Consider the following 288,358-nt stretch of genomic DNA (forward strand, 5'->3'; position numbering starts at 1 on the left):
TTTAGCACCGGACTATGCACTGTGTATTTCGATTAATGAATTTGGTTTACATTATTCTACCAACTAACTTTTTTATGCAATTTACTTGACGCTTCATACCCATTTTGCTGAATCCAGTTATACATAGTGTTGCCAATTTCAAACCAATTCTTCGAAGGTGGATACTCTGAAATATATATAGAAATGCATTACTACTCCAGCTAGTGAGTTATACACACTTTAAAATAATTATTACATTTTATGTAAACCTATTATTATTATTATTATTATTAAAATGATTCAAACTACTACTGAAATTACTGAAAACTAAATGTTAACATTTTCAGCAACAAACAATAAATTTAACTGAAACAAGCAATTTTATCTTAGCATTCACCAGAAACTTTTTTGGGGGGCCTTTTTTATCTTATGGCTTCATTTTCGATAGGGACAGTGAAGACTGACAGAAAAGCGGAGGAAGAAGAGGGAAAGGCATGCGTCACAGGTCACGTCACGCAAACTAAACAGCGCGTTAAACCGACGCCCACCTAAAGGTTTTTGAAACTTTCAGCCTCAAATTAAAAGCCTTGGAATTGAAAGGTTAACTTGAACAGAAGGATATGTTGATTCCCTCTTGTGTTCACAGTAGGTAACTACAACGAACACCATCAACCTCAAAACACGACAGAGCCCTGACTGCCCACGTTTAGCTCCGCCTCCAGCGGCATTATGCTGTCAGGGGTATTTGGGGGGAAAACACTAGCATTGTTACCAGGTTTAAATAAATGCTCTTATTTAAGTAACCAAATTTCCCCTTGTGGGACAATTATAGGATTGTTCTATTCTATTCTATTCTATTCTTATGCTGATATGTTGCTGAACCTGTGTACTGCACACATCTGTTTTCTATATTTTATTGTATTTATAAATGTCTATATATGAAATTTTATGCAAAGATTTATAATTTTATTTTTAATATTTTATTGTATTTTTTTCACCAAATTAATAGTTTAGCTACTGAAACTCTGGAAAGATAACTCTGAAAATAGCAAGACAATGGCAAAAAAACAACAACAACAAAAATCAAAAACAAAGAATAGACTGGACCCAAAACATTAAAATATAAAGAACACAAACAATTCCTCCTAGGGAATTTGAATTAACTTTTCATTGTTGATGGTCACACGTCTTTCAAAGCAATCGGTAAAGTATACTTGGCTTACCTGACCGAGAGGCTGTGCCAGATACTGAACAGGACAGTTACATGCCAGTGCATTATCGTATCATAATACATCCAATTTGGGTCTTACATCAGGCCAAAGAGTTTAGATTAATGCATGAACCTTACACTACCTCCAATGCAAAACATCTGTGTAAACTCAAAAAACCCCCAAAATCATATGACCCCCTTGGGGGCAGTGAGAAGGAAAAACTCTCTTTTAACAGGAAGAAACTTCCGGCAGCACCAGGCTCAGAAAGGGGTGGTCATCTGCCGCAACCGGTTGGGGTGAGACTTACTTTCTGTAAGTTGTTCATTTTGAAACATTTTTTAATCATTATAATTGTTTGTGCCTTTACTTCAGACAAGACATACTGTAAACATATTTCCAGGCTTCTCGTTTTATTTTTTAATCATGAGCGTTATTAGCTAAAATACATAACCAATATAATATCTGCTTTGTAGGGTTCAATGACATTTTGTGCAAATCATCATTACATAACAATATTACAGTCCCTCAGCAACACTCATCCGCAGGTGTAATTATCTAGAATAATGGTTGTTTCAGTTCAGGCAGTGCTGAACATTTTGTTTTAAAAGCTGATGTTTGGGGGAAAAAAATCATACAGCAATCATCACTCGCTTTCTTTTCAGTATCGCACACTTTCGCCTCACTTCTCTCAGTGTGGTACTGAGACACCTTAATAAAAAATAGTCCAGAGTAGAAGGACTATGTGTATGTATGCAGTATTTTTTCTTTCACTCTTAGATAGGATGTTCCTAATTTTGACAATTCTTAAGATGAAAGAAGGCTGTCCTCGTTTGATTTATATATGACTTCCAGAATATCTTGTCTGTTTTGGGGACAAAATGAATATGCATAATACCATTTTTGTCAGCCTGAAGAAAACAGTTTAGGTTTTGTTTGTGTGTTTGATTTTGTTTCTTTGGTATTCATTCACTCTGCTGACTTGTTTCCATCCAACTTTCACTTTTGCTTTTACTTGCTGGTTAGCTTTAGGTACCAAAAGCTGCATGGACAGATTTGGGGTAGTTACAAACAAAGAAAAAGCTTCATTAGTGCCTTAAATATTTTAAGGCACTAAAAAGTATTTTGTTAAGTTTAAGCACTGTACACTACTTGTTTATTTTTATGAAAAGGTTGCCATTTGGGTTAAAGTGTGTCATTTCAACACACTAACCCTGTAAAGTGGGACATAACATCAAAGCATCCTTTAATTAAGAGTATCTACATGCGCTGATTTGGAAGTATGAGATGTAGTAAACCAAACTATTCATTATTAAATAAAGTCAACAAAAGCACAACTTGAGTCAAATAAATTTTATTAATTACATGTAATATAATGTCTACTTACTATTCCAATAATTATTAAATATAACATGAAAAAAAATAATGGTTACATAATTTAAACTGTAACTACCACAGATGAAACAGTTTGAACAAGAAGGAAGTAAAGGGGAAAAAATGCTTTTGCAAGCTTGCTTGTGTCTGGCAGCAAAACACTGGAAAGCTCATACCACGTGATGCTAGACTTTGAAACACAAACCAGGATGAAAAGGAAAATAATGGCAATATTTTCTTTTCACAGTGTGAATTTTGTACTTTACTCTATAAGACAGCACAGAGCACAGACCACAAAAACAGTGACTGCATAGAAAAGCAATTTCTTGGCCAATACACCAGGAAGAAATACGCAGAGTACATAGAACACAATTGATTTTCACAGTAAATACAATACAAAGCAATTCAGTATATCTGGGTAATAATAAGTCTATAAAAGTCCATTTTAATATTACTTACAAATGTAATCCTTTACACCTCTACAAGCTCTGAGCTGTGGGTCCATTTTTAGTCATTTGTGACCCAAATTCACGAGTGGCTACCAAGAATCTCATCCAAATTGATATCTTTCATCCAGTCATCATTTCCAGAGCCCGATTTGAGCAGGGAATCTATGAAGTCTGAGTCTGCATTGATTCCCGGAACTGTGTTGTCCCCCTCTGGGAGGAAGTCAAAGGTCAGACGGTTAGTTCTGTTATTATGGTAGCTGCTAGAGCTGGGACTGGGCTCTGTAAAGTTCCCTGCTGGTATCCTCGGTTCAGGTGAGGCCTGGTTAAGGTTTCCCACGGCTGAGGGAGAACCCATCATTGCCTGACTTACTCTCTGGCCTATGTCTCTTAGTGGAGGGTTTAGAGTGTGCATGCTGATGTCTGGTGCTACCTGGTTGGGAGGGGCAATGTGTCTCTGTTGGAATGGATGGTTTGGCAAGTCCTGCACACCCTGGGACTGTAGTGGGTTGGGTAGCTGCCTAATACAGAGTCCAGGTGTCACTTGCTTGTTGGCTGAACCCCAGCCCATGTTGACATTTGTCACCAACCCTCCTACACCCTGTCCTGGCACAGAGGAACGCAAGTGAGATGTCAATCTCTGGTGCTGTACACCTGCCACACTGTTTATCCCAAAAGACTTTCCTTGTGTGTTTGGGCCCTGGAACCTGGGTTTACTCGGATTCAGTCGAATTTGACTGTGACTGTTTTGCTGCTGGCATTGGCTGACACAAGAACTGGGGTGACAATCTGTCCCAATAGAAAATCTACGGTCTGATGGTGAAGCACTCATCTTTGAAGCAGAACCAACTGCAAGGTGACAAGACTGTAGGGTCTTCTCAGGGCCACTGTTAGGACACTGGGAGGAGTTTCGACCTGCAGAAACATCAAACAAAGAAAAAAAAGTTTTTTTATTAAGATTGTTTGTTAGCATGTAAAGCATTCCTTAATCACTAGAAATTTAAAGTACCTGGGAAGATGTTTCCCTGCTGAACTCCAGCTATACTTCTTGACTGCTTGTAATCTGGCGGTGGTCTTGTCAGGTGACGACTAAACTGATCATGTGTGTTGTCTTTGTCCTTGAAAGTAAAAACAGTATATTCATATGATTGATCAAAACAGTCTTAATTAATCAGTGAAAACGGTATGATGTAAATGCAGCTTACTGAATTGCCGATGGTGTGCTGGGGTTGGTTGAGCTGTCTTTGCATGGCCTGTGTTTTTGGAGGCCCTTTCTGCTGGTTGTTTGGGACCGGGGGTCGTGGCTGTGGCTGGGCTGACATGACTCCTAAGCTTCCATTAGTGGGAAGCCTTGGACCAGCAGGAAGACCCTTTGAAAAAGAGACAATAGGATGGTCTTACATTACTCTCAGTGAAAGCACAAAATCAAAACATTGCAACAACACAGGCGTGCCAGTAGGGGGCGAAACTCTACAAGACATCATACATCTGTTTCAAAGATGCTATTCAACCTCCAGAATGTGGTCAAGGCTACTCCCTCTGCAGATGAAAAAGGGAAAAATGGAGGGGGCTTTTTTTTTCTGTTCTTTTTTTTTTGTTGGGGGAGGTGCGGGGGGTTCAAGTCATCCTCAAGGCCTGCCTCTCCCCTGATAATTGTGTCTAAAGAGAGTGGAAAGAATCCCTGAGACAGCAGGAAATGTGTGCCGATGGGAAGTTAAGCGCCAGCACCATGACTACCTCCATTTAATAAGCTCTCCCTTACTGATCACTGTGTTGTTTTTGGCAAGGAGGCATTCCATCCTCTAGAAACCCATTTGGCTCCTGACACTATCACTGATTAAAATGTTGTAGTCTGCGGCGCAGGAATTGAGAGATCCAAACTAGCTTTTTGTTTAAAGTTTTGTGCTCAGTGTATGCTTTTTTTGTTGTTGTTGCAGATAATCTTTCACCATGTGAATACCATGGTGCTTAAGATGTTACAGTCCTTCCATTTCATATTTTCTTTAGCTTTTTTAGACAGCTGTGACGACCATCCAAGCGCTCCAAATAAAACTAGCCTTTCATGTGGACACCCTCACAACACACAAGCTTGCATCAAGTGCGAACATTTGTCATGAAGGAGGTTAATGTGCACCAAATCCAAGTCAACACATACTGTGTATACAGTGTCAGTCATTGTGTTGACTTAAAATGTTTCCCAGGGTAAAATGGATTAGAAATCCAACAGTGCATTTACCAGAAGCTACTACTTAAGGACAGAGTCTTTGCAGAGAATGAATATCTACAGGGTAGTCGCTTTCTGATTTTCTGAAGAAAAAAAGGAAGAATATGTGTGTGCGTGTGTGTCTACTAGTCTTAGTGAATGATAATGAATGGACTGAAATTTGGAGAAGTAACGAGACAGGATTAGAGACTAAGGGAAGCCGAAACTCATCAGGAGTCACAAGCCACTTCACGTAAGCTAATATTCGCCTTCTCTGCCCGAGTTCAACCCACACAGCAAACCAAGCATGGCAATGAGGTTACACAGGGACTGAAACATCAAAACAGTGGTTTCTCCTCTTACAGTAGAAAGCAGAGTCACTGGTTTTGATTTACTTTATCCATTTACTGAGTCTATAAGAAAACGTGACCTTCAAAGACTTGTTCCCCACAGAGGTAAACTGAAGAGAGCTTGATCCATCTTTGTTGTAAGAAAAGACCCAATGAGGGGTGTTTTAGCGTGTACAACTGAGTAATCCTCTGTCATCCTGATGTGTCATAAAGCTGTTTTCCATGTTTTCCCCTCTTCCATTCTTCACAAGTTTTTTGTAAATGAATACCACATGTGGCTCGGGCTTGAGAGAAGGAGCGGAGTGATTTAGTCTCCCATCCTGCGGCAGCGCAGGCAGCTGACAGTGATCCAGGCCCAGCCTCGCCGGCTCTCACACTGCACTTCCTCCAGTCTGGTCTCAGGATGCTGTCCCTGGGGAGCGCCTCGGCATCTGGACTTGGCCGCAGCTCCCTTTCCCAGGAAACAAGTACTCCCTTCACAGCACTGCTGGAGTGACCTGGTAGGCTCAACCCCTACGGCCCCGCTCTTATCCTAACTGAAGGATCTGGTGCCACAAGATCGACAACAAAAGTTGAGGAGTCCTTATTTACTTTGAGTAAACCTTTATTTTTAGATGTTGCCTTAGTTTTGAGTTCTACTCAATGTTTGCCGTTACTAGACAGTTGTGTAGTAGTAGTGATAAAACAGAAAGGAAATGTGTTAGACGGGTTATGACATCCAGCTCAGGTCTGCAGCCAGATTATGTGGCATGCACTGTGAGCATTCGGCTACTTTGGCGACTGGGTTCATGCATTTCAATAAGGACAGTATTCTCCAGAAAGTTTGTGTGTCGTATTAAAATAGGAATTGGTATGGGATGATGAAATCGCTGTCAAATGTCTTCATTTGATCTGATGCAGAGAAAATACGGATGTCGCTTTGGATAAGACTGTCTGACAAATATTTGTAATGCATGTGTACACAACTGAATTTGAAATAAAAAAAAATGTAAACATAGGTCATTATATTGCTATAAAGATATTTAATATGGAAAAATATTCAGTAACTATTTGACTTGAGTCATTAAGGAACTAAAAAGCTTAACTTTCACTAACATAGTTTGTGCTAGAAAACCATTTTTCTTTGTTTCCCTGAAAGGTCTTTCTGGAAGCGAAAACTCCATACAGAGCTTTTTTCTTTTTATTGAAGCAGTACTTTTTCCACTGCTGCAATATTTCAGAAATTAAAAATAATAAACACCGGGATTGCCTCATTCTTTATTAGCACTCATATTACACCCCAAAGTATTTTTTCTTTAGCCAAAACACACAAGACAGCTACACAACTGGTGAAACTAGCAACACAAAATTTTGTCCTTGAGACAGCATTGCCACCAACCACAGTAACTCAGGTTTCATAATGCATTAGTGTCCTCTAGTGCATGCTGCTCCAGAATGTACTCGTATGAGTACTTTAAGTGGGTGAAGCGAATATTGTGCAACCTCAGAGGTTTACACAGTGGTGGATTTGAATTTCGTCAGGTTTGATTCAGAAACTGATTATTAGTAAGAAGCTTCAAACATGTTTGGACGTGCATGCTTTAATAACGGTCTCCAGCTTCAGGCAGTGGAAGGAAGCCCACTGCTAGTTACTTGTGTTACACAGGGGATCAGGGCACTCTTTCAGGACCTTTATTTCTCTGGCATTACTAATTCAGTTCACTGTGGGAAGAGACTCCACTCTTTTTCTCCTCTCTATAAGCTGTCCCTCTCTCATTAGCTGGACTTTTAACCCTGTACATGCTGGCTAAAATTTACAAACACCATTATCAGCACTTTTTAGCTCAGCTTGAAATTATAAATAGTGTCCATAAATTATAAAGGTCTTTTTTGTAATCCTCAATTCTAACCCTATCATATTCATAGCTACGTGCTGGTTATTTGGTCACATTAAAAAAAAGAATCTCTTTGGGAAAGCTGTCTCACCAAGCCCTTAACCCCTCACAAACTTTTAAAAAGAGGTTTTACTTTAAGGAGCTCTGAAATAATGTTTAATAATTCAACAAATTCACAAGTCTTTTTCATTATTTGATATCCAGCTCTGTTAAGTGTCTTCCCCTTTTCTCTCACTGCAATCCTTTTTAAATTAGATACCACATCTTACATATTTTATAAAAAATGCTTATTATCGCTAATGCAACACTAATACTACTGTCACTATTACGGCAGCCAGTACATTTGCTTGAAATGATCCATTGTGTTTATGAAAAAAGATTTGAAATATTGTGAAATGGGGTCAATCTGAGCCCAGAAAATGCTTTTTTTCTTTGTCTATTTAAATCATCTACCAATCTTTAAGCCCGTGTATTTCTGCCTCAAACATTTATGTAAGGCTTCTGATATCAGGAATATTTGTCAAGTAGTTTCAAGGTAACCATGAACAGCCACTGTTTAAAGTGTAAATAGCTCTAGCAGTGGTAAAACTGGTCCCGTTTTGATGTGTTGATGTAACTGTCATGATCCTACCTGGTTTACTTCCATGTCTGCATAACTCCCTCCCTCTCTCCTTCTTCCCACCCTCTCCCAGTCACCCAAGCACTTCCCTTGATCTGTAGAGGTTACGAGAGCTCTGTTGCGGGGCTCGCATTATCCTTTCACACAAAGGCAGCTACAGATATTGTTGGTGCAAAAAATGAAAGAGGGGAGGGTCTAAATCTCTCCAATCATAACAAATCAGTGATTCAACCTCCGGCACTAGGCTAAGCAGATTACTGTCATTTTCCACCACTTGTCCCTTGTAGCTAACAACCTCCAATTAGCAAATCCCGCTGTGCATATCTGTGCCCTGACAGGGAGCCACCATGACAAGCAGAGAAATTAGAAGTCCTGCATGATAATCTACCATGCTCTGGCAATCTGTGTCATCGTCAAACGCACACACACAGACATTAGCAAGAACAATAAAGTCGCAGAATAAACAGAGCTGCATTGTAGCTGTTTTAGACAGCAGGTTGGCTGCTGCAAGCAAACTGAAGATGCCAGCAGGACAACTAAATCAGTACGTTTGATTGTGCTTTGGATTATGTTACTAGACTTTCTACAGAAAAAAAGGCAGTCGGTGCTGTTATTGACTTTGTTCATAAAGTGCAGTAAAATAGAAAAATGAAACATTCTGTGGATCAAACAGAATGTTAAGTAGCCATACTGGTCTCAGTATTTTATGGCACTAGCTATGCTTGATATGCCGCTATGGGCACATGTTATATCAAATCTCTTAATTGTGGAAGCCGTCCTTGCTGTAGAGCTGAAAAGTTAAAATAGTGTTTTCACATAAGGGCAATCGTGTGTAAAGGAATTTTGGACAGAGACCTTACCTGCCGCTGCTGTGACGGTCTGAAAGGCAGCCCTCCGTGAGCAGTCTTGGTTTGCAGACAAAGGGCTCCTGATGTGGGGATTTGTTGGTTCTGGAAATGAAGACCTGAATGTGGCTGATGTGGGCCCGGTGAAGGTGACTGTTGCTGCTGTTCTGTCTTGTTCACTGGGTTTGTCATGATAGACATGGGCTGGCTGGCAGAATGGGGTACTTTGGGGCTGAAATGCAATGTAGGCTTGGTGCTGAGAACCTTCATGTCCAAATGATTGGAGCCATTGTGGCTGGTTGATTTGAAGAGACAGTTGTTGATCCCTTTATTGTGAGAGCCAATCCTCTGCTGGTTGAGTGGGAGTGGGCTAGAGACATTGTCTTGAGGGAAGGTGCTGGTGGAGGAGTGGGTGCTCATGGAAGGAGCCCAGCTGGTCAGGGCCACAGGTGCGGTTTGGTGGTGGTGATGGAGAAGAGAATTCGGTTGCTGCTGGTTTGCTGCCATCTGCTTTAGCTGCTCTGCGTGAGATATTTCAGGCCAACAGGGCATCCTTGGGTGTCCTGCCTGAGTGTTTGCTTTTTGCGATGTGGTGGTTGAAGACGTGCTGGTCAATGTGAAAGTGGGCCCTGCAGAAGCGGGTCGAAGCTGTGGTGAGCCACAATGAGCCTGCCCAAAATCAGGTGAGTGCTCTGTCTTTATCGGCTTCTCCAGTGGAGAGCACAGACTGGCAGCTGCTCCCGCCGAGCTTGGCCGTCCTAGATCCAAGCCAAATGTATCATCCTGCTTTAGCATCTTTTCAAACTCCAGGTCATTCAGTGTAGGCACCGTCTTTGTCAGTTCATCAAAGAGATCCTGGAGTTCTGGATCAATCTGACCTTCATCTTTGAAGTCAAACATCATCTCTGCATTTGACTGGTCACAAGACTGGATCTCAGAGGGCTCTTTCTTCATTTCTTTCAGGGTCATGTTGAATATGTCTGACCCCAGTGCATGAGGCATCATGTAATTCTTCCTCTGCATGCTCATGGCTGAGGTGCCTTGCAGAGAATGGGACTGGGCTAAGTTGTGGTCCACACGGACCCGCTTAAAGTCTGATCCAGGGAAACCACAGGAGAGGCCATTTTGCTTTGATATTTGTCCTGGGGCATGCCCCTCAATCTTCCTTCGCAAAGATCCATGAATCTGCAAAAAACAACATATAGAAGTTAAACCCAGAAAAAAAATATCAAAGGCTTTTAACATTTACCTTTTTATCACCAGGTAAGCAACCCCCTCCCCTCAAAAATAACCCCAGCAGGTATGCAGTTCAGATAAACCCAGAGTTCAATTATTGTACTTAATGGAAAATATGTCATGTGAGAGAATGTAAAGCAGTTCTGAAAATGAATACACTACACAGACGTGAAGTGACACCATGTATTCAAGACTAATTTCACACATATTAATTAACAAATGCTAATCTTAAAGTTAAAAAAAGCAGTGATTTCTCAAACGGTTCATTCTGGCATCAATCACAAATTAGGGTAAGACTATGCACGTTCAGATTGGGCAAAATTTGAATACACAGTTTTATTTAAACTCTTCCAATACAGCAAGAAGGAACTGGAAAAATGTTTTGATATAATGTAGCCTGAGCGCATTGAATGGGATGAGAAGATAGTTAGGAATCTGATATAGTCGACAGACTGCAGAGAGAAGAATAAGCTCTTTGTCTGTTTCCCTCATTTGCATACATTATATTTTCATCCATTGTGCTTCGTTAGATATACAGAGTTTCTCCTTTGTGGCTGAGATTCTGCTTAACATGCTGGTGCAGATATCTGATTTCCTTTTGTCCTCTACCCATGTCTTCATTTAAGGTAATAAGAACAGAGGTGGAACTAACTAAGCACACAGCAACACTCTTAACATCCTAACTGTGAATTTTACTATTCCAAAAATGAGTCATATTTTTAGGAGAAGATATCATCATGTCAACAAAACAATACAATCTCCAATATGAGTCTTTAACAACAGTGAGGAAGGCTGTCTATTAAGAAGCGATCTGTTGTGTAAATGCATTCATACAAATGGCTGATTATCTGACCATATTTTAATGCGACTCCTGCATGGAAACAAAATGGTTTTAATTGTACACCAGCCTGATCATAGGAGGAGTATCAGTGTGTTGCATATTTCACTGTGGAACAAATTTGACTCATTTCCACTAGCTGGCATTAAGATGATTCATAGCTTGAGGCTTTGGAGCGAATCCTGCAGTTCACTACATTTCTACTCTGTTCATGTCATATTATTTCTACTAATGCTCTTAACAACAGTTCATGTTAATCAAGGTACAAATATCTCTGACTCACCAAGCCTGTAAATGCTAATACATGTCCATGCGTGCTTCGACACAGTAACTGGATGATGACAATAATGCTGATGCACTTAAAAGCAGAGGGACATTGTTTTGTTTAATCACACTGACTTTGCATTTAACTTTATCTCGCTAATACAAACCATATTTTTTAAACCACAACTGCAAAACAAAGATATCCAGGAGAAAATTCAACATGCAAGCAGCAGACCCTTACTTTTGCTCCATTTTATGATGAGTATGAATCCACTCAAAAAAAAAAAAAACTACGGTCAGTTTTCATTCTCTTGGATGTTTGCCTCCTATTGTGCAAAATAATGTATGTTGAGAATTTGCACTTTCAAGGTGCTTATAAAAATCTGTTTTTTTCTTAATCTAAGCTCATCCAACAGCCCCAACAGGGCTTGCATGTGCAACATTTGCCACATTATCTTGAAATCTGCATTAAGGATTGTTTCAATAGTAGAAAAAGAGAGTAGTATTTAAAAAATGTTCTCGACAGGGACAAATAAGTAAACAAAGTAGGCTGGTAAGTGAAACGTAATGTACGTTTTATTGGTTTGCATCTAAAACCAAAACAAATAATAATAAATAATAATAATAATAATAATAATAATAATAATAATAATAATAATAGTAATTAAGATAATAATTTAAAAAGTAATGAAACAAAATAAAATGCAACCCAATACCAAACAAAAAGAGAGGCAATAATTTAAACATGCTTTGCTAGATAAAGTAACCTCAGCAGACAGTTTCTTAGAGTCTAGAGAAGAAAAAAACCTCTTATCTTAATGGCAGTCTGGCTGCTTGATTCCTGCTTAATACAGGGAACTCTGGAGTTGCATATAATTTTACACTGGAAATGCTCCATGAGTTAATCAGCCATATGAACTTTTTCCATCTTCAATGAGAGCCGCATAATCTACGACATGTGATTTTCTCCAAAACCAGATGAGAACAGGCTTTTTTTTAGTGTGTGCACCTCAGGTACATGTTCTCTCATTCCACAGGGCTCTTTCTGGAAAAGACAGACAGGAGTACTCCTCATGGTTCAAGGCACTGTCAGTGAAAACACATCATGAATAATGGAAAGGACAGTGCATGTGTTGCAAAAAGCCACTGTGAGAGAGGGTTGCCTCATTTCTGTTTCTGTGCCATTTAAAAAAAAAAAAAAAAAATAGCCAGGAGTAGTGTTCAGTTCAAACTTCAAGGATGAAGTGTCTCAAGACTTTGCAGTTGAGATTTTCTCATGCTTCAGTCACTCATATGTGTCACGATACTGGCTTCAATTGGGACAAACCCCAACGTCAAGCGCAAACACTTCACAGCAAAAAAAGGACCATCCTGCTCACTCAACTCTCAGTACTCGGATGCAGTGGCCTCACAGCTGACCTGAAATCCTCATGACTGATCTCCTAGTGATCTCAAAATAGATTTTTTGATTAACATTTAATGAGCTCAGATGCTCTGAATCACTTTGAAAGAGATTCCTTCTGCATGAGCGGCTTAAACCTATATATTATATACTGATCATCTAAGAGAGGCACGCGCAACTGCGCCGTTGATTTTCTGTGTTGAGAAAACGTTCAGCCACTGTCAGGCCCAAGGTTTAGCACAGTGTGTACACCAGGATTTTATTTTTTTTCAAAAATGGATTAGTACAAGCTGGAAAATCAAATTAAAAGTTCTCACAGATATAGTAAACCGAAAAAGAACCCAATACGGCACAGTGCAGAGCCGCTGATCCAAGCTTGGAGACAATTTTCCAAAAAATGATTTTCCTGAGGAAATTAAGAACGATAAGTTCAGTTTTGAACATATTCCGGTTCACGTTTGTTGATGATCTTTGACTGTGTCAGTGAGGAACCTGACCTTGGCCATGTCAACAGAGCCTATCTGTTCATGTGAGCTGGAAGGCTGTTGGCTTGTGTGTCAAGCTGAGCACTGCAGTGATGCTGAGCAGTGTGGATGGGGCTCCGGGTGAGCCATCACAACGGCGCAACACCAAGCCTCATGGTACCATCTGTCAGTCCAGTGGCACAGCCCTCTGAGCCATACATGCTTTAAGGGTATAGGTTTTAGAGTGTTTGCAGGTTTTGTGTCTGCGCATGTGTGAGTAAGAGAGTGTGGCTCAATGAGAGATTGAGCTTGCCAGCCTTTAATCTATTCACCAGAGCCTTGAAACATGTTGCAATCTGCTCCTGAGAGAGCTATAGACCTCCCTCTCGGCATTTGACATGGAAAAAAACAGTCCCAAAATAAAGGAATAAATACGACTATTGTGTTCCTAGGGAGACATAATATTTATGCAGTTCAGCAGGTTGCATACTGTTGCAAGAGGGGATTTCAGCTCATTTATTGCCAGATAAGAAATAAGAACCTTCAGACCAGTGCCAATGATCAGCTGTCACACAAAATTCATCTGCAGGCCCAACTGTGGAAGGTTCCGTCGAATTATAAAATTTGAACTAGCTGAAGGAAGCTGCAAGCTATGATAGTGTAGCCAAAAAACATCCATGATAACTTGAACATTTTCATTATTTTAAGGCTCAGACTTGGTATTTATATTCACAAGGCAGTATATAGGCAAATCATACTGTGTGTGTGTGTGTGTGTGTGTGTGTGTGTGTGGGGTCATCGAAGCGGTGGGGGGGATCCTTGTTTGTTTTACTCAGCACATTTCAGTGAGTAGCGAGGTAAGCAGAGTGTATTTGATACTATTCAACAAAACAGAAAGAAAAAAAATCTCCAGGATAACAGTGATGTCATAGCAACCACTAGAAAACATACTCAATCACTACCGACAATTTTGCACTTCAATTTAAATTTAAAGAGCCATCTTTGGCTTTCACACAATACAAACATTTCATTGAACAATAGGATTTGCATAGAAGTAAGAATAAGAGGAATTTAACTTTAGTAGATGCAATAATAAGTCTTTTTATTATAATTCAGGTATTCTGCTTTTGTTAGATAGTTACATTGAATTGAATTCATATACCGTAAGGTTACACAGGAATGTGAGCACAGGTTCATGGTGTGCCTCCCTAATCAGGCTGGTGTGTGTTGGGACGAAGCAGCACACTGCAGAGGTGGGCTACTTTTGGCTCCTCAGCACTTTGCATCCCCATACTTCCTGACACAGTTGTATTAGATTGAGGATGCCCTCCAGAGAGCAGGCAGGAGAGAAGGATGAGCAGCGGCAGCAGCAGGAGGAATAAAAGAGGCAGCTTTGTGGCAGCCTCTGGGAAATGGGAAGAGATGATAAGAGCTCCTTTGAAGAGAAATCATCCATTATGTTTACTGAGGGCAAACTTTTTTTTTTAAACAGTTACTGTATCTCAGTTCCAGCATTCCGTAGAGAAACTTGCTATTTTAATCAAAAGCAGCTTGAAAACTAAAAATCCTGTTAGACATTTACCTTCCAAAGAAGAGCTCCCCACTGTCCAAATCTGAAGATTACAGGGAAAGATTATAGCTAGTCCTTGCTTTGGCATGTTCACAATCCAGAAATATTTAATGCGATATCACCAAAGTTAAAGGACAGGAGAACATTCTCCAAAAACATGCAAGGACATCATAAGAACTCATATAAGCCAAGCAATGCAGCTCTCTTTTCTATTACCAGGCACTCTATGTAATGAAATGCAAAACTCTGGATGACAATATATAAAAGGTCTTTTAGTAAATCTACCATTTGTATTGATCTAAAAATACTAATTATTCTTCCCCAGGGCAGTAGTTTCAATGGCCTATATTCAATATATATATTCTGTCAGATACAATGACAGAGTCTAAGTGCTGCGACTAAGGCATTACCGCAACACCAGCTAGGCCGTGCCACTGCAGACGTACCACAGGTCACCGACATCGCAGTGACAAGCCGTCACATCACATCACCCATGGCCATGTGGCTCTCAGAGCTCCTGACACTGCTGTCGCCTCTCATCTATATGTCATTCTTAACCACAGAGACATTTACTGAGGAGGACTGAGGGCTCCCCAGATTCAGGAACAATCCTATGCATCGCATCCGACTCTATTTTCCAGTAAAAGGTATCTGTGCGATAAATTTGTGCAAAGCAAGAAATTCTAGATTCAACTGTTCTGATCTTAAAGTTTGTTCACAGTAAATTTTAAAACACCATTAAACCTCCTTCTGTGCAGCACAGCATCCATCCATTTAACAAACGCAGAGCTGGTCACCAGACACTGAGCTTTCCTATCAACTTGGCTAATTGCTAAGGTCCTTCTTCAGCTTAAAGTCTCATTGGTACAATACCAAGTGCTGTAAGTGTGTAATTTACCTTACCTTTATCTTCTTTCAATAGACGTACTGCACTGTTTCTGCTTAAGGGCAGAAAGTGAGAAACAACTTTCACTCTGAGAAACAGCTTGAGGGTGTGGGTGGGTCGACATACTTTAAATCAGAACATAAAAGAAATTGTAACAGCCAAGGTTTAAACCTGCAATAAGTTTTATACAATTCACCCCACCTGGGCTCAGCAGAAACAAAACGTAACCTTGTTACTTTTCTGCAAATTGGCAGATTAGTCGACTACCAAAATAATCTCTAGTTGCTGCCCTACCATTCATATTCCTCTACTTGTGTTTTTGATCTAAACTGGACTCTTTAGCTTGTTATGTAGTTGCCATCTGTGACTCTCCATCATTGGTGCTGTGAGAGTAGTGTACAATGGGTTTTGAGAGGTTTTCTTTTTTTTGTTTAGAACACCTATGACATCCATGACATTATGTGAATAGTTAACATCAGTAAATTTGTCATCTTTAAATTATCATACTATCACATTGTTTTAATAGGGTCATGTCACACATTGTTGATGTAAACACTCAATTTAAGGGTAGCAATATTTGCAGTAGCTCATTTTGATGTACAGCTTGTTACCACAGAAGAAGTAAACCAGGACTGTGAAGCACAAAAACATAGATCTTTAAGCAGGACTGTAGTATGTATGTATGTATGTATGTATGTATGTATGTATGTATATATATATATATATATATATATATATATATATATATATATATATATATATATATATATATACTGGATAATAAGATGTTTTTAGTTTTTCTGGAAAAAAAAAAATCTGTCTCTGAACAAGTTAAAGGCTCTTCTAGTTTGTGCTGTAACACTTGTACCCGTTAAAGGCCATTACCAAACAATTTCAAGTACCTTTTCCCCAGCAAACGCCAAACACAAGGCCTGCCTCCGGTCATGCCACAGGAAAAGGCACATAAGCAGGGAACAAGTTCCCTTCCTGTTTTCAAAGATGATTCCTATGGCATGCAGAACCGCTTCCTGCACACTAGGCTCATTTCACCATCTAAAACATCTGGCTGCTCTTTAGCATGCAGCTGCAGCACAGTGAGAGCCAACACTGCCAGTACTGAGTTGAGCAACACACTCCTGTGCCATTCCAGTCATATCTCTGGCCACTACAAAGAAAACCCATTATGTAGCTTCACTGGCTATTGTGCTAACTGTGTATATTATTCAGGACCTGCACTAAGTTTTGACGAGATAATCTTTAATTGCACCATATTTTTTGCCCTGCTTATGCCATATCACTCATCTATTATGATTATGAATTCCTCAATGCTCCCTTTCAAGTGCATTGATTGCAATTCCCAATCAGGAAATAACATTTGTCAATATCTGGTGTGGCTACAGCAAAGTGCTCTTCGGCAGCATTGGTATGGCGATTTCCTAGTGAAACAAGGATCCATTTTATATCCCGTGGGAAACCTGGGCTGAGTGGTTAATGCTGTACTAATGCTGCTTCACTCAGCCAGGCCTTGATAAGCCTCATGCTTTTAGAGAGGAGAAAACACATTTAGTGTTTTAAACCGCTTCAATGGAGAAAGCTTTGAAAAATCCACTAGTTGAAAAGGGTATACTTGTTGAGTTTTGCCATCTCTCTCAGCTTTCGCTTAAATTACACACACATGCATTTGGATAGGCGAGCAGTCACACTAATCTGCACTCATGCTACGAAACAATCCTCTGCTGATTCGGTTTGAAAAGGGACTTAAAAGTAAGAGGAAAAAATAAATGAGTGGGAAGCTTTGTTTCACTCCCACTCCTATCAGTTCTGTTCTGACATTCCAAATAAGGTCTGTGTAGCCCTGCGCTGGTGGAGACGGACACAGAAAACACTGCAGAGCTCACTGACTCCAACCAAGGAAAATGTGTGTGTTTTTGGGAAGACTGGAGGTGGGCGGGGAGGCATTAGGGGATTATGGTGCAGAAAATATGTGACCGTTGCATAAATCTATCATCAGACATCTGACATTTCCCAGAACAACAAAAACAAACCATTACTTAATACCAATATGAGACATATTAGGCTTATACCTTAAAAAAATAAAAAATCTGTCCAATTCCAAACTGTTTTACTTGATTCATGATAACTGTGGCCATAAAAAGAGGGGGAGGGTTTTTTTTTTATATGTAAAAAAACAAATAAAAGCATAAAAACTGATTATTTGGAAGGACTTTCCCACAATAAATAAATACATAACTTATCTGAAATCAGCTGTAAACAACTCAAATGCAAAGCTGCAAATGTTGTTGTGAGCTCTATGATCAACTCAACCACACAGACAAAAAAAAAAAAGACAGAATTTGATAAATGTCAACACTAGTTAGAAAAACTATTTTAGTCTGCGAGATAACTACTGCAATGCACTGCAAACACAGGAAACAGTGAACGGCAATGAAGGAATGAAGTCGAGGCTGAAAATGAGCTAAAATGCACTTTTCTTTTGTTTGCTGAAACTTTCAGATCTTAATCCAGATATTCACTCTTAAACCTGCAGAGATTCAGTGTTCCTGCGTTTCCCATAGACAGTGGTTTTCAAGAAACAAGCTCTGATATACCTTTCTAACACCAAAATATCAGACAAATTAAGGAACAAAAGTGAATGAGGTAGAAGTGAATGTTTAAAAGACAGACAGCCTCAGATCTCCGTTTGAGCATTTCAGGACTTTTTTTTCCTAAGGTAAACAGGAAATTGTCCTCTGTTGCTGTCCCAACTTGTAATTTAGACTAACAGTGTGCAAAATAAAACATTTCGTTGAAAGGCTGCCCAAACTGCCTTCCTACAGAGCCCTGCAGGTACTACCACTGTCTTGTGTGGTGGCTGTCACTGTGGAAGGGAGAGTTCAAGATTGCAGCAAAGCCTAGATCTCTGCGCAAGTTTCTGCATGCATGCTGCTCTTGTGTGTGTGTGCAGTCACAGGACTGGTCTAGTAGGCCTTCTATACCAGCGCTTTAGGTCTTGTTACATGTCAGCGCTGGTGAGAGACAGTCTAAGGTAATCTGTCCAAGTGGGAAAAAAAGTACTTTCCCATGATGTGATGGCAGAGGTTCATTCAAAAGGCAACCGTTTTGATTTTAGGCTGATTAGGCAGATTTATGCTGATTGTGACAATTGTGGGAAGCTAAAAACACCCCTGGGCATCCTATCAATCTATTGTCAAAACAGTTCTTAGAAGTAAAATGTCTAAATCCGACTACAACTGTATACAGTACATGTTTACACAAACACAGGAGCCTGGAGACTTTCTCTTAGCCCAACTATAAATACCACTTGTCAAGCCTAATTCTAACCTTGCAACGCTCTGTCCTCATCATACAACTCAATTATTTACATTATTAGGGGTTGCTTTATGTCCCAATAAGTAATAGCTGCAACACTTCCAGATCCTAAAAACATGAGTAATACCTGCACCACACACACAAGCTGCACCCTACAATTTTTATCTCAACGACACAGTCCAATTTCACTGTCTTAAATTGCAGGTAACTGCAGCAGTACTTGTTCTGCTTGCTGGGAGATATGTTACATATAGAGTATATACAAGATGGACAAGGACACTGTGCTACCATTTGTTAGTTAAACCTCAACATGAGGATTTTGGTTATTGCTATCTTTTTGTTTTGAAACTGGATGCGACTGACAAAGTAAGGAACATTGTGTTCTCACAGTATAGACTGATCAGTCACAAGGTAGTCTCACCTCACAACAAACCATTCCTTATCACTCATAGAACTGGGACAATAATTTACAAAATGAGCACTGTGCTGTATTCATTAAAACCAATAAACTTGTGACGTGTGGCGTTCTTCCCTTCTGGCCATTAGAAAGAATGCAGGTGTAAAGCATTTGCCCACTGCCTTCACTCGTTTTCATTTTCCACACGCTGAAGCTACATCTGTCACTGTCTGTGACTGGGAGTTGGAGAATCAATCCAACCAGTTCCTGCAGCAAGTGTAGAACTGGTCCGTGTGCTGCCACACCAAGCTTATAAGGGCGTCAAGATCTCTATCATGTGATAACAGACATGAGCCCATGCTAGTGACACCTGAGTCTTTCTGCCAGACATGAGATTAAATAATGAAAAGCACTGAGGACTGCTGTAGCAGCGATCTGCCAAATTATTTTGTAAGCAGGAGACGGCTTGGTGGAGCAGACAAAATTTCCAAAAGCAGCAGAAATTTGAATACTGAGCCTCTAGCCTCAAGTTAAAGTTGGCTTTGGTAACAAGGCAACCACATGCACAGGTAATCATGTGATCACATGTGTTTGACTAAATCAGTGGGGAGAACTGATGAGTGTTGCAAATTAGATTTAGGAAAGAACATCTCGTAAAACCTACAGTTTAACTGCTACTGAAGTGGAGTTCATCAAGAGCAAACTGCTTTAAATGTTCAAGTAATATCAACTAAATCGACTGAACAATAAAAAAGAAAACACCTCCAGCAAGGGAGCCATGTGGCATTTGATAAAAAGAGCTGAACAGAATCTGCTCCCTATGCCAACTCATAGGCAATATCATAGCAGAAGCTATCACGTGGCAGATAAACTAGTAAATCATAATAATGCCCTGCTACCATAAAGTTGACAGTAGAAACATGTTTTGCATTGTTTCTCCTCACACAGTTATGTAAATATGTGACAATGCTGCCTATATACCTTTATATACTGCAGGTGGAAAGTGACATTCAAACAAAAGGCAATACCTACCAAGCACCAGTGTGATGAGATTTAGGATATCTCACCGTACCTTATGCTGCTGTCACATGAAATTACACCTTGATAGGTCAAGGTTGTGTGCATTGAATGATTCAAATTGCCATCACAGGATATAATATTTGGTCTGGGTGAAAGAGATTATCCTGCTTACTTGTGGATTTCACAGCTCAACTGGCAAGGCGTCTCTTCACTGACTAGACAGCTGTTTTTTTCCTCTTCACTTTGACTACTTCAGGCAAAACAGATGAGCCTGTTGGTACAAACTAAGCCAAGGCAGCACAATTGTTTGGGAAATTCCTTCTTGGCAGGGGAATTAATTCAATGGGAATGACAATGGGATAAACGCAAACAGACATGTGTGTCAGTATTTTAATCAGATCTTTGAAAGATTGTTCCGAGATAATGTACTACTAACAAGAGCATTAGGAAATGCAGTAATAGATCAGTCTATATAATAACATATCAGTGTATCGGTGTATATTCTGCAAGTCAGCAGTCCACCATGAGGGTTGCTTTTTTACATTAAAAATCTGTGGTAAACACAGACTGTATTGCGAGCAACATTTACTGTAATACGGACAAAGTATTGCATTGGTGTCATTTTATCATCCTTCAGATGTAGCTCTGCAGCTTGAGTAGAGATACATCTGAAGTTACATCTATCAGGAGGAGGGAAAAGTAGCTCAACAGCACGGCCATTATGTACGAGAACATCGGGCACACAACGAACAAGAAGTCCAGCAGAAGACCCCATGGACCCCAAATCCCAAAATCACATCAGAGGTCTGGGATTATGTGAAAAGATTGAAGATCCTGAGACAAACTAAATCTAGAGATGAATTGTGGCAAGGACTCCAAGACACTTAAATGACCTACCAGTGAAATAATCTAAAAAACTATGTGTAATTGTTCATTTACTTTCTATTTGCTGCCTTGTTTTTTTATTTTGTGGTTGATGCCAAAACCGATTTTAAGGCAAAACAAATTCAGGTCAATATATCAGTCGATATACATATATCTTAGGATTCTATTGAGAAAGGAAAATTATGGGGTTGTTTTCTATACTGAACAGCATACACCCAGATTCCACTATCTATATCGGCCCACAATCTGACCAATACAGTAATTCATTTATTTCATAAACCCCCTTTTAATACCATAAATTTGTACTGTAGCACTGTACAAGTCACATGATAGTGATTACAGAATACATTCTGCAGTAGTCGACAAACTCTTCTCTAAGAGTCAAAGTCAACCTTGCAAGGCTACCTAAGCAGTCTGGAGTTAAAGTTAGGAAACAGTGGTTTATTTAAAGTCAATTAATTTATTACATTTGACCATGCCCGTGTATAACTGAACCGCAGAACACCATGCTGTTAGATTATCGCATAAAAAAGGTCGGCTTTGTTGCCGGATGTGGGAAAAACATCCAATAGACTCTAAAAAAAGCACAGGAAGGAAACTGGGGGTGGGGTGGCAGCGAGTAGCGATGGGGGTGTGGTGGTAGAGAGTGGGAGTGAGAAAGGAATGTTCTCTTCACTCTCTCTTTCTCCTCCTTGTTATCGTGCATGCACACACATAATAACCCCACTTTCTCACTATCAGCTATGAAAAGAATGCAGCATCACGGTTTTTCTCTGCAAGCAGGAGGGCAGGAGAAAGAGCCTTTACTTGCTAAATGATCACTTGCCATGTTCATTTACAAGAACAATCAACCTGCCCACCGCACAAAAGATAGAAAATGAGAGAGAACTCATTCTAGTAATATTCTACTAAGTGAAGTATTTCATGTTTTGATTTTTTAACTGTATTTTGATCATATTCTTTCATCTTATTAGAATTTCGTTTGGTATGCTCTTAATACGTTGTACTAATAGCATGTAAAACTGATCCAAAAGTTTAATAATTGATTGATTAATTATCATTCTTAGGCAGCACCTGACCTAACTTTCTGGTACCAAATGCAGTCAGAAATATTTAAGAACTTTTTAAATTGCCACGTGTGCCACATAGAGATGTTTTGCTTTATTTGGATCTACTCAAAGTTAATCATATGGACTTACAGGATACACTTTTTCCTAATTGCAATCTCATCTTCTGGAAGCAACATTCACCATATGGCTTTACCAGATTAAATACACTTTGTATTTTTTAGAGTGAGAACGATAGGATTCAAAATCAAATTTTATTTGTCACACACATAATCGTACACAATACGACATGTAGTGAAATGCTTATTGCTGTACAATGCCTGACCATTAAACTACACAACAGAAATTAAATAGTTATACAAACTTCACAAATTTAAAAATTTAGAAATTTGCAGTACAATTTTTTTTTAATCCGCAGTTAAATAAAAATTTTTGAAATTTACAGTTAAATTAAAAAAAAAGGCTAACAGATGTAAACAATAAATTAAGAATTTAACCTAAGAAATAGAGACTAAACTAAGAGTTAAAGGTCAATTATAAAGATAAAAATAGAATGTGCATATAAACAATTTAAGAAAGAAATTATGAGAAGTGTGCAGATAAACAGAGTGTGTGAGAGTCCAGTCATGTCCTACACCTGCTTCAGGCCCCGAATACCCTGGGGCAAGAAGCTCCTCCTCATTCTCTCTGTTTTGGCCTTAAGGGAGCGGACGCGCTTCACAGACCTCAACAGTGAGAAGAGTCCATTTTTGGGATGGGAGAGGTCCATCATAATCTTCCTAGCTTCGGTCTCGCACCGTTTGGTATAGATGGACAGCAGGTCAGGAAGCTCTGATCGAATGATGCGTTCGGCCGAGCGCACCACCAGCAGATCTCGTCTGTCCTGCGTGGTGCTGTTCCCAAACCAGGTGCAGATGTTTCCCGTCAGGACGCTCTCGATGGTGCAGGAGTAGAAGTTCTTAAGCACCCTCAGTGGCAGATGGAAGTCTCTGAGTCTTCTGAGGAAGAAAAGACGCTGGCGGACTTTCTTGACCAGAGTGTTGATATTACATGACCATGATAGTTCCTGAGTGATGAGGACACCCAGGTATCGGAAGCTGTCCACTCTCCACTGGTGCACCACTGATGATCAGGGGCTTGTAATTCCTTGCCTGCTTTGTACTGAAGTTCACGATTAGCTCTTTAGTCTTGATGACATTTAGCAGGAGGTTGTTCTCCTAGCACCTGGATAAAAGTTTTATAGGCAAATGCAGCAATACTGGACCGTAGCAAGTATCCTTATGGAGAAGAAAATGAAAATACTTGCTTAGACAGCAGGAATCCCCTTCCCGAACTTCCCCTTTTTTATTCCTTTTCATATTTCTTTAAGCAGTAAATACACCAAACTGCTGTCATATTATATATTTTGTGGAAATCAAGGCAATGGCCACAGTTATCCTACATGACTTGAGCAATTTGGCTGACATTAAGCAAAGTCCTACACAAAAATTGAAGTTTAAAGCAGATGTCCTCCAATTCATCATCAAAGTAAGGCTCTTTTATGGCCTGAGTGTCCATTTTAGCGCGAGATTCCATGTCTCTGTTCATAATCCTTCCTGTAGTCCTTTAGTGGAAAGAAAACAGAATTCACTCACTAGTTCTGCAAACAGCAGATATAAGAGTCTCTTTGGAAAACATATTATACATTTAATCCATTTTTAGAATCATCTGCCTCTAGACTAATTTTTTGCAATAGACCTAAAGATAAAGCAAAGTGTTAAGAAGTGTTTAAGGTATGTTAAAACAATACCGTGGAGGATTCAACAGGGCAGGGCAGAGGGAAATCAGAGATCGTCCCCTGGTTTCACATCTCGTCTGTGCGCCTCTAGGCAAGGTGGAGAGCATGCAGGCGCCAAAGCATAGCTCAGCACCGTGACACCTCACCACAGCAGAGCAATAAGGCAAACATTCCAGCTGCCACTTCTCAGCTTTATTGGTGGAGCAGAGGCAAGAAACAAGGCCATCTATGTTCCTCCTCTAAACCTCTATCTGACGCGCTAGTCAAGCTGGTCTAGCAGTCTGAGACGTGGGAAAGTCAAACATGTGATGGGTGTTAACAACAGAAATTTTGGTCTTATACGTTTGTCTTTGAAATAACTGGGTAAATTTATAGGGACTAGTTTGAACTGCAGTTAGACTTTCTTTTAGCAGTTTATGTTCCCAAACCACATCCAAACAAAGTGTTCTAAACAATGAATAATATCCAGGGAACTTTAACGTTAATGGTCATGTTTTAAAGTTCCCACAGTAATTATACCGTTTTATCTAGCTGGTAGCTCCATAACACAGGGCGAAGTAATATTGCTAAACATAAAAATCCTCAAATAAAATCCTGCAATACCACACTGGAATGACTTAACAAGCCAACTATCCTTTATTTCAATGCTAAAATTTAAACCATATGTATGTTTTGCTACATAACTATGATCTAAAAGAGTGTGATACTAGAGAAAAGTAAGTAACTGGTGTAACTAAAAAATAAAATGTAGCTTTCCCTTGTTAAATTTGTTAAATATTTTTATTAAAACTACTGAGAAAAGAAAATTCACATTTTTGATTAAAATAAGGAGATAAAAATGCAATGTGCTGTTTTTTGCATGTGCCAAATTTGCTTTTAATTCTTGATATTAATATCTAAACACAATGCTAACAACATCATCTAAGTTGTTGACTTTCACTTCTCTTGTATTTCACATGTATAATATTCCCCAAAGGACAGCCATAGCAAAGAACAGAACATTAGCACAATGCAAATTGAGTTGAACTATGACTTAGACCCCAGAGCACAGGAGAGTGAGGGATTGAAGAATAAGTGAACGCTTGTGCCTCTTTTCAGCACTCTGCAACTCTGGAGCCTGGGAACTTCAGCAGCTTGGCCGGGCTCTGAGAAATATCCTGAGCTGTAATGTAAACATGCCTGAACTCTGATCTAGCATGGCCCTTCCCCCTCCCAGTTTAACCCAGCATTCTGTGTAAGGGCTTTGCCAGTGACATCAGGAGCCCACTTACTCAGTTCCATAAGAGGGTAATGACCCTGGTGAGAATAGACTCTTGCTGAAAATATAGCTGTTTTGCTATATAAGCAACTGTTGCTTAGCAAACGAGTGAGTTTCGTTCTTTTAGTTCAGCTTCAAATGATTCCATCCAATAAACAGACTTCGTTTTAAACCTATCAAGTATTTTAAGGTTAGACTAAAGAGTTTCAGCAAGGTGAAGAAGAACATATTGTGTTAAGCTGATAACATAAATGGACTTCCACACCCAGTTCACTCATAGCAGCTGAGATAATCAGATCTGTTTACAACAGAAGCTAGAACAAGTCCAGGAAACTCTGACATATCAGGTGGCTGATTGTCAGATAAGTGTGAGAACAGTTGTAGATAAGCTCCTGTTTATCCAAACACAGAAGTGTCGACAACAAAAGCATCACACTTGTTAAAGTTTGCTCATAATGTAACTTCCAAAAACAAATGCTAATATTGCTAGGTTAAAGAATACTCTTTTATTTTTAAGCCTTGTTCTTCTGTAAACAAGGTAACAAACTACTGCTTGTGTTTCGCTTTGAATGCAATTCCTCCCCTCAATTCACTTTCAGTGCACTGCACATGAAATACACCTGAACAAGCTTGTTCCCACAGGGTTCCAGTTTCAGCACTGGGTAGCAAAGTATTGGTGGAAAGACACTCAGAGGCATTACCCCCAACCCCCTCTCCCCCCCACTCACACAATCCTACCCTCCCTTCAATTAAGTCAAGCAGGAAAAACTTGACAAACCTCAAAGAGCTCTCTCAGCAGAAGAAATCACATCAGGCATGAACAGATACCTCTACAAGGCCCCTCTGAAGATACAAAAGCACATAAACATGGTCCTTGCCTGCTAAGTGATTGCCCTAAGCTGGATACTTACTCTTATGTCTAGATTCTAGATGATGAAAAGCTATGAAATATTTGTTTTCATGTGGATTTAATAGCTACAACGGAGCACTAATATATTAGTCCTTCTAAAATTCCCCAATGACTTCAACAGCATAGATGAGATTTTTTGTATCCCGAGGTCGGCATAATGCTTGAAATTTAAACAATGTGTTGGTAACAACTGGGAGCATGCTGAAAGCAGAACTCAACAACAAAGGGATACAGTGGGGACTCTCTAATCCAAACCCTTTGGGAATGGAGGTATTTCGACGCAGTGAAATGTTCACTTGCATGAACACAGTCAGTACCGCGGTAATTTATATTCAGAACATGGAACGAGTATCTACACAAATTCACAAGGGTCTATTGCAGAGTCTAATTTGCTGTTGACATATCAACAAGAAAAATTAAAACAACTATCAAAATGAGATCCGAAAATAGGGCAAAGTGCAGTTTATGTGAATGCATTATATTGCAAGTTATATTTTTGAATAAATATAAACATAAAAGCTGCACCAGGGCTGGGGTTAAAAGGGTGGCTCATGGTGGCTCCGTTATATGCAGGGAAAGATATTGGTTTGATTACAGAAGGAAAACAGCAAGTTTGGAGGTTTTGAAAGATGAACAGTGTTTTGCACCACTGCCACTGTTCAACTTCTTTGCTTTACAAACCCCCAAACCCCCAAACCCCCAAAAAAAAAAAAAAAAAAAATTCCTAGAAACCCCCCTTTGGTGCACCAAACTGTGAATGCTGCAAAAAATATCCATTTAATAGTAAGATGAGACTGTGGGGGAAATGTGTCTGTTCTGAAACTTATGGGAAAACGCTGACAATTTCTGCTTAATAGATTATTTAAGCACATATGAAAAAATTACCATGGATTAGTTTTCTCTTAAATAAAATGTTCTAATTGAGTGAGATCCACACGTGACGTCACAGCCATTTCTGTAATGTGAAATTAAGCAATAGTAAACACTTATACTGACTTATTATTCATTACTACTCTAAAGATAAATTAGTAGATTCAACACAACAAAATATATGCCACCAAGGAGCTGATTTTGCAAGGGTGATGCTTATTATATATATATAAAATTTCTACACTGTTTGGATGGTGACTGAAGGTAAAGATGTTACCTTGCAAGCTCTTCTTGACACCAGGGGCCACTTCCAAGGACAGGAAGCACATGTCTATGGAGGAAAGGCTTTTAACCAGCAATGGTTCCATTACAAATAAAGGAAACATTTAAGGTCAGACATTTATGAACCTCGAACAGCAACCTGGCCTACCTGGACTTTGAATGGAGCATGTTCTTCTGAGCATGTACACACTTACATTGAATCAACCATTGAAAAGGATGAGATGGATTTAGTACATGATTTCTGCAGCACTCTTCAAAGACAGGCACTGCCTTCCATAGGCTGCTGAATAAAACATAAGGACGCGTGCGGCAGAGTGGGTTTTGTTTGTGTGTGTATTTGTGTGTCAGTGAGTGTGAGTGGAAGTATGTAGGAGAAGGGGAGTGGGATGAGATAGCGAGAGTGAAGTTCGCTTAAGACACTGCTCCTAGAGATGCCGCATAACCCATGAGCCATAAATTTCTTTGATCTGACACACATCCTGGCTGCCCCGCTAGGTATTTGGAAACTTCTGTCTTTCTTTATCGATAATGTTTTTTTGTTTTTCTTATTATTATTTTTATCTTCTGTGTGCCCTCTGGTAGCATGGAACTGGATAACAAAGTATAAATTAGTCCAGAAAAGAATAAAAGTGTGCTCGTTTAAAGAGTAGAAGGCGCTGCAAATGTTGCCAGGTACAGAGATGTCCCAGATTTACATGCAACTATTTCCAGCACGTTGCTGCTGCATGATACCAAGGTTTGGTGAGCCCTCTCTTGTTTTTAAATCTAATTCTACTTGATTTTTTCCCCTGTTTTAACACATCATCTATTCAATGGGAAGCATAAAGAAATTTGCAGTTACTCATTTATGGTAATAGCCAGGTCATGGTAACAAAAACAAGTTGAATTCTGACCACACTCTGAAAACCTCTTAAAAATTACAAGTTTTTACCTTTCTCTCACACTAAAGGAAGTAGGAAAGGGATCTGATACATATGCCAAACACGAAAGTCTCTTTTTGTTTGTTCCTCATAACTTCCCATCTTTACCATTACAAATATCACCCTTTTCTCTATATCTGCACTGAACAACTTAAAGTGATTTGGTTGAAATGTTCACTGCTCTTCACAATTATCTGATACACTAGCAACTTACACTCAGCTCACTCAGCTTTTACTGCATCTGTTGTCATAAAAACCTGAGTGTCTCATAGGGCCTTTCTGGGAAAAATCCACTGCTGCACAGGAAGTGATGCATGTTTTCTGGCATTAACAAGATTGTTTGAAGCTGGGTAGTCAGCAGCAGCTACCATGGCTCAACACACCAGATAGAGCAAGCAAAAAACCAAAAACAAAATACTACTAGATCTCCTGGAGGCAGTGACAAATCCACTACAAAAACTGCTTAGCACTTAACACAAAATTGGATGTCTTGGACATCCACTTAAAATTTAATTTGACATATCCAGACATCATCATGCTAGAACTAGGGATGTGCTGAATATCTTGACATCATGACACTGTAAGATATTAAAATCTGCATTTTCAATAAATACACTCACAAAATCAAAGGGATTAATAAGTAAAGCTCCTCTGAGAAATGACACTCATCTGTGAACTTTCTTTGTGCCACTTAGAAATCCGGTGTCTACATAGTCTGTTAGAAAAGGAACTTGTTGACGCTTGTATCCCGCTCTCCCTTGAGGACACAGCAATCACGATCACAAAATGTATAAGTTGTTTAGAATGTTTATAAGCTGATGTTATCCTAAAATATTACCGCAGACTTTAATCTCATGCACAATTTAACCAAAAGATGATACAGTAGCTAATAACTACAAATATAACTACAAATGTCCTAGATTAATACCACCACCACCCCAAATGAGAAGCCACAACATTAGCCTTGTTTGACATTAACATACCACATCCCACTTCCTTGAGGACAAGATGTGCCTAAGTACCTCTACTTAGTGCTGAAAATTTATGAACGGTGCTCTGGAGTGTCCAGAACATAGTGTTACATGTCTCAACTTTTATTGCATAAGACAGTAAATCTGACTGTTTGACTGTAAAAAGGCTGTTTTAATGTTTTTCTATGCAAAAATGTGGGGATCTCTTCTGTACAAGAAGAAACAGGACATAAACCTATATATGAATAGGTCATACATTTGAAAAGACATTACTGCCTTGATTAATCGGGAAACATTTGAGCATATCAAACTCAGTAATACAAGTATATATCACTTTCAACTCATTCTTTCTTTGTTAGATTAAGCTTTTACATCAACCCAAAATCTTTGAATTCCAAAACCTTTCCATCCTCCAAGTTTTTTAGCATTTGAACAATAAAAAGGTACGTTACTAATTTGTTAAATAAATAATATAACTACTCAGTAAGCACCCCACTGACTAAACAGCTTTGTCTATCTTTTAAGAGCATGATGACAATTCTAAAGATATGTCTTTCTTGTAGCAACAAAAAAAAAGTAATAATAGAACATTTTTAATATATTTATTATTATTACCCATAAGTAGAATTGAACCACAAGTTGGACGGATGACTAATCCCAAATAGAAAGAGGAGATTAACAGATGGCTTTACTACAGTATATGGAGGCCTATCTTAATGTCTTTTAATCAGAGCACTATGAGATGCTCAACTCATCTAGCAGCTAACGGTCTGCACAATGAGACAAGCGTAATCACATCAGGCTTAAAGTGTAGCCATGCTGTCAATAAACAGCACCCACAGAATTTCCATTCTGCTCTGCAGGGGACTTAAAGTAATTCACCATTCAGACCAACTGGCAGCAAGCTATTTCTAAAAGAAGACTGTAACCTATCCATGACAACATGGAAGTGATCTGTGGGATGAACACGGATCCCTTTCTGCATCCACAGAGTTGGGTAGAGCTATGGGCTTCACAGTGGGTGGCCCCCATGGACCTGGGCTAATTGTTTCACATCACTGCCGAGCCAGGCTGAGATCAGACCACCGGCATCTGATTCAGGCTGTTCAACAGCCAAACAGGGTATGCCAGGAAACACAGCACACACCCCACCCCACATTCACACACATGCACACACTATCCACTCCATCATACATGACCACGAATAAGTGCAAGGTATTCCTTTTCTGTGGGATTTTTTTTTAGCAAGCTGTCAATCTGCTTACTGTCAATCTGCTTACCCAGAAGTTGTAGTCTTGTGACAATATTTAAGCTTTCGAAACTCAATAAATTATAAATTCATAAATTTTAATTCTGACCCATGTAGTAGTGCACTAGTAAATAGGCGAGAAACAATTTCGCTGCAAAACCTTCAATTGGCATTAGTGATATCCTAGATGATGCACTAAGTCAAAAGCGCAGTGTTACACAAGCATTTGCGCAAAAGCTACATTAGTTCAAAGCCTAAGAGACCAAACAAAATTTTGATTAGTATTTTTTCTCCTTTCCTGTCCTATTAATCACTCTGCAATCCTTCAGCCTCTTTCAGGGGGTGATGATCTTCAAGTTAAGAACATCATGAAAAGTGCAAACAACCAGTCTTTCCAACCTCTACCCAGCATTCCAATAATCCCTCATGTTTGCCATTTTCATAGTAAAAAGGGTTTCCCTGAGAGCGGAAATTAGCTTCCTTTCCAAGCTTTAAAAATGTCCAAATGACATGGTTTCTCATACCCTCTTTATCTTGTAAAATAAATGTCATACATTTAAAAGTCCAAACAACTACAACTGCCAATTTTTATTCAGTTTGCCAAGGCAATTGTGCCAAATTAGCACACAAAGCCAAAATAATATTTTGGGAATTTGCCTTTATTACAGGACTCACAGTACACAGTCACGGAAAATTGATAGATAACCAGAAGTCATTGGCTAGAGCTGGCTGTGGTTACATGATTTATGTTTCAAACCACTAACTGACCAGTATGACTAAGGCTACAGTTTTTACAAAAAACCTGTATGGCAGACAAACAAGGTCACAAGTGCTTAAAATAATAGGAAAACAGCTCAGCATATGAGCACTTTGTGTGCATGCTGCTCTATGAGTATACTTCCCAGATCTGTCACTACAAGACTGAGTAATAACAAAATCCTCCCTGTGCACATAGCACTGTTAATCACCAGGCATCCTTCGCCTACTGCATTTTCAAGGCCTGTTTGACTTAAAGTAAACACATGCAGGAAATGTATTCAGTGGCTCTAAACATTTATATGGGGACCTTGTGGTTCAAACAGTTTCATGGCCGGCAAATCTATCAAGAAGGTGCTTAGTGAGCCATTTGTTAAACACATGATAATATAACATGGCATTACATGGCATGCTAGTATGCTTCGAGGCTGTATGGTTGTTTGTTAAGCCTTTCATTTTTGTGCTCACTATCTGTATCGTTGACAGACAATGTAAGATGATTGTTGGATCCTGATCTGATGAAACTGAATGTCTGTTCATTGTAATATGGGGCTAATGTTTTGTAAGCTCTACTGTGTGACCTATTTCTGTGCTGAATACATTTTCTGATACAGGTATGAAGGGAACAATTGGAAAACTGGCCATGAAAAGAAACAATCTAAAATATGAATATCCAAAAGCTTTCAATGAGTTCATCCACGCATTAAGGAAAACGATTTTCCGAGTCGATAAGTATGCTCTCGTCTCTTCCTTCAAATTTCTCCAATTTCATCTAAAAGAATATCCTTTGTTAATCTGGTCTCAATGAGCACTGTTGTTAAGTGCTGCTGCTCACTCTGCACTCCCAAGCAGTCATAATCCATTGTGTTGTTTGCCCCTAACTCAGTATACATTTCCACTGCAAATTCCAATGTGAACACTCAATAACACGCACAGATGTGGTCATTTGAGATGTCTTACTTTTTAATTCTGAAGAATGAATTATGGTGAACTCTGCAGAACCCCCATACATATTTGAAGCAGCTTTCAGTTATTATAGCCAAAGATGATAATAAATTTAAAAAAATAAATAAATTGGTGGCAAGAGTTATAAGGATATATATAGACTGTATACATGCAACATACTGGCATTAAACAGGATTTCTGCAAGAGCGGCTGTTGTGCTTCACCCGATCATTATACGTTGCGAAAACATTAACCTCAGGGTTGATATAAACATGTACGCCAGGACTTCATTTCCTCCTCACTATCTTGCTGCACTCATCAGTTTTAAATAGAACATGTTACTCCAGAGTCAAGATCAGTAAAAATGAAACGGTACATGATAATGATGTACCCTGACCTCTTTTAGACAGCCAGTATAATCCATGAAGTTGTGTCTTGTCTCTCATCGTGTTCCACTGCCATGGCTCTACCGATCAGCATGAAAATGTAAAAGCTGAGAGGTAAACTGCATTTTAAACTAACTCTATAAACCACAGAGAATCTGCTTTTCTTGTACGTGAAACATTAATGCATTTTATATTTTTGTTGGTAAAAAATAAAATATATGTATGAAATATTGTTTATTTCACCACATCTAGAAAAAGAATGTCTGCAAGCTTTCAACCTTTGACATTATTGCTTGGGAAGTAATAGGCTAGACGCTAAACTCCCCCATGCCCAGTGAAAGAAAACAACTAAATAAATCTCACATCTCAGTGACTGCTCCCTTAACAGATGCCATACAGGAAGTCAGTCCTATCAGCACTACCAGGCACACAGAAAGCACAGTTAAGTTTTCCTATCCTGCCTACCTATGTCCTATGTGAAGCTTTGCTGTTAGGGGAGAAAACACTGTCCTGTACTCTCAGTGGCACACAAGGTCATGCAACTACTCAGTTCTCAATCTCAACAGAATAACTCAGAAACAAAAACAATTTTAAAAAATGACATAACAGTGCATATTAAATGGGTTAAACAAACCACAAAATGCATCCGCATCCCTCTGTTTGGATCAGCTGCATGGTTGTTATGTTGTCAAGGTTTGCAGTAAATGCAAAACATCCCCATGGCCCAATGACCCCAAAACCATTTCCTCAAAATGGATTGCTTTGCAAACAAGCGTAACGCTTCTGTATCATGCCATCTACCTTAAGGGCCCCCTTAATCAGGAACTTAGAGTTTTAGAACATTTCCTGACTGTTTTTGACATGCATTTGGCTGCCATCTAAGTTTGGAAAAAGCTTGGACTTTTTGTTCATGGATAGTGACAGCAGCGTTATCAATGTAGAAACATTTATTGATCCATTATCGCCAAGGAAAGCTCCCAGCTGATTTTTCACATAGCATAAAAAAAAATAAATCTCAGTCTCAATGTTGTGGTCCTTGAGAATGGCCATAACTTTAGGCGTTTCACCCCCATTACAACATACTGGTACCCTCATCATTGTTATCAATTTTGTCATCGCTGCCACAAGCTTGATTGTAATAGTCCTAATTATTTATGTTAAAAAACAAACAACACAACAATATCGGCAGTCTAAGGAGCCTGGAAAGAAAAGCGTCTGGACTTCTTTAGGTTTTCTTAAAGAGGTGTTTCTGGATGCTGAGGATGCCAATGTTCACATTTTGGACAGAGAAGACAGACGGTTTGAAAGAGGAGTGAAAGAAGCCACTGTGAACGGCCATCTTTGAATGCAGGCGCTGGCTTACCACACCAACCGTCTGCCATCTATAATCCAGTTTTGAGATCCCTTCCCAGACGCCTTAATGCCCACTCACATCCTGGGCCATTTGACCTCAGTAAATCACATGATAGGGTGGGGCTAGGTTTCACATTGGGTTCACCGGAAACATTGGCTGATTGTGGCCCACACCCGTTTTCACACCTTGGCTTGTGTGATTAGGTAGAAGATCAATAGGCGCTCCATGACCCTCTTGGGGACACTCCCGTAGGGCTTAAAATCTGGGACAATCCACCAGTTGCTCTTAGAACTGATGAAGCTTCTCGGATGAGAGGTGAATCATCTTCAAAGAAACTTAAAGAAGTCCAGATGCTATTCTTTCCAAGCTCCATAGACTACGATGACCTGGATAACTGAGAACCTTGACAGACAACATTAACAGCAACTCACCGCTATGCGTGTGGGGATCTTCTGCTCGCCATCTGACCCCTTTTGCTCTCCGTTAGCCCTGCTGTAGTCTGGGGGTTGCTGGTTCGATCCCCGGCTACCTTTTGCTTTACGGTTCCCAGGACCTTGGTGGACTATGCTAAGCAGCTGAAGCGTACTCTCGTGCTCCCGGTCTGTGCTCTCGGCCTGACCTCGCTGATAGCGGTCCGCGCAGGTAGAATGGTGCCTCCTGCACGTCTCTAACCGGGCGCGTAAACGCTCAACTATGGCGTTGTGCAGCTGTGGCACTGTGGAGCCCCTTGAGCTGGCCACCACCGGCCCGTTGCTGACCCCACCGGGCATAGCTCCTAAACCAACACCCAACATGGGTACGTATGTCCCTGCAGCAGACTGAGCGGGGGTCGCTTCTCCCATGCCCGCAGGTCCCTGATAAGTTTATAGACTGAGGTCCACTGTGCTTACAGTGGACCACAGAACGGGCATGGAAGAAAACAAGAAAACGTACTGAAGACTTCCAATGATCCCATGTGAAAAAGAAAAATACTTGGCTGTAGTCTCTGGAGAGGAGTCACTATGGCCTATGATATGTGTTGAAATGTGAGCCAATTATCTTGTCAAACTGGGACTATGATATTATATGATATAAAAGATTAAAGATTAAGATACGCTCCATGTAAAATCATGCTATGCTCCACGTGGATTAAAAACATGCATTAAAAGTCTCAAAGTTACAGAATTGTAGTAGTTTTTCCTCGGGGGATAGGCTCTGTCAGCTTATAATTAAACGTGAAATGATTTACAAACATGAAAGGCTCCGCAGCTGGAATGAATCCGCTCTTGCTTAACGACTGGAGCTCTGCTCACAGATAAATAGGTTATATTCAATATGAATCCCTTAGATAATTCAAACCCACGGCACGCACAACTTCGGTTTCACTGGTGGTACATTCCGAGTAGCTACATTTTCAGCCTACTTTATCTAAATATTGTACCACTCTCGTTAACGCCAAGTCCAAGAGTACACTATCGACTATAAATTGAGTGAGAGCGACCGGCTGCAAAAATAGAAGAACCAACAAACACACGAAATCCACTAAACTTCAAGACTCACGGCATTTTTTTGTTTGTTTCGAAATGAGTCCTTTTCTTTGTTGCTTTCCTTTCAATCCGGATAGGAATCTGGTTGCAAACAAGTAAAAAAAAAACCAAAAAACCCAGACCCCTTAAACGCAGGCAGTCGTCGCAGAAGCCGACTGAAATCCGTCTCAAATAGTCCATTGACAATCGTTTGTCCGTGTGGTACACGAAGGCAATAGCGGAGCTACTTACACAGACCCTTATTGTACGAACATTCTGCTTTTGACATGAACTCGTATGGTTAAAAAAAGGGGGGTCCAGTGGCACACTCTAGTGGAGAAAAGCCTGAACTTGTCTTGCAAGGCGTGAACGGTGACACGGAGGGAATCTTATAATGTATTTTAAAAATTTGAACACTGTTGTCTAACCGAAGGAGCAGTGAAGGGTCAACCTGGCACCGCTGTTCTGTCTGCCACCTGGTCAAGCTAATCAACTAACACATGTTATCGAACATTTACTCATCCTGTATTTAAAGACACAAATGAAAAACATATTTAGATAATTAACTAAAGCATGAAAAGAATAGTTAAATCCAGAAGTATTCTTTGATCTTTTTTTGAGTTAACACGCAGAGTAACTAACCAAGCGAGCCTACAGAACCGCTCAAATGAGCTGATTGGCTGCTGACATGTTCCTATACTGTTGTCTTATGTGTCTAGCCCGCTATGCCTCAAATCTTTGGTAACTTTCAGCTTTCTGTAAATCTTAAAAGTTGGGTAAATGTACTCAGTAGCTTTCAAATATAACAATCACAAAAGTGCATTCGACTATATTTGTTTTGATTTTACACCTTCTCAAAGCAATTTATTGCCCTTTCATTCATTAACCGGCTGTTGTTTGAAGTTAATCGTATCTGGTTCAGGGGAACGAGATATAGGAGATTAAGATACAGCCACAGAATCACGCAGAAACTCGCTCACACAGGATGCATGTTTCTGTAAAGCAGAAGGAAGCTGCTTGAGCACCCAGAGGAAAACCACACAAATATGGGGAGATCGTGCGAAGTCCACACAGAGTTCAAGAAGAAATCAATTCCGTTTAACACTGAAGCCTTTTCCAAGTGTAATTAGTATAATAAATTAACTATTTGTCTTTGGGGCTGCTTTGATAGCGGCAGACTGTAAGACTAGCGGCCACCAACTTGTTAACCCATACGCATATGATTAAAACCTAAAACGCTCTCACGAATCTGCCAACCCACACTCTCCCCTCCCTTATAGGCCCTTCTTTATGATGGATATTTCATTACCTATATGTATAGATGCCTCCCTCAGTCATTCAGTTAACTAATCTTCATCAGGGTCTTGGCTGACTAAGAAATGTTTTGCTTATTAATCATTTTTATTCTCTTTATGGGAAATGGCATGGCCACCCAGTGGTCATTACTGGAAAATGATCCTGAAGCATAATAACAGTCATTATTTAAGAAGTAGCAGGCTTATTAAAGACGAGGAATCCTGTAGAAACCCTTTAAAAAAATATCTGTATTTCAGTACGATAATCTGCATTTTCCAATTTGGTTCTAAATGCATCTTTGGGCATAACCCAAAGGAGCTTGTCATCTAATGTTTTATTAGTACTTGACTGCAGCTGCTTTCTTTAACAACAGAGGGCAGCATACATTTAACGTCTGTATATTCTGTTTTGGAAGATGTTCTAAGGTATTTTATTTTGGTATTACTAGCAATTCAAGATGCTAGTGAGTTCTGCTGTGATCTATGGTTTGGAGATAGTGGCACACACAAAAGGAGGTAAAGCTGGAGGTGTGAGAGTTGAAGATGCTAATTTCATTGGGAGTGACCAAGCTGGACTGGACTTTTACAGTGAAAGGATAGTGGACATATTGGACAAAGGACATTGAAGATGGAGCTGCCAGGGGGGAGGAAACAAGGAAGAGGACAGAGGTGGTTCAGGGAAGCAGTGAAAGTGGAAATGCAGGCGGTTGGTGTGATAGCAGAGATAAGCTGAGATGGAGACAGATGATCTGCTGTGGTGACCTCCTAAAGGGAGCAGCCACAGTTTACTGTGTGTGGACAGTAAGATCTCCACCACTGTGTTCAGTTTACAACTAAAGGAGAAAGTGTGGTTGAAAGATGAGGTTTACATTTAAAGAACTTTAACACCAAACTTTCACTTCTTGCTTTATTCTACGTCCACATTGTAAGCCTACCATTATACAGGAATAACAAAGTATTGTATTTTTGTGTATTCCAATTTAACTGTACCACAATACCACTGTCATTGTTTTTCTCATATTGCTTCAAAATCAAGACAGTTTGTATACATCAGTGTTAGTAGAGAGAAGATTCCTTGTTTGATGGTTGTTGTTGTTTTCTTTCTTTCCTTCTTTCTTTTTTTACTATTATCAACTAAAAAAAAACCACACACACACATACAATAAATTAATAAATTAACACAAGCAATCTGCCTTACAGTAGTAGTAATAATAGTGGTTAAAAAAATCTTTACAAGTACAGTACGTCAACTCAGTGACAGCCTGTCAGTAGATCTGAACAGTGTTTTCAACCCAGTCAGGCTGTCATTTAACATACTACAGCTTACAATCTACCACAACACATACACAACTCTTCTGCTTACACATGATCTCTCTAGATAATAAATTACACATCCATTTCATTAAAAAAAAAACCAAACAAACAGACAGGGAGACAGGCTTTTCTTCACTCTTTCCTTTCCTCTCTTGCTCTTTGTGAATCACAATTCACCTGGGATTTGCCAGTCCAACTTACACTGGCAGCCTTTGCCTTTTTATGATTAGATCATACAAAAATGAAATTTGGTAATTTAAAAAAAGAATAATACACTAAACAAACGTAGTTTACTTTAGCCTGTTCCTGTCATAATGCATAACACTTGCTTACATGTATCAGTAAAAAATAATGATTAAAAAGAATATAAAAAAGCTGTAAAAATGGTAGAAAAACATTAAGAAGTAAATCTTAATGAAATAATCCATACCATCTAGCACTCCATGGCCACGCTATTCTTATTAAGGTCAAAAATGGATTCTGTGGTTCCAGCCCACAATGAAATACTGAACTTGAGTTGAACTAGAAACTGATCATTCAGTTGTCCTTACTATAATATGATTCTTCCTGTTTATTCTAAGAATATTGTGAAAATTTCTTCAAGGCAAAATGTACGGTCTAAACCGAAATGAAAATATAAGGCAAATTGATCAACAAAAGAAATTTAGTAAACAATATTTCACGACTGTTTTATAGTGACTACGATCACTGGCAAATATCCACTGTGGTAGATTTCCTTTGCATTTAAAGCACTATGTTACATTATTGTAGTGCTCTTTATGCCTTGTACAAGTGTATCAAATTTCTAACAGTCAAAAAGATGCACTGCAATATGTATATCTATTAATAATTTACATACAGGAACAAAAGTACTCCTCAGGGACAAAGCTGTAGTGTGTGGCATTTCAAAGCCCAAAGAGAGAAATCAGTGAATGGAGAGTTCTGGAAAACAGAAATATGCTACTCTTTATCTACTAGACTTTTGTTAATGGTCTCTAGAGAGACAGAGTACGTGCAAACTACACCTCTTGTCTTATTTCTATTTTTTAATCAGCACAACACAATAATTTTGGGTTGTTTTTTTTTTTTTCAGTGCACGTTTACATTGCAAATCCATTTGAATCTTAACTCAAGTGAAATGACCACTGAAATCAAACGTAACGAGGTTTTGTCATCTTGCCTTTCCCATCTTCTTCATGTCGTAGATTTGGATGTAACCAACTTTGTTCCTGCATTGAAATAATTGGCCTGCCATCATGCCTGACAGCTTTTAAATATAGTTTGGGCTCATATTTAATAGAAACCCAGGCAACAGTCATGTATGGTTATCATTAGGGGTTCTGACACAAGCCTTTGCATATTTGTATGGCTATATTTTTTTCCTCTCCTCTTACCAGACATGCACTGCTAAGCTGAAATGATTGCCCGCAGTGAAAATAATCTCTTCACTGCTTCTGCAAGACTCAGCACAAATGATAGATTAAAGTGAAAAGAGAAAGTCAGCCTGCATGCCAAAATTGAAGTGCATCTTGGCATTCCTGAGACCAGCAAGCATACTCTTACAGTATATTAATATGGTTATTGACCAGTTAGCCTCTGTTGCTCTTAAATGGCAAAGACAAAATAAACTGCCAACTAGATGCAAACAAAATTAACTTCTGCAGAGGGTTGAATGGAACAGTGATCAAACAGTGCATTTATAAATAACAGTTTGACAGTAAGGATGATATTATTAATTATCTATTCACTGTTCTAACAGTCTGTGTGAGGAGCTTTGGCAGGGAACTTCACCTGTATGGCCTGATATTCTGCATGCTTGCAGTACACTCTAGTAATAATCATCACAAAGAACAGGCATAAATTAGTTATGGCTTTAGGCCCAAATATTTTAGTTTTAAGCAAGCTCATCCAGTATCCATGGTAATGGTGGCAGAAACTTGACACTGGAGATGGCTGACCTAAAGTGCCCCTATTATGCTTTAAGTTTTTCCTCAACTCTCTAATCTGTTACGCAGCCTTTTGTTCATGTAAGAGGTCTGGAAACTTTCAAAGGCCAAACTTTCACGTGTGGCCAAATGAAAGCAAAATCTCTGCTGCTGTAATGTCTCAAATACATTCTTTACACTCCAGGCTTTTTTCTGTATTGCTACTTAGTTATGTCACTGTGACACAATGTCATGAAGTTTATGCAGTCGGTTGGTTTGACATGCTCACTAACAAAGAATGAGGAGCAGCCTTAATTCAATTTAGATGTAGTCAGTTGCTTTATTTTCAATTAAAGTCACTTCTACGAACTCTATAATTCCTTTGCTGTGAGGAACACACACCTAATGCTCTGCTGTCGAGTCTTCGGGCACTCCCTGGATCTGAGGAAGTGACCAAGTAAAGTACTTTTAGTTTTCCATAGCAATGTCCCCACAACAATAGGAATATCCTTAAATCTTTAGTGTTAGCATTATGCTAATGTGGCTAACTTCACCATCTGTTAGCTTCCCTCCTATAAAAGGAGCAGCTGCAGCAGAATTATGTGAATGTGTGGTGTCTTTCTAACATGTCTAATGCTTTATGCTTGCAATCTGCAGCCCTTTGAATAAAATGCTACAACTGGGTTAAAGGCTAGCCAAAAACACCAAACACCCAAAACCAAAAAAACCCAGCCCAATATCCAGACATGGTATTCAGAGGTGGACAGTGGGTGCTGGAGAGCGTTACAGTATGTTTTGGGTGTGTATATATATATATATGAGTGGCAGTTTCCTAGGATTTCTGCATAAATAAATGATTTAATATAAAATAACATTTTTTAAATTTATTGTTAATTCAATTATTTCATGCAAAGATATGTAGCAAACCAGTGGGCAAAATAATTAAACTCTTTAAGGTTCTCAATTCAGCAGGAAAACCTGGTAACACTATCTTGGAGGACTACGATTATACATCTGTGATCAAGGATGTCTCCCTTTTGCAACGCTATTGTCAACTTTTTGGGGAAATGCTGTAATGGAACCTGTTAGAGGGTGAAAAGAAGTGTCACCGCAATGAGAATAAGAAAACCGCTCGTTGTACTAGAGTTTAATCTATTTTAATTGACTCCCTGAATAAAATGATAAACCTGCATAATAGGGACACTTTAAGGCTTGTTTTTGATGTATAGGTCAGTGTCAGGACTTGACCCCCTTGGCAGGTTCAGTAGACTGTCGCACATCAGTCCATTCCTGCATTGTGTTTTGCAGAGCTTGAGTCTTTTCCTTGTCGACTTGGACATAATCCACCTTCTCGTCCGATGTCACAGAGGACGTAGAGGGCTGTGGAACAATAAATAAAGTTTAATTGCATATGAAATGAGAAAAGTTAATTTAGTCTATAAAATCCTCTGCTTACTTTTCTGTGTGGGTTGGGTGTCCCAGGCTGGAATTCCAGTGCTAGGTAGTCCACGTTGCCACACTTCCTAGGGGCTGGGCTGCTGGTGCCACTCACGGCTGGGGAGGTAGACGCTGGGTTCTGCTAATGTAATAGGAGGGAGGTTTCACTCACACAGTATGCAGTGAGTTAGCAGTGCATACAAATAAGTGGATCGTTAAAACAAAGAACACAATGTACTCTCCCCAGTCTCCCCGTCCAGCTCCCTGGACCTACCATAGCCACATAATTCTCTTCACTGTCTGCAGAGTCGGTGCTGGTGATGCTTTGTGTAGAGATGGGTCTACAGTGCTGGGAGGATGTGCAGTTCATAGCAGGCCTAAAGAAACATAAGGGGGGGAAAAAATCTGTAACATCTGTACTGCCTGCTATGTAATGATTCTTGACTGTGTGTGTGTGTGGAATGCACTGATATAAGACTCACATGGGTCGTGTCCAGGACATAGTGACTGGACTCTTAAATGGCAGCTCATCAATGATCCCGTTGTTCTTCAAATCAAGAGGTGTTGGCTTTGCTGCAGAAAAACAAGAACAGATGTTATTAACAAATATCATGGTCTTCAACAATTTACACCAGAGTTTAGAGCTGATTTGAAGCATGCTCTTAGTGAGAAGTGAGAAGCTAAGTGTCAAAATCTCACATTTTCTGTCAGGTTTGAGGTCGCGATAGATAGGCGGTGGTGTAACATCACTGAGACGACTGGGCCTGTGGCACAAGGAGGCACTGCTCGCCTTACGGGCAGGTAAAGTTGCAGAGAATCCTGGGAAATCAAAGTGATGTGGCCCTGGGCTCATAGGAATGTAGATATTCTTAGGACTGTCAGCCTGGCAAGCGCTGAGTGGTGAGGAGCCAGGATTCATGGGCACGTAGTTGTCATCTGAATTGCCGCTGTCTGAGCGAGTAAGTGGTGTCTGTCTCTGCCATCAAAAGAGACATGGGGCAAATGACTCTCACAATCTCCCTGGACTTGCAGGAAAACTGTAGCACTCAGTTGGAATAAATATAGAAGTATTTCCTTTTCTATCTCTGCAGTTTATGATTGACTGCTGACAGGATCTATCTGAGGAGACAGTGCAGTTCAAGGGAGAGTTACTCACCAGGTAAGAGCTGAATCCATCATTGACTGACTCCATAGACTGGCCTGAGTGGTTGAAATGGATGAAACGATGTTGATTGTTAGTTTCAAAGGAGGATCCTGTGGAGAAGGGTGAAGGAAATGATCAATATTTACCACTGTCAGAAATTTTGAAAGGGAAAATGCTGCCCAAGTGTAAAAGTAACATTCCATGCCTACATGACTTAAATACTGTATGACAATCCCTGCTATAGAGATCAATTTATATGTAGGAAGGACCTTTTTAACATTTAAAAAAAGTGGTCCCACATTAGCTCTTGTTTCTACCTATATGATGGCTAAGGATGGACTTTGCAAAGTAATAACCACAGCAAGCTAAGAAACCATGCATTGTGTTTACAGAAGCTTTTTTCACATGGCAGAAAAAAGCCTGGAATGAAAAATTCTGGAGCAGGCTGTATGGCTTGAATTTCATTAGCATCTCAACAGGACAGAGTTTGCCAGACTGGGACGCTTGTTTCTGCTTAGTTGCTAACTTTAAATCACCAAAGTGAAAAGCAGAAGAATATAGAAAGAGTCAGTGAAAGAGAAGCAGGTGAGTGATGCAAAAAGTGTTTGCTATTTGTCAAAAACAGAGAAGAAGTGAAAACGTATTAGCAAAGCAGTCATAGCAATAATTATTTCCTGCGTACCTCTGTGCAGTCTGATGTTCTCGACAGCAGGGAGAGTATTTCTGCGTGGGATGACTGACACTGCAGACATTACCTCTTCATTCTGGCTCCCTACTGACTGAGGACTCCCCCACTGACCCTCAGACCCTTGACTGGGTTTAGGGGGTCTGGGAGGAGGATTATATGAGGATTCAGAGCTAGAGGGTGTCAAGGCGTTGTGATTTTTATCAAATGTCCTGGGGATCTGATAGAAGGAGCCAGGTGGTGTAGGCAGATCATAGTTATCAGGCAAGCGTTCATTGCTGTGCATTGTGGCAAGGGCATTGCAAGGCGTTTTGAAAGTGTAGACCTCCTCATTCTCAAGCTCAGGATCACCTAGACCACTGTGAGCTGGCGCCTCCGAGCTGTAACCCCTTGGAAGAACGTAGCAGGCCTCCTGGGTCGAGTCATCGTGCACTGGCAACTGGTGTTTTCCTGGCTTGGGGAGGCTGTAAAAGCCATGCAGCTGCGCACTCTTGCTTCGTGTGGACTGGGAGAAACTGGCACTTCTGCAGCACAGAGAGGATACACACAAACACACAAACTTTTATTCTGGAAACCTTCTTGCTGCTTTTCTTTTATCTACCTTTATTTTTCTCATGCTGTGAATTAAGTACTGCGCCAGCCTATCTAAACAAAAATGAACCATCATCTCTTCTATTACAGTGTTTACTGTCACTTTAGCGTAATCACCAAAATAGCCACTAGATGGTACCATGGCACTACAGAGGGAACTTTACCTTGATAAGCATTAAGCACACAATTAAAGAACAATATACTTGATATCCAGTTAATGATACCTATGGAGCTAAAATACCTTATTTAGTGATTTAGTTATTTTTTAGATGGCTCAATGAACAATACAAGTATTGTATCCAATGCCACAGGCAACGTTTTTGCCTCTAATGCCTGGGGGACTGGCTTTTTTGAATTCGGTATTTTTAATCATTCTTTGAAAAGCTTCTTTATTTTTATGTTTTCAGCATTGACAAAAGAGGGTTTCCCTGTCAAGGGAGGGGGAGGGGGAACTCTATGACTTTCCCAGAGTTTCTCAGTCTCGGTCAGGCACCCTAGGGACATGCCTCATTTAGTCTGGCTCCTTTGAAGGGCTTGACCTTGAGAGAAAACCAAAGCAACGCTGCTCCTTAGAAATTTTGGTCTAGTTAGTGGAGCAATGCAACTGAAAGTTATCCTCAGTTAGTTGTTTCTCTATGTAAGCTGAGGAGGCTGTGTGCAAATATGCAATTTAAATTGCAGGCTTCTAATGGTTACATGAACTCTTTATTGTAATAAGAGATAATGCATTAATGCCACACCATTAATATTGACATAACATTTTGCTCTCTCTAATCTAATTTCTTTTTCATGTCAAATAACACACTTTGTTCCATCAATTCTTCTTCTTCTGTCTCCTGTGGATTTTCATCATCAATCAATAATTTTGCTCATTGCTCTGTATTCCATCATTGTGGCTGATTTGTGGGCTTTTTACGCAGATTAATTCTAGTCAGACCCACGGAGTTTCATTCTGACATGAATCATACCCTGCCACCAGATGCCTGTCTTAATTAGCACAATTGTGAAACAGAAGCTAGCAACATAAATATCTGCATAAAGCTGATGAGATGGATTGTGAGGTTTGATTTCCTGGGTTTTGCAGAGGTCCAATGCAGCAGATTTATGTGCAAATCGTGTGGCTGAGAGGGCAGTTCTTCCCTGGGTGAGTTTAAACCTATAGGAGTGATGAATTGCTGCCTCAACCTCATTGATCATCTACTGTGCCGGCTATCTGCCGAATGGCATCATTATTAAAGCTGACTTTTGATTCTTAAAAAACAGGCACGAAGGCGGTAGAAAGCAAGGTGCATGCTGATGCAAAACACAGGAGCGCATTTAATATAAATGCCTGGTCCCTTTTATTCTCCTGCTCAGCATATAGCTGACACAAGCATTTATGTACCTACTTCTAGTTACCCCACATGTATTCACACCTCTGCATTTGTTCACATTTTGCTTTACAACTACAAAGCTAGGGCATTATCACATGTTACAAAGTCATATAAAGTCTAGCACGCTGTGGTATTTTTTAGATACACATGTACTGAATTTAATTTAAGGCAAGCAACATGTTTCAAAAAAGGTTGAAATAGAGCAACAAGAGACTGTAAATGCATAACGTGGAAAAAAATACTCCTAGTGGAACAACTACTTTGTTTAATTAATAACAGGACATCCTAGAGTGGCTGAGACTTACGCAAGTGCAGATGGTGAGGGTCTGCTCCTATAAGAAAGGCCTTATGGGCAAATCGCTCAGCATTTTAAAAATAATGGTTCTTAATTTAATGTTGTCAAAAATGTGGAGATCAGGATCTATGATGCATATTATTAAAAAGGATTCAGAGAATTATGACAAATGTCTATTAGACACACATTAATCTGTAATGGAAATCCCTGAATAGCACTTTGCAAGAGGATTTTAAGTGAATGCATTTTATCACTACATTTGCAAGTATATGTTAAACCATGAAAAGAAAAAATAAATCGATACGACAATACAACCAACAGCAGGCTCTGGTTGCAAAAAATGGCCTGCCTGCAGTCCAGACCTGCAAACCCACTGAAACATTTGGCACATCATGAAATGAAAAAAATGCAACAAAGAAAGCTGAAATCTGTTGAGCAGCTGAATCCTCTATCAGCCTAGAGTCTGAACATTTTCTGCTTTCAAAAACTGCAGCAATTGTTCTCTTCAGTGTTTACAGACAGTTAAAAGAAAAGATGATGCAGTACTCTGGCAAATATATCCATGTACCAATTTTTTTTAGATGTGGTGCATGCAATGAAATTAAAATTCGGCAAAGATCAAAAAGAAATTCAAATGTATCACTTTCAACATTTGGCAATTTGTCTTTGTAGTACTTTCAATGAAACACTTGATTAAAGAAATTTGCAACTCATTGCATTCAATGTTTGTCATTTTTCAAATGACTGATTAAGATAATTAAACACAAGTTGGGTCATGGCTGGATCTTGTTTAGAGCCTTTTTGCATTAATCTGACAAAATACTTTCATTTTTATAGTATTTGCTACACCGAATAAACAAAAAGATCCAACATCTGATTGTTTATTCTAATAATTATCAGCACAGCAAACCAAATGTTCATACCATGTTACAAAATGCAATCCATTATACCTTACCTTACATTTTCAAATTGGATCTAATTTCAGTGAATAATGAAAACCTTCTTTGTTTATACTTTCCACAATGCTTCATCATATGCGCTTCCACAGCACATGCGGCACTCACACTGACACACACACACACACACACACACACACACACACACACACACACACACACACACACACACACGGTGACATCACAATTCTCAACCCTAAAACGTTACTTCTAACCCTCAGAGGCTTCTAAGCTGAGGAAACGCTGTAAACCTGTACGTTGACCTGCATTAACGGAAAACAGGAAACTGACACAGGACGCCTGAAGGTCATGACCTTTACCGTGCACTTTCTGTCTTCCTGCTAATGCACTGGTGGAGGAGGAGGTAGTCCTGGGGCGCACTGTTGGACATGGAGTTATGGTGTGTGTGGCGCACAGGCACATCAAATGTGAAGAGCACTGGCTGGCTGGAATGGACGGGGGCAGAGGACTTGCGTTCTCCGGTCAAAGGAGCCATTGAGCCAGTGACATCTGCTCCAACAGAACGGGGCATATGGTGTAACCTGCCATCTGCAGAGAGGAGACATTGGGATAATTGATTATTTCACTTAGGTTAGTTTTCTGTAGAAGTGATATGTTACATAGTATTATGCTTTAGAAATTATGAGCTTAGTAATCATCCCTTACACATTTCACTTCTGCTGTCAAAGTCTTTGTACTAAAAGGTGAAAGGGTTCTAGGTCTTCAGATGACCTAGTCTTGTAGTTAGGTGCAATCAGTCTACACTCAAATCAATAGAGAACAGGGATTTATCTCCAGGGAAGACAGAAAATCGTATCCTCTTGCTTTTTGGGATGCAGTTGAACAGCACATGATCCAAGTTATCCTTTTTGACCAAGGTCAATGTGCCTGTTTTTTATTTTTATGGAGCCACCTACTGTTTTGCACAGTGGGACTATGTGAACAACATGATCTCACAATCTTATTGGTTCTGTGTGACATTCCTGATATTTTCCACTGAAAGACTATAAAGAAAAGACAAATCTGAGATGGGGATGCTGGAAATAGACTGGGCAGAAAGCCAAAATGAGGAGGTGCACACTGAGCAGAAGGAGTAGTGAGTAGGCAGCCCACTGAAACATCGACCTATGGTGCATTGTGCAACACTAGCTGATAGGCGAAAGAGAAAAAAAAATCTCAGCTACTGCTGACAGTAATCTCTTTCTTTCACTGTACAGTAAATGAAAGATTTTGCATAAGCAAGAATCTTTGAAGCTTAAAAAAAGAAAATACTATCTGACAACAGTCTTGAACCAAAACATATAAACGAGGACAAAAAGAAAACCTTTCCCTTTTTAGAAGCAGGAGGGAGTGTAAAATCAACTTTTCCGTCAGACAAATGACTAGTATTGCTTTTCACTTTTTCGTTGAATTTGTCTGTCCACTGTGACTCTCCTCAATCTTTATCAGGCCTTTACAAAGCAAGCTATGGGTCAAACTGCCCTTTAAGAAGAAGGCAATGTTCTGTGAGTCATAATATGTGCTGAGAAACAGATACAAATGTGGTGTGTGAGCATGTGTGTATGCATGTTGGACAGTTGGAGGGTGGGGGTTTTCTGGAGTCCAATTTGCTGAATGAGGTCACATCCATGCCTGAGGGGAAAAAAGGGCTATGCTATGAGGACTCCAAGCTAGTGGACACAAGCGAGATGCCCAGGCCCACAGCAACACAGGCGGGGACTCTCCCCAGTGATCCTCAATTACACCATTGTTCTGAGCAATTCCATTCTCCCTAGGCTGGTTAGGCATCATCTCCTTTCTCCACAAAAAGCTTTGTAAAAGCTTTCATCCAGTGCGGTGAGTACTAGGCCCATGAATATGGGTAGATATATTGATCTGTTGTCGAAAAATAGCCCCCGCCCCGCGCACCAGAGTGGACAGATGCAATGAAAAAAACAGAAGAAGGCTTGATGACTTTGATCCTGCGGAGAGAACAAAACTTCAACTAAAGAGTAACATGAGACAGCTGCACAAGATAATGTTTTTCTCTATGTTCTAAAAGATTTTTGATTAACTGCACATATCACTGTCAGAATCAGAACAACATGAAGGATGACTGCTTCAGTGTGCTGATGGAACAGCCTATATGGCTCATCACTGACACTAATGGACCTAATGATGTATGTTGCCACTGGAAAGCAATTCCAGCAACACAGAACAAAGCCGCAAAACAGAAACAGAGAGAAGAGCAGAAAATAAAAACACTCATATGTCCCCACAGATGCTACAAATTTTCGCTACACTAGTTAATGTACTGGGACGCTCAAAGTAAGGTGGAAAAATGCTTATTATTTACCGTTATTATCGTATAAATAACAATACCACAGCTTAAAAAGTAAGCCAATAAAACTAAGAGGAAGGAGTCAAATAAAATAAGAGGTTAGTAGTGATTTTTGTTTCTTTTTTTCTTCGGTTTTTAGTTTTGAGGCTGATTTCATTACCCAAAACGGTTTCTTTTCACTAAATTCAAACTGAAGCACCAACATCAAAGGCAGTTTAAAAAGACAAAGAGTTCTTTCCATGCTTGAAACAAATATCAGACCATCAACAGCAATGCATTGAAGGACCCTTTTGGTCGGTGAATGACACATTGCTTTGCTGGGTCAAAGAGCTCCTAAGTTCATGAGCAATTTTCCAATTATGTTCTATAATACATCACCTACTGTCTCATTGAGTCTGTGGCCATAATCTAATATAAGCTGGCTGCTGCTCAGAGGGCCAAAATTAGAACCATGCTGGATCACTCATGACAAGAAGGTCTTTGTAGAGTGCTCATTTCCTCCCAGTCCAACCAGAATAAGACATAGACATATGATAATTTAATATGAAATTAGAAATAAAAATAGAAAGTACCACTGACCTATTGAATTGAAATATACAGGAAGCAGCTGAATTTTTCATCAGCATTGCAAGTGAAACCCTTAAATACTGCATAAAAGATAATGATTTAAGGTACACTCTAAACACATGCCTTGAATGTAAGTACTTCAAAACCATTATTTCCTTAATGGTTTTTGTCAGAGATTGCACTTAACAATACTATCTTGTGGCTCAAACAGCTGCAGTAAGTACTGCACATTAACCTCAGATACATCAAGAGTGTACACAAAGGCCTGGCAGTGGTCTTGGTTTTGGTGGTGGTGCTGATGATTTTGGGGGTTGTTGTGTGTGTCTGAGTGCGAGACACAATAAGGTGACACAATATGTCTGACGTCTGCGTGCCCTTGAAAAGGAGACCACTACTTTTGGACGTTCATCTGAAAATATATTCATTACATGAGCACTAAACTGTTTCTACAGTGCTGAACATAGCTACATTATTTGTTGTCCAAATCTGCTTGGCAGTCTATAAAAAAAGCACTGTGTCCCAGTGGGCTACATACTGGGTCCATTTGGATGTGTGGTTGCTGAGGGTATGGGACGTTTCCATGACAGTGATATAAATGGATGAAGAAGAAACTAGGCTGCTGCTGACATGGGTAACATCAGCAGTGAAGAGAGATGTTTGCATGGCATTCTTACTCTGCTAGAGCAAGGTTTCCCTTGAAAAGAGTTCACAAGAGTATTATGCAGACTAAACACGCAGGAGCTGATCACGTTACCCCCCGTGCCCACTCAATACCATGTGAGCGTCACCATCTGACCCCACAGTAACATCAGTTTCCCCTCAAAACACTGCACTCATCAATCAATTAAATGGCTTGTGCTATTCTGGGCCTCTGTATCATAGCGTCTGGCTAAATTATAAAACTTAAAATAATTTTAAATTTCATGATCCACTTCTATAAGGTGATGGATTGATATAAAAAGAAATAAATAGATATAAATAGACTGTAAATAAAAGATAGACATGACCACTGGGATTTTGGATTCCTCTTTCAAAACCTTGAGTTTGGCATTTTAATTGTTAACATTTCTTTTTAAACCAAACACCAAAGGAGGGCTATGGATCTAGGTGAGCCATGGAGGGCACTGCATACAGCAGTATCTTATAAATCACAAGGTAGCAAAGCTCTAATTTATATCCTACCATATTCAATTTTACCTTAAAAATATAAAATATTAACATCATGCCGCATCAATTAAGACATAAGACAGGCAAACTGAGATGAGCAGGCGGGTTACTTTTTCATAGACTTCTATGGAACTGAATTTCTTTTTACAACCATAAGTAAGGAGTCGCCCCAAAGCTTTTAACATAAATGCACATTTAGGGGTCCAACTTATAAAGAGTGCGTACATTACCCCTGTCCCTAGTCATCTTAAAAACTTAGTACATATATACTTGTTAAAAATGGATGTAACATGTACTGTTAGATCTAATAATTCTTGCTTTACAGCATAGAAAATGGATACACTTGGAAATATCATTTTTTCCATGAGGTCTCCATTTGTACTGTCCACAAGTTTCTCTAAAATTAAACTTGTAAATCAACAGTCACATGGTGCTAATGAAGAATTGCAAGGTAGAAGGGGCAAAAGGAAATGGTCAGACACTAATACAGGATGAACATAACTTGTTCTGATTTTCTGCTTAAAAAAAACATATACCTAATAAATGCGTGTGTCACTTTTTCCTAATTGCTGTTTAGAAAAAGTGTAGGCATGAGAGTTATGCAGCTTCTAAGCAAGGTTTGAGCAGAATATCAGTGCAGCAAAGATTGCACTGTGGCTCATGTGATTACTCTGATTCATCTATGCATTTGAATTCATTTGTAAAATGATACTCCTTTAGTAGTAGCTTGCCGCCACTGTTTCTATAAACGCGCACATCATCCCTTCTGTTTTATTTGAACGTATTTTGATTTTATAAGGACAAGAAAATGCAAAGATTATCTTGGTTTCATAACTTTCACTACGGCTTTCAGTTTGCTGCAATAAGTTAAATTCCTGTCTTGAAAGGGAGCTTGACGTCTTGCCATTTCCTCCCACAGCATAACTGACTTTTCACGTTTTTTTTTTTCTTGCACGGTCAATGTGCAAGAAAAAAAAAAAAAACAATGACCAATTTTTTTTTTTAAATCTTTATATCTTTAAGCAGGTTCCTAGTACAAAATCTGTTCCTTTATTTATGAATGATCAAATGGGGAAGTTTCGAGTAGATCACAATATTCCCTCGACAGTAACAGTTCCATGATTTTTTTCAAAACTGGCCACATCCCTCCATTCATCCATTTTAATGCCTCTACAATTCAGGCTGCTGCATTTACAGTTATAAATAGATTTTTTTCATTTCATGGCTGCTAACATGATCCATCAAAAAACAAAACAATGGGTCCTATCATGTAAAAGATGGACCAAAGAAAGAAAAAGAAAAAAAAAAAAATCACCCCTAACTGGAGATTATCCTTGTCTCTGAGTTCAAACAGCCAGCCCAGAGCAGAACAAAGCCCATGATTGACGAGACGATGTTCCATTCATTAGATTGTGCTCGGGGGTGGGTCTCCCCGGGTGCAGGCACACGCCACACACCCAGCCATCAGCATCTGATAACAACAACACTCATCAACAGATTCTAAGAACAAGAAAAACATACAATTTGGGATGTGTCTATGTAAGGAAATCGGTTTCAAAATTACTTTTTAGTAATCCTCACTTTTGTCTAGTTAACAACAAATTGGTGTTGGACATCAATACTTGTTCAAAATGAAAATATTAACTGTAACATGCTTGCAAATGAAAACAACCACTAAAAGTGAACATGATTCTTTCTTTATGCATCTTTGAACATCCTAAAGCTGCTGAAATTCTTTATTTTACAAACAGAAAAGTCAACCCCTCTTCTATAACAATTTTGATGACGAGTGTGTACAATACATTCTCAAGTCTCTGGTTTTCAGAAATGCTGCCACTGATATTGTGGTTTGCATGGCATTGGCAGCAACAGAAACCTGTCCTCAGACTGCTCTTTGGCAGCAGAAACCTGACCTTCCAGAGCCATGGAGTCTCATTGTTTCAACAAAAATCAATGCAGATGAAGGGCACTTTGGGAGGGGAGAAGGCAGAAATGCATTTAGAGATTGTAAGACATGAAACAGGGACTGTGAAATATGGTTTGCATAGTATTTAAGCATACACATATACATATACATATATATATATATATATATATATATATATATATATATATATATATATATATATATATATATATATATATATATATATATGATACCTCAGGCAGCAGAAACCCAAGAATGAGGAGGGAGACGAGGAACCATCATGGAAGGACAGGCCCCTGCACGGTATGTACCACCGGCAGATAGAGGAGGTGGCTGATATCCAGAAATCCTACCAGTGGCTGGACAAAGCTGGACTGAAAGACAGCACAGAGGCACTAATCATGGCAGCACAAGAACAAGCTCTGAGCACAAGATCCATAGAGGCTGGGGTCTATCACACCAGGCAAGACCCCAGGTGCAGGCTGTGTAAAGATGCCCCAGAGACTATCCAGCACATAACAGCAGGGTGCAAGATGCTAGCAGGCAAGGCATACATGGAACGCCATAACCAAGTGGCCGGCATAGTGTACAGGAACATCTGTGCCGAGTATAACCTGGAAGTCCCGAGGTCAAAATGGGAGATGCCCCAAGGGTGGTGGAGAATGACCGAGCTAAGATCCTGTGGGACTTCCAGATACAGACGGACAAAATGGTGGTGGGTAACCAACCGGACATAGTGGTGGTAGACAAACAGAAGAAGACGGCCGTAGTGATCGATGTAGCGGTTCCCAATGACAGCAATATCAGGAAGAAGGAACACGAGAAGCTGGAGAAATACCAAGGGCTCAGAGAAGAGCTCGAGAGGATGTGGAGGGTGAAGGTAACGGTGGTCCCCGTGGTAATCGGAGCACTAGGTGCGGTGACTCCCAAGCTAGGCGAGTGGCTCCAGCAGATCCCGGGAACAACATCGGAGATCTCTGTCCAGAAGAGCGCAGTCCTGGGAACAGCTAAGATACTGCGCAGGACCCTCAAGCTCCCAGGCCTCTGGTAGAGGACCCGAGCTTGAAGGATAAACCGCCCGCAGGGGCGTGCTGGGTGTTTTTATATATATATATATATATATATATATATATATATATATATATATATATATATATATATATATATATATATATATATATATATATATATATATATATATATATATATATAGAGAGAGAGAGAGAGAGAGAGAGAGAGAGAGAGAGAGAGAGAGAGAGAGAGAGAGAGAGAGAGAGAGATTTACAGAGCAACAGCGAGAGCAGTAGAGCAGTCTGCTCTTAGAGTAACAAAACTTTAAGGATATTACATAACTGACAAATATATTTGCACACTAGGTCCTCTAAAGAAGAACAATACTAAGAGTATTAGCACAAGTAATGTGCCAAATGCCATACTGGAACTGACTGGAAAATGTATGAATGCAAGTGTGAGAAAGTGTGCATATGAAAAGGGAAACAGAAAAGCAATGAGTCACATTACAAGATAGCGAGACAACAAGAGGGTTGTGTAACAATGAACTGTTAAGTGCTACAATTGGCCATCCTTCCTAATAGTTTTGACTTGAGCTGCAGCTTACCTCTTACTTCTAAGTTGATAAAGCCAACTTTGACTGACAAAAGGTAACTTCAGATCAAGGTGCTGATATAAGAGATCCTGCCAAAAATTCACACTGACAGTGTAGCAAGAACAAGAAGTGTGACACTTTGCACAATCTGTAATATTGAGTTCTTGCTGTTACTGGACTGCAACAGTTGTTGAAAAACTAAAATATGGAAGCTGATTTAATCAAGTCTCTGTATGACACGAAACACGATATCTGCATAATTTAGTATTTGTGTTTGTATGTCTCTGTCACATTATGCAATTTCCATAAGAGGAAGCAACTTCTTATTTGTTTTCCAGCCTAGCTTGTTTTCTTTCAAAGAGGGAATTCCCAGTCTGTTAGATGACACACTCACGTCATTGCTGCAGCTGCCTGCTAAGAGAAGAACCCATAAAATATCTTTACAGGTAAAGGATGTTTATCATATTTGATTTTCTATTAGCTTCAGTGAGCATCCACATATGCTAGCACCTTCATGAAAATATAATCACAAAACACAGAAATGAAAGATTGAGCAACCGATCAGATTTCAGCAATTAACAACAGTTGATTTGTTGCATGGTTAAATGGCTCACCCCCCACGAGTGCTATGTGTTCATGGCACGATTGAGATCAGAGAGGTTGGAGGAAGAATACTGATGCAGGCACAAGGTCACAAGGTTGCATCGTTACTGCACGCCTCCTCGTCCCCTCCACTTCTCTTACTAACAAACATTTGCTCAGTGACCTCAAGGCAGTTTCTTCCAGCTGGAATGTGATAAAAAAAATAATAAAAGATCTACCACAAGGCAGGAACGTGTTGTCAGAACGGTACTGAAAGATTTCAACAGCAGTTTTGGTTATTAGCTAAAATATAATCCAGAGTACTTACATCCTTTTTTGACCATAATTACTGGCACTTCTGTTGGCAGTCAATTATCTGTGGTTGACAAAAGCCCAGCTGGGGTCACTAATGGCAAAGATACTTCCGGCTGCTCCTTTATTCACATAAAGAAGCCATAGGGCCAAGCTCCTAAAGTTTTTAAGAGGTATTATATAAAAAAATATTCTGCTTTACACTACTTACTACATTACTTTTGTATTAAAGCAAAAATGTTCAGTTTCATGTATTATTAACTTGAATTAAGGTTTGCAACTGTTTTAGAAAAAGGTTCATATTTTCCCCACTTAAAGAGAATTTCACAAAAAATGTTGTGGTGACGGTGGTTATGCTGTTGAAATACAAGCCATTTCCTCTTCAGATGCTACGAGACACAATGTGGTGACAGCACTGGTGAGTTTTTCTGATATTCTGGACTGGGTGCAGTTTGTACTTTGCTGTTAAATTTTTATCAGAGCAAAAAATTCAAAATAATGTGCCTATCTGAACTCTTCTAAAGCACTAGGCCATACTACTATTCTTGACTCTTCATCTACTACGCGACCTGAAGTCAGGCAATTGTTCAAGGATTTATGAGTCAGCACATTTGATGATTTTTGCATTAAAAAAACCCACATGATTACTGACTTTACAAATAGTAATAAAATAGTAATTAAAAAAAGCACATTACTATAATGTGATGTCAATAATGCAATACTGTTTTGTAATGCACACAAAAAATTCAAACGTAATCTTTAAACAAATAAAAACTCTGGATATAGGGTTTGTAGAGCTTTTAAAGCCCTTTAAGGTAAACTTTAGATTTTGCTCTGTATAAATGAAGGACTTTACAGGGTACATTACTGGATCTTGGAGTAACAGTTTTTTTTCCACATTGAGTCCGAATTCTTTACTAATTGTATCAACATGCCCTTGCTTTTTCAACAGGACAGCAGTACTGAAAGGCAAAATGTGCAACACTAGCTAACTGCACAGTGGGCGAGTGTTGATAGATGCAGTTGAAGATGTGATCATTTATTTTCACTGAGACACTGAGAACAAGCTGATAGCAAACAAGGCACCAGGCAGGCGGTACTACCAGGAAAGGAAGGATGGATCTGCATGAAAGTCAACAACTTACTCCCTGGAAAATTCTGACCTGTGCACAAAACTCTTGTGTAAAGCTAGTTTTACAAGGAAGTTAAATGTGGACTGATCTTGAGATGTGTTTGGTGATAAATATTTGCATCTAGTAACAGATGGGAAAGAGACCAGGATGAAGAGGCAATGCTTTTTAATTTAAAAAAAAAAAAAAAAAAAAAAAAAACACACACACACACGCACACACACACAAAAAACAATAGCTTTAGCTTGTCTGGGTGGGGGAGGAGTGATACACAAAATATTTTAATCTTCAAAAAAAGACTCCTTTTATATCACACATAGCTACAACACCTATTCTATTGTTATGCTCAATTTTAGCCCCTGTTTGCCCCTCCCAGCACATCAGCACGCATGATAATTAGCCAATATCAGTTATTTATGTAACCACGGTAACTCTTTGAGGTACTGTTGACTGCGAGCCATCAGTGTAGCTGCTAAGAATACCCTGTAGCCACAGGTGGCTACTAATATTTAGAGTGGTTATTTTGCATTTAAATATTGCAAAAATAAAGTATTGTGCTAAGCTTTAACTCATGTAAATGGTTATTTTTGTTGTCATAAAATCTTCACTTCAGTGGTTTACATTAGTGTAAATGGGCAGCTTTTATTTCACTACTTTAGGCCCCTATAGTAATTTTGTCATCTCCACCAGTACTGCTGTGAAAACAAGCCAGAAGCATGACTGTATTAAGTCCCGTGACCATTTTTTTCATGGTAATCAAATTTTGCTCGCTGTTGTCAATTATCACCCCATCCAATCATACACTGAACATGACTTCCACATAGCTAGCCAAACCAAATATGGTCACTTTCAGTTCAGAAACAATACCAAACGCCAGGACAGCAATGGCCGAAATGCCAAATGCAAAGCTTAAAAATAGTAGCCGACAAACGGTACTGTCATGAAGGGGAACCATGGGAGCACAAGAATTTTTAAGAAAGATGAATCGGATAAAATCCCCCGAAAAAACATTTTCATGCCCATCTCCAGCATTAAAACACTTGAAGTACTTATTAGTTCTAGTTTGCCGTGCTAATTAAAATCAGAGTTTATCTGAAGACGAAAACCCTCAAGCACAAACAATACCAGGAATCGAGATTCCTTCAAGTGGCTTTTCAGAGAATTCACTTAGACAAAAAAGGATGTTAAATTACAATTTATCATCTAATAGTATAAAAATAGAACCTGACTGTCACTGACTAAATAGTTCTGTGAATACAACGAAATAGTTACTTCCCTGTGAAAAGGCTGATGTGGTGCGCACACTAAAGAGGCTGTACTCACTACAGCAGTTGTCATGACATACACACTTTCCAAACCCACTCACTTAGCCTTACTCTGCTGGCCATAGTTGATACAATTTCAAATTCATCACAGGACTTTCATAATTATTGAACGTGAACCAAAGAGCTCTCCTCATCATGTGAGGATTATTACACTCTTCCTAGTTGTTTTTAATTCCACACCTGGTCATATTGCATGTTACACATGATCAACCATGTGCACAAAGACTAACGTCCACCAGCTGCCAGATGGCGGGAAAACAACAGCAAGAATATAATCTGGATAAGTTGGAATAAAAATAATAAAAATGCAGAGCATCATGAGCTATAGTAACTGTAGCTATATATATTTATATTTACTGTAACTATGGAGATATTTTTACACACACCAAAAATCTTGATCTATGGATTGTCATCTATAAAAGCAATCCATTCACATGTACAATGGATCGTAACTTAAGCGGTACCAAAATCTATAACAAAAACAAACTTCTAAAATATCTCATAACCAGAAAAAAAACATTCTGGATATAAAAAAAGTAGAGGGATGACCATTTCTTTAAAAATAAAAAAAATATTGGAAAAATCTATATCAGTCTCAGACAATGTGTCTATTTATTTGACAGAAATGTTGCCATTGACATTATGTGGTTAAATCTCTGTTCAAAGTTCAAATAACATGCAAAAGTACAACAGAGGATTCATAAAAGACAGATGACTATATTCTGCTTTATAAAACTGTATAAAACTGTATACATTGTTATATGATTATTTTTGGAGTGTTTATTTATTAAAAGCATTAGGTGATGTTTTTAAGCTTTCCTGAAAAGCAGAAAAGAAGCAATGCATCCCTTTAACATCTTAAGTGAGTTGTTTTTTGGTTATTTTGGTCTGTAAAAGATTTTTTGAAAATTTGAATTCAAGGCAGACTAAATCACAGATCAACAGCAAATTAATTGTCTCGGCTAGCCCAAGAGATAATACATGGCAATACAAAGTAAAATTCTCAGAGATTTATTTTAGTGAATTAAAGATTTTAAAAAAGAGGATAGAAGGAAAGACAAACAGAAACCGAGGCTGATAGATGAGCAACTGTGTTTCTGTTCCCTACCGTGGCTGTCGTCCGACTGGTTGAAACCACACAGGTGGCAGATGGAGCGGACCCACTTGTTCATCTCTTCCTCAGTCTCAGCTACAAGATAGAAAGTGCGGTCTACAGTCTTGATGTCAAATACATAGCTGTCCTGGAACTCCTTCCTCTTAAAGGTCAGGCCTGCATCGACCTGCTCACAGCACTGCAGGTCGATCACCCGAATGGGCTTCTTAGAGTGATCATTCTTGTAGTACTCCAGAACGTCAGGGTCACCACTCATGCGGCCACTGCGAAGTATAAACCAGCGTTTCTTCCATGCCTGGAAATGAGATTGAAAATGTAAGAACGTGAATGCAGAACAAAACAAAGCAAAACGAAACACAAATACCAAATTATACAAAAGTTTTATTTAAAAAAATATATATATACAGACATATATACAAAAATATATACATTGTCATATATACATATATATATGTTTATATAAACACACACAATATATAGTTGGACTGTAAGCGTTGCACAAAAAGACAAAAGCTATTTCTGCACATACAAACCACACATAAGCGTATGTGTGTTAGACACTGTGGGGTGAGGGGGCAGCAGGTGTTTGCTCTCTCCCAACGTATTTCCTGTGCCGATATCCCTCCTTAGGCTGAGACTAGCAGCGCTCCTCTAACACAGCTTCAGACTGCAGCCTCCTGCCACCTTAAAAACTGGTAATTCACACTTCTTCGGTCCAATCAAAATCATGCCACATCTGCAAATCATCATGTCAATTTTTGTCTGAGAGTAAATAAGCATTGTGCATCGTAACCACACGAAAAGCAGCAAAAGGTTCATATTTGATAATGTAAACAGCTATAATAACAAGAGAACTACAATGTCACACATTTCACACCATTAACATTGTTGTATGTATCAAATGGAAACGAGTAAAGGAAGAACGATGGCTTTCAATACAACAGTTGAATGTAGTTTTCCAGTGGCTGTCTAAAGGGACTCTGTGTTCTCTATGTTCAGAAACAAAAGAGGAAGATAGACCAGGAAGGCAAAGGAGGAGTAAAGGAGGGTTGGGGAGAGTAGGGGGAGACTTTTGGACATTTGCCATGATGCACTGCACTTCTGCAAGGCAATGTCTCACGTTCAGGCTGCTGACACACAGGATTCTGCAAGCACTCTCTCTCTCTCCATCAACACAGACACTGCTGCAAGGCTAACACCTCCCCCCAAACAGACACACACACACGGCAGAAAAATGGATTGTACTGATGTCTCTAGTGCCTTTCAGAAAGATTCCTAACCTCCTTGGAAAATAAGTATGCTAAATGTTTTATTTAGTTAGACCATTACTTCTGTGATGCAGAGGTCAGATTAATGGATAAAATAGCTTTGATATCTTTACCCTGCCCATGAAAACAAGCCTCAAATGAAATGAAGTAGTTAAGCATTTTGGTGATGTGAGAAATAAAGAGAGAAAAAAAGAATACATGTATGGATAGCAACAGGGACCCATAAAGAGATTAGACCTGTTAGTTTTATGAAAAGGTGGTTGCCGCTGAAAAGTAAAACTTAGGAGAGAGCTGCTGCAATGCCGGCCTACATGCCTGGTCCAACAAAACGACCTAGACTGAATACTACTAAGACGAACAATCAATCACAGGCCCTTTGAGAGACCTGGAAAAAATCCAACATGATATTCCTTCTCGACTTCTCTAAGAGGCGTTAAAGCAGGCTGCATGTTCTTGATGCCATTTAGCACCTTTAGCCAAAAAGCTTAGATGCTGAAAAACCAGAAGCACGCCCACAAAGTAGGAAAAAAAAAAAACCTTCAAAAGGCACAACCAAAACTACATGTAGAAAATAGCAACTAGTGCAGCTGTTCCAATACCTCCACCCCAACTCACTGAAAGTAAGACACAGTCAGGTATTGAAGTACTTTGTGCTTGAGGAAAATGGCCATGGGGTGATGCCTGACTTGCAGAAGGTAACCAATGTTATCAAGCTTTTGAGACCAAGAGAGAAAGTACTACTAATTTAGCAAAGCACCAAAAACACCAGGACCCAGATCTGCTCGAACAGTTCAAGGTGGATGAGTTTCAGTAACAACAACTAAAGTATTATCCTACTTTGACATTACCACCGTGAAATGAAGTATGTCCCATAGGCTAAAATGTTTGCAAAAGCAAAATGCTTAACCTTATGCAATGTAACTAATATCACACCTTGTAGTAACATTAGTAGGCCAATATTTCATTCTGTGCCCTGTCAACAAAGTATAATGTTAACACTTTAAATAAATACATTTTTAAGCACATGGGATAATAATAATTTTGTTGTGGTATCAAAATGAGTATTGAGAACTGTATAATTCTACGCGTATTGGTTCCACCTACTATGTTTGTGTCATGATCTTCCTAGAGCATAATACTACCTTTCTTTGATCAGATGCACAACTGACACCTTCAAATTTATTTCAAAGATATATCTTTCTAAAGAGGTTTAACCAAATGCATCCCTTAGATTTGCTATTTTATGAATTTGCTGCGAGCTGTTCCCATTTTTTTTACTTTCTAAAATGTTTCACAAAATAATGTGTTAAACAGTGGTGTTTAATTACGATAAAGTACATTTCTGAGACAAATGTCATCATACCAATGGTTATTTTGACATTCTTTCTTGAACACATACTCTTTTCTGTTTTTTTCCAGGAAGTGCAGATTGTTATCTTATATTCGGCGTCTAACTGAAGTTCTCTTGAGGTACTAGTTTGCAATACTGTCTGTTTATTTTCTTTCAGACTGATAAACTGATAAAAGCTGTAGGCAGTATCATCTTAATAGTCTTGATAGTACAGCTGTGCTGCTGTACCACTAACCCCATATTCAGGAAGTAGAAAGAAGTGTGAACAAGATAATCAGCAGCATCTTCATGAAATGTAATACTGTGAAACATGTATTAGGTCATTTCTTGCTATGAGATGTTTTTTTTTAATGTTTACTGATACTGATAATAACAACAAAGGTTGTGTGGAAACTGTCAGCAGTGATACTCCTCAAATTTGCACCTAAATGCTTCTGCTGGCGTATGAACTTATTTCACAGAAATAGAAACACAGGGGAGTTATCACACTCCTCCAAAAGAACCAAGCAGAGCACCATTTAAAGAAAAAAGAAAAACCACAAACAAAAACAAAGTTCCACAAAGCTCTTTGATTCAATGCTATTACAATGCATTTAAAAAAATCTCCATAACTCTGGCGAACCCCATTTAAATATTTTTGCCTTTTCTGGAAAGACAGAGCATCACTTAATTGAGACCTGGAGAACTGCCCAGTTTCAAAAGGTCAGTGCAACCCAGTTGGGTTATTCCTGGTATCCCTCGGTTGCAACCAGCACATTAAAACAGGACAGCTCTCAACAACAGAGTGAAGAAAATTTATCTAGAAATCTTTATGCTAATCAGAACATTACTCAGTTGTTGGAAAATGAAGCTGTTGCTTACAAACAAATCACAACTCGCATAAAATAAAGGGGAAGACTAAAAACAACAGTTACACGTCATGTTAAGCTTCCCACGAAATGCAATATTATCTTAATAATGCAACTGGCACTGTAGCCTCTTTCCCAGTGAACTGAATCATAAGGGAGTAAGACACAAGGAAACGAGCATACTCACCCCACTGCCTGTACTACAGAGCATGTCTAAGCACATCAATCACACTGTAAGTAGTGGGAAACAAGGGCTGAAGCTGTAAAATAGTCTGTATTCTCCCATATCTCTAAGCTGGATGAGGGATGTGTTTAAGCTGCATCAGTGTTTAGCAAAAAAAAAAAAAAAAAAAAAAAAAAAAGGGCGGGTGGTGTCTCAGCACAGAAATAATGCCATAAATAACGCCCTTGTTAACAACTAGACCGGGTAGTTCATGGGACCAGTGAGAGAGCTCTAGGCCAGGCCACTGATCACACTCAAAACTAATATGGTGACAGAGAGCTGCACCATTGTCTGAGCAATGTACTGCAAACTATACAGGACATGTGGCATCTCCCATGTACTAGTATTATTTCATCAAGTCAAAGTCTAATAAAGAAGAAGCAGAAAACAGGACAACAGTCCTGTGTAAAGCACAACACAAAAATGTTAATGCTAGTGAAAGCACAACAGCCAAAGTTTACCCCCCCTGCATGAGCACTTTAAGGCTTCCAAGAATTCAATTCGATCATCCAATAAAAGCTTGATATTACCTTGTTTCAGCAGTGTCGTTTGTCCTGTGCTGATGGCAGCTGGCTACAGATACAGAAACAGCAGCGGCATACAAAAGACAATGTGTGCATGTACTGTAGATGGATAGGAAGGAAAACACTCAATACCAAAACCATACAAAACAATTCTATGACTGTGGTTGCATCTAAAAATAGGACTAAAACTAGCTAATATTGCTGGCTCCTTTTGTTATTTAGGATGTTTTTTTTGGCAGACTTTGAAACCAATTGTGTAGGAAAACAAACCAACTCAGAAATAAGCTCCCGCTTCACAGAAATAGGAGGACGCAGTTATCTGGTATGTGTTTTATATCAAACTTAGCATCATAAATACAGTGTCATCCAAAAATGTATTGTACTGGCTCGTCTACTGTAAAACACAGTAAAAACAGGCTCTGTCTGATGTACGCGAACAAATAGAGCCTCGCAGTGCCAATCACACCGTCTAATGAACTTGGAGATGGCCGTGGCCTAAACAATTATCTAAGGTGTGCCTTTTACAACACTACGGATATACATAGTGTGTGGTTAGTAGTAGGCTGTGTCAACAGGCTGGATGGCGTACATCAGTCAACATGTTTTTAAATGTGCATGAGCAAACAGTCATGACTATGCTATCCAAGCTAGGGGTTAGAATAGTCTTGTTTACATCTGGTACTATTAAAGGAGTGAAAGAAGAGACAACAGGTTGTGTTTCTTTGACTGTACCTCCTCTGGTTTACCGGATGCTGTAGTATACACACACACACACACACACACACACACACACACACACACACTACACAGCTGCACAAACACTGGCACTGTAGAGCTGCAGCAGACCCTCTGTAATCACCCTGCGTGTCTTTGTGTACATTTTCTAATCTACTACCAGCTTTTATTATGGTCATATTGTGGAAAAGGGAATTACATCATGTCATCTTTACTTGGTTTAAGCTGAATTGGACACCTCGGCCGGCGTGCCCTTGTTTAATAGCGCTCACACACTAAAAACACCTGAGAGACGGCACGAAAACAAACAGGTGCTTGCTCATTGCCAGTGAAGTAAAGTAAAAAGTGATAAACAGGATTCGCTGGTCACTTTTACCTCCCATGAAATCTTATTTGTGAAATTCATTAATAATAGTAGACAACAAGGAGTGCTCATACAGTGTTAGCATGATGTAGCTTTTCATTCCACTCATCCTAAGCAACTGTCAATTATAGTAGCCCTCCTACAAAAAAAACCCCCCATATTTATCCTATAACAGTGAAATGAAGGAGGAATCTTTAATACACAATACTTTAATTTTTGTGCCTGTCACATGCTGCTTGATTATGGTTTAAAAGAAAAATCTTTCAACAAAAGAACAACAGTGAGGATGACTTTGCAACATGTGAATTAGGAAGGACAATGGTTAAAATGACCGTGACTCTGTGAGTAAATGCCTAAACACTTGTGATTCCAGTTTATGCGAGAGGAGACAAAGCTGGATACACAATGACAACAGAGCCCTGATTATCCAGTCCCAATCAATAGCAGGTCACACATAACAACACATTGTAGGAGCAGGCTGGAGTTTGAGCAAGTGAGGGAATGTGATCGAGATTAAGCTGAAGAATAGCACACGGCCATCTACACAGCACAAAAACACAGCGTAATCTGAATTATTCTCGAAAACTCCTAGAAAACAAAACAATGAGGTACTCAATCTGCAAGAGAGGAGAATGATAATCCACTAAAAGTAAGTTTGTCTTGTCTGTGCTTAAAAGGTACCATTCATCTGTATTTATCTATACGACATCCATTTATATAATCTTACATAAGCCACAAATGGTTCTTTGGAAGCTGTAGAGTTCACATGGGTTCTGAGTAAGATGCTAAGCAGACAAAGTTTATAAAAGACATTCTGGAGCACTTGCAATAAATTTAGGTTACAAACAAAATGTGCCAACAGTATGCATCGTTAGCCGCTACATTTACTGAGTGGAGAAGAGTGGGACGCAGCTTTGTCCCAGCCTTGTGCCCAGTAAGGTAAACATGAAAAAACGTTAAACAGAAGAGTTTCTGTGAGTATAAACTACTGGGGAATATAGCAAATGCATTAGAGCACTCCTGCAATTTAAATCAAACCACTCATGTTTCCCAATAGTCAAAACACTAGCCTTGGAAGGACAGCAGCTGGAATACATAACACATAAAGATAAGGCCTAAACATGCCCATAAATTCTCGTAAGTTAATAAAAGGTCAGAGGTGAGCTAGAGACTGCAAATACAGACTAGGTCCTCTGAACACAACTTCATATGCAGAGTAGAGCCTCGTACCTTTGAGCTTTCATAACATTTTAGCAAATAGGATTCCAAATACCACGCCATCACATCACTATGACAGACAGCCTCATCGCACAGGTGTGACGATGATCAAGAGGGATGCAACATTTGGTACCTACTGCTCTCATTCACTCGCTTTACGGGGGCGATGATCTGCAAAATCTGCAACACAGCCTTTGAAAAACAACCTCTAAAAAGCTCTCTGTAGATATAATCAGCCTCAATTGATGGTTGAACAGTTGCATCATTATGAAAATGAGTAATCGCTCGCCATGTCTCCGTATCAGAAAAAGGCTGGGCTTATTTAGATGAGCCCACCCTGACAGTTTAACTAACGAGAAGCATTATCTTTAATCAGAACTCTTTGTGTTGCTTCCTCTGCCATCTGCGTCAGCTTGTACACGTCTACGCGAATGTGCTGTGAACATCTCCTGATCTTTCTAATTCCTTGCAAGGTGGTTTTATATATCTTATATATAGTGAATTAGACGTCTCTGGAATGGAAGTGGTCCTGTGAGCAGAAACATTTCCATACAAGGAGAAAATCTGACCACAGTGAGGTTTTTGTTGGAGAATCACTCAAATGGATTCGCAAGCTACATGTCTATGAGGTCATGTGCATCACTGAAGTCAGCCACCGACATTTTTGTCAAGGTCTTACTGAAAGTTTTGTGCAACACAATATAGATGTATTTTTTTGTTTGTTTTGTTTGAGAATAAGATGATCAAAAAAATTAGCATTTTAATTTCATGATGCTGCTTTTTAATGACCAACAATTTTTCTTTTTTTTTTTTTACAAGTTTTACAAGTTCTTCTATTATTTTTATGTGCTCAGTTTTCATGGTCCTTGTGCCTTAATGGTAAGAATTTCTTTTTTGTATGAATCAAAAATATACAGCCACTTTGCCGTGTTACTATAATTTGTGGTGTGAAATAGCGTTTGTATTTTTAAATTTGGGAGAAATAACCTTTAAGACTGGACAAAACCTGAATATGAACTTTACTTAAGGCAGCAGACAGATGATTTGCAAAATACTATTAATTAAGCTATAATTTAAAAAGACACCAATGTAGTACATTTAATAAGTGGCGCATTTAATGACCATTTTACAACTTAAAATGAATAAATGTAGTTGTTAAATTAGATTTACAAGGCACTAATTCCCAACATCCCGGTTAACTTTACATTAAAACTTTACATCCCCAATATTACACAGAGAAAATCAACGAGTCCCTCTGAGCAAGCACAACATGACTGTGGGGAGAAAAGTTTCCTCTCACATGAAGAGACCTCCAGCAGAGCCAGACCCAGAGAGGTGGCCCTCTGCCTGGACCAGTTGGGAAAGTGAAGAAAGAAAAGAAAAGCACAGAGAGATGAAAACAGACAAAAATAAAATAAACACTTGGCAGGTTTCTGGGTCCAGCAACAGCAAATCAGGGACAGACCTGATCCAGAGCTATCAATGACTGTATTAAAAGACATATATTATTTAAAGATAGGTGCTAAATACTTAACATTTGCTTTATCATCTTGACTTTTTTTGTGCCAGAAATAATCATGGTGAAGATCCCTAAAGAAATCATGTGGTTACAGTTGCTCCAGTAACAGACTGAACAGAATTACATAATACAACATATTAAAAAGTCACAAAAATAATAATAATAAATAACAATAATATTCAAGAAATTAAATATATATATAGAAAACTGTAAAACTGTTATTTTCACTGTAGATGATGTGCAAAAGGGTGTAACTATTGCACTGTGCACTGTGCATTAGATGGAGACGTTGTACAGGGAGATAGCTACTGGCAGGAATGATTTCCTGTGTCGTTTAGTGGTGCATTTAGGTAATCTCAGCCTCTCACTGAACATGCTCCTGTGACTGGACAGCACGTCATAGAGTCGTAATGGACGTCATATCATTATCCACGTTGTCTTTTGCCTAAGCATGAACAAGAAACGGAACCCGTGGGAACCAAAAACGTGTTTTCAGCAACACTGACATAACAAATACATACAATTTCTGAATTTTTCAACAAAATGCCCAAGTAAAGATACTAAGAGGAGATATTCAGAATTAACTGCCCCATCAAAAACAAAACAGAACAAGCTCAGGGAGGGGGTATCGACCAAGCCTCCAGATTCCAAGATCTCAATCCAGTCGAGCGTCAGCTAATGCACCTGAACAGGCCCAAACTGTGGAAGCCCCAAAACATAACCAGCAGTCAATGTCCCTGCGCCAGACACCACAGGGTATTCCCAGGAGACACATGTCCATGTCTCAACTGATTAAAGCTCTTTTGGCAGCATGAAGGAGAGCTAGAAAATATTAGGCATCAGGTTTTAATGTTAGCTCTGTGGTGTAGTGTCCTAGAAGTCTATGTTTATACACTGGTTACAAACATTACTCATTAGTTTATTCTTATCTAAACTCAGTTGTTGGAAATTTCAGTTCCTATACCTAGCATGCAATGACTCATCCATGTCTAGATGTTCGTATGACAGAAATGCCTAAGTGAGGTGCGAATGTAGCGATGATGAAGTAAAAGCTTGGATTAGAAAAAGCTTAAGCTTAATTGATTTATTCAAATATTAATATTTTGTCTTTCTGTCTTTAACTCTTTTAGCATGTGACTTAGAATGATGTGAAAATCATCTATTATTAAAAAAGCATTGTTATCAATAAAACGTGTTAAACTCCCCCATACAAGTAGCCAGAATTAGAACACGTGATCTTATCATAAATATTAGACAAAACACTTGTTTTTTTCCAGTGTATTACAATGTCCTCAAGAAAAATATTTACCAATGCCATATACAGAAACATATGCGTGCTTGTCACTGTTTTCATTATGACTGCCACAACCACCTGCACCACAACCTCAACCAAAAGTCACTTTGTTTTTCAAACTCCTACAAAGTACTGCCCAAAGGCAATGAGATTCAAATAAAACAGAGACACAACAGCCTGTGTTTTGGCATATTTAAAGCATTTACTACACTTATATTTCATAGTATAAACACATTAACAACCCCTACAAAACTTTCTTAACTGGTAAAAGTTTGGCCAGTGCCCTCCCACCTGTTTTTTCCACACATGGGTGCATTCCTCGAAGCTCATTCGAACTATCAACCACACTAATTTCTCGAAGATATTTAATATTGAAATTTCAGTGAACGACACCTTTAAGATCCCACAGTTTGATGAACATCCAAAGAAGTGTGACAATATGAAAAACAAGCTGCTGTTATTAAAAAAAAAAAACAAAAAAACAACCACCTACTTATTTGCTTGCTGACTCAAATGTATGCTAGAAATACACATTTTCCCATCCTACCTTAATCTCAGTGTGTGGTATTGATAATCAGATCATTTCACTGAATGTTAAAAATATGCTAACTTGTGGGCGTAACTTGAATTATACTTAGATGTATGCCTCCGTTTGCAGGTGACAACAGCATGACAGCTCACTTGCTTCAGGAGGACGATCTAATGATAGTCATATGACATCTAAGTTTGAACTAAACGTGTGATTTGTGTCAATTATTCTACATTTGGATTTAATCAGTACAGAAACTAGATTCCTCTAAATGGAGAAAAAACTCCACACGTGGGTGAACATGAAACTAACCAGCATAAAGTTTATGCATGCACAACTTGCAGATGACGTCAGTGCATTTTTTTCCTAGACTGCTTTTACCACTTGGGTCAAAAATGAAAACAGAATAACCACGAGAGTTGTTTCGGTCAACTGTTTATAATCAAAGTTGTTGTAGTCTGACTCATTTTTATTTGAACCATTATATTAAACCATGTGCGCTTTCTTAAATGTCATCAAAAAAGCATAAACGATCTCACTGTTAGTCCAAATCACAAAAGAAAAAAGAAAAAAATCAATAGGTTCCAATTTCCTTCAGAAGGACACTATTTTGAGCTCGGCTCTTAAGGCTTTCATAAATGGAAACGCATTTATGTACGACTCACCAATTTAATTACTATTCCTGTCATGGGACTTTTTGCAATACTTCCTGTAGGTACCATCCAAAGGAAGTCTGGCATCTGCTATTGGTAGAATTACATTCTACGAGTTCATGGCAAAGCAGAGTATGGCATAAGAAAGTTTCAAATCAGACCATGAAAATATAAATATATATTTATAATCTGCATTCACTTCATTTAATGGACTGCCAATGAAAGAACACCAGACAAAATATATAATAGAACAATCAGTATAACCCACCAAGCAAAACTAAAAATAATGAACAGATTATAAAGCAACAACAAAACAAAACAAAAATCACAGGTCAAACACAAGAATTCTTTTAAGTGAACATATCTAATGATTTTAGCAAAACAAATAATAAAAAATCATTAGATATCAATAGTGTCACTTAAAGCCACCCCAGTGTTGTGGGGGAAAAGGCCCACAGATGAGATGGAACAAGGAAAATGTCTGGAGTGCTGGTTGTCTGTCAAAGCAGGAACTGGGAGGTGTTTGGAGTTGACCTCTAAGGGCAAGGACTTCCCAAAGCCCCTCTGCAAAACAACAGCAGACCCGGCAGCTGACAGTGGGACACAGGCTGCTGCTCTGCTATGCCTGCCTTTAAACCTCACCGACTCCCCTCATCTCTCTTCCTCTCTTCTGCAGCGTGCCATCCACAAGGGAAAAAGCGCACAGCCTTTTAAAAGGGCAAGCGGGAGAAAGAAGACGCAAAAGATATCACCTTGCCGATATGATCTGTCTGGAATGTAGCAGCGCTTTACTGTATTTGAACAAACACGTCTGTGATGTCAGATACAACAACGGACAGATGGGGAGAGTTTAGCAAACAGCAGCTTGATCAGCCAGAGAGCAAGAAAGACAGTTTTTAATGTATGCAGTGTGAGTCACACTGTGCGTGATTAATATAGACAACTTATCACGACACATGTCAATACTGAAAGTATCTATTTAGGAAGAAATAGATTTTCTCTTCTTAAATCTTTTTATGACTTGTAATCTTATGTGCAGCACTTTGTGATTCTGTCTTGAAAGGTGCTATATAAATAAAAATGTATTTATTTAAGAAACTAATGAGGAAGAAGCCAAAGAAGATTTTTTTTCCTTCTTTACAACAAGCCAAGAAAAACTAGTGCAAACTTTAGTGTTATTATTTGCAATGTATTGATTTTGTAATGGGAAGATTGTTTAGTACACAGCAGCGGCACGTAGAAGATTGTTTGCAGCTTCATACAGCAGACATGATTAAGCTCGCTGTCTGACCACGAGTGATGAGTAAAAATTACCTCAGCCGAACTATGCAAGAGGAACTGGGAACACACTGGATTCGTCAGTTGTTTTCATGTTCTTTCTGCTTATTCTGGACGTTGTTCAAAAAAAGCAGCTGGGCCACTCCCACCCCCAGCATTAAAACACTGCCCACCTCTGGAACCTCAATCAGCGCCAAAGAGGAGATAAACTCCAACCAAGTGATTTACATTTAGACCATGACTTTTTTTGGTGGGAAAGAAGTGAAAATTAACCACACGTCTGCAAAGCCACTGTCACATGTTTGAGAGGGGCTGCATTTGTGAAGTGAGGAGCTGTTGTACAGTAAGTAAGTCTTACTGTAGTGATTCACATATACAATTAGAAAACCTTAAACTATGACTAGTCATTACATTGCATAAACATGCTGTCTCCTGTCTTCTCCACTAGTTGCATCCATGCTTTAACTGGCAGTGTTTTGCTTTGCACATGATTTGCATGTTGGGCCTGCAGTGGTAGTACCAGTTTTTACTCTCGCCCTACACTCGAGCAGATTCTACCCTGCACTAAATGAGCTATGTGGCATATTTTCAGAAATCATCTGTGGAAGGTCGCGGGAGACGATAAATACAATGACCAACTATTTCATCAGCTAACTACTGATTAACAAACACGGGCCTCAGCTGGTTTGGGAAGGGCACGGTGGTACAAATGGTTGAATATTGACAGGGAAGTTGTTATTAAGGATTAAGATATATTTTCATAAATAATCCCCTCTGATTGGCACGACTGAACTGAACATTTTAACATAAAACATGGCAGTTACAGCTCCAAAACAACACATTCCTTTCACCTCTTCTACTGACCGATCAAAGTTGCTACCACGTTCTCAAGCACAGCACACCTCCAGGAATGTCTGGAGTATTGTATCTGAAAATATCCCGCTACATTCACGTAATTGCATCAGATGACAGCAATACTGGTAAATAAATGGCCCTGATTGTCCATATAGCCTGACTTTAAGTGGAAGGAATGTCAGATGGACAGATGATCGCATTCACAAGTCTGCCTGTTCTGGACACTCCATCTCATGACTCTGTTTTCTGGCTGAAACAGTGTTTGTGTAGTTGTTTATAGGTTATTTTTCAGGGTGAGAAGCAGTGTGAGAAGGGCTCCGAGGCTGCTCCCTGCGTTCTTGCTTGCAGTCCATTATGTGGGCTCTATCTTGCCTTGAGAGGTTTTTTTTCTCTCTCTCTCTGGTTGTTTATATAGTACTGTAACCAAGCAAATTTTTTCCTCTGTAGTATTGCAGCTGCCTTTCCATACTGTCCATGGTGGTCTCTGTGTAAACATTAGCCAGCTTTAAGTGGAAGACAATGACTAAATGACCGGACAGCATCTGAAGACATTCAAGGATGGATTTCCAGATGAAACAGAGAGATGACATCATGGCAAAATCAGCTAGCAGGAACACGGAGAGGCCTGGTAACGCTACACCATACAAAAACAGTGGACAGCTGTATTTATAGGAGATTGTCTCATGGCTCTATCTGCCTTCATAAATCCTATTATCTGATTTGTAGCCATTCCCCTGCCTAGCATCCAGCAAGAGACCAGCAGCTTTGGCTTATATAGACTTATCAAAGCACTCAAGTGTTGTGACATTAGTTGACTTGGCTAGGATGAAAACTGGTCACATCAGTTGTTGATTAGACATTACCTCATCATATTTGGATAAAACCAAACGACAGTTTGCGTGCATCTCAGCTCTTTAGCCAAAATTATAGACAGCTGTCATCTATTGCACAGGCTTACCTCCATGTTATTATCATACATCCCAGCGGGTGGCCTTTCATGTAAAATCTGCTGTCATTTCATGTTTTTAGTGGACTCCACATCAAAATTAGGACTATAAGACTAAAGCACAATTTCTAACACCATTTTTTACTAAATGATGTTAGTTTTCTAAAATATTGCAAATTGTCTGCTGTTTACAATACAGAAGCAGTTAAGTGAGGGTTTAATATCAAGTGGACCTTGATGGGATGGTTCAATAAATCCTGCATATAATCAATAATGTAGTGCTCAGTATCCTCTTGTTTTAGTTTGTCTATAGATGCGCGCGCGCACACGCACGCACACACACACACACACACACACACACACACACACACACACACAACTGTACAGTCAGAAAGAGTGAAAAGATCACAGGAAACACAGAATACTGTCTCATCTGTGGGACATGAAGGTTTTAAAACTTTGCCCCTTTACACGCTCTGTATTCACTGTTCTGCCTTCAAGATCAGTAATCATTACAAACATTAGTTTGTTCACTGTGCAATCGGATTAAACCCAGGGACCTTTGAAAACCTTTTTGTATTTATTATCATGTTTTGTTGTTTTATATTAGTCGTTTCTTTTATTATGAGGGCGTGATGCTGTAAACTGTCTTCATGAGATCTTTACGAGTTAGAAAAAGGATGCACCGGCTACAAGTAAACTATACGAGTTTGACAGCAGTTAATATCAAATGACATGAACACAAAGAGTCACTTTGGCAGAGTGAGAAAGCAGACAAATCGGGTAACTTCTGTACCGATCAAACTTCTAAACGTAGACAAACTAAACGGAAGTGCATTCACTTACATATCTTCTGAGTTTTTTCTCCGGTGGTGATTTTCTCAGCCAGCCTTGGAAGATGATTTCTCCGCCGCTCATGTTTGTCAGTGTCTGCTGCTTCTTCTCGCTCTGAAACTGCGGTTTGCCACTAGTACATGATGGCTCCTTAGGGCTTGCCTGTTCAAAGTGCTGTCGGGGTTTGGCTCTCCCTGCTGCTGTCTGCTCCCCCCATTTGATAAAAATCAAAGTAGTGATGGTCGCAGATTTAGACAGTCGCTCCCAATGGTACCGTGTAAAACAAGAGGCGTGCAAAACGGTGCGATTCTGCTTTTAGGCAATTACGCACGACCGGCTGACGAAGAGCCGCCGCCAAACTCAACTGATGCAGGGTGAGGAAGTATCATAGGGTGTCTGCAGTTTGTTTTCCTTAGATACCACGCCCACCGTGAATAGAGGGATGGGCTGCACTGGGATGAACAGGATGGGGGAAGATCTGCTACTAAACAGCTCCCCAAGCGACTCCGGATAAAACAATATCAATTTGTCTCTAACACAACGAGCAGATCTAGAAGCGATTTTCTGTTATTTCAAACCCCGTACATTATTTTTCTCTAAATAATTAAAAATAAAAAAAAGTTGTATGAGCCCATAATGTGATCCAAGTATAGTTCGATATTATGAAAGACAGAAGGCAGTTTCTTAACTTTCTGCGTTTTGGAAAAACAGATAATATGGATTCAGGTAACAAATTTAACTTGGCAAAAAAAATTGGCATTTTCACACTAGTTGAAATGGGAAAAGGCACCATCTGGTGGGAAGTTAACATCTTGCTCTTAAAACCAACCTTGTTGGAAAAGTGAACCAGAAAATTAAAAGTAACCAGGTAATGCTTCCCTAGGAAGTATTGCTCATGTCATCAAGTATTCCTTGAAAACTAAAATGTATCAATTCAAATTCTGGCAATGAGCAATTCCCATTATAGAGGCAAACACAGAAATAAAAAAAAAAATTAAAACAATCCTGAATATTACATTTATTTAATGTTTTCAAGACATACATAACTTTAACACATCCAAAATGCTTGAATTGTTTTTTCACAGAAGACAAGAATGAGAAAATCTTGGGAAAGGAACGACATCTTTTATGTTGTCGACACCAAGAATGCATTGCAAATATCGCTCAAATCCCAGTCCAAAGCCGCCATGAGGGACAGAGCCAAAACGCCTCAAGTCCAGATACCTGCAAAATTCACAAGTGTTTTTAGACTTCTTTTAATGTCCATTAAAATATCATAAATATACAGACGTTTTTACTATTATTACTTTACCAGCTATAGACGTCTTCTAATCCAGCCCTGGAAAAAAGTGCAATAATTGACATGAGATCAAGTTCTACAATAAATGCATGATTTCAATGGTTTTGTCCACTGCTGCATGAAAGTGCCACACAAATGCTCCGTATTTTGCACAGTACAATATATTCTTTTTTGTTTACAAACATCTAAATTCCTTTATATAAATTACAAGAGATGTGATTAAAAAGTTACAAGACTCCACCCATAAAAATAGAAAAACAATCATTTATGTAAAGCTGTCTGAACTCACCCATCAAGGTCACCTTCTTGTTAAACTCTGGACCACTTGCAGCACTGCTTCTAATTTCATATTGCTCCCTAGATGGCCTGTTCTGACCACCTGCGCACCCGAATTTCCAACATGAACCTTAAACTTGTGCAAACATCAACTTCCGTGACACAACATTTATGTCAAGGATCCTCATTTGTAATGGTAGCTAGATCTCTGGGTAAGACCCAGCGACCCACAGGAGATTTTAGTGGATGTGCATGCAGTGTCGATGTCTGAAGATGATCTATTAGGTCAGGAGTGCGAGAGCAGGCAAGGTGTTTTTTGATTTATTCCTTTATTTTAATTCATGTGCGAGCTGAATTCCTCCCCCAGGGTCAGAATAGCAATGCAGAGTTCTACAGTAACATCCTGAGATATCTGAGAGAGGAAATCCAGCTAAAATTACTTCAACTTCAATGCCATAATGTACCTTCACACAGTGCAATGAAACATTTTGTTTGGCCACAGAAACGCAGGTGCAGCGATATTCTTGCCAGATTTGCCCCTCTGCAACTTTGTTCTCTTCCCAAAAATGAAATTCAAGTTAAAAGGTCACCATTTTACCATATCAGAGGAGATCCAGCATGCATAAGTATAAAGGGACTGAACACAGACACAACCTTGGACAGGAGATCAATCAAATTTAGATCAGGTATGGTATCTTGATTTTTATGGGCAGAGTCATATAACTTTATGATCAAACTTCAGAAATAGCATCCCTTAAAAGTTTCCTTTCAGTGTAATATCTTTAATGGGCAGTGAGGTAAAACACTAAGCCATGCAAAATAGATGCTAACCCATCTAGTCTGATACAACAAGATGTGTCAGAGACAAGGGAGGGGGGGGGGGGGGGGGGGGGGGGGGTACAGAGCATTTTCTTTATTTTAATCAGCCTCCGCAAGACTTAAACTGCACCAGCTGGCCCGGAGTCTCACAGGCAGGATTATGACTGCTCTGAATGCATTCAGGAAAAATTCTAAAGCAATTGAGGATAAATTGAAAAATGTAGTCGAAATCTTTTGGCATAAGCCTTCCTATACTCGTGGAGTATGAATTCTTACTCTTCCAGCCGAGCACTCAGCAGATTCAGCCTCTCCTCTCTTAGGGAGCCCCCACAGAGCTCTCCAACTCCTGGCACAAGAAGGTCCACTGCAGCTGCCTGCACAACAGTCAAAATCAGCTCAGATATGCAAATTACTGAAATACCCTAACTGACAAAGAAGGAAATGAGAGGTTAGATCATTCATTCACCCTGTTATACAGTATAACTGACTCTTACTGTACGCTCAGGATGATCCTGGTTGTCTCTTGCATAAAAAGGCTTCAGATCATAAGGATAATCAGTGACAAAGACTGGAATGTTGCCACAGTGTTTCACCAGGTACTTCTCGTGTTCTGTCTTAAGGTCACAGCCCCACTGTAGAAAAGAAGAGCCGTGTGGAATAAACTTGTTGTTAGCAAGCAGAGTGTAGAGGAAGAGATCTAGTTTGCAATATCAACATAAAAATGTAATCATTGCCACTCACATCTGTTGGGAAGGCAAATCTCTCTGAACTGCGGCGCAGGATGTCTATAGCTTCTCTGTAGGTAATCCTTAGAAAAGACACCAAATATTCCTTCAACTTTTGTCTCCATATTATTTATGTCATCCACTTTTTAAATGTGATATACAGAAAAGGAATAGACTTACACAGGAAAGCTATTCTTTATCATAGCATCTACAGTGTCCTTGAGATATATGAATGCAAGAGGAAACACATAAGTTGAGCTAATAATGAAGTCAGACAGAGTAATGGCTGGAGCCAGGTTATGTCCCCAAGTGTCCTTCAGGACTTACCCTGTGCCCAGGAGTCACATGCTTGTGAAACAAATCCACATCCTCCACACAGTGAGCCAATACATGCTCTGTGGCAAATCTGAACACGTCCTCCATAACCTAAGGAGCAGGCCAAGTTTAATAATTAAAGCTTTCCCAGGCAACTGTGCACAAGGGCAACTTTAAAAGTCACATGGGGAATTTGCAAAATTTGAAGTTCAGTACACAGAAATTATATGATGACATCAGTTCAGTTTATTTTAGATGCTTTTCTAATCTTACTGATCACACAGAACACTTAATACTACAAGCCACAATTAACCACACATGCATACAGCGGTTTATTTTGTACCATTTCAACACTTTATTTACCTCAAATTACAACCACTAACCTAGCAAGCATGGCTTTAGACTTTGGCCTAATATAGGACGCAAACTTTCAAACAAAAACTGACAAACAGAACAGCAGACATCTGTGAATTTGAAAGAAGGGAAGCCGAATTAATCTATAACCAGTACAGAAATATGTAGTATAGAATAAAAAGTTAACAGGCTTAAACATGTTATTCAATGTCCTGTTTGACTGACAAATAGCATTTTGTATCTGAGGTCGAATACAGATCAAATATGACATAGCTAACCTTAGTGAGATCCTCTAAGGACTGTGTGAAGGAGATCTCTGCCTCTACCATGTAAAACTCAGCCAGGTGGCGTCTGCTTTGGGAGTTCTCTGCACGGAAAGTTGGCCCAAATGTATAGACTTTAGAAAAAGCCCTAGAAGAGTATGAGTTATAAGTAGAAACATACTTTAGTGTACATAGCTGAATACAACTGATATGAATATGTAAGCTTTAGAATGTGCAGAAATTGATAAAGTAAAATGAAAGTAAAAAAACAATACGATTAAGCACTTAACATCCAATAGTTATCTGACAACAACGTAAAGTAAGTTGATTTCTCCTGTAATTTGTCAACTTTCTGTAGTTTACCTCACCCTGACACCACTTCCAAATGAAGTTGTCCAGACACGGTCAAGTAGGCTGGTACAGAGAAAAAGTTCTCTCCATCTGCATAATCTGGGCCTGATGGCTGTGTTAAAAGCGGGGATTTCAAGTTTTCAAACAGTGTCATAAATCTGCTCAGACTAAAGCACGGGGCTTTAACTTAAAAAAAAACAGAGCTGTTAGTGTGTTTAGATGCTCACCTCCACCTGAAAGAGCTCCCCTGCCCCTTCGCAGTCATTTGAGGTGATGATTGGAGTGTTAATCTCTACAAAGCCATTGTCCTGGAGGAAAAAAAGGTAAACAATAAAAAAAATTAAAAAAAACTCTTGCTCCTCATTTTTTATGAAACTCCTCCACTGATGTTCTCACCTTGAAATATGAGTGAATTGCTGCAGTGGCCTCACTTCGTATCCTCAACAGGGAGCTAAAAGCATTTGTTCTGCACCTGAGATGAGGAAATTGGCGAATATACTCAAGGCCATGTCGCTCTTTGATTTTAAAGGGAAAGTCCTTAAAAAGAAGAATATAAAACAAAATACAATAAAACTGTGATTCCTATAGCAACCATGTAAACAGTTACAAAATGTTCTTACCACAGGGTTGCATTCTCCAACTACATTGATTTGCTTAGCATCAAGTTCAACTGGTTGTTTTTGGTGTGGACTTTTCTTAAGAATGCCCGTGACTTCAACAGCACTACCAAATGTGAGCAACCTAAATTTGTGAGAAAAACAAAGAATATTCTAAGCATGCACTTTTCATGTCAGAAACTCTGTGGCAAAGGATTGTCTATAGGGAGTAATGCCAAAATGCTTACGGATCACTCAGCTCTGAACTTGCGACAACTTGCAATGACTGCAAGGAGCTCCCATCATTCACATGGAGAAAGACATTGGCTTTCTGAGCTCTAACCGAGCGAACCCATCCCTAAAACAAAGACACAGAACAAACTACACTCAGCTATTCCATCTGGTAAAACAAAATGTGCACATTTTGCATACATAATCAGGATGTTGGTCATTTGAGAACTCACTGCTTGTTCTTTCTCAACATGGCACATAAATGCATAGAATGTGGTACGATATTATTTGAAAGTAAGTGAGAAAGTGCAGCATTAGGCATTAGGGTATGGGTGTTGTGATGTACTGGTACTAACAATAACCATGATCATTTCAAATGGAATTCTGAGATTATCAAATTGAATAATGAATTAATAATATTGCACTTAAGCAGATTATTTGTGGATTTTGTTTACATCCGATATTTGGAAGTGACCTTGGGCAACATATTGTAAAAAGAAAACCCTCTATGAATGTGTGAGTGGTCAATAAAACTAGAAAGATGCTACAAAAACGCAGCTCGTTTATGTTTATACAGTTATTTTTATGGACTCTTTCTCTCCACCTAATAATACACTTGTTTTGAGTGTAACTTAGAGGCAAAACAAGATGTTTTACTACAGTCGCATAGCGGCATAGTGAAAATATGATAATGTGGTGATGTAACAGATTTTCAGCTAGTGATGGCTGGGAGTCAGCAAAAAAATATTTAGGGTTAGCAGTGGTTAACTTTCACAAATACCAGTTTTGTTTGTCGCTACTTAACTTCCACGCATGCACCCAGGCAAATTAGCATAAAGTGGTTTTTACAAAAATTGTTATTTATTTACTACCTACAAGTTTCAGCAGAATTTGCATAAGGGTGAAGTTTGTTTAGCAGATTCTTAGCAATCACATATAACAAGCCACCATTGTTGTGAGTTAAATGAGCTTGAGTTCCTGCGGCAGGGTTGATCGCACAAATAAGCGCAGTTACCAGAAAATACTAACCAATAAACATAACTTACCTGAACTTTGATGTTAGATCCCAATTCTGCCCCAGACAGCGCTTGGGACACTCTTAGTTTAGTTGGTGTATTCTTACAATAATGTCTAATACCTGCCGCTATTCCCCGAGATACTGAGGTGGCTGATGCAAAAGAAAGGACTTTAGCTGCCGACTGCAACATTGTGACAAATGCTGTTGTTTCAGATGCAGAACCTGCTAAAAGCACAACATGCTACTATCACAATCTGAAGACTCAGAAGACAATATATTTAACAGGTGTATTAGATGCACCGCATTTTGTCTGGAGTTGACTTTCAGATTTCACGCTGTCTGAGACTGAATGCAACGCTTCCTGTTTAGGTCATTCGCCATTCGTCCAATCCAGTCACGTGGTTTATTAAACTCCAATCACGTTTCTGTTTCTTGCTGCAGGGAGTTGTAGTGTTATTTAAAGACGAACGTATAAAAAAATTACTCAGGAGGGTTGGAATTATTATTTTTCCACAGACATTGTATTAACATTGGATTATTTTAAATTAACAGTATAATCTACATTGTTTAGTCGTATTTATTTATTTATTTATTTTCTAACAGGGGGAACCATAAAACATGAAAATACTATACACTGTTCAAAGCTTTGTAAGAAGCTTTGCTGCAATGCCCCTCTTACTCCCCATATGAGTAATGACAGTGCGTAGATGGATTTTGTGATCTTGGATGTATTAACGTGTCAAATCTCCCATTACCAGTAAAAATAAAAAGAAGGGAAAAAAATCTCTCTTCAGGTAGATTGGTAGAAGATTTCACGCAAAGGTCAGTCAACCCCGCTAACTTCCAAAATTTCCAAAACATTTTCGGCTGTGAAGCGAACACATGTGGAGTGAGTCAGGAGTGTAATGAAGCAAGCCGAACAGCTATCACAGCCACGTGGAAATGTTCTTTAATCTTTCGTGATGTATCTGCCGTCAGTGTGGGGTTCATTTGCGCGTAAACCTCGTTAATTCAATACCCACAACGACACTGGGTCTCTTCCCACCATTTGCTGCTGGAGTAAATCAGATCACGCCAGCAATATAATAAGATGCCATGGACTATTATTCACCTGGTCTCGCCTGTCAGCTTTGGAGCCCCTGACCAGAGCCGGGTGTCTCCACCTCCGGCTGCTTATGACACATCATCATTAAAGTCAACATGATGCATTTGAAACGTTAGCAAGGTCATTGATATTAATTATCTCCAGCCTGGATGGAGCAGTTATGTCCATGGCCTTATTTTAACAGGAAGCAGAACAATTCTATTTTTTGATTAATTGACAAAAAACATAAAATGCTTCCTTTTTCTGTCATTTTTGGCATCTGGGTTTGAAAACCCGCCACTTTCAATACACCAAAATGAACTGTATGTATCCTCCTGTCAGAATAATGAACTGGTCTCCGTTTAGTTTAATGTCGCGCAATATCTTACTCTACCACAAGGTAGTGCTGTAGCTCTATGATATTTCTTCTCCCTTTAAAAATCCCCACCTAGTGTAGATTTATTCATTTACCCCCGAGTTGCTTCCAATATATTATTCATTTGAAGCTCCGAGGTCTACTGAAATGAAAGCAAGCTGGCATTGTTATATTCTCTCTGCAGTTCTACCAACCACAATGCAAAGGACCTGCTGGCTTTGGTTGGCAGCGGATAGTCCAGCGCACAGTCAGTTCACGTTGCATCCAAAACTGTTTTCTCCGCATCAACAGGAACAGCGAGGTTGCAGTGCCCACAGTGCATAGCTCTGATTGATTTGAATTTTTTTCCGTGACAACTTGCACGTGGGAGAGATACTTGATGGGGTGTCGCATTTTTTATTTCCACAGATTCTCATCCTCCCACAAGAACCACAAAACAATATATGCACGAAACTAGGTAAACACAGTAGGGGTATGACTTTAAAACTGTTGCATAACTACGGGAAAAAAAATAAGAAGAAAAGGGGAGAAAAAAAGCAAAGTAAAACGCTATTCCTTCTATAACAAGAAAAGAATTAAATAGTTCTCCCTGTTAGAACTGTAGCTCCCTCTTCTTTTAGCCTCTACAGGTAGGAGAGTTGTTTGGCAGCGGTCTGACAACTGCAATAGAGCTTAACAACTTGTTAAAATCAATACAAGATTAGTCAGCAAAACAAAGGATTTTGCTGTAAAAGCTTTGATCTCAGGAGGCTCACTGAACTTGGAGGGCAAGTGCATCCCTATTGACAGCCTCCCCATGCCCCCTTTCACCAGCCTTCAGCTGCCCCTCCAAATATTCTGCATTCTCAAAAGGAAGGATGCATTGATTTTATGTAACATGGGTCGTTAAGTGCTGATTAGACCATTATAGTGATGTGATTTCAGGGAATGGGTTTTGGTGACAGGCAGCCAAACACAAATCAAAAGGAACTAACAACCCTTACTAAAAGAGATTTGGGCTGCTGCACTGCTTTACCTATGACTTACTACTACAATACTCTGTTTGTGTGGGTTTATATGTAATGTGCCAGTTTGAGCAATCTCCAACTGAGCGAAAATGCCGAAGTAAACTGCTCAAGATATTCACTCTGAAAATGATACTAACCATCACAGATAGATCATTTTTTCTTTGTAAAATAAAAATGGTGTATTTGTCCTTGTGCTTAGATAGTCCATCGATTATTCCTTTAAAACAAAAAATTCGGACAAACTCTTTATACTATTTTATAAAGCAAAAATGCAATGGCTGCTGGTTCTCAATGCTCAATATTTTTGCAAATATTGTATATATTTTGATAGAAATATACACTATTAACAATATTATTTACACTGTTTAAGATTTTCCATCTAATTTGCTTGTAAAGTAACATTTATGAGCATCTTTTGAAACCTGTGTCTAGAAAATTCTGCAAAGAAAAGGAAACATAAAGACTATCTGACATCATGTTAGGCTTTCCCTCTCAAAGTGGAATAAATTAATCATTGTAGGAAAAATAACTGCAATTGTTACTGTGGGGTTGTCCCCTGTCAGACCAACCACGATGATTACATTCATCCTTTTCTGTTTTTACTCAGTGTGTACTTTGTGTTAAATGTGTTCCATACAGGGTCTGTTTTTTTTCTCGCGAGCTACATCAAAGACAACTTTAATGGCAATCACCTTGTGAACACTGTGTTTTATAAAGTTCTTGCTAACTTATTTAAAAAAAAAAAACGCTCTTCTGGGTCAAATTTGACAGGTTCCTGTGGAGCTACGCATCTTGCCCTGCTCAGAAGTCTCCTTATAATTCACTCCCTGGCTCAAGGTTGGCAAGGAAGAGCAATAAAGTTGCTTCTCTGATTGCACTATTTTTCTCATACTGTGCCTCACAATGTGTCACAGGATTTCTGCATTGCTTTTTATGATATATTGTAGCAGAGAACCATCAAGTCAGTTCATGGTCAATAAGTTTACTTTTTGGAAGCAACAATCCTATGGATAAGAGGGTGGTGACTACTGTGTGCCAAGTTTCTAAATGTGGCTTCAAAATTTACATATATTCTAATATAGAATGTTTTAATTTTGAAGTGAGAGGAAATCCCCCCTCGTGTACAGAGGAGACAGTATCACAGACAAAAAAGTTGGACCATTTACAATACAGCTTTAAACTTAAACAGTGTCTTTAACAATTTGTCATTTCAACCCTTTCTTTTCTTTCACTGGAAGCAGTCAAAGACCAGGCACTCTTGAGATAGTTAAGAATAGATGATGAAAAATAGAAAAGCAGAGGGGTAATATCACAGTATTGTTACATATTACACATAGGCCACAGTCAAATGAAACAATTCATTCTCATCCGCTTCACAGCAGCATCACATGTCGGTTTTGGCTTTATGAGGACATAGTGTGGGCTCTGCTTCATTTCCCCAGGTTCCTTAATTTAACTTTGCAAGAGCTGGACGCAGCTCCCTTATCCTCATTTACAGGATAATTTGCAGAAATCATCCTAAATGGTAACTCTTAATTGTGATGCAGGAATTCTAGTTTTATCTATGTAACACCACAGGATTTATTTTCTTAACTTGTTGGGGGTGTAGCTTGAGAATGCCTGTCTAGGGATACTCACATAGCACATCAGTGGGATGTTTTTATAATCCGCTGCTAAACCCAATGTCTTTCAGGATATTCAGCTCTTCAGGATATTTTACTGTTATAAAATGCAGCTACGTTGCTGCTGTGGCCAGTTATTCACTTCTCCATAGCACAAGGAAAGAAAAAGAAAAAAGAAGATTTTTGCCAAATTCTGTTCTCCACTACTTTTTCAGCACACATATGTCCTATTTTAAGAATACAAGCTAAATAGTTAACACAGTTAACAGCAAACCACATATGAGCAGTGAAAATAGCTCTTTTCAGCTTGTGTGGGAACATTACTCAGCAGTAGCATAAACATGTCCTTCCCCTACTGATATATTTCATTTACCTTACAGGGGATGAAATCTGGTTTCATTTCTGTGAGCAAAACATTATTCCTTTATATAATAAAAATAACTTATTAGCTTTGTAAAAAAAATCATGTAATTTGAGTTGTGAGGCTTCAGCTGGTCCGGGGCAACACCGTCTATTCTGTAGGCAAGAATTTTCGAGACGTGCATTTAATCACAAAGGTCAGAGTGCTGAAGTAAATGGTGTGATACCCCTGGGGCAGTTGTGTGTCTTTGCCAAGGGCAGTTTTGAAAAGTCAGTTCTGCAGTGTTATAATGTTCTCCTACGTTATAACACTTCCGCTCACGCCGGCACACATCCATCTGTCCTTGTTGTGCCCTACTGTCCTGCTCAGGTGATCTGAAATTAAATATATTTTATTATAACACATAAGCCAGCAGCCTTATTTTCTTTGAATTTCATACATATGCAACCATGTGAGCAAATGCTCTGTCAGCATATAGCAGCATAAATCTAAGCCTAATTATGTTATTTTATCCAGACACAGCAACTAACCTCTAATTAGCCAAACAATAAATGGTAATGTCTTGCTCTTCCATGTGGCCATTTGAGTTAAACTCAGTGCAGTAAAATGGATATGCAGCATTTCTATTTTTCAGTCACTTATATACACAATGGCCTAAGACCACGTGCTATTAATTATAAAACAGTTAACATTTACCAAAATTTGGCATCTTTTCACATCTACATTAAAGAGAAAGTTTAAATTTTGTAAAATAGAACGACAAAGAAGCGTACTTAAATACACAGAGAGGAAAAAGCAAACAAATATATTTTTTAATAGCATCTCTGCTGCACCACAACACTGTCCTCCAGATGCCTCTGATTTGTGCATCTGATTTATTCATGCAGTCAATTCCAATTCAAGCACCTTTGTTGTAGAGCAACAGAAACAGTGGAAAATCATCACTTTTTATTTGATAAGACAAAACAATGCAATGTAAGCTGGGAGTTGGGACTGTAGCTGCACACCTCCTGAAACATTATGTCATGATGAAAGGAGCTGGTATTGTGTATATTCAGCAAACACTGTTTTCTGGAAAGTCTCTTTCTGTGGCAAATTCTACTTTTTGAAGTAAACCTTTTTGTGAATCTGTTCCTCTATTTCCCAATATATTTCTCATTTCCTCTCAGTGACAGGCATTAAATACAGGAAGTGATTTTTTTTCATTAAAATTAAGTTTTGATAGTTTTTGACAGCATCACTTATCCCACGAAAAGTAAAGAGATATTTTTATTGAACTATTATTGTTTTTCTTCACAGCTGATTAACTGGAGACAAAATCTATGTCTATGTATTTATATCTGGTTGATATTTTTCAGCGACATTTTATTAAAGTAAATATGTTATTTATGTTTACACATGTTGTTTAGTAGCTACAGTGATGATAGTGATGGAAACTGAAGGAATACAAAGCTGCTCCGATAAGCGGTCTCTAAAAACTCCACATAGAAACATAAAAACTGTGCTTCCGTGCGTGTGTGTTTGTGTATTTGTCCGAGTGTGTGTGTGGCCTTTCTGTTTCAAATCTAAACAGTGTTGAGTATGCCACACACAGGCATCCTTCAAAATATTTCAAAAAGATCTTTCAAAAAGAAAGCGATTGAAAATCCTGAGGTTAAAAACATTTTTCCCCTGACAGAAATAGTAATATTGTTTTCATTCTTTTTCCCTGCAAAATGGTTGCGTGTATGGTCTGTGTGCGGCTGTGGAAGGGGCTCAGCAATTTTACACGATCTACATTTTAAGAAAAGTCGATAGAAAAAAAATATGAAAGAGAACAAGACTGTCTAATTTCCACAACCTTAAAGTTGGACTGGCAGGCTTTTTTGTGTGGTAAATGAAATGAGAGGCCTGGTGTCACACAATTCAAATGCACAACGTGGAAATAAATCTCCCAAGGCTGATCTACATAATAGTATTCGTAATGGGCCCAACAAATCTGTAACCAAAACAATTCTGTCAGGCTGACTTCAGGCTTTATATTTCAGACAGCAATGCACACAATCCTACTTTCAAAAACAAACATAGGAAACAAAACATCTGATTTCTGCGTGTTGCTATTTTTGTTCTTTTTAATAAGAGAGGCATCATTTGCTGAGAACCTCTATTGTCCTGTGGAAAGTGCAAAACAATTTCTACGAATCACTATCTCTAATATTTAACGATTTCTTGATCCAGTAGTATGCAGATGTTTCTTGCATTTGTTGACTTACATTTCATTTAATACAAACTGTTCATGTGTGGGTGCCATACAGACCATGCACTTAAAAAAGTGTCAATAAGGTTAGCAAAGCGTTTGTTAAAAAGCTGTCTGAAGCTAGAGATTGCTACTAACTAGAACCTAACTAACTCTTCACTGAGTGGCAGGTATAAAATTCCCACCTCTGACTAAAGCAACTAAAGCTTGCACAAGCTAAATTCAAACAGCTCCAGTCCTCAGCTTTTTGTCAATAAACAGGTCTGTTGTTTCTTTGATAAATTGTAACTCTAAAGCCTTCATGTGTTTTTCAGCCATCTCAAAAAAGCACATGAAGCTCATTTAAACTAACAAAACTGCTTCCAAAGTATATTGAAAGAAGCATCAGAGGTTTTAGAAAAAGGATTTCAACACTGATATACTAACATAACCTACTGACCAAAAGAGAGCTGACTCATTTAAAGAATATGCAACCTTTTCTACAGCTTTATATATTTTTTAATACGTCTGTGCCACTAAATGTTTTGCAGCAGCTCAATCCTATTAAATATACATAAGCCTTGTTTCAGCCCTGACGGCAGATTATCTCCACCGAGAATGAAAATTACATTGCCTTTCTGGTTTCTCGTTGCATCTGCCTATGATTAACATGTTCTCAGTTTCAACGCACATTTATATGATGAGAGAGAGCTGGTTCTCTGGACGCTCTAAAATATCTCGCAGAGAAATGTTCGCATCCTACGTTCATGAAACTTTTTAAAAACACTTTTCATACCGTTGCCTTTACTTTTTATCCCCGCGGTCCTACTAAACGAAAAGGAGAGGAGAGCCTCTGACTGATCATTGCTGGTGCTCACGTCATAGACAAAAATCAATAACAACTATTTTTTCATGGATATAAAGTACTACATGATAAGCTGTCTTAAAACATTAAGCATTTGCTAACCTTTCAGTCAACCAAACTGCTTCCAGACACTGGGTTTGAGTGTGTCCTGATCCTGTGCTACGGACAGATTTGACCTCAGGCATAATTAGCCTAATAAAAGCATTAGTTATGCTGTCAATATGATTTGCATAATGTGCCAAGGCAGTTTCATTCCTGAATGCAAGCGGTGTCCGAGTGACTTAAAATGCTGCAGTGACATTTCTTTGGGTCCTTTGTTCACACCTGTCAGGGGAAATGTGATGGGAGATGGCGGACGCAGCTGTGGCTTCCGCCTCCAGTGAGTCCACAAAGATCCTGAAGTCCAGTATACATCAACCAAACAGCAGCAAACATTTCTAAAGCAGAAATACAAGAGTTTCATCTTATGCTGACAGGATTCATTTCTTACAGCATTGACTCATAATCCATGAAGGTCAGGATGAAATGGAGAAGTGACATAATCTTAGTATTTTCCCAATGAGAAAATACATAAAATAGCACAACTGACTTACATTATATAATTTTTCAGAAAAAGTAAAGCATTTTCTAAGATATGCAAATACATTTCTCTCTTTAATACATGCAGCGGTAACAGCATCTAATTTTAACACTCTGCAGTCACTGTGCTCCCACTAAGAAACCCCACATAGAGCATTGACTTTGAGAGGACCAGCTTTGATATTGCTCCACCTCACAGGTTATCAATTGTCTTGGCTATGTGTGCCTCCGTCAAAATGACTTCAATACCAAAAGCTGTGTTATGAGTCATTTACACTTGTTCAAAAGTCAGAATGTTAGGTTATGTTGCCCTAGAGTAGGGCAGTAAAAGCTATCTTACAGGGCTCTTTAGCCTCATTTTAAGAGAATAATGCTTCTCATATTACAAGCATGCAGCACTGTACTGTTTAGGGTGCTAGTACTGCACATTTTCCATTTCCCTTTGCAGCATGAGAGGCAACAATGGCCTTTGGTTGACCCGTGGAAATATGACACGTTGAAAACCATCATGTCTTTCTTATTTCCAGAGTTCAACTTCGCTGTCTACTTCTGCTGCTGCTGTGTTTTGTCATCAAGGTGGGCATTCACATGAGACCTAAACCTTGAGGACAATTCAGTCTCACCTCTCTATGGCCAGTTGGTTTACCATTTCTTGCCCCATTAATTTTTATGATTGGTCCACCATTTGCATAACTGGTAGAGAAGGGAATGTGGACCTGAATGATTAAAGACAGAATAAGAGGCAGTCCTGTTCAGTCAGGCATATGGTGTTATGGGGCTACACAGCAGATGTGGACCATCATACCAACATTATTTTATGGATGTCGGGAAAACTTGAACAAGTGTAGCCAGTCATGGAAAGGTGGTGCTCTTTGCCAACTACATTGCCGATCTGAACAAAATAGATGCAGCTGTCTGTCATGTAATAACAGCACCTGAGACTGACAGGCAAAAGAAAACAACAGACAGCAGGTGTTTCATTTTTGTAGTTGTTTTCAGACTAAGAAACTGATTCATTGAGGGAATGGATGGCTGGTCCTCAGTATGAATCAACCTTTTACTGATTTTAACAGGAAATACCTTTGGCAGTGTTTATCCAACTCAGGTCCAGAGTGGTAAAATTATCAGTGAGAGGAAAACAGATGAAGTGTGAAAGCAATGTGAAGATAGAACTCAGCATAGGTAATGAGAAATACAGCAGTTCATGGATGAGTTTTAGAGAAATGCTTTTCCTCCACTGGTTACAGTGATATTAACGTCATGCAAAAATCACAGCTGTGTTCTTGGTTGGTCAAAGAAGCAGTGGTAGATGTAAAGTGGGATCAAATCCACATTTTGGCTACATCCCCAAGCAATGGTGGAGACCCATCTTACAAATATAGTTCCTGCCCATCCAGCTGTTGACAACAAAGGCACAAAGGAAGAGCACAAAGGAAACATGTCAACAAAAGGAGCTGAAATGATGTTTCTTTGTTTGATTAACGCAAGCTTTTGTGTGCACATTTTAAAACAGACACTGATATCGTGTTGGATCTGAGTTGTACTAATATCAAAAGATCATTTTTCATATTTGCTGCCATCAGATATATAGCTTTAATTGATTTAAAGTGCAGATTCTGTACACCCTGCCACACAAATGGCAACAGCAAATTTGTAAGGTTTTAACGAGGCTATTCATCAGTATCAGCAGTAATTCAGTCCTTACTGCTGGCACATAGTCTGCTGTTTTCTTCAGCCTTTTTTTTACTTTAATTTTTTAGCCACATAGTAAGGTAGCCACAGTTGCTCTTGGCATCAGTATTAACTTTACAGATAAATTTTTAGTTTAGAAAAAATCGACTCATCCATCATTGAGGTGTGTTGTAGCAATTATTGTGGAGGTCAAAGTGCTGTTATTATGATTCTACCAAAGAATAAGGTTCTATGAATTAAAGGACACTCTGACTGCACGTGCTCTCTGCTAGCAGGACTCTCTGTTCCCTGTAAAGAAATCCTCTTTGCCAAAGGCATGTGAGGCTCAAGGCTCAGACTGTCTCAAGAAAAATGAGAGTCACAGATTTGAAATTTCCTTTTGGTCAGACTAGGTGAAGCAATCATCAGAGTGTGATCATTTCTTGTGATGCTAGGCCTCCATACAGAGAGATCAGCACTTTCCTTGACTCACATCAATGCTAAGTGAATAAGAACAAATGTGAAAATTCGGCCTGCTTACGTCAAACGGGCCATGTTGCTTTCTTCTGGGCAGCGAGCTCAGCTCTGCCTGCAGAGAGTGTAAATGTTCTAGGTTCCCTCGCTGCCACCACATACTAGCAGCTAACTCCCGCACCACCCTGCCTGCTAACAGGATTATCCCCTGAGCTGCACTTACTTCAACAAAGTTATCAAGTTTAAAAACAGTCTCCTGGTGGCTTTTGTGATATCAAAGGATTGGTCCTCAACTTTGACAGGTTAATTAATAGTCAAGTTTTGCACTGCATCCCTCGAGGCTTGCTCGTCTTATGCCAGTTAAACACATTCACTGCAGAAAAGTTGATATTAATAGACTGCACTTGATATACTGGTGATTCAGCCACATGTTCAGTCCATGTGAGAATTTAATAAGTTCAATGTCTAAACAGGTGGCAGAGCGTGTTTCACTAAATAACGGCACACGGCGAACTATATTTCATTATCATAATGCATCAAATTAGCCTCATTAAAGGCTTGTGAAATGTGTAGCAGGGTGAGAATTAACATTTGTGTAATGTACCAAGGTGTAATGTAGATATGAAAATCTTCACAGTCCGAGGTGGTAGGAACATGAATATAAGGGAAGGTAACATAAGTGTGCTGTGGTTTGAGATGCAGCGATAGATAATATCATCCACAATAGACTGTGTATAAAACAAACGCAAAAAATAAACACAAAATATTCCCTTTATTTTTTTTTCTACCTTAAGACTACACAGGGTCACTGATGTAGCTCTAAGAGGTATCTACATTTGCATTTTATTTACAGCTCACTTTGATGTCCTCATATTTACACAGTCAAATAGAAGCGCTAAAAACACAGTGTTGAGAACAAACCAAAACTCGAAATGAGTCAACTTTAGAAAAAGATACAGTCTTCTGACGCAACAATTCTCAGTGCAATATTCCACAATGCAAATATCCATCATTCATATTATGTAGAACATACATATATAGTTTTTATTTTTGTTTTTTGAAAAATGTAAATGAATCGACCAGGAGCAGGAAAAAAACCCCCACCCATGTCCTTTTCACTTTTTCACTTGTACAGATTGAGACACTCAATCATGCTCTCGTCACACGAACATGTTCAAATGTTTTGTGGGAAAATTAGCAAGTCAAGAGTGTGTAGTGGCTTGGCATAGTTCAACAACTAACTGAATTTAAATCAATATCACGATTTCCAAAATAGTCTTGACTCTGCGTCCATTTTCAGATAAAGAAACATTAAGTTGTCCCTTGCATTGCCCACCGAGGGAGATGCATGGGAGTTAAAATGTGATCACGAGAGTTATTTTCAAGGTTGCCATGTATAGACGACCTTTAGTCTGTAAACGGGAAGTAGTACACCTGCAGGTCTAATGCATTTCAGCCAGCCATGGGACCAAGCGGAGCCCTATCCTGGAGAATGAAAGCACTTTCAAAGCTGACCTGCAGGCAGCCCTTTGGGCAAAGGCAATTTGTATCTTTCATCTCACCCACAACACAACGCAAAGCCCATCTATCTCAACAGCCAATATGTTAATGTACCGTGTATCACTGATGAGATTAGTCACTGACCCTCTTTTGTAGCCTCACTTTTATAAAGTATTTTTATCCCGAGCTTTATGTGACTGGACATTGTGATGAGGAATACTGACTTAAGATCACTGATAAACAAAAAGAGCCTTTCATATGCAACCGAGATCAGTAAAATGCATGTGGTCTGATGAAAAACACAGTAATTGATTTAACTAAACCACCTTTCATAGTTTATTCCATGTGTTCAAACACCCTTAAGCGTTGTTCAAGTACAACAATTAACAATAAAAGGGACAACAGTTCACATTTTTTTAAAATTCACATTTGTTATACTGTTAATTCATATAGCTATTTATAAAACAAAACTAAAAGATAACCCCAAACCATTCCTGTAAAATACCTTTTGTAGTTTAATACAGACATTAATTCCACAGTATTTTCTCACAGGGTTGGCTTTTCTCTGTTTTTATAATCGAGTTGTTTGACCACAGTCAAAAGAAGCAGAGAAGAATTTATTCGCTTTTCATTTTGTTCATAGAGAAAAAAAAAAAGTCTGGTTATAAAATAAAATACACACCAAATAAAAAAAAGTGACCGCACATCCCTTTGTTGGCTCCACCACATACAATTTAAGCTTAATTAAGCAGTTTTGCTAATTTTAAAGTTCATAAAAAAGGCCAACATGCACAGTCACGGTGCACCGAAGCCTTCCAAGCTAAGACCACAAATGAGTATCGAGCTTCCTCTTTAAAAAATTACAAGACATCACACAAATGAAGGTGCTTTGACAAGTTCAGCTGGGTTCTGATGAAGGGCTTTACCGCCAACAGAAATCTCTCTCATTATTTATGGATGACTGGGGCTATGACGGTTTCAAGTATAAAAAAGAAGTGATTAAAAGAGAAGGAATCTCCTTGGCTGAGGCGCAGAAAAAGGCAGAATAGAGCAAGCTTGTGAATAACAATCTGCAAGTCTGTCAGCAGAGTGATCCAGTGAACATAATGCATTACCAATACTCCTCTTGGATTCCTTTGAACAGAATCACCAACAGGGATGAGGAAATGGAGTCACAAGACATCACAAATTTTCATCCTCTAGCAGCCGCACTTGGAGAGCAAAGACTGTTAAAGAATCTTCAAAAGGAGAAGGGCACTCTTCTATTAATACAGTGCAACTGATTGCAACCAAGTTGAGCACAGTCAAAGAAAAAAAACATGTGGTCATGTACACAACTGTCTTTGGCAAGAAGTCCCATGTCCTACATCTGAGTCAGTCACTCGAGAGCCTCGTGTTCATGTCACCTTCGGCCCATTTCACTCTGTCTCATGAAATGAATGTTGTTGACACTGTCTGCCAGCTCAGGGTATTGGTCAACTGAAACCATGTAATATCCATCATAGCCTTGCACCTTCCCTGAACCTAGGAGCTGCTGCTTCTCTCCTTCAGTCCAGGTTCGTGAGCCCTCTTCTCCATCCCTCAGTCTCTGGCGCTCTCGGGCCCAAGCTTGGGCGACAGCTCTCTGCCGAGCCAGCTCCAACACACGGGCTTTCTCCTCATCCACGCTACTGCCATAACGAGTATTCAGACACAGAGCGCCATACTGTAGCTGAATGTCAGTAATGCGCCTAGTCCTGCCATTGACAACAGTGTTGACCTGAGACACTGTGACATTGACGCCATTCTCTAGTGTACGTCGGCCCACTGTCATACCAATAAGGGCCAGATCTCCCTCCACTGAGCCCAGTTTGACAAAATAGTGGGTATCCATTCCCATGATAGTGAAGTGGAGGTTTTCAAGGTAGAATGCATCGTTCAGAACTGCAGCCATGCGACGGCCATCTTCATTGGCCAAGCTGATGATGTCAGTGCTGATGCGACCATCTCTGATAGCAAATTTGACCCCCTTGCCAAAGATTGAGCCACCAGAAGCAAAGATCTTTTTATCTTCCGTCTGAGGGCATCCAGCACTTTTGGCTCTGTAGATCTGGCCAAAACGTTCCAGTTTTACAAAGGCCTTCAGCTGCCTCTGAACTTCACACTGAACACCCAGCAAAGACTGCAAAAAAACCACAAAGACAATACTGTTAAGTTACGCAGCCCCCGCAACAGCTTCATACACTCAAATATATATTTTTGCTCATTCTCTGAGGAAGAGCTTGTTTGAAATCGTTCTTGCGGATATTTCCCAAATATTCACTTGTGATTGCTTCACATTTTGATTTGTAATCTTTATCCTTATCCTACTTTGCATGTGGAATAAGGAGCACAGTCTGATTTCAGATACATCCTTTTCAAATCTGAGATTCATACTGCTTCATTAACACTTCAAACATTTCAAACTCAGTGCTGTGACTACACAGCATGAGCGATTCTTTTTATATTAACGTGAGGAACATTTGACACTAAATAAAGTGTAAAGTATACACTACAATGTACACTATATATATATATATACCTTGTGAGCGGGTGCGTGTGCATTCCTTCTTTTTTAATTAGACATCTTTATAATGTTACATGTTGAAAATAACAATGAAAATGCCTTTATTATTGGCACATAAATCCATAATGCTTTGATGCTGTGAATAATGCAGCTTCAAAGCATCGCAGCTGCCCCTACCTTGACACATAGTTAAGGTAGGGGCAGAGGTGTTTGTCAGCAAATGCAAATCTCCCTGATCATTTATGACAGGCATGATATTTTGAAAAAGGGTGAAACAGTCATGCTGTGCCAAATATGAAACGGGAATCTGCTGGTAACTAGTGTATATTGTTCCTTAAGGGTTTACAAATGTGTACATACCATACTGCTTTCAGCCAAAATTAATACTTTGTCCTAATGCTACTTGACAAGAGATATTTGTCAGGAAGAAAGAAGCATGTTAAAAAGAGGAGAATGAAATTAAATGGAAGCCAGCCAACACCACAGTATCTAAGCAGCAGAAAAAAAAGCTCTCAAGCATCGCGCCTTCTTGCCATCGCCTAAGATAAGAGGTTGTGAACATCCTGAGGAATTTTTGTCAACCAGTCACATCTAAAGTTTCCCTGACAGTTTCTAATTCCGTCTCTCTGTGCTTTTGTTAAAGGATGGCTAAGGGTTGGAAGACTGGGTGGGGCTGAGAAATGAAGAGCAGGCTGCAGTGACCGGCATATCTGCCTGTTCTTTCATGTGACACCACAACCTGCTTCAAGAGGAAACAAAAACGGGGGTGGGGGCAGCTGTACTGTAGGGCCCCCAGGGAATCATTGCCTGGGGGTACGCTTCACACCATGCCACTCCATGTTTGTTTACCGTGCCAGTATGTGACACGGTCAGCTGTCCCAGGGCAGAAGAGGAACAGGGGGCAATGTCCTCCACTTTACTAAAGCAGCCTCCCAGGACACTCCCAGAGAGGCATCATTCACATAGCATGCTGTGCAATCAGCCTCCAGCACGAGCCGAAATGAAAGATCAAGCCTTGTGCAGCACACAGCTCATCTCTCTGGCCCCCTCACAGCATTTTTCAATCTGTGGTGGATTCAGCAGCATGGTGAAATAGGGGCTTAAATGGAACAAGATAGAAAGGCAGGCATGAATAAAATAAAGTTTTAAAAAAGCCATTTGTACAACACATAGCATGTACTGTTTTAAAGTTGCACTGCACCTAATTGGGCCGGTGTGTCCATCTGCAGTGGGGATCAAATGCATTAAACGCCTAAGAATACCATTTTGGAAGCAGGAATTCTAGATAAGAATAACACGCTTCAACATACACAGGAAAACAACTAATTATCTCAAACCTTCCTTACATATTATTTATAGTACATATTCAGAGGTGTGCTGAAGGCAAAACTCCTTCACACAATCTTGCAATCGAGGCATACTTTCTATTTAAAGATATACTAAAGTCTGTTATGGGTATTTTTGAATATGTAATTGAAAGGCTGAGTCTGTAGATAAAACATGTCCTTTCAGTTATATTATTAATAAAATGGACCTACTTATGTTTAATACTTCAGAGGGAAGTAAACATAGATGAGCTGAATATAGTCTCATATATGACTAATTTAATTTTAGCATATTGAAAGTCCTTCTATCCTTCTAAGAGTGTTTTTGAGAAACCGATGGTAAAAAATTTAAGCCATGTGGAGCAGGCTTAAATTTGCTCCACAGCCACCAGATGTCTGATTTTCTTAGCAGTTAAAGCAATCAGAAGTGCATCTGTGTTTCTGAAAGAGTGTTGCATTTATCGTCTGTAATCTACAACGCAATTCCCTCAGATCCCCGCGGATCTACACTTAGGCACTGAAATACCTGCAGTGTCTTTTGTTGCTCATTTATAGATTGGCACCTTTGGAGAGTTCAGAGGTTTCTTTGTGGAATGTTAGCCACAAGCTTTATGCACGAGTTAGTCCCAGGGGTTCTGACAACAACCCTTTCAAAACAGTTTACGTTAGATGAAGAAATAACTGGGATTGTTATAGATTTACACTACGCATATATGATGTGTAACATTACAATAGGAATAAGTATTTCATTTCCAGTGTAATTGACTAAAGTGTTGCTGAAATGCCTGAGATAATTCATTTTTTGATTACAAATACTTTTAAAGGACTCATGAGAGCAGGAGCACTTATCAACTATTCATTTGCAAATCACAAATTTGCATTTGTTTCTATTCACAGTAATTTTGAAAATCTTCACCTTTAGTGTCATAGAATAAATATTGATGGATAAATTCTGAAATAAATGGGACACCAACTAAAACATCACTCAGACATTTATAAGTTGTTAAGAGCTAAATACTGCATGACAGTTTATAGTAACAGTGGGGGTTTTTGCCAGTTTTTTGTGTATCCATGTTTATTAGTCTGCTGGTCAGATCAGAGAATCTTCCATCACCCCAGTAGCTTTTAGACTTACAAATAGATGAGAAGACATTCTAACCAATACCGGCTATGTTAAGGTTGCAGCCAGAGTGTAATGCAACATGAATCTTCCCTCTTGATGGGTGGCATTCACTAGTCTAGCTGTAACCAAACCCAAGAACAACAGTGGCCTGTTCAATAATTCAGGTGAGTTGGGGGCAACTTAAAAGGCCTGATAAAAGCGAGAATCAAAGCATGTCTACTACTTCTCAGACCTTGGCTAACAGTGTAAGGCTGAGATGAAATCAATGGCCAGTGGTAGAAGAAAGGGAGAGTGAATTTTCCTAATGGCAGGACAATTACAAGAGCTATTTAGCCTGACCCCATTCCCCAAGATGAGGACTAGGGAAGCAACCAGCATACCGGGCGATGTTTTGGCCTGATAGCTGCCAGCTCCTTTGGGAGTCTGGCTACATAGACTCTGCCCATTTGCTAATGATGTTGGAAAGGAGAGGGGCAGAAGTAGAAAGCGATCCGAGGTAAGATGAAAAGTGGGATAAGTAAGGATGACTACCTTGGTGCTATCCCATTCCTGCGTCTTGATCTGGGTGCGAACTAATTCGTAGGATGGCTCCATGGCCTCTGTGCTTGGTTTGCGGTAGCCGGGGATAACGTTGTACAGTTGGAAGCCAAAGGTCACCAACCAGCTGTTCACATCTGCGGGGGAAGGGTCAAAACAAATGATATACATATTCTATTAGTAGACACAATCGTTTGTGGCTTCAGAGGAACTGTGAAGAACTGTGAGAATTAATTTGTTGAATCTGAACAGTTGACATTTTGTGGGCGAGACTGTTTCCATGAAACGCTCCTACCTCGGCCAGACCACTTGATTTGTTTGTGATAGTGGAAAGCTATGCTAAACACTCAAGATAGTTGTGATAATTCGTGTCCACTCCTGCAGGTGCCACACTAATGACACGCAGTTGGGTTACGGAAATGCCAAGTGACATCTGAGAGTGCCTGCTGTGCTGATAATTATATTCAGTAATTTGGTGTCATTTCAAGGCAGCCAAGACTTCAACACGAGATATTTTGAAGACTCAGCGGGCTCCTCTGCATTAATTTCTCTCTAATGAGATGCTGAAAGAGAGGAAAGTGACGTGTCTGAGATTTAAATACATCCAATCATGATAATGTGGTTCTTCTAATAGCAGCCACCGACACTGTGGTTATAGGTGCTGCTGCAGTCCCCTATAGCATGCTGTCATATTTTATGAATATCACAGAGAAGGCTACAGGTCTTAAGAGAAGCAAAGCCTGTCCAACCTGATCGATTTCTTTCTCGCGCCCTTCCATGTGTTTGTTACAGACAGCATCATTGCTGTGACACTCGGGGTGCAAGTCTCTCACACATTGCTGCTGCCACATTGTGGCACCTGACAAAGCTTTTTTAAATATGAATTTGTTTGAGGACAATGAAAGGACCCTGGCAATTTAGTGAGAGGAATGTAAATGTCACTGCTATCAATCACAATTGAGGCAAACCCACTACAATATATCTATCTAACAGTCTATTTAGCATTAAAATGCCATTGAGCCCCTAATGGTGGACTATGATGCTGAATGCCTTTGTGTTTGCAAAAAGTGACTACTCCGTCTCTCGGTATTGTCTTCAGGTTATTAAAGGATAAAGAATAAAAGGTAAACACATTATTATTCCTCCACAAAAAGGCATTATGGAGTAAATATAATGCAGCATGAACACATGAGAACTTATACATTCATTTATGACAGAGATCCAGCTACTGCTTAGTTTAACCACAAGGATTTCACTGAGTATGTTGTTTTCCTTCCGACAAAAGAGGTTGATACAACCAACAAAGATTTGTATGGTTTGTATGGATTCATTGTGCTCACCTTCTCCACCGAGGTGCTTTCACTGCCATTTACCCCCTCCCCACCACAAAGAACCAGGATATTTCTGGAAAAGGACCTGAATGCTAAACAACAGAAAGGGCTTGGCCGTATAGCATTGTTCCCTTTGAGCATTTTCAGAGTGATAGCTACTGGGCACGTACATAAGCAAGTATACACGAACACACATACACGAAACCCCCCCACACCTCAGTTTCCCAGCAAGTGAGTGCTTAAAATCCTCCCAAACACACTGCTTTTGAATTTAATTCTGGCAGGGTCTGTTCTTCCAGTTGTGTGAGGTTGTTAAGAATAAAAACATAACAAATTTGACAGAAAAACCTGGAATAACTATTGTGCGCTTCAAGCAACAACAGTCATACACAGGAATGAAGGCTAATATTTGCTTGCTCTCCACAACCAAGTTATAAGCATAACTGATTGCTTTAGCAGGACTCACGTAAATACTGTCAACTTCTATTTATATTCAATTATTTGGATACAACTGAAAGTATTTTAAGTCCTACTCACTTTCACTTAGAATTGTTACAGGAAGATTCAGAGAAAATCTTGCTTTTGAGCATCAACAGAAGCAGACTGCACTCAAATCATTTTCTGATAGAAAGTTATAATTCCACAGTAAGTCCTTTTCTTTATGTTTGCAATGTTTCCACAGATTGCCTACATTTTTTAAAGACATTCATTTAAAGGTTATGATACTTAAAATGAATGCCTCTTTGTTTGATCATCAGTAGAATCCAGCGAAACTGCACTGAAGCTAACTTCCTGTCCTCTAAGGTTAGGTGGACTTGCGCTTTATTTTTTCTTAAAATTTAATCTTCTAAAGCCATAAAGCATATAAAGTCTGTTAAAAGAACTTACCTGTCATGTAGCACTTTATCTCCTCGTTATTGCTGAGAGGATTATTATTCTTGAACATGTACAAGTTGAATGGCACAATGTGGTTGCTGTTGAGACGTTTCCAGATCTCGTGGTCTGGTGTTGTCCAGCGGCCAGCAAGGACATCATAATCCCGCCTGCCCATGTGGACCAGTTTGCTAAGAGGCTCATACAGGCCTCCTTGGTAGCCTATTATGAGCTGCAAACTGGGGTTGGTGTCAAGGTAAACTTCTCCAAAAGCCGTATGGAGGATCTGCTTGATCATGATGCCTGATCCACTGAACACAGCCAGTGGCGTGCCTATGTTATCACACGCCACGTAAAACTCATCCCCACTGCTTAGCTCCATGGCAAACAGATGTCCCTGCAGGTCATAATACAGTGAGGTGATCTCAGAGCTGGAGTGATTGTACATATGGGTGACCCTAGTGGGGCTGGACAACTCAGCATAGAAGAACTGCAGGTGCTGGCCCCTGCTGCTTCTGCTGGACACCCTCCTGCCGAGGCCATCGTAACGGTATTCAATGCTCCAGCCGCTCACTTTGTTGTACACTTTAACAAGCAGGCCAGCAGAATTATACTCAAAATAGTCATTCCCTCGCTGCTTAAGAAAACCGTCCTCATCCATCCTATACTGAGTATCTCCCAAGCGAGTAATGCGGTCCCTGATGTCATAGCGTAGTGGTGTGAGGCGTGCGCTGTTTCCAGGGCTGAGAAGGTGTAAGTTGCCATTAAGGTCATAGCTGTACCTCCACAGAGGCTTGTCATTGATGGACACCACTTGAAGTTGACCGTCAGCATCGTACTCGTATGTGTAGCGTGTCGTGTTGGCATAAGGCCCAACCTTTAGCTCCTTGGCCACCACTCGCCCCATATTGTCATACTGCACCATCATCCAGTACATGAGTGAGCGGAAGATCTCATATTGGACTTCCTTCACTCGCCCGTAGGCATCAAAGTGTTTGGTGTGGGTCATCACTGCTGTGGTTATAATTTGATTTATGTCATAATAGATTACTCCAAATTTACCAAACTGCTCTGTTTTGCCAGATACGTCATCGTAACGATACAAGTCAATTGGCAGCGGTTTCTCATTTATGACAGCCTGCATGCTAGTGACGCGGAAACTGTTGTCATACACATAGTCAAACCTAGCGTTCACCATGCCCTCTTCGCTGAATCTGAAAATCTGCCTGTCAATCAGTGGACCAATCTGACGGTAGCGAATGGTGCAGGTAAAGCCTTCACTCTGCAAGTTGACGGTCTTTAGCATGCCTGCCACTTCATCATAGGAAAAACCAATTCGAGTGGTGTCATAGAGAATCTCCAGAAGCTTAGCAAGCTTTCCATATTTGTAGATGATCCTGCGGCCTGTACCCAGATAGGTGGTCTGCAGCAACTGTCCATCCTCACTGTAGTCCTGGAGCACTGAAGCGTTACCTTCAGGGGGCCGGTAGGTGTTTCTGTAGTAACCAATGGAGCGGGAGGTCTCTAGAGTCTGCCGTGCTACGTTGGGCATGGTCACAGAGGAGAGCCGATCATTTTTGTCAAATTCAAAGATATACTGCCTTTGGCTGTAGAGCAGCAGCACCATGGACTAATGAGAAGAAGAAACAGAGGATTTTTTGTGTTATATTAATAAATTGTAAGACTGACTGCATTCAAATGCTTCACTTTGATATATTTTCTGTTACACAAACACACAGTCCTAAAAGCTGTTACAGAAGCACAATGTCTGACACAATAAGACAAGATAGAGATTAATTAGAAAATTGCTACCGTTATAACGTCTAATACCAATAACACAAAATGACAGGCAATTTGTCTAAAGCGATAAATATTACGCAAGTTTGTGTCAGTCCAAATCTAATTTTCATCATGAACACAGAGTTGCTGATACTCCACTGAAATTAAGATTTCCTTAAGAGATGATTTCACAAGCTGCTTCTATTTTGCTCATTTGTCAGATCTTTTAATCCAAACAGTAGGAAGCCAAATTTTCTCACCTAAGCAAATCTAAAATTTACATCTGTGCCTGTCTTAGACCAATAAATGATGAGGTTGTAAAGCTGTCACAACAGGCGGCATCGAGAAATTGCTCAGAGGTTGCTATGACTAAAGACTATTAACAAGGTGACGGACTGCTGTTCATATTATATGCCTAAGCTACAGAATAACAGCTCCTCACCTCACCCAAACAGTCTTGCCTTCAATTAGTCAGAAGAAAGTGACATTTCACTCTGTTCTTTTCATCAGAGCTATTTCAGGCTGAACTTTGCTGTCAGACTTTGGTAACAAAGTATGTCTTCAATGCACCAGACACTTTAATTACATTTTGGCTGATATCTATTCCAGAGCCTGATAGTGCAACACAAACACTTCTGTATTATTACAAGTTAACTTTTAACTCCAGTCTAAAATCTCATAACAAGTTTCTTACACAAACACACCTTTTACACTTTATCTGTAGAGCATGCCTCCAATATTATATTACATTTTTTATCTTTAAACTATTTAATCATTATTACAGTTCAACCAATTCGTACCTTCTCAAGATAAGTGTAGCTCCAAGATTTACCATCAGCAAATATCTGGGAGGTGATTCTGCCGTTCTGGTCGTATTCCATGCGCACCGACATTGTGCCTCTTTGGATACCTGCCACATGGCCTCCAGGAGAGTAGGTGACATTGACTCCATTCAGTCGACTGCTCGGTGCCCACAATGTGGGGCGACCGGCATGGTCATAGTGGATCCGTAACGTAAACTTCCTGTGGTCATCGTAGACCTTTTCTGTTCTGGTGATTCGATCGAAATCCAACGATAGGAGGTTTCTGTTATGAACCTATAGGAGGGAACGCAGGGAGTTAGGAACACTTTATATAGCTACAGAAAATTCACCAACGGGAATAGACACTTTAAAAAGTTTGAAATTATTGAGAGGAATTGGTGCATTACTCTTCTGAGGTGGAACATTGGGAGGAGACCTTTAATCACAAAGTGATTATTTTTATATTCTTCTTTTCATAGCTTTTAATTACAAAAGTGGAGCTCTATCTCAGGACTGCAGGAGCCAGCGGAGTAATGAAATTGTAAGAATTACCACATTTCTTTGTTTGTGTCTTAGCCCGAGTATGCCTATTCAAGCAAGAAACATTAGAGTCACATTGATCATTAAATTCATTTTTAATGCTTACTGGGAAGAATTACCAGGCACAGATGACTCTCATTCTATTTTGCCTTTGCGTAAATTGGAAAAGAGAAAGAAAATCAGTTAATCTCCTTTATGACTGAACATTGTTTAAGTGACACAGCTCTTCTGAATGTATCAGGCTTAAAACGGTGACCTTTGCTTTCAGAGCAAAACAACACTGCTCTGAAGACTGCAGGCTTTATGAGGCAGCTTCTGTGCTTTAGCCAAAAAGATCAAGCAGCAGCCCTGGCATTCTGTTTCTCTGTCAGCAGCCTCCATAAACAGAAGCTACAGAAGCAAAAAAAATAAAACAAAGAGAAGATAACAGCTTAGATTGCAGGTCAGAGCAGATCTCTGCAAAAAAAAGCATTGCTTTAAACACCATCTGGAACTTTTTGTAAAATGGGTCTTCAGAGGTCTCTGGCTGTAATTAAAACTACACCTCTGTTTCTGTAATATTTATGATCTTTTTTTCTTATTAATCTTCAGAGTGTTTCTTCAGGTGTGCTATCATTTGGCTTAGTAAAATGCTTGGCAAGGCTTAAAAACATCTTAAAATGCCTCAGAAGGCTGCTTCTGGCTACTTTCCAGATACATCCCACAGAGCAGGTCACACAGGGATTGCTGAGAAAGCTCACTTTTTCAATCTCACATTGAGGAAAGCATGCTTAGGTCTCTCATCTGTGAAGGGACAATTACACCAGAGGCAATTATTGTCACTGATACCTAATTGAGAGGATTACTTTAAGTAAAACCAACAGAATCATGAGGAGCATAAATCCATGGATATTTGGAGTGGCGTAAACTATTTGAGACCTGAGACAGAAGGAGTGAACGTACATTGGATCTGGAAATAAGAACGTGTTCTTTTGTCTCCTTCGCCTTCAAACACTGTCATAACAAGTGTCACACTTCATTGAAATGGCTACACCTTTTAGTTATTTTTTTTAAAGAATACTAGTAAAGATCCCCGCTGCTCTTGTTAAATCTCTGCAGGCAGCAGAGAGCTGATGTCTTTCACAAAAAGTTCCCAGTGCTAGAATAAGGTTTGCCAAAGTCGCATGGCATAGAAGGAAAAAGTGTCCCATAACAGTGATTCCAAGTTCCCATGAGAATGGAAACCCACTCAAGGGGAGTTATTTCAAATAGAACATCACCTCTAAAATGAATTTCTCACAGAAAGTAAAAGAGTAGAAGCAAAAAAGAGACTTTTACATTACACTCAAGATCATAACAATGATGTCTCAACCAATATCAAATACTATCTGTAAGTGTCCCTGTAAATATGTAAATGTCTATTCTCAGGTTTTATGACTACTCCAATTAATTTTTCTTTAATAGCAACAGTTCTATTTATTGTCATGCTGCAATCAAAGATAATCCATTCCATGTTTTTGGTTTCTTTTTTGTGTATCTCCTTTGAACAAACAGCCAAACATTAGAAGCATCTTGTCATTGCTATCAATACTACATTCAAAAGGATGAAGATTCTTGCAAGAGTGGAGTGGCTCAAGAGTTCTTCATTAGTGTACATTAACGAAAAGCCTCAGGACATGAAAGGCACAGCACAACAAAAACGCGTACGTGTTGTATCAAAGGAACAAATACAGTCAAGCAAAGTGGGGGAAAAAGACATCAGAAATATAAACACTCTCCCTTTTCTCCACCAAAAAAAAAAGCTGTGAAGTCAGAGCCACATAGTTGTTTCTTCTACTCCTGTTCCCATGGATCTGTACTGTATTCAAGATCCTCCCCTCCCTCCAGCCGCGCACTGCCACACACTCACCCAGCCACCCACGTAATATCACTTGACATGTCACTCAAGGTCGCCCAATGATTCCAGCTCTGTTCATCCCTTCTGTTCGTGCCATTAGGCTGCTCCCATTTCCTATCTCACCCCTGGGGCCATTGTCTGTAACATACATTAGTAGCTTTCACTTCCAAAGGGACGACAAGGCCATTACATGAACAGCCAATGACAGACAAAGTGGCACCTTCCCATTAGCTGTGTTGCCTCACAGACAATGTGGAAGACAACTTAACCAAAGTAGCCATTTGCCTTACAAAGCCAAGGCAAAACAATAAAGGCCACCAGATGCAATTTAAATCAGTGTTGTGCGGGTTAATGCCTAAATCCTACATACATTATGGACAAGCACTTTGAATTTGTTGCATTATGAGAGGAGACCTGTTGATATGCAATATACAAGTAACTCTTAATTTTGATTTTAACGAGAAAGTATTTTATATGTTACAGGCTATTAATCAATCCATTTTTTTCCATTTATGTAATTTAGCATCGCTTGGAGCGTATTCCAGGTGTCATGGGGCAAAAGCCAAAGTATATTGTGGACGAACAGCCAATTTATCACAGACCTAAAGCAAAGCGAGAGAGACAGAACAATTTAGAATAGCTGATTCATCAAACACGCATGTCTTTGGACTGTGGGAAGTACAGAGAAAGAAGCCATGCAGGTAAAGGGACAACATGTAAATTCGAAACAGAAAGGCCAGCCAGTGGATTCAAACCCAGGACTTTGTCGTTGTGACCACTGTACTGCTCTGTTAGGATCTATACACAGACTGAAATCACTTTATTTAATCTACTTATGTCAAATTCAGATCAAAATTAGCCTACAAAAAATGTACCAGATTGTGTGTGTGGGTGGGCTTCTACAGCTATGGGTGAGAAGATACCATATGATCCAGAAAGTCAAATCTGAGTAATACATCCATGAGTCTGATGGCCTATGATTAACTGATTTATAGCTGTGAGACAGAGCTCAAAACAGAGCTTTATTAATTATTTACTATAATAATTTGACATGTCATTGTATTGTCATGCGGCCAACTTAACTTATGCACAACAAACAACTGAGCTTTTGAGTCGCAGCTTCTATAGGAAAAAAAAAATAGAGTTCACAATGAACCTGACACCATTAGATCTGCAGCTACATTTTTATTTCTTGTGAATTTGGATTTTTTTTCTGGAGTTTGTGGTTTTTCGGCATAAATACTGCCCTATTTGAAGTAGTAGAATAACTACATGGACTGTAGCTGATGATTTGAGAAAATATGAAATAAGACACTAGACATTTAGCCTATGATGAAAAACCTTGCATAAAACCATGAGTGTCTCTTAGCAAGACAGCATGCTTACCCTTAATCTGCGTCCATACACAGTAACTTGGCCACGTGCCTGCTCCTTTCTCTGTCTCCACTCCACCAGGTTAAGGCCGTTGTCGATAGCCAGGGTTACGTTCCTCTTGCTGACTGTGGGGTTGACCGTACCAGCCAGCAGGTGGGGTTCAGTATACAGCGACACCTCCATACCATTGGCCAAAACTAGACGCAGCGAACCGTCCAAACCAATGAAGTAGCTGTTCCGAACTTGATCTAAGGACGGAGAGATGGGATGGAGAAAAACGAGTATGATTAGAAGGCAAGCAACAATCATAGCTTCTTGTAACTAAAGCAAGAGGACTAAATCTAATATCCATGTCAGTGAGGCGCAAACATAATGACCTGAAATGGCTGCTCAGCAAAAAGAAATCCTTTAGCAGCAGTATTTAACAGAACCACTGCAATAACGCAGTGGGTCTCTGACAACAAAGATCAATAGTGAGAGGTTTCACAGTGCCAGTAAAGCAAAGTTTTACAGCTGTTGCAGCAGCCTGGAGGATATGGAGGAATGAAAACTATCAAAAGCTGCTGGCTTGCCTGTGGCCACAGAGAAGGCAGGGTGAGATACGCACACGCACGCATGTGCACACACACTTACACACACTCACCCACAAGGGATAGATCTGAGCCTGTCTGTTACTGTCCCTAGGTGACGGCAGCCTGTGTTCCAGCTCCAGACCAATGACTAATGTTTCCACTGAGCATCTCATATACATTCAGAGAATGTGTCCTTCTTACCTCCTGTCAGTAGACTGACAGGGACCAGGATGAATGTGATTCTCAATATGAACAATAGAAAAATAATGGTTTGTCAGCCAGCACATTAGTTACTTGACTTCATTTAACAGAAAAAACGAACTCATACGCTGCAATTTCCTTGCGTTCATGTGTCATGTTCAAGTGGCTGTGACAATTTCTTTGCTGTGGACACAGAACAACAATAAACACAACGTGTGGGGAAAGGCTTTTTAAAAAAAAAAAAAAATCTTTTTCTTTTTCACAAAGCACCACAGGATGTGTTGTGCTGTTGCGACAAGAGAAACAGATAGAGGCATGACTGACCTTGTACTGGCCCTTGCCTCTTTACATCATATGGACACTTTAGGGGTTGACCAAAGACTACTGGGGCAGACCCTACCTAAAAGAGGCCTCAGAGACCAACAAAGCTCAAAATGCTGCAAAAGTAGTACACACACTCAGTTCAGCAATAGAAGGGGGAAAAATACTGGCTGTCATGAAATATAGCAAACCATAACAATGTGGTTTGCTATAATTTCCTAATAGCTCACAGTGGCTTATATGTAAAACAGACTTGCATTTTTCTTCTATAAACAGCATTCTATGTGCAGTATCTTTAAGCTTTAAAAGCAAATAATTGCAACTTTTTATTATTTGGATATATTTTATTATCTTGTAATACACCTGATTATTTTTCTAGCTATAAAGCTTCTGCCCTTAATCCCTTAAATCTTAAAAGTTATCTGTTTCACAAAACTGTGATGATAGCTTGCTGAGAAGAGGGGACAAAAACAGCCAAATGAGCAGGAAAGAAACTCGAAGGCAGCACAGTCATATGCTATGTGATCACCCAGCTAACAAAGCAGACAATAGTGAATTAATTAACAGCAGATTTCCTGGCGCCACTTTCCTCACAGGCAGATGCCTAAGACAAGGTCACAACATGGAGGTGGCCACTCCGTTAAACAAAAGTGAGAAACCAGAGAGTGTCATCTCCCGTTTCAGACACAGCTTTGCGGTCAGTAGTCTAAGAAGGGATATGCTCAGAAACAGAAAGTAGAAGGGTGTATGCGTAACCCATCTTTAAAAAATTGAAAGTTGCTCCAGATTTAGTGAAGATAATATCAGATAGATATCAGACAGATACCAAAAACACCTAGAGGTGTTCAAAAACAGCCTTATCTCCTCATGAATCTTTCTCAGCAATTTTTTTAAAACCTTGAGGATCTTGTATGGACCACCGGCACTGTGTTTTATCGTTTATTTTTTTTGACAGAAAAATCAATATTTGTTTCATTTCTGTGAAATGCAAGCTGCACTACACATGTTATTAAAAACAGAGAAGCACCTCTGTGAGTGATATTAACATAGCTAAGTCTGAGACGGGATGTCTTCAAACCCACAGATAAGATTTAAAATCTGATCATGTCTGGAGCAATCCAGACAGTGTTGCTTTTAATTCACATCTGTATCCGAGACACCTGCCTCGGCCTTATTGTCGAAAGATAAAGGCAAATGTGATTTGCACTGCCCAAATCAAAAAGAAAATACATTTAACAAAGTCAAAAGCTATGCAACTCTACAGAAAGTCATGTTTCAATTTTAAATTCAAAAGTAATTTACTGGCATGAAAGGAACACAGCACAAAATCAATACATATATTAAATCAATTAACGCAATGCAACATGCTTACTAAATATTTATATTATATGCACATATGTCTGTGTATGTCCAGATCACTGGACTATTTATTTATTAAACACTATTTATATATAACCCCCCTTTTTTTCCTTTTAAACTCTCATTCGGCTACAGAGTGGCAACCCAAAATATTCAGTGAGGCTGAGCCAGAAAGTGCCTGGCAGCTTCCAGGCAGCTTGAGCTCAAAGAAGGTCTTATCCGTGACAGTCCACAGAGACCTCTAAAATGCTCTTTGTCTAGTCCCTTAGCTTGCACCAGTTTCCCTTAGGGCTTCTGAGCGACTGCCCTCTACAATACATCCCTTTTTAAATCAGGAGAATGCAACACCTTCACAAAAATAAGGTAAGTAATAAAATCTGTTTACAATCTCAAGTGCTATATGTACAGATAAGGGGGATACACTGTTGATTAATCAAATACTAGAACATAAGGTAATGGAAGTCAGAATATATGTAGATGAGAAAGAGTTTCTTAAAAATACTAACAGTACCTAGTCCCAGCTGTATAAATTAATATCAGGGACATAAGCAAAGTTAAAGCTTTTGGGACTTCACCTCGCAGAACAAACCCTAAAAAAAGAAACCGCTCTACTTACGGCCACCGTAAAAGAGACTCACCTTGCATAAGTGTGTAGAAGGTGCCAGAAGCTGACAGGTTAGTGGTGACGGTGATATCTTCTTTGTTGGAGCCCTCTGTCTGGATACGGACCGAGCTGTCTGCGTCTGTACGGTAGCTGCTCACTCGGCCCGTGGGGTAGGTGATGTTAGTCAGACGCCCATAGCTGTCATACCTACAAAGAAATATGTTGATGTGAACCAAAGAAGGCAAAGAGGACCATGCCATCTGAAAACACAGATAAACAAGCACTATGCCTGAAACACAAACAATGCTGTGGTATTAAAAATTTACTAAGCCTTGTTGAGGTTTGTTAAATCATAAGGAAGCAATCATGATCATCAATGCAAGTCAGGTATGCATAAATGATTGTAGGTACATAAATGTGACTAATGAGTTGCTGTGTCATTCCAGATAAGCAGTGATTATGAGTTGTTCTCTGTAAGTGTTCTAGCATAAACTCTGCTAATGGTAATTATAGGTAGGGATTGGAAACTTTCCGCAGAGTCCGATATTTCCTCCGTGTTGTCACAAATTGAAGCAATGTGTCAACACAGGCAGTAAACACAGCAGCAAATCCATCAGTGCTGGCAACCTGAGGTAATACATGGGATTTCAGAGCTATCATCTTTAATCATCGAAGCACAATCAGCATAGCTTTTGAAAAATATCTCCTGCAATTTTCTATTCACAAACAAGGAGTGGGTGCACCAACAAACTAAGCAGCTTTGTCCTTTTCTAGCCCTTTCAACAAAATGTGAACGGGGCGTTAATATCAATACTTCTCACTGCAACTTAAAAACAAGTATTCATTTTAATTCTATTCTAGCATCATATCACAACAGTAGTTAGCTCAAGGCAATTTGTATAGCAAGGAAAAAACCCTACAATAATACGGAGAAAACCCCAACAATCAAATAAGCCCCTTTGAGCGAGCACTTAGCGACAGTGGGAAGGAAAAATATACTATAAATATGCAATAGATTTAAAAAAAAATGATTAAGATGAGAAAGCAAACACCTTTTTTACATTTGGAAAACTGCTTATTAGCTTAAAAGATTAGCGATATTGCCTAATCTCATTATACAGCCTATGAAATAGGGGCGCTGAGGTGTGAATCCTTAGAGAGATGCAGCATCTTCCTAGCTTATAGATCAGTCAGTTCATCACATACAGGAACATGAGTGGCCAGATTGTTTCATTTTGCTCAGAGAGCACATCAGCATAGAACAATTTTAAATCTTTCAGATTTTCAGTGTTCCAGAATTGAAGCGAGTGAACGGTACATTACTTAGAAAGAAGACTTTTATCTGCACATTGAATACAGATTGGAAAGCCTCTTCGATGTTGCTGCCTGCCATAATAAAGCCTCTAATAAATGAGATGGCGGGTGCTGGTTTACAGATATTTCCTCAGCGCTGCCATCTCAAATATCCAATATGGAAAGGAAGAGTGGGAGAGGAATCATCTCCCAGAGATAAATGCTATCTGATCTCAACTGTACTAGGGACTGGGATTCATAGATACATTTCAAGCCAAGTCTTCCACTTCAGGAAATACTAAATAGCAGAGTAATTTATATCTAAGCCTTTGATTTCTTTTGATACTGCTCATATACTATCAGCAAGAAATTCTCCTTGTGTCCATCATGCAATCAAAAGTTTTTGCAGTGAAAGCACTGCAAGTTATCTGCACCATACTACTTTTAATGGTTCCATTTATTTGACCAAGTGTTCCTGTTTGCCTTCACCTCTGCACAAAAGACTCAGTCCACAAGACAGAAATCTCATTCAAGAGCAACACTACAAGCCCCAGCTTGATCACTGACCCAAACTCTCTATGTCTCAATTAGGGCCTTAAGCTAGTTCCATTCCTTGAGCTCCACCGCTGAGCTCTAATGGTTTTGGCCTGCTTCAGCTCAGCTGCCTATTACTTTGCTTTCTTTCGACAAGAGGGGCACACAGGGGCAGGGTGCTCAGCAGAAGGACAGGAGCAGTTTCCCTCTGGTTGGCCACAAGTCTATTCAGATCGCATCACCTCTGTGTCACATGCTAGCTCTATGACCTTTCACGCTGGGCCCCAACAATAGGCTGAACACTTCATATCGGCATCACCCCCAGCATACCTAACTTCCGCTCATATTTTCAATTTGTCTTGCTGCCTGAGAATTTCTGAGCATGTGTGACTGATAACTTACAGATATAACTAAAGAACATTTGTTAAAACCCAGTGGGTAAGGCACATTTTTTTTCTTCTACCGTCTTAAATAAACGATAAAAGAATATTTAGGTGTTTTATAATTCATCATGATTTGGAACAACCCTTAAGCAGAAGCACTTATCATTACAACATAAATTTAAGGCCTGCGGACCGTTTGTGTGTGCAGTAACTGTTGTACAAATGTGGTTTCCAGGGGTTACAACAGAAAGACAGTGTGGCAGATGTCTTTTGTTCTCTAGTCAATCTATTGGTTTTTTTTTTCTTCGTTCATTCAAATTAATTTTGATCCACGAAGCATGGAATGTAAGTACACATTAATTAATATGGGTGAAATGATTAGCAGTGAACTTTGGTGGGCAGAGATAAATAGAGGTTCTGATGGTAGCAAATTACAGTTTTGACCCTCAGGTGATGAAATGACCTTTAAAGCTAATTATTCAAGAAAAACAAAACCCTGTTTATTGGGTGTAAAAAAAGCATGGATCAAATGATTTGATTGTAGGTAAATACAAAGCTTCATTGCTTAATTTGAAAGGGAAAGACAGGAAATGAAATAATACATGGACTTCATTTTATTCCAAGTATTTTGACATGTATAACAATTTTGTTTTACTCTACCAACATCACAAAGTGTCTTATGAAGGCGGTGGGCCACCATGTGCTGCCAGAAGCTGTAAAATGTGTTCAACTAGGCTGCGATCGGGTGATTGCAAATGCCATATGATTATTATATGAATCATAAAATGGTCTTGCTGCTCAAACCCCTCAGTAGCCTCACATGCCTTATGGAGTGGAGCACTGTCATCCTATCACAGATCATTGTCATCATCATAAGACAAAGGTAACCACTCAGAATATCTTCTGCCTGTAGAAAATAATATATTATTATTTACCGCAGTAAAATAACAATGTGGTGCATGAGCGATAGGTTTTATCACCTAAATCAGCGGTCCCCAATCTTTTTTGGACCACGTACTGGTTTAATGTCAGACAATATTTTCACGGACCAGCCTTTAAGGTGTCGCGGATAAACACAACAAAATAAAATGCTACGACTAAGACAAAACTGTGGTATTTTGTAAATATAATAATTAACGTGAATCCACTGTGTAATTGTGTAACTTTATTAGCCGCGTCCTCCTGAAATACGCCAACAACATTGAGAGAAACATCCTCCTCTCTGCCCCTTAATGCTCTCTGGTCGCTATGGTAACGCGTAAACATTTCTTTCAAAATAAGACACGCATGCTAGAACCTAAAAAATAAAAGAAGCCATTTTACAGAACGTCATAGAGAAATCATTCAGAATTCCAAACACCCACTAAATTTGTCTGAGCCTCAGGGAATTCAGTCTACCTCGAGAAACGCCTATGCATGGCTGCATTAGTGCTGTTTTCACTGCACCTTTCCACTTTTTTTTTTCAGTGTAACCATCAGATGACAACCAAATCAAACACAGGTGATAAATGTCTGCTCATATTAAACAGAGCGTCTGATTATGTGTCAGAGTTATATTCCTCCAGCGAGGTGTAACAGATGTCTGACCAGCCAATCTGCTTAATCACACTTTTTGGAATGACATCCAGTTAGCATAGTATCCCCTGGTACATTAAGCTAAGGGACAGATTGCTTCATGCAAGTCACAAGAACATGAAATCCTAAACTGTGGGAGTGTTTTCCGTCGTTTCCTCACAAGGTATGCTTTGCCTGATTTAATTAAAATCTTTGGCTATTCAACTATGCTTATATTTCTGGGGTGCATCCCAGTCATGTGAATATACATTTTGTACTACTCAATAGATACACGCTGTTCCTGTACCCAACAACTCCAAACAAGTGATGATCTCCAGTCTGCAAGCAAGGGCACAGATGAGTAACATATCATCCAGTAATCCTATTTGGTATGATAACAGCAAATAGGATTACACCCATCCTTCCGCAGGTCTTGTATTCTGAGTGACATAGACATCCAGCCATAAGAAGTGAACTCATATGCCAAAATACTAAACTCACATGCCAAGGAGCTCTTTGACTGCAAACATTAATTCACCAAAGCATTCAGTGATATAATGAATTCAGTGCTCTTAGTTCAGATACTCCAGGAAAAAAAACCTAAACAAAACTGTCCAATCTGCATATCTGAATTAACAGATTAAACAGATCTTTAAGCTTCTTTGCTTTGATGCAGTTATCAGCTCAAATTGGATCCAGACTTTTAGGTAAAATGATTAGAAAGGTGTTTCTTCATATTACTTACTCAAAGAATGTTGTCCATCCATTTTCATTTGTCTTAGTTGCTAACAGTCCCGAGCTTCCATGGTACGTCATTACAGCTAGCTCTTGACCCTGGGCAGCAACAGTTTTAAGGGCACTGTTAGTGCCAATGGTGAACCAGAAGGTCTGTCCATCAGGGACCATTAGCCACAGAGGCATTCCTGTTGTGTCTCTTCTGATGATCACTGTGTTTTTGTTCTTATCAGTAATGCTGCTTAGATCTCCTGATCCCGTGTATGTCAAATTGTAGAGATAGTCTCCTGTAGTTAGACTTTGGGTAAAAATGTGGCTGCCATTGGAGTCAAACAGATAGAGTTCATCATTAATGGGAGAGGACACCTCATACATACTGAGGGGATTCAGAAAAGGCTTGTTCTTGCGCACATAGCGTATACGGATGTTGCCCAGATCTGCAATGTAAAGATCTCCATCTGGACATACTGCCAGGGAAGATGGTGCATTCAGTTTAGCATCTTTGGCATAGCCTTCATCTCCAGAGTAACAATCGCAGTTGGCATCGTTCTTGCAGTCACAGCCACTTGGTGCCCCTGCAACCAAGGAGATCTCTCCATTTGTGGACACCTGTCTGACTCGGTTTATTTTCTTTTCATCTGACTCAGCAATGTACAAAACACCATTGTGAGACACAGCTAGGGCATTAGCTGACTCGAGGGTGGCATGGATGGCAACTTTGCTCAAGAGGAAATGGTCAATCCCAGGCACTTGACAGTGCATAGGACGGCCTGCTACAATACGGACTTGGTGGTTTTCAGAGATCTGGAGTACTACATTATTGTCCAGAACATATAGAGAGTTGTCCATTGGATTCACTGCCAAGTCTGTAGGCCACTCAAGGCGCACCTGCGAGGAAAAAGACACACAAAAATATAATCCTTAGGTACCAAAGAAATATACCATACTTTTATTGATCTACAGTTTTCGATTTCTATGTGGAAAAGAGCCTGAAAGGAAAACAGCGTGATTATTTTTATAGCTTAAGCTGTAAGTAAAAACATTTTTAAACGATTTATTATCTGATGAGGAGGAAAATAGCTGATGTACTTTTAAAAGGTGATACACAAAAACATGATTGTAAGATTGCAGATGATAACAACAGTGGTGAAGAAGGGCAGTGTGAGAAGAAATCATACAAATGATAAGATTAACTGAAAAGAGCACACTGGGATGGTTCATGAGAACTGTGAACACTTAAGGACAAGGCTTCTGCATCCTTCACCCAAGTCGCTGTTTTTCCTAGCTTTGGGTTATTAATTTTGTAATGACAAGAGATTGCATGAGTCCTTGAAAAGAAACTGGAGCACACTTATCAAATGAAAGCCTACTCTGTCTCTGGCCTCCTAAATTATGACTTATTGTTCTGCTAACAATGCATCAGGCTTTTAACAAATTGGAATGATTGGCTTCATCCAATTTACTGGTCTCCCTCTCACTTATGATCCCAGTGGGATCTCTTAGAAACATAATATGAAGTGCAATATTTCAATAGAAGCCTTGGAGTTCCAACAAAGGAAACTGATTAAAACCTGGACCAAAATGCAAAGACAGACTCAGATTTAAGGTAAGATTTTACACAAAGGACCCTTTCTTTTGTTTGGTCACTTAGAGACAACTAGAAAGTAGAAACAGGAGGAAAGTTATCAAGGCTTAATAATTAGCAATAAAGAGCTAGAAATTGCATATATTTTTATTTCTGCAATATACTACTGATAAAACACCCAAGCATACAGCACTTAGGCATGAGCTAAAATGGCTGACTACCATATTAATATATTATTAAGTCAAGTAAGTAGACAGCTGAAAGACACAATGAAACATTTTGACTGTATTATGCACAGACACTATGCACCTTGGCCATGTAGTAGGCTTTCTCCAACTGTCTGGGATTAAACAGCACATTGGACAAATACATTGCAATAAAAAACAGCAGGTTTCTTAAAATTTCTAGGAATATAAAAACAGTTAGCCCTATAATTCCCTTTTTCTTTTAAAATGTGGATTGCACAGAACAAAATGCACAAAATAAAATTCAGACAGCTTTTAGACATTAGCTATATTGTGCCTTTTCCTTCCTTGTTATCTCCACATATCCCTAATGTTCTAATTTAAAAGTTAACATTGAAACAGTGACATTCTGTGGCAATAATGATCTGAATAATTCTAAACTTTTTGCTCTGTTCATATTCTTGAACTCACGTCCTTTTAAAAGTGGGGCACCCGCCCACCTGTAATTGAAAAACAGATTTGAGCATTACACACCTCACATCCTATAAACCTCCTATCATCTGCCACATAATGGAAGAGGTTTATATAACAGGATGTATCCTTTGGCTACATACGACAAACAGGAGACTAGTGGATACATGTCATCTCTCAGTAAGCAGAAAATGCATTTACTTGGATAATGAAGGGTAGACTTTCAATTTCTTAAAACCTATTTCTTGTCAACACTGCTGGTTAAATATTTCATGAGCCAAGTGTGGAGTGGCTCCTGGGAGCTGCCTGTAAGGAGGTTTTCACGCCACTCTGACTGATGAGGGGATATTTCCCGAGCTGCTGTCCCATATGCTGTAACCAGATCATACCCTCCCTTTTATACAGTGGGGATGCTGTCAGAAGCGCCTGCTAGACAAAGCCGCTAACAGGAAGAAAACCAAAACATGCTCAACAGCTGAGAAAGCGAGCCGTAGATTTGTACACAACATCAAACTATTTTAAATGAAATGGAAATTGTATTAAGAATTATAATGACATGTTCCATTAGTAATCGCTGCACTCTTTGCTAGTAACAGCATGATGCTTGCCTCAAGAAGAGTAATATGTCATTATTTGAAGTCCCTCTCAGATTTGAATTGAATGTCGCAGTCATACTCTAGATAAAGCTTTCTGAAGCTGCTAACACCCCTGAAATATGTTTGAGTGATCTTGTTTTAAGACATGATTTTCCTGCATTTAAGCTCAGCGGGGAATGCAGCGAAATTTTCCAAGACTTTAAAGAAGAAAAATGGAAGGAAAATGGAAGATACTTCTAAGACAGGAACGACCCAAGGCCTTGGTAGAAAGAAAGAAAAAAACATATATGAGGTCAAAATATTGTCATTTTGCTTGATAATCAAAAGTTAAACGAAAGGTTACAGAGGTATACACTGAATTAAGAGAGAATTTAGCTGTAGCTTGCTCACTACACAGATAGCAAAGTAAGATAACAACGACCTCATCAGAGGAGAGAAAGAAATCTAATGTTATTTCTTGCCTTGGTGTGCCAGGTGTGGTAAAGCAAAAGTAATGACCACTGTGATGAGCCTTCTCCAGAGAAAGTCAGGTTCTAAGTGAGGGGTTGGGGAGTGTTTGAAGAAGGAAGCTCTGGATTAATTTTTAATGGATGCTTTTTACTGTCTGAGTGTCTCTGGCAATGCTTGTGTGATTTGTCATCATTGTAGAACTGCAGTCAGTCTGCCTGTGTCCTCGTGTTTGTGGAACTGGGATGGTGAGCATCCATAGGCACTTGTGTGTGCGACAAGGTAAAGGAGCAGCAAGCGGAGGTCAGGAGGGGGATGAAGTTCCCCCTAGGGCTGCAAATGGGCAGCTAGAGCCTTTGCTTCCTCCACTGAATACATCATTCACACACAGAAAACTCCCCACAGAAAGCAGAAGACCTGTATCCTGCATCCATACTCAACAAAATACACAAAGAGGAAAGAAACAAATGATTGCATGCATACTGAGCTGGGCTTGGACCTCAATCAAGTTCAATAACCAAGCCTCAAAATGCTCAATTCATGGAAGTAAAACTGAAACAGTTATGAATCATGTAGATGGCATATACAAATTAAAAAGATACATTTTGTAGGGGATTTTATTTACTACTGGGTAGGACTGTCAAGGAGGCAAAAACAGCTATGTATGCTAAAAGTCTGCCTTGTCACCTCCAAATGGGAAGTCAGTGAGCCACAGAGTGACCTCAGTGCAGTGTCCTTGCCTGGGGGATGTGTTCTGCGTAGTGTGTGTGTGTGTGTGTATGTATGTATACATGTGTTCATGTGCGTCAGAGTGAAGATCTGTGCATGAAGTCAAAACCACTGAGGTTAAAGGTCATTCTTATCATTCCCCTAAAGCTGTAGGTCACTGGCACTCTGCATTTAGGAAATCGGCGCTACAAAAACCACAATGCTACTGTTTTCAGCATGGTCCTGTACTCCTTTAAAATGCTTAGTGCAGATACTTTGGAAGGCCCAAGCCTGGACTGAGCCCAATTAACTGCTCATTTTCAGTTTTTATTTGTATCTGCTTTTTAACTGTGAGGTGATTTTAGCTTTCACCAGGCTTGCACGGCTTTGATTGTGTGTTGCTTTCTCAAGTTCATAATCCTACAGCACCAGTGAAAACTATGCAATTGAATCTTAACAGATAATCCTTTGGTTAATAGAATTGACCTCTCAGGTCAGAAAGACAAGTTTTGTAGAAAAAAAAAAATAGGTGCAGTAAAAGTTTTCAGTGTGTTTCCCTGAAACTGTCTCTTGATTAACTACAAAGTCTACAATGTTTTCTTGTCCTATTTACATATTTTTTTCATCCTGCTGCAAAATGAATTTCCTTCTGTGGGTCAAAAAATATCTAAACTGACCTGAAGTATTTTATCATTTACGATGAATCATAGGACCAAAAATTTGCTGAAATAAACTGCACACAGGAAAAAAAGAAAATATTGAATCTTTTAGAAAGTCTTGTGGCTATAAACCATATCTAAACCAAGGCCTACAGTACTAGATGCAGGCTTGGAGAATCAAGCTGCAGAAATACCAGCTGATGTGGAGGTGTAAGCACCCTGAAAACAAGGGTCATTCAAGGAGACAGATGTAGGTTGAGAGAGAGGAAAGCACAGGTCAGTGCACAGTTCCAGAGAGGTCATACCTGAGAGATGTCCATCACAGCATCACAGCTGAGAGGTCGGGCAGAGGTCAGGTCATTGAATCCCAGAAGGGTGGAGATGATACCATTCTGATCAATCCTGCGAATCATGGTCCCATCCACAAAGAAGATTACGCCGTACTTATCCACGGTAATGCCTGCAGATAAAGTCACACAATGAGAAGAAGAGGGAAATATCCTTAAATTATTCTGTTTATCTGTTACTTAATGTGAGCACAGAGCCCCACCAAATCACAATTAAGGACAGTTCACTGCAATAAAATGAAAGACTAATCATGACAATGAAAATTAATGGTAGGATTGATTTTTTTTAATCAATAAAGAAGAACAATAGAAGCATCAAAATAGATGAGGAGTATTGTAAGTATTGATTCAATTATGGGGAAAACTTCATCAATGTCTTTCTCTCTTGCTATCAGCCTCAAACAACAATGAAGCTTAGTAAGCCTAGCAAGTCTCTGTATTTTTCTACTTCTCTGAAGTCTGACAAATATCATTGAAAGAAATATGGACCTCATATTTTCAGTAATTACAGCAAACCGCTCTCTTTTTCAATGCAAAGCACGGCTATAGATATGCACATTTCACAGGGGCTCTTTCAGCAAATATGACTCATAATGGCATGACAGTAGAGGACAAAGAATAAGCATGTGATTGAATGACTAATGCTTCATGCCCATATGGAAGCAACACAAAAAAGATCCCGGAAACTCACAGAAAGACATGCTGTTAAAAATAACTAGCTAGTTAGCTGCACATTTGGGGTTACAGCTGAAGGCAAAAGCTTACTTCAGAAAAGGTTAGAAAAAAAAACAAAAACAAACTGACAACTGACTTGAAACTATATCAATTTTAATAACATCTATGCAATACCTCTGGGGTTAGTAAGGGTGGCCTCAACAGCCTTTCCTCCATCCCCGCAGCGAGCGTCATCATATGGGAGACACTGGTCACCAGTGCCTGCCACCAGCTCCAGATTCTTGGCCACATCTTTCACAACATTCAGCGATTTAACCTTGAACACTTTCCTGCTGCTGGTGTCTGAAAGGTACACGGCATTGTTCACTGGACTGGTGGCCAGGTAGTACTTATGTGCAGGGCTGTTGCTGATAGGAGGGAAAAGAGAGGAAGAGGCTCAAGTCAATAAAGCTGGAAGGGCTACAGCTCTTTCAATAAGAAACACTGTGTAATACAATTAAAATGGATTCAAAAGCCATTTAGAGAGTCAATTGGGCACAATTACAGTTTATACCCAGGACAAAGAAAACAGAATGAGATTAAACATGCTAAAATAAAAATGAGATTAAACATGACATAATAATGCGGCTTAGGACTCATGCAGTCAGCTTAGTAAGAAAAGCGTGTTTTGAAAAGGGAGTGAAATTACCAGTGTATCTACATCTATATGTCTGTGTCGACCTTTAAATACAGTGTGTGAGTGTGTGTGTAATAGTGCACATATTATTGAAGAAATAGTAATGTAGTAGAGAAATAAGGGTGGGGAGTGGTGCTAAAATTTATGACCCGAGAAATTCCTTTGATATAAGCTGAAATCGATACAAATAATTATGTTTTTTATTTTACTTTGGAACTTTTTAAAAATACAAACAAAAATGCATGACTGAACTAGGGATCCAAACACATTATGCATCCATCAGGCTGATATTCTAGCACAGAAAAATATCCTATTAAAATCCCAGCCAAGTCAACAATGCCATCCTTCACATCCATACAAACATATCCACAGGAGGTTGCCCAACCTGACAGACAAGACAATAGAACCAAATATAACCAATCCTGCTGCGGCAGGATGCATCCAACCTACTGATGTACTCCAGTCAGGATAGGTGACAGAAAACACAGATAGCTGTAGACAAATCCACAGCAGTGCAAATTAGGATGACAAAGAATAATATTTCCATTAAAATTACACTTCTGCTTACTATAAACATAAGCTCACGGTGATAAATCAAAGCATGGGAGATTGGAAGCAAGACCAATTACATTTTACTATGCACATGCCAGATGCTAGAAACTTCTTAAACCGTGTTATTTTAAAGTGATTTTACAGCCTTGGCTCTGCTTCCATAAATATGATTCATTACATAAATGTTACTGAGGTTAAAGGTCTTTTCTTTTCAAGTGCTGACTGACACACTTTATTTGTTAGTTCATGTCAGAAAATGTATGAAAAAAAAATCAGACAAATCCAGAAAACTGAAAGTTAAATTAAAAGCTTACATCAAAATAAAAATAAATTATTAAAAAGTCACATTTTAACTGTCTGTTGACTAATTCTACTACTAATTTAGGAGAAAAACAAAACAAAGGAACACGTAACCAGCTTAGCAATGAGTTTGCTGCCACCTTAAAGATGACCAGATGTATAAGAGCAGGATACAGCACAGTTCTGCCAGACCTGATAAGCATTATGGAAAACCCTGTCAGCTGGACATCATTCAAAGTGGATTAAGACAGTATTTCAAATATAACCTTCAGGGTTCTTTTAGGGGTTTATGGTCAGTGTGACAGTGCCAAAGCGTACATTTTTAACACACAACGAGAAGAAAGACAAGTGGGTGTGTGGAATTGTCGTCTCCAGTACATAGTTTTAGGTGACAATTGACCTTCAATGAATCAGTGATGACAGGGCTTTGCAGCAAACCTCAGGCACACATGTCACAAACTGCCCGCTGACCTAGTTGACTGATATGATGCACTTCAGTATACTCCAGGTACAATTGGCTGGCTTAGAGAAACGACTGCTGTCTGAGAGTAGGTCAATGGCAAATCTCAATGACTGGCTTTGCATTCTATCTGCCATGTGCAATCAGCTGATACCTTATCAGCTCCTAGGTGCATGTAAAACAGTGTTGGTCCCCCATAGTGTTTGAAACTATGAGGTGTTATTCTCTGACCTTGAGCTATGGCCATATACCCCATCTATATTCACTGACAACATCTAGTTTGTAGAAGATAATTGGATTTTGCGGCATGGCGTCGTGGAAATGGTTGGAGCGGATTGGGACATCCTTAGTAGGGGGTCAATGAACACTGCAGTAACATCACCCACCTCCCACTCCTATCGCTAACTCACACATGAACAGGAGGCAGCCGCCCATTTTATACAGACACATGCTGTGTTTTCCTGGGCAAATCTCCTTTTCAATATGCAAATGTGTTTGGTGTGCTGAGGGACGGGGCTCTGATGTGTCTTGTTCTAGCAAAGAAATCTATGCGATGTCTAAGTTAATGTACAGAAGCATAATAAAAGTAATATTTCTGTTATGCAGAAGACAGATACAGAAAAAAGCAAGAAAGAGAGATTCTGAGTTTTTTGTTAGTATGTTCATCCTCTTGGAAACAGAGGCCAGTGACCAGCATCACAAGGCTTTTCATCCACAAGTTGACTAACTGTTCCCCAGCTAAAGTCATGACCCTGTGATAGAAAATCAATCAATAGCCCTTTGCCTGAGACACAGTATCTAAAGACAGCACACAGAGATTTCCCTTGCCACCACCTGCCATGGAAAATAAAGTCTCTGTATCTTAAGCCAGTGATAAAATCAACACTGAGTTGCCATTTTAGCAGAATCAGCTACTGTAGCTAGGCATGCACACCAAATGAGACATTATCTTCTGTTTAATCCTGCAATCATTTGCCTGTAACATGCACTACTGTTAACTTGTCTTTTATAATAGATGTTATATGAATAGGGATATATATGTATAGTACATATTCTCTTTACGATTATGAAATTACATTTAAGACTCTCCAACACTGTCAAAAACTGTCCCATACTGAAATGTTAATTTTTTTTTTGAGGTGCACTTTTGCCTTTATTGGTTGGTGGAGCACTGAAGATACACAGGAAAGTAGAAAAGGGGAAGGTATGTGGCAAATGGACAAGGGTCTGACTTGAACCTGGGCTTCTACACTCATATTGTTGCATGCTCACCCACCCAGCTGCCCACTTCTTTAACAACTCGAATGCTCCCAAATGATTTCATTTTAGAAGAACTAAGGAGAAAGTCTATGAAATTAAGCAAACTTAGAGTTAATAAACTGTGCTTTCATGTAAATTATCTGGTTTAATCCAAACAAATCTTTCAGAACAAATGAAAATGAACCACAGTTTGAATTGTTTCTTGAGTGAAAACATCTTTTGAATGTTTTCAGAACCAGGAAAAGGGAAAAAAGATCCAAGAAAAAATATAGGAAGAGGAAAGACCAAGATTGTAGGATATGGCCAGCATTTTCCAGGTGTTTTTGGAGAGAATGAGAGGGAGTGAGAAGATTTTTCCCGAAGATTAAAACAAATGCAGCTACAAAATGCAAACATTGTATAAAACGATAATCACTCAGCTCATTTAATTTTTACCATTCACTCTAATATTGACAGAATGGTACCTGCTGTACTTACATCAGTGATATAGACAGCTGTTGACAGGTTTGGCAGGTGTAAAAAGACCAATATCTCGAACTTTATTAAGATAAATATATATATTTTTATTAATTTGGTGACTGGGCTGTACCCTTTTTTAAAAATTAGCAAATACTGTGTGGCTTACCTATGCCTGAAGTCTTTATTTCTGTGAAGGTTTACCAAAAGAAGCAGAAATGAGAAAGGAAGAGAAAGGAAAGAAAGTGTTAGTTGATAGTAGATGGAATTAAAAAGTAGTAGGCATTCTTAATCAAAAGGGAAGCATGAATAAACAATATTTAAATTTTTTTTTTTTAATCGACTCAACCTTCTCCTTGGGAGCATTAGGAAATTAATCTTTCCTTAACATTTTCTGTTAAGACCTTATTACATCCTCTACGTCCCTTATGAGATCCAAACTCCAGCTGATACAGGTGAATCAGAGAGGCAGAACCATCAATCCTTTGCCTTTAGGGCATTTCTGTCTATCTCGATCGACCTCTGTGGTTTATGACCTGTATACAAGCCCATCTGAGCTCATGGTCCTGAGCGAAAGTAAGTAGGCTACTCTTCCGTTACCTGAGCTCCAGGACGCTGGTGACATTCCCTGTGGTGAAAATCCTCCTCACATAGTTGAAGTCACCCACGTAAAGACTTCCATCTGAGCCACAAGCCAGAGCAACAGGGGCCATCAGCTTGTTTCCGTCAGCAAGGCCATTACAGCTAGGGCAGGAGATGCTGCGCCTCCGCCCATTCCCCATCACGCTGCCGATTACAGGAGGCTGCTGGGAGATGAAGACGTTCTCTCCGTTGCCCATGTGAAGAATACCTGATGAGGGTACAGAAAAGAAACAGCTTATTTAGGTTAAGGAGAACAAGGGGGGTGAGCACAAAGCAGCATGGCCAGCTGTTAGTGGAAAACATTTTACAATTTTGGTTAGAGGTTAAGTTAAACCAGCTTTTTTTCCAATTGTCATTGAAAGCAGTGTTTCCAAAAAAAAACAACTAGGGGAGTGTATTGAAACTTTTTTTTCCAGCTATAACAAACTGCCTGATTTAATTAAATTTACATGTTTGAAAGAACCCTGAGAAATGATGTGTACAAACCCATCCCACCCGAACATGCTAGTCTGTGTCAACAGCTACAAAGCTAAAAATATATATATATCTTGTCATTATACTTTTGATACATCTCAATTTAACTTGCATTATTTCTATACAGTGCTTAACAAATTTATTAGACCACCTTTGTACTCACCCATGAAGTAAAGTTTTATTTTAATAAAAAACATGTCAAGACACACTCCAAAACACCTCCAGTAATCTGCAGATGAACAGAGAATCTATAGAGAATAGATTTCCAATCTGGCGTTGAGCAGCACAGAAGTTCATATAAATAATTTTGAAAATTCCATGTCATAAAATTTAATTGATCAATTAAGGTCCTCGAGCGGCTTGATGTGAGTGTAATGAAGTTCAGAACAAGTGGATTAAAATGGGATTCGTACTGAATGCTTTCATATTTCTGCTTGATGGATAAGCAGTTTGCTTATGCTAACGTGATACCAATGGGAATTTGGTGAGCTGAGCCTGTTCCACTGCTCTAACTCTTTGAGTTCCTGTCTCAATAGTGGTTCAAGGTAGCTTAATGCAGTTTAAAAGCTATATTGGATGAAGGATTTAAGGGAAAGTGTAAGTCAATACACAGATAAGCATTTGATGTGATTTTAAATAGGACTGTGTGTGTACCTCTATTAACTAGAGCCATGAAAATTGCACTGAGTGCCTGGGATTGCAATAAGAGGTCGTCTTGGTGGATGAAAACACGGGCACAATTTCACAGCAAAATAGGAACCAAGAAACCCTTGGCACAAGCATAATCTCTTGGAGCGAGAAAATTATCACACAGGCACAATCACGAAAAAGAAATCCAAACAAGAAAACCCAAAAGAAAACGAATATATATATTTGTTGTTGTTTTTTTTACCTGTTTTTCTATCTTCACCAGCTTTGCGGCAAACAAAATTAAATCAATAAAAATATAGCAGATGTGCAAGCATTCACATATGTACTTGCATGCACACTTTTTTTTAACATTAGTGTTGCCAATCTGCTCTTGGAAAATTGTCAAATATGTAAATGTAAAGATGTTGCTGCTGCCCAATCAATGTAATCATATTTGAAATTCAGCATCTGCATGCCTGTCTTAGTTTTGCTGCATCTGATGGTACTTAGTGACCTGAGATCTTTGAGCAGCACAACATTTGGTCTATCAGAAGAGATCAGCCAAGCATCCCCTTCCTGGGACGTGATTTAATCTTAGGGACTGCTGCTGCTGCTGGGAGTAGCAGGCTGATAGCAATTAAATTAGGGATGATTCTAAAAATGCTGGGCATGAACAAGACATGAAGGTGCCAAAAGAGGGGGTGACTGGAGGAACTGGCAGTGCTGGTGGTGAGGGCAGTTCTCGCCTTCGTCTGGACTCCACTTTCAGGCTCAGCAGGTTTAGCGTGACAGATCAAAATGCCACCTTCGTGAGCACTTTTCAAGTATGCTTCATCTCCTCTGATGAGTCCTCCCAGACACAAACAGACACTGAAGCCTAGCTAGTGACAGGTGATGCACAAAGTTATTTCTACTACTGCCTTTTAGGAGTTATTTGATGGCAATAAGAAAATTGACCTCCCTCACCTAAAAACGGATGGAGGGAATAAAAAGTGAGATCTATCAAGGGCTACATGACACTGCTGAATGGAATAAAGCCTAAAAATGCTACAGGCAGGGAGGACAGTTTTATGTTACATTAAAAGCATCGTCTAAAGCACGTGGTGGAACCAGTGGCACTTCTTCTTATCTACTCTTTTCGGCACATTCAGGATGACGCGCAAAATATAAAAAGGACAGGCAAACCTAAAATATACACTTTTGTACAAAATGTACTATTTTTAAATGGGGTCCTGATAGCAACATTTTTGCCAATGTGACCCTATGCTTTTACTACCATCACAAGACTTAGATGTCTTGTTTTGTTTTGTTTTTTAACAGCAGCTAAGTGAAAAGAACAAAAATCCAAGACATATTTTTCTGTCATTTCTGTTCGCCTTGCTTCTGTCTTCTGCTCTGTTCATTGTGTTGGGAGTTTCACCATGTGGAGGCTCTCCCACACAGACATATACCAAGTGACAGCAGAAAACAAAAGAAGAAGAGGATATTGTTATTTGTGGACATATGTATATTTTAGAATATACATTTTAGTACTCCAGCTGTCTGAATATCATTAAACATTAAAATCTTAACAGCCTTCGAAGGACGCACTTGCATTGCTATGCTATTAATATATTATTTGTGGCATAAACTGTTTATATCAGCAATAATCATTTATCGCAGTTATATCTGGGGCAATATATCATCCAACTAAATCAGTATTCTAAGAGGCCTGTGTACAGTATGGGTGAACCAAATACAAAAAAATTAACACAGCCTGTCATGGATGCAGGTTCAAGGACCGAGAGGAGAATCGGGATGCAGACTGTTTAAACAGAAGGTGTGCCAGTTGCAGAGTTCAAAAACAGAGTCCAAAAATAAGAAGCCAAGAAAATCCAAACAAACCCAGGAGACCATGGAGGGGGGAGAAAAAAAACACTAGAGGAGCTTAACAGACACTGCAACAAAGACTGAGGGGGAAGGCTGGATTATTTGTACACATGGAGGTGATTCGGGAAGTGGAGACAGCTGGGGCGAACTCGACACAGGTGTAGACAATCAAGGCGAAGTAAAACTAAGCACAAAGCACAGGAGACTAACTTCCAAAGTAAAACAGGAACTAACTCAGAGAAAAGTACAACAAAATAACACACTCCATAAACTTGACAAGAACTTAAAGGTTTAAAATACAAGAGCGCAAAAAGTTTGAACCCTCAAGTGAATAAACAAGGACAAACTATACAATCAAATCAAACAGAAAACACCTGAAGCTGAATAAGAGCTTAGAACTCCAAACAATATAATAAAACTTGACACACAAGGAGTTAGCAGAGGTTAAGTAACGCAGAATGCGAGGAACCAAAATACAAATAACCCTAACCTGCTTTCAAAAGAAACAAGATTAAGAGATTGAGATTAATGCACAAACCCCCACAATGAACCAATAGATCGTGATCCAGGTACATCTTCTTAAAATTAAGATATGTTGTGGGATAAAGTTATATTTTGAAGGCTAATTGGGTACCAATATGTTTAAACATCTGAATTCAATATCAATACTGTAAACTGTATGATTAATGCAATGGTAATGATGATGATTATTAACAATAGCAGTAAAAAAATTTCCCTGATCTCCACAAATACTTTAATAAAGAAGCTGTTGAAAGGGTGCTGGCATAGCTCACTGGCTTAGCAGGCGACCGATATGCCAAAGGCAAGTGCAGGCCGTTTCCTTTATGTAGTTCTTTTCACCTTCATCTACTGTACTCTGTTTTTGTCCAAGGGCTACAGTACGTTAGTGTCCAAAATAAAGATGAAATGCCCCAAAACAAGTTTTTTTAAAAAGAGAAGTTATTAAAACAAAAAATATATGAAAAGGAACAACTGGCTGACTCACCACTCTGGATATTTAAAGCATGGTGCTTGTCTATTGTCCACCCTCCCAGTTTTGAGGCAATGGTTTCGTAGCCCTGTAGTACAGCGGTCCTCTTCTCCCATAGAATAAGGTCTGGGCATGACTCATACTCAAAACCAACTGAAACTATGGAACAAAACAAAGATAAAATAGTAAAAAAATGTGTGTTCTCTGGATAAAAGAAAATCATATCAGTATAATCAAAAATAATTTTTGTCATCGCTTACCAAAAGCTTCGGACAAGCCATAGACCTTCTGGCTGTAGACATCTGTCTTGTCCCACACAAAGTCATACGAGAGATTTGGGGCTGCAGGAAACCACTTTCTGAAAAGCCTGCCTTCCACAGCCACCATGAGGTGAACTTTCATCAGGTTAAAAGGGATTAAGGAGTGGGTGAGAGTAACCCTTAGCACTGACTTGTAACCTGGGGTCCTGCTGCTTAAATAGCCGAGTCTCATTTCCGTTCCAGGTATAGGTACTTCTTCCTCCAGAGACTATGAACAGAAAAACAAAGCTTATTAAATATAGAAAAGCATCGATCCTGACAGAAGGTGACATGTTATAAATTCTGTCCTCACATTTGAGGTAATAATGTTCCACTGTTTTATTTTTTTGCTGTTCTTGTTTTACACAAAATATCAGCTTGTCAGTCTGTTGGTCAATGGCCACTGCAGCCATTATTTTTTTAGCCTTGCCTCCAACCACATCTATGGACCCAAGGGAGACTGGAAACACTAATTAGAGGACAATTATGCTCATGCGTTACATGGCATAGGATGAAGAATTTCTTCATTATGTATTCCAATGAGAATTTTCCATAATTGATTTCAAAATAGCAAGTCCTCCATTAGGATGGTAGTCTTTTCTATGAAATCCATATCGCAGTTGCGTAACCTGTGTGCTCTTGGGCTCAGAGGCTGCCAAGGCCAATAATATATAGAATAATAAAAGTTAGCTTAGTAAGATGCTGTTGCCTTTAGAAATTTTAGCTGAGGTCAGACCTGTAACAACAGTGGGTCAGCATTCATAGACTGTAGAGCGTTCGCAATGAGGATCAAGGGTCGACACCAGTAGTTTGGTTAACCAATTCCTGTCTTCTATAATTGAATCGCCTCTTTCCATAGTACAAAACAAGATTCAGAGTACTAATCAAAACAAGTACTTTAACTGTTATAGGTCAGATGACTTTTATGTGTGTTTTTTTTAATTATTCAAACAGGGCAGCTATTCATGGTTGACTTATCAGGATTCCTTTTTACAACTGTAAATGGGATGATGTCCCTGTACACGGAGCAGCAAAGACAAGGCGACTATAAATAAACTCAACTCAGACTAAATTCCCTGATATGCCATAAATCTTACGAAGCAAACTGGGAGACAGAGTAATGAGAGAAGTGCAGAGATACCTGCTAGAAATACAGGAGCCGCACAAACAGTTCGACAACATAGGTCACCAACACAGAAGTCCAAATAGATGCTTACATCAAAAAGCCTCATGTAGATAAACTTGTATGCATAACTGTAAGATGCAAATCCTTCCTAGAGGTATTTATATGCATAAACTGGATGACTACTCTACAGTAACAACTGTTTCTGTGGATAAGATAATAATCATCACTCTGCAGTTAGGTACAACGTATATTGTGAATTACCCAAATTTTACAGGCCAATTACACTTGAGTGATAAAAATTAAAGCACTGAGTCACTGTTATATTTATACTTGAAAAATAGTCTGTAGCTGTGCGGCATGAATCATTTACAGGAAGACCCATATGCATTAGAACCTGCAGGGCAGGGACAGAGCATCACCTGGATTTCAGGTACAACATTCCCTCTTTCAGCACAGGACCCAGCGAATGCGGTGAGCGGCGCTGGGGACACTACAGGGCTGGGCCTGGTAAAGCTGCTCAGGTCACAGCTAGGGATGTCATTCTCCTCATGCCGCATCACGATGGTATCCATGACAAAGAAACGTCCCCATGGCAACCAGAGTGTGTGCTCCTGGGTGATGAATGGAGCGCGTTCAAAGTGCAGGGCTATGGCTATGCCCCCATTGGTCACCAAGTCAAAACTGGAACACAGATGTGCACAATGTCAAAGAAAATTAACTGATTGTCTTACTTTTGGATGAATTAAAATAAATACAGTGAAAATTCCCATTCCCAATTTATACTATTTGTTTTGTGTTGTGCATCAAGCCTCTGTTGTGAACACGACACATTTGTTATTCTCTATTTAAAGGATAAAAAAGAGATTAATCAGTAATAAATTCAAAATTTAATTTTTTTAAAAAGTTAAAGAAAGGATGCTTTTAACTGCTTTGAATCATCTCTGTTACACAATGGAGCAGATACAATACGATTATAGATCACAATGTAAAAATGCAGGTTTCCTTGGTTTAATAATCTTAACATTTTATTTGAAGAATGCAAAGTAGCAGATTACAGGCGTGACTGTTTCACTCCAATTACCATGTAATGTGCTGCTCCTGTGCTCACATGTGTACTGTAAATGAGAGAGAGAGGTTTGTGCCGAGGGATGGAGGCAGCCGCCAGTACTTTATTGATCTCTTAGATGAAGGCTGTCCACTCTAACATCAGTCTAAAAGCCCTGCAATGCAATCCCATCTGCTGTTGCATTAAAGGGTCTCTGCCTCTGGACTGACCTGACTGTGTCTCAGTAAACAGGCTACATTTTGGCAGCGTCATCACCTCTAACTGCTGCATGGTACCTGCACCTGGACTGGACTTTTGCAGCTTTTGTCACTTCTCTCTAAGAGCCAATTAGCACCTGGTCACCTACAGGCCCCTGGGACAGGCAAACACTCTCTCTCTCTCACACACACACACACACACACTCAGAGTTTTTCTCAAATTACAGATACAGAAGTAAGTTTAAATAGTGCCATGTAAAATGGGCAAACTCCCTCTTGGTTTAAGCTTCTATATAAAGAACTCGCTCAGTCTAACTTCCCTTGAGGGTAAACATCTGATTGGCTGTGGTGATAAACAACAACTTGGTCCGCCCTTGATGTTTTGCCCTTGGCTGGGTGCAAGCAAAGTGAGCTTCTTCATCAGTCTCGAGTCTGCAGAGCAAGGCTCTCGTAGTACTCATGCAGCTGTGATCCATCAGTACCCATGCAGTTGCATTCAGTCTGTAGCATGCCTGGCAGGCTTGGGCTATGCAAACTCAAAATACTTCTGGACTACCATGGGCAGCATAGGCGATCGATGAAGAGATTCACTGGCTATTATCAATCATGACAATAGCCTTAAGGAACAAAATGATTACATTACCTACAGAAGGTTACCGCCTTGTGCCCTTTGGAAATGCATCAAACTAAGAAAGTTAACTACATTTTTACTCATTTGCCAGCTAATGAGCAATATAACAGTATATTTATAATGGACTGCATGACGTCTACTTAGGTTAAAGTGAGCCAAGGTCAGAGCAAAAAGTTAGTAAGAATAAACACAGACTGTAAAACTACAAGTTCTCCCGTAAAGACGCTCACAAGTACCCTAATAATGTAATGAGCTTAAACCCATGTCAGCATTTTTCTCATTAATAGAGAAAAGCTTAAAAGCGAATAGGTCTGTCTTAATGCTCAGCCAATCAGAAAATAGCTACACAGTTGTAAAGAAACTAAACTAACCTCTTTTGTTTAGGCCTGAAAACTTTCCCAGATAGTGGAAAAGGTAATTTAAAAAACTAAGCCCTTGGACAATAAAGAACACATCATAAAAATGAGTTGAGACAGCTTTCCCATTTCTAAGTGGCTGAACAGGTGCATTTCTGATTTCACGCTGCACTGAGCCTGTTTACAGTGATTGCAGGGGAGTTGCAGGAGACTGGGCATGTTTACAGGGGAACCTGGGAGATGGAGTAGTGTTTACACATATGCTGGAAGGTAGAAAAGAGTATGGAGCTTTGCAAAGAAAAAAGTGACTGATGCATAAGAAAAAAAATGGGACACGCATAAATGGAAAAAGGATAGAGATGAGGAAAGTCAGTGCAGTGGAAAGGACATGAGACCTGGGCTCAAGGAAAGCACGGGAAATAAGTAAAAGAGCAGTACCCAGAAAGGAAAGGCTTATGGGCAATGAGAGATTAGAGGAAAGACAGCGTGAAGGGATGGAGAGCAGATGAAATGAGTGAAGAAGGTGAAGATGATGAAGTAGAGAAGAGAGATTTTTGTAAAAGTAAAGGGGAGAGAAAAACGACAGGATGGAAGAAATGAGGGGACGCAGGAATGATCAGGATCAAACCAGCGGCAAAGATGTGGGCCTTTAGAGTGTCAGTGACTGATAAAAGTGCCAGGAAGAAGTGGGGCTTGGAGAGCAAACACCAATTCATGTTGTGCTGTGATAGAGGGGCTCGGTTTGCCACAAGGCCTTACTAACACTGAGATACCTGGGACTGGGGGTTGTGAGTGTATACTGTATGCTTGTACAATCTTATCAAATACATTTAAGATGAAAAGAAAAAGAGAGAAAATTATTAGAGATTTTATTCTCAAGTTTTTTTCTCTTTCACTCCAAGAAACACGCCGAAGCTAGTTTGATGTTTTTCTCTGTTTCTCTGAGAAACTCTCCTGATGCCAAAGCAGCCTGAACAGCATCGCTCAAAGAGTGCTACACAGAGAACTCAGACTTTTTCCTCTTTCTTATTTAGAACACATTGCCACAACAATTTATCTTCCCCCAAAGGGTTTTTAGTGGTGCTGTAATAAAATAACAAAATAGCTTTTTTCCTGCTTTCCTGAACAGCCAGAACATATGTGGAATTGTCTGAGGAAGTAAGTGGTAATGATCTATGACAGTCACATTACTACGTATTATTTTATGGTCATAATTATAACATCCAACTAATTAGAAAAACCATTTCATAAATGGCAAAAGCATTATTAAACTATTTAGAGAGGATAAACAAGGAGCGCAAACACATTTCTGTGACCTAAACCTAACTGTGTCACTTAATTCTCTTAATCTTCTATTGTCGAATAAATAATGTCCATCTGCACAATGTTTTATAGCTCCAGTGAGATGCTTTGCATTGGCATATTTTATTCTTTCCCCACCCTGCTGCTACTGAAGCATAACTTATGAGTGTACCAGAAGGGCTTTGTTTGATTTCTCTGGGAATTGAGCCGAGAACTCCAAAATTGGACCAAATGAAATCACAAAGCAGATCAATGGCAGCACAGTTTGCTGTGGCAACTGTGTTTTTTCCCCCCCTTTCCATCGTTAAGATTTTGTAAAAGTATTTGACAATGATCTAAATATCACTATCTGTACAGCATTTTTAGGTAACTGCGAGAGAGGTTTTACTGCATCCTTTACTCTCTGCGTGTGCTTTGATATAAAGACTCAGGTTCTTACCTTCCATCCTGCCTGGTGATTGTGTAACCATAAGATGGGTTATTGATGAAGCTGATGTTCACTCCTACCAGTGGCGTTCCGTCTGACGTCACGACTTGTCCACGGATGACACAAGCATGGCTGTACGAAGTGAAAAAGATCAGCATTATTGCTCATTGCATAGCAGTACAAATAATTACAAGCTAACAGCAGGTGTCCTGCAGTAAAACCTGTATTATCTTGTTTTATTTATATAATTTCTGTCCACGCTAAAATATGCAAAAGAGGATGGATAAAACATTCAGACAGCATATTTTAACAAAGCTAAAAGGTTAGATAGAATGTACCAACAATACTAATGCTGCCTACAATGAATTCTTGGTTTATGGAGAAAGGACCCATTACTGCATACCATTCCATAGCTCGTTCCCATATTTCCTGTTTTTTAAGGTCTTTTTTTCCTTTTCTTTTTTAATCTGCTTCTATCTAAAAGTCAAAATAATGAAAACGAATTGATACCAATTGATACCACATACCACCAGCACTTAAGACTGACATTGTGGATTTTCTATATAACACAAAATGACGCTATCTCAGCGTACTTATATTAATACTAATACACTCTGTCTCCTCCTCCCCCTCCTACTACTACTATTAATATTAACCTCAACCTCAGTCTGCGACTGGGGAGAGTGCCCGCCCTATGGAAGACATCCTGCATCGTCCCGGTCCCCAAAAAGAACCGGCCCAATGAGCTGAATGACTTCCGACCGGTGGCACTGACGTCACATCTTATGAAGACTCTAGAGCGGCTCTTCCTCAACCTCCTCCGACCACAGGTACAACATGCCCAGGACCCACTACAGTTTGCATACAAGGTGGGTGTCGGAGTGGAGGATGCCATCCTGTACCTCCTACACAGAGCCCACTCACACCTGGATGGGGGAAAAGGCACGGTCAGGATCCTGTTTCTTGACTTTTCCAGTGCCTTTAATACCATCCGGCCCTGTATGCTTCAAGAAAAACTGAACAGGATGGAGGTGGACCCCTGCCTGGTGGCTTGGATCTCCGACTACCTCACCGACAGACCACAGTACGTCAGGCTGAAGGACATCACGTCTGACACAGTGGTCAGCAGCACAGGAGCACCACAGGGAACTGTGCTGTCCCCTCTTCTCTTCACCCTGTACACCTCTGACTTCTGCTACAACTCTGAATTATGCCATATTCAGAAGTTTGCAGATGACACGGCCATCATGGGGTGTATCTGGGATGATCAGGAAGAGGAGTACAGAAGTCTGGTGAGGAACTTTGTCGCATGGAGTCACACAAACCACCTGCAACTCAACACCTCAAAGACTAAGGAACTGGTTGTGGACTTCGGGAGGTCCAGAGAAGGTCCACTGCCAGTTCAGATAGAGGGGGAGGAGGTGGAGGTGGTCAACAAGTACAAGTACCTCGGGCTGTGGGTGGACAATAAACTGGACTGGTCATGCAACACAGAGCACCTGTATAAAAAAGCCCAAAGCCGACTGTACTTCCTCAGGAGGCTGAGGTCTTTTAACATCTGCAGGAAGCTCCTGAGGATGTTTTACCAGTCGGTGGTTGCTGGAGTACTTTTCTATGCTGTGGTGTGCTGGGGGAGCAGCACAGCAAAGAAGGACTCATCCAGGCTGGAGAAACTGATCAGGAGGGCTAGCTCTGTGGTCGGCATGAAGCTGGACACTCTGGTGACAGTGGCAGAGAAAAGGACATTAAAGAAACTGATGGACATTATGGACAATGCCAGGCATCCTCTGCACACGGCCATTAACAACCAGAAGAGTCTGTTCAGTGACAGGTTGCTTCTCCCCAAGACAAGAACTAACAGACTTAAAAACTCCTTTGTCCCACACGCCATCAAACTGTTTAACTCCTCTCTGGAGGGGAGAGGGAGGGGAAACAGGAGGACAAAGGAGGGGGGAACAACTAAGCTGTAGTGCCTCTGCACCTCACTGTACAATACCTTGTGCAATACTTTTTGTAAATAGTCAACAGTGCAATAGACTCAATACTTGAAATGTGCAATTCACTTGTATTTTTATTTTTTATTCCTATTTATTCTATTTATCCCCTTTGTATATTTTATTTATATTTGTCTCTGTATTTATATATGTGTGTGTGTGTGTGTGTGTATATATATATATAACAGTTCTGTAACTGTAACTTTGGTCGTTGCTGTGCTTTTTTTGGAAGTCGAATTTCCCAGAGGAACCCACCCGAGGGATTAATAAAGTTCTATCTTATCTTATCTTATCTTATCTTATTTTTTTTTCTTTTCAGCATTAGAAATAGATCAACAGAGAGGAGAAACATTAAAGTCAGTATGGATTTGCTCAAAATAGAAATACTGTACACAATAAAATAGCCATAACAGAAACACAACAAACTAACACCTCCTAGGGTGTCTCTAAGGGTTTTTCCATCCAGAATGGAAGGATAATGAGATAAGGAAGCTTTACTTTGCTTTTGCTCTAATTAAAAAAGAGGAATTATCTTTTCCATTACAGAATGCCAGAGAGGGAAATAATAGGACTGCAGATTGCAAGACTTGCTTGGCTGATTATCAAGACCTCAACAGATTTCCAGACTGACATCAGGCCTCCAGAAGGTGCATAAATTAGATCTGATCATCAGTCGCCACCAATCAATAGTGGGAAGTCGTCCAAATTCACCTCCTAATCTTACTGGACTGATGAGTTGAGACCTTGCTGTAGCACGTCTCCCTCGTCGACTCTTACCCTCGTCATTATCAAGGCCCGACTCATGGTCAGCCGTTGTTTCTGTAGTCGTTTGCAAAAAATTGGTCCCCTAACAAATGCCTTACTGTCACTTCTTCATTAGACCATGGCTATTTTTAATACATTTGGGTCTTAAACACTGCCACGTACTGGAAACAATTAACACTAGCGTGTTAGTAGCTGCCCTCAACATGTCCTTACCAGAGGCAAGATCATTCACCCTACACTATCCTGGTCCCCAGGAACCCTGTTTTATGTTAATTAGGCCAGGTCTCCTTCAGAAGACCTTCGCTGTCCACTACTGTGCTGTAAACAAGCAAGGAGATACTGCTCTGAATCCTTGGGCTTACACCCAAATATCTAAGAGGATGCATTTACATAGAATTATTACCAAAGTTAACCCAGCACTGATCTGGCTGTCTACATTTAATCATTCACAGCAATAGTTTATTTTAGTCTTGTTTGAAGTTTCAGCCGTCTCCATTTTCTTGAGATGGAGTTGTGAAAGCGGAACTATCGCCTTCCTGCTTCTGTGAACCACATCGGAAGCTGATTCCTCACTGTCAAGACAAATGATTTAAATATTGACATCAAATAAAACCCTGAGACAGAGTGGCAAAGGAAGCATGAAGAATTCACTACAGAAAATTCCATCCTTTGTGAGATTTCACAAGTCCAAAGGGATTCGCAAAGAGAAACATAGAGGACATGTTATAGTATGAAATAATCTTTAGTTTAGCTTATCTAGTCAGACGTCACAGTGGAGTGTGTCAGATGTCATTTTCACCCCTCACTTGAACAAGTCTTAAACTTACTCTATATAGGAAAAAAAACATCAGGTTTCCTTCAGGTGATATTTATGGTGACGATCCAAATGACTACAGCAACATACTGGCTGGTTAATTTACAAGAAAATAAGAACTAAATGACAAAAGGAGAGCTTTTGATCTATATCTAAAAAAAGGTAAAAATAATGGTAGTAAACATTAAACGGTAAAGATTTGAAGCATAATTTGGAAATACCATCTTTCACAATTGTGTAATTGTGAGGAAACTACATTGTTTTCTCACACTGACATCTCAGATACAATAAAAGCTGCGTGTCAGCTTTAACTATAGAGAACCTTCAATGACCACGGCTAATAAATAGTACCATTAACTCGGAAGCAACGGAAACATCATTACCCACGCAAATGAATTGATTACAGGGGAAATCCTGCTGAAACTGTAAGCATGTCACTGCAGCCCTCTCTTTTCCCTGTCTGCGTGTTAATAGCATGCTGAACAGGGGAAAACGAGGAGACGTCGATATAAATTTTTAGCTCTCCAAATATACTATGCTGCTAAAAGGGCTAGGACACACAGAGAAGGAAACAAACAAGAGATTTTCTGACATTAATGGTCTAACGCTGATAAAAGAGTTCTAAATAAAATAATACAAGTGCACGCCTGTAAATGAAGTAAATGGCTTCTGCCTCGCTATTATATGCCAGCTATCAATCTTTGCCCAAATTGTTCCGCGGACAAAGCTCCTGTTTACTATTCTGGTCACCATCCACTGCTGGGCATAGGCAGTCTCTTGTATTATGTGTCATGGTGGAGAATCAAGATGTTTCATGCAGTGGCAGATGCTTTATTCAGTGGCACCTTTGCAGCTTTTTGCGGTGGGAAACATCAGAAATAGAAGTCCAACATGTCTACTAGCACAAGGAAGCGGTTAGAGGATCAATAGCCAGATGATCGGGTGACCAGGGCAGGAATATCAGGAAGGAAGATGCTGAGACCGTGCCTTTAAGGCTCATCTGAAGCCCAGAGCTCCCTGTCATAACTGTTCATATCTGTCAGTGGTTGGGGAATGAATACCAAGCATGAATAATAGATTATCACTGATATTTTTAGGTGAGCTGAGGCCTCCAATCTTGCAGCTCATCTCTGGATTCTTCATTTTACTTATTTATGTCTGCATCTTGTGAGAGAGACAAGAGTATTACTCAATCCTCTATGCCGCTTCCTCTGTCCAGTGAAGAACTGCAAAATGTTGAGTGGTTCTTGAAAGCTAGTAAAATGTCAACGAGGGAAAATGTCACACCGCTTCTCTTAAGTATCAGCTGACGCTACTGCAAAAGTAAAAAAAAATTAAAAATTAAAAATCAGCCATACTTTACTTTGCTGATGCAAATCACAGAGGTTTTTTAAAGCCTTTACTGACACTGGTGTTTGAAAGAATTAAATCAAATTTGGCATAATTTTCATATGTTAACAAGAACCCAATGCTAACATGTTTTTTAAAGTACAAATGGTCTGCTTAAAAAAATGTTAAAACACCTAAAAAAAAAAATTAAAAACCAACAAACCATTACTGAGTCACATTTTAATACCATTTTCTAAACATTTTCAAATATTCTCAATTTACCTTCTTTAGGCTGTTGTCTCGTTCTGTCACGTGGGTATAATAAGTTGAGATGAGAGAGATGCATAAGCGAGTGAGATGCAAATAAGTGACGCAGCCTCACAAGCGTTTAAAGATGAAAAGAGAAGGAGACAAAAGAAAACAGAGGCAGGGGAACCTAATGGGAGTTTGACTGCTTTCCTGCCTGATATGAAAGGATCTCAGATTCCATGGCTGGGGTGTCATGAGCTCTGCCTCTGGGAGCGGGCCTCAGATGGATTACCGTAAAAGTAATCACAATACATAAATATGAGATGCCTTTCTTTGTAGGGAATTCTCCTTCCTTTTTGCCACATTCTATGTCTGTCCATCATCATCTGTCCATCATCCTCCAAGGCTCATCGTTCATTTCAGCCTTACTTTCAGCCCCCACTGACTGCTGCCTCCTCTCCCTTGTGCAAATATTTTCATCTGGATTTTAAAAAGCACATAATTTACATCTACTAAGATCTGTCAGTGCTATAACTGTAGCGCAGTAATTTGAAGCGGCCTATATTAAAAGTAAAATCCACTGATTTATGCCTGAACCTCAAATGTCATTACTTAAGAAAGCGATAACACAACTGTTGAGTTCACTGAGCATCAACTGATAATTTGACTGGCTCAACCAGGAGGAATCTGACAAGAATCTTAAGCATGAACAACAAACGACGATGCAGAATAAAAAGGGAATTCAACCCAATACCGTAGCTGGTTCTGGTTATATTATTAAGAGAATTGGTTAGAGAAGGCTGCGCTGGGTGCTGTCTGGTGAGAGTAATGCAAAAGTCACTCACTTGCCATCGAAGGGGTTTGCTCCAGGGATTATGTGGGTGCTGTCCCTGCCCACAAGGAAGCGCACCCTGTCATAGAAAGTCTGTAGGTTGCTCTGTGCAGAGGACATCTGTGTCTCCTGGATGATGTCCAGGGGATCCGGGGAGCCCACACACAGGGAGGTAGTGTGACAGGTTGCCTGCAGACAGCAGTCTGGATCCATGCAGTCCACCAGGCCATCTGACAAGGTCAAAGAAGTCAAAAACACACAAACACTGACTCATTAAACAACAGCCTAGACACACACCTGGCAAAAGAAAGTATAAAGTACTGCTCAAAGTTGGTTTTAGGGTGTGTTAAGCACAAATGCTTTGAGAAATAAAAGTTTAAAATATATATATAGCCATTAACGTAATATAAAATACAGTAAAGATAAATAAAAAATCAAATTGGTGCTTGCTGTCACTACACTGCATCTTTAAAACATAATAATTTATCCTAGTCACACTTGCCCACATATTTTTAATGTAGGTGGCAGATAAGTTGATACAAGTTGTTTAGGGCTTTGTGTTTGAGAGTATTGTTATGCAGCGGAATAAATCTGGGACAGCTCGGATGATGGATAAGAATTTGTTTGCATTTTTCAGAACTCAGAAGATCATTTATTCTCACAAAATTCCCAGCTCCATTTGCAGAAGTGTAGCCCAAAACCTGCAAGGACCTGCCATGCACTGTTGGCTGCAAACCTTTGTCGAACAAACAGACTTGTATTAAATTTACATTAATCAGGGAAAGTAAGCAAGAGTACCTGCTGCTTTTGTTATCAGAACTCAAGTTTTTTTTTGTACTATGATTAGTTTGCTCCACATCAAAAAACAATAGTTTGGAGCAAATTATCATCTTGAAAGTCAGAAAGCATACAGAACTGCAATAAAATGTACAAAATGTTCTAAAAAGATCGTTTCAAAGTCTCCCATGAGAAACTATCGGAGCCCAGCTGCTTTTTGGCACTGCTGAATTTCAAATGCGTCCGAAATTCATCAACTGTGTGTCCTCGGATGAGTGTGTTGTGTTTCCATCTTTAACCTTGTCTGTTACTTTGTGCTTCTGCTATTAGCTTATCAAATTTATTAGACCACTTGTCCAAAAAAAATAAGAGAAAATTAATATTTCAGAAATATAAGCTAAAACTAAAAAAATATATTGCTGTTAATTAGGGAAGTAACAAACTGAATTAATGTTTTTATACCCAAACTTGAGCTGACACACTGGAGTTTTCTCACAAATTAATCAAGAGGCTGTAAATGTAACAACTCTAATTTGTTGTGTTAATCAAAAAATAATAATAACATGTTTTACTTTGTTTCTTTTGTAAAATAGTAAATTTTAACATTTGTGGATAACAACAATAAATATATTTTAACATTAAAAATATTTTAATTAACAAACTTAGGCTTACTGGTAGATTGACTATTACAAGAACATGAATAAAATAAATAAAATTTCCAGTACTGTCAATTTAGGGCAGCTGTGGTAAAACCTTAAATTGGGTAATGGTCTAATAAATGTATCATGTGTAGTATATGTTTTCTTTATGCCCAAAACTTTGCACTGTATATTTGTCTTTTTTATGGATATTATTCTTCTTGTTAAAATTTTAGGGCTTCATACCTTATATTTTACTTGATATAGAATTAGACAAGAAAGGATTATTTATTTGCCTGTTGTATTATTACACAAACAGAGACAATTTATATACATGAATAGGAGTCAAAATTAAATATATAATTTATTTAATATACCATAGCAGTGAGAAAAAATAGAGCAGTTCCGACCTGTTGCTTTACTCAGTGTTTCTTACGTGTACGCGTGTGTATATCCTCCTTATTTGATGGTCGGAACTTGTAACATTGCTCATGGCTCTCTGTCAGTAATTTAAGGAATACATGACAAAGAGAGCTGCTGTGCATTGCACTTTTCTTTGCTGAAGTGGGTCACTGGACTCCCTAGCCTTTGCTTTAAGGGGCCTATCTGGCCAGATGGGTGATAAAAATAAACCCTGCTGTCAGGATTCAGTCAAATCCCCAGAAGCACCCTCCTTTTACTATTGAGAGCTGTGTGGTCCCTGTACAGTGATCGGAAGACAAACAGCCCCTGCATAAATAAGGGATGCTAGTGCATAGCTCAAGCCCAGAATGAGGTCTGGAAGAAAGGAAGTCACGTCTCCCACTTGGCCTCAAGAGTGGTGCAGCCTCCTGGCTGGCTCTGTGTGTGTGCCTGGCTCTGCTCAGGGCTAGTTAGAGGGCAGAGCGTAGACTTCCTCCTGGGGCCGGCGAATGTTCAAAACCTCAGGGCCAGGTACTCTGCTTTTTAATAAAAACCTGTTGTCCAGGTGCCTGGCTGGAAGCCATTCCTCAACTTCACCTGTATAAGAGAGCAACTGAGCCTGGAAAGCATAAATGTACGTACAGGATATTCTCAAGCACAAGGGTGGTTAATTTTATAGTCAAATCATGTCTGGTTAAGAGTCCCTGTTGATGCCTGGCCAGTGTCAGAAGGCACCATTATGTGTTGTTTGTGACTTTACCTCCATCGTTGTCCTTGACATCACTGCAGGCAGTTTCCATAGAGGTGTCACAGCCAGTGCCCCTCCAGCCCAGCTGGCACACACAGTACCAGCCATTGTTACCCAGAGTGCACCTACCATTTCCATTGCACAAACCAGGGCAGCCCTCTGCGTAACAAAATGGACAAAGACAAAGGTCGGCAATGAAAATCAAATAGCAGTAACACACGGACACTGTACGCTATTTATGGGAAAAGAAAACTACAAATTTGAAAAAAATGACAAAAATGTGAGGTGAGAGCTAATATTTATCGGGTAACAATAAGATTTTAAATGGGTGAGGGCAGCCACAATGACCCTCGGCAGAGGCTGATTAATTTGATATACCTTCCGTGAAGCTTCTAATATCCCTTTGCAGTAAAATCAGATAAGCGGGATCTTCTACATCAATATTCACTCATTACTACAGTGGACTGGACTCTCATATCTATGCCGCTACAGTTCGTTAATGAGAGCAGTGGTGTATTGTGCTGGTATTTCCGTCCGCTGAAAAAAACAAGAGTTTGGTGTTTTACTTATTGAAAAAATAATTCATTTTATTATTTGATAAACTGTCCCAAGACACTTTTCAGCTATCAATAACATACAATGCTTGTTTTGTCATTATGAGAAGAAGAAAAGAATATAACATAGTATAGTTTAAAATGGATAAAGGTTACCTCAGTAGCTTTGTGCAGAGGCAGGCTTTGCAAGAACTACTGTTCCGGGGGAAGCGACCCCAAGGGAGTGAAAAGCTGGCTGGAGCATAACGACAGGTACAATATTCCAATGTTTTTCTTTGGTTATATCTTTACAAGGGCATAGATTAGAGGATGATCTTGCCCATTCTTCGACATTTATCTGATACCTTGTGATCTGTATCCTCTCACAGAGGCATAGGGTAAATTCACAGGATATCAAAAACACATCTTAACAGCGATTTGTGTTGCAGGAAGGCTGCCTTGATAGAAAGAATATTAAACTGACCCATTTTATCGACTAAAGACAGTGGGGCAGCATTCTCTACTGTATGCTTTTACATCACACAGAAAGAATGGGAGCAAAAGAGGGAGATACTGAGAAAAGAAGAGACAGGTGTAGTGATTGGTGGACATATGAATGGGAGAAAGATCAGTAGTGAGACAGAAACAAGTATACGCATTTAGGAGGATGACTGTTGTAGATCTCTCGGTTAGCTACAGAGTAAAGGTGACACTATGACATGAGTCATAGCATAAACAATTCAAAGAACAGCCCACACTGCTTTTACTTATGCACATTTATCCCATATAAATGTTTTTAATGGCATAGGCAACACTTCCCCTTTTGCTTTAATGCTGCTTTTTAGAATTTAAATAAATCAAGATGTGATTCAAGTGCACAAGGGTTTTAACAACGACAAAAGCATTGCATTCACTGTTTAGGAATTGCAGTCATTTTTATATAGTCCCCCATTATCAGCCCTACAATAATACAAACAGAGAAAAATCCAACATTCATTTTACCCCCAATGAGCAAGCACCTTGGCAACAGCGGGAAGGAAAAACTCCCTTTTAACAGGAAGAAACCTCCGGCAGAACCAGGCTCAGGGAGGGGCGGCCATCTGCCGAGACCAGGTGGGGTGAGAGAAGGAAGACCGGATAAAAAATGTATACAGGTGGTCCCATTGAGACCCGATGTCTCATTTAGAAGAGAGCAGGTCTGGTTTTCCTAGCAATTTGATGCAGTCATTGAAAAAAGTAATGTAATTTTAAAAATAAGCACTGTTTTAAATACTTTGTGAAAATCACGACAGGCAATGACTTTGTGAATTCTACACCACATAGTTGTAATCAAATGCAGTGCTTGCTTCCTTTAGATGCTCTGCCAGGCCTTTACTGCAGCCACCTTCAGTGGCTGCTTGTTTGTGGGTCTCTGCCTTTATTTTTGTTTTCAGTAACTGAAAAGCATGCTCTACTGGGCTGACATCAGATGACTGACTTGGGCACTGAAGAATATCCCATTTCCTGGCTTTGAGAAACTCTTGAGTTGCTTGTGCAGTTTACTTTGGGTCATTATCCATTTGCACTGTGATAAGTCGTCCGATCATTTCTGTCGCATTTGGCTGAATCTGAGCAGAGATACAGCCCCGTACACTTCGAATTATTCCAGCTTTTCTTTCAGTAGTTTGATCAATAAACACTAGTGGCCAGTTACACTGGACGCCATACACAGCCATGCCATAACATTGTCTAAACCATGTTGGACAGTGTGGTTTTCTTCAGATCAACAGCAGTTCTTTTGACTACTGTATACTTTTCAACTTCCCATCATTCTGGGACAAATTGTACCAAATTATTATTTTGCGCATTACTAAAGTTTTAGGGCTCAAGTTAATTTCTTACTATTATATTATTATTCTTTTTTAAGAATGCAATGGCTTTTTCCTTCACTTGCATCAACATTTCTTTGTACCTAATCTTGAGAATTCCAGCGAGAAGCTACCGAATACATGTTCAAAATGTTAATCAACTCCAAATTTTTTATTTGTTGAATCTGTCGTAAAATAATGATATGAGCAGCTCACCTGGTTGTGAAACTGCATGTTAATCAATTTTCCAATTACTCTGGAGGCTCGGAAAATGTAGGACTATGTATACAAATGGCTATAATTTATAAAAGGTCAGTGTAATACTACTGTTAAACCTCTTGGATTAAAGCTAAAATTCTGCACTACAATCACGTCTTATTGTAACCATGAAAAAAGAACCCCAAAACAGAACTATATTTCCAATAGTAAAACATAATATAAAATAGTAATCAGGAACACATTTCACCAGATAACCCAAATCCTTATTTGATTATTTAAACCTGTTAAATAACTAGTTTGGTTCAGGTAAATAAGTTTGGTTCAGGCTTTTTCAATTGGAGCTGTTTGTCCACACTACAGAGCAGTCCATGGGCCGTGGACATTTGATGAACTGTGAACAGCTGCTTAGGAGAGCGGCCAATAACTACTGTATAAGGCATGTTGACAAATGTTTTCTCAGCAATTATAAGTAAAACAAAATCTCATCTAGAACTCCAATAAAAACAAGATTGTGCACTGAAGCCTTGTGTCCAGGCACTTTCGGTCATTTCTTGTGTTATTACTGAACAAATGGACAAAACAACTGCGGTTAAACCAGTAGAGACAGATGATTAGAAAGCTCACAATGTTTATTAGAGGGATAAATAAAAATACACTTTCAATTGGCACCACTTCAACTTAATTGGCATGCCTTTCAGAGAGGAGTCCCTGCTGAGCTCTACCCAATCCTTCCTGAAACAGCTCCAAACGTGAGCTTGCAAGTGTTCGAAGACCTCCTCTGGCAGACCATCCTATGCCAGGTGGTCCATTACCAAGGACGCAGTGAGAGCAAGAAGGGTAGCTGGAGGCAGGAAGGCAGGGCTGCAGCAAAGCCTGTACCCCCTGCTTACCCAGCACCAACCAGACCATGAACTCTTTTAATTAGAGAGGATGCGGCCTCAGCACCTATCAGGCCCCTCTCACAGCTGCATGCTCATTCATAATGCATGGCACAGGTTATAAAGGCCCTTTCCCAACATCCCCCAATTGAGAAAGAAAGGATACAAGCACACCAATTACTCAACACATAAAGAAAGCCCCATAAATTCACTAACCAGGTGCGAAAGTGCTAAGTGGAGATTACTGTGTGACAATATGGTAAAATAAAAGTTGATGGGAGATGTGGGATCTTAAGAATGAGTTGAACAAGAAGTGCATAGTGTTTGCATATGTCAATGTAGGGGAAAAGCATGGTGTGTGCATATGATTTGTTAATGCTGGCTGGATTTACAATGGGAGGAGGCCAAAATAGAAGGAAGGAGGAATGCCATACCTTTCACTACCTTATCCAGATAGTGAGCTTGGGAGATAAAAGACAGGACATATAAGGGAGGTCTGAACAGTGCCACTTCCATGACAGGACAGCAAGGCAATGTGTTAGTTTACAGTACAAAAGGTAATTAAAAAAGACGAAAAATGCTGACGTGAAGCATTACATGCACGCACTACAAGCAACACAACAAATACGAACCAACACAGAGGAGAGAGATGGAAATGGAAAAAAGGCAGGGAAAGTTGTGGAACACAGAGAAAGAGAATGAAAGTGAGAAAGAGTCAGAGGAAGCGAGCAAAAGGATAAAAAAGTGAAATCTGTCACTATTTAGTAACTGCTGAGATCGGCAGAACGTCTCAGGGGAGTGTTTAAAAGGCAACATGATTGATGCGCACGTTACTTCCCTTAAATCTCTTAAGCGATATTGCACAGGAGGTCAGGATGTTCAACAAACGGTGCTTTTAATCTTCAAACACCTCTATATATGATAAGGTCGCCAGAGGCTTTGCCAGCGCACGGGCCAAATCGGATCTCCTGTGCTCCACAGCTTGAGACTCGAGGCCAACGCGGAGCTCTCGATAATGAAAATTGATTCAAATCGAGATCTTTAGCTTCTAAATGGACGACATGGAAGAATATTCTTGTTCAGTGGGGATCTCAATATGGCACTTATAAAAGCCCCATCAATAATGTAAAGCCAGTGTATAAAACATTCACAAACTGAGTCGAGGCTCATGCAGCCCTGGTTCAAAATATGCATGAGACTGCTGTGAGAAAAAAAGATCTTTGTCCATTTGGCACCTTGCTCAGTAACAGCTGTCAGCAAACAGTGACAGAGCTTTAGTTTAATTCTATTCCTATATTAGTAACACAAAGCTGACTGCTGCGGACCTTATTTTAACACATACTCCGTTTGGTAGTTCCGTTTAGATGAATGTGTCATACTGTATACCACTGAGACATTTGTTTCTGCAACAGCACTGAAGTAAACATGGAGTAAATATAAAAAGTGCTAGAATACTAGCGCATAGTACTTTCTTTTCCTGAAAACTATAACTGACAGCACATACTTGCACAAATTAAGTTTTTGTCAATGTAAAATTAGGTTTGAATAATTAAACAATTAAACTTTACATTTCCCCCAACAGAAGTTAAGTCACAGAATTTTCTTTAAGTTAAACAAGTGAAAATAAAGTGTGCTACTGGACAGAGGTGCGCTTTCTGCAGTACACCCACCTCTACCCGAGATATTTTACCTTAATAAACAAAAAGCAGTTGCAACAGGTTTATATTACAGCATATACAATTGTATTTAATATGTATAGATTTAGATTTAAATTACTTACTTTATTTTTCAGAAAGTTTATTACTAGATAACAGGGCATCAACCCTTTTCTGTTTTTTACCCATCTCCATAATTTTCATGTTAACGGCTTAGATATTTTCACTACTCATACTGAGACTCTTACTTAGTCTGCTGGCTTCAGTCTAGCTAGTGTCACGTTTATTGCTACAAAGTTTTGGTGAATTTTGCGTCTTCCACAATAATCAGAAAAAAAAACTTGCTTATGGCCACAGACACACACTAATGACATGTTAGCGTGTCTGTCGGGCTGTGTTATCCATGCATGAAGTGGATCCACTTGTAATCAGACTTATATGAGACTAACTGGCTGGTCACCGGTCCAGGCTGCCAGCCAATTGCAGTCTGTGGTCAATTGATTGGTACATCTTTTATATAGCTCTATAAATCCATTCAAATAGCTTATCCAATATTATCAAGAGAAGAGAAGAGAAGAGATGCATCCATACATGAACACAGAATGCCAAAGTTGCAGTCTTGCAAAGCAGACATCACATAGCATATCCTGTGGATTTTCTCCAATGTTTAATAGAGGTTTGACAGCGTTGACACAAAATATCAGAAATATCAGAAAGCTAACTGCATTAAAACACTTCTCTTAATGACCTCAAGTTAAACTGAAACTGTCAAACCTCAGAAATCCAACAGCAGAACTAAATTATCTTCATGCCATCCTGTCAAACAAGGGCATGTGAAACAAAGAGGACAGGTCACAAACAGAGGTCAACTACTGCTTAGTTATGATAACAACTTGGGGGCACTTTGATGTTTGCATATTACTGCAGTCACCATTTCCCGGTGACAGAAAAATGCTCACAAAATGCTCACAGCGGGAGTGCCACCTCCATCAAAGCAAACATGCTGAAAGCACATTTTCAATCTAAAGTGTTGTGTAGACCATGCTGCTCTTTTTAATTATAAACTGTTTTCTTTTTTCACCCCCAAAAATACAAAAACTATACCAAAATGATCAATCCATGAACTATTCCTAGCATAGAACCACTGCAAAATACACAGCATATAATGACTCTAGTAGGCTGAACTTTCTACTGGCTTATGTGAGCCAAGGTTTTCAGGAAAGCTCTTGACATTCAGTCAAGGTTTTGAAAACCTTACTTTGCAAGTGTTTGGAGGGGAACAATCGCTAGCATAAACACAGCGAAAAGCAGTGGTTGACCTACTCACAATGACTCACATGTAAGCATTTGAAATTAATAGTAAATGGAAAGGGAGCAAAGAAAAAGATGAGGAAAAGGATGAGTAAAATGAAAGGACACCTTAGCACATTCCCACATTAAAATGCATGAAGGCAAGCTTCAGATCCTTGAGTAAACCTGTTCATGCTTTACTGAGTTGCACAAATTCAATTAAGCATGCTTTTCCCACTCTTCTCCACCTAGACCCTTCCCTTCACATAGGCAGGCAGAATGTCAGTCTTTGCCTTTGTTGGCCTCCCAAACCCCTCCCAAACACAGAGACACCACCCGCCCCAACCAAACCCAAAACCTATTCCCATCTTACCAATAGTGCAGTGTTCTCCGTTCCAACCCGGACTGCATTCGCATTTGCCGTCCTTACAAGTGCCATGTTCGTTGCAGCGTGGGTGACACGCCCTCTGGTCACACCCAGTGCCCATCCAGCCATCGTCACAGCGGCAGGTGCCCGAAACACAAATGCCATGACCACCACAGTCCGATGCACAAATCTCTGTGGGAGACAGAGAAATAGAAAGGGACAAAAAAAAGAGAGCGGGGGGAAGACAGAAAGAAAGAAAAGGAGGGGGGGAGGTGGAAGTGGGATGGAAAAGGGAAGACAAGGCGGTGATGGGACAAGGCGACAAGGGTGAAAAAAAGACAAATCCAGAATTTATTGTCAAGGAAAGGCAGCCACGCTCCACTACCTTGTCTGATGGCAGCTGAAAAGAAATTCCTGCACCTCATAAGGGGCAATCCTTTTTGACAATACAAATCTAATAAGTCCATTACCAAGAAAAGACAAGGATTGTGGCAGCCTTAGCAGACTTATTCTTTTCCTCTCCTCTTCTCCTCTTTTGTAAATTTAGCTTTTTGTGCTACAAAAGGCGTGAAGAGGAAAAAATGCTCAGCTGAAACTTTTTGTAGAAATGGCAACAATGTCACTTCTGCCATTTTGATTAAACTGTAAACGTTATGTCCCTTCTTGTACACGAAGCGGTCAAAGCTTTGCAACATGTTCTACTGTGGTCTACAGGAAGGAGGCAAGATTCCACAAAATGATTTGAAGCAGAGGATATGAATACACTGGTTTTTGGTGGGGGGGGTTTTCTTCTTCATTTTCTCTAAGTGCTGCACACGAGAGGAAGAAGTACACTGACGCAATGAAGGAGACTGAAAGACAGTGCTGCTGTAAAGCCTGGCTGATGCTATTGTGTGGCAGCTGAAAGACCTCCCTGACTGGGTGTGATAGAGCCTGGGACATTACCCTCATCACATGAACTCGAGGGAGAGTATGACAAGCTGAAAGCTGAAAGAAATTAAACGCTGACAGATTACTTATGAATCTCATTGAAATGTTAACCTCTTTATTAACTACTTTGTAATAAAAGGGGCTTAGCAGTATGGGCAACGATGAACAATAGCCATGTATTCCTGGCTTATTAGCCAAGCCAATTCAAATTTGACCACAGGGGACCAAACTGGAGGTAAAATCTTGTAATAAGTCAATTACCGCCTTTACAGTGCCTATTTTGCCATTGTTACAAATTAAATCAGAGTGGTATTTTCAGCCACAAACCATAACATGGCATTACCAGCTTAAAAAGCTTTTATCAGAATCACTCTCTTCTGCTAATTACAGCTCAGCACAAAGTATGCAAATGCTGATTTTCCATCTGACTTTTGATTTCTAGGTAAAGTGTGCTGGCAGTATTAGTGCCTGACAGGCTGCTTATGCACACCAACATACAAACAAACGGAAATCACATGCAAACACGGAATAGTTAGAGCTTATAAATCATTTTATGAATAAAATATTTTCTGTCAAACTACACCTTCTACGTCCTCTGAAAAATATTACAGTTAAGAAGGAAGTAGTAATGAGCATAGTGAACATTAGTAAACAACAGTGATTGAGCTCAAGAACACAATATTTTTTTTAAAAAATCAAGAAAAATGCGGGGGAAAAAACCCCCACACACAATCCCCCCCTCTCCCATAAACTCAACCAGTTACTACAACACACAGTGGTCAGAGAAAACAGACTCAAACTGACTGTGAGACAACTGTTCACTTGGAACAAAGTAGAAACCTTTAACATGATAAAGATCCAATTACAGCCTGCAGGCAAACCCTCATTATCTGTGGCCAGAGGAGCCCTCAGTGAGAAATACCCCCATTCCCATGATGGCAGTTACCATTTGCACTAAAGGACAGAGTAAACAAACTTTCCTCTGGGTGGAGGAATAGCAAAAATGGCATAAAAACACACATATTAAAGGACATAAAACCTCAGGCATTGTTTTATGGCTACTAACAGCATTATACCAGCCGTGCTCACCTAGGCTGTACTGTCCCAAAGCAACACGAGAAAACGAGTTTCTGACTTAAAAGAATAGTGCAAGAGGCGATAAAGAATCTTGAAAAATGTATCGAAAGCTTTCCATCTTTTTCTTTGCCATGTCTGAAAGGTTATCGGTGCCAACTATACTACCCTACCACCAAGCTTAGTGTCGTATTAGACCACAGAAAACTCTACAATGAGCAGGATAAAGGAGAATAAAAAGCCAGCTCATCATCATTTGCAGAGCTTTTTTTCTCTGTGAGGCAAACTCAGACTAACTGCCCATTTCCCCTTAAAATCCTCAGGATTACCTAATAGGTCATTGTGTCTGCCAAGAATATAAAAGGATTCATGAAGCAAAGCGACTGGTGTATTAAAATAGTCTTTTCAAAAATATTTTCTGAGGATCCAAATTGTGTGCAAATGAAAATACTGAAAATTGTTCTGGTCCCTGTATAAACAAATTTGAGCTGGAGCTCTCTGAAACTTCCATCTGCTACAAATACAGTCAACAAATATAAACACATTTATATGTCGAGTGAATTTTTAAATTCTTCATGTTTAGACAAAAAAAAATTTTTTTCCTCTAATGTGAATTTGGTTAGACTTCTCAGAGTGCAAATCTGATGTTACCTATGTTTCGCGGCACTTTAAGAATCTACTTGTAACCTATATTGTAAAAAACACAAAACCTTTTTTTCGTGCTTACATCCTGTAGAAGGTATATTCTAGCTATGAAACTGTATCATATGCTGTTTCTACACTTTGAATAACAATTCCCCATGGACGAGATGAACGCAATAGGAACAACGCTTCAGAGCAGGAAAAAAGTCAGCTGTGAACCAATGCACTGATGTAAAGAAATCCAGAACCCAAAAAAGAGCGAAAACTTGCATTAGATCATGGCTCTGACAACATCTCTGTTATCTGTCTTTCTTTTTTCTACAACTACAACCATTTGTAAGAGAATTACATTTAGAACCAAATCAAAAGAATCTGATAGCCATCGAAGGACCTCCTACTGATCACTGATGAGAATAATTATGGCTTTTATGTGAGCCATTTTCTTTAAAGAAAGTAACAAATATTTACCTCTGAAAGGATAAAAGCAATTACCAAAGGTACACTAAAAGAGATGTCAAGGTATTTTGTTGTTGTGATCCATTAAACCTGAAAATTATTATACATATCACCTATAATTATATTAGCTACTAAACGCGTGCTACCTTATTCACTCACAGTGCTGACCAGATGCCAAGATATAAGTAATAAACTACTTCAGTATTTACATTTTGTTTTTTCTCTATGTCTTTGAAAAGCTACATTAATAATTGTGTATGTCCTGCTCATATTCCACACTAAGAAACATTTAACTGAACTGAACTGAAGGCAACATTTTCTGTGGATGCACTGCTTTTTTTTTTTTACTTGCTAATCAGAGTTAAATCAGCACTGGCCTGTGAGAAGGGCTTTCGCCAATATTTACTCTGTTTTGAGTGAAGTACTCACCTGTAGCACAGTCATGGCCTGTCCAGTTGGGATCACAGCTGCAGGTTCCTGTGTCTGCCAGGAAAGCTCCGTGTCCAGAGCACTGGTCCATGCAGGAGGCCCTAGGGCTCTCACATCCTGGCCCTCCCCACCCGACAAAGCAGTGACACTCTCCCTGGACGCAAACCCCTCGGCCTGAGCATGTTGGATCCAGGCAGTCCACTAAAAAGGTTCCAAAGAGAGAGTGTTAGACACACTAGTCACCTGCTGTTTCTCTCTTTCAGAGGCAACCTGGCATCTCTATTTGAGCCAAAGTACAATGGCAACTGGAATAGGCTGCAGTTCAGCTGCAGATGCACTCAGCTTAGCTCGTGTCCAATGGGGGTAAATTATTCAAGGAGGTCCATCTTTTTTTCAAAAATCAGTGACAAGATTTACAGAGAAGCTAATTAAATGGCTGTTTTCACAGTATGTCTCATGGCACAAAACTACAGGTACTGCCCACGCTTGTGCTGGCACCCTCCCATTATCTCACAGCAAAAAATCCTCTCAGAGAGTGAAGGCTGTTTAATAAGAGCATGTTTCTCACAAATCAAAGCCACCATAATGCATAATTCAAAGCTGAATAAACCAAAACCATTAACAGAATCTACAGGAATGGTAAGGAAAGCCTGGGGCAACAGCCAGACCTCTAGGCAAAACTAGATAGTCAACTCTAGTTTCTAGACAGTTTGAAGAGTTTGCATTTGCTTCCCATGCAGTGGCTTTTGTACACTGTCTCAGTGCACACAGTACAAGTTCAATTAGTCAACAAATATCAAATTAATGCCTTCCCTTGACGTGCTAAATGAGTGTTCACTTTGAAAGGAACAAGAGTTGTGGGAGAGTATGATCAGAATATTAATGTTTTTTTTCTACCAAACAATATTTACATGGTACACACAGATGGCAAACGGGCACCAAGCACGAGCAATATCTAGTCACTGTGAGCTGTAGGCCACGGCATGGCAGCTCCCCTTTACCATGACATAAATGGCTATAAAGGCTGTTATAGTAAGACAAACAGGATCTCTTGCCTCTTAGCAGATGGTTTGGGCACAAGGCACAAAGATCAGAGGCTAACTGACAAGAAACTCTCTCCTGGCAATTAATCATTGTGGCTGAAGGTCATATGGAAGAAAGGTAAAAATGTTAAAGGGCTCTCGTCCACATTCCCCTCCACTCCTTATGGCTAACGCTCCACCTAAAATAGAATGGGGGCCTATGGATGTCAGAAACCCCCATTTATCAAACTCCCAGGGTCCATTTTTCATCTTGAAATGAGAGCCTTCAAGAGCTGACAAACACAATGGCTCCTTCAATCTTATCTGGTCAAGCCTTATCCAGCAAAGGATGAATCTGAAGTTCCCAGAAGATTAACATCAGACTTTTTTTCAGAATTTTAGACAATAAATGGACTGTTTCCATTAACATAATGCCTTATAGCCATGATTTATACAGGAAAAGTCACCTAGGATGCGGCTTATGAACTGTTATGGCTATAATGCTCTTCATAGAGGATGTCCTGTCTTTACTACTCAACAGACTGTAAGCCATACCAACTTAATAGCCATTCCCATTATGAGTAAAATGTCAAGCACTAACAGGCTAAGATGGCGGTTACAGCAGCCACATTATGTAGGATTTTATTAGTTTAGGATACATAACCATGACATATTAAAACAATCACCTTCTTCACAGTTTTCCCCCTTGTAGCCAGGGTTGCAGATACAGGTCCCGACTATACAGATCCCGTGGTTGCTGCAAGTGATGTCAATGCACTGGTTGGTGGGAACGTCACACTCCGAGCCCTTCCAGCCGCTGTGACACATGCAGCGACCTTTTAGGTATTGACCATTCCCACTGCACAGCACTGGACAGGCAGCTTTGAAAAGAGCAGACAGCATACATCCATCTGAATGGACTTCTTCATGCACAAAGAATAGTGAGTGTTTGTTAAAGCCTCGCTCTGACAATGACCAAAATGTTAAAGGGTGTCCTGTCTGGTAAATATTATTTAGCACAAACTACTGTACCTTGGCATCTAGAGCAGATGTGCCATATATTCTAACAAAAGCAGCCAACAAATATCTAACGTCTTAACAATGGCTGGTAAAAAACATAAGAACAAAAATTAGCTGAATTAAAGTGTCAGGCATGGTGCTGATCAACACATGGATAACAGATGGCAGTTCAGTATGTGTAAAGAGGTAACAAAAACAACCTACCATCATTCTAACACGCTGCCTGAATTTGTTTTTATGTGGAGAAAAACTAATAGAGCCTTTCTTTAATAATTGAAAGAATGAGTGAATACTAGCCCTATAATCTAAAGCTTTTTATAGAGTTCTTTCATATGCAACCCAATACTCCAGTATGAGTACTGAACCATTTCGAGTATTACTGCCTAATTAAATAAAACAGGTCTTAAGTACAACTAAAGCAATTGTGGAGTAAAATTGTTTTGTTCGAGCCATGCAGAGAATATAAATTGGAAAATGCATCTGAATGATTAACAGAGGTAACATGAGTGAGATAGTGACTCACCTCGCCCACAGTCAGGTCCTTTGAATCCTAAAAAGCAGTGACATGTTCCAGCAATACAGTCACCGTTCCCAAAGCAGTTACTGGGACAGTCATCAATAGAGTCTGCAAGAGAGCAATCAAAAGATTGAGTAATGTGGTTTGAAAAACAATTTTCCTCCCACTCATTTTCTTTGGGTTGATTATTATCCCTTTGCTAATGACAGTCATAAGCATGGAGGATCCAATCCTGTCAACATTTCTTTTTCAATGCAAAACATTTTGAGTGTTACTAATGTTTCACAACAAATATGAGCTTTCACTAAAAGGGTACAAGTTCTAATTATTCAGGCTTCTACGAAAAGTTACAAAGGAATTAAAGTCTCTTAAGTACCACATGTACTAGCTGCCTAATTAACTCTTTTATGGCACAGTGTCTGCAACTCTGGAACCCGCATTTATCTGCTGTGACTGGTAAATCTGACGGCATCGTGAGTTATTCTGTGATCTCAGTTTTACACTGTAAGTTTTTCTTATAAATTACACTGTCATTTACGATTTTCATGCAGTGCTTGGACGTGGCCATTGCAATTAACTGTATGGCTTTAAACTGAGGCACTTTGATGCAAACAATCAGCAAAGCACGCACACTCTTTCCAAGCTTTCCTCTAGCAATCCCTCTAACAAAATCAAATTAATTGGCAAAACAGTTATTTGTGCTACAGAACCATGTCCCGGCACTTGCTTTTATTAGAAATAAGACTGACCACTGATCTCTGCAGACAGCAGCAGGAATCTGAAGCACAATGCTCACTGAATTAAGCCTGAAATGGTGCTGAAAAATATTCAATCTTGTCCATTGCCTTCAGGCAGCAGAAACTCTGAGGCAAAACTTACAGAACAAAGAATCTCTTGTGCTCCACAAATGGCTAGAAATGTGAGCCATGGATTCAGCTTCCCTTTACTCTGGAGAGTCAATCATCACTGAGGATGCAATGCAAGACCGAGGAAAAAAAAAAGACAAAGAGAGGAGGGAGAAAGAGATACAGGCAGACCAGAGATACAGCAAAAAGGAGGAGGAGGAGGCAGCGAGCAGAGAAATGCTGCGGATATCTAATGTGCTGCAGGCTTGCCTTTGCCATTTTGTGTTAGTGAAGGGATGCAGGAGAAACTATCCTCTGGCATGGTTGAGGCAATCAGCACTTTGGTGGGGTTTTGATGGCTTCCAACAAGAACATCTAACTATAGCAGCAGGCTTGGACTTTTTGCTCAAAGCTACAGAGACCAGCAGTGTAGGTAGGGCAGTGATTGAAGGTTAGGGAAAAGGAATAGATGTCTACAAGCCAGCTATTAACAATTCTCACCCAGATTTATAATTACATTCCAGATTTGCACTTTATACAATAGATTCAAATAGGTTACCATTATTTTTCATAAAGAAAGGCTCTGAGATATTCAAACGCAATACCCTGACATTAGAATACCAGCATCAATAACAGAGGTTATTGTATCTATATCAGAGATATTTGATAGGTGAGCAACATTGTAACATTGCAACATACACATTTAATTAAGTAATCATGAACTGGAGTGCTCCTGTTCTGAATGCTGCAGTTTAGTAGACTGCACATTGCCCATGTCTATTGGCTGATTCCTCTGAGAGCATGGAAAGGAGGCCCTGAATATCTCTTAGCCACACACTCAACATAGGCCAGCGCATAAATCATGGATTCAAGCAGAGCTTCATTGAAATTCATTACCCTTCATATCAGGGGAGCTAACTATTGTGTGGGTCTCCAGTCGGTGAGGACAGAGTAGTGCGCAGTAGGCAAGTTTAATCAGCGACTTGCCATGCTCTCTAAGGTTGCTCAATACCTTTGGATGATGGGTGGTTGTGTACAGAAAGAACTTCTGCTGGAGAGTTAAACGGGACATAGAGTAAGACACTGGTGCTGGGTTTTTGCTTCCCTTTGCTTTGCCGTGCCTAGGCTGAAGCATTTCTGGCACCAGGCAGCAGGGACAAATGGCTTCATGCTCCAGAGGGTTGTGATACAAAACATTCAGTGGGACACATTTCACATTGCCATGGAGTCACAGCCAAGTAATGAGGAGCAACCCAGATTAAAGACACGGACGCTCCATCCCCCCAGATGTATTATGGCATGGCTATGTGCACCAAGAAAACCCTTCATTTGCTGCACATAGAGAGTACACTGATGGCAAGGAAAAAGATCTATATATAAATTTTCTCTACGAGCATTGTCAGAAACACAGAAATAATTTAATTTTTAGTGTCTTTTAAACAATGCTGCTGGTGTTTCTGAGTGTGTCTGTTCGATATTGTTCACATATATTTCTATACCTGGGCTGTTCTACTTGAAGGTCAACTCCATTTCTCCACGGCTCAATACAAGTGAGGCAGTTGGTAAGATTCAGTTTCTGCTGAAGGGCACTTAACCGGTGACCCATTTTAAAAAGGGCCCCTCTGCCTCCCTCTGAGCTCCTGTGAGCAGATCAGCTCCAATACGACTCAATCGAGACAGAGTTCTCGCCCCACCCCAGACTACCTTACCTAGTTATGTTTTCTCTTATGTAAACCACAGGAGGCCTTCATGCACACCCAGTCAAGAAGAAATAAGCACGAGTAAACATACTGCCCTGACTCCCCCTTTTTGTGTCATATCATATATTAAGTATTGAATTACAGCTGTTGTTGGCACAGCGGGAGGGCATAGTGCATATCTTGCCTGTCTCCACTTGGTGTTGAGGACAGCTTCTCATCGATCTGCTGCCTGGCACAGCCCCTGTCACAGATGGACTCTGGCCCAGGAGCTTTTAATTAAAGAGCATGTGAGAACAGCTCCCAGCTGCCATCCCCGTGAAAGTCGACACCTTAGGCCCTCTCACACCTTGCTTGATACAGCAGTGCTAATCAAAGGCGCTTTAGGGAGAACAAAGAGGAGTGTACAAAATGAAGTCACCTCCACAAAGAAGGACGTATGTCTGAAACACAGCCGCGTGCCACACAGTTAGAGGAGGGAAACATCTTTCCTACAATGATATATGGAAAGTAGATGGAAATTGGAGCAAATCGTGATCAAAACTGGCACTAGCAGGAGGGTACAATCATACTTTGAATTGTATGCAAATGGTTCTGAGAAGCTGGACCCCTGATTCGCTTGGAAGACACTCAGGGTAATGAGGATATTATGATCTCTCAATGCCCTACTCAGGGGCATGGTGGGATAGCACTGATGTCCTGATTTTGTAATATTCAGCTTCACCTTGATTAACCTGCACTTTCCTCGGCTCTTAAACTCTCAGTGTTTCTGACTCATGGCCTACAAGTCTGTGCTGTTTGCGGTAAAGTCGCTCCTGGTTGGTATTATAGGGATTACGGTTTGCTATTACAGGTTTTAGCAGCAGGTCATGCCCAGGGCACCCACCTATGGCAGTGGTGAGGAAGGAGACAGTTTCAGTTTCTTTTCCATCGTTGTAGATGGCCAAATGCCAGATGCCTGTGTCCATATACTGGATAAAGCCTGTGTCATGTGTAGTGATGGGTACTAGGCTTCGCTGCATAGCCACAGGCCCCTCCAGACCATGGATGTCTTGAGCCAGGAGCCGCCGCCCATCCAAAAGCTCCACGAAGTCAAACTGCAGACAGAAACACAGAAAGTGAGAAAGACTGATGGATGGACCGCAGACACACCATTAGAGTGACACATGAGACTTGAGTGCTTTCAGCCCTCTTTATAGTGGAGCATCATTTGGTCTGCATGAATAACTCATCATTCTAGAGGAGCTTGAGTTAAGTCTTGGCACATCGTGGCTGGATGGGCTGAGATAATTTCAGAGTCCGCATATCTTATAAAAGCCTTGTTTGAAACTATTACAGTGGAAAAAAGGGAAGCTGGAGGAATTAAAGTTAGTGTTTACCAAATAACATCTGCACCGATTTGCTTCACATCAGCTTTGAGTCAATGAATACCAATGAGACGGCATTTCATTTTCATTTACATAAGGAAGGGAATCTTGACTCATCTGCCATTCTATGTGTAATCAGCCACATTACGAAAACTCCGCTCTAGATGATTTTCTTTGAAGCATAAATAGAGGAAACAGGCAACTCTGTTGGCTGACTGAAAAATCAATATCACTGGACATTAGCGGAAACAAAATTCATGCTATAAACAATTTTGCTGAACTGCACTTGCATTTACAGAAGTAATCTCAACTGTGCGAAGCAAGTGGCAAGGTATGATTAATAACATGACATGTCTCATTCTCGGCTATATACAGACGGAAAATCTGCCCAATATTTTTGTGCGACTCTCAGATGGTATTGAACCTGAAGAAGTTTTCCATAAATCCTTTCTGCAACAAGAAAGCGATTTTTAATAGAATAGAGAAAACTCGGAATTGGTTTGCATTCATGACACGTTCCTACATGGCTAGATAGATTCTTTTAAACAATATCCCAATTTATATTTTGTGGCAGAAGAAGAATGGGAAAAGAAGAAGAATCCTTGTACAATGCAGGCATGATTGGAAATTTTTTCATAAAACATCACATTTACAATACACCATTGTCTTTTGCAAACAAAACACAACATTGAGTAACGCGATTTGGCATCGCAAACATTCAAACATGCTAAGTGCATCGACCATTTAGATTCTGCACTCACCTGTCATACTATTAATAAGTGCAGTAGAATACATTTACTGTAACAGCATCAGTGACATGTAAATATTGCCTACCTGTGTGTGTGATGGAGGAAGACCTCTCCTTCCATAGATCCCCACTAAGGCATCTTTACTTAGGGACACATTAAACTTTAGGTACATGGGATGATCAATGAAGACCTGGGATCTCCAGAAGATACCAGGAGGAATCTGCTGTGCGACCTTACGCCCCACGTCAATCTCTCCCATATCTATATAGCTGTCATCTGGGAACAAGCTGTCCAATTTGCCTGCATTGCACACAAAGTAAATCGGTCAAAGAGATCACACCATTAATCCACCATGTGGATGGCAGAGGGACTCAGTCTGCTGGAGCATGATAGTCTGACCATATCACAGATATTCAATCACGCCGCTGACAGCCAGTGAAAAAATATAATGAATGAACCCTCCGACCACTGCCAGCAATTTCAGTCACAATTCCACTAGAGGGGAGAGCACAAAAGAAAGAAAATATAGTCTTCAAACAAAAATCCAGTTACTTTTTGAAGTGTCCTGTTTTGAGTCTTCTGATATGGCAAATAGAAAAAATATTTTTGTTAAAAAGAAATGATGATCATGATCACGATAAAATACATTTCAACATGAGATAGCATTATTCATTTCAGTACAAAAAATTGTATCATGAACGGAGATAGTGTTTTTTGGTTTGGTGCTATCACCATGTTTCAAAAAATTGGGGACAAGTGCAACAAAACAAAAGTTGTGAAGTATAAAAACTCAATGCAAAGGACGAACTATTAAGAAAATAAAACAGGGGATTTCATGATCAGTTGTTCAATCGATTATTGAACAATTAGTAGAATCCAGCGAATACTATATATATACACATCATCAAATAATCAAACCATTATCAAATGTACTTGATATATATGTATTTGCGCTAAAGAGGAGGAGAAATATCTGGCTTATCATTAATGCTCAAACTCAACCGAAAAAGCCAGCATCCATGATGATATGGAGGTGGATTAGTGCACAGATGAAACTTCAGCTAAGGCTCTATAAACGCTGAACAACAAATGCAGGTTTTGAAGCAACAAATGCTTCCATCCAGACAATGACCTTTTCATGAAAGGTCTGGCTTATTTCACTTTATTAAAAAGTTTGGGTGCTAAAATATAAAGACATTGTGAATTTTTAAGTAACTAAAAATCACTTATTAATGGAAAAAAAATGTGTATTTCTTTGAAACTATAGTAAATGCTGTGCAATTAAAAGACAAGGTAATGCCAGAAAGTTGCAAATATGTCCCTTTGCCCTGTGTTTTTGTTTTTATTATCAATCAGCCGCAATATTTGGTATTTTTCACTATGTCCTATTTTCTATTAAGCACTGAATTTCAGTGATAAGTAAGTTATTGCATTCTGTCTTTATACTTTAATTAAACTCAATTTAATATTGAGTTGCCAAACTGTTGTTGGATTTGGTCATATATATATATATATGACCAAATCCAACAACAGTTGCCTCAAGGTGCTTTATAAACCCTACATCAGGGGTGCCCAATCCAGTCCTCGAGAGCTATGCATCCCTACTCCAACACAGCTGAATCAAATGGTTTGATTACCTCTTCAGCATGCCATCAAGTTTGGCAAAGGCCTGATAACAAGCCATTCATTTGATTCAGGTGCAAGGATGCATCTAAAAGCTGCAAGACGGTAGCTCTCGAGGACTGGGATTGGGCACCCCTGCCTTACATGTTACACATAATCCCACCTTTACATTGTAACATTGTATTACATAAAAGAAAGTACATATGTTTGCAGGGGTATGGGACTGAAAATACTTGATAAAACAGAAATGCATCAGTACTTTGATAGTAAAAAGGAAAAGTAATAAAGTGAAAATTGTAATTATAGAAAAGAGGGATTTCTAATGCTACTACCCACTCAGGTATTAGCGCATCTACTGCTAAAAATTGTCCATATGCTCCATAATACAACTTATTGGACTCTGCGGAAAGGGCAACATCTGTTTGCACATGTAGATGAGCTAATTTCAGCTGTGGAGTCGCCTAAAACAGGCATCCATACAAACTACCCCTAGGACACTTAGGGTTACACATGGCACACCAGATGGAAGTCTTCGCAAAAGTCAATCAGTGGCAGTTGGTTTTATCAGAGTATACAGGACACACTCTCCGTCTCCCAGATTTGGGTTTTACATAATGCTGCAGCACACAGGCACATTCTCCACATGTTGGCGTGTGTGCGTATTTATGCAGCACATTAATGGTTGTACTCATCAGGCTGTTTAAATAAATCATAACCCGGGACAAGTGATAATGGGCCTCATGGTTAAATAAATGCTATTTTCTTCTGCAAGATAAGCTACAGCATAGTGCTCTGATGGAAACACGAGAACCAGAAAGAGAGAACGATATCAAATTTCGACATTGTACAAATCACCTTGATAAAACATTAGATAGCCCAGCATTGTTTCCAGCGATAGCAGAGCAAACTTTAACTTATTTAGAAAACTATAGTTATTGATTTCCTATCAGCAATTGGTGCTGTGCAGAGTCTGAGCTTTGTTATAGTCATGATGGCAAGCTAAACACACTTCTGCTGCCCAGTAAATGAAAAAGACAACTCCTGGATTCATTTATATGGTAATAGCTCTATCTTCTACCTATTGTGGTATGCCAGTGGCAAATCACATGGTTAAATCTGGGCGCATTTGTTCAGGAATGGAACAGAGCAAACTTTTTTGAGTTGAGCAGTTGGTACCGTTGGGTGAGCACATGCTTTCTTTGGCTGCCAGGAAAGGCAGCCCGAGCTAGGAGATGAAAGGCTCACATCCGTTCTGAAGGGGACAGAGTGGCTAATCCCCCTCCAGCCCCTGGATACTCAGTCCCTTAAGCTGCTCCATTTTCTCCCTCCAGGAACAAATAACACTTTCCCACTTACAACAACTTTCACAGGATTACAATGCAGATCTCTCCATGCCATGGAGACAAGTGAACAAAATGTGAAACTGGATGACAAAATAATAATAAACTCACAAGAGCTCTGAAATGTCATCTTTAAAACTTTGAGATCTGAAAAACTTTCACAATTGAATGTGCAAGAATTCATCATCAAAACAAGAACAGCTACATTTAAGATTATTTACTTATAGCGAGTACCATTCAGAAAAAACATATGTCTTTTTAAATAAAATAAGTTATTCTGTCCTGTGTTATGCCGTCCAAAGACATGCAACTTGTGGGGATAGGTTAATTGGATAATCCAAATTGCCACTAGGTGTGAATGGTTGTCTGTCCCTATGTGTTAGCCCTGCGACAGACTGGCGACCTGTCCAGGGTGTACCCTGCCTCTCGCCCTATGACAGCTGGGATAGGCTCCAGCGCCCCCCGCGACCCTGAAAAGGATAAGCGGAAGCGAATGGATGGATGGATGGATGGAAGTTATTCTGATAAAAACTGTACTTACTGTCATCTTTTCCTTTGCGGTCATGTATTTCCAAGCCTGTGCTGCCAAGTGGTGGCAAGCTCAGGTCTGTAGGAAAGGTTAGGCCACTTATATTGTCCTCTGACAGCTGATACATCTGTCTCTGCATGGGTTGCAGGTGCCAGTTTAATCCAAAAAGGTGCATGGCTGAAATGTGAAATATAAGACAATTTCAGAATTTATTCATGCTAAGAACCATTTTAAAGTTGGATTATAGCTAAGCTGAAAACGTATAACCTTAATGTTCTCACAGAACTATTATTATTTGCTTCTTTTTCATTTTGCTTAATATAATGAAGGTGTCAGCTGCAAGGTGGGAAGAGGAAGTACATAGAATAAGGAACAATAGCTGGTTTAATGGTTAACAGGCTTTTTCGCAAAATGCTGAGTAGTAAAATCACAAGATGAATGCTATCTTGACCCCATGGGACAACATCTGTCTCACCACACCAACACTGGAGTACCATTTTTTCCAAGCACATTACCGTTACAGTCCCCTGCAAAACTAGGGGACGGTTAGGACAAAGAAAAAACAAATCAGCAGGGAGACACCAGGGGTGTTTCAATGTGAACAGACTGAATGAAGCACACGGATATTTTACAAGGTCGACAAAAGAAATGTCCTTTGGAACAATGGCACTAAAGCGCAGGACAGACGGAGGAGGGGCCGACCATGACAGATTACCAATAAAAGAATGGACAAGGCAAGCTTAGCAAGGCAAAAGCCAATATTGAAGTAAACAGTCAGCAGAAAAGGCCAAGAAACTCGATATAGCTGTTTTATTGTTTAGCTGGTTCTCTTAAGCTCCTCAAGGATATTATAATGCAATTAAATTATGAGGAGAGAAATTAACTGACAATTTTACAGCACAACGCTGTTTTCTTCATTTCTGTTTCCCCGTTATAAGCGCACAGAGTCATGTCCATAAGCATTTCAGGATTATTCATACAAAACAGATAATAATAACATTAATAGCTCACAAAACAAAAGTCAAACTGATTTCTTGTAATCTTTTTGCTGGGGAGAAATTTGATAGTCATTTTATAAGATTACGGCAAGAACTAAGAATAACAATGACTGTGACAGAAATTTGTTTGTCAATTTACTGCATTTACTCGAAAAAGAATCAAAATGAGAATAACGAGACTAATGTTTGTACTGGTCTGGATTTCGCTTACAACTAACTTTATGTACCCATTTTCTTAACTGCCTGAGTAGATTAGTGTTACCAGGGGGATGGAGCCCATCCCATCTGGCATAGGTCAAGAGATGTTGGTACTCCCTGGACAGGTGACCAGTCCGTCACAGCGAGACAGACAAACATGTCTTTGGACTGTGGGAGGAAACCCACGCTAGCACAGAGACTGGAGTTTGCACCAAGAATCAACCTGCTATCAGATAAAAGTGGTTACCACTGGTTACCATAATAATAATAATAATAATAATAATAATAATAACAACAATAATAATAATGAAGCGGGAGAATACATTATTTGAAAAGGGTCCTCTACAACTATACAGTTCCAGCATTAGCTCGTTAGGCCACGGTCAGAAACCCTCCAAAAACAAAGGACTAGAAGATGATTGTGTCTTCATCAGAGTAAAAACAAAAGGGTTTTAGACACAAATCCCCCAGTTTGCATCATTAAGCAACTGGCATTATATTAAGTCTAGAACTGCATGCGCATGATGTATTTAAGAGTCCTTAATAATTTATTCGGCACACTTGTTAAGCAGTACCAAATGCTCACTAAAATATTTGCATGGATTTGTGAATAAAGACAACAAGCAATGGAGTGGTTATCAGGGAAACCACAATGCAAACATTCCCTAACATGATAAAAGTTCATCTTCAATACCAGCATCTGTTCTGTGCATGCCCAGTGCTTGTGGAAGTGACTGTGTCCGTGGAAGGCAACCATAGAAGAGACAGATGGCTTTATTTGCCATTTTGTAAGTTCCAGAATGACATTCCTTTGATTTGTAGCTCAACACTGACTGGCAAAATGGAAAGAGTCAGTGTACGTTGCTGAACAATCACAAAGTCACCAGGCACAATGTCGTTCCAAGTGTCCTAGTAATCACGTCTTTGTGAGCCCCGTTCTTCATCCCATCTGTCCCTGAGGCCCCTAATGGAAAATGGTTAAAGAGCCTCCCTCTCCCATCCTTAAAGATTTACTTCAGCGCCTTCGTGGTATCTATGATATGCAGAGCACTGGACCTGAGCCAGTGGAGAGGCCTCCTAATTTGGTTTTGCTTGCCTTTCAAACTTTGCAAACACTGTGCAATGATAGTAATATGGCTGCTGCAACTGCCTGCAAACTAAAGACAGGTATTAGGAATAACAAGGTACTTCTAACATGACAGCCGCTGGCACTGACACGCTGTGTCTACATTCCAATGATGCCGCTGACCTGTCACGAGTATTGTGCTTTATAGGACTGTCCATTTTGTCCTGAGCACATGTTGTGCCTTCCTTTCACTTATCAGGAAGTTGAGTCACGCCATGTGCCAATTAGGAGGCAGAGGTACTGTAGTAGAAGACTTCTCAGCCAATCTGAGGAAGTCAAACCGTATTGCTATCTGTGATTTGCCACAGAAATTTCAGTGTTGCTTAGTTCAGTGCAGAAAAAAATATTAATGCCAGCTGGGATGGAAAAAAGACATCACATCAAAGCATCCATCCAATCTGAGTGCCTGATGGAACAAAGAAATTACCAAAAAGCTAAGACCTTGAGCTAAAACCTGCAAAAATTCATATTGATGCTTTTTTCTGATGTTCTGTATAAATCATGTTTAAGTGGTAAAATGAATACTTCCAATTGTTGCTCTTTGAATTTAAACACAATCTGTCTGTTTCTCTATACCTGTGTTCTAACTAATGTTTGTTAATATACCAAAAAAGCACATATTATGTAGTTGTAAATGCAATGACTAATTGATACTGCATAGGACAAAGAAAAAAAACAATAGTATATTCAAATATTACTGTAGCACAGGTGTTTATCATTACACATAAATATAGGACTTTGAATCTATATTGTGTATTCTAGGATTAAATCAAAAAGGGGTTTCAACGAAGGGAAAAAACGTTTTTTGGCTGTGGAAAATAATTCACTATAAAAGTAATTGATTGCTAAGATATTGGGAGGTATTGAAAGACATACAAACAGGTATGACCGGGGCTACAGAGCCTTTTACCGGGTTGGATGACCTTAAAGTCTAACAATAGATGGGGACCAGCCTAATTGTGCTTAGTTAGATACCCAGGGTGAATGGAAGGGAACACAAGAGGATACTGATGACCTTAAAATGAGAAATATATAAAAATGTGCTAATGAGAAAGCAACCACTGAGACAATATGGTGGCACCTTAAACTCCCAACCTTTTTGCACTTCAAAATGTTCCAATTTACACAGCTGTGAAAAAATAAAACTGTGCTACATGTCAAAACATCTGTCACAAGGCATAACTGGGTTCATTAGACATCTCACCCAGAGTTCCCAATTACAGACCTCAATAATTAATTGCACTTGGAATTAAATGTATTTTCTCATCAAGCTTTTAATTAAATATGACCCACGTTCTTGATTTGAAATTCTGATCTTAGGGTGAGGCTTGGTCTCCAACATGTTTACTTGTGGTGCATTGAGAGATGGCCTGAGCTTTGCAGGCTATAATTACAGAGTCTGATTAAGCACCATCAGACTGATGGGGATCTTTGGCTTTTGGCCAGGTCACAAGCAGAAGACACAAATTGTATCTCTACTTTAACATCCAAATTACACCGGTGATGCCAAAAGAAAACCAAACTAAAATTGGTCATATTAAATTGCCTACCAATTTAAAACAAGTAGATGTAGATAATATGAGCAGCAAACAGTTTGCGTGTGTTTTTTTTTAACACCAGCACAGTTCAGTTTAAATGGTTCTGGTAACAAAAATAATAATCACATTTTAGTTTGTGTGTTCTTAAAGAGAAGAATTAATGATAGCTTTTGTGGTTGTTACTTCCTAATGTGTATCTACAACAAATAACCTTCATAAAATGTATCTCCCTTGTGACACCCAGCAGAACTATCAAGATTTCTTTCATCAACTTCATGCAAATGAACAGCGTTCTCGCCATCCTTCACAATGAATTATTCCTTTTTCTATTTAAGACTTAAATTCAACAGTGTAGCCATCTGTATATTAAGCAGAAATTCACAGTAAACCAGATGTACATAATATGGTAAAAATAAATTAAACGGAAATGTGTATCAACTCCTTTTTTTATTTGTGGGTTACAGTGATCTTTCATTACTTAATTACAAAAGCTGTTGCTTGTTTTTCATTCCAATCAGCAGACTGTTGGAAATATCTGCTAATCAAGGCAATGACAATATTTAAATTCACAATTCAAACAAACCTTTTTGTGAAATTTTAAATGACTTCTCACTGTAATACAGAACCTCTGACACTTTGTTTCAAACATGATCTTTTCTCCTTGTTCATGAACCCCAAACATAGCCTAGTTTATAGTAATAACTCAGTCAACCTGTAGCTTACTTAATTTAGACTGAACTCCAAATATGTTGTTAGTGACCTTGAATGTACCAACAGGGCTGCCACTGGCATTTAATTTATCCACAGTTTTACGAATCCTTCTACTATCCAAGAACAAAGACATTAGCTTCATACGTTATAGTTAGCTAAGTTCTAAAAACATTTGCTCTCCTCTAGAAATTCTCCATATGTCAAGATGTGGCAAATTAAATTGTTGGGAATGATTGTTTTAAACATCAGGAAGTTGCTTTGTGACAGTCTGAAGCTGAAGCGAGATCGCTTGATTGATATGGAGATTGCTTACAGGAACCCCCCACATATACTTTAATATTTTATCCTTTCATTTCTGTCTTTTTGTGATTATTTGCAACCAAAATGCTGTGTAAACACTTCTAGTGTATATAGATCACAGAAATGAAAACAGTATGACCGGATATGAATATCAATGCCTTAGGGGAGGACAGCAGTCAAAATGAGCAGAAATGATTTAATAGCAAAACTTATCTGATAGTCCTTACCCAGCTGGGACCTGAGAATGCTGTTTAGGGAATCTTAAATGAAATAAGATGAATATTCTAAATGTGCAGCCCTCTCTCGTGTGATGGCTGATGTCTTATTAATTTATTTCACATCCTGGCTATTCGCAAGAGCAAGACACTGGATTGCCTGTCTGCAGATTCAGTCAGTCCAATCTATGAATGATAATGTTTCTTTAGACAAATTGTGTGGGCAAAGAGTCAATCTGTGAGTCCCTATATAACCATGCTTATATAAGGTGCAGAGGACAGATTCATCACTATTGAAATGGATGACAGAAGGAAATGATAAAGTATGTATTCATCCTATGTCTGCATTCAAGTGAGGGGCGGGGTTTGGAAGTGACTGACAGAGGTATACGTCTTGGTGTATGAGAGTGTCAGAGGTGACTCACCGATGAAGTAGGCTAACAGGAACAGCAGTGTTACTGAGATGAGGATGGCACTGAGAGCAGCACATTTCCAGTTGCAGTGCTTATAGGGTTTCTTCAGGCTGAAGGCAGGTCGAGAGAAGGTGTTTCGAGGCAAAGGTCGTGGAGGAGGCGAGTAAACTGTGCTGGAGGTCAAAGGGTATCCTGGTGAAGTTGTGCAATACATTGGTGATGTTCCACCTGGTTTGAATAGGAAGTGCCTGGGAAAATACATTTGCTTGTTAGTTCTAACAGAAACACTAGGTGCTCATGACCATAACGTTGCAGGTTACTGTCTATCCAGGTACGGCCCTTTCCAGTGGTAAGTAATACCAAGCACATTCAGTAGTGTTACCATAGTCATGCTAGATTAGTGAGAAAACTAAGGCATTTCGGGTTGAAACAGCTGAAACTGTGAATCTATATTAAATCTCTTTCAGAGGACGAGTGACCACAGCTGGCTCTTGTTTATATATTCCATCCGTTGCGAGAGGAGTAATTCCCCGTAACCATGTGTCAAGGCTACGTAGAGGAGAGATACATTATATAAGGTTTCAGCATGGAGTTGAGCAGATTTATTCGCCCTTGAAGAACATGGCTGGCTATCTCAGAAAACGTGTACAGCTACATGTCCAAGTGCCGGATGATCAGCCCATCAGAGAGCCAGTGGCAGCGGCACTGTTGTCAAGGCCATTTTACTGACAAGCATACAAGAAGCTCTCGAGCAACAGTGACATGAGCGTGATTGAATGTCATATTACAATGTATGATGTGGAAAGTCACCGAGACTATATTTTATTTATACATATCAGGACAGATCTCTCACATGTCCTATTCAAGCAACAGGAGACAGCATGGGCAACTGTGTTCCACACAGCAGTCGTGTTTACCATTATTCAAAAGCAATACAATCCAACAATGTTACTCGATGCAAATTGTTAGTTGTATTAAAACAGGGAAGGGACAAATACAGCAAGGATTGTAACACTGCAGGAGATGTACACAGATGATTGACAGTGTTTCAAAACAGAGGATGCTCGATGGAAAATAGTGCAGGCATCTATTGTTTTCATGGCAAAGCAGATCCTGACAGTAGTCTGAGCCAGATAGCAAACATGCAACATACCCGTCGTTGTACGAGGCATCGTGGCGTGCTGATGCCAGAATGTCCATCTCAATGAGGTTGTCCTGTAAAGTCTCTAGGAATGTCTGCTTTGCTATGTTTCTACACACAGGTGGAAAGATGGATATGAAGCTAGTGTGAGACATGCGTGCAAGAAATACAGAAAGGCCAATACAACTTGTGATCACCAAGCAACATCAACAACTGACAAATGGAGCTCAAGATGGACAGTATGGGACAAAAAAACAAAACAACCAAGGCCCTTATGGAACTACTTCTACAAAGGTGTGACACAAATAACATCTACCTGTCTTATGCCCCTCATTTGGACACTGCCATACCTTGTTTTGTACGAGCCCTGCCCTTCTCTGCAAGCGTCTTGCTCTTCTCTGATAAACATTAGAGTATTCTGGCTCCTTTAAGGTTGTGATTGGAAGAAAACAATGCATCACTTACAAATAAGAACCTTAAAGTCTATTACACACAAATACTACTCTAAGTCTAATGAAAATCATCACTGAGGTTTCATAGCCTTTATACTGATTAGTATCCTTAACTGCTACTTTTTTCCCCCCATTTAATGGTTGCTACATGTCTTAAAACACATTTTCAGCAAACATTTCTAGAGTCTCATGTCTCACTGCCCCCCCAAATGAGAGCTCTGTTCCATAAGGAAATACAGCAGCAATGCAATGGAGAAATGAACTGTCCACATGCAATGGGCAGGCTGAACACGTTGCATGGTACAAGAGAAAAGCTTTGTTTTTGATCCCAGTCTCCTCTGCGGCCAGCAGTAAAATCTGTTCATAGTCTTTAAAGCTTGTGTTCTAGGGAAGAATGCTACTTTTAACGAAGAAAGAAATACTTGGCAGAAACTTGGCAGAAAAAAAATGGTGAAGCTGGACAGGGCCAACCAACTGCTGGCATTTTTCCAGTGCTAAAGCACGGCAGAAATATACCAGTGCTGAATTTATCAGTGAAATTAAATTTCCCAAAAGTGACAAGAGAGGGCCATTTTAATACTATTAACTTAGTAAAAGTGACATTTAATATTGCAGGGTCCATGCGGATATTGCTAATGGTTTCAGTTTCCTTATTGGAACTTTGCTAGGTGTCATTTTTTTCCTTCAATGCAATAGGTTATACAGACTCGATTCTGTATGTGATTTCAGCAGCACTCTAGCCTCTCCTCACCATCTGTTTTCTGTTCCACAGGGAATACCTGTACGGGATTAACTGGAGCTGGATGATGTGTAATCATTCATTATACAACTAACTGTCCTTCTACCAGCTGAAATTGATTCTCATTTTCCTGTTGACTGAAGCGTCTCACAAAAACTGAAAGAGGAGACAATAAGTCTGTTCAAGACTGGTTTCTTAGCCACGCCAAATTAGCTATTAGCTATTTTCCTGTCAACAGCTATTTAATTTATGGCAATGTATTTTATCACACAGACCAGTGGTTTTTAATAAGTTCTGAATATATTAAAAATATTGGCAACATTTAAACTGAGGACGCTGTTATGTAACATTTTCAAAAAACAGAAGAAATAAATTACAATATTCAAACCTTAACTTTTGTACATAAAGCTATGCGGCAGCTAAGAACAAATAGCTACTGTTACTTGTGCACACTTTCTGAGCTGATTTTTTCGAGTCAGAATTCAGAAAAATGTTCAGAGAAAGCGATATAAATGGAGGAAAGAAATTCTGTCCTCTCTCAGCTCATCATAGTTTACTGACAGAATCTGAGCTGACCAACCAAATTATAATAAGCCTGAACAGTACTTGTCTAACAGCTTGACAAGATCGATATCAATCATTATTCAGTGACACCTTCACTAGGGTACTACCTGTTCTAAACAGTATAAATATATATGAAGAATCCACCTGTCATTGGCCAGAACTGTGGGTTTTGCTCATTCTTGATTATTTGTTATAACACTTTTACCTATAAGAAACAGAAATGCAATTGCTGCATTTATTTAAATTTACAAACTATTCACTTTTATATATAATATAATATAATATAATATAATATAACATCATGGTATGCGCAATTTTTTGTCATTGTGATCTGTTGTTTTTAGCCTTAACTGCTTTGAAGAGATAATTGCAACAGTTATAAAACAAAGGGTTTTTTCTTTTTACTATTAGCAGACTAAATTGATATCTTGGAAGGTTGAGAAAATTCTGCCTCAGTATTCCTAATTTCATACCGCCTTGCAATAAGACCATCCAAAGAAACACCAGATATTCCCTTTGTTACAATAACACTTGACAGACCTACTTCACACAAGGGCCTCCTATTGAGAAATACTAGAGAAATGAATGCTGATTAATATGAAATAAATAAAACTCAGGGCTGAAGTGGAGGGGCTACGAAGCCTGCTCACGGGAGCCTGAATATAATTTGGTATTATCCAACATGATTGTAATTACTCTGCTGTTTAAACTCAATAGCTTCCCCTGTTAGGACTCCTAGTATTAGGCGAACCAAAAGCACCACTTTTCTCTTGTTTGCCACAAAATCATGTTCATCACAAATATAGGCCTTTGCCCCTAGCAGGATATTTTCCATTTTATTGCTTTGCTCCTTGTTAGCACTGTGGTAATTTAATATGGAGCGGACAGCAGGAACAAGAGGAAACACCAAGTTCAATGGCACCAGCTCAGCTCAAGTCTTCCAGATGCCAACTTCTCTATACATTGTCTGAGAGACAAACTACACAGTACCTTGTTTCCAGGGGGATGTTGCTGTTAAGTAGCCAGTTGTCCTGTGCACTGCCAGAGTCTTGACCACTGGCGGGACCCTCAGGAGGAACGGAGCTGTCTGTGGGCGCAGGACTTGGGTTGCTCCGTGGTGTGTAGTTGCTCCTATTCAAGGAGTTAATAGAGGCTGCATGGTGCTGATGATTGGGCGAGTGGGAGTGGGAGAGTGGTAGAGGAGGCGTCCGCAGCCGAGAGTGATTTTGAAAGGCTCCGTCTGAAAGAAAAGAAAAAAAAAACAGAAAAGAAATAAAACATGGAACAGATATTTTAAAAGAATAAAAATTCGACTCATTTACTGTTTGCTTTCAGGCACTTTTGGGTTACCTTTGAAAGCACCATCAAAGACAGCCAGATTCAGTTTGTTTGCCAGCATAGCAAGAATATGGCAGCTCCTTTGAGGATGCACATTCCAAAAGGTTTGTGAAAGCAAGCTCATGTGTGTAAACTAACTGGTTAAGACAAATCCAAAGCTTATTTCACGCCTTATGGTGTTATTTCAACCCAGTCAGGAACAATATTCTGACTGATGAATGATTAGACATAGCTTCGGTAGCACATACACTCACCAGTCACTTTATTAGGTCCAACTGCAATGCAAAATGCAAAAATCAGCCAATCACATAGGACCGTGTTTAGGCATGTAGACGTGCACAAAAGTGCTAAAGTTCAAACTGAGCATCAGCATGGGGAAGAAAGCTCATGGCATCATTGTTGATGCTAAACAGGCTGGTCTTTCAGAAACTGATGATCTGCTGGGATTCCCAAACAACCATTACTAGGGTTCACAGAGTGTAGTCTGAAAACTACACAATGCCCAGAGGCATAGTTGATGCCAGAGGTCAGAGGAGAATGGCCAGACTGATAAGCAAGCAGAATAAACTATAATACCAACTGTTACAACCAAGATATGCAGAAGAGCATTTCTGTGCACACAGCGCATCAGCCCTTGAAGCAGATGGGCTACAGCAGCAGAAGACCACTGATGTCAGCTAAGGACAGACAACTGAAGTTCACACTGAAGTACATTAGGCTATTCTACAGTGGCAGAGTCAGAGTTTGTGGTAAAAAAACATCAAAGAATGGATCCATCCTGCCTTGTATCAATGATTCAGGTTTCTGCTTGTGGTGTAATGGCGTATAAGATATTTTCTTGGCACACTTCAGGCCCCTCAGTACCAATTGGACATCATTTAAATGCCACCTGTCTTCTGATGGCTGCTTCCAGCAAGGTAATGTTGCATGTCACAAAGCTCAAATCATCTCAAACAGGTTTCATAAACATGACAATTAGTTAATTGTACTCAAACGGCCTCCAGAGTGACCAGATCTTCATCCAATAGAGCACCTTTGGGATGTGGTGAGATGAGAGACTCACATCAAGGAAATCTGCAGCAAGTGTGTGATGATGAATATGAACCATAATCCCTGAGAAAAATGTTTCCAGTATGTTGATGAATCCATGAAGAGTTAGGGCAGTTTTGAAGGAACTTGGTAGTACCAGGAGCCTGGACTTATCATCACAAACTGACCAGTGAGTATAAATTAACACCAAAAACTACTAAGTTTTTCACCTTTTCACTTACCAACAAAAAAACGCAGTTAAAAAAGTCGTACTTCTGCTCATTATTTCTCTAACTGACCTCTATCAGAGTGTTCTCTCTACCTCCCACAGAGACCTGTGACAGTTTACTCAGATCAGACACTGACTCCTGTGTAAACAGATTAGCTGGCCTCTTCCTGAAACACACCAATTCACTGGGCTTTTCTGAATTTGCATTTAGCGTTTTTTTGAGCATGCACAGTTTTTTTTAAATAAACAATACTTTGTTTGCCTCCAAACTTCAATCCCGTAACTGCCGCAGCTTAAGTGAAACACATTCATGATTTGATCCAGATTTAATCAACCAGATTAAGAGTGACTCCACTGGTTATGTACCATTTCAAAGCTTTTAGCAGGAAAATTTGCTCTTTTTTCTTTTCTTTTTTTTTTTTTTTTAACCAACTATATTGTCACTTTTTTAAGAGGATTTAAAACTATTAGATATGAAGTCTAGAAGGAGAAATTGTACCCTGTGGTTTTATATTCACTATTTGATAGTGTGCAATTCATGAGATAGAGGACCAATGTCTGTATGCACTCTGTATCCATTTATTTCCACATCTGCTAAGCCATTCATCAATCAATGAACTCCCGGCTTTACACAGAGTGGCTTTTCTTTATAGCAGTAAGCCTCCTTTATTTCACAGATATCCACAACACTAAATTGCCAATTTACAGCAGAGAGAGCAGAATACAGACACACACAAAGCTTATTTTGTATAATCAGCTCCTTCATTAAAGCGATACCTACTCATGCCAGTCAAGAAGCTTAGAGTCATTTCAGATATTTTTAGGGTCAGGAACATGAAGCTCTGATATCAACATGTGTCAATCAAAGCAGGCACAATAAGAACTTTTAAGGTGCACACTGGGTATTCAGAAAACATTATTATTAAGCTTCAATGCTTAGGTCTAGTCTGCAAAGTGGGTATAAAGTCCCTTGTGTTCAGAGGTGGCATGCTAAATAATGGCTCAGCAAAAGAAATCAACACAAAATGTACCATGCTGTATTAAGCAAGCCTGTTTCTTTTCAGGATTTAAACAAGCTGTTGCTTTACAAGGCACTAGGTAATTTTATACACAGTTTCATATTGTTTCAGTCTAGTGTTTCTGTTTCTGTTTCTTTACGTTCCATTAACTATCACCAAAAAAAAGAGAAAACATTTAAATTTTCACCTGGCTCAATGCCACGTAATCTACATATTTTCTAATGTAAAAGAACCGCTGAAAGAAGTAATTGCTATATGATGCATTTGCTGCACTGACAGATGGTCGGCTACTAAGTTCTCCACTTCTGCACAATGTTGCCTCTGTGCTTAGTCGAGACAGTGAAAGAGAAGCACACCACAGTCGTTATCAGCAGTGGACTAGTGTGAGGTAAAGCCACACGGTTGTTGATGATCTCCTTCCTGCTCAGTAATGTAACTGATTCCCTAAAGCCATTAATAAGGATATGCTAATTAGTTACAGGGACACCACAGATACTCTGAGAAATATATCACAAGGACAAATGCATCGCTGCTCTGGAATGCATTTACTTTTAGGTAAACAAATACTTTACTTCCTACTGTATGACCATCAAGTAAATGTAGGGCAACAAGTGATTAATTCCTCTAACATATTTTTGTTCCACCTGGGGACCATAGAAACAGTCCCCAGTGTTATAACAAGGCTCTTAAGAGCTTTGCTACAACATAAAAAATTACCACGAAAATAAATTGGTGCACATCAATATATCATAAACTTAATATAAGTATAAATTAATACAAGTATGCAGAATGCGCTTGCAGTGTATAGTTAGGACTACTGCCTCTTTTGTTCGCTCTGTTTAAAGACCACAGGAGGAACATATTTGAAATATACTTTCTGAAGTCTGAGCTACTCTGATATTTAGATTTAAATTTACATTTTAAACCTTAATGTATCAACAGTTTTAAAACTGATGGAAAATAATTCTGGTTGGGTATTCCACCTTTGACCTTCCCTTTGGATACTGTAACACAGAAAAGCCATCTCTAAATTCAAGACAGCAGTTGCAAAAAATCAGCGACTGAAAATCTTCTGCAGCCTTTAATCAAACCTTTGATCATCATATGCCCCCTAAAACAATTTCCTTTATTGTGTTTTCACTGATGCATTCCCTTCTGATGAGCTGCTGCCTGCTGAGACCGATTCTTCATCGTAGCTCTTCTTCTAGCACCTGGCAGCCACTGCTCTGCTTTAGCTGTTTGCTAACTATTAATGAGTTATACGTTCAGGATTGAATATAGGTCTGAAAGAACATGTAAATTTCTAACTTTAATTTTTCTATTTCTTTTTAAAATGCACATATGTAAAGGCAATTTCCTTCTAAAGTAAAATTACAAAGCTGAAAATGTTTTTTGTTTTTTAACTCAAGTCTGTACTTTATGGCCCAGTAGGGGGTCAAGGTCCACACGTTTGCCAATCTAAAAATCAGTTTTGCAGTACAACCAAAATTATATGCACTACAATGTTTTTATGAACCTCGGAGAACCCTGAAAGCTGCAAATTACAAAAGATAATTTAGCATGCACAGTCCACTCCAACTGTTTTATTGGCTTTTTGAGAAGTTTTCCCAAACCTGCCAACCTGTTTATAAGCAATTCCCAGCACGCTGCACAGTAGAACAGATTATAATAAAGAGAAAGATAAATGCTCGTCGCACCTGGCTCAACAGCCCGGCAGAAAGTCATTCTTATTTTTCTGAAAAGAAACAGAAAGACAAGAAACGCGTCTGAGACCAAGCACAGTGAAACATGACCCCCACAGATGTGGTGATTCAGCAACAATTATTCACTACTATCCAAAGGATGCAAGAAAATAAATGGTTTTCTATTGAACTGCTTTGCACAACAAAATTGGCACAAAAGAAGATTCATTTGTTATCAGAGAGTCAGAGAAGGACTTTGTTACCATAGCCAAACTTTCACAGGACATTCAAAACAGAAGCCTAAAGATACCCATTCAGTCTGGGAATGTGGCATATTCATTTTTCTTTCTAACAGATGTATGCACTGGTTAAGGCCTCCTGATGCTTTTCTAGACAAGTAATTAAGGCAAATCCACTTCATTAGCTACGACCTCACCCTGCACTCTGAGAAATAAGAGAGATGTCTAATGGTGGAATGTTATAATTACTGGGAGACTGCTGTCCCATTTGTAGAAAAATAGTGACACAAAACTCAGGGAAAGATTAAATAAAAATTAATGGTTAATGTTCCACAAACAAGTAAAATAAAATAAAAAAATAAAAATTAAAAATAAAAGAATACAAAATAATTCAAACTCCTTGTAATATTTCTACTAATGTAAAGTTACGATTTTTACTTAAGGATTAGAAATCTTGGTTATTGAGAAGTCCTGGGTATGTTCATTTACTCATGAGCTACTGTATTGAGCTTGTTAATGAAATACTCAGAGTGTATGCAGTAGCCAAACTTTGAATTTTACTCTCGACAACAACAACAACAATAAAATCGACAACCAGTCACAGCAGAGCATCCCTTCATCTGGTCCAATTTAGCACTAAATGAGCCAACAAACCAATAAGAGCAGACTGGGATTTTTGGGTTGGCTGCCTTGGCATTTGAGACGGAAAATAGGTGTTTCTGTGATGAGAAAATTCTGTGCTATGTAAACCTTATATGGCACTAAAATAAAAGTATTAACTTATACGTTATATAGCATTATATCAGCTCTTTATTTCAGTGGATACAGTGGATATATATAATAGACTGAATCAATATAATACCAGATTTTGTGCTTGCAGTGTGTGTCATTTGCCACATTCGGCAAATCACATACAGAGGCCAGGTTCTCAATTTACCACTCGGTATAAAGACCTGGGTTGCGGGATGTTGTATTTCTGAACAAGGACAGTGGATGAAATCTATGGCAGTGATGGTCACACCTGATGAAATAAAATGATATGACATGCTCCAAACACCCGATCAACGCATTGAGGTGTGAGCTATTCGATACAGAATTAATCAAAAGCTATCAAGCGCCCAGATAAATCATTAAATCTTGCTTACTGCTACATCTCCTATGGCTAATCACAGGAGCAAAATTTCCAGTTGAGTACCATTTGTCTATAAAAATACAAATAGAATTTGTCACGAAGGCAGTGAAGCTGCACACTCTACTGACTCTCAGAGGCTGGTTCTCTCTGCTGGACTTGCTTTTTCTTATGACATTAGAGAAGTCTGAATGGAAGATACATGAGGGAATTTCAGCTCTCTTTGCTGGACCCATTTGAGAGGTAACAGGTGCCGAGAACAACGTGATGTGTTTAGCGCTCAGTCCTCCACTCGCTCTCTATGGAAAAATAGGGAAAAAACATATTGAATTGTGACTATAATTTCACCTTCATCACCGAGGTAGAAAATGTTGATATTTTAGAAATATAAGATCCCCAAACAAGCTTTTGCAAAGGAGGCAAGTAAGTAGAAAAGACTTGATGGAAGCAAATATATTTATCCAAAAAATATATGTGGTTGTTTTTAATAACACAACAAAAAAAATATTAGTAACATAATTCAGAAAAATCTAGTTTTACAGCAATTTAATCTATAAGGATTTGCTTGCAAATGCTTCTCTCACCCTGAGATCTAATGGATTTTCTGTCATTCCCTGAGCTGCCTTAGAAAGAACAAGACATGTGTTTATGTATGCTCTGTTCTGTGTGTCACTCTGCTGCAAATCCATCAAGAGGTTGGAGATTTTGTTAGATGGCACAGATGGTCTCCAATCATCATGCAATGGAAGTAATGCATCTCACTTTATGTCAATGAAAGGAAGATATGTAGGTATGCAAAATGCATTATCCATAGTCCCTGCACGCTGACGGACAGCAAGTTGAATGGAACTGGACAAATTGTCTGTTGACTCTAGTTCATTGATAACTTGAAGCTATTACTAAGAGAAACCAATTTCTTTTTATATGTCAGTAAAAAAAAAAAAAAATCAGATCCTCAGAAAAACAGGGGCAAAGCATGGCAGTGCCATGTGCAGCTCATTAAATTATTATTTAGGCTCAGATAGTTTTATTCCTCACGGTGTCTGTGGCTAAATTACTTTCTGGTGTGACCTCTTTTAACCACATTTCTCCGTCCTTGCAGACGCAGCGGGATGATTAAGCAGTTCAAATGAAGACTTATTTGAATTCACACACAGCTATGTCCCTGGGCCTTCTGTCCGGCTCAGCATTCCTGCTTGGTCAGCTGTGCGGTGGTGGTGGTGTGCTGGCCCTTTCACCAGGGAGCCCGGCTGCGCTGAAAGCTAACACTGACCGACCCCATGCTGTTTTGCATTAAGAGATGCTAATGCTGGGAGTTTGCAGTGTCTCAGATCTTGTGGCTCAGTGTGGCAGCGGGATCTCACTGGCAGTCTCCTCGGGAAGAAGCCCCTCAGAGAAAGCTGAGGGCCACAGTGAAACACATGCTTCATAAAAGAACTGCAGGCTTCAGCGAGCAGCCTCATCAGCCTTAGAGAAACTATTGCTCAGTGTTCCTCTAGATAAAAGCAGGACTCCCCCCACCCCACAGGGAAAAAAAGGGAAATAAATAAACACTGCTGCCTTGAAAGCTACTAATGTGAATAATGATATGCTGCTGAGAGTGTTTACTTGTTCAAAATCTAGCAGAACATTTTAAGTCCTGTATGGGGGCTCAAAGACGACCTTGAGCATATGTAATTTTAAGTGATAAAAAAAACCACCTGTTTTCTAGAGCAACAGATATACTGTGAGACAATTATTTTGGCATGCAAATTTTCTGTGGTTGTTTGCTGCCAATAATAATGTTATTTATTTATTTATTTATTTTGCTACAGTCTGTTAACCCTGACTTTGAATTTGTCTTCTACAACTGACCTGCATTAAAAAAAAGATCTGATTTGATATTCCAGTCATTTTTGCCATGGTGGCTTTTAAATTACCTTTTTTTTTTTGCTCATGCAATTCTCACTGAAACCTGAGATGCATGCCAAATTCACATTTACATTTAGTAACATGAAACCTTTTTTATCCATAAAAAGAGAATAAAACAGAAAACATTTGAATTATTTTTCCAGATGTTTAATTAAACAAATATAGAAATGTGTAATCTGGTTAATTATATTGGCTATGTCATTTTGTGTATACAACACTCATGCACGCTCAATGGCAGATACATTTATGTAGCTCATGATAACATTGCCACTAATTATTTGACACAAACTACACAGACAGTTCTCCAAATTTGAATTTTAAAAGAAAATCTGCAAGACTATAGAATGACTGAAGAGACAGGCAACAAACAAGCTTACATAACTCATTAGGTGGTTTAAGTTAGCTGAAGAACGAAGGCTATTTCCTCTTATATAACTGTACGTCGCTTCTTACTGTCAAACATTGTGTAGAACTAAATAATAACATTCATTAATGAAGAATCTCAAGCAAAGCCCATTTTGCCAAGCACTAAGTAATATTTACAAGTTTCTCAGAACAGACAAGCATGGAAATATTAAGAGCTCTGGTGTACTGTTATATGAAATTGTATATGAAGGGCACATAGAAACTTGCTCTACTTTGCAGTTTAACAATCAGTCCTACAAAACCTGAGATGACCAAAGCTACTGGTGGGGGACATTCCTCATCGGTAGTCTCCAACCCCTTACTGACAGCCAGAGGCCAACCTAAACGATGTACCTATGCAAATCAGTGTCATTGTTATGAGACAAATCTGCTGCTTTAAAGGCCATTCCCCCCACCCATGTCCCCTTCAGCACAGTCATGTCACTGTTGGGTGACCAGCATGTTGCTACTGAGGAATTAGTGTTGAGATTTGCGATGGGATTAATAGCTCCTTCTCCGGGCTTTCTAAACAGGCAGCTGGGGTAGTTTGGAGCTCTGTGAGCTAACCCTTTAGTATTTGATTTGTAAGATTGATCAGATATTTCAATTTTTTGAATTTTCCTTTGGGTTTACTCCACCAGTAACAGATGTACAGTAGCTGAAAGACATCGACATTAAAACAACTCTAAAGCATCTTATTTAGCATGCAGATGTGAGTGATAAGTTTCATAATGTTTCATAAACACAAAGAAATAACTTTTTATACTGAAAATGAAGGTCTAAGCAAAAGTCTCTGAATTTGTAGCAACCAGAATAGTACAATGCAGCAACAAACAAATAATATATGACCATAATTTCAGCCTCTAGACCAGCCAAATTACATTTACCTGCACACACAACTCATGCAAATAAAAAAGATATATCATTATAAATGAAAGTTAACTACTGATAGTGTGAATAACATAGTCTGACTGCTGCTTGGTAAACATACTGTAAATATTTTACACTCACTACATTTCTGTCATCTCCTAACACCATGTGAGTCTGTCAGTCTGAGTGAGTGTTAAGTTAACAGCAGGAGACATTGCGTTTCATGAGGAATAATTAGCTGACATTTATTAATAAGAAATCATGTTGGGACTCTTTAGACTCAATCTAGCTCAAAAACCATGTTTTGCTATGCTATTTAAATAAAAAAAAATGACAGTGTTTATTTTAAAACTGTTTTAACATAACTTCAGACCACTCAGACTTCAGAGTAGGATATGGCAAGGACTACATTTCAGTACTTCAGTACTGTCTCAGTACTGTCTTTTTTGTATTTCTTGTCTGAGGTGTGGAGGTTGCATGCAGCTGCTTTTGAGGGATTTTTAGATGGATACTCTCACCATCAAACATTGAAATTGAAGAGAAATATCTGTGACAAATATCTCCTGCTGAACCAAAATCGTCCATCTCTTTGTGTGAGGCTCTGAACTTTGCAGACCTTGCTTCAGAGAGTGCTGTGCATTTCCTGAGGCTACATATCGACTCAAAAGTTTCTACTCTCTCTCATGGTGCTCAGAAAAAAGGGACATTTTCTTGCCTATAGCCATCCACATGACCTATAACACAACATATCCAGGAGCAGGGGAAGGCTAACCTCCACAAAGCAACAGTAGTTTGAAAACCAACTCACCATCAGCAGTAGCGGTAGCAGGAGCATACAGGTTCCCTGAGCCAGTTTTAACTAAGAATGAATTGGGGCCAAACTCATCCTCAGAGTCAGAGTCCTGGGCTGGCTGAGCCGCACAGTTACCTAGCAACCCTCCCTGGCTCTCATTGGCTGCAATGGAAGGGGGAGGGTAATGGAGCTGCTCAACAGGGGAGGAGGAGGCGGATGAACAATGCAGCGGAGGACCTGTGGACCACAAACAGAGACAACACATGGGGGGGAAATGAAACACACCCAAACACAGGCAACATCACACAGAAGCAGAACACACACACACACACACATGCAAGACTTAACTCTGACACTTCAAAAACAAACAGGGACACATCTGCCTTTGTCTCCGCCACCTCATCCCAGCTGGGAAGAACAATACAAACAGCTGAAATGACTTTGAGATAGAATAGAAAAGGCAAATGCCTGGCACTGGTTTAGAGAAACAAAAACAACAAAACACCTTTTTGGGATGTTTAATGCAAAAAAGGGGGGATAATTACAGGTTACAATGCACAAATCCAAAAGCAAAGGGAAAAAAAACAAAAAGAGGAAAACAGAGGTGACGTGTTAGGGTGTATGGAAACATTACAGCACAGCAAATATGCATCCCATCAGGAGCCTGTCAAATTACTATGAATCTAAAAACTCCTCAAATTCTAAACAACCTCTCTTCACATCCGTTATCTAGCATAACTGCCATTCTCCAAACTACAAAAGTTACACTGAGAGATAAATGATTAGAGATCAAATTTACGCACTGTGCAGCAAGCATATGAATATGTCCCTCATTCTGGTGACTGTTAATACCCCCTCCTGTGGAAATATATAAAACCCCTGCCAGTCAAGAAATGAATCCAACCTGAACCAATCCTTCCTTTTTCGTATGTACACTGTGTCCATCTTAGCTTTTCTGCTTGTCAGTAATATAAAAAATAAAACAGCATAGTTGTCAGAGAGGTCAATTGCCTTTAAAGCATGAGTCATCTCATTATATTTCAATATATTTCCATAACTCTTACATCTGAATATGGTACAGTTTTGTCTGTTAAGCCTTATTGGCTCCAATCACATGCTGTCAGGGAATGTTAAATCTCCACAAAGACCTCCTATTAATGTGTAATTAACTTTTGATGGACCTCTGCAGTGCGCTGAAAATAACACTGCTTAAGTAACATGACTACAGCGCACAAAAGCCATCAGTATGGCGCTCTCCCCATTTTTCCATCAGTCCTACTGTCTTGATGTTGAAATTCCAGCTGACCTGATTGTCATTTATCAGGAGAGATGATTTTCGTCTATGTCTGTAATGATCCCTGAAGAGTATTAAAACACGACTCACTGACTCGCATCTAATTAGGAAACAATTAGTGATATTAACATATCAGCCACAGCCCTACACAAGCAGTAAACGTCCACTGCTTCAGAGGGTCACAGTTTGTGCTTTACACACGCTTCACACCAGACACTTCATTTTTTTTCTCAACTCTCTAATGCCGGTTCAGTAATGGGTGCTGAGGCATAGTGGTCCTGCTGTGGGTTAATGGCCAAGACACTGCTGTGATTGAATGTGCAGGAATGTATAACGGCGAGAGGAAAAGCTGTAGCAAAGAGCATTATCACGGCTGATTCAACGGGATTCATCTAAGACATGTATTAGTATCAAAAAACAACTCTGTGCTGCTAAATCAAGTACCACTTGACAAGCTACTACCTGACGCTATTTAAGATCAACCGTAGGACTGAAATGCTTGACGGAAAATACAAAGATGAGCTGCACAAGGGTCTTGGACTGAATATTACTGCATTTTCCTCTAAGAGAGAATTCATCACTGAGACCAGAAAAGATTAAAGTCCTCTAAACATGGTCAAAGTCATAACTTAAATGAGGTCAAGGTAGTCATGTTCAGAAGCCATTACTCTTGCACACAAAGGTTCTACTGTCTCACTGCATTTCATTAATACTGCCTTATCCACACCACATCCACCTGAAGCCAGACACAAGGCCTCTGCAGACAGAAAGCCACAGCTTGAGATGGCCAGAGAAGTTTCTCTGGCTGCCAGAGTTGATTGCTTTTGCCTTCGCTCACTATATTACAGCAGCAAAAGGGAACCTTTACTTAGGACCCCTTGGACCATGCCCAACTGCTGTAGCTTCTGACAGCTTCAGGAAGTGCCTTTTACTGCCTAGTTTGTCCCAACTGCTAAAACAGATGACCACCCACTGCATTTAAGGTCTTAATCTACTCATTAGCAAGCCAATTACAAGAACAGGCAAATAAGTGTAATCTGTAGGTAAGGAAATCTGCTAAATACATTGTTGCTTTTAGTGCTTGCTCCCTATATAACTGCTGACAAAATGTATTTCAATAGATTTGGGTTGTTCTAAACTAAAGGAACCTACTAATAATGTAACATTCTTGCATTAAATGCATGTAACCCCCTCTGTAAACAAACATTCTAAAACCTTTTACTTTCAGTATCATTCAATTATATTCATTTTAATAACACTATTATTAAAAATGCTCAGATGTGTCAGAATAAAGTGTGAAAACAGAATCGAATGAATGGCTAATTATTTAAAATGATAATCTGACAAACACAACAGGTAAGGCTGAAACAGAGGAAGCAACAACACTACACAAGCGTAATGCTACACCACTTGGTGGATATGGGTGGATATAGAATATAGGTTTCATATGAATAAAAATACGCTTATATGAAATGGAATTTGTATAAAAGTTATGCAGTGAGTTATCAAAAGTCACTTGAAATCAGAAAAAAGACAAAAGCTGAAGCACTGTGAGGCTTTTTAAAAATAATAATTAAAAGATTTTATATGTTACAGTTCTACAGGTCAAAGAAAAAAAACTGTATGTGGTGTATGAATTACAGACATGATCCTAGCAGCAGTATAAACATGCAAATGTATGATGAAAAAATTCGATCAATTCTTTTTATAATCCTACAGTTTAAAATAAATAAGCAAAAAGTGACCAAAGACTAGTAATGGGCATGGGCTACATCATGCAAACGGGAGCATAAGATTCTTTGGTAGAATCACCTCTGTGTGTTTATACATCACTGCTGTACTTAATCATTAGCAATTATTAAACTATAGCTCTCACTCTCTCTCTTCATAGTTTTCCTTTTCTCCTGTCTCTTTGATCTCACCTTCATTACACTTTAAACTGGTCACAGCAGATTGTTGCCCCTCGCTGAAACTGGTTCTACTAGATGTTTCTTCCTCTTAAAAAGGATTTTTGTCTTCCCACTGTCTCCAACTGCTTGCTCATAGGGGCTGTGTGATTATCGAGGTTTCTTTCTTATATTGTAGGGTCTTTAACTTACAATAAAAGCACCTTAAGGTGACTGTTGTTGTGATTTGGTGCTATGTAAATGAAACTGTATTGAACTGAACTGAATTCAATTGTTAAACTGTTTAAGAAATTCACAAATCAACAAAAAAGAAGTTTGCATCTTCAGTGGCAGAGCTCCATGTCCATGCTCCATGAGTGGTGACATCACATCTGCACTCTGCCGCTATTCTGGGCTAAATCTAAATTTTTTACAGTAACTGACGAGTGCAGCACGAGGGGGTTTCCAAATGGGCAAGGCAAGTTTGTGAACAGTAGAAAAAACATATAGAAAAGAAAATCAAGAAAAGTTTTTTTTTTTTTTTAGCTGTTTTAGGATTTTTCATTTGCTTCATCACTAGTGCTCTGGCTGCACTAGTTAAAATTCCATTACACAGATCTTTGGGATCTGTGTAATGGAATTTTGTCAAGATGATGCTGTGCTTATCTGACTTACTTTCTATTTTTATTTAATTAGTTTATGCAAAATACCAATTTTCACCTTTACCTTTCTTAAACACTGTTTTACACTGCCTTTTTCAATCATTCTAGAGTTGGAAACTGTTACAGAATCTACCGTATACTGGTTCACAAATCCCTATAATAGCATCTCACCCTGCATTAAGCTTTAAGCTCTTTTTACACATGTGCTGCAGCCGTGAACTTCTCTACACCGGAGGTGCAAAGGAGAATGTAAATGTCTGAAACAGTAAGACGGGAAATTAGCCAGTCTTCAACTTGTCAGCTACCTAATACACCTACCTAAGTCCGTGTGATGTCTTATTGCACTGATGTACAAATAGTGCAGCTAATTGTCTGCTGTATTAGCTGCTAGTAAGAGAGTGTGTTGCCTCCCACACATTCTATCCAGGAAGCTTCCTCATCCAAAAAATAAATAAATAAATAAATACAAATAAATAAATAAGACTACTTCCAGTAGTGCAGACTATCTCCTTCAATGTGCTACATGACAGTTCATGTGTGAAAATGGCTGTAGTGTAATAAATGTCACAAAATGGTGAAAGAAACAGTATTCACAGTGTCACAGGGTAAGGTGACAAACATGTAAGGCATCCAAATTGTGTGTTACTGTGTGTGTGTGTGTGTGTGTGTGTGTGTGTGTGTGTGAGTGAGTGAGAGAGAGACAGACAGAAATAAACACTATAAAAAAAACACCAGGATAACCAATTTAAAATTACAGAAATAAAAAGCTGGAAAACTGATGATTTATTATTTAGCAATAATCAGCTATGTGCTATGTCACTCAAACCAACAGCAACATAAAAAGCATTTGTAGCCACACTTTCTGCTCCAGATCTGTTTGTATATTATGCCTCTGATTATTATGTGAGTTCAGAAGTGACTACAGACAAGCAAAGGCATTACCAAACATATTTAAGAACTACAACTATTATGTGTACAGACTGTAATGCACATTTTGGCCTTGAGAAGCTACGAAACTAATCAGAATGATTACATTTGTGCATGAATGAGAAGCAGAATCAGCACAAACAAAAAAAGAAAATTTATGTTTAAAAATTCCTTTATTTGAGGAGGCTTCACATGCTAAGAGAGAGGAAATGAAATCAGGTAAACAAAGAATGTAATTTAGAGGGAGGATGTAATCAAGTGAAAAGAAAGTCGAATAAGAAGAATCAACAGAGTCCTGATATTCAAACCTGTTTTCTCTCCAAACTTAACTAATCTTTCTTATTTTACCACCGACTGATATAAAAGTCGGAAGTTATACAGAGAAAATAAGACATATTCCTGGAGACAAAATGTGCCATTCTTCAGCTACGCAACATGATAAACCAGGTCTATGACTGCTTTTGTTAAATACAGCCACCACACAGAGGAAGGCTGGAGCAGACGAGTGACTCCATGATGAATGGAGTCACTCGTCTGAATTATGTTTACTTAAAAACTGCAGCTAAGGGCACTAAGCATATAGGACACAGAAGTATGACTCAGAGTCTCAGAGGAGACTGAGTGTCATCATCACATAGCTATTCTCTTTGTAAAATGCACATTGTGTTGAACAATGGTGGTCATATAAGACTGTAGTAAAGGTAGAATCATTTATTGTAATGCTAATCGTAATTTAATTTAATCACAGCATTGTACAATGATAATATGGCAACCCCGCCCCCAACCCAAAAAGGTCCAAAAAGCAAAAAAAAATAGACAAATAGACAAAAAAGAACAAACAAGTAATATTATGTGTCAACAAATTGGCTTGGACGGTTGTGTGGTACCATTTGAACAGGAGTATGTGAAAGGTTGGCAGGTTGTCATTGGCAGATCAGTAAAATGTTATGTAATTTGCTCCTGGCACCAATTTTGTCATCCAGTGTAGGTGGAGTAGGATTCACTCCAAGATGTTATGCCATGAATAAAGCTTTTGTCATATTTTCGGCTGCTGAATTTTATCCTCAGCCATCATCAGCGGGCCTGATCGTGAATATTCTGATTTTCCCTGCTGCTGTAAGTGTTCCAACTGTGTTTAAACGTGGAGGTCAAATGGAAATGGACAGCTCTATTTTTTCTGTGTGCACATACATGCAAAGTGCTCGTCTCTACACCACAGTGGTTTTGTTCCTTGTCTGCACCTACTTGGCATTTTGCACCAATCTGCTGATGGTGGTTGGTGATGTTAGTGAAGTGCAATTTTCAGCATCTTTTGCACTAATCACAGTAAGGACCTAATCAGAAACATGCAATGGGTGCAGCACAAAGGCTCTGTACTGTTTACATCATTACTTGGAGAAGGAGCACCTTTAAGTTCTCCTCTAAATTTATGTCTAACAAATACGTATGTTTTCCGCTGTGCTCAACTTTAATTGTACTGTTGCCAATCATCAGTCATCTATGCACAGAGTTTTGTTATTTATTTTGATTTGATTATTATGTGCCAGATTTCACTTATGAAGGTCCTCCTTTTCTCTTGATTAGCTGTCTTTGGACCCATCTGAAGGCTGCAGGTATGCGTTGCTTCTGCAGTGTCTAATTTGAGTGGCACACGGTGAAATGTGATTATGCACACCACCACCGATAGTCTTGATTAAATCTTCCAAAATCAGAAGCAAGCATCTACTTCCGTGTCTACTATAGGAAATCTTTACTTACACTTTATGGAGCAAAAATCTAGTGTCTTTGCCAGTGTCTCTGCTAAACAAGAGTGGGTAAAAATAAAGGTACTTCAGCAGTATTAAAGCTTTACTTCTAGAAAAAAATGACTCACAAGTGTTCGTGCTTTTCAAACTAAGCTATCAAAACAAATTAATACAACAGTGACTGTTGTGAGTTTGCTGAGAAGCATTAAGGATATATTCTCTTCAAAGGAAAACAGCTGGCTTTATAAATAAGCCTATTATTCCAAACCAAATACAAATAATGGTCTATTAATTGAGTTTTATTTGCCTACAAGGTGCTTTGGCCACCAAGGTGCTTTAATTGGATAGTTAATAGCCTTTAAATTACCTGAGCATCTGCAATTCCCTTTTCAGCTTTCCAAGTTTTTCCCCCCTCATAACGTCTTGTTGCTTAAAGCTCGAGTGGCCATATTTACTGTGTTAACCATTTAGGATTAAGTTGTCCGGGGAATGTTGTGTGACACAAGGTCTTTAAAAAGACTGATAAAGAGCCGACTCCATTAATAAGGAAGTCTGATTCTTTTTTTTCTACTTGGGTGTTATCAAATGTATTCTCATTAACTATATCACATATTTTACTTTATAATGAATTTCGAGAATATGAAAATGTGGTGTTAATATTGCCATTGTGTCACTGACAATCTCAGAGATTCAGTAAAAATACAAGCAAAAGCAGGTGGAAATGTTACAAAAGATCAACAAAAAGCAATGTTTAAAAACCAACGCAGTTACAAAAATTAATTTGCTCATTTTTGTATTTCCAAAAATGTATATAATCTTTTAATGACCATATTATCCGTAATTTTTTGCTGAATATAAACATTTTACATTTTCTTCTGACAAATATTTGTGAGGATAAGATCAATGGAAACAACAGATTTTGTAATAAGGCATGTAAAAAGTTATCAGGATTAGATTACAAGACTACAAGATGTATCTTGAATACTCATGTGTGCTCTGGTAATTTAACTAATCACAGTTCTACAGGCAATACGGCCAACAAGGCAGCTTAATTTTCTCTTGTGCATTATTATTAGAATTCCCAAATTGACATAATTGTGTTCTATGATACTGCTGCAAGCAACAACTAGCCTTTTGATAAAATTAACACTTGAAAAGTGATCTCACTTTAGGAAAAGAAAAAAAGAGAAAGAAAAGAAGTGTAAACAAAAGCAAATTTGCAGCTTAAGGGGACAGAGTCATAAAAGTAACTCACCAAAACCAAGCGATAAACCGTACTGTAAACATATGTGGTATATATTTTTTTAACTGTGATACTACAAAGATCATCAAGCTCCTTTGCAATACTCAAGATTACACAAAACATGTCTGCTGTGTGACAACAAGACTTTGCTTATTGATTTGGTGCAATTCTATGTGACATCAAGTCCTCCTCCTTACCCCAACTCCACAATAGAACCATAGCCTCGCTTGCAGAGGAAGTGGGAAACAAGCTTTTATGAACCAGCATTGAAAAATTGATAAATATCTCTCTGATGGTGCCATTTACCTGTGAGGAATCAATATCATAATAACGAGAGTGAACCAAATGTATGATTGAAAATAAACTGTAAAAACACATAAATGTCTTTTTTCTTTATAGACGGGGCTAACCATTACTGAGAAAATGGAAATTATACTGTCTTGTAATAAAACAGTATGCCCACAGAAGAAACAATTCCATTTAAGACTTTCACCACTACACTTCTATCAGCACTTTAAGCAAAGCATCCATTACTTACAACAACTGTATGCTCTTAAAGAGACAAATGCTGAATTATAAATGGATGAAAAGAATAAATCCAGAAAACAAGAGAAAAAATCTCATCATCGATCATTAATGCAAATATCGTAGTAATAGCAGTAAAATGCTAGAAATAGTTAGTGATTTAGATCAAATGGGTAATTTTCATTAGTATATTTACAGGCAATGGGCCTAAGACTAATTTAACATCTTAGGCAGTTTTAATCTATTCATCCGCATGGGGAAGGAGGAGAATCTCTAACTAAGATAAAAAAAAATCAGCAGCATTAGCAGACCGCAGAAAAGACAGATGCATTCCAGGGTATCACCTAGGAAGATGAACAGGAGGCCAGAGTGTCTTAGATTAGAGATTAGGCATTTCCTCTCTGGGTTAGAACCACAGACTCTCTCCCCAGTCATCCTCTACCCACATCCCTGCTTGGCTGCTGCCACTCTCTTGCATCCAGTCCACTCTATTTTTCTGTGCTGGAAGGAAAAGAAGAAAACTTGTGTGCCCCGCTATCCAGCTGAAAGACACCATCTGTTCTTACTTTTCTGTGACAAACAGAGAAATGAATCAGACTCGGTATTTAAAACTGAAATCAACTGAGGAGACTTTTTTCTGTTCGAAGAGAAACCCTAAATCCCGCTGAACGGCAAGCTTCAACCTTTTTTGTGTTACCCTTAAGGAATGTTTTGACACCTAGAATAAACGGAGAACACAGTGTGCAGGCCAACTGAACATGCTGAGACAGCTAAGCTGATGCACCGTTTTTTTGTTGTTGTGTTTTTTAACTGAGCAAACGTTTTCAAGACTCCTTGGTCTTTAGGCCCAATCCCATTCCCCCCCCCCCCCCCCCTTTTTTTTTTTTTACAATTTACTTCGCTGGTCTTTTGAATCAGTGCTACTTCTGAGGCAGTCTGACATTGCTAAATCCCTCCATACAACCCCATTTAAGCATCCCCAGGGTTTTCTTTGTTCTAGGATGAAAAGTAAAGGTTCCAATCTCCTCACCTCTCACTGTTAACGACATCCTGCAGGCCTGTGATGGCTGTTTTCAAGGATCTCCTGGTCGACACAACTGTTCGCAAGTGACACTGTGACAAGACATCTTCTCTAACTGCACAGAAAAAGTGCAGTAAAAACAGGCTTATAAACGCATCACGCCCATTTGGAGAATCCTCAGCAGAGGATTCCAAACTTCAAAGTTGTGCACATGGTAATCTGCTTTAAATGGATGTTTCGCGGCCTCTATCATAGCTCGATCATCAACTGAGCCGACTTAAACCATGGCTGAAAAAACAATACTAATAGTGGATAATTATCAGCTTTTACTTCGTCTGCACAGGCTGCTCCATTCCCTCTTCCATCGCACAAAGAGGCTGGTGAATAAACACAATGGCATGAATAAATAATGATCCCACAATCCTCTTAAGGTCCCCGAATAGTGAGGGGGAAAAAAGACAAAAGTTTACTTTTGGTGTTTGAGAGCAAGCAGAGCCTGAAATTGTAAGCGACTCATTAGGGCTACATGTGGCTTGCCTCGGGCCTTGCTGAACAAAGATAACACCATCCCCATCCTGCCATTCCTCAGTGCATTCTAGGGCTTGCCTAATAAAATTCTAAAGTATACCCTTAAGAAAAAGCTACATTCCTAATAAAAGACAATAAAGAGCTTAAACACAGCCTCAAAAAACTGAAAACCTTTACATCTTCCAAATTTTCTTCTGGAATCCAAACTGTATAATACAGTAAAATTCTTTACTGAGAGGGACACATTTTACATGATTCCACCAGATGTTGTATATAGCCATCGGAGTAACACGCAGGCTTTCATGAAAGAGAGTACACCTCTGTTAAAACTGATATCCTCCTCTCATCATGCTCTCCAGATAGCTTACATAAAAGCCCACTGTTTTTCATTTCAGACACTTTGTCAGTGTTGAAGAATTGATTTGTGTGTGTGTTCAGCTCCCACTGAGTGCAAGACAGTTCAAAAGGCTATCTAAAATACATGCTGTCAAGCGGCTTATGTTTGTAAGTGCTTATATAATTCATAGCATGATAAAAGTTAAGCCACTAAGAGTCAGCAACATGGTCAGTAAGATTAGTTTATACCACAAGAAGTTAAACAAAGAGTAAAGAAATGTGGGCATAAATGTATTTTGAATTTGAAAACAATTTCGACCTTATATAAGTATATTCCAACCATCCAAGTACTTCTTATAATTCATCCAAGTATGTAGTTAACAATACTTGGTTGAATGTCAGTTGCAAGAATATTTTGTGCAGACAGAAAACACCTTTACTAAGGAACAATTGTTCACAGCAAGGAAAACAATTTTTATTGCAAATTTGGACTTGGACAACAGCACAAACATCATGATTATTTTTAAATAATTTGTCAATCTAGTAGCAAAAAATTATAAGAATTTCCAATATTTTATATATTCTGTTGTTGAGCATTGAGTCCTTTGTGTACAATTTTTCGTTTTAAAAAGAATTATTTAAGAATTAAAATAAGACAACATTGAACAGTTTGTTTACCAACAATTATGGTGAATAACTACCAATTACAGACAAATGTTAAATAAGTGCAGTGGACGTCATGAACTTTAAAAAAATGGGCCTTTTTATAAGGGATTGCCTCAAGCAAAACACTGGGAAAAAATGAATTAATTAATAATGAAAAACTGGAGAAAAAGAGGGGGATGGAAGCACAAACTGGTCGACGGTAGAGCCAATCTCGGAAGGGTCCCTGGTGGCCCACAACCATCCAACAGCCTCTACAGTAGAATTCCTGCAATGGGGGATGTGGTCCAGGCCCAGCCGGCAGTGGACTTGCAGCAAGCCAGCGACTGTCAGGCAGCTTTAAGCAGCCATTAATGAACCTTTGGAAGGTTCATTAATGGAAGCATTTTATGACTTTAACGTCTCAGCTTTGTTTTTGTTTTTTTTTATTAGTTTTTTTTGTTTGCTTTTTAGAAACAGGTGAAACACTTAGGAAAAATGAACATACAGTAAAAACAATAATTGCTTTATCCCAGTTATCTTGTTCTCATAATTGTTGGAAGATAAAATCCTAATTGAAAATGAAACTGGATTAATTGCCCAGCCCTAGTATAATGTTACCTCAGTAATGTTACCTTGAGACATTTTAGTTCATATTAAACATACATTCTGTTACATAAAGGATGTTCTGAGCTAAACCGCAGGATAAGAATGGAGTCCAATAAATATTTAATGGATAAATATGAGCCATAAGCCTAATCTTTTTTCAGTCCTTTGTTTACTGCATTCTGGCTGTTACAGGTTGTATTATTATTCATGAAGCTGTCACTTTCTAGAATAAAATGAGACATTTACGGTTCTATCTTACTTCTATACTTTTCTTGGATGTGTACAGTGTGAAGAAAGCAGAACGTCTAGAAGTCAACTATGTGATAAGAAAAGGTACAATAAAGCTTTATTTATCCGAGATTAGGGAATATGTTTGCTACAGCAGTTAATATAATTTAATAATAATAACATCAACAGCACTAAGAAAAAGAAAAAGTAGAAGCAAAAAAGTTTTTAAAATGTCAATAAATGTTTAACTGAATTTTGGCAGTAGAGCTGAAACAGTCTGTCAAAGAAAGTCCGCCGTTGCCAGTCCAGTAAACGGTGAACAGTGTGGTCAGTATTATAAATTGGTATTTATTTTTTTCAGTGACCTCCTCTCGACCACAAATCTTCAAATATGTCCAATTTGTAGCCAATCACAGAGCCAGCTTTCTTGATCAGATTATCCATCTGTTAGTGTCACCAGCTCCGACGCAGTTCCCCCAGCAGACCCCAACAAAGCAGGCTGAGCTCACCACAACAAACTTATAGAAAATCTTTTCCTGCCTCTCACTGTCTTTTAGCAAATGACAAAAGGGGCACACAAGACTTAAAGCTCAACTTAACACTATAACAATGTTAGGAAAATCAAAATATTCTTTTTTGTCCTCGCTTTTCCACTTCACTTTTGCAAAAGCGAACATAATATTATCGCAGCCATGCAACTGTTGTATGCTATAGAGTCACATAACTAGTGTAGCGTATAAATTTTTATAGTGGCTGTTTATCAGGCAGCTGACTGACAGAAGTCAATTTATTTTCTAGTACCTGATTAAGTTGTTCAACTTGACATTTTGAAAACATACTGCCTCAGGTTGCCATCCATACCTAAGCTAAATGGGAAAATGCGTCTGAACTACACTTACGCGGAACAAAATGGTAAAGGCGTTACACTTCCAACCTACTGTAAACAACAGACAGAGCTTAGCTAGTAAGAAACCAGTTTAAATCCTCTAAAAGTGCATCTATGCCAGAATTTGGTAATTCACACACTGCAAGACAGACAGATAGACTGCAGCTCTGGTGCGACCTACTGCAGAAGCTGGCAATTCATACAGTTGCGATAAGACTGGCGTTTCCAGTGTGACAGCAGTACTTTTGGGAAACCTCTGAAGGCAGAAGAAAAAAAACTGTAAAGCTTATATCCCAAACTATTTTCTTCAAAATTCACAGGCTGTGAAATTTTCACTGTGCCAAGCTATTTTCAATGAGAGATAAATAATCCAGGAAGAACATGAGCTGTCCAGCGCAATGAGTCTTTATGTGTGTGAAAATAATCTTATATTTAAGCATGCTAATCTTATTTTGAATCGCTCTGTATTGACAAATAATTATACTCACAAAGGACCATCTGAACTCACATCATTCCCGGGTAAGACTTTTAAAAGAAACACAAATTTAATAGACACGTTTCATCCGCATCCACTGAGACTCTTTTGGCTCTTTTCTTGTGTACTTTTATACATATACGATGAAATATGCATGAGAGTTCAATAAAAAAAAACATGATTTGATTTTGCATCTTAAATATAAGAAAGTGTTTTCTACCTTTGGATGATGAAGTGACAGAAACATATTTACATATTCAATTTCCATAGCTGGTGTTTACTGATAAATGTTAGATCAAGTAGGACTAAAAGTTCCATAGCTGAATTTGTGTCAGAGACCATACATATCAGAGGTGACTGCTAATGAGAAAATTCTCAGCATGAACATTTAATTATTTTTTTTTATCTGAGACTGGGGCAACAGCACATTATGATCTCTGCTTCCTCAACCTCAATAACAACCCCTAATTGCTTTCGCAACGATAACCGATCATTCAGAGCTATCTGAAATTTTACTGCAAGGCTTCTAGAAAAGAGAAACATAAAAAGCATCAGATACAAGAGATTTGTAGATGTTTTGTTTTAATGGTATGTTACATATTTATATGATAGCATTGAGTAAGAAACTGTATTTAATACAGGATCCTTGAATCTGGACAGTAACTATTACTCGTGCACGGAAAAAGATTCAGAATATTGAATCAGTGCATTGCAGCTTATATTCCATTTTAAGAATGACTGTTCTCTGAAAATAACACAAGCATATAAAATAGGACTCTACATTAAATGGATATTGCTAAAAGAGGGACAGAAATTGTAACACTAGGTTTGGATAATCCTCCAAAGAGGAGGGCTCATCCTCCTCCATGTCGTGCTTTGAGGCCCCTGAGTCTCAGTGGTGGGCCCTGATGTGATGTTGGTTTAGACTGTCAGAGGCACTGGCAGGGAGTGGATAAGCAACCCCACAGATAACAGCTCAAAACTGTCCACAAGGGCCTATAAAACCCACCAAATTAGCCTGCAAATGAGCCAGCAAATATCTCTACTAATCCATGATCTGAGGAGAAACTCTGCCAAAAAAGTAAACAAATAAATAAGTTCATAAGAAATACTGGGGGTGGTGGCTGCTGTGAGCTAGGAAACCACTAGTGATTTCTTTGAAGCATCATTTCGCCTGATATTCTGCCGCTGCGATGCCCGTGACCATTTCAGAACAAGCTTCCATGTTGTGCTCGATGTGGTTGCAGTCAAATTACAGATCCCAGCATTACAGCAAAAACTCTCCTCTACAGCAAAGGATCACAGCCTCTATCACAGACACCAAAAGTCAATGATGCCTCAAAATACCATTGTTTGACAACGATTCTGTTGTGTCTGCAGGAAAACCGATACAGCTAATAAACTACAATAGGACAGTGAATTGTTCCTAAGGGTATTTGAAAAATAATATTCTATAAATATGTCACTGGTTTCATTGCTGAGCAAAAAAGATATCTGTTAGAGAGAAACAATCACAGTCTGTATCAATAGTTTATCATAGCCTTACTTTTTCTATCTTAATTCTTTTTAATTAGCCAATAAGAACCCACATTCATGATACAAACCTATCAAACAAACAAAAAAATACTCCCGTAATGTTGTAAGCAAGCGCTATGAGTCCAGCCGTGTAATACAGAAAAAACGTGTCCAAATGAAAGGCTGATGTCACTTCACCCCACAGGCTCCAATTTTATTCAGTTCAAAGTTAAAACACATCTTAAATGTGGAGTGTGCATCAAAGACATTTTCTCATATGATTCAGGGGGGTGTGGCCATTGACATCTATCTCTAGGCAGAGCGTACATTTGTAATGTGCTTCCTTATTCTCTGTAACCTTTCAAATTATTTCATTTAGATTTTTTCAGCTTCTCACTTCACCAAATCCTGGATTTTACTTTACGCAGGTCAAATTAAAAAACAACCCCCCCCCTAAAAAAAAAAAAAAACAGTACTGGATTTAACAAAAGAAAGTGGACTATTGTTAGGGCTGCGTCTCTGTAACACATACATTTTACAATCACCCTCAAGTGTAGGTGCTTCTTTATGCAATGGAATTGTGGCTTGGGCACAAGAATAATGACAGTGAATAGAAGCGAACAAAAGGCCTTTCAATGCGTGGATACAGGGGACAGGTTGATGTACTCCCCGCTCAAGTTCAAAACTGTGAGAGATTTGCTTTTCAAAGCTCCTCAGCCTTTTGGGGCTGTGACTTTTCTACGAGGAACACCTGTCCCTCACACTCAGTCATGCTATGTTCAAAGATTCAGTAACTGAGTATAGCCCTGGAGCTCTTAACCTCAATCTTTCAACAGTTCAAGGTTTCTTCAGTCTTGAACCCTTCAACATGCATCTAAAACCAGGTAGCAAGGGAACAAAATCATTGTCACCAAGGAGTTGGAGAATACTGTGTGAGTTTTGTTTCACAGTTTTTTATAACACTTACTAACACTAACTATGACTGCATGTATGGATCATCAGTGGAAGTCAGTAACAACATCTAAAGCAGACCAAAAAGAACATCTCGGTAGCAAAAACATCATAAGAATGCAGGAGCAGAGTGAATCTAGATAACAGACTGACCACATTTTATCTGCCAACTCACCATCAATAAATGCTGCACTTACCCAAGCTAAACGCATGATCAGCTCAGCAGATTATGTGCTTTGAAGGTATAAATGCTGATCACTGACTCATGTTATAATCAGAATAAAAAAAGAAAAGACTTAAAAAACACGACCACCGCTCATATTCAGGCCTTATTTTTGCATGCTACCTCAAATCACTCGTTTGTGGAGCAGCCTCTAAAGTGTGTTGTTGTGATAAAGATCATAGGAAAGGGAAGAAAAACTGGGGGGGGGGAAATGCTTTAGTATTTTGGATAATTATAAGATCAGAATATTCCTCTTCTTTAAAAAATGAACTTTAAATGCTCATTAAGTCCATTCTGTTTTAATGAAATTTCCTGTATACTGCACTCAAAAACAAATGAAATTGTTGGTTTAAAAGAATCCTCTTTAATTGGATACTGCACAAATAAGGTTTTTTTTTTGTTTTTGTTTTTTATAATTGAGTCAGTTGTGTTATTTCAGCAAAATACTGCATTCTGGCAAGTCAACTTAATGGCTTTTTATTGAGTCAATTCAACAATTGAGAGTAAAGTCCATTCTGTTCATAGTTCACGTGATGTCACAGCGATTTCACGCTGCCGTATTTGATCGGAGCCCATACACTGTGTAAGGTCACAGCTCTGTTAAATGGGTATTTACATGTACTGTGATTAAATATACAGAATGGAAGAAGTCATATTTTCTAGGTTAAGAACAGGTCATACGTGATTAAATTCAACTACCCATGAAAAGAGAGTATCGGACCATGTATACCATATAGAAAGGGAAAAAAGCATGGAGCATGTGTTACTAAAAAGTAATGGATATAGGAGAGGTAGAGAAATCCTAAAAGTAAAATATATAAACAGGGGTGTGTGGGAGCTAAGTTTAGGTATTCTGTTGCAAGGGGTTGTTAGTGGTGGCACAGAAGCACTTCTGGGTTATTTTAAAGGAGAGAAAAGTTGTAAACAGAACCTAAAAATAAAATGTGTAGTATTTGGGTGTGTGCTGCTTTCTAGGATGGGAACTCCCCATACTGCAGATAGCATTTTGGAGGGTGGTACTATTACTAGTACTTGGCAGTAATACAACTTATTGTTTGCTCAAAGAAGTAGTATGGACTAGTGTCTTATTTCAGTGAGATGCTCTAGCTCAAAAATCTGAGGTGCATATTTTTTCCCTTAAAAATGTTGTTGGTTTTGGTTATGAAACAGGGGACTGTGGTTCAATATAAGACCAATAATTACTGTAGGACTGAACAGGGTGGTGATGGGATACTGAGGCAGAGCAGTGCAGAGTGTGTGTGACTGAATCTGTAGAGAACTGGGTGGGTTGCTCTCTGTGCAGAGCAGCGGGGGAACCGTAACTAAACTGAGAACAATGTGGAGTACAGATCCAAGGAAATAAAGAGTTTTGTGCTCCATGCAACTGTCTTACTTAATTTTAGTTTGCTCTTTTCATCCATCCATCCATCCATCCATCCATCCCCTCAAATGTAACTGTTTTCAATGCAAGACTAATCCATAAAAATAAGCTAATTTACTTAAGTTGCTATAATATACTCAAATCATTCATATATAATTTATTGGAATTCAGCAAGTCCACATATCAGTGAGTTATTTATCACAGCTGCGGGACACAACTTGACACAACTTCTTTTTTACCCCCGTCCCAAAAAATACATTTATATAATGAAAACCTCTCTTAAGCTCAACAGAAGTGGCATCTGGCATCAGGACTGCTCATTTGTGTTGAAATTTTCTATTTTAAAAGGAAATCAGAAAACTTTTTTCAAATTATTACTAGTACTATTAGCATATAATTTTGATTTCACTCAGACACCCCCTCAAGGAAAGTTTCATTTAATAAAAGATTTAAAATCAGAGTGAATCCAGCGATTTCAGGAGTGTGTGGAGACAACACAAACCCCTACTAGTTGCTTGTGTGCTGCAGGCTATGGAGAGACTTTCACAAGAAGATTTCACCAAAGTATCATGAGGCTTTGCCCTGAAGCAATGCCTACAGTTACCAGGATTTCAGTAATGACCATTAATAATAAAATCAAATCAAATGAAATGAAATAATTAAAATAAAAAATTTTGCATATTCTTTATACCGGCATTAAATTTCTGTGAAATGATGTAACAAAGCGTATCATGAAATTGAACTTTACAGTAACATCAAGGCTCGGCTGCATAGTATATCTCCTCAATCGATACCGACAAGATCTCTCGGGAGGACGGAGAAAGGGAAAGCAAAATCAGTACACAACATAACTAACCACTCACTGGAACTAATTACATTTTGTCCTTTGAAAAATATCAGCATCAGTCACTCAAACATTTTCTATCAACAAGAACTGTGTAGACTTTAGCCACATTGTTTTTCTCCACAGGTTATGGAACACATGAATAACAATCCCTCGACAGGCTTTTGCGGCCATCTCCATTGCCGGTTCTTATGGTTACAGAAATGTAATAGCCCAGCCATGACAGTGGGGGAAAGTTGGATTAGAGAGCACATCTGGATAAGCCGTTATTGGGTAAAAACCAAGAACAGCAAGTCTCTCCCAAACCCAGCAGTCTGCCTGGCCCTTCTTGCAGTTTAAACTCTGTAAGATGTGCAATGACTCAGCAGTCGCTGGCTGCTGGAAGCATCCTCAAGGGACTCCCTAGGGACCGGAGGCAGCATGGATAGGATAAACACACATACCGGTACACACTGCATTTAAATGATATCCAATCCACAGTCGAGCACATGCATGTGCACACAGATGCACGCATATAAATGAGGTTTACAATGAGCACTGGAAATACTTATTTCTCCATTAAGTATCAAATGATAACAATAAAAATTTGCATGTCTGCGACACTACACTTATTTATTGAAACTAATCATGCAATTTGTTAAAACGGCAATCAAGATAAAGGCTAATATTACTGCGACATCTCAAATGGAATGAATCAGTGAAGCACACTATGATAAGGAAAGGTTTTTCTTCAGTGTAAAACTGACAACTGAATCACAGCATCGAGAAAATTGTTCCAAAATTGCTGTCACTTATTTGCATGCATTAAAACTAGGGTCAAGTAAGTCACATGTGAAGAAGGGGGGACTGCCCAGTGGCTTGAATACATTAAAGCAGAGTAAATGGTTTGTTGATTTAAAGAGATTAAAGCACACACAAGCAGACCTGCTCGATGGATTTTAATTAACTTGCCATATATAAATTGTATGTTATCAGGCATTACTGAATTAAATGCTGAATACAAGTGCTCTTTCTGCTTGGGTGAGTGGAATAAAAAGCTACTTAGAATCCCGATTGGGTCTCACAGACGCATGATGCTGCAGCTTCGGGTGCTCTGAATACATTCCAGCCTACCAACCCCTGAACAGTCAACCAAGAAGAGTCTCTTTAATTATATACAATGCTGGTAAAATCAAGTCCTTTGGCATCTCAGATGATCAAGCAGAGAGATGCCATGTTCTCTCCCTGAGTCATTCGGGCAAATGGATTCCACTTCCAAGAGTCATTTCTGTCAGTTATAATAAGAAGCTAATACATAATGTGACACACTCTGAAATGCAAAACTATTCACAAGGTTCTCTACAAGGCTGTGCAGGGGCAATTAGAATTTTGCCGCTAGGCCCTTGATGAGTTCCTCTTTCTGGGAAGTATCCTGGGAACAGTGTCATAAATCTACCCGTTAATATGCATGATTTAGGTTTGTTTCTAACTATGTATCGTTCTAAACAGACCTTAAACTTTACCATGTAGTACCTCTGTATCACAAAAAGCAAATTAAATGACAGAGTACCTCCAACCTATGAGAGCTTTTTCTTTCAGTTTACACACTGTCCAAAAAAATAGCAGGATGCAACAGAGTTTACTGACAAACAGGCACAGCGGGACTGAGCATCCAAATTTAATCTTCCAAACAGAATTCTGTAATATCACAACTTTACGGCTCTCGCTAATCTGCAATTTAACAAGTAGCTTCAGCAAAACTGTTATTCCCTTCCGGCGTTTTCTTTGTCGCAGGTAAAGTCAGGCTCTGGAATTGTAATACCCCTAAAAACACTTGAAATACTGTAGCATGCACAGATATATGTCTCCCTCCATTCACCTTTGACTCGGCTGACACACAATAGCACTACTGATAACATAACTGTAATTTCATTCAGCATTACATGTTTGAACTGGTAACTGATTCCTGAGAAAGACAGGAGCTGATTATACAGGGTCACCTGATGTATCAGAATGCCAATGTATTCTGTGCTCGCTGTAAAGAGCGAACACAGAATACAATACAGTGTGAAATGTATGTAATGAATAACATGATCCTTTGGCCAGTAATGCGCTGCTAATGTTTGTTAACCCTTGTTCCCGATCGCCAGCCATGACAAGTTGGGCCCACCCCCAGAGGTTGACACAATTTTGTTCCTTAGATTAATTAAATATGAGATCCCGGCTGTTTGAATCTGTATCTTTGAGCCTGTTACTGAACACCACCCCACAGCCCCCCTTTCACCCCAGCCATGATGATGACTGCTCTTTTATCTCATGTCTTCCAGCATACAACGTAGAACACGTGGACATTTAACGAGGCTAAACATTTAATTTTCATTTAAAGAGGTTTATATGTGAGTTTCTGAGCAAACACACAAAGACTTCATGCGCTCTGGGACAAAACAGAAGCACCAAGACAGATCATTGTCCAACAAAGACCAATACAATACAACAGATTCAGCAGAAAGAAAGCAAGAATAAAGCGATCCCTAAACAAAAAGCAGAGGTAATGGCAGGTAATAATTCTGATCGTGCTGAAAACTAATAAGCGCATCTCCTTTTAGAAGTCACATCCTAATTATGCTGGTCTTTGGGCCAATTTCTGATATAATCAAGCAAAAATCTGAAAGGCTTAATGAAACTGTCATGTTTAATTGCAGCTCATCTTGTCTTTGTAAGAAGTCCAGTTGAGCAATGCCAAAAACTATTCAACCTAACATAATAATCATTTAGTCTAAAACTGTGACTTTATTTCACGCTGTTCTTCTTTTCCTGTTAAACAACATGTTACGTTGTTTACACCAGCGTCAAAATAAACCAAAAAAATTCAGACTCTGCTTTTTGATAAAGAATGGCTGAGAAAAAGTAAAAAGAGAAAAGCTCCTTACCATTTTCTGTGTTCTCATGTTCTGTGTCAGTCAGAGTTAGATTGGAGTTGGCCCTGCTGGAGAGGCACGAGCTGCGGCCTGACTTGGTGTTGCTGCGGCCCCATAATCTGACTGCATGCTCTGGTGACATAATGCCGTCTGTCTCCGTGTCCGCATCTGAGCCCACACTGACTGAATATTCGCGGTGTGCCATCCCCAGGTCAGTCCTGTATGTGGCGACATGCGATGGGAGGGCATCTCCAAAGCCAAGATCTCGAAGGGAAAAGTCTGCCCCTACAGCAAGCCAACAGATAGACATAATTAGCTGCATCACTTAACATAATTAACAGTATTCAGTGCAGGAAAATGACAGCAATTTAATGGCCTGGGCGGAGAAAACACTATAGAGCAAAGGTTTCACTAGCAGTGGTCGTGGAGTTGCAAGTACATGAAGGATTGGGACATTTAACATTTAAAAAAACAAAACATCTTTATATGCTTTCACTATATTCACTTTAGGGTACCTTATCAGAACTATGTCTTGTTACACTGGGGCAAATTGTAACTCAATTCCCTGTTTTACTGTATTTAAATGTTGCCCTTTTTTTTGCTTTTGCTCTGCAAAAGCAGAACTACAACATCAAGTGGCAAGCAAATTTAAATCTACCATCATATTTCATTTAAACTTAAATGATTAATTATGCATTTCAGCGAGCAGGTGAAAGTGTGCATGTCCTCCATGCAGTTTTTAACATTGCCATGGTAAGTTCAATCCATAGCCACCTTACTTAATAGTTGGATGATGCTGAGTGACCTCTACTGCGACTCAATGTAAATTAATAAGAGATTCATCATTAAAAAATGATGATGCATATCACTAATAAACTGCTACTAGCTATACCAAGTGATATTAATGACACTTTCTCATCTACTATTTTGTCTAACCTTGTCGGTTGAATTCATCCACTTCGTGATGAACCATTTCCTTGACACGGGTCCCGTAAGCCATCCTGGAATCATGGTCGAAGGCTTTTAGTGTTTCACTGGAGCTGTAGGACTTTGCGTTGGGTTTACCGTCCTCGCTGTCTGCTGAGGAGCTAGTGTAACGGCGCTCTGTGTCCTGCCGAGCAGTAAGTGAGCGGTAGGGTCTACGTTCCTTCACTTCCATGGCTGCCTCCACACTACTTCCAAAATCAAATGTGTGTTACAATGCCAGTTTAGTTTGAGAGTTCTGTAGAAGAAAAAGAAAAAGAAAATATTTTAGCCTTTATCATCGCCCAAAATAAAGTTAAGGCATTCAAATGTGTATAAAATATGTCTAATTCAAACATGCTCATATCATTTCAGGAAGCATAATGGTAGTATGTTAAAAAAAGCCATTACTGACTATTTTCAAATAAAAATCTCCGTACACCCACATACACACACTTAACCAAGCTGCTGCAGAAACATATCAAATGCAAATGCATGCCCCCGAACAGCGCATGCATGGCTCAGCACACACAATGAGAGCCCGGAGAACCACTAGGATTAGATTTCATAAAATATTGCACAACAAATCTTGCACCTATAAAGTTTACGGTGCAAGTCTCCCACAAATATTCTTTTTTATGTGCCACATAGAAATGCTGGGACTCCAGCATCTGTAAAAGTGGCAGGTGTCCCTCCATGAATTGTGTTGTTTATAAGTTACAAATCATCACCAGTTGGAAACGGAGGTTTCAAACAAATCTAAGACTACTCTGAACCCACAGAGATGATTAAAATCTGCAACATAAAACTACTACTGCCAAACAGAACACAGAGTATAAGATCTACACAGAGAAGAACTTTAGGCATTCAGCTATGTGGTGCATTTTATTTTCTTGGCGTCAAGGACAAACTGTTGAAGTGAAAACAGAAGAAAATAAAGATAAAACTGCAAGACGTTGCTGTCTCAGAGAAGCACGACATAAATCAATGGGTATTAGTACAGTGGACAGCAATTTTTGTCATGCAAATATGACATTCGAAGTGACCACGTGGATATAAAAACATTTGATCACATCTACAAATGTCACTATGAATGGAAACCTTACAAAAATGCTTGATCACAGTTCACTCTGAAGCTCAGAGTAACCTGTATTTCTGCTTCATCCAAATGCATTGCCATGATAATTATATTTCACGAGCTGAACACCTTACCATTCATGCCACAGGGTTCTTTTTCAATTCTGCCTGCCTCAACACTTGACAATGAATTACTATAACCAAACGCAGGATGCAACTCACTGGACGCTAGAAGACGGCTCTCTGAACGAAAGATAAAAAACACACCAGGCAAATCTGGGAGGTTTAACTGACAATATGGCTGCGCTGTTCAGACAAGGATTTTTTCACAAGATAAGCTCTTTATGAATACTGTATGAGATTTGTGCCGGACAGAACAGTAAACAATAATCCGTAGTGAACTATATTTGCCCTTTCTCCAAAAAAAAGTTTATTTTTCAAAGATGCCATTGTTGGAGTTGGGGGCTTTCTTTTTTGTACGTATTGACAGCTGAAAAGATCCTGGTGATTAATGACTTGAGGCCTCAATAGCAGGACCTCTGCCACATGGGGAGGTGGAGGGTTTTGGGGGTGGGGGTGGGGGCGTAGTGCGAATGCTCCCACTCTTCTGCCACAAGAGCACTTCAGCTGCTCCCAACATTTCAAATGCAGCCTGTATGAGTTGCTAATTTTTACCTTTTACTCGAGATCCTTGATGCTATGCAAATGTGAGGTACCAGACAACAAGCAGCTTTCTAAAGTTTCAAGAATGTTCTGTAAAGTGCATTGTTTTTGTTTCCTGAGAGCTGGGCTCAGTGCTTTGGCCATCTCTGTTTTGCACAGCCCTTCCTCCTCATTACTAATCGGCTAGTATGCAATGAGATGTAGTTTTGAGACCATGGGAAACCTCGTGAAGTTTTTTCAAAGAGGCTAACAGACTATGCACAGTGACAAATGACATGGGATGCAAATGTTCTCCAGTCTTGAAACCCTATCCACCTTAAATGCTGCTGTCAGAATTTTTACAAAAGGCACCTGTAAAATGAAACGGTGCTTAGCAACATCTGACATTATCATTGTGTTTCAGTGCCAGAGAGCAAAGCTGTTGTTGTTCTTCATCTGCCCAAGTCTAAATCCTGTGAGAGCGTGCCAAAACAAAGGAAACGCCACCGTTATTCTAATGTACTTTTGTGTGAAGATAATAAACAGAAGGTTTTATTTTCCAAGTTATATCGTCACTCACTAAAAAAATAGAAGTAATATGTGATACAAAGCCTATTTTTAAAGTGTTATTATCATCTCATGGTAGGCTCAAGGGAATGAACAAAGTGCCTTGAAGCACCGATGGAGAAGGTTAATGAGGGTATTTTTACAAAGACTAAGAAAAGTTATTTACAAAGAACATTAAAAAAGACATAACTGCCATGAACTGAAATCTCTAAAATGAAGATAATAATCAAGCTTTTATTCTAAAGACAAAGTTCTCCTAAAGCCTTAGATGCAGACCTCGAGCAGTGCCAAAAAGACGCTAACTGCATATCTATGGAATGATCCAAAATCAATTGAGGTCTCTCTGGATAGACAAAGAAATGATGGATGGTCTATTTTCCTCTCTAAAGCAATTGCAGACTCCACATTTTTCAATTACATTGTCTACAACTGACCAGGGTAGAGTCAGGTTTGTCTGTGGGTGTAAAGCAGATGTATAGCAGCTGTAAGCAGTGCAATAATGTGGTTCCACAGAAAAGGGCTTGCAGGGAGTATTCAATAATAAATGAATTGTCAGTTCAAGTCATCAGACACAGTGATGCATAAGGTCCTTGTTGAAATATCTGCTGGGAAGCAAGAACAGATTTAAAAATCATCTGACCCATTCAGTACTTCAAGGTGCATCGGAGATCACAATCAGCCAATACAACTTAGAATGAGCTACCATAGATAAAAGAAAGACCACTGGAGCTCCCGAAGAAAAAGTCACAATTATGAAGTAATACTTGCAAATCCGCATTCTTCAGGAACTGGATTTCACTCCTTAGGAAGAAAGGTTAAAACCAGTATAACTTACTGGAGAAAGGTTAGTGCTGCTGCTTTCAGACGGAACGTAACCAGCTACCAGCGACATGCAACCTGGAATATTAGCATGATAAAAAATACAGTTTTTAACAAACGGACTAGCCAGCTGTTCCAATCTCTTCCAGGGTTCCGGTTAATTTTAGTTCAGGCCATTTTTTACCTGGTTTGTATAGTCTTATTAATTCAGTGTTAAAAAGCAATAAACCTTGCCTCTATAAATCTTCACAGTTCTCCAGTACATCAGCGTCACCGCTCATAAATGGTTACTCGGGTTAACTGATTTCTGCTTAGAAAATGAGTTACCGTTAAGTTTTGCTGAACAAACTGCAGTCAATTAATTCTGTATAATCAGCACATCTCAACTCCCCAAAACAAACTTACGCTAAAGACAATTCTTATGTGATTAAGTGGAAACTGCTGTAGCTGCAGGAGTTCCTTGTTCCAAAGGTAGTCTTTTGTCTTTCACAAAACCTGGCAAAGCAAAGCATAAAATAAACCACCTGTAGTTTATCTGTAGTGCAAAAGTAACTTAGTGAAGCTCATGTTAAAGCACTTGTTGAGGTTTTTGTCTGGAGGTTACTATGGCCATTGGTCCAGTGTCAGGAGTTAAATATGTGATCTAAATAGGTGGGAGGCAATTGGGGTACAATATAAATGCAAATGGGTCTGTACTATCCATCAAACAATTAGCAGCGTGCTGAGAATTGCTATTCAGCACCGGTGCATATAAATCTAGCCTTCTCTCGCAGCACAACCCTGTTTTCCATTATAATTAACTGCTTGCTGCTCTTTACATGTCATAGATTTTTCAATGCAGTATTCGAGACTAAATGGTAACATTCGTCACAGAGTAAAGACTTTGCAATTTTGGACCCTGAGAAAAAAAATGGCAATGAGAAAATATTTACAATATATTTGGTTATGGCAACAACATGTTTGTTTTTCTATTGTTACAGAAGCCCTAGGACAGAATTGTGATAGGGTCAATAATTTAAGATGCGCATCTCCCAGTGTGACTGCTGCCATGACCTACATCTACCGCCCGACCAGCCAACCAGGACAAAACAACATGCTGATAAACACAACGTAAGCGCCATTGTGAATTACACAAAACAAACCTCAATTTAACATAATAATATGTTAAAATCTGCAAAACAAAATGTTTGTGAATCCAACAAAGAAGAAAATCAATTTGAGCCGTGGCAGCAGAAGCCATGTTGCCTTGCATGATGTGTCCTTCAGCTGTTATCACAACAGTGCCAAGTATGGATCATGGAAGGGAAAAGCAGAGGCTTCGCATCCATGTGATGTAACCTACAATTCAGTTGGTATTATAACATTCCTTAAAATATCTCTGGTATTATTGTTATAGCACAGCCTAAACGCACTGAATTTAATATCATACTCCAGCACCTTAGAGCATTTTCACACGGTGTTTACCAAATTCCTTTGAGTATTTTCCAATGCAATTACAGATTACTTGCTTGTGAAATCTCTTAATTGATTGATCATAAACACTGGCATTTAAAGTTTTCCTCATGAGTGATGCTATTTTAAGATAATAGCTGATAAGTAACAGCTGGTAATGTTCAGGTGCATGAAACAAAATATTTTAATGCAAATGTAATTTAATAAGAATGTAAGTTTTAAGGCTATGTACTAAATCTAAATAATATTGCAACTGATCATTAAAATGTTAGAACAGTATTATCTGTAACACCTACTGTAAAGATACAATACTGTGCAAAAAGTCTATTTTTCTGTATACTTTGCTTCTAAGGCACAAAGCTTTCTTGTCATTTATTTTAGGTTATCTTGAGCAATAGTTCTTCAAGTTTTTTTTTCTTTTGACACTGGCTAATTTTTCAGTCCAGTACTTGTAAGCTCACTATTTTCAGAGGGATGCTCTTTTTTGTTAAGCCTACAAAGGACTTACACATTAAGAGAAAATTGGTAAAAATAAATAAATAAATAAATAAAAATGTAAAAAAAAATGTACTGTACCTGATATCTTCAGACACTTTGTTACTAGCTGCCTGTCATAAAAATGCATTATTTGGAGTTAAATCTTTTAGATACTACAGTTTGACAAGCATAAAATAGCATTTTTGCACCAACAAAGGGATTCCCAAAGAGGTATGAGCCAAAAACCGGGCCTATATCAGCAGTCTATGCTTAGAAAATTTGAGGAAACTGGAAAGATGGAGGACAAAAGAACAAAAAGTGGAAAAACTCTATTTGTTTTTCCAGGGGGGAAACATTTATGCTTTGGGGCTGCATTTTAGCCAGTGGTGTTGGAAAATTTTTACAGGCTGATGCAACACAGACGATGATGATGATGACCACAGAAAAGTACAGTCAGATCACGCATGTAAATCTTTTGACTGGCAATGGCTTACTTTTTTAGCATGATGATGATCCCAAACACACTGCCAATACAGCAAAAGCATACCTGTATAGAAAAACACACAATGGAAAACTATCACATCAATTATGGTTTGGCCTCCCTAGAGCCCATACCTTATATTTATTGAAGCAGTATGGAATTTCCTTTACAGAGGACAGAACAAAAGGCTGCCAACATCCAAAGAAGAACTTTGGAATACACTTCAAGAAGCCTGGAGAATTATTCCTTAGAAATATTCTTTATCACTTGAAGGAATGATAAGAAAACTTGTCTAAGGCAGTTCTGACTGTCTAGAAGAATAAAGGTGGTCATACCAAGTTTTGACTCTCAAGCTCATTAAAATAGTACAAATTCTGTTTCTGCCTATTTACTGTATCTTCATGTAAGTTTGCCCATGTTTTACTAAATAACTGCAACTATTTCCCCCTTTAAAGTTATCAGGCTAAAGCAATGTATACATAAGAGATCAGGTGAAAAACTTTTACTTATCAAGTCACATAGTCAAATAATCTGTGACAGAAAGCTCACAACACTGCAGACAAACATCTACACCTACAAGCAGCTCATAGTGCAGCTCAGAGGAAAATTGGGCAGGTATCAGTAACACTGTCTACAAGGTCTATTGAAAGGAAGAAGTGCTCCATGCAGGCTCCATTTATTTCTTTTCTGGAAAATTTTCACATGCTTAGACTCTATAGAAAAGCCTCCTCAGCCAACAGAAAGGTGTGTTTTCAATAGAGGAAAAAAGAGCTGGGTAGATGGGGTCGGGGGGCTGAATGGCCTGCCAAACAGATCTGAATTCAGTAGTGCTAATACAAGCTGCGGAGGAGAGGGGGCATAGTGGTGGTGGGGAGGTATCTCAACAGCCGCCTCCTTCCGGGATCAAAAGCGAGCCCCACCAGCGCATTAAACAGAATGCGTAAAAGCCTTTACATAAACAAAAGTAGTCTGGGACCAGTGCTGCAGCACGCTCCCTGCTACTAATCACTCTAAGCAATTCAAGGTTTAGCCCTGACAGAAGGAGCAGGCAATGGAATAATGCTTTTAAACCAGCCCGGTAAATAACAGAGAGAAGCAGTCTATTTATTCACTTTACACCACTGATATACACTGCTGGCCTTGGCAAAATACAGAATGCGAAGATTGATTCAGAGTTCTGTACATACACATGTTAGGAATTAATGGGAAGACAGGAAATAATATGTTTTGGTAAGGTTTGCTGTCCCGAAGAAAAAGCGAGACAGCAAATAAATGTGGAGTTCACGCAGGTTTGAAAGAGAACCTCTCCACTAGGCTGAAGTGCTCCGGTGGTGACCTGTCTCTCATTAGTCTGCGGACTAATGCTCATTACCCTGCAAAGGCTAGACCTGAATGATTTATAGTTTGGCCTGAAGTGAAACCAAAGCTAATACCAGCAAAGCAATAATCAACTTACTGTAAACGTCGTTGATATTTATTCTTAAAAATATTTGAGAATTTGCAGCTTTAGCCAGAGGAAGGTCTATGGGGCTGAAATGCTACAAATAAATGATGCACTGAACACAAATATTGTGTAGTGCTAGTTCCTGCTTTAAGGAGTGATTCATCGGAATTACAAAAACACCCTTCTTCAATGCGTGGAGACTATGTGTGTGTCATAACGCGGTTCAGAGAGGAGAACACATTCGATATCTGCTGCTGACCGCCTTCAAATACTGCAAATAGAAAAATTAAAAAGTAAAATCTATTAAGTAATAATTGTATTTCTAAAAACTGTTTATTTGGAACTACTCATATACCCTACCTAAAAACTATTTAACTGCAATATATTTAGATTAACTCCAGAAATCTCAGAGATGTACTGTATATTTTGCAGTACAAGCAGATTAAAATAAAACTAGACTGCCAGCTGCTACTCAAAAAAGGTTGTGAAGTTTTGTTATTATTATGATGGGGATGGGGGATTCTTGTGTTGATTTTTCCAAGATCAGCTTGCATGACTCAGTCTTTCCAACAGTGGCTGAGCCACAAAATCCCGTTGCAATACAATCAACAAACATCTTTCAGGTGACCTAAGCTTTCTGGCTATTGCAGGTCTCCTGTTATTTGCAACAGCGGCTGGCAACATTTGATGAAATTTCAAAATGTCTGAAATTAGCCATCTGAAATGTTTTAATTTGTTTTTGTCTGTTTTAACTGAGAAAGTTAAATATGTAGCTATATTTCTAGTAATTTTAGCAGTCTGCACTGCAGACAAGAGCAATTCATTTTTATAAAGTGGTTTGATAAATGCTGTCTTAATATCAGCAGGCCTGATTAACAGTTTTCTGTTGTTTTGCTTAAATGAACTTGGCAGGTTGCTAACACCAGTAAGTTTTCTGCTTTCCTTGATCTCAGAATACCTAAATATATGTCTTGGCATCTCAAAAGTGTATTTTACTCTTCTAGACATTTACCTCAGCATGACTTGTCTTGTTCTCAAGTGATCATTTCTATTTGGACTTCAAGTCTCCTGTAACTGTGCCAATACATATCTCCTTGTGCAGGGCTCAAAGAAAGCCTGTAGTACACAATATAGAGCACACTGTCAAATGTAACTTAAGTTTCTTCATAAAAGTAGCTCCAGCCTGTTGTCTATAATTGGAGCATTTAGAGCCATCCACTAGTAATCAGATCATCTAACCCATATTTTTCTTCAAAGTGCAATCCCAGCATCAAGCTGCACGTTGAAAATACCCTGCTCTGTGTTTTACTCTGTGACAGGTTGTTGGAGACGAGGTTAATAAATGGCCACCATGTTGCTCTTAAGGAGTGGAAGAACTCCCCGCAAGCAGAGTGTGAGGCAGTGCTCTTGTACTGCTGGATACCAATTACAATCTTTCCACACTGGGGTCCAGAGATTTCCTCATGATAACTCATGTAGGGACCGGACAAAGAACTGCACTGCAAACATCACAGACTTAGCAATGTCTTGCTGTCACCACTGTCACTACAGGAGTCTGTATATCTGAATATAACTTAGAGGACTTTTTTGGGGGTTTTTTCTTTTTTTCCTTATGAAAAAAAAATCCCATCATAGGCAGTGTAGTGGCTCTGCAAAGCTGAATTTCAGTGTTAGCAGCCCAAAAACTAATAGTTTTAGTCCATTTATGCAAGGATTTATATGCATTATATGCAGATGCATTCTCATCTTTGATCAAAGTACAATACTGAACCTTAGAAGGTGCTGTATATAATAAAAGCATCAATCAATCACATAAACTGCAGTCATTAGGTTTCTTCACAACAGCAATAATAAAGATCTTAGCTGCACTTTGCAAAATGAATCAGCTCGAGAACATGAGACGCACGCCATAACCTGATGCACAACAAGAAGCATACACGACCGTGTTGAGACAACTAAATCTGCAGCTGTTCAATATCAACAGTAAAAAATCAGCACACGCAGCAAAGCTAGACGAAGGGTTCCTGCATGGCAATGATCTTACTCTTAAGTGCTTAACTGAGTCATCTCCACAAGCCCTGCTTTGACAACCACACACCTCCCACATCTCCCATCTCAGCAGCCTCTGGGTGGGGCTAATCACCCTGTAGCTTCATCATCGACCGGATGACAGCTCCGGCTATAAAGATGCAATGTTTTAAAAGGCGTGGCTGCTGCAGTGGCCTACTGTAAACAGAAAGCACCCATTTTCTAGAGCTGAAAACAGAGCATTGCAAAATTGCATTAAAAAAAAGAAATCTCTAATAACATTGATCATGAAGAAAGAAATCCATTCTTCCATCCTCTCGGTGCAGACAAAAATTCTAAGAGGATTTTCTTAGGGCACTAAGAATTTGCATATGTTGATTTGCCCTCAACTGATTATAACATGAAATGGCTGAAGGGTAGTTTGGCAGTGCTGTGTTGACCTGCACAATCCCCTTTCTCTGCCTCTAAGGCACCAGAGGTTTGCACTCTCTGATCCCACCGGCTGAACATTAGACAGTGCTGAGGCCTGCAAAAAACCCTCACGCACAAACGCCTGTGCATTTTCTTTTTTGGCTTATCTATTATCAGTCCTTAAAGCAGCTTTTATTCTCCAGCGAAAGCCCTGTGTTATATGTTATTAAAACAACAACAACAAAAATCAAAATCCCATATGTATTGTCTCTTTTTTAAGCCATTTTGATTGTTTGCGCATAAGAGGGAAATGCCCTTTCATCTATCAGGCCAGGGCACTGCATCCTCTTATATATAAATTTAATTCTCCGAGTAAATTAGGATTGATCACTACAGCTCTAGGCCACAATCAGCGTTTGTAATTTAATAACAGCTCGGCCCTAGACAGAAAAGGATACTTCCATAAATAAAACCATATGAGAGCCAGCAAGTGCCTATAACATTCGGAGTACATTTGATTACCATCTCTCTCTCCACAGGTGTGCTTTTAGCCTTCTATCTTCAAAGAGAGCCAGTCTGATATAATGCCACACTATGTGCATCTTCACTGTTGTTTTCCTGCACTAAAGGGTTTTACATCATACTTGCATCAGCGGATGTGAGCACCCCATGCTGAAGTCACTGCTAAGCAGGCAATGCCCATGGAAGCCAGGCTGAGGTGATCCCAGTGAGACAGAATCTGTCAGAAGCGCCGTGCCCATAGACACCCAGGGTAATAAATTACCCAGAATTAACACGTCAGCCTGCGCTCCACACAGTAGCCGCACTCGGCTCACACCATGCTGCTTAATGGATCTATTAACCAAATGGATACAGGGGTGCACTGCTTCCAGACTTGGATATTAAGTTATTGTAAAGCTACCAAAATGTAGGCTGGCAGAATCTGTGTACATGATTGGTTAAGAATATTATTTATTATGAGAATTATTATTTTAATCTAGTTTAATCTACTGTTTTATTGATATCTTTTTCTCTTTGTGAGGTGACCTTGGGCTTTAGGAAGGCGCCCTCAAATAAAATGTATTATTATTGTAATGTATCAAGGTTTGGTCTTCACTGATGCTTGCACATTATTTTTCAGCATGCTACCTTTGGTGGGTAGTTATAATGTCCTGCGCTTCAGTCAGAAAATCTATGCAAAAGTACACTAAAAATAGCAGCATGCTCAGAGGCCATCTGCAGTGTTCCCTGTGTCACCTGTTTGGGAATTCCTCTGGGATGTGTCTCTTGGCCTTTAAGGACATACTTTGCTATTGATGTCTATCACTGATGGCAGGGGATATTTAGCAGACAATTCAAAATGCCCACTGCGCAGTCTGTACCTGCTTGGCATCTCTGGCATGCAGCCAGTACTGTGACATGTTGACAGCATGGCACACGGCACCAGGCAATTTTTGACCAGAGCTCACTCATCACAAAAAGTAAATAGAGATAAGAAAGAGAGGCTTCATACACCTCTCGTTTCTTTTTGGAATTCCTGAATGTGGCACAGGTGATAGACACTAAAGAAAACACATCCTTTGTAAAAGAATAAACAAAAATAAAATAAAAACGGAGACTAATACTTTATTCTGAATAAAATGCCAATTGTCTTTTATGGGCTACAATAACTCCCACTGCTTTAACTTTCTGCTGTTAGGATAGCAGTATCATTTCTTCCTCCTCTTTCTCTTTCTTTCCCACTTTTTGCATATTTTGCATGCATCAAGGAAAAAGACCTCTGGAATCAAAATGAAATTTTTATGAGTGAGAATGCATCAAACCTGAAAAGCAAAGATGTATGACTCTTGAATGATAAAATCTTACTGAAAAGTTAGGCACAGTGATAGAAACTTTTGCAATGTTAAATATGTCATTTAAATTACTTGATGCCCAACGTGGACGGGATTAATCACCAGTTATCCAAGGCTGCGCTCCCCATGCTAATGCATTCCTTGATAATTCTGACTGCAGTACACAGAAGTATTTGATCTGATTGCTGGTGTTGCCAGGTCCCGATAATCAGCAGCAAAACGGACTTTGCACTCTACTTGGGTTCTCACTTGAAAATGACTCAATAACTCTGATGTGTAACATTATATTTGCTACATAGTTTCAAAGATTTAATCCAAACATAGTGAAAAGTCCAAATAAATCATAGATTCTAATTAAAAGCTACTTTCAGTAGCATCAGTATAAAAAAAGCAGTATGGCACCTTTCCTGTGGGCATGTCTCTCAAAATACTGCCAACCTCACCCTAGTTTGAAGGGTGTCCAACCACTGCTGCCAGTCAGACCACATCCAATTTGTGAATTGTTAGGTGCGATTAAAACTGGCTTTTCTGAAAGAGCAGTAACTGAAAGAGAAATGTAGCCATGGAATTTGAGTACCGAAGACCCAAAGGTTTTATATTCATTTCAGAGTAGTGACTAACTTTAATACAGTTCCAAGTTGTGTTTCAAAACACATGTACTCGCTTGGCTCCATTTCAAGTGCAATCCATAACTCAGGCTGACTCAATTCACCAGTCAAGCAAATGTCAAGAACTAAAACAGGTCAGAATAAATAACAATCCAGTACCAATTAAATATCTAGAATAAACAAAATAACACCCTAATGATTTGACATCATGATAAGCATTATTGGTTAAACAAAACCTGTTTTTAAATTATTTTACATTGAATGAAAACCTTAAAAGACAAAAAAAAAAAAAATCTAATTTTACGAGATCGTTTTTTTATTCTTTTAGGTTGTGTCGCAAGTTAAATGAAACAAATTGAGGAAAGAAAATATTGGCATGCTGGGGTTGAAAATTATAATCTGCACTTCACAGAAGACAGACAAAAGGTAATTTTATTTTATGTTTACACTTAAAAATAAATCTAATACACTCGGCATCTAACAATAACGGAATACTTAAATGTGTTTTAGAGAACATCGGAAATAAACTTTGTCCATACCAAACTGATGACGGACATCACAATAAAACTTTCCCTTCTGAATGCAGAAAGTGAGTACCATAAAGGCTGAAAAGAGAAAAGACCTGCTCAAGAGCACTCATCATGCCCCCTTTTAAGTGGGGTCAAGAAAGACCATGTAGAGTCATGAGCATGAGCCCTCACCCAAAAACCCCACTCTTACCAAGCATACCATGCAGCATGTCTTTCACACAAAGACCAGGCTTATTCCTTTGCACTCATGGTGCTCTCTCCTGAAGCCTCTTCTGAGGTGGACCTGCTTAAAGTTTAATGGGAAAGCTCATGAAAATAGAAGACCTGCATGAAAAACATAAACTCTCTGCTCAGGATGTGACACAGTTAGGGAATACATTACAACGCAGGACAGAAAGATCTGCAGGCAAAGGAAGAAGTGAATAAAAATACTGAACAAATAACACTTAATTGAGGTCAGTGTGATTGAACGCTCCAAGGCTAGGATGGCTTTAGCATAGGTTCCAGATGGCAGGCTGTTATTTCACTGTGCCCTGCTAATACTGCAGGATTCGATGCTGGTAACCTGAGTGTCCCCTGGGCCCCCTGGCTCCTCCACAGCACTGAAATCAGGGCCAAGCTCCCTTCGCTGCTTCTCTGCAGGTTTACTCAACTTTGAAAAGGGGTGTGTTTGGATATAGTAGTGGAGGAGGGGTGGGTGGGTGGGTGGGTGTGTGTGTGTGTGTGTGTGTGTGTGTAGGTGGGGGTAGTGCAGTGGTGCTGGAACAAAGCATGTTAACACCATCTCTGTGTTTAACAAGTTCTGAAACAAGCAGGGTTTTTCCTTCAAATCCTCATTGGCTGGTGTTTCACCACTCCATGACACAGGAGAAAATCCTAGAGTTTATACTTCTCTTTCTTCTCCTTTGCTGCTTTTAACTGACTGGAAAATACTCATTGTATAACTTAAATGTCTAAGACTAACATTTAAATATCACTCACTGCTAATTCCTTGGCATCTTTGGAAATGACTTTAAATCCACTGCATTCATGTGCTTTGATTTTTGTGTTGAGATTAAAAAACATTTGAGAACTTTTTATTTATCAAATTTCTGTTATTTTCTTGAAATTTAATACAGCTGTATGTAGACACTGGCTCTAGGCAACATAGAACCAATCTATAAAAAAGTAAATAGAACATTAGGTAATTATTTTATTACTTAGTTTAAATGAACTAAAACTTGTTAACCTATTGCTTTATTTGTCAGGAACCAGAAACTGAATTAATAAATGAAGAGATACCTTGTACTAGAATTAGATTGTTCATCTCCGCAATCCCTTGATGATGAATGCAATAATAAATGTTACATTTCAAAACATGCTAATGGTACTTTAAACGATTCAAGGATAGATGAGGCATTACTAATCAGTCATGACCCAAGTTCAGTACTCAAGGAGGCAGACTGCTACATTTGCAAAAGCGCAATGTATTTCACCATTCCCAGATAGCTGCCAAATGTACGAAGCTAAACATAATTATTGTACGTGAATGATACAATGATACAAAAGAAACAGTAGAAACAAATCTGCCCCAAGAGTCAGAACGTTAAAAAGGAAATACTTCAAAGTCATCAGAAAATATATTTTGTAGCGCAGTACAGTGAACGACCATCCAAATAAAACGAAACATAAAATGCAATCAGAAGGGCAGCCAGTTATTTTCTCATTCATATGCAAACAGAAAAAAGGTGGTATGGTGCTACCTTCCCCCTGCCAAATACACAACCTGGTTGTAAAAACCTTGTAGAGCTTTTAAATGCTGTAAATGCAAACACAGCAGCATTTTCATATTTATATGTATATCTCTCATACGTATCAAGAACAAAAAGTCTCACCAGATATGTTGTTTACAGATTCTGCCCCAGTGGATGTTCTTGTAAACAAAACATGCTCAGAGCATGAAAATGCCATTCACACAAGGAATATGCTATGGCATTTTTATTATATGCATGCAAGACAGGGGTCAACCCAAATAGATTTAGCCCTGTGGTGCTGACGGTTGCTGAACAGGATATTAGAGGAGGCAAGTGCTTAAAAAGACCTAACAATGAATGGTAGATGTTTTCTATGTCATATCAACTCCGGAATAATTTAAAAATTGTACAGTATTGTGCAAAAGTCTAGAACTACTCTTCATTTCTTTCTGACTTAGTTTTTTTTTTCTTTTCTTTTTTCAACATTAGCTGATTTTCAGTTTCAGTTTGTTAAGCCATTTAACACTGACCTGGAAATTATTCATGCGTAAACGTTGGTACTATAAGCCTGCCACAAAAATGCATAATTGGCTCCAGTCTGTTTAGTTGAATCTATGAAAAATGGCACAGATAACAGAGTTTGACAGAAAAAGAACAGCATTTTGCATCAACGAGGTGAAAAGTTGGCATATGTGCAATGTGTTCTTAAAAATAAAATAAGAAAACTGGAAAACTGCAGGAAAAAAAATCCAGCAAAGTCCTGACACAGGACCTAAGAGATACAACTAATATTTGCATTCAGGCTATGTATGGCCATCCAGAATACTGACTTTCAAGCTCATTAGAATTGTAGAAAGTCACCTTTTGCATTATATACTGTATTAAATCGCTACGGCTATTTTCTATTTTCCAGGCAAAATATAAAGAAATAAGGGAAGGCTCAAACCGTTTGCACAGTAAAGTATTTGTCTGTAAAGAACTACTTGTGGGTTCGGTGATACGCAGGTATGTGCAGTTTATTGTGTATATAAAAAAAAAAGACTGGGTCTTCCTATATAGTGTGTATTACAATACATGTATTTTCTTGTAGTCACCACATAGAAAAGAACCAACCATGACAACAAAACAAAACTAGTGTAGACTATTTACCATGAAAATAAACACATGAGAAATTTTCATATGAGCAGATTGCAATTATGGTTCAACATAGCTTATTTATGGTTTCAGACAAGTGATTTGTCTAAAATATCCAACAACTATTCATATGAGAACTCACTGAGTTGAGAGCCATGATCTGCTCGGTTTTAAACTTGCGATGGCCAGACCACTGTATTCTTTTCATAACAGCCTTGTTAATCATTTTCTTTTCAAGTTATTTAAAATTGGTGAAAACTTTCTGCAACACTGTTCAATGAAGTCCTTGAACCGACGTTAACAAATAAAAATAAATCACTGAACTAGGAGTTATGAGCCTGCCAGATGACAACAATAAATAATTGCTGCTATAGGTCAACTTGTGTTCTACACAACAGCGGTTTCATTTTTACTATGACTTTCTTCTAACTCAGCATACCAGGACCGTTCCCAGTCATGATCTAAATTACATAAGCTCCTCTGTGTGTTCAAACACATGCAAAACTATTCAGGCACATAAAGCGGCTGAGAAGGCTGAGAAGAAAATAAAGGGAACTAAAGGTCTGACTCACACCAACATTAGTCTGCACAGAAGTTGCACTTTGAGCTGAGCGTTTTCATTTTTGTCCTCATCTCACACTCTTTTGCACTTTCCACATTTTATTAGCACATATTTCTTCAGTGCACTCTTTAGAAGAGCATCCATATAGTGTTGTGACCAACACGTCTTTGTGAGAAATTTACATGTTTTAGCACCATCTGGTCTTTATTGTTTCTGGGAGTCTGCCATGTTTTAAGACTTCTAAAAGAGACTGACCTTGGGTGACTGCAGCATACAATCAATTAACAGCTCAGCTGCAACAATAAAAACACAGTTTCACAGAGAAATTATGCATTAATTAAAACATAATACTGAATGCATTAATTAAAATATTATACTGAATGCACGCTAATTTTTGTAAAGTGATCAAAAGCGCTTAGGAAGAAGCGACGATAAAATATTAAAATAACATGCATTAAATTCATCACTGGTTAAAACGTGCAAAATTATGTTTGTGTTATTGACACTTGTTTTACATTTGAAGTGGAAATCATAAAGGCAGATTAATTAAGAGAAGAGCTGATTAAATCGGATGTATAAGAACTGTGATGCTACCGTATCGTGGATAGTGATGATAACTGGGCGTAGTTGTGGTAATCGTGGAATAGCAGATTCATCAAACTACTGGTTGGTTGGTCCATGAGTATAATTAAAAAAGGGAAAAAAGGGAAAAAATATAAAAGGAAAAAAGAGGAATGCAAATCCCTCTGCTTTAAAATAAGCCCAAAAATCAAGTGAGCATTTTCACCAAGTTGTCATTTTACACAACACTGCATTGAACAAAGAGAAACTGAGCAATACAGACACAAGGCATTGTGTGGGTGGCACAGTGGGCAAGAGGGAGAGACAGAGAGTTGCCAGCTCTCTTTTACTACTGATTAAAGCAGATCACTTTTTCTTAAATACTTAGAAATTAAAGGACAAAATTGAGGACATTCAGATTATTTAGTTTCCTAACATTAAACCTCGGGCTGTTCGATATAATGATATATATCAGATGACGATATAAAAACGTCTATCGTTTCATTTTATGCTATCGTTTGTTTCGTGGTGTCGCAAAATAAACTGTTTACGGCAATATTTTTTCATCGTTTTGATGGTCACTGTAGTGGCTATATTAATTTCTTAAAGTTCTGTCTTTCTCTTATATTTAATATAACCACACTACAGACAGACAAGCGCTTGTTTTTATGCTTTGTATGTTAGCAACAACCGGTAAAACCACCGCGTGTCCGCTTGTTTATTTTCCACATAAACCTTTCACAATAAAGCTCAAGATCCTGTTGAGACTTTTCAAAATAAACTGAATCATGAGAAAGATGCAGAGTGTTTACGGATGAGAAGCAAAAAAGAGCCGTCAGGTGGTAAAAAAAATAAACCTTAGGACTCAAACGTTAGAACAGGCTTTTCCCCGCAGCACGCCGTGTAATAAATACTCACAAAGAAAACGGCGGCTGTTACAACCTATGTCTAAAAATGTATCGTTTCATGCATCAGTTAAAACACTCGACTCCAGGTACGTGACGCACAGCTGGAAACACTTCACGCAAGTCGAGCTGCGTCGCTTCACAGAATTTACAGAAAATGTTGCATTTTTGTGATTTAAAGCATTATCGGACGATAGATGTCTTAATATCGGGATATTAGATTTTGGTCATATCGCACAGCCCTAATTAAACCAATTCCAAACAAGCAGTACATGTCACAGGAATTGCGCACCGTGTGGCTTATGTTAACACTTATACTTGCAATGTGACATTTTGGCAACACAGTTCTAGATCAATGTCTAGTGAACATGTTTTGGGAGCAGACAGCTTCCAAAGCTTGTTGTTCAGCTGGAACACCCCACAGCCAGGAGCAGCTAAGTAAGGAGTGACTTTACCAACAGCTTTAAGATAAGAATGGTGCAACATGGGTGTCACTTTAGATCAATAAGCTTCATCATATATAATCTATCATGTTATACCAGAGCATATGCACAAACGGCATCACCTCTAAACCAGTAGTTTTGTAGGCTGATAGAATTTTTTTTAAAACTGCAAGAATCTTACAGGAACATTCATAAAGTGACATCAGGAAACTGTGCACACATATCACTCATTTTCACTCACAGCTTCTGGGTCTGCCATCTCTTTTTTACCAGAGTGAGAGAGTGCTTGGGGTTCTTCTATTTTGCAGTGCCACTTTATGATTTAGGCTGATAGGGTGCATGTATTTTTACATAAAAATACTTTCTGCCGTTTTAAAGCAGATGATTTCGAACTGGAAGAGGCTGTGAGGGCACTCAGTAGAGTTAGTGGGTTTGAAGTGCATTGAGCAACTCTGTTGATCTACAGTGTTAATGCATGCATGCTGTGGCAACCCCCATTACTTATTCAGCAGTGCACATGTACTACATATAAAAATGACAGCAAAATACTTTAGCCTGCAAATAGGATTTCTGAAAATGCAAGCTGGCTGTGAAATTAGGAATAAGCTCTCTGATCCAAGAACACATTGCATTATTGTGTAAAAGGTCATGTGTCGGTGCACAGGACCATCAAACGATTTTTATGACCAGTGACTTCCTTCAGCAGGAATTGCAGCAGCAATTTTGAACATAACTTATGTCTACTAATAGTTATATGTACAAAGAAATACGTGTAACTGTAAAACAATACTCAAAACCCGACATACCAGTGATGGTGAAAGTTTCTTTCTTTTCTTGAAAAGCAATATCACAAGTGGGTGCAGTGTCTTCACAATGTTCCAAGAGCCATGCAATAAAATGACAGCACAAATACAAAAACATTTGTTGACTAACCACAGCTGCTGTTATTTTTGATGCAGTGATTTCACACTTAAAAGATTTCAGATGAGGTATCACTTAACCTGAGTGACTAGTGATTCTGCATACAAAAGGCACATTTAAACAGACGTCACTCTGATCCACAGCTTATGATACAGCATAATCCAAGAACCGTGTTTCCATATGCTGCGCGAAAGTCCAATTTCTAAAAATAAATCCAGAAGCAAAGCTTTTGAGTCAAACAGCTTTCATCTAAGTCTACCTGAATACTGGCAGAAACTCTGCAACCGCATACTATTGCAATGCATCTGTCATGATATGTTCTCAAATGTATTTTTTTGAAACATACTATTGCTTTAAACTTTTTAACTGGTTAACATAAAGTCCTATTGTGCAACAGATTTTTCTCCAAGAAAATACTTAACAGCAAATGGAGTGTATGTGTATGATGCAGGGATCTCTGCGAGGGAAAAATGAGTTCAGTCACCCAAACAAAATATTATCTTCCTTGTAAAGTGGTTGTGAATTTCTTATTTAATAGTTTCAACAATAGAAATGTTGACGACTGCTACACAAGACTCCTCTGTGTGCACATACAGTCAATGGAAAAAGGTTTTCATAGGACTCTGTGCAGTACTTTGAAAAGGTAAGTACACTGCGATTCAATAGCATGTAGAACCACCTTTAGAAGCAATTTCTTGAAGTAATCATTTCCTTTATGTTTGCATCAGAGCCTCACATCATTGTGGAATAATTTTAACCCACTCTTCTTTACCTCTTATTGAGGTTTACAAGCATTCATTACATTATAAGCACAGCTCTCTTAAGGTTCTGTCACAGTATTTCAGCCGTTGATATCTTGACTTTTAGTGGGCCACACCTCGACTCTCTTCTTTTTCCGATTTGCTGGTGTGTTTGGGATCATCGTCCTGTAGCGTTATCCAGTTTGGGCCAAGCTTTAGCTGTTGGAAAGATTCCCTCATGTTTGATTCTAGAATGCTTTGATACTTTGAGTTCATGGTCGACTCGATAGCTGCAAGGTGCCAAGGTCCTGTGGCTGTGCAAAAAGCACAAAGAATCACTCCTCCACCATTGTGTTTGACAGTTGCTATGCGGTGTTTGTGCTGATATACTGTGTTTGGTGGTGCCAAACGTCTCCACTTTGCTCTTGTCTTTCCAAAAGACATCGTTCCAGAAGTCTTGTAGTTTATTCAGATACAACAGGAAGCAGTAAGCATGTACTTAGTCTTTCACAGGTTTACATAGACGCCTGTATATGAATATGTAAAAATAAAGTATGGAAAGTGTTTTTGCATTGTTTTTCTTTTTCTAAGCATAACTGACAAATAATATTTCAGTTTTTTAATGAAATAAAAATGAAAATGTATGGTTTTCAAAAAGGCAAAAGGTAACATAAATCTAATGCATTTTGAGTTTGACATTTGACTCTAAGCTCTGTTGCTTCCAGCTAACTATGCATGAATGTAAATCATCTCATCCACATCAAAAGTTGGCAGCTTAAGTTTCAATGAGGTTGACTATGTGCAGGCTTAATGTTGCTGGGGGGTTTTTTCCACAGCCACAACACTGCATGCCACACTAAGTTCTATTTACACTGCATCCTCACAGTAGGGGGTGACCACCATGATGTCACATAATGATCCCGGCTTGGGAAAACTATCACGCCATGACGCGTTGTGTGAGCATCACGGGGTATAGATTGGCACAACATCTTTATCTAATTAATAATCTGATTATTTACTTCTGCTCCAGAGTAACGTGGGAGTCAATGTCCTTTTGAATTTGTTTTGTCCCTACAGTTCCAGTTAAACAGATAATAGCGAATGTTCCGATTTATGACAATTCAACCTACTGATTGAGTTGTCATGAAATACTGTAAAAGCCTAAGGGCTTCAAAATAAAAGCCCTCCACTGGAGAATCACTACAAAGCTTTTGTTGTAAAGCTGAAAATGATAAACTGTGGAGTGCTGACTTTTTTTAAAAGCATCCAAAATTGATATTTTAGTACATTCATTGCTAAATCAATAAATATAACAAAGAATAAGTGAGAGAAACACTTCACCAAAAAAACTGTTTGTAGTTACAGAGGGTACATGTTTCGGACAAACAGCATTACCAAATTGAGCAGCTCGCAGCCCTTTTAATGAAAACAATCACATTGCAATGTCTGCACTGTCATTATGGTTGCTTTGTGACTGACACAGTATGTGGACCCAGCCACATGAGCATCTGCCAATAGAGGATTTGCAAGAGTTCTTAGAAAAGACAGAATGTCCATTCAGTTTGAACATAGTTTACTTGTACACAAACTGCTTAGTTCCACAAATGTGCTGTAAATGGGTTGAGTCCTGTCGGCCTATTTATACACTATATATACAGTACAATTAGATATTTTTGCAAGACAATACAAAAAAAAATCTACATTTTTATCTTGACTCAATAAAAAAACAAATACACTGAAGTACGAAACAGATCGTAAAGGTTCTACTGTATGTTCTGTAATCACTATGCACGCCTACTCCAGTAGAGTATTAAGAGCTACATGGTAAGTACTATATGTGCTCCTGTATAGGATTTGGATTTGCTTGCCTAGACAACTTGGCAAGGTAAGTATTCCCCAAGGTCTTAAATGTCACAGCTTTGGTTGATTATTTGAAAAGAACTTCAAACTAGCAGGTCTAGTCAAATTTGCTCATTTACTAGTCTACTTTGATGATTGCTTATATAATTAGTGCAACACGATTTTGTATGATACAATGTTGACCCTGAGTGCATCATAAAAAATGACTTCTTCCAGATAGGTCATAATTACTGAGAAAGATAAGCAATTTTATAATAGCCAAGCCATATTAAAAACCAGATTTTCATACAGGAATTAAATAAGTTGACAATAAAGCTTTTTGTCAACTAAATTACACCCTCATCTTGAATGTTAAAGTGCTTAAAATCAAAGCTGCTCAAATTTACACCTTGGCACACAGGAATTATCTCCTCACTAGTGTGAAACGCCATTAACACAAATACTGTGGTTAAGCATAAGCCTGCAGAATGATGCTATTGCGTAATGGTCATAGCTGTTGCCATATTGAAGTCATGTACGTATATGCAATAGTTTAATTTAGATTAAAACATGTCCTATTCATAAAGGAAATGGTGCAGTTACAGGTCATTAACAATGTCACTTGATTCAATAACAATGATGTGCCATAGTATGGGAAAAACTGATGTGCCGATTAATAGAAAGACACATTATATCACAATATATATATATTTCTTATTAATGTAAAAGTGATATTTTATTATTCAGTGTCAAAACAGCATTTAGATAAAGTGCTTGGGGGGAAAACAACCGTTTAAATAACACACACACGAACACACTATATGTGTATACTCCTCTATATTCCTTTTTATGCCTATCAATATCACTTTCATGGTTTAATTTTCGCCTCTGTTGTTCTAAACTCTCAATAAAACAACATCTGCATGTAGGCTACTGTAGCTCGTGAAAGAAATACAAACAAAGCAAATGCTTTGCATCTACGAGCATGCCAAAGCGCTGTGTTGCTGCTTAGTCTTTGCTGCATACAACAAGTGCATCTTGGCAGAGCAATGTCAGCAGCAGCCAAAATCTTCTATTCTTGTCTACATTGTTGGTTCCATTATTCTTCCAGTTAGGCAGCCATGTGGATAAACAGGCCACTGTAAGTTTCAAGTGCTCCGATAACAATAAAAATACACAATAACCAGATTGCAGACACTTTCATGAACATAAGTCAGACACAGGGTAACAAGTCACATTAGTAAAACATGTGTTTGTGTCAAGTAGTCCACTGTGAAAATATGTTTGCAATCACAATGGCTAATGCAGCTTGTAGGTGATCACATAAACACATGTCAATCAATGTTTACAAAGCTTCTTACAGTGATTTATGTATTTTGTTGGTTAATGTAAAGTAAATAAAACTCACACCTGTATTGTTTTCTCTATTTGAATTTTGCATGGGACAGGTCAGCAAACTTAGCTTCCATTTTTAGTGATGACGTTTCATTTTTGAACAATGAGGCCTGTCACTAAATGTCATCTTACCACTTCCTTGCCATCTCGTCACTCTTTTCACAACTTGTCACATTGAAGCCCTGTCTGTGACTTGAGCAAACTGCTAGCTTCCTTCCAGGCAGGCTAGTGGGCTTTATTAATATTTATAGAATAACAGCTTAAGGCCATCCCCCTTGAGAGCTATCACTCCACTTTGCTGCCTAACACTTGCAAAATATATTGACAATTTCTTTTCCACACTTCCCTGCCCCTGAAATCCCCCCAATGCAGGTGCAATATGCAGCAGGTTTCAAAAATGCCAGTTTTCTGAAGGAACAAAGACTTTTAGTGCCATTGGATTTTAAAAAAAACTTGCAAATCTGTGGAATCTGAATTCAGTTTGGAAGGAAAATTTTAAAAATGGACTGGGTTCTTTTTTTTTTTCAAACAATCATAATGTTATGTCACAGATGTCACGATGATGTCTGACTGGGTGATGAAAGAAAGTGCTGTTGACAGGACTTTGATGACTCAGATATAAGCAGCCAGTTTCAACCAGTTTTCAGTCAGAAGTTTGGACCAAGAACTTTATGGCACAGAAAATCTTCCCATGTAGTTAAACTTCAGTAGCTACAAAGAGGAACCTTGACACCAAGTGACACTCGCAAAGACAAAATCAAAGGGGATTGTTTCCTTCCTGAAACAACATCAGATTAGTTGGATTAGTAAGACTCAAAGAAATGAAAAGATAATTTCACCAGTCCTTTCCCTAAATAAATGTTTCCAGAGCTCTACTGATGGCTACAGGCAGACTATATTACCCCATGGTAAGCGTTGCCCAGGCATACAAAGGTAAATAAAACTGCGTTCAGGTAGCAGCTGGCAGTAAAGCCCACAGTGCTCTTCTTATCCATGAGCTGAATTAACATACTTTTAGGCTCTTATCCATATGACACTTAAATATTATAATCCTATATTAAAGTAAAAAGAGACCCCCTGCCAAACACAAACACACATACACACAAACATGCAAATCCCTATGCTAATAGCCAAATACATACAGTACAAGAATTGAACAGTTCATATTAGCGCTTTCTACATTTTAGAAGCATATAAAGTCTTGGACATATAATTCAGAAGACAAAGTACTAACAGATGCTGACAGCAAGTGGATGCCAACCTTATAAAAACACTCTGATCTGAAAATGTTTTTAATTTCTTTTAAAAAGGCTTAATCAGTCAGGAGTATGATAAGCTTCTAAATGTCCTGCATCTTCCCTTTCATGTAGTCCTAAATCACATCCTCTAAAAATGTCTCTGTCACAGCAATCATAGCTTAAACTAAAAGCAACAAATTAGTGTGAGATTAGAGAGGGATTCAGGACTAAAGTCAAGCACTTTGAAGTTAAATCTTACAAACAGTCTGTAGCACTGCAGAGTAAAACTTTAAACTCCCAAGTAATCACGATGCCTACTAAGACCTTAATCAATCTCAAGCCAAATTTAAGCAACATAAGTTAAGATATAATATAATATAGCATGTATGTTTTGTTGCCCAACAACCTGCTAACCATTGTCACAACTAAACACTGTAATCCAGCCTTTCATGAGTAGATTTCATTAATCTCAAACAAACAAAAAGTTCAAATACTTACTACATTTACAAAATTAGAAAACATTCAGATCCGTTTTCAGGCACTACAGTTTGGTAAAAACATCTCTGCTGAGCATTGACTAAATAACAGCCATGTTTGTTCCAGACCAGACACAATCTGCAGTCTCCAATTTTTAAATCAGGGTAGTAACAAGGCCTGCTACCACCTGTCACAGCAGGTTATTCCCATACATTAAACTGTCTTCTCACTTGCGCTTCAATTCTCACGAAATGTATGGTTTGCGACATTTCATAAATATGCGTGTAATCAACATATCAGTGCAATTGATGTTCTTGCTTACCTAATCTTACACCTACATTAGATGAGCGGGACATGTAACCCTGGAAACCTGGAAAAGGGAAGAGAAGCTTCCAAAAAAAGTTGATGCTGTGAAAAAGTCTATTTTAACCAAAACCATTATCTTTTTGTTGACCTAAACACGTGGTTTTGATGACTAATTCTAGCCTAAACTTAAAAAAGGGACTAAGAACCAACAACCCAACATGAGAGTTAAACTTAATGTAGGTTATTACTGAACCACTCCTCACGCAGACTACTGTCAAAATGTAAATGTTTTAAGTTATTTAAAGATGAGATTTATTTGTATTAGAAAGGTACTAAGGCTTAGACAAAATATGCTTCCCTCAAAATGTGTCTGAGAATTGAGTTTCATTGGATGGCATAGTAATTTTTAGAAGAGGAGACAGGGTGGTTACTTTAATAAACTGGCATCACATCTTTGCCTTCAGCAATGCTGTTCTTTCTTGCACCATGTAACATGAGCCTGGGACAGTTACACAAAGCAAAGGGTGTTTGGACTTGGGTGGATGGCGCTTCTGAAAAACCAAACTAATACAGTAAGGACATGAACTCATTTTTCGATTTTCAGAGCTCTGTGTCAGCACCCCCTATAAATCCGTGCAGTGATTCAAATAAAAGTACGGTACTGGCATTGCTGTGGCCCTATTATTATTCATAACATTATATAGCCATATTGACTTCTTATTGTATATGCTGCTTTTTCAACTGCAAATCACTAGGGTTTAATTACCTGCAAATTAACTGCTGTTTCACTATCTTGCATAAGATTATCCTGGTCATGATGAAATGCCACAAGGGACGCTGTTCTGATGGGAGGATTCGAAGACACAGAAAATATAAGATGCCACTTTGTTAGTGTGATAGATGCAAGGAACGTGACGCCTGCCAGCTAAATCACCCTCATAATGCGACTTTCAAACACTGCAAGGACATGTTGTAATTCCTGTCACTTTCTCAAGTTCAACATGAGCTGAGGTTCAGTCATCACATTACTAGCTTTTTCATCTACTGTCCATAGCTGTAGCAGGCCACAGCATATACACGCAACAATGTGAGTGGGGCAAATTGCTGCACTGCATTTAACTCAAGTGGTGTAAAACACATTGACCTGACAGTTGGGCAGAGTAAGTCTGTGAGCAGTAGTTGAGAGCAGTTTGAAATGGTCAGCCTCAATTTTTCTCCATCAGTGTAGTTTTTTTTTTTTTTTTAGTGCATGATGGGCAATCAAACAAAGGTTTGGAAGGCCAGGGATGTCAAATCTGCTCTTTTAGACCAAACTGCTTGATAATTTCCACTTTGACATTCAATTTATGACACATTTTAGGCTGTGGACCATCTCAGTTTGCTTAATTTGCTGCCTCAATGGTCCATTTTGTTTTGCATTTGCTTTAATATTTTTTTTTCAAATATTTGAGGAAATTCAACTTAAAACCAAAGCTATTTCACTGGTCTCAATAGAGTGATTATTATTGAGCCTTACCAAGATTTGGTTTTGGTTTATGTAGTGCATCTAAACCTTCAAGGAAACAGCTGAGCTGTGGACATGCAGCTCTGCATACGCTTTGGGTGACAAGAGACCCAGGGGAATTTATTTCCCAATTCCTGCTTGAAGACAAATGTAGGCTATACCAGCTGTAGTACTTCAAGTCATGGTTAACCTTGTTGACATACAGCAATGAATCATTTAGCCTAACATAATTAGTCAAAATAAGTGTACTCATATCAACTTCAAGAGTAAAAACTCAGGGGAACCCGTGGATTAGAACAATATAACATGCAAGGCACAAACTAGCATTGTATTGGGTACAAGTGAGTAATTGAATGCTTTCGTGAAAAAATCTAAGCATGTTAGAATTCAGATTTTTGCCTCATGTGTGATCTAACTCTATATTTCTATTAGATTATACTGCAATTCTAGTCAAGAAAAAAAATAACATTCATTAAAAAAAAAAAAAATTGCAGTTTTGACCGCTATCTTCCTGGAAAAGACGTAGATGGTTAATAGGAAAAAAAAATCTGTATGTGTATTTGTCCCGTCTCCTTTTTCTCTTCTCTTTCCCCACACCCAAAACAGGTCAAGGCAAATGCCTGCCCCTGCCTGAGCCTAACTTTCTTCCTATTAAAAGATAGTTTTTCCTTGCTATTGTTGCACAAGCCTGCTCATAGGGGATCGAATGATTGTTGGGGGTTTTTCTCTGTGATACTGTAATGTCTTTACCTTATAGTATAAAGTAGTTAAAGGCAACTGTTGTTGTGATTTAGCTGTATTTAAATAACAGTGAAATCATCATCATCATCATCATTTATTTATATAGCACTTTAAAAACACACCTGGTAGACCAAAGTACTGAACAATACAACTATAAATAATAATAATAATAATAATAATAATAATAATATAAATATAAAGATGAACTGTTTAAAATGACAGCATATTTTTGGTACAACCACATTTTGCAACTGTTAACTGGCAAAGATCCTGCGAGCACCAACAACCTTTCTTTAACTGTTAAATTTGACATTCTTAAAAAAGGACAAGTGAGAAATTATCATGAAACTACCTGACTATATCCTGGCGTTCAAGAAGCTGCCGAATACGCTGGGGGCATTATCATCTGAGAATATGGAGATAAGCTCAGAGAACAGTGTTTGCACTAAGTGCACCTGGTCCTCTAAAATGGCCTCATATTATTTGGCTGTTAACAACCATGCAAGGCAACCATCAGATCTAATGACCCTACTGAGATGGTCATTCGTCCCATTACTTGTCCAGAACCATATTTAAATGTGGGAATGAGGTCCTGTCAGTTTAAGCCATGCTTATGCTTGCTTCCCTCTAATTTGTGAAAAAGAAAATAGGATAACAAAGCAGACTAAGATGTTCGAGATTTATGTATTTCAAAGTTCTAACTTCTAAATCCTGGGCAGTACTAATAATTGGAATTACTCTAGAACTAAGTTTCTAATAGCATTTACAATTTTTTTTAAGCAATGAAGTGTTGTCAAGATAATATTTATTCTAATAGAATATATTGATAAATTATAAAATATTTAATACTATTTTCTATCCATAGGCAGAAACTGCCACAGTATTACATCTGCATTTTTAGATAAACACAAGAAAAGGTTATAAAATGACAGAATACAAGTAGTTGAGGCACTGTGGTGACTTACAAAATCTGGTTGTATGTTGTATGCACACATGTTCAATTCAATACAATTTATTTATTTATACAATGCCAAATCACAACAACAGTCACCTCAAGGTGCTTTATTTTGTAAGGCAGACCCTACAATAATGCATACAGAGAAAAACACAACAATCATATGACCCCCTATGAGCAAGCACTTTGGCGACAGTGGGAAGGAAAAACTCCCTTTTAAGAGGAAGAAACCTCCGGCAGAACCAGGCTCAGGAAGGGGCAGCCCTGTGCTGCGACCGTTTGGAGTTACAAACAAAGCCATTACCTGTAACCTAAAGTAGAAGTGAAACTGTGAGTGAACAATAGGAAACAGGCGTTTTGTAAGGTTTTTGATACGAGAGAGTAGAAAGGGCAGCTGATATCTATAAAAATGCAAAAAATGACCACTGGAACTGATTCAAATATCCTCAATCGATGTAAAATAATTTTACATTTTTTTGAGAACATAGCTGCTGTTTTGTTTTATCTATTTCTTTTTTGTTTGTTCGCTTTAGCTCTCTGTAATTCTGGCCTAAAGTAAACATTTGAAATTTTAATTTGTGCTTCGTGAGAGAGCTGAAATTCTGACACTTCTTTTATAAGCATCTAATGCAATTAAAAAGGAGAATGTTGATTTTTGGCAGCTATTATTTATTCAGGGTGTAGTTTAAGTTTGAAGGAGAGGTCTCGTTCAACCTTCCTTTGATTTGTCTCTAATTAAAATAAAAGGATATACTCTGGTGCTAAGTTAATGACTTTAGCTATTACATTCAGACACCCTGTGGTTATAATCATGAGCCTGCCCAAGGTGTTTACTGTACACGAACTGGTGATCTGAACATGTCATTTGCAGAAGCAGGAAACAGACCAACAAGTAGCCAGTGGCAAGAAAGAAACAGCCGCTGCCAATGATGTTACATTTCTTTAACAAAGTCTATTTTTTTCTTCATCCTTTTCAAATCAAATCAGTGGCATAGACAATAACGTTATATCCAACAACAACACATAAAATAACAGCAACTGGTAAGAAATTTCACTTAAAAAATATACAAAATAGTCTCTGCACAACAGAACGGCTGGTTTTAAGCCATAAACGATGATTAATGGCTATCACTATAAATGTGCCCTTAGTTCAACTAACCACTTTACTTTGATTTTTCTTCTTTTCTATCTAAAATGAAATCAGATATGGGAGGATAACGTAGTATAGCGTAAGAAAAACAGGCTAGTGCTCTGTTGTGCCACTGAGCAGACAAGCATATATCAAAGTAGAATTTGTAAGGATAATCAGTACAACACCTGCAAGTTGTCATTAGCTTCTGCAGCAGCGAGAGTCATCTTAAAAAATTGCTACACGCATACTATGAAATGTCGGACACAAAGGGGAGTCTGTTGCCGTGTTCCCAAGAGGAGAAATACTATCCTGTGTCCGGGGGCTCAAGTGCATAATTTCACCCTCAATCTCACTCCTCGAATACTTTGAGTGATTCTGACTTTCAAAGCCCCATACAGGTGTAAGATTCCACTTCTTTTTTTAAATGATGCCATAAACTGCAACACACATTCAAACAAAAAAAGGATTTCAGCACACCTGACGTGATGTTTGTTTGTTCATATTTCCCTTCATTAATAAATCTGTAAGAGAATAATATTAAATTAAAAAAGAACCTCTCTCTTTTTTTCTTTTTTTTTATCTGGGACTTTTGGATTTCTCTTTGTTTACCTAGTGAAATGGGCCCCAGTGCAGGCGGCACAGCAGCAATACAGCATCAAAGTTAACTTCTTGAGGTATGTTTTTTCAAGGAACCGAAACCACCAAGGTGAATTCAACTGCGAACTGCTCTGCATTGCAATTTTCAGCCTCTTTAGTTGTTTAAAAAGTCCTTAGCTTTTTCAGTTTTTTCAGGCACTTGTCACTTCACATTTTTGTTGATTTACCAACTCACAACAAACCCCATGAAGCTTTCTAAAAGCACTAAAACAGACTGCCTCGGAAAAAAAAAAAGAGTTCTATTTTTAAAGTCAGGTTGACAAGTCCCTGCTCTTTTACTTCAGTTTTGTGCACGTCCAATTAGAATGATTCAGCATAAAATTCACAAAAGACCTGATCTAGTGTTATTAGTAGTACTAAGGAGGTCTGATTTTCCAGAAAGAACTGCTATGCTTGATTAGCTGGTCATTCGGTAGCACCACATGCTTTTGATTTTTACAGTGTCCTCGACTTGTCACGCAAAGTCTGGAGCTGGCGTGTCAACATTAGGGAAAAAAAAAAAAAAGAGGTGTTTGTGCGCGTGTGCGTTTGTGTGGGCACGCTTGAGTGAGAAAAGTGTGCACATATTGCTTAGCTTTCATGTCGTGTAATCGTGACAGCTAGCCATTAGCTCTATATGTGATAAATCACAGCATGACAGACTGCAGCTTCAACTAAACATAATGCTCCACACTAGATAATTCACCTCTGCCTTTGTTGCACTCAGAGCTTCTAAGATGAAAAAGCATGTGGATCACACACTGTATAAATTAGCAGAAAAAACTAAGAGATAGTATACAAGAAACGTATCACAGATAGTAGTTTTGACTTTATTGACACCCTGATCAATTTAAGGTTTTTAGTCGAGCAAAACAGGTAAATGCTGTATTCCTGTCCATTTAAATGATGGATCCATTATTTAAATGGACAGGAATACAGCATTTACCTGATGTCACATCCTGCCTATCGTCGTGCTCTTCCCACTGATCAAAGAGGACGTACTCTTCACCCAAACGTGCTATCATTTTTGCTCCCTAGATGATGGTACAGTTCCTACAACAATTATTACTTGAAATACACAATATCCCCCCTGGAAAACTCCATGGGGAATGAACCATTTCATTGTTTCCTCTCTGTCATCCTTCTGCCCCCGAACACTGCCAACATTAGTTGAAACATAACAATCGGTTATAGAATATAACAAGGTCCAACCGCAACTTTGATGTCATCTTTCTTTCAGCCATCTGTCCCTTGGAGAATAGCTGCGCATTCAGTTCACAATAAAATGACAACTAAGGCAAAAAGACATGCAACAGATTTTTCATTTGTGACCACAAAGGGAGGGCTGTTCCCCCTCTTATAATGCAGAGAACTAGTGCTGAGACTGCTTCTCAGAGCTCATCAGCACGACAAAGACAACTGAGAGAATGCAGCCCTGTTCTACAAAGGTTAACCTCGACGGGACCTAACAACTTCAGACTTCTCATTTGATGTTCACTCCAAACACTTGCCATAGAGGACAGAGGGCCCCTGGATTCCCCTGGCTTTAACCTCTCATATCAGAGGTCACTCATCCCGCTACTACCAATGTCACTTGTGAGTTCTGTTCTGTGTAATCTCGCCACGTACACAGAGTAGTTTCTTAATGTTCTGGTTGACTAAAGCAAGTCTTGAGAAAAGCTGGACTATCAGCAGAGACAAGAAACACTGCAGTACCTTTTCTCAGTTTATAAACATTCTTAAAAATGTTCCCTCTGACAGAGAAACTTCACTTTTTAGAACCAACTACTACTTATAAGACTATGTGACTGAGTGGCAAATTGTTGATTATTCAAATGCATGACAAATGCATTCTAATCTGTTTGTTATCAGTTTATGTTTTGTGTTAATTTTTTTTTTTTTTTTTTTTTTTTTTTTTTACACAATTCTTTGGTATGACTTTATTTCTAGTTAGACATCATTAGCAACTCGACAAAATCTATCACCGTGATGTAGCACGAGGCCAAAAATCTACGAGCAGCATACTATTCTCAGAAGTGTGGGTGTGTGTGTTAGCCTCACAACTTGCTGAGTCTGAGTGCCCTTCACTCGCAAATGTTTGTATGCTGCATTAATTTAAATAAGGGGATTTATTTATTCACCTTAGTTAATTCAGTTGGTTCGATTGTGACCCTGTGTGATAACCCAGCTTGGAGGGCTCGACTTTGGAAACTTAAAAAGATTTTATAAAAAGTCAGAGTGAAACAGTATTAAATTTACAGTGATGTTGTGTTACAGTTATATTGTCACTTATATCTATATATATATATGTGTGTGTGTGTGTGTGTGTGTGTGTGTGTGTGTGTGTGTGTCTGTCTCTATAAAGACCAAAGTACGCCCTGTATTAATATTATTAGTTATTAATATTATTACTGTTATTATGCTGCAGTAAATCAGCTATGCAGTATTCCCTGGGCCTTGCTTCATGCTTCATTTAAAAGCTGCCGACACAATTCACTAGGCTGGTACTGCTACTCCACTATAAGGCTCCTGCAAAGTTGAATATGGACCCACCTGTATTTTAAAAAAGACAAGGTGTGTGTGTGTGTGGGGGGGGTCCCAGACACTTCAAACCCATTCATTTGCCCCATGATTTTCACAACAAATAAATAAATAAATGACTTGTAACATAATGTAATGTCGCAGCCTACTCTTAGAGGCAGTCACTGTACAACACAAGGTTAGGCTTACAGTCATACATCACAGTATTTTCATCTACCTAAATTCAGTCCTTCCACATCCTTATTTATGTGCCTACCTCACATCATTTAGGACACGCTGCAGCCATTCCTAATCCTCAGCCTGCCAGGAAAAGCAAGTATGGACTTTTTGATCCTTTTGCTCGATGTCAGATCTACACAGCGCGATGTTAAGGCGGTCTGCAGACCCTTTGGGCTGCTAAAACCGAGGAGCAGGTAAACCTACCGTGCTGCACCGCTCACGAAGCCCCCGTTAATCTCTCGCTCGCTCTTCTTAACGTGCAAAGCAAAGCGGGCAGATTTACAAAGAGCCAGCACAATCAAACGCTATGTTCAAAAACAACACACGTCTGTAGTGGAAGTGATCGCGGCTCCGTGCGTTAGTTGTCCGTTTTTGCTCCGCTGCTGCATGATGTTTGTGTGCCGCTGACCCTGTTTTCTGCAACACAGGCACACACACAAAAATCAGTAAAATAAACCTTACCATTCTGAAGACACATCCAACGAAGCAGGCCTGTCCCGTTGACAATTCACTATTTCAGTCTGGATTGCTCCCCCAAAAGCTCTTATGCTTCTACTTCGCCGCCGTCTTCTTCTTCCCTCCCTTTCGTTTTGATAGTAACCGGAGTATTTCCACTGTGCACGACACGGTACGGCTGAAAGAAAACCTCCTCCTCCTGCTCTTCCAAGGTGCCGCTGCTGTTGCTGCAGCTGCTTACAGTGCTCTCAGAGAAGCAGCACACATGGACGAGAAAGGCAGCCGTCCAAGATGCCCATTTACATGCACAGCCCTAATTGAACGCCTTCAAAATCCTTAGGGAGAAATATGTTAAACAGTCCCCGAACACAGAGTGGGAGATAAGGTGACACGCCAGCCGACGTGCTGGGGAATGGCAAGCTGCGTGGTCCCTCACGATTTACAATTAGGAGTTTGGAGAATAGATGAGTGAGCGACTGTGCGTGGTCGCCCCCTTCGGTATGGGCTACTGGCGCTATATCTGCCCGTTTTTCTCCGCGGAAAATCGCTCTAGTAATAACCCTACAGGGGGGGTTGTCCTAATGTTATTTACATTCAACACATTGTGTTTCATCCTATTCTCCACCAGACACGGAAAACCTAAGAAACATATTCAATTTTAACAATTTTAAAGGAGACTTCCGAAACATAATTAGGACTTAATAAGTTAGACGTGAATGATGTCCTCCTATTAAGTTTTGGTCAAAGCGCATCGTTTTTAATAATTATAAAAGGTCATAATTAACCAGAATTAGTGTTGCACACTGCAAGTGCGCCCTTCCATATGTGTGCAGGGTGCCAGTTACTGTTACTCAAAATGTCCATGTGTAGTGTTTTATTTTGGAGGGAGATGCTTAACCATTACAAATATAGTCTATGAAACATTAAATAAGGTTGCCTACTACTCGTAAAATCAATGGAATGGGAATAAAGAAACATTAAGTTGCGATTTAAAGGTAAATGGTAGATTTTGTGTTAAGTCGCAATTGCTGCTGATATGATAAAGCTGAATTGTTTCCAATAAAGTCAAAACTACGATGTTTAAAATGGGCTTTCATTAGTAAATGCAACCTAAAATGTACTAATAAAGTTGTACAGCTCAATATTGCAACATTTGAGAATGAGGGTGTTTCCCTCAACCTGTGCTGAAACCGCTGACACTAGAGTTTGGTAGGTTAACGAGGAGACCATCTGTCTTGTTTCATCTGACAAAACTTTTGTCTGGCCAGGTTCTGATCCTAAATCCGCTGCCCCATACTTATCTCAAATTCCTAGTTTCTCCTCCTTGGTTAAAAAGACTGGTCAAGAGTTCCTGGCCCTGGAAGTGTGTTTGGTCACCCAGAGAACAAGAGAGGGGCCATGTGTGGCCTTTAATTCACTGCATTGTCTGCCAAAAGCTAATCTTGGCCAGGCTCAGAGTCTTACTGCTCATGGGCTGTGAATGGATGAGTGAAAAGTTAAATATGCTTTCAAATGTAAAACTGAAGACCAGCCTGGTATTGTGGTTTGTGTCATTGTGGGAATGTGAGATTTGCCGTTGACCCAGGCAACAGGAGGAAAAGTGCCAGTTTCAGTTTGAGATGCTGCATTCAGGCTCATGTTTGCATGTGATAGGCTGTAATTCAGTGGTCATTACATTGATTTTCATGACGCTTCATGTGTAAAAAAAGAAACTGACGGCTCACAGTGGTAGCCTTTACTCAACCGTCACACAAAATTGATGGCACACTGTATACATCAGACACCCAATCCATGTTGTTCGAGCTCCATGATTTGACCTTCATGATATACTATGTTTGTTTTGGTTAATGCTCATTGCTTTTGTAACATAAAATTCATGGGAAACAAACTTTTTAAAAATCAAATGGACAAGACACGCTCGTAACAACAGGCAGGCAGATCAGTGAAGTGATGATCTTAACAGAGATTTGGTAGAGTAAATAAAGAGGAAGTATCTCTACCAGGAGTTGGTGGAGACCAAAATCTGAGCTAAAAGATACCCAGTACCACACTTACATGTGCCACATTGCCAGACATGTGACTATATTGCTTTTAACTGCTTGGAGGTATTGCAAGGAGGTATTTCTGTAGTCTATTGATACTAGATAGTGGAAAAGGGGTGGGATTAAATAAGCTTATGCTTCTTCCTGCTCCTTTTTGAACATGGACGTTATTTGGAGTTGTGGTTGCTCGTTTTCCTTTTGTTTGCTTTGTTCATTTGTCTCTTTTAATTCTATTTTTTTTTATACTTTTTCAACATGTTCAAAATAAAGATTCAATCAATCAATCAATCAATTTTTAAACAACTGTTTGTTAACAACTTTGCCTGAAAATAGCTGCTTTAGCCCCTCCCCCTTTATGCACACTTGCTTCTGATTAGCTGTTCTTGAAAACCACAGCTCTAAGAAGATGAAAAATTGTCTCAAGTGATTGGAGCGGTGTGAAGCCAGATCTTTTAGCTCAGTAGAATTACTTGCACATGTGCTGACTGCAATACTTTAAACTTTCACGTGGAATGTGAGCATTCACTGTGATATGACTAATATATGCATCAAACACATGACTAATGATCTTTGGCAAAACTGGGTTACACCAGCAGCAAATAAATAAATGCTTACATGCACAAATAAAAATAACACAAATAAAAAATATAGGATACAGAATACAACTGATCATGTGAAAATGCAATTTTCTTTAGACTAAGATAAATTAAATGTACATATCTAACATACTACACTGGTTCTTGTGAAATAAAATTCACATTTATACAAAACAGAGAATATATTCCTTTGCAATGAAGAATTTATTATCACAGCTATGCAGCTTATCTTAACTACAGATGGAGATAGCAATACCTGTTCAGAGGAGTGACAGTCATGTTAATGGCTGTCGACTCTCATAATCTGTGTTATAATTAGAACATGCTGCGCATGTGGTTGGAGACAGAATGTGGTAAATAAATAAATAAATATCTTATGGAAAATCCATATCTCATTGCTGCCATTAGATAGTGGGCTTGTGAAATATGAGATCAATAACTCAGTTGATCTCTTTTAACAACAGAAATTCTGGACTGTTTAAAACCATATAGCATTTGGCGCTGTTATTAATCAATTGCACAACAACTGATTTCAGTCCCTTTGCTAATCACTTGGTTGTCATATAAGCTTGTGAATGTTCAGTCTCCAGCAGTGCATTCTTGTAATATCAAAGAGAAAAATATGTTAGTTTTTGAATTAAGGCTCAGTGCTGTGACTCAAATTATATGCCCCATAAAACTCCTAATTAGGGAATGTTGGGCTATGCTGTCCTCTTACTTTCCTACTTTTCTTCTAATGAACAAAGGGAATCATTAGAAAACACAGCCACGTGGTATGTGCGGTTCTCCACTATTCTTGCATGCTGTAATGCTGTTATAAAGCATCTTATCAGTCACAGCAGAACACATAAATCACAAAATATTCAAGAAATCCTTTTAATTGGACCAAAGCCCTTTTTCTATTAAAAAAAAAAAAAAAAACCCAACAAAGCTAAATGAAAACAGTGGTTTGTAAAGACAAGGCTTCCATCACAGTCAATGTGGTGGAAGGCTGTTTAGATTCAATCATTTCATTTTATTTACACTCACAGTAAGTGACTAATTAGTAAATACTTTGCACTAAAACAGTGGCCCTCTGTTGAGCTAATTTGGTTTTATTCTCTTTTGAGGAGAATATGAGGCAGCATATAGTCATAACCTAAACTTCTCTGAACTTGAATGTTTTAGCCATCTTTCTAAATCCTCAGTGTCAACCACCAGGTATAAATTAGTTCTAATTTTAATATTCAGAAGCTTTAGTGCAACCGTAGAAAAAGTTAGTAATTAACAGACTTACGGCATTTTCAGCTTGCTGAATTTAAACCCCAAATTACCCATAAACGTGTCTCTTTTACATTCAGACTCACAGGGCATCAGTGTCACACAAACATACTACAAAAAACACTAGACAATAAACTCTGACTTTGAAGCGATGCCCCCAATGCCACCCATTACCAGTCAAAACTCCCTTTAAAAATTATTTTTTGATCATCAGTTGTTCAATGAACCTTTTTATTTTGGTAAAAGTCAGGGAAAACAAAACTGAACAATCTGACATACTTTGGTTCAAAGCATAAAGCTCATTATCATAAAATAATTATTATAATTTAGAAAATAGGTAGAAAAATTGTGGGATTACTTTGTTTTTCATATTACAGGGTGATATGCCCTCTTGTCGGGCTGGAAAATAAGCAATCAAATACAAAAACGTAATGGCACAAACTCCCAGCTCTGATTCCTGAACCCCTCACAGACAACTTTAGAGTTTATAGGAAAGAAAGCTACTGTACAATATTAGTAGTATAAAGATGTCACATGCACACATGTAATGATGGCACTAAAACACAACAGCTGCACAGATAATCCAACATTCAATTTTTAAAATTCAGTAAAAAGAGTTTTCATATATTATGAAAAAGAGAGGATGGTAAAATCTGTTCCTACATTTCTTTTTGTGTCACAATCAAAAATCTCGGCTTCCTTCACTTTTCAAGTTGTGATGTACTAAAAGTAGCATCAGTGTGTGACTGCTTACTATTTAAGCTTATTAGGAAGATATACAAAATGTTTTGTTGTTGCAACCACTAAATACTAATTAGATTTGGATTTTATAGCACTGATTGAATTGGTAAGGTTATTTTTTATATATATATATATATATATATATATATATATATATATATATATATATATATATATATAGTTACGTTTCTGAGTTACGTTCTGCTATACAAACCTGGGGCAACAAGTATGTGAGTTGGAATTTACTGCGATATAGCAACACCATCTCTGTGTAAGAACACAGTTATTTACTCTAAATCACTTTTCCAGTTCACTGGTCTTGATTTGGGTGCACATTTGGACCTAAAATGTTTTCTAAATTACCATCAGAGCAACTTTAGAGTGTGATGAACCTGTCGTTATTCTTTAGTTTTATTCCTAAATTGGCCACTTAAGAGCAACGTGGCCCGCAGACTTTCTAAATTCAAACCATGTTTCAGGCTTGCATTTCAATAGTCCTTATTGCATTGTGATTGCCACTTTCAGAGCGAGTAAAGAAAACAATTTTTAGAACCTTTTCCCATTTTTGATGGTCTTTCAAGATCACTTTGTTGACATCAAGCGAATTACCACTCCCAGTTTGTTTGCTTTCAATTTTAGCAAACCAGTTTGAGGATTTTGTCGTCAAATTACCGAGCCAAACCCAGCTTCAATCACAACTTTCTCGTGCGGCAAACTTTCACTGCAGTTCTCATGCTTGTCAGTTCGAAGCTATTTCCCTCAAACTGTAATAGGATCAGGGCTCTGAACTGCTTCCACATGATTGATGAAAGATTAAAAGGATTGTTGAGATTGAAGGCACATTTAGCTCCCTACTGAGGTCCAATTTCTTGTCCTTGTGCTGGCAGTAGGGCTGCCACCATGCAGATGAGAAGATCACTGCAGTGAATGCCAATAATGTGAAATGGTTGTGCGAAAGTCTTGAGGACATGGCAACAGGGAAAAGCTGGCAATCATTTTAAATCTGACTGTTCCTCAGAGGGTCTAGAGTCAGTAATGGTCATAGAGGTGAAAGAAAAAATAAGAAACTAACGAAAAATCAAGACAACAGTTGTGACTTTATCTGTTACTGATTGTTTGCTTTCACCCTCAGGAAGCATTTGACAGCTTTTTGATTGAAGACACAAACCAAATTATCAATTTTTCCTACTTCAATCTTTAATAATTGAGAGCACATTTATGTGCTTTAGCTTTGCCCTTCATACACAAATATATTTAGTCATGATTTGCATTATGCAGTATACATGGGTCTGAGTTGTTTTCTGTAATTTCAGTGCCGTTAACGTGAGAATTTTAGAACGCCCAACATTAAACATATTTAAGATGTGTCCACGAAAAGCATTACACGACTGAACCTTCCTACATATTTTCAGCTGTCAGTTATGTTTTCCCACAGGGTATCCATGTCAAGTTGAATGTGACGGAGCTCTGTAATTAGAGGTAATACTAAATTAAGAAGTAGCAGCTGAATGATATGAGGCAGCAAATTGTTATTTTAGTGGGAAGTTCTCAGCTGCATCACACAGTTACGTGGGTTGTGACATACCCCAAAACCCTTAAGTGTCAAGGAGTCATTGCCGTTGGACACACTATTCTAACTGAAGCACTTTTATCGCATTTATTTATGTTTAAAGCTGCAGAATATTTCACCTTATGTCTCCTGTTGTCACAGTATGTTTGATGCGATCAGCACACTAGCTGGCTTATTCATGTGAAACAGAAATGCAAGAAAGGCAAGTTTTGACCTTGAAACTGTGTCATCCTGGTGTCCTGACCCTCTATTCCATGGAGGCATATGATTAGTGGTGACCAACAGCGATAACGACTGCATGTCTGTCAAAATCAAGCTGAAGCTCAGTGCCCTGACTGCTGTCTCATTATGAGCTGAAGTGTGGTGTCAGGGTCTAGGGTCAATTTACCAATTCAGCAGTGCATTAAGTCATTGCCTAAGCTAGCTCGCCTCTACAGTTATTAATATGTTATCCTAAGCATAAAATAGTTGCAACATGTCACCACAGACACCTTCAGAGACAAGCTATTTGGAAAGTGTTGGCAGCTGATGCCCTAATGCATGCACATGTGTTGGATGCTGTGCAGCTGATGAATTATAAAGTAGGCTTACGTTGCAATATATTACACACATCTCATACAAGGGTGAACACAGACAAATGTCGTCATAAACCATAAGTAGCGGAGCAATATATTTTATTTTTTTCGGTTATCCAATTTCCTTCAATTGTTGAAGAAAACTGGAGCCTTGTTGAGTCATCTGCAATTGATCAAAACAATTGAAGGAGACAATCTCCAAGCAGAGTGCCGCCTCTTTCAGATGCAGAGAAGAGGCTCTTGATCAGATCACGGTGTATGGTTTGAATACGATTGTAATCAGCATGTTTTGCGTGGATCCCACTCTGGAGTCCACTCAGAGCTGTCAGCTATTATCAGCCAGCGAGCAGCGGCTGCGGTGTGACCTCATCCACTGCACTGTCCCTCACAAAATGGCTGAGTTATGACTGGCACAGAGGCGAGCTGAGCTGCTCACTTGTAAATGAGTGTGGCGCAAAACAGAGTGTTCATGCGTGTCACGAACAGCCCATCATTACTTTTACAGGGGTTGATTTGAGTCACAGCCCAACATATGGGTTATGATGCCTCAGATCGCAGACACGGTATGCATTATAAGAACAGATGCATTCTAAAAATACAGTGCTGATATAAGACATGAGTCGCACTAGATAATTGAATAGCAACCCTGTTTTTTTTTTCTAATCATAACATAATAATACCTGTTATCATAATTGTTTAATGTTATGACATTTTTATTTCAATTTTGATCACCCACCAATGATAATTTGCCCTTGTTTTCATATTTCTGTAATGCAACTAAGTAGCATACATTTGCATGTAAGCACTTTGCAATGCACTGCATGATTCTTTGCTTATACTTGAAGATAAGTGTAAGTATTTTCTATTATAAAATTCTTTTTAAGTACATGCGACAAAATAACGTAATTATACTGAAATGCTTTAGTTTGAAATAACTTTGCTCTAAATATTCAGCATTCATCATAAAAGGGCATGCCTCTGTTTATAGTTGAACTCTCCAGATTATATTTTATAATCCACCAAGGCCACAGATCAGTTGCAAATTTCAGGTTTGTGATCCAAACATTTGGAAAAACTATGTCAGTATAACCAAACCATGTAGCAACATGTTTCAAACATTACTGAGGTCCTCCAAGACCTTGTAGACGATTTCACTGACTGCTTTTTGCTTCTAAATCCAAAAGCATGTTTTCAATAATCACGGGGTATTCAACACCGCATCAGTAAACATCACAAACACTAAACTCAACAAACCAAGCTTTGCACTTTACACCTAAAGGATTATTAATCCCTCAATTGTGAAAAAAAGAAAAAGAAAAAAAGAAAACCCTTGATCATTGTCATTTTTGAGTTCTAAGGCAGAAATCTACATATAGCATCTCACCAAAAACAGCTATATAACTAAGCTAAATGCATGCAATCCGATTATCCCCATCTCTTTTATCAAAAGTTTCACTTTCTATCATTAAATAGCTGGCTTTGACTTCCACTAGCTGGAATCAATAGATTCAAACACTGCTATTTTATCTACAAACTCTAAGTAGTTTATTGCTTTTTAATGTTTAAATGAACTTGATTTTTTTTTTCCATGTTATTGCTTTTACTGTGTTTAACTCCTTTATGAGAACATTTCACTGTGCTTTTAATGTATTGGTTTTCATTTCTTTAGTTTAAAGTGGTTAACATTTATTCAACTAAGCTTTTTACGGATTGCACTGTCTCACTTCTTCCTTTTGTTTTTTAATTTTTAACATGCCAATTTTGTGCTTTGAGCTTTACACACACAGGTACGTTATTATATTCTTGACTAGAACAGCCTGAACATAGCTTCTTAGAGCCAGTCTATATCTGGCAGGCTCAGTTATTCTCATAAAGCATTCAGCTAGAAAATATCCCATGAAATTCATATGAGCCTCAATGTGTCTTCTGCCTTTGCTTTAATTCTTTGAAATACCTTTTGCAAAGTTTGTGTTATTCAGCTTGTACTAACGAAAATTAAATGTCAATACTAATATCATAGTGTTACAAGGAAGCTTTTAGCTATATTTGAGTTGTTTTAAAATAAATTACATTTACTGTTTTTGCACTTGTGTTTGCTAGTTAATCTGTTTTACAAATGGTCCTAGTAACTGCAGTCAGTGACTTTTTCTGCCTGTGCTACTATAAATATGCAGTATCCCCCCCCCAAAAAAAACAAAACCACACAATTTGGCATGTGTGAGTGTGTAGCAGATTGTGAGTATAATTTTATCACTGCAACCTGCTCCCTTTTATAACTTTCTTCTTCCAAACTGTGAGGGGTCATTGCTAATTGTCACAACTGTCAGCAAATTCTTGAATTCCAACCAAAACTATCCATTAAGAACCTCTGTCCTTTGTTAAGTGGCTCATTATCATCTGAGATGTTAGCAGATCGTGTAAGACTTCTAAGAATTCACTGTGTGTGACTTTAAGATAATGCAATAATAAGACTTGCTTGTAAGGTTTTTAACTGTGAATAACATGTCACCATTTAGACATACACAGTAACATTAAATGTTTTGAATGCAACGATTCAGCAAAGGTATTACCAATCAAAAATGTGACAATGTGACGAAAGTTTGATATTAACAAATTGCATTTTGAGTCATTTAAAAACAGTAATATTTTCAGAAAACTCACTGGGATTTTAAAATGACTGTTTGTTTTTTTTTTAACTTTGAAGAGTTTTGATTTTTGCAAAATAATAATATTAACCTGTAAATGCTACATTTATAACATGACAAAAATCCAAAATGAATCTTTGCTAGAAATCCCCATAAATAGTTTATTCTTTAATTGTCCAGGGAGGTTGTCTTACCTTGCTGCCTGTTGCTTGTTCCCTTGTTCCCTTGTATTCTGAATACAGATGCTGAATGTTCATTGAACGACATTGCCACCACTTCAACCCACCATAATGCAGTCTGCAATTCAATGGCATACATTAAGGAATTAGATAAGTGTTCTGTCATTAAGCTTCATTCTGTACGGAGTTGAGGAGATTATTTTATTATTAGATCCAATGCAAATTAATGCGAAATCCTTTCTGTGACAACCATTATAGACTGTGGGGTGCACTAGAAAATCCACAGTGACAATACGTTGTATTCTTCTGTGGTTCAGTTTTAGCTTTTAAATGCAAGTGTCAAAGCAAGGTATAGAGCAAGACTGATATTTATATGAAAACTTTGAGACTGGCTGAAAGTATGTATGACTTTATACTTCAGATTTGCTGCATCAAGGTCAAATACTCTAATGAGTCAAATGTTCCTGTGAAAACTAATGAGAGATTGACAGAAAGTGCCATTTTCCTTTATAGAGCAGCTGGTATCATGATTTTGCCTCTGTGCCAATTAACACCGCTGTAAGAACTCTATTTACCATAGACCGGTGAGGACTGTGTTTCTGCCCACTCGCTCATCGCCTCCAGCCAAGATTATGTGAGATGACCCGACATGTCATGTGACCCCATCCAGGGCAGCACCTGTGAGTTTTCTGAGAGAGCGCTGTGCCTGATAGATGAGTCTGAGGTGACGAGCAGCTGATGGAGCGGCTACCAAAGGTCATGATGCTTAGGGAAGCACCATTCTGCTTTCTGATTTTGATTTTGGACCAACACTGCCTTTTTCAAATGCATGACGACCTCTTCCAAAAAGGTCAACCTCTTAAAACCAAACTCATCCTTTGGTTCACCCTCTTCTATTGTAGAGTTCAAATGCAACTTGTTGGTTGCAGCAACATTAGTTTAAAAAGGAAGCCATCTAATTTAGTGCACTGTGTCTGCCAAATTGGGTTGCATCCTGCTTGCACTTAGGTGAAGCTGCTGACTAACAAGGCCCTGCAGGCTGGTTAGCAGCAATAGATGACAGAAGCATGCAGTTCAATTGTGTATTTTTTGTTAGTTGATGGATATTTTTTCTTCATTTTAATTTACCCATCAAGTTTAATTTCCTTGATATAGTTCTACTCACCATTCTGTAGGACTGCTTTCAGTGTTAAAGAAATCTCCATCTCAAAATAGGTCATTTGTAATAGTAGAGAAAGGTGTTTTTCTCCAATTAGACCAATAAAGGCATATTATGTCCTATATGATATGCTGTGGGAGTATGTTCACATTGCTTCTTTGCCACAATCTGCCTTGTTCATACCATATTTTTTCTCTCTGTGTGTGTATGCATGAAAGAACCAGGGAAGTAATGGAATAAAAGGAGAGGGAGACTACAATTGCATGGCAGTGTGCACACCTTGCAGCCCATATGGACACAGGAAACAATTGACCTGAATGCTGTCTGCACTCACCCGTACTCACAACTGAAGATGGTCTTGATAAAATGTCATCTTTGAAATTGTCATGTGGCAAGCTATGGCCCTGTAGCTACACCCCTACTGGAGGAGGCAGATGTGAATACTTTGAAAATAATGCCCTTTGCCAACTCCTGCCGTTAAAATTTGCATCACAGAGAACAACAGCAAAATGTCAGTGGTCAATCAATTCAAATAATCTTGGCTACGGAATATAAAACACAGCATATACTTGGTGTTGATAGAAAATGTAATGAAATGACCTCTTGTCCCCAAGAAAAAGAGTGAAAACTCATTTGCTTCAGTGAGTCAGTTTTAGGAAGTAAAATTGTGAGGGGCAATTCATCCATGGAAATTAAACATATCCCTGGGGTAGCATATCTAAATATGCAGAGAAAATTGTTTTCTTTTTCCTTTTTCTTTCAGTGTTTTCTAGCATTGCAAGTGGAACAACATGTAGTTATAGGGGAGGCTGCTCTATTTTCATTTGTTCGCATTTTAAAATAAAATCCGACTTGGGGCAGTTGAACATTATTCACAGGATTTACAAAAGCACCATAAGCTATACATGATAACAGTACAGAGCTGTTGAACAAAGCCATTTTACAACAGCCTATTGAATTCTGCCCAAGTTCAGATCCTCAGGTCATTAGGGAGCCCCGCGTGTGGCTGGCTGTGCATTCCAAAGCTAGCTGGGTGCGATTGTTTGGCTCAGTTCTTTACTTCATTAATGCACATGAACTGCTTCCAGGCACCCTTGCCAATGTTAATGAGCGTATTAGTTTGCTCCGAGGCCAGCCACTGTCTTTTGATCAAGTTAATATTGGTCGAAGATACAGGGAACCTAGCGCTAAACAGGACAGAAGGAAGAGGATGATCTCAAATCTGTATCTTCTGTAAGTCAAAGAGTTAGTTTTCTTCACTCTCTTTTTACCACGGCTGCCTTATTAGACCAGGTGATTAAAAATAAGGCCGCTCCGGTGGATTTCTTTGTGCTATAAAGCAGCATTTTGAGTCATTTCCCCTGCAAGTGAATTAAACAAAATGCTTTTTCTATACACCCTTTGGTGAAATAGGAAGCAATCTGTTCTGTTTAATGGTGGCACACTTCATTAGCATGTAATTTGAGCTGAGGTTTTGCAGTCATATCCCAAAGCATGACTTCAGTGCCTCATATGTTTTATATTTGCGCCTTACACCCTAAAGTGCTACCCACAGTGTATCCTCTGAGACTGAAAAATTCACCAGATGAACAGTTGTCCAGTGAACATGTACCAGGCAACACATGCATCTTTCCCCGCAGTCAACAGTTGCCTCGAAGAACTGAAAGAAGGATGTTAGACGCATTTGGTGAAATTATGAGGGTTAAACATACTGATCAAATGAACAAATGGCGGAAAAGTCTGGTGAAATCCATTGTAACTGCTGTCAAATTCAGCTGACTACTGTGATGTTCCTTTGTGTTGTAATTATTATAAGTGAACTGCATAAAATAGGAGGATTCGATATAGTATAAAGAATAAAGTGTACATATGTTGACATTGCAGAAGCTGTTGTCTTATTTGTAAGTTGTTCTCTTATTATTATATGACATGATTAATTACAAATATTTTGAGAGAAAAACACTCCTTTCAGAGGGTGTGAAACACTCAATTCTTTACAATCTGCCCACACACAGTAAATCTCAAAAGAGCAATGTTGCCATAGGTGGGAGCGAAAATGCACCATGAACATTGTGCTGAGTGCTGAGCCAAAATATTGCAGATCCATCTCAGCTACTTAAAAACACATCTCATTAATAAAAGTAAAAAGTGACTGATTAGTCAGATTGCTTTTGATTTATTTTACTCCTACTCACATTCACAGTTGTGTGCGCTCAAGTACACCCACACACACACACCATAAATGTGCTTATAGTGTAGACCACAAAGCAAAACACACTTTTCATATCATAGTAGGGAGTTCAGAACCTACTTGGCTTATAAAGTGTGGCAGTTCACTCAGACAGACAATCTGTCTCCCACACAGTTAGAAATTGGTGAAGGTGCTGGGTGAAATACAGCTATGGTGTTATACTATTGTGGAGGACTGCAAAGTTTACTTTGATCTTTTCTAACTCTTACCACACAAGTTATATGTGGCTTGGCTTGGACAGAAGGTAAATAAGCAAACAGAAGAAATCTAAAGTAAATGATAAAGATGGAAAATATCAATGCACATGGACATTTGGGTGGTTTATTACCTCATGTGTAAAAATCAGTGATGATCAAATTGTGTCCAGAGAGAGAAGAAAAAGCCTGTAACAGAAATAAAATGGTGCAGTAGGGAGTTTGAGTCAAAAGGAGCTGTGGGTGATGATAGATGGGGGTGAAAAAGCATATGAATCTGGCCAGGATCACAGGCATCCATCCTCACCTGTCAGAGAGTGACTAATTTCAAAGAGGGAGCTGGGCACTGGCAAGCTGAGTGCCTCAGGTCAAAAGAGCCACTTGGGTTACAGTGAGGTGCTTCTGTACTGGCTGGAAGATAATGACTGGAAGCTTACATGACATACCATGGACACCACCTTATTACACAGACTGTCCCAGCAATGGATCCACACATCTGATCAATCTCGAGCTAGTACTACACCGTGGCATTGTATAGTACGTGCATCTTCCACAAGGGGATGAGGTGTCTCAGAGTCAAGAGATTATTGAAAAGCTCTTCGGTTTGAGTAACGCAGTCACATTGCTATCCCTAAAGAACGCCAAGTTATACTGTTCATGCTGGAAAATGGTCACAGCATTCTTTTTGTGTGGTTCAGCAGTTAATAAAACATTAAATATTACTACTAGTGTCATAACCGGCATTTATTAGGACTACTGCTCTCAGCCGTTCTTACTGTACTTGTCGCTAATGCTACTGGAATAAAAATGGGCAAGGGCAAACAGTATTCACCCAGTCTCTTGGAAATATATGAAGAATAAATTAGTCCGCACGTATAGTAATTACTTTACAAAACATTCATTTTCCCAGTCAGATCTCTTTCCGATGTGCTATTCTAAAGCCACTGGGACCTTTTGTTCACTGTCTGTGTAAAAACGAATGCAAAGGCAGAATAATAACATAATGAAGCAACTCCCAACTCATTGAATCAGGGTTCTGTAACAAAACAAAAATCATTTTCAGCACTACTAGAATAACACAGGATAATGATCTCTTATAGTACTGGGTCGTGTGACTGCCATAGTAATAAACTTAAGCACTGGATCAGAGGTTGGGTTGCTCTCTGAACTGCACTGAAATTACATCCCCCTCTTCAGTACCTCCACGGTGTCTGCTATAATAAAAAATTAAATGTGTTTGACCTCTGCTCTCATTATGACGAGTTGCTTGTAATGACGGGCACAGATGAACTAAAATCAGGACTTCATTGCAAACTGAATCAGCATGTTGTTATCTTACAATATATATAAACTGTAATAGTGAATTTGAAACATGCCGTTTATTGTGGGCGAGTTTGCCTTTTCTACAACGTTGCATATCATAGTTTATGTCATGCTCATAACATTAATGTCTGAATTGATCCTTTGGCTCCAGATGAGGCTGCCTGTATTGAAAAACATACTATAAAAGTCTGAGTAAATGACATGGGTCATGGTGTACGGCCAGCACAGAAATCGGTTGAAGGGACAATATGAGCTTAGGTGTCAGCAGCCACTGTGACACAAACGTTAATAATCTGGTTTACAAGGGCATGTGATTGTATGTATGTGTAAAGAAGACACTGTTCCATCATTTAATAGCATGCAATTTCTAAGACTCAAAGGTCCCACCACATGTCAACCAGAATTTTATGAATCTGAAATGAGGCAATCTGTCTCAGGTTCAGTGTGTACGAAGAAAAATACATGTGTTTGGACCTGAAAATGATTAGATTTGACATTTTGACCTAGTGTTTTACAGATATCAAGTGAAACTGAAGACAGTATCAGGACAGGATGTTGTTTTTAATAGACTGTCAGGATTTTGCTTTCGTGTTTTAATTTGCAGTGTTGAAGTCCTTTATCCCAATCCTTGCTTGGCATTAAAAGTTACACTTCCTGCCATTCGTGTAGACCCATTTTAAAGGATTGACTGGCTCTTCAAAGCATTAACACAATGCACGTCTCGCGTAGCAATCTTTTGTAAATCGTTTCACTGAGTTTACAATTTCTTTCCCCTGGAAAACTCTATGAACCATTTTCTCAGCCATCTATGAACAAAGTCAAAGCGAGCCACAGAATGCATTTGAGTTTTTTAAGATATGTCAGTTCTGAGATATGTTGCAAATAGAAATGCAGACTAATTTTTTATCATTGCAGGAGAATGAGTGTGGAAAATTGCAGGCTTATCAGTATGCCGTTGACACTTAAACTGTGTATTGGTGATTTCAGGTGAGAAATCATCTGTCAGCTGTCATTCTCTGCTAATATATTCTGGAACTTTTTTTTTTCAGCCTGTTTATTGTGCTATAAAAACCACCTCAGTTCTTGGGACAACTTTACAAAGCAGCAGATTGTAGAGTATTTTCTCTGATGCAGGGTCATAGTTTGCTAAAAACTGTTTTTCCTGCTTCCTTTTTTGTGTCAACACATTGTAACATTTAAATTGCACAAGGAAATATCCCACCTTAAACACAAAAATGAAGCACAGAATCCTTACCACTAAACACTGGGGTCTGACCTTGGTTGAAGACTTCAGTGATCACTCTCTGCCAACAGTCTACAAGGTTTCAGATGGTCATGTCTTCTTCTTAGAGACACAGCCTATTCCCCTTTAGTGGAGTGATTACAGCCATTCTCAAGGTGTCCTTCTGTCAGGAGCATTCACTGCTGTGTTTTTAAGCCTTTTCTGTCAGGTTCTGCAAATATTAAAGCTGTGTGATATTGATGAAAGCATTACGGTATCGTTTTGAAAGGATATTTCCTTAAGGTGTAAATTACTTCCTCATAATATGAGCTCCAAATTTTACTTTCAAAAATTGTTCAAGCTGTAACCAATTACACTGGTAAAATAGTCTTCATGTGATAAGAGCCTGTGCCCGTTTTTAAAAGCAGATAAGTGAATTGTGAAAACCTGCTGAATGACTGCAAAATTCAAGATACTCTATAAATGCATAATATTACCATGCCATGGATGATATTACCTTACACAATGATACAAAGTATCTCTTCCACTGGGCAGCTAATCTAAATGGAGTTCTGGCACTAGGAAAAAAATGGAGAAACATGAGGAGTTGTCACTGAAAACAGGGTATTGCCGCATTCTTTAACCTATAATTTAAAGAATACAGAAGAACCACAAACAGTAAAGCAAAACTATCTCCATTACACAAGCTTGTTCTTGTTCTCGCTTCTCTGAAGAACAATCCCATAAATACATTTTCTCCAACAGATAGAAGACGGGGGAAAAGGTATGTTAAGGTCAAACTCTCATGAGGAGGGTGACTCTACCCAACAAATTGTGTCAGTAGTGAGGTTAGCAAACTCGCGAGGAGAGTGCAGAAGAATTTAGCCTCGGACAGAAAATACAACATCCTTTAAAGCAGCTTAATAAGCTGCCTGCATTCAGGTTGTTCCCGCGGGTGGAAGCCAGGGGCTCATCCTGACATGGGGGAGTAGGTCCTGCTTGTCCACTGCCTGGGGAGACGTGTGTAATGCAGAGCGAGCAGCTGAGAAAACATTGCAGTGGAGACAGACCTTTCCAACCTGCACCTACCCAACAGCTGTAATAATAAATGGTCTGATTTAAGATGGTTTAAATCTACCTCTGTGGAACACAAATAAACTTTGACTAGAGGGAAATATCAGTGGAGTAAAGCCTCTGTTAGCTCCTTAAATCACCAAACATTAGAGGAAGTTTTATGAAAGATATTCTAATAAAAAAAAGAAAAAATAATAATAATGATAAAAAAACACTATAACCCAGAATAGAAATAAATTAAATGTGTTTTGATAATTTGATAAAATCATTTGCAATAAAGTGTCACTGCTAATAACCAACATCTCAGCTTAATTAATAGCAACAGAGGAAACACAACATATTGCTGTGTCATAACATTTTTCTACTTGTTTCAGTATATGTTATACAAATAAAGAGTTGCACTGATTTATCAGCAAATGTCAGACCTTAGCCCAAAAAAAGACTATATGAAAAAAATAAATAAGGTAATATGTGATATACTGTAGAAACTAATGTGTGTGTGTCATTAAACCTACACTGTCTAGGGGACGTTTTAATGATTTAACTGAACTCTACTGACTTTTTATCATTACAATCTTTCTCCCTTTCAACCTCACATTGAGATATAATCCAATTCATCACCTCGTTAGATAACCAGCCAGACTCTTCCCAAGCAATAGTCTAATTAAAACACTGGGAAGTCTGATGGTTGTGGTTAGACCAAGTCAGCATCAGACAAATCTAACAGAGGAAGAAAAAAAAAAAAAAAAAAAAAAAAAAAAAAAAATCACAGAATGATAGTTAAATGAATCGCTGAGAGCAGCAGGACATTTGAGGCACCACCATTAATCATGACGCACAACAATAACTAATATTATTTGCAGAGGCTAAGAATTGAGGGTAAATCACCACAAAAGCTGGTGTTAGCAGCTGGCCTCTGGTGAAGCATCCTGGCGATGCATTACTTTGGATACAAGCAAGCTCTCAACCTGATCAGTTGTCAGCAGACTATTTTGGCATTCACAAATTGAAAGGCTACATTAGGCAGATGGAAAATGGACATAGAAGCAGACTGGTAGGCCAAAGGAAAGAGACTGAATGAAAAACTGTCACTGGGTCCCTTGAAACAGAAAATTACTCACATATCGAGTTCATTTTCATCAAGATGTTCATAGCGAGCCCCACAAACCTTTTAACTCTCCTCTGATCAACGGAGATGACAAAATACTACACACATACTTGTCTGTGAAAATCATGGCATTAAGTGCTCTTTTTGGTAAGTGCATTACTGAACTCTTCAGAGAGTTAAAAGGCAAATTAAATGTGAAAAACCCATAGCACTAATTTTTAATTATTTTCCATGCAAAATAGATCTTTGGGAATATATTCAGTGCTTTGCTTCTGTGCAGGTTCAGGGAGAGGCATTGGTTATTAAACTGACCAAACAGACATGCACTGAGCAAAGAAGGAGAAATAAATATATGAGCACTGAGGCAAAATGTAATTAAGGGACAGAAAATGGATTTTCACCCTTTGTCTTGATGATCTATTGTTTGCCAACATTTAAGGACTTCTATTTAAACAGCCTGTTAAAGGTCCAGAAGCAAAGGGGACATCCATGAAATGATGTGAATTAATGCAAAATTTGCATATTTCTGTCAGGAGTTGTAAGCCAGAGGTTACTTGAAATGACAACATGAAAGGCAATTCGTGTTTAGGAGAATGACGATGTTAAGAAAATTGATTGCTAGAGGTTCACATGTGTCAAATTGTAAAATTTTACTTGAGCAAGTACTTGATATTTGCATAATATTTTCTATATAATTACATTCATTTGTGGGTAATTTTACAGAGGTGATGCTGCTGGTACAAAATGGCGCCGGTGAGGTCGGCTGCCGTGCTGGATGCTCTGCCCTAACTTCTCCAGTTTTTGCAGTTTTTCGTCACTTTTTGCTATATCTGCGATAATCTTGCATGGGCATCATGCAAAACACACAAATCCGCTACAGTAGAGACACTTTGGTTTCTATTGGTCTGCAGTACACGAACATTTCACCATGTTTAACTCCGGACCCAACCTGGCCAAAGGAGATCCTGAGAGAGAACAAAGGACGCGACCCTAAGCGACGGCCTCGAGGTAAAAGAGCCGGCATCAGGAACAGGCTACGGGCTCGCGCACACCGCGCACCCATGCCCAGTATCCTGCTAGCCAATGTTCAATCCATCGAGAACAAGCTTGATGACCTCAGAGCCAGAATCAAGTTCCAGAGAGACATTCGGGACTGCAACCTCCTCTGCTTCACCGAGACTTGGCTGAACCCAGCGATACCAGACCACGCCGTGCAGCCGACGGGGTTCTTTTCGGTTTACCGCATGGACAGGACAATGGAGTCGGGGAAGAAAAGAGGTGGTGGAGTGTGTTTGATGGTGAACAACAGATGGTGCGACAGCACAAACATCTCCCCACTCACACGCTCTTGCTCGCCCAATCTGGAGCTTTTGATCGTTAAGTGTCGCCCTTTCTATCTCCCTCGGGAATTCACTGCGGTCATTGCCTGCACTGTTTACATTCCGCCTCACGCGGACTCGGACACTGCCTTATGTGAGCTACATGAGGCTCTCACACATCAACAAACACTTCACCGAGATGCCGCACTCATTGTTATGGGAGATTTTAACAGAGTGAATCTCAAACGGACATTTCACAACCTTCACCAGCACATCAACTGCCCCACCCGGGGCACGAGGACATTAGACCACTGCTACACCCCGTTCAAGAACTGTTACAAGGCTCAGCCCCTGCCGGCATTTGGAAAATCGGACCATTCCGCCATCTTCCTCATACCTGCTTACAAACAAAGGCTAAAGCAGCAACCACCAATCAGGAGGGAGGTCGCTCGCTGGACGGACCAATCGGTGGCCGCGCTGCAGGACGCACTGGATGACGCAGACTGGGATATGTTTCGGCGCAGCTCTGATGACATCAACATGTTTACGGAAGCGGTTGTGGGATTTATCGGGAAACTAGCGGACGACACAGCAGAAAGAACTATCATCCGAACGTTTCCCAACCAGAAGCCGTGGGTGGATAAAAACATCCGCGACGCTCTGAGATCACGCACCGCTGCCTACAATGAAGGGCTTGTCTCCGGTAATATGGACCTATACAAGGCTGCGTCCTACAACGTGCGCAGCGCGGTCCGAAAGGCAAAGCGGAGCTACGGGGAAAAACTAGAGTCACAGCTACGACAGTGCGACTCTAGGAGCCTGTGGAAAGGACTGCGGACTATAACGGACTATAAACGACCAGCTTCTTCAATGATGAATGCAGATGCTTCACTGGCTGATGAGCTGAACACGTTTTATGCTCGCTTCGACGCCTCGGAGTGCACCAGTGAAGAAAATGCATTCGTCATCACAGAGCATGCCGTGAGGAACACCTTCAGGAGGGTGAACACCAGGAAGGCAGCAGGACCAGATGCAATCCCTGGCCGGGTCCTTAGAGCCTGCGCTGATCAACTAGCACCGGTGTTCACGGAGATCTTCAACCTCTCCCTGGCCCAAGCTGTGGTTCCCACGTGCTTCAAACGGTCCATTATTGTCCCTGTTCCAAAGAAACAACAGCCCGCTTGCCACAATGACTACCGTCCAGTAGCACTGACTTCAATTGTGATGAAGTGTTTTGAAAGACTGATGAGAGATCACATCACTTCTTCACTTCCTCCCACCATCGACTCACTTCAGTTTGCTTACCGGACTAATCGTTCCACAGACGATGCCATATCTCACCTGCTCCACACATCCCTGAGTCACCTGGACACTGGCAGAGGGAATTATGTTAGGATGCTGTTCGTGGACTACAGTTCAGCATTCAACACAATAATTCCCTCTAAGCTTTTCACCAAGTTGACGGATCTAGGACTCAGCTCATCACTGTGTCAGTGGATCCTCAACTTCCTCACAGACAGACCCCAATCAGTGAGGGTAGGAAAACAAGTCTCCCCCTCCATCTCACTCAGCACTGGAGTGCCTCAGGGCTGTGTTTTAAGCCCCCTGCTGTACTCACTGTACACTTATGACTGTGTAGCCACATCCGACACCACCTCCATTGTCAAGTTTGCTGACGACACTGCTGTTGTGGGCCTGATCTCCGACAACATCGAGACGGCCTACCTGGAGGAGATTAGGAACCTGGAGACCTGGTGCCAGGAGAATAACCTCCTCCTAAACGTCAGCAAGACTAAGGAGCTGATCGTGGACTTCACTACAAAGCAGGCGAGGAATTACAAACCCCTCATCATCAGTGGCACGCCAGTGGAGAGAGTGGACAGTTTCCGATACCTGGGTGTCCACATCACTCAGGACCTGTCATGGTCCTGTCACATCAACACCCTGGTTAAGAAAGCCCGTCAGCGTCTCTTCTTCCTCAGAAGACTTAGAGACTTCCATCTGCCACTGAAGGTGCTCAAGAACTTCTACTCCTGCACCATCGAGAGCGTCCTGATGTCAAACATCTGCACCTGGTTTGGGAACAGCACCAAGCAGGATAGACGAGATCTGCAAAGGGTGGTGCGCTCGGCAGAACGCATCATTCAATCAGAGCTCCCTGACCTGCTGTCCATCTACACCAAGCGGTGCAAGTCCAAAGCTAGGAAGATTATGATGGACCTCTCCCATCCCAACAATGGACTCTTCTCACTGTTGAGGTCTGGGAAGCGCTTCCGCTCCCTTAAGGCCAAAACAGAGAGAATGAGGAGCAGCTTCTTCCCCCAGGCTATTCGGGGCCTGAACCAGGTGTAGGACTGGACTCTCCCAACACGTCACTATAAGACTGGACTCTCACACACGTCACCACACGCACCACCACACATTTCCTATAATCCTATAATTCCTATAATTTATAATCCTTATCTTTATAATCTCTTCTGCTATTTGCACATTCTTTACTGTAAATTCCTAAGTTAATTTGTAAATTTTTGTAGTAAATTGTAAATATTGTAAAACTTTTCTTCTGTCATTTAATGGTCGGGCATTGTACAGCTACAAGCATTTCACCCCCATGTCATACTGTGTATGGTTGTGTGTGTGTGACAAATAAAATTTGAATTTGAATTTGTTAGCCACTGAGGAGCAACTCCTTAGTGTTGGACCCTCCATAGCCAATCTTATGTGAAACAAAAATCCATCTTAAGATTTTCTGCTTCCCCTGGTTTACGATAATCACCATCGGTATCCAGAGCACATATACCAGAGGTAAGAGGTGGGGGAGAGATGGAGGGAGAGACAAATACAGAGGAAGAGAAGGAACATGAGGGAAAGAGGAATAGTAGAGATACTGACAGCCTTGGAAGTGTAGAAATGGATGGCGGGCAAAGCCTTCCAGCCCTCAGGAAAACAGAAGTGGGATTTTCAGGTGGGTGGTGAAATTGCTTCAGTAAGGTTGGAGACAGGCCTTGCTCACAATTGATGTCCCTCATCTTTGAAACTTTATTCAACTCTGATACTCTATTCAACACTGTCACAGAGTGAACTCAAAGTGCCAGTAAAAAAAAAGTTCATTATACATAACAGAAATATCTCAAAAAGTCATCCCACAAACACCGGCCAGGTTTAAAATGACAGCACAGATAGACATCGCTGCATATAAGCATAACATTGTTGCATAACAGTGCAAATCATTTTCCCATCATATGAACAAAGATGTGTGCTTTCACACAGTTTTTCATGTATTAGCACCAATTTAAAGCACTCTGTGTATATTTCCAGTACTCCCCTAATACTACTAGATCAGCAGATAAACAAATCAATCATATTGATGCCATATATAGTCAATTGTAATGTAGTCGGGGTTGTCCTACTTCTTAATTCAGACAGTGCTGCCTTAAGCATATCTTGTTCTGCACGACTAGTCTGAGTTATTTAGTGTCTGTGCATGTGACATATTTCAAAGCCACAGGCAGGAGATCTCAGTGTATTGTGTTGAGTCTAAATCCAGAGTTCTTATTACATTTGCAATCTTTGCTGCCACTCTCATGACATTAATCTACAAGTAAGTGCATATTTTAAACATACGCAGACATTACAATCTATTTGGACAGGCTCTTCGGGTGTGACATGGATAGGAAAGTTCCTCGTGGAATAGAAATTTCAAACGTGAGAATTTGGGCCAAGCCAACAGTTCCTAAATCTGGACAACGATCTGGTTTTCCTTGTCTAGTTCCTCACTTATTCTTTCTCTTCCATCTTAAAAAACCATGATGCCTACCAATATATTACACTCCACACTGCATTACACTATAATGCACTCCATGACAAACATGTTCTTTAAACTAAAAATCTGAAAATAGAGTCGACATTTGTTGTGTCCCTTCTTTCATTTTAACCAAACAACATGTAACCACAATATAGTATTAATATTTGGTCAACATCAAAAGATCCTGTTATATGCATCTAATGATGTATGTCGCATAACGGCCTGTTTTAAACGTTGACAGTCTCAGCTTCACACTGTGCAGCCACTGCAGAGAGGTGGTGCGTGGCTGACACAAGTGTGAGAGACAAATCAGTGTAGTAGTATTAATGGGAGTTGCTCTGACAGGGAGCCTTGCTGACCTTGGTCTTATCTGAGCGACCTCATGCATGATTGATAAATAAAAATGAAACTCAAGATGTCTTCCAAAGCTGGGGAATCTAATCTCATTACGAGCTGGTTCTTTTTGGCAAAAATAAGAACAGACCTGTTTGGTCTTGGCTGGCGAGGCAATAAATTTTGAAGCACTTTTAGGGTTTACACAGGGAGTAGAGATAGAAAATAATATTTCTGCAATGTGTCTTTGTCCCAATGACAACTGGATTCAGTGACAGGCAGCAGAACACAGGTACTAGCTTGTGTCACTTTTTGTTATCCGTATACAAAGTGATGTGGAAAAAGTTATTTCATATGGCATTTTAAACATGCCTCTCCACTTTCCTTGAGAAAATTGTTTACAATAAAGGTTACGAACTATTCAAAAAACAAAACCCCACAGTGTTTATCTTTGACATCACAAGATCCTTTGAAGCTTCAGTTCTGGATTTGATCTGTTAATGTCTCAGCTGCATGAGCTCCAGCGCTTCATGCTGCAGAATAACAGGATTCCTTCTTTGCTTTGTTTTTTGGATGTGACTTGTTACCATTTACAGCTTTAGTTGAAAAACAGCTATTGTTGGAAATTGAGTCTCAGTTAATATATGCTCACGCAACATTAAAGATTATAATAGTAGAGTACAGTGTAGCCCATTTCATAACAGGGAGTATTGTTTTGAACTGTTAATCGATAATGCTCCCAGACTGGAAATGTTTATTCATAGATTCTGGGTTTTTCTTTTTTCTTTTTTTCCCCGAAGCTATCTCAGATCTCTGATAACTTCAAAATGAATCACGACACAGCACTGTGTGTGGCTATTAGTAGTCCATGCCTGTGACCTAGCAGAGGGTTTTACCGGGCAAAGGGTAACATAAAACCAGAGGAATTGTTTTCATGTCTCTTTCCATGGTCTGTCTTTGAGGGATGATTATCCGTATAATTACTTCCATGAACACAGAATAAAACCATGTGCCGTATATTATTTCACCAAAGAAGACTGAGGTAAACTTTCTGGAATGGTTACAGCAAGGCTGTTCAGTTATTTTTTTTACCTGTTGTTAGTGAGTTTTAACAACTTCCTAAATGTTAAGCATGTATGTTCAACACCTATATAAGCTTTAAAGTGGTTCAGAATGTACAAATTGGTATTTGAACTTTGGCTGTGGAAAATAATAATAATAATAATCAGGACTGTACGGTGTTTCTCCAACAACAAACCTTGGATTACCCCAGAAATTAAAACCGTCCTCAAGCAGAAGAGGAGGGCCTTCAAATCCAGAAACAAAGAGGAGTTGAAAAGGGTGCAGAGAGAGCTGAGGGGACTGATAAGGAATGGGAAGGAGAGCTACAGGCAGAAGATGGAGAACCAGCTTCAACAAAACAACGTTGGTGAAGTCTGGAGAGGCCTCAGAACCATCTCGGGCCACAAACAGCAGAACTCTCTGCCTGGGAGGGATGTGAGATGGGCAAATGAACTGAATCATTTCTTCAACAGATTTGACTCAGCCATGAGGCAGTCTGCAACATCGGCTGCAGACTCACCCACCCCCACTGCTGCTGTTCCACCTCAGACACTTCACACCTCCTCTATTCACCCTGCTCACTCCCCCCCACCCCCAACAACAGCATCCAATACACACTCAACACAAGGCTCCAGCCTGTCTCTCTCAACCACCCAGGTTAGGAGGGAACTGAGGAGGATTAATGGCAAGAAGGCAGCGGGTCCAGATGGCATCAGCTCGAGGGTCGTCAGGTCCTGCGCGGACCAACTGTGTGGGGTGATGGAGCACCTCTTCAACCTGAGCCTGAGGTTGGGAAGAGTTCCACAGCTCTGGAAAACCTCCTGTGTTGTACCAGTGCCAAAGACTTCACGCCCCAAGGACCTCAACAGCTACAGGCCGGTGGCTCTGACATCCCACCTGATGAAGACCCTGGAGCGGTTGGTCCTGGCTCAGCTTCGGCGCCTAATAAGCTCATCACTGGACCCACTTCAGTTTGCCTACCAGCCTGGCATTGGAGCGGATGATGCCGTCATTCACCTCCTACATCGTTCCCTCGCTCACCTGGAGACCGCTGGAAGCACTGTGAGAATCATGTTCTTTGATTTCTCCAGTGCCTTCAACACCATTCTTCCCTCGGTTCTAAAGGACAAGCTGGTGAACTCTGGAGTGGACCATCACCTCACTACCTGGATCCTGGACTACCTCACCGACCGACCACAGTATGTGAGGACTCAGGGCTGTGTGTCGGACAGGGTCGTCTGCAGTACGGGGGCCCCACAGGGAACGGTTCTGGCTCCGTTCCTCTTCACCATCTACACTGCAGACTTCTCCCACAATTCCACCCAGTGCTTCCTGCAGAAGTTCTCTGATGACTCTGCAATAGTCGGCCTCATCACTGATGGGGACGACAAGGAGTACAGAGGTCTGACCCAAGACTTTGTGGACTGGTGCCAGCTGAACTACCTCCAGATCAACGCCAGTAAAACCAAGGAACTGGTGGTAGACTTCCGCAGGCACAAGCATTCTCCACTGCAACCACTGAACATCCAAGGTATGGACATTGAGGCTGTGGACAGCTACAGATACCTTGGTGTTCATCTGAACAATAGACTGGACTGGACTCATAACTCAGACGCCCTCTACAGGAAAGGGCAGAGCAGGCTGTACCTGCTGCGGAGACTCAGGTCGTTTGGAGTGGAGGGCCCACTCCTGAAGAAATTCTATGACTCTGTTGTGGCTTCTGCTATCTTTTATGGTGTGGTCTGCTGGGGCGGCAGCATCTCTGCTGGGGACAGGAAGAGACTGAACAGGGTGATCCGAAGGGCCAGCTCTGTTCTAGGATGCCCTCTGGACCCAGTGGAGGTGGTGAGTGACAGGAGAACGGCGGCTAAGCTGTCATCACTGTTGGACAACATCTCCCACCCCATGCAGCAGACTGTGACAGCACTGAGCAGCTCCTTCAGTGGGAGACTGCGGCACCCACGGTGTGGGACGGAGAGATTTCGCAGGTCTTTCCTCCCCACTGCTGTCAGACTCCACAACAAAGACTTTAACTGAACAAACACACACATCCACACATGTGCAATAACACTAAGTGCAATAATCTTTTCTGGCATCGTTGTATTTTTACTCAGTTGTATATAGTATTTGTATTTGTATTCTATTTTTATCTTATTGTATATTTATTTTATTTTATTCTACTGTATATAGTATTTTATTTTATTCTATTCTGTACAGTTGTGTACTGTATTTATTCTTATTGTATTCTAATTTTTGCCTCATAACTTTTGCACTGTCCACTTCCTGCTGTGACAAAACAAATTTCCCACGTGTGGGACTAATAAAGGTTATCTTATCTTATCTTATCTTATCTTAATCACACAATTAGCCTCCAAAAGTCCTCCAGCTAATTCTTTTTTTTTTTTTTTACTAAGGATATGAATATACTCTGACCAAACCAAAGGAACATTTTGTTTTGCAAGGGAAGAGGGCTGTTTAAGAAAAACAGTGTTTACAGTAGGTGGCACAAGTTACTGTAAAGAGTGCAGATAAATCCATTATGCTTGGCTTAAGTTACCGCTGGCAAAATATCTTGTTTCAGAGATTTACAGGTTAGCAAAACTGTGTGATCACAGCCTATAATGCCATGTAGAATCAAAAGTCACAGCAGAACTTTGGTGTCTTTTGATATCCAAACATAAATCCAGATGAAACAGGAGTTTACACTTGATCTGAGCTTCACAGTGCCCACAGTGGGGAAATGCATGATTTATGTATATATTCCTTCTTTTGCTTCTTGATCTATTTATATAAACACAAAACACACATGTACAAATAGCACAGAGCTACTTATAATTATGCACGTGTTTTCTTCATCATTATTCTGCCCAACACAAAAATTTGCGAACCATTTTAATTTGTATTTTTTTTCTTCTTTGCTTGTATCTTTCTGAGTCACTCCTCTCGTTTTTATTTTGAAAGTTTGTGTTCCTTCCTCGTGTGAGCTTTATGTGTAGGTTGTGAAGTAAGATACTATAAAAGGGCCTCTGCTCTAGGTGGAGATAACGAGCATTCAGACTCATCTTGAATTTTTTTTGACTCTATTGCCGCAGATATTCCCACTTTGCCTCTTTTTTAATGATACATCTCCGTAAAATTACTTTTAGTGGACAGAAAATTGTAACTTTCATTAATAATTAATATGCTGGCTGTCATATAATACACATCATATAAAAAATAATAACTTGGGTAAATATTTGAGTTAACATTTCATCTCCTGCATGAATATGAAATACAGTAGAATCAGAAAGAATAATCTGGTTCTAACTTAAGGTTTATTGTTATATTGTTAATCTATTTTTGCAGATCTAATATAGTGAATGCTTTGCATGCTTCATTTATTTCACGCAGGTATTAAAAACTCTGTTTGAGAACCCAGAAATCTTTTCAGTGCTACAGAGAAATTGATACTGCCGACAAAATTAGAACCTCCAAATGTCACCATTTTCAAAAAGACAGTAACATTCACAAATATTAAAACTGAGTATTCAAAGTTTATGGTATAAAAATACCTATCAAACTCCCTGCATGACAATGGTAGAAATAAGTGTTTAATTAAAGACTGAAACATCAAATTCAGAGTTTTTTAAATAATAAAAACTTTTATGACTAATTTTTTTCAGTTATTAGAGTACATTTCTTAATTTAACTGAATAAGTTTGTGGCATGAAGGCACCAAGACTTCCCACATCAATACAAGTTTTCTGCAAGGTAATAATGCTTTCATGTCATTTTAAAACTATACATTCGACATGAAATTGAATAAAAGGAAGATTAACCTGATCGAATGATTAATTAATTAATGACTGTCTGGATAAATTACGTTTTCTGTAGAAACTGAATTGGAAAAATGCATGGTCTATTAATATGTTAAAAGTCTGGAATACTTCTACTTCTAAGTGCATATGTAAACTGCACAATTTAAGCTGAACACAGAATCTTTCCCCCTTCAGCAAATGGCTTTAAAAACAAACTCTGCACATATATTATTCTGCAGCGTGACACCCCAGTGAAGTAAGAATAAGAAAAAAATGATTTTTGCCTGTAGATGTGCAAGCGAGCAAGTTATCAAAAAATGGCTATAAATAATACTTAAAAAATAAGCTCACTTATATATTCGCAAAAGGAAACTATCCACTCAATAGACAATTTGGGTATATTCGCAGCTAATCTCTCATAGTGTGTCTGATCAATATTAGTGACAGAAAAAAAATCATTCTTTGTTCCTGCCTCCATTTTCTTCCCTCAGTGTGCTGCCTGACACAGTAGGGAAAGGCTTCATGAAACATGTGGTGGTATATTTAGCTTTGATGCTGAGCAAAAATACTAGATTAGTGGACTGAATATAGGTGATGCAGTGGTTAGTACTGTTGCCTCAGAGAAAACTGGTCTTGGCTTAGAATCATATGCATATGGGGCTTTTCTCTGCATGTTCTCTATATGACAACTGGGTTCTCTCCAAGTATCCAGCTTCTTCAAACAGTGCAAAGACATGCATGTTGGGGTAATTGATGATTCCATACTGGCTGTAGGTGTGAATGTGAGTGGTGTGAATGTTAGTTTGTCTCTGTGTGCTGGCTCTCTGATACACAGGTGACCTATCTATATAATGACACATGTCTTGTACATGTTGTGGTTCTTTACTGTCACCAGGCAGCAAGTGCCAAGAACAGGGGGTCTGTGGGCTTGTCTTGCTTGTGCTCCTGTTCATTCTATAAACAGCCACAGAGAAACATGATGTTACAACATATGAAAAGCTGAAGTGAAATAAGTGTTAAAAACAATGAAAAGTATCCACAGGTGTCACAATATTGTTTGCAAAAAACTCATTTACAACTTGTGAGCTAATTGAACAATTATAATAATTATAATGATACCACCAGGATTTACTAAATAGACTTTCAAAATATTATTCAGTATGACTCAAAAGATGGAACTGAGCTTATAAGCTCAGGAGGAAAGTGCTTCTAGAGGTCAAGTGTTTTTTCACTTTTTGGGTTTCCATACAACCATGAGACTTTTGCAACAACTGCTATGGCCATCTGCATGTCCCGCTGCATTGGCTTCATATTTCTGACATCCATGCTTTATACTGTCTGTGGAAGTGAATTGACCAGTTACTCCCTTTGCCCACGTCGACGCCTCAGCATCGTAATTCTGCCTTTGGAGTCCAGCCCCCCAAAACCATGAAATGGATAAGTGCTTACAAAAATAGATGGATAAAGTAAATGCACGTTTAACGTTTAATCTATTTTTACAACAAAAATAAAAGATATCTTTGTAATTGTGTAGGGATAACTTCACTGACTAATACCACGTTGCTAGCCAGGTGTTGAGAATCATTGAACAAATGAATGAGTGCACAGGAAATACAGTTATGTCGACAAATGTTTGGACACGGACCCAACTGTCAGAATATTGGTTTTTATATGCCACCTCAATAGATTTAAAATAAAACAAGTTACAGCTGAAGAGCAGAGTCTCAGCTTTAGTGGATGAACAAAAATATTGCGATAATTACAGCCATTTTCCCCCAATTTTCAGGGGCTCCAATATAATTGGACCAACTGATATAATCATAGATGTTTTAATACATTGTCAAGAATCCTTGACTGTTGGAAGTTGTTAACATCAAGGATTTTTTTTTCCTTTACTGCAGCTGTCTTTAGCTGTTGTTGGCTTGTCATTCTGTCTTTAGTTCCATCTTCAAAAAATAAAATGTATGAAATTTTGTGAATGACTCAGCCACTGCAGAATTTGATACTTTTTCACCCTCAAAAAAAAACAAACTTCCAGGGTTTCTTTTGCAGTATGTTTGTGGTCATTGCTCAGACATTGCTGAACTTCATTGTACATTATAAGCATTGAACAGAAGAGAATGGGCAAAACTGAGGCTGAAAAGTAACACTGTGTGGGAGGACTGAAGTCTCACAAGGTTGCAGATGATATTAACAGCAACAGATTGTTAACATGCCACTTTAATAATAATACCAAGTGGGATTTGTGTTCTGGGATATAATGAATGCTCGAATGCACTCATAGTTCATTCTTTCTATAAATCTGGAGGTTATATCATATGACAAAATAAGAACAATCACCTACTACGAAAACAAGGTTAGCCTACAGTGTAGAGCAGGGGTGTCAAACTCAAATACACAGTGGGTCAAAATTCAAAACTGGAACAAAGTCGCGGGCTAACGTTAATATTTATTGAAATATATTTATTCATCCAGATATAAGAATGAATCTTTTCTTATGGACTCAAACACGTTTTGCTGAAAATCTGAATGTGGAACAAGCAAAGCTTAATACTAAACAAAATATATATTAGCTGTATAATACCAGTAGGCCAGCTCTAATAGTAATTTGGTAGGGCTTCGCGGGCCAAATGTAATTAGGCTGCGGGCCAAACTTGGCCCGCGGGCCAGAGTTTGACACCTATGGTGTAGAGAATTCAAAAATTAATAAGACTTTGAAACAGCAAAAACATTTTTCAAAAGAAGAATGGCAGCTGTTGTGTATAAATGACCAATTATCAACTACATTGGACAAAATGAAAATGATAAAACCAAGGAAATAATTATAACAAAGCTGGACTTCAAATTTGCAGTAATAACCAGTTTATAATGAGAAGAAAATGCTGCAGCTAAGGGTAGACAGCTTTTTTTTCAGGGGTCTGCTCGCATTATCCAACCTAGTCTATCCTTGACTCACCCAAAATTGTTATTTTCACACTGCCAAAAAAGAAAAAAGAAGTGAAAAATTTCAAATGATATTCACATTGTCTCCAACCAGGTCAGATGCAAAGGACTGCAGTTAAACATGGGTGCACCAGCCCTCTCAGAGTATGGGCCAGTGAGGCTTTATAATAACCCTGCCATTGTGCCAATCCCGAAAACTCATCTGTGACGGCCAAATTGGCAGCCCCATCGTGTAGTTAAGTGCCTAGCCCCAGAGTTCGCTGGGTGGTCCATTTACCAGTCAGCCAAAGGTGATTACTTTTAATTAGAACCAAATTTTTGTTAGAGCCAGCTGCACAGATGTTGCTGCTGTATATAAAAACAGCAAAACCAGCAATGTGCAACAGATAAATAATAGAATATTGCCCTCGTGTTAGATGCCTTGGTGATATCTAACCAATGCCAAGTGCCAATTTCTTTTAAAAAAAGAAGCATTTTCACAGCTTTATAAGTTAGCTGTAATTCAACAGGTGTTTCAGGCTGATTGGAAACTTGGATCAGGGAAAAGAGGAACAAAGAGAAAGAAACTAAGACCTAGCTAAAAAATAAAGGTTTATATAGGTCTTACTTTAGCACAACCACATGTGTTGTCCCACCGCTCAGATCATACTACAGGGAACAGGATTAATAAAGTCGTCTCTGTCATTAAATGAGCACAAAGACTATAAAAGTTCAAGATCTAACTGACAAAATTCTCTTCTAAGGTGAACTGAAAAACAATCAAGCACAATTCTGTGCACACAACCTTCAAAAAGTTCTTTTTAGTACTTAATGTGAGATGTTTTTCTGTGCTTGAAGAAAAAGAAAGTTATTTTATATTGTTTAGCATTGTGTCTCAGCCATATGCACCACTTAGTGTACTTTATCACTTGCATACCAGTTCAGGAGCCTGTCACCTCTATACATGCACTAATTAGAGTGTAAGGCAGTGCTTTCAAGAACAGCAATTTACACTGTGTTCAATGAATCAATGTGATAAGAGTAACATTTGCTACTTAAACACATTTTCAGTGAAAGGTAACACTGCTTTACAAAAGGATCCTATGCAGCTTTGCTAAGCCTCTCATACATGACTGTAAGTCCAGCAGATACAGAGGAAGATTAGGATTCATTTGAATTTGTGTTGCTTATCATATTCTATTCTAGTTGGAATATTAAGTCTAGTATTCACCCCAATTTAGCTCTGTTTTTGGTCTCCACCAAGTCCTAAGGGATATCCCCTTCTCATTAGCAGCAAAAGTGCCACTGTGTTCAAAAGCAAATTCAAAACAATGAGTTGCAATGGGCTATAAAGCACTATAGAAATAATTGTTCACATCTTTGGGGGTCTAAGACCTAATGTAACTGATTTTAAACATCATGAAGATTTTCTAAAGCTCACATTAATAGACCATTTAATTATTATCATCATCTTGTAGACATAGACATAGAAACTACTTTTAATTTTTATCTCATATAATTGTTAATAGAAATTCTTTCTCCTGTGCTTTGAAAACTCACAATCGCATCCCCTGTTTCACATCCAGCAGTATGAGGAGGTAGAATTCAACTTGTGAAATTTAGCAACTTTAAATTCTGTTGCTCCCTGCGGCCTTGAAAACAGAACCTTTGTCATATTTATTTTTTATGTGTTGCAGAAAAATCATGGAATGAGCCTACTATAATTTGCAGAGGCTGTGTGAAAGGCTCTGGAGTGACTGGATAGCTGATATAGCAGCCTATTTTCTCCCTTGTCCTTGGTGCAATCACTTTAAATGGAGGTTTCAGTCAAGTATTTCAGTTGTAAATGTGAGGAAGCTACTCATTTGCTAAATTCGTAACGGTTACCTAAACTGAAATGATCATGCAAACTTACAATATGTCTCTTCAACTCACTTAAAATGCATTTGGCACAGCAGGGCAAAAAATATGATTTATCACTTTTGGAAAAGGTCATTGTGTTGCAGTGTAATTTGATGCAGAGTCTTTGACAATACTTTTAATGGCAATTATCTGGTCATCATGAGGGAACTCATCTCACGGTTCAAGACCAATTTAAGATTTCTAAATTAGACATTAAGAGTTTGTCGTCTTATCATTATGTTGACTGCTCTAGAAACAATGTGTGTCCATACTGGCTCAGTAAACTGTCAGTGAAGATTGTAGCTGTATTTGAATTCTGGTTAACAGTATCTTAGCGAGATAGTAGATATTTTTCATCTGGTGGTTCAATGGTCTGACCTTTTAAACAATTGCAATGTTGCATTGTTATGCATTTCTATCAGTAGCACAACAGCGCTGACTAACATTTCTGCACTCAGATTTGTAATAATGCCTGTGCAGTCTTCAGCTTGACTCATTTGAACTTTTAATTTATTAAGTAGAATATATATACTTTTAGTGAAGCAGTAGAGGCAAAAAAATAATGACTGACCTTGCAGTATGACCTCACATTTCAATATCAAGTTACTTTTTTCCCAAGAGGAATTGTTTTCACGGGCAAGTACAAAATGGAGACCACTTAAAGTTTTTTCTATTACTATTCTTACTTGAAGATATTTGGATTGCATTGTAATTCCAGCCAGAGTGAGGAAGGGTAACAGGCAGTATACTTGTTGTACTTCTACCAAGGAGGGAAATTTCCATACTGGATTGGTTTAGGCTCAGGTTAACAACTACCTCTGTTGGTCAAAACTGTGCCAGTGGAAACTGTGCTACTATTGGCCAAAGACAAAGGAAGAAGAAAGGGGGAAGGTGTCTTACAAGGCTGCAAGAGCGAAACAAAGGCAGGAATGTGGAGGTAAGTGTAGGGACTTATTATATAGGGGCAATGACTGGCAAAGAGAGAAAGTTGATATGGAAGAGAGAAGAAAAGTGTGTGCAAGAGACCAGGTGGAAGGGAAGCAAAGCCAGGAGCACTGGAGATGGATTCAAACTGTATGCGAACAGTGTTGTGGAGCTGAAGAGAGAGTGTCAGGCAAGATAATGAGTTTGAAACAGGAAATCAAAGATGTGATATTGAATGTTGTCAGCATATATGCACCACAAGCCAGAAGTCAGTTGGAAAAGACAGAGAAACTCTGTTGGATAAAGTGATCGAGAGTGTTCTCAGGGGGAGAAGGTGGTGATTGGAGCAGACTTCAGTGGACATCTGGGTGAAGGGAACAGAGGTGATGAGGTGGTGTTCGGTAGGTATAGTGTTAGGGAGAGAAATTGGAAGGGCAGATCAAAGTGGATTTTGCAAAAAGGTTGGAAAAGGCTGTGTTGAACACATACTTCAAAAAGAGGGAGGAACATGGGTTGATGCATGAGTCAACACACGGGTGGACTATTTCTTATGCAGAAGTTGCAATCTAAATAAGATAAGAGTTTGCAAGGTGGTGTCAGGGAGAATGTAGTGAGGAAGCACTGCATGGTAGTCTGTAGGATGACATCGTGGAGAGGAAATAATGAAGGCACAGATAAAGATTAAGTGGTGGAAATTAAAGAAGGAAGACTGTTGCATACAGTTTAGGTTGAAACAGGTTCTGAGTGGCAGAGAAGAGTGACTGGATGACTGGAAAAGTACAAATGTAGTGCTGAGGGAATCTCCCAGGAAGCCATTTGATGTACTGTAAGAAAAAAGGAAAGAAGGCAAGAACACTTGGTGATGGAATAAGGAGGGATGGAAAGTATTCAAAGGAAGAGGATGATGATGAATGGGTTGACATTCATGTTCAGAGATAACGCTGTGATCTGCAGTGAGAGAGTAAGAGTAGGGAGCAGGTGGAAGAGAGCCTGGAAAGGTGGAGTAATGCTATGGAGAGAAGAGGAATGAAAGTAGTATAAGCAAGACAGACATATGTGTGTCTGTGGTGCATGTATATGCACCACAGACAGAAGTAAGGAAGAGAGTCAAAGCATGATTGAGTGGAGACAGGTGTCAGCATAATTTGTGACAAAAGGATGGCAGCAAGAGACAAAGGGAAGATTTACAACATAGTAGTAAAGCCTGTTATGTATTTGATTGAAAATGGTAGCATTGACAAAAAATAAAGCAGGCCAAGCTGTCAAGCAGAGTTGAAGATGTTGATTTTTAGTGGGAGTTAGACAAGATCAGAAATAAGAATATCAGAGGAGCAGACAAAGTTAGAGAGGCAAGTATGAGATGGTCTGGACATGTGCAGAGGGGGCATAGTGGGTATATTGGACAAAGGATGCTGAAGATGGAGCTGCCAGCCATGAGGAAAAGAAGAAGACCACAGAGAAGATTCACGGATTGAGTGAAAGACGACAGAGGTTGATGTGACTGAAGAGGACTGATGATCTGATGCACTCTAGCAGCACCTAAAAGGACCATTTAAAAGATGTTTTCTTTCTTATTATAGAAAAGTCCAACTTTTCTAGGACATAGCATTGCAGACGTTTAGAGCTTAAAAAACAGAAAAAGAGAGCTGACAAAAGAAAGAAAAGCAGAACACTTACATAATGCAGAATACTGTATAGCAGATACGTGGTACTTTACCTGGTACAAAGTAACTATACTTCAACACATACTCTTTTATCTGAAATCCAGTCTACACCGCTTAAATTACTCCGTTACTCTGGTGCAGGGTTTGTCAATGTGTTCCTTAAGTGGGAAAATCACAAATCAATTTTTTCCCCAATTATAACAAAATACCAAGCATCACAATAAACCAGTCTAAATATGCAAGTGGTCCTTGACAATCTTTTTATGTTTGATTTTTAACAGAAACCAGAATTGTTGTTATTTGGAAAAGCCTATAGGCTGTGTCCTATAGTCCAAAAAATATCTGATTAGAAAACTCATTTTGAAAACTTCTTCCATGCTGTCTGTGATTGTCCTCCAGCAGCTAACCCTTCCAATGACATTCCCAAAATACACAGTAATGATTTGCTCTTTCAGTCCCACAGTCTCTCCAGCACCCACTGGAGTACCTATTTTTCTAACTAAGGCAGCGAGTAGGTTGATTTTCATTGCCTGTTCTTAGCTTGTTTCTTTCCTTAAAAAAAAGAAAAATACACCAACACTGCAACGATTTGCACATTGGTTATGATAAAGTACTGCACTGACTGTAGCAAACTTACACCATTACACTGAAATATGCACTGGAAAAAGAAGCAAAACAGAATAATTCGACTCTTGTACCACTTCAGAATTCACACATCTGGCTAAGGGCACGAAAAATAACTTGAGCAGAAACACTTTTCAAACTCATAACAGCAATGAATATTTTCAGGAATTTTTTTCTGGTAACTCCAAAGTCCCTGCTGAGGACATGGTGCACAGTGTCAAATGAAAAGCATGGACGCCAGCAAATTTCAAATTCTTTTTATTGTTGCCCATTTTCTGCTTGCTTGCTTATCAATTTTAGATCACAAACACTATGTACCTTTATTGTCAAGATTTTGCATCTGGAGACCACCCAAAAGAAACCAAAACACACCTGCATCAACTGTGGGTCAGTAAAATAAACACTAAAAGCTAATATTACTGTCATCACTATACAAGTTTTGTGCACCACAACTAAAATCCATAGTTTAGACTTTAAAGAATTAGCAATTAAAAGCAACACAATTGTCACATTGGCTGTACTGTAATCAACTTCAGGGTCCTACAATGTTGAGATAGCAGAACTGCGACGGCCCAACTGTTTGTAAAAATACATCCAAGTGCTACAAAAAAAAACAATAGTCATTGTTATTTGCAATATCTCAATTCGTGCTCTGCCATTTGTTTTTTACTCTGTTTTTAATAGATGATATATAAAATGGTGAATGAATATATTGTGTTGTTCCTGTCTAAATGCATTCATGTTGCAAAATATAAAATGGCAACAATATAACCCCCCCTACAAGAATCCCAGCAGTGAGGATCAGTAATATGTTAATCCCATTGAACTCGAGACACTGTCTCATGGGTTTTAAACTTTAAGATGTTTATACTGAGCACAAACACTGCCTTTACAAAGCATGGAACGCAATTCAAGGTCATATTTAGCACACTCGTTTTCCATCAGAATGGCCTATAGTGAATGGATTTGATCCTTTGAATAGTGCTGACTCTATGTGACCCTAACTAAAGAAATAATTTTGCATAATCCTTCATCTTAAACCGTAGGCTAAAGCTTCCAAGATTCTATTTTTACAACTGTTAATTTTCTGTTAGTTGCTAGAGCTCAATCAATGTTGGTAGATGTTTGACATCTTAAGTCATCACTCTAATGAGTGTTGTTAATTAAGGTAATTAAGGAATATCTGCCAGCACCTATTTCTGTACAGTCTGCTATTAAACTTGAAATAAGGATGTAACAAGTAAAACAAAGCATATGTTTAGAAAACCACAAAAATGAAAAGGTTCTTTTATGTAATCAGTTTCAATGACGTGCTTTTTTAAAAAAAACAAAAAAAACAAAAACATTGCAAACTGATTGAAAACACTAGAGATTTGTTCCTGTATTAAGGATATAGCTGCTCTATCTCTGAAGAATGCTGCCAAAAGTGTGTAAAAGAAGTTACAGCTTGTTAAGTTTTGGCCTGACAAGAAAATAACTAACATCTACAAGGCCATACTTCACATATGCAGGACAGTTTACATGCACAATGCTTTTGACCTCTCTTGGCTTGAGCTAGAATATTGATCTTTTCTTCTTGATGACAACCAGGAGTCAGCTGTAATTGATCCAAATCAATTAAAGCGCAAAGTTTCCTGATAGCCATCAGGAAACTTCACGGTGTGAAAGCCAATAGTATCTGAGAATGCACTCGTTTACTGCTCTGCACACATACACAACTCTTAGCTGATGCCAAAGCACTAGCATTGATAAATTATCTATGAGGAGAGCTCCGGTCTGAGCACAAAGGAATAAATAACTGTAGCTTTTTTGTTGATTTTTTTTTTTTTGACTCACCAAATCCGATCCAGGAAATTAGAGATTAGCGCAGCACCTACAAATGCATTTCGCCCTCCTAATGAGGATCCTATAATATTTAATTTTGAAAAATAAGATTAATATTTTTTTATTTGTTTTGGGGTTTTTTTAGAGATGGACAGAAAAAGAGCATGTCTGATATATACGCTCACATCTACACATATTATGTGCCTTGACCGACCTGTCAGAGACTATAAGAGTGGATGAGAAAAACACAATTAGACATTTTCTTCAGTAAAGGTCACCTTCATAAATATATAGTGCACTAAACACTGTGCAAAATAGGAGCAGTTGTATAACTAAATGACAAACGATCTGACACCTGTAACAAGCGTCTCACATGAAACAATAAATGATATTAATAAATTATGTGCTTTTACTACGTCGTGACCTCCTTGTATCCCTCCTTTGCAAATACAGTTTATTTTTTAATGGTTACAGACTGCTTCACACACAGTAGCAGTGAAATTTCTCATGATCCGATGAGGCCATTATTTGAAAACAAATCTTTCGTTTTTTTATTAGAAATTAATTTCCTAAATTCTCTGGTTTAGTCTGCAGAAATACACCCTGAAATCTATGACATTATAAAAACAAACTGCAGTTTCTAGTTTCTAAAAGCACAAAACAAAACCTAGTGGTTCACTGCCAGAAAAGGCATACTCTGTTTATCATTGCCAAAAAAATAAACTGTTTTTGGTTCCATGATTCATCTCCGCCATATGTTAATCAGGACTGCATGCACAAACATTTTCACACTTACTAATATTATTACTCTTAGCGCTCAGATTACTGTGGGTTCCCAAGGGACCTCAAGCATCTCAAATATATGATTGGCTAGGATTGATATTTTTTTTAGAAAAAAAAAATAACAACATCTAACTAAGAAATATCTCTCCATTTCCAGCGAGATCATTTGAGTACAAATAACAACTATGCACTGCACAAACACAGATGCACAATGCAGCAGAAGCATCGGAGACAAAGGCAGACCTCTACAGGCTGTCCATTATCGTTGTTTTTGGCTGGTTTCACACGTCTTCAGGCACAAAATATGTTTACAGGGTCAATCACCTGCCACCTACTCAGTCTGAGTAATTGGAAATGACAACTGTTACATATTGCATCTCCAGCAGAGAGGAAATTTAGTTAGTGCTTCTGTGCTTCAGTAAATACTTATTGCATCAGCAGGGTCCCTTTTCACTTTACATAAGCAGCTGCTCAAATGACCTCAAGATGTTGCTGCAATGAATTTACATTGCAACTTGATCTAATGGTAGCCAATAAAAAAAGCTAAGAGGAAATCTTGAATGTGCGAAATGCAGCGAGAAGTGGCTAAGAGTGTCTCTACTTTCAGGAATACTGAAATATTTACAGTACAATAAATGCAGATACTGTCTGAATGTAGAAACATCATACAAGTACGGTGCAGAATTATGGTTTTATATTGCATTCGGAATCTTGTTTGCTTTTAAAATATATAGCCATGTAAGGAATAGCAGTCAGTAAAATCAATATCAACATTCTGCTGCCACTGTAATGAACACTTCAAAGGTTCATACAAGTAAATATTTGAAAGAGCCAGAGTGATTCATAAATAAAAAATAAAAATTAACTTAATGCAGCATTACAGAACCTTAAAATACCAAATGATGACTGAGTAGTTCAGCATCTCTCTGTGCTGCAAGAGTCTAGCTAGTTCTACTTGTACAACAACAAAAGCTAATCTCAAAGGATGTTATGGGTCCTTCAGCCTGCTTCCCTTAAATAACATAAATAAATAACAGCACCACCCAAAGTGAACAGCAGCGCTACTTGCTTCAATTACTGCTGCAGTAGAAGTAATGAGAAACACTCTTCAAGTGTGGCCAATATACACTATAGGGTAAGAAAGAAAACACATTTTTAAAATAAAACTGAATAAATTTACCAGGTTATCTTTACGGGAATTGATACATAAACAAACACAGAGGCAAACCAGATTTGCATGCTTACTGCAAACAGAAATTACGATGTGTGATGTACAAAATTACAGAATTATTAAACGTAACGTCTAAAAATACTAGGGTGAATGTTATGCGTAGACATGTGTTTGATATGGACATTTATTCATTGCACAAACTCAAAGCTATCTTTGTGCTGCAGCTAATTTTATATAAGGCATCGTAAAATAAGGTCTCTAAAGTAGCACGTGTTTTATAAAAATATACACGATTAAGAGAGGGATCAGATCAGAAATCCAGCATTACAAAACTTGGAGTATCATCAGTATCTTGGAGTATCTCCACTGGACTGCTGCATGTGTCAGTAATATGTCAGTGGTGTGAGCTAGAAGACATCATTTCACTGGTTCTTAATATATCATTAAGTCCTGTCACATAATATCATGTGTCTCTGTGACATCCTGGAGGACTGGTTGTCTTGGGTACATGTCATGCAACTGCCATGTCATACAAGTGAACTTCTATTGCATACTGGGCTGTCCTTTCTCTGAAAATATCTCCTGTTTTTTTGCTTTGTTTTGCCCATTTTCATGTAACCACTTAAACAAGACCACCTACAAGAGAAACTTGAACACTAAATATCTTGAAATCGATTTGTCAGAGGGAATTTTTTTCTCACTGCAATAATGAAAAATGGAAGATCAATCGAGGACTGAAATGGAAGAATGCTTATTGGCATCTGCGGTGAGGAGAACTGAGCATTAAGTATACAATGGCATTTTCCTGCGTATGGTGATTTGACTTTAGTGTTTAGTCATTCAATAAAAGCAGTGTGACATCTCTGCCTGGCTCACGTTCCCTAACACTTACGCCGGATAAAAATAAACAAACTTTAAGATGAATTTACACTGATAGCCTCAAAACAGTTGTCTAAAATGAAGACCTCCTTTTAACTCTGAGGCTTATAGATTAGAATCAGGCTTTTAAATAGATCTGTAACTGTTAGATCCACAATAGGATTCATATCTCATCTTATATAAATATTAGCACAAGGCTGATAACATCAGTATAACAAAATGAACCTCAATGGTTGCAGCAAGGTCACAGCAACCCTTTCAGCTGAATTGCTTGTGAAATTTTAAATAGCTCAGTGAAGGGTCAAGCTCCCCTGATCATACCAACAGGAAATGATACAAGTTATGTTCCATTATTTTATTTTAAAAATAAAGCTGCTTTTAGGTTTTGTTTTTTGAACTGTTCCACAACTCATCGTCCACAGCTCTGCCACTTCTCTCAGATGCCAATGGGCATCCAAGCGTGGAGTAACAGTGTCAATCAATACACCACCCAAACTCACAATGTATGCAAGTGCAGAGCTTTATTTTAAAGCTGATTCACTGGAATTAAGACATTCCTGCTGTCATTTTCTTTGACCTGCTTGTCTGCTTTATTATTAAACATACAACACAGTTAGCATTCTTGCAAAAGACTGTGAAAAGTAATTTGTCATCTTTAAACACTGGTGTCAACCCACACTTGAACAAATATACAAAATAAAATGTACACATATACCCTTCATGTATTTATAAAATATGGCTTGCATTATGGTCCTTATCTACAGCTGTTCAATATTTATACCTAGCAGTTAGCCTACGGCACATATTTTGTGCAATGAATCCCAGAATGCAAATGCAAATGTTTTCAGCTATGCCTGAGCATTCCAACAGGCATTGCTGGTCAAACATAAATGAAAAGAAATCAACTAATTTATGCAAATTTTCACATTGTTAGCAGTCTAACGAATTTTAATGCAGGTTATCAATTCTAGAGCGAGGAATTCACAGGAAAATAAGAGGCTTTGGCTTACTAAGCTGCTGTCTGCTGCACAAGCTATCAGTCAAAGAGGATATTAACAGAGTACGGGGACCCTCTTTAATCAAATTTTGTCCAAGGAAGCACAACTAAGATCATCTGCTGTCTCTCTTTCATACCAGCCTTGAAACAGTTAATGAGTTTGTGCACATATAAAACAATTAATGTTTTACCTTCATCACAAAACTGATATCTCTTAATATAAGTCGATGAAACATTTAAATAAGAGGCGATACAACACAGCTGTGAACATGTCCCTGCTCCTTTTTTTTTTGAATATGTCGCTAGCATCAGTTTTATGATATAAAAAGTAAACAACTTAGATGTTATTGATTATATGTCATTTTTAAATGGCGCACAAATCACAGGATCCTAACTTTTTGGAGGCAGGTAAATATTTTGTCTCAGCTGCAGCATTAAAAAAAAAGACAAACAAAAACAAAACTGACTTAACAGGCACAAGTGAGCTTTCCCTCCTAATTGTATTTAAGCTCAGATTTTGCTATGGATAAAGAACTTTATCTTTTTGTAGAAAGAGTTCCCTGAAGTGTAAACAAACAAACAATAATTCATTTTCCAAACAGAAAGTGCTGATTACCTATTTTAATTAGCTCAATTTTTTTTGTCTGACTTCCCTGGTGGCCTTAGGAGCAAAGTCTTTCTTATTTACCCACTAAAGACCAAAAGCATGTAAAGAAGGAAAATGTGTCTTATAAAGTCTGTGGTGCACTGGTCCAGAATATTTAATGTAAATAAAGCTGCCAACCGCTTAATCCCAGGGGAAAATGAAAAGTGACTTAACTGCTGCGGGGGAGAGAAATGGGCCCTCAAGTTGTGACTATGCATGATTATCAAGTGTGATTGAGGTAATGCATTATTGACCTGAAACCGCCTGTATTATTTATGTGGATTAATTATCAGGTTTTTAATGGAAACCATCACTTCATGTTATTGTGATAAACAGGAAAAAAACACTTATTTAAACCCTGAGCTTAGAGATTTGTTTTGTGTAAATATTAACTCATTAGTGCATGAAGATAAGCATCACTGGGTATTAAAGCATAGGTCTGTATACAGTTTTACCAATGCCTATGATTACAGAGCTGCTGAGAACTGAATAAACTTTGCATAAGGTTAAAGCGACAAGCGAAAGAAGCTTTTTATAGTTTAAAATCTTATTAAAATGGCATCTGAGGTAAGGCATTGTTTGTATTTGCTGCTTGTTCTGTTACTCAAGGTGACCTGTACGCTTTAATCTGACCACTCTTGCAAATGAAAAAGTGAAAGCATATGATGGCTAACAACCACAGGCTCAAACAGCAAACTGGAACCGTAACTGCATCAAGTCATAACACATTCTCATATTGCGAAGGAACATCTACGACTTATTTCAAGCTACACTAACCATTCTCTAATCTCTTACAAGTTCAGCAGGTAAATTACATTTATATGAGAATATTTCTGTTGTTTCGTACCACTGACTCTGAAATGATTTCCACAACAAGAGCAGGCCTTACGACACATGCGGTGCAGTGACTGGATTAACTATTTAGCATAATGCAAGGCAGCAACACCCATGGGTAAAATCACTTCTAACAACTGTGTGACCAGACATATCTAGCGAATGGTGAAGCTGCTATGCCAGTGAGTAACATGTTCAACCTGAGATTTATCACTGCTTCTTTGTTTGCAGCTTACCCCTCTGAAGATGATAAGCAGTATCTGAAGAACACTTACCTTGCCCCCCAACGCTTACCTTAACCAACCGTGTGCAGCAGTGAAGAAGCAGCCACTTGAGTCTGGAACGCCCACTCTTGATCTGTAAAGACCTCTGCTTGAATGAAGTATCTAGTAGTATGATACATAACAGGTTAAGATTCATCATGCTGGTATATACTGCAAATCTCTAAGCGAATGCTGCACTTTATATTAAAAAACTTTAGGAAAACAGTGACAATATAAAAAACACACCCCTATTTGTAAGAATTATGAGTAAAACCATGAGTTATTACTTTGTGGTTGTATAACTCTGCCAAGCATTTAAGTTGCAGTTTATATTCATGTCTGTCCAGATGACAGACAGATTTAGTGGCAGATTTTATTAGTGTCCCAATTCACTATGAGACGCAAAATGAAATATGGTCACAATCTCCCCTTCTGCTCTTTAGTTATGGCTTTGAGTAATGGCCAAAAAAGGACTTTGGCAGAACATAAAGAGGTTGCCATGAAGTTGACCTTTGAACTTTTGCATATAAAATTGCTACAACTTTTTTTTGTCCTCTCAGACATTTGTATGCAACTATATTCTCAACGGCATCATATAAGGTGTGAAATCTGGAGTCAAAATGAACTGTTTTATAATCTTGGAGATTATATGTTTTGTTGGAATAAAGCCATATCAGCTTTACTTTAAAACAAAATAAGGCTCTTTGTGCACATTTATCACAGATCTTCTAATATCCAAGATCATAATCAATGCAACATCAGCCACAGCAATAAAAATCAAAAACTCAAGTGTCTCCATTATTGCAAAACACAATATCCTGATTTTCTCACACGTGTATTGCTGCAAACAAAAAGGAAATACTCGTCTGTCTCTCTTTTAACACTGCTCATTGTATATGGTCCCTTCCATTCTTCTCTGAGGACGATATTTCAGTTTTATGTTTTCGGTACTGAGCAGTGAAGTGGGAGGAATGTCTTTGTTTTGCGCTCTAAATAATGAGACTGAACATCTGATTGTGTTGATATTATAAAAACCCTCTGTATGCATTTCTCGTACTGCCAACTTAGGACTGATAAAGTCTCTTTCCTATACTTGTTAAGTGCAACTATGCAAATAATTGTATTTGTCCTTTAAAAGTGTAGCTTTCTCACAGCGTGTGACCTTTCAGTATATGTAAAGCCATTCATCTGTAGCTCTGTGTCTGACACAAGAGTCGAATGATAATGTATTTAACCTGCCAGGCAGAACCTTATATAATAAAACTGAACCACAATACAGGAAGAATCTAAGGGTTCCAGTTATTTTACATTAGATACATTTGTATCCAACCGTGATACTGCTTTTTACTATGTTTCCATTTTTCACAAATAAAGAAGATGCCAGAACATACGCAGCACACATGAAAGTATTTCCAGCTTGGCCCTGCTTCCACATGAAGATTTTAAAGATGCGCTGATGTGTATTGATTGATACACTGTTGTTGTTCACAAAGTCGTGTCCCCTGTGTCTTATGAAAACTGTTCTTAATAAGGACACAGAAGGTGCCATTATTGCTCAATCTGATGGATGAGGTGTTGGCTGGAATGTGAAACTGCCTTGGCCTCCGTTTTGGTTCAAGAAAGTGCTATTCCTCAAGGGGAGACATGCTGTGATTGAAGTATTTACGACAAGACAGAAATGTGATGGCATAGAGAATGTGGGTGACAGTGACGCATGACTGAACAGATTACTGTGTACAGACTGTAGAGCGGCCCTTTGAATTGTGATGCCTCACTTTATTGTGCCGAGGTTAAAAGGCTTACCTCTCAGGGAGCTGCATTACTCTACCCCCTGCTCGTTTTGATATAGCGGTCCACAGAACAAAGGCCATGTCAGCACTGCCAGACAAACCCCCAGCAGACAGTTTGGTAAACTCAAAAATGTACTCTGACAGGACAATGACCAAGACTGATAGAGAGATAGTTTCTTTAACATCTACAGGTCTCCTACTGCATGATAAAACACGTCTGCCTCAAAGCACTCATTATTTTCCACAACAACCAAAAGTCTGTTCGTTTAATACAGCCAGAGGAGAGAAGTGCTCTTGCACAACTTGCTTTAAAAGCAGGAGACGCTACTTAATGCAGTGCAGCACTTTTAGCAAATGCAGATGACTACTTGAATGTGCAGTTTCTCCCCCTCTGTAGTTAATATTAATCATGGTGAGTAGCTTTAGTGTTCTTCGTAAAAGCACAGAGGAAAAAAAAGAATGAAAAATTTTGCTGCCTAAATTCATCCAACTCAAAATTCTGCATTTCCCCTTCTTAATTCTTTGTGCACTTAAAAGGATTTAATACAGAATAATGTTTCACAGTCATCACGCAGAGCTGCAAAAAAAAAAAAAAACCTTTTACATTTGCATTAGCCAAGTGCAGGAAGTGATCAAGTGACACTGGCTACAGATCGTGGCTCTGTAAATGTTCATACAAATGAAGTGATAGGATTCCATGATGTGCACTTCTGCTCCTTCACAGCTCCTCTAAAATACTGCTAACTAACTACATGTACACTTATCTTAGCCTGGGGTCGGTTTCTTGGAGCTAATGACATTATTTTTCACATAAATCCCATTGGTTATTTTCCCTGCATCTTTAGTTTTTAAACCAGGCTTTCAAATGTAAATTCAAATTTATTCAAATTTATTACCTTGATCTTTTGTTCAACAAGAGCAACCTTTTACAATATAGAATGTATGAATTAAATGCAAAAGTAAAAGCAAATTCTGTGCATTAATTAAGAATTAAATCATTGCTCACAGATGCTGAGAGGGAAAATAGTAAAAGCACAACTTTAAAGGTGTAAATCCTCTCATTTCAGGATCCATTGCTACATATATCCATTCTCTTCATCGCTTTCCATAGGGTCACAGAGGGGAGGTATCCTATCCCAGCAGACATCGGGTGAGAGTCATGGTACACCCTGGACGGATTTCTAGTCTATCACAGGGCTAACATGCAAAGACAGACACCTATTTACACTCACATCCACACTTGGACAATTTATGATCTCCTATCATTTGGCTGTAGGAGGAGCATAAGAGAGAAAGAAAATCCATGCAGCAGCAATCTCCACACAGAAAAGCGCCGGCAAACCAGAGAGTTTTAACTCATAACCTGGGGAACTGAGCCCCCCTATCAATTTTTACATATAAAAATGATTTATCGTGCCTCCTTGCTGAGTTTGCTCACTCACTGACTATTAAATCAATCCAACAGATTCTCGGTGAAACTGGATCTGTTGGCTCGCAGAGTGAAATCACAAGGAAAAGAAGGTGATTCTCACTGTTTTGGTCCTTGCATTTGCTGTACATGGATTACTCAAAATGATTATTGCAATCCTTATTCACGCTAAATGGCATGAAACAATTACTATATTGGCTAAATACAATTTGGATAAATACAGGGATACACTCTGCTGTTTTCAAGGCACTTTTTTCCTTACTGAGTTTGACGACAGTAACTAATTAGGCTATATGAAGAAATGGAGTAACAGTTCAGTCTCATCAACACAATCACAGTATCAATGTAAGACAAGAGTAAATATTTCCTGACACTACCTTAATGTCACCATTAACATTGTATTAATACTGAAACAGAGACGAGAGCTGGTGCTAACTGACTAAATATATGTTACACCTGTCTCAGGATGGCTCTGATTTTGCTTCATCTCATGTGTCATAGAGATGTGAACTATAATGCCTTTTATAGTACTGTCCTCTCCTCAAGAATACGAGTGCACCTCTTGTGGATTTTACACAGCTGCAGACACATATCTGTCTGCTCCGTTTTAAGGAAAGCTGATACAGAATGATGTATATATCAGTGTCTGGATATAAATCCCGCTGTCAGTCTCAGCTGTTGTTATCAGTTTATGTCCTGTGAAAATGAAATGGTAACCAGAGATCCTTACTTCTTACACTGATTGTACACACTGTTACGCAGCTGTGAAGTCATCTTTTTCCTTTACTGCAGGGCCCATTTTAAATACACTGACAGTGATAAAAAAGGGCCTGCGGGAGTTGCAACCACTTTCAACATTCACCGAGGCCATGCAGACTGTAACTTGGCCATTGACATAAGCCTTCTACTGGGATGGTTTGTTTTTAAGTTTCACAACCATATCTGCCGTACACATGTATTAGCAGAAATGCATTACATCTATTTTATAAAATAGAACAAAATAAATCACCTGATACAAGTCAGACTCAGCAAGATACTGAATTAATAGACTCCATGGCAACTGATTTATCAAACAGACATCCATGTCTCGTTGACCCGCTTTCTCGCCATCCTTGTATAAAAATAAGTTTTCGTTCAAAAACAGTGGTGTGGTTATTTATCACTATTCTGTGTTATTCAGTGAATTTCAGGAGTTATTTTGTCATTTGTTTTGGCTATGCAGTTTTTTTCTTTTACTCAGTGTTCCTAAGCCTGTGCTTCATAGTGGTAGTGATTTTACACATTTCCCACACCTGTGAACTTTTTTTTTTTTAGCTTTGAGTGTTATGTGTAAGTTGGAGAGTAATAGTAAAAGTGATAGCGATAAGGATATGAGAGCAAGAGATCAAATTTTCTAGGAGAAAAAAAAGGTAAGCGTCATGTCCCTTTCTCAAACTGTATTAAGTTGAGTGTCTGTATTGGTCTACTAAAGCTACTGTCAGCAGAGAGATTGATATCTCTGCTTCTTCTGCCACAAAAACTCCTTTCTGCATGATAACTGAACAGCACAGTAGTGAAACTCAAGGAAAAACGTTGCTCTTTTATTAGACTTGAAATTGGTCTTTCCCCGTTTCCTCCTATCAAGCTTCATGACAACTTGGTAACTCCTACCAGCTTCCAATAAAATCAGACAAAGTTCTTCTTTCAGTGTATTAAGCATTCTACTCTGCAGAATTACAGTGTTCATTCTGTCTAATCACTAAGTATTTTTTATGTTGCAACAGCAAATTAACTCCAAAAACCTGTCCAGCACAAAACAGCTAACAACATGAGCGCTGATTACAAATCCTGAAACCCCAGCCCACAAAGACAAAACAAATAGCTAATTTAAATATGGCCACCGGCCTCCTCAAAGCCAGCTCCTCATGCAGCGCTGCACTGCTTTTATTTCTTCAGTGTGGTTAAATTGCACCCTGATAGTCCCCTTTTGGCCACTTGCAAGAGTGTAAGTGGTTGAGAAGTAAATGTATCAGTGTGAAACTTGATACAAATCAACTTCAGTTTCAAACGGATTTAAAATTCATGTCAAGGTTTTATGTTCCTCAGGAACATAAAATTCCTGGGGATGTGAAGAAATAACAACAAAAGTATCTGAGTTGAAAAAGGAAACAAGGAGACAGGATGTAAAGAATAGGTTCTTGTTTTAATAATGACACTAAACGCGACAGACAAGCTGCTTTCCCCCAGACAGATATGGTGCACTTTGACAATGGGACTCTCTTACCTTATCCCTGGCCCAGTTGCTGAGTAGAGTCAGCAGCAGTCGTTGGTACCTAAGATAGGAGAACAAGCAAAAGACAAAACATCCACAAAGGTAGAAATCACAGTGGGCCCCACGGAGACTGTTATGCAAGGTCTATCACGTGTGATGAGAGCTGGGTCACTGACCATAACCAGAAGAACAAACAGGAGTTTCCAGAGGATGAGTCCACAGTATCAGAGTTTATAGATGTTATTTTTATTTTTATTTTTCCCCACAGTTCCAACACTTTTAGACTGTTATTGCCAAGTTCTTCCACAACAAACTGAGAGGAAAAACAACCTGAATTGTGGCCTGTGCCATATTTTGCCTGCTCAGAGCAATTTGAAAAGGTATTTTTGGCAACAGCAGCACAGTTGTCACTCTGCTGGCCTGGTTTGCCTCACAATTTGCCACACAACTTTTTGGTGTTCTCCAGAATGAATTTCAAGTTGCACTGTTGACAAAGCAGAGTGAGATCCAGAGTACATGACAAGTGCTCAAGTTCAAGGTGAGATCAGGGTTTCCAGGGAGTGAAGTAAACCAAGTAGTGAGGCACTGATACAAGTTTCCCTCAGCAGACACTGAGCCAAAACCTTAACAACAACAAAATCTGACTGAAAAATAGGTCACAAGACAGACTGGCAATCTTTCCAGGCTGTACCCTGCCTCTCGCCCTATGGTACCTTGAATAGGCTCCAGTCCCCCCATGACACTGATGAGGATAATCGGCAGAGACTGGATGGAAGGATGGAATTTACCAACACTGTTTCCAAGTAGAAGTAAGTAAGTACTGGTTTAACCCTGTAAGGCCAAGTGTACTATATTTGATACATCCGTTTTTGTGATGCATGAGTTTTTCTACATCAATTATTTTGTGTTTCAGGCTTTACAGGGTTAATAAAGACTACCGTGTGTTGTGAAGAGTCATCATAACATGAAGTCACCAAACATAGATCCACTGTGTTTTGGTTCTCTTAAGCAAAAAGCTGCTTCCTTTCTTGTTTTAATCAAGTAAGATGACTCTTCACAATGCAACGCAGTGATCAAAACAATTTAACAGAAGCAGCAATCTTGTACTACTGATGACCATAGTTATGGGTCCAACGAATGATCTTGTCAACTCTGGGGAGAAAACTCAAGATAACACAATCTGTCATGTTACCTTGCGATTTGTCACTGTTCTCTTTTTTTTCCACCCTATTTCTCACATTGTGACAAGCTGACAATGATATTTTTGGCCCCAAGACATATCTCCAGGTAATTGGTTCCTCACCTCTCACCTAATGTGAGGTGTGAGCAGTTACGCCATCACATGCTCAAAAGTTTAAGATGAGCTGCTGCTGGTCAAGATCACCTAATGTCACTAGATTTAAAGCAGGGGTTCCAGAGGCAACTCAAATATAACATATTTTCTCCTTTCTTTTTCAAGGGATTACTCTTGCAAGAGCAGAGGCAGACAGGCATACACAGGAATGCATTACCACTCAAGATGAGCCTTCAGAATATATATCCAGTGAGGGTTACCTAGTCATGTTCTGTTGGAAGAATTTGTTTTGAAAATTCCAGGTAGGAACCAGGATCTGATCAGATCGAATGAGTGTGAATGGCTGTTCTACTCTGATTCTGACTTGCACTACAGGGACTGAATTATGCATTAGCTCTCAACAGGATGCTGTGATATACAACACTGTCTGCCAAAGTCATATCTGGTGGGCCTACCCACCTGATTCAGCCTTCATTTGTTCAAAAGTATTTGCAGAGATACGTGTATTTGCAATATAACCTCTATCTAAAAACAGGTAAGTGCAGATTAGTTATGCTACATTTTAAGAAATCCATCCATTCATCCTTTATGCCGCTTATCGGGGTTAGGGTTGTGAGGGCAACAGTCTAAGCAGAGACTCCCAGATCTCACTCTCCTGGGCTCCTCCAGGTCATCCATAAAACTGTATTATTGGAAAATTGTGCATAAAGTATCAAAAGTAAAAATATGTTATTCTGCAGAAATCATTAATGTGTTCATTGGATTAATATTGCTGCTGTATATGTTTAAGGTTCAGCTCATTTTAAATACCTTAATCATATGTTTGTGGCTATCCTGTGAGGACCACATATTTCAAAATTTAAAAAAAAAAAATTGATGAATTAGCTGAGTTAAAATATCTACAATAGGGGTTAAAATATGATTGGAAAATGAAGGTGGAAAGTTGGCAAAATAGCTGGTTAAACTCACAGATGCCAATCTGAAAGGACTGCTGAGCCTGCATCTGGTCAACTAGCCTGCTTCATTAGACCAGACATAGTCAGAGCTGCCATCCGCTCTCCATCATCAGACTTTTCCTTGCTGTACTAAAGGAATTTTAAACAGATTTTTTAAACTCCATCTTCTCCAAATCGCACATGGCCAAGGTGGTTAGCAAGAACAAATTCATCTGTCACAATGATAAATTACTGAAGCCAGTCCAGTTGCTAATGCTAGCTGCGTTTCCATACAAAGCCTAGCTCATAACTGATCTAATAGCAGTGAAAGCAGAGCCTGCAGAAGCTTACCTTGTGCTGGTCTCTAATCAATTCACCATGAAAGACCAGACCCAGCCAACACACGTTTATCCACAATGTGCATGCGCAAACCACCAAGGAAAGAAAAAAAAAATCTGCTGACCTCTCAGCTTGTCCACCTCAAGTTATTGTTAATTGAGAGGGACACAAGGTAAAATAGATTTAGATTTGTGTAATCAGTAGCAAGCAGTGTTTGCTACTGCCTAGAGGACATCCAGGAGGCATTATAATCAGATGCATGAACCACTTCAGCTGGCTCTTTTTAATGCAGAGGAGTAACAGCTTTACTCCTGAATGATGAAGCTCACCAATCAAGCCCAGCCATGATATAGCCTATTTTCTACTGTATGTATTCATTCATTCAGATTCCTTGTGGTCACTACCCAGAGCTCATAGCCAAAGGTAAGGGTAGGAAAGTAGATTGACAGCTTGCTTTCAGAATCAACTCTCTCTTTATCACAGCATACCAGTACAGCATCCACATCAGTGCAGACGCTGCACAAATTACTTTGTCAGTCTCCCATTCCACTCTTACGTCACCTGTAAACAAGACCCTGAGATATTTGCAGTGTATTGCGGCTTAAGGCAGCAGTTGGAACTTCAGAAGTCCAAGTCTGAATGTTCGTCTGAAATGCTGCTTTAACTCAGATTTCTGACTCAAAAACTTGGAGCTGTCCCACAAACTACAAGTTAACAATCCAAGATATTGGCAGTTAACAAAAACAGTAGTAAAATGTAATCTGTGATGCCACTGTTGTGTATTTCTGACTTGCTAAATAAGCTATGCGCAGACAACTGAATTAAAAACCAAGTATTGTGTCGTATTGCTAGTGATGCATGATTTGGTCTACCTTGGTAAGAAGCAAAACACATCCAGTAAATCAAACAGGTTCGATTTACTGCTCTTGATATGGTTGTACAGGGACTAAATGGCCTGTAGCAATGGGCTAGCCACTGACTCCATACTCCTGAACAGCTTCCCCAACAGTATGCCCAGAGTGATATGGTCAAATGTCTTCTTAAAGTCCTCAAAACACATGTTGACCATATACTCTCTCACAACCTCGAGAAGATAAAGAACTGGCCCAATTTTCCTTGGTGAGGACACAAATCAAATTGCTCCTCATGGATCTGAAGTGGATCTGAACTTGTCACAGTCTGGCAGAGGCAGACTATAGAGAGTGGAGAGGGTGGACCCAAGGGCGTACACGCAAAATAAAAAGACTTAATATTAACTGAAAACAAGCCGTTTATTGAAGGCTGATTTTAGCAAAGAAAAACTAAAGCAAAGCCAAAACTAAATCATAACCTAAACTGGGTGCGCTAAACATACCAAAACCCAGGAACATGGACTCAAGGTAGGATAGCAGACGGTTGGACAAGGCATGAATG

General features: G+C 39.1%; 4 protein-coding genes across 17 annotated transcripts; all 4 read right to left on the reverse strand.

Moving 5' to 3' along the window:
• Window positions 1-2,525: 2,525 nt before the first annotated feature.
• Window positions 2,526-35,863, reverse strand: maml2 (mastermind like transcriptional coactivator 2). The gene is made up of 5 exons (XM_082503539.1): window positions 34,367-35,863; window positions 8,914-10,083; window positions 4,213-4,377; window positions 4,017-4,125; window positions 2,526-3,922 (listed from the first exon to the last, which is right to left on the reverse strand). Exons 1-5 carry the CDS (start codon window positions 34,775-34,777, stop codon window positions 3,090-3,092), a joined length of 2,688 nt encoding a protein of 895 aa, XP_082359665.1. The 5' UTR covers window positions 34,778-35,863; the 3' UTR covers window positions 2,526-3,089.
• Window positions 35,864-37,628: 1,765 nt separating this feature from the next.
• On the reverse strand, window positions 37,629-73,339 carry gab2 (GRB2-associated binding protein 2). 3 transcript variants are annotated; one of them, XM_082503543.1, is made up of 10 exons: window positions 72,957-73,339; window positions 58,500-58,800; window positions 46,776-47,004; window positions 43,592-43,764; window positions 42,568-42,665; window positions 42,111-42,387; window positions 41,894-41,984; window positions 41,686-41,788; window positions 41,431-41,553; window positions 37,629-41,354 (listed from the first exon to the last, which is right to left on the reverse strand). In XM_082503543.1, the coding sequence occupies exons 1-10, from the start codon at window positions 73,026-73,028 to the stop codon at window positions 41,211-41,213; spliced, it is 1,611 nt and encodes a 536-aa protein (XP_082359669.1). In that variant the 5' UTR covers window positions 73,029-73,339; the 3' UTR covers window positions 37,629-41,210. The 3 variants fall into 3 exon arrangements, with proteins under 3 accessions (XP_082359669.1, XP_082359668.1, XP_082359667.1); XM_082503542.1 differs by having other exon boundaries at window positions 41,431-41,550; window positions 43,238-43,764; XM_082503541.1 differs by having other exon boundaries at window positions 43,238-43,764; window positions 72,957-73,338.
• A 611-nt stretch (window positions 73,340-73,950) lies between these two features.
• Window positions 73,951-79,552, reverse strand: nars2 (asparaginyl-tRNA synthetase 2, mitochondrial). The gene is made up of 14 exons (XM_082501914.1): window positions 79,221-79,552; window positions 78,192-78,301; window positions 77,968-78,088; window positions 77,744-77,884; window positions 77,575-77,655; window positions 77,365-77,459; window positions 77,012-77,144; window positions 76,392-76,490; window positions 76,245-76,282; window positions 76,081-76,147; window positions 75,834-75,971; window positions 75,616-75,713; window positions 74,257-74,283; window positions 73,951-74,168 (listed from the first exon to the last, which is right to left on the reverse strand). The coding sequence occupies exons 1-14, from the start codon at window positions 79,380-79,382 to the stop codon at window positions 74,024-74,026; spliced, it is 1,455 nt and encodes a 484-aa protein (XP_082358040.1). The 5' UTR covers window positions 79,383-79,552; the 3' UTR covers window positions 73,951-74,023.
• Window positions 79,553-91,571: 12,019 nt separating this feature from the next.
• On the reverse strand, window positions 91,572-235,753 carry tenm4 (teneurin transmembrane protein 4). Of its 12 annotated transcripts, XM_082503105.1 has the most exons (33): window positions 234,968-235,207; window positions 234,801-234,844; window positions 202,366-202,651; window positions 201,442-201,714; window positions 180,627-180,848; window positions 170,958-171,207; window positions 168,563-168,637; window positions 168,225-168,323; window positions 167,084-167,319; window positions 161,585-161,749; window positions 158,166-158,380; window positions 156,851-157,061; window positions 153,429-153,530; window positions 152,572-152,766; window positions 150,864-151,064; window positions 147,339-147,524; window positions 140,556-140,702; window positions 137,992-138,208; window positions 132,008-132,127; window positions 128,436-128,697; window positions 126,852-127,119; window positions 126,607-126,750; window positions 122,586-122,835; window positions 122,155-122,175; window positions 118,456-118,688; window positions 117,565-117,719; window positions 112,619-113,496; window positions 108,144-108,316; window positions 105,065-105,300; window positions 101,260-101,556; window positions 98,696-100,310; window positions 96,471-96,613; window positions 91,572-93,107 (listed from the first exon to the last, which is right to left on the reverse strand). In XM_082503105.1, the coding sequence occupies exons 3-33, from the start codon at window positions 202,586-202,588 to the stop codon at window positions 92,349-92,351; spliced, it is 8,571 nt and encodes a 2,856-aa protein (XP_082359231.1). In that variant the 5' UTR covers window positions 202,589-202,651; window positions 234,801-234,844; window positions 234,968-235,207; the 3' UTR covers window positions 91,572-92,348. The 12 variants fall into 12 exon arrangements, with proteins under 12 accessions (XP_082359231.1, XP_082359226.1, XP_082359230.1 ...); XM_082503100.1 differs by lacking the exons at window positions 234,801-234,844; window positions 234,968-235,207 and adding an exon at window positions 235,226-235,753; XM_082503104.1 differs by having other exon boundaries at window positions 234,801-235,207.
• Between the last annotated feature and the right edge of the window lie 52,605 nt (window positions 235,754-288,358).

The sequence above is a fragment of the Aulonocara stuartgranti genome (assembly GCF_965226115.1).
Source record: "Aulonocara stuartgranti genome assembly, chromosome: 14".
NCBI lineage: Eukaryota > Metazoa > Chordata > Actinopteri > Cichliformes > Cichlidae > Aulonocara > Aulonocara stuartgranti.

Bases quoted from the DNA above. Each gene is read 5' to 3' on its own strand.
- gab2 (XM_082503541.1), bottom strand. From the start codon at position 73,028: ATGAGCGGCGGAGAAATCATCTTCCAAGGCTGGCTGAGAAAATCACCA. The intron at 43,765-46,775 runs GTAAAGGTCATG...TCTGTGCTGCAG, and splicing joins AGGAAGACAGAAAGTGCACG to AAGTGCCAGTTTCTCCCAGT. The intron at 41,985-42,110 runs GTGAGATTTTGA...GTTTTTCTGCAG, and splicing joins CCTCAAACCTGACAGAAAAT to CAAAGCCAACACCTCTTGAT.
- maml2 (XM_082503539.1), bottom strand. From the start codon at position 34,777: ATGGGAGAAGCGACCCCCGCTCAGTCTGCTGCAGGGACATACGTACCC. The intron at 10,084-34,366 runs GTGAGTTGCTGT...TGTTTTTTGCAG, and splicing joins AGATCCCCACACGCATAGCG to ATTCATGGATCTTTGCGAAG. The intron at 4,126-4,212 runs GTAAGCTGCATT...TTTACTTTCAAG, and splicing joins AGCACACCATCGGCAATTCA to GACAAAGACAACACACATGA.
- nars2 (XM_082501914.1), bottom strand. From the start codon at position 79,382: ATGTTGCAGTCGGCAGCTAAAGTCCTTTCTTTTGCATCAGCCACCTCA. The intron at 75,714-75,833 runs GTAAGAGTCAGT...ACTGTTGTGCAG, and splicing joins AGGATCATCCTGAGCGTACA to GCAGCTGCAGTGGACCTTCT. The intron at 74,284-75,615 runs GTAAGAATTCAT...ACTTTTTTCCAG, and splicing joins CTGAGTGCTCGGCTGGAAGA to GGCTGGATTAGAAGACGTCT.
- tenm4 (XM_082503100.1), bottom strand. From the start codon at position 202,588: ATGGAAGTGAAGGAACGTAGACCCTACCGCTCACTTACTGCTCGGCAG. The intron at 152,767-153,428 runs GTGAGTCACTAT...CTCTTTTCAAAG, and splicing joins AGGACCTGACTGTGGGCGAG to CTGCCTGTCCAGTGCTGTGC. The intron at 118,689-122,154 runs GTAAGCCACACA...CCCTCCTATCAG, and splicing joins AATAAAGACTTCAGGCATAG to CAACAGCCCTGCACATAAGT.